General features: G+C 41.0%; 2 protein-coding genes across 5 annotated transcripts; both read left to right on the top strand.

The window, feature by feature from the left end:
- The first annotated feature begins 75,897 nt into the window (after positions 1 to 75,897).
- On the top strand, positions 75,898 to 105,327 carry LOC125465703 (AN1-type zinc finger protein 5-like). 4 transcript variants are annotated; one of them, XM_048559442.2, is made up of 7 exons: positions 75,898 to 76,005; positions 86,405 to 86,583; positions 92,389 to 92,460; positions 94,061 to 94,178; positions 95,176 to 95,276; positions 96,243 to 96,359; positions 98,593 to 105,327. In XM_048559442.2, the coding sequence occupies exons 2-7, from the start codon at positions 86,433 to 86,435 to the stop codon at positions 98,739 to 98,741; spliced, it is 708 nt and encodes a 235-aa protein (XP_048415399.1). In that variant the 5' UTR covers positions 75,898 to 76,005; positions 86,405 to 86,432; the 3' UTR covers positions 98,742 to 105,327. The 4 variants fall into 4 exon arrangements, with proteins under 4 accessions (XP_048415399.1, XP_048415398.1, XP_048415401.1 ...); XM_048559441.2 differs by having other exon boundaries at positions 94,058 to 94,178; XM_048559444.2 differs by lacking the exon at positions 92,389 to 92,460.
- Positions 105,328 to 126,555: 21,228 nt separating this feature from the next.
- On the top strand, positions 126,556 to 198,109 carry LOC125465647 (alpha/beta hydrolase domain-containing protein 17B-like). The gene is made up of 4 exons (XM_059638466.1): positions 126,556 to 126,986; positions 164,081 to 164,275; positions 185,952 to 186,131; positions 194,719 to 198,109. Exons 1-4 carry the CDS (start codon positions 126,715 to 126,717, stop codon positions 194,945 to 194,947), a joined length of 876 nt encoding a protein of 291 aa, XP_059494449.1. The 5' UTR covers positions 126,556 to 126,714; the 3' UTR covers positions 194,948 to 198,109.
- The last annotated feature ends 90,249 nt before the right edge of the window (positions 198,110 to 288,358 follow it).

Below are 288,358 nucleotides of genomic sequence, written 5' to 3'. Positions count from 1 at the left end.
GTGAAAGCAGCCAAAAGAGTGAAGACAGTACCATGCAGCCCTCCTTATGATGTGCTAGTTTCCAAGAATGAAGCCAGAGGCACACAAGAGCATATTCAAAAACCTTTGAAATCATCACAACTTAGACATACTTGAACATTGAAGGATTGTTTGCTACTATGACTTCAGGACTGTAAACTGCTTTAGGACATCCCATGTTTGTAAAAGGTGTTATATGAATGCAGGTCTTTCATTCCTGCAATATGGTTGACCAGAGCGGACTCACAATGTTTGAAGTGTATAACTTTTAAGATAGTTTTCTATATAATTTCACAAATAGTTTAGGTCATGGTGGAAAGTTATTATTTTAACTCTAAAACAAATCAAATAACTACAGATGCTAGAAATTTGAAACACACAAAAATAGAAATTGCTGGAGAAGCTCAGCAGGTCTGGCAGCATCTGTGGTGAGAAAGCAATCAATGTTTCTGAAGAAGTTACTGGACTCGAAATGTTAACATCTGTTTTGTCTCCACAGATGCTACCAGACCTGCTGAGTTTCTCCAGCAATTTCTGTTCTTGAATGTTTAAAGATTTTATGCCTGATTATCTTTTTATTGCCTGGCATTTTAAATATCGATGGTCGGAGAGATCTAGGTGATGGCCAGAGAGATCTAGGTATGCTCATACAAGAAACACAAAACATTAGAACACAGCTACAAGCAAACAGCTAGGAAAACAAATGGCATGGTGACTTTTATTTCAAAAGAACTGGGATACAAAGTAAGAAAGCCTTGCTGCGATTGTAAAGGGGCTTGGTGAGACTTCATCTACAGGATTGTACAGTCTTAGTCTCCGTAGTGAAGGAAGTGTATATATGCATTGGAGGCGGTACAACGTGATTTACTAAATTTGTACCTGGAATGTCTTATGGTAACAGGCTGACTAAATTTGTCTTATACTGAACTATCTGGAGTTTAGAAGAATGAGGGATAACATTGAGTGTACAAGATTCTGAAGGGGCTTGACATTGGTAATCACAGAGAGATTAATTCCTCCAACTGGGTTTCTAGACTGGGCGGGGATTCACAGTCTCAGGATAAAGAGTCAATTATACAGCGCTGAGTTGAGGGGAAGTTTCCTTACTGAGAAGGTTGTAAATCTATGGAATGCTTTAGTTCAGACAGTTGTGAATGTTTCATTTTTGAGTTTATTCAAGGTTCACATAAATGGATTTTTGATTTCTTAGGGAATCAAGGCTGTTGAGGAGTGAGTGGGGAAATGAAGTTCAGGCAGAAGATCAGCCAGGATTGTACTTCTGCTCCTATCTCTTATGGTCTTAATGTTTGCCAGATATTGATAAGCCTTTAGGCTGCAAATTAATTCAGAAATACTGATGATAAATTACTATAATGCCTAACAGTTTAACTCAGGGTGACATATAATTCAAATTGAAAACAAGTCATAAAACTGAACAAGTTGTGCCTTTATTTCCAGAAAATGCTGGAAAACAGTTTATTAGCACAAATTTAGGTCAATAAAAAGTGGGTTGAATGTCAGGTAATACAGGAAGGAAACTTGTGAAGAACTGTTGTATAATGTAAGTTAAGCTGTTATCAGGTGACATGAATTTTAGTGGCTGTGAGCTGGCACTGATCCAATTCAAAACTCAGTGTTGGATCACAGTCCGATGAGGAGACCAACATCATCACAAAGCTGTCGGCCAATGTTAAGCCCCCTTTTCTGCACCACCGGAACAATCTTTGGTACCATCTTGCCTTCGCTGGCATCACCGCCAACACCACGAGTTTGCACTGGGTCAATCTCTGCCATGCAGTCGCCATAGATGCTGCCGGGTCCCATACTGGACCCAAACTGTCTCCCTCTGCTGCCACTGGCAACCCAAACATGCTTCTGATGGGCTGGGCACCTTGCCAACGTCGACAATGCCAATGCCGCTGCAGCCAAATTCTCCACAAGAAGGCAAGTAAAATTAAAAAATAAAACAAAAGCTGAGAAAAAGAATGGCAAAGCGGGCAGAGCGGACGGACCCTGCGCTCAGGAGCCTGCTTGCTCTGCAGCCACCATCTTGGTTTGGGAGTAGTCTTCTCAAGTAATCTACTCAATATAATTCGTTTCTTGCTGACAATATGTCGTACATTAGCACACAATAATTATTTGTTATTATCACCATCTATTATATTCAGCATATTAGTTCTACCACTCCTAGGTTTAGTCAAGGTTGAAATGAAACTCCTCATTGGATGACAACCACAGAAGAGAGACAAAATAATTTCTCACTAGCATTGGCCTTTGCTACCAGATAAATCTAGTGCGCGAGAATGTTGATAGCTTGTTATGAAGATTTTCACTATCTTGTATAGATTTGTATAGCGATTTAAGGTAATAAAAAGGTTAAAGATGAAGATGCCCTTCAGCAATAAGCAGTTACAATAAATTAAGTAGACCATTCAAGGAATACTTCTATTCATTTTGTCATTCACATTACACCCAAAAGTAGATGCAACCTATACTTGCTTCAGTTGTGGAATGACCTACTTTCAAGCGCCTGATGTTACTGTGATCGAACAGTACGTACTCAGGACTGCTTTATGCAATTCCCTTTCCGTCTGAGTCTATGTATATTTAATATTAAATTCAGCAACAGCAAGATATAAACTTTTCAAGTATGTAGTTGCCAGTTTATCAAAGGAAAACAATTCACAAGAGACTAATTTGTGCAGCAAGTTCAGACCAAAATGCAAATCCTTGCTTATGATGATTTGGGGTGGGGAAATGTGAGTACAATGAAGAGGATGAACAACAAGGCATTCGACTGAAAGAGATAAGTTACAAGGTCATACAGTCAAACACCATAGACCTTGGACTAGCATCATTCAAATGTATAGCATTTCAATACTATCTGGTTGGTATTTACATGGATTTTGTGAATTGACTGCACACTTTGCTGTCAATGTAGTTGCAAATAGTAAAGTGTGTTTGTTTTCAGTCATCTCATGCACTATCTGCCCCAGGGTAGTAATTTGGCTGTCTGAAGTGTACACAAACAGGTCGGAGAATAAAAATGTCAGCTTGTTCAAATATGGCAAAGGGAAGCTGAACTTGAACAGGTAATAGATTGATGAGGTCAAGCACTCCTGTTACTTACAGCTTGTTTCTTTCATGAATTGAATTAGATTGTTTTGTATTGCTGCAAAGCTTTAATTCAATTACTCAGTAAAAGTTTAATTACAGCCTGTTGGTACTTTGCAGGTTTCTGTCTGTGTAAATGCAGTAATTTTGCTAAATGCTAATTATGATTGCAGTGTCCCATAATTCTGCTGGATTTAATTCCAAAGTAGTTCCCAGAATAAACCACTCTATAGCTTGATTTAGCTTTCATTCTGTTTAATTCCAGAACTACTTAAGACTATCTTCTGAACATTCAAACGTGTCTCAGTTTACCAGTTGCTGTCAGGTTGTAACAAAGTTGCTGACTGAAAGGGAAAATGCAGACGGAAGGTTTAGCTGTAAACTTTCTATCTGAACTCAACAGTTTTCTTTTTTAGACACAGATTGAACTGAAGTGAATTTCTAGCAATTTCAGCTTTAATTTGCTTATCTCCTCTTTACTCTGATGGCAGGATGTGATATATTGATAGGGTAAGATGAAGTAAGACGTAAATGCTGGCTTGGAAATGTTAGGCTGACAGAAGGCAGTCACCAGGCAAAATTGGTGCTCCAACCTCGTTACGATGGTCATGGCATGACAAAAATCTGGTTCTGCGCTGCTGGCTTCCCCTGTCCGACTTCCTTGGAGCTCAACAGAGGACAGGCTGAGCGTGTGTCGCAGGAAGCATTCTGTTAGTGAAGACAAGCTGCCCTTTTTAGATAGCTGAACTGAACAATATTTCAAAAATGTAAAAGTTGGATTTCTGCAATCAACCCATAACCCTATCTCCAACACAACTCTAAATTAGACCTTGAAAGATAAATAAATACAACAGACCATAAATTCAAGGCTATTAGAATCATAGATAATAAAATGTGAGGCTGGACGAACACAGCAGGCCAAGCAGCATCTCAGGAGCACAAAAGCTGACGTTTCGGGCCTAGACCCTTCATCAGTGAGGGGGATGGGGAGAGGGAACTGGAATAAATAGGGAGAGAGGGGGAGGCGGACCGAAGATGGAGAGTAAAGAAGATAGGTGGAGAGAGTGTAGGTGGGGAGGTAGGGAGGGGATAGGTCAGTCCAGGGAAGACGGACAGGTCAAGGAGGTGGGATGAGGTTAGTAGGTAGCGGGGGGTGCAGCTTGGGGTGGGAGGAAGGGATGGGTGAGAGGAAGAACCGGTTAGGGAGGCAGAGACAGGTTGGACTGGTTTTGGGATGCAGTGGGTGGGGGGGAAGAGCTGGGCTGGTTGTGTGGTGCAGTGGGGGGAGGGGACGAACTGGGCTGGTTGAGGGATGCAGTAGGGGAAGGGGAGATTTTGAAACTGGTGAAGTCCACATTGATACCATATGGCTGCAGGGTTCCCAGGCGGAATATGAGTTGCTGTTCCTGCAACCTTCGGGTGGCATCATTGTGGCAGTGCAGGAGGCCCATGATGGACATGTCATCAAGAGAATGGGAGGGGGAGTGGAAATGGTTTGCGACTGGGAGGTGCAGTTGTTTTTTGCGAACTGAGCGGAGGTGTTCTGCAAAGCGGTCCCCAAGCCTCCGCTTGGTTTCCCCAATGTAGAGGAAGCCGCACCGGGTACAGTGGATGCAGTATACGCCCTTGACCGCGTCTCCCGCATTTCCCGCGATACATCCCTCACACCCCGCCCCCGCCACAACCGCCCCAAGAGGATCCCCCTCGTTCTCACACGCCACCCTACCAACCTCCGGATACAACGCATTATCCTCCGACACTTCCGCCATTTACAATCCGACCCCACCACCCAAGACATTTTTCCATCCCCTCCCCTGTCTGCTTTCCGGAGAGACCACTCTCTCCGTGACTCCCTTGTTCGCTCCACACTGCCCTCCAACCCCACCACACCCGGCTCCTTCCCCTGCAACCGCAGGAAATGCTACACTTGTCCCCACACCTCCTCCCTCACCCCCATCCCAGGCCCCAAGATGACATTCCACATCAAGCAGAGGTTCACCTGCACATCTGCCAATGTGGTATACTGCATCCACTGTACCCGGTGCGGCTTCCTCTACATTGGGGAAACCAAGCGGAGGCTTGGGGACCGCTTTGCAGAACACCTCCGCTCAGTTCGCAAAAAACAACTGCACCTCCCAGTCGCAAACCATTTCCACTCCCCCTCCCATTCTCTTGATGACATGTCCATCATGGGCCTCCTGCACTGCCACAATGATGCCACCCGAAGGTTGCAGGAACAGCAACTCATATTCCGCCTGGGAACCCTGCAGCCATATGGTATCAATGTGGACTTCACCAGTTTCAAAATCTCCCCTTCCCCTACTGCATCCCTCAACCAGCCCAGTTCGTCCCCTCCCCCCACTGCACCACACAACCAGCCCAGCTCTTCCCCCCCACCCACTGCATCCCAAAACCAGTCCAACCTATCTCTGCCTCCATAACCGGTTCTTCCTCTCACCCATCCCTTCCTCCCACCCCAAGCCGCACCCCCAGCTACCTACTAACCTCATCCCACCTCCTTGACCTGTCCGTCTCCCTGGACTGACCTATCCCCTCCCTACCTCCCCACCTACACTCTCTCCACCTATCTTCTTTACTCTCCATCTTCGGTCCGCCTCCCCCTCTCTCCCTATTTATTCCAGTTCCCTCCCCCCATCCCCCTCTCTGATGAAGGGTCTAGGCCCGAAACGTCAGCTTTTGTGCTCCTGAGATGCTGCTTGGCCTGCTGTGTTCGTCCAGCCTCACTTTTTATTATCTTGGAATCTCCAGCATCTGCAGTTCCCATTATCTCTGATACTATTAGAATCATAGCTATTTTTGCCTGCATGCTTTCACAGTAATTGGAGCTTAGAAACAATTGTGAACGGTCACCGGTTTGGGTTGTGTCACTTATCAGGCAAAGTACGAGATGCACCTAGCTTACCTTCTGTTCTGTTTGCACCTCACAATAACATTGGCTTACAGAAACTTGGAGATGTTTTCTTTTACAGTTCTTGAATTCAGTTGAACGAATTAGTACTGTTTTATTCCTCTCTCACTCTTTATCTTCAGATTTCCGTGTCATTTTCTGTTTCATTGTGGCCTTTGTCTGAAATCCATTCTGCTCCTTAGCGAGATAGAGTAGGTCATAGACCTGCTCTCAGCTTGTGACTGAAAATCAATGGGACATTTCCTATCATGTTGCAAACTGGTATATGTGAAAGCCAGGCAAAATGTTGGTGGGAAGAAGATGGCAGAAACATTCTAATACATTTCTGCAGAAACTGGGTGGATCAATGAGGGCCAAAGGAATAAAGAAATATGCTGGAAGGACAGGATAGAATAAAGTGGGAAAAGTCTATATGCAACGTTATCAATTTCATAGATCTGTTGGTTTGAATGGCTTATTTCTATACAGAAAAATTCCATACCATGCTATGCAAATGAAGGCCCAACGCAGATCACTGAAGTTATGCTGGAGGCAAAACAAAGATAATGAAATAACACCACTGAGACCGGTATCCCATCACCAAGTCACACTTTATCTACACATGGCAAGCCCTTGACACTGATGCAGTGCTCTCAGAGCCAGGTCTCAGAGTGAGCAGGATGTTCAACACTCCTGTTTGTATCTGTCAGCCAAGGCTCCCTGATCGGACCAGATTAACAGCCCCAATCAGGGAGCTTATATTCTAGGAAGTCCACCTGGCTGACCTCGTTACAATCACTAGAGGTAGGATTTCCAATATTTTGAAATTGCCCGACAATCTCAAGGAGTAGCAAATCGGAAGAAAAGTAAGAAGTGCATTAATATTGTGTTTTCCTATTCATAGAATCCCTACTGTGTGGAAACAGGCCATTCAGCCCATCAAGTCCACATCAACCCTCCAAAAAGCATCCCATCCAGAACCATCCCCTTACCGTCTCCCTGTAATCTTGCATTTCCCATGGCTAACACACCTAACATACACATCCCTAGACACTGTGGGTAATTTAGTATGGCCAGTCCACCTAACTTTCACACCTTTGGACTGTGGGAGGAAACCAGAACACCCAGTGAAACCCATGCAGACACAGGGAGAATGTGCAAACTTTACACAGTCACCCGAGGAATCAAACTGGGTCCCTGGCGCTGTGAGGCAGCAGTGCTAACCACTGAGCCACCGTGCCGCAAATGCTTTGAGCTGCTTCAGTTAAGACCTATAAAAATATAGGAGATGGGTGAGAATACTGTTTGACTGATAGTCCAGAAGAATTTCCTCAATTCCTAATGATGAGTCTGTTTGCTCTTTTCAGTTCAATGTTGCTTCAAAGATTGGCTGATTATTTGTTTCATGGTGGGAGTCAGAGGCAGGACATTTAGAGGTGGGAGTTATCATAATGAAAACTCCAGAAATATGTCCAAAGAAAAATGGCAATCCAAAATGAAGTTTGGAGCATATGCTAATACGTTCAGAGGTTTATTGCCAACATTTCCTGATATTTTGCTTCTCCAGTACAGGTCATTATCACTTAATGTAGCTTATGTGCCTTCAGAACGTGACGAAAGTTTATGTCTTATTGTCTAGGATGTGAGGAAAATTATTTTCTTTAGGTCTTCTTCATTTTACAAGTATTTTTGTATATTTTGCATATCACTGATAGTTTTAATTTCCATTTATAGTCACCACCTGTCATTCAAAGTGCTAGATGCACTGGAAGTGGCTTTCTCAATGAAAGCATTTTTGCTGCAAAAGGCAGACATTAGTTTGTGAATGCTTTTCTGACTCCACAAGCTTAAGGATGAAAAGGTGATTCTCTAAATATGAATGGCGATGGGGGTCAGTCTACTTCTGATGAAGATTAGTGGTGTCAATAGTGTAAGAAGCATACAGCATTGTTATTAGGGTATTTCAGGGACATTTCGGGAAAGGCTCGCTAAATTGATGCCTAGGATGAAGGGCTGTCTGGAGGAAAGGTTGAGCAGATTCAACCCAAACTTCACAGAGTTTAGAAGGATGAGAGATGGATTGATGTAGCAGATGCTGAGAGACTCTTTCCACTCATGGGGTTAATTGAAACTCAAGAACAAAATGAGGTGTCTCTCATCTAAGGTGATGAGGAGAATTATTTTTCTCTCTAAAGATTGTGCATCTTTAGAATTCTCTGCCAGTGGAGGCTGGGTCATTGAATATATTGCGAGTTGAGTTGGATTTTTGACTTATTAGGGAGTCAAGGGTTATGGGACAAACAGGAAAGACACAAGAACATGAATCCGAACAATCATAATCTCATTGAAGGCCAAGCAGGCCTGAGGAGCCTATATGCTCCTATTTCGTAAGTTCTTGGGTTATTCGTTGTCTTCTCTATTGTATAAAGTGTTGGTTCTGAAAGGGTTAATGCTGAAGACTGCATTAAGCTCCACCCAATGTGTTTATGTCATAATGACTTGGTTGGGGAAAGGTAGTTCAGACTGGACCTCAAAAGAATCAGACCCATCATCCAGGACTTCTCATAATCTCAGTAATGTCAATCGTACTAATATGACTTTGTACCTGATTGGAAGCATGCAATGAACTCCACCTTCTTTCAAGGCAAGAGTTCCTTCTCATTTGACAACCTAGTGATTTTCCTCTACCACAGCAGAAAAAGCCAGCCCTGTAGATCCCAATCAAAGAGAGGATGGTGGCAGAAAATGACCAAAGGTTCAGCCAGCTCATACAACATGGTGCCATTGGGGTTGTCTGAAGCTTTAGCTTGCCTGAATCGTTACCACACTTTATTCCTTTGCATTGCTTGCACATTTTAGCATTGTGCCTCCACATATAAAATCTGTTGGTGTGGAAAGCAACCAAATTTCGACTCTCCGGTTTCTGTTTTTAACCAATCTCCTATCTACATTGCCACATTCTTGTGAACACCACACAGCATCATTTTAATGCAAAGGACCAGGATAGAGCTAGCAGCATATTTTGGTCACTGCTACCCTCAGCTGCGTCTGTAAAGTGTAAAATTCCACTGTGATGACTATGGATTTCTGAAATATGATGTAAAAGGTTTTGTTTTCGTAGAATTAGAATATAAAACCATTTTCTCTTTAAAGTTCCCAAGTCATGAGGGCAGAAATCTCAGTTTTCAAGCAGAATGACCCGTTTGCATGAAAGGTTCAGAAGAAAATGCAAATCCTCCTAGGCATCTCACTGCAAAAGAGGTTTTGGGCTTTCATAAACATGGTTGTATGAAGATTATTATTTTCAGCTGATGTTACTATGGTAACAATGCTATGTAAGCAGATGGCTGCTTAATCCAGATGTTGATCCAATGCAATTAACCTGATGGCTGCTTGAAATTATGTAAGTTGTTTAGTCAAGGTTATTAGAAGAACAGCATTGTTGATATGTTATAGAAGCTTCTAGATTTAATTTCTTGGCAGTCGCTTTGTTCATCTTTACCTGTGGTACTCTTGTGATGACATAGTCAGATATGGGATCAGAAGGATCTTGTAAATATTTTGACTTATCGTGCTGTTGGGCTGTGGGAAATCTTTTGACGCAGTGAGAAAAGAATCAGCCCAAGAAGCAATGTGGGAAGGACAATTTAGAATTACCGCTAATTTTAAATTCAAAATGGAAACCTTCTCTTTTCCAAAATAATCATTTATCCTGACCACATAGGATCATACATGCACAAACAAGATCTAAAGGATCATGTTTTATTTTAGTGTTAAGGTAAATGGAAAAGAATGTAGAAAAATATGGGCTATAGATCAAAGCACAATTGGTCTTTCAAAGGGCCTGCACAGGTATACAGGCTGAATAGCACTCTTCAGACCTCTAAATTTCTAACAATTCTATGAAATGATTGAGGAGGTGCCTGTGTTAGACTTGGGTGGACAAAGTCAGAATTCACAAGACATCAGGTTATCGTCACAGATTTATTTGAAATCACAAGCTTTTGTAGTCCTGCTCCGAAGGCCTGTGATTTCAAATAAACCTGTGGGACTATAATCTGGTGTCATGTGACTTCTGACCTGATGAAATGATTAGCAAAACATGCAATGGGAGGAAACATCAGTTCCTATTGCTCCTGAGATTTGTTCACATGAAAGCTTCCAAATCTAATCCAAATTCTCATGTCCAATAGAAACCAATGAAAAAAAAACCCTAACAAGGCTTTATTAAAGGCCAACCAAAAGAATGTGGTGAAGAACATTGGGTAAAGGATGATGATGTTGATAGAGGAACCTTGAACACCAATAAATTTGAGATTAGTCAGTGAGAGGAACTCAGAGTAGCAGGGAATGAATTACATGCTTGAATGGGGAAAGGATGGCATGCTCATCTGGAAGAGTAGGGAAGTAAGACCATAAGGCCACTAGATGTAGGAGTAGAAGCAGACCATTTGGTCCATCAGGTCTGCTCCACCATTCTATTAGATCATGGCTGATCTGATAATCCTCAACTCCAATTTCCTGTCGTTTCCCCATAACCTTTGATTCCTCCAATGACTAAAAATCTGTCTATCTCAGCCTTTAATATATTCAATAAGTTAGGGGCTACAGCACTCTGCAGTAAAGAGCTCCTCAAATTCACTACCTTCTGAGAAAATAAACTTCTCCTCATCTCTATCTTAAAAGGGCAATCCTTTATCCTGAGTTTATACCCTCTGGACCTAGACTCTTCAAAGGGAAACTTTCTCTATCTACCCTGTCAAATCACATAAGAATCTTGCATGTTTCAATGAGGTTGCCGCTCGTTCTTCCAAACTCCAATCTACTCAACCTCTCCTCATAAGACAATCCCTCCATATCCAGAATAGCTGAATGAGCTTCCTCTGGATTGCCTCGAATGTCAGTATATATTTCCTTAGGTAAGGGGACTAAAATTGCTCACAGCATTCTAACTGAGGTGTGACTTGTGCCTTGGATAGTTTTAGCAAAACCACCCTGTGTTATACTCCATTCATTTTGAAATAAAGGCCAACATTCCATTTGCCTTCCCTATTGCCTGCTGAATTTGGATGCATGCTTTTTAGTGATTTATGCAGGACTCCCAAATTCCTCTATAGTGTAGCTTTCTCCATTTAAGTAATATTTATTGTGCTATTCTTTGTGCCAAAGTGTCTCACCTCACATTTCCCTCATTATGTTCCATTTGTCCAGTTTTTGTTCATCACGTAATCTGTCTATACCTGTAGACTCCTTCTGTCATCCTCACCTCTTGCCTTCACATCTATCTTTGTGTCATTTACAAACTTGCCTGTTGTCCATTCACTTCCCTTATTCAAGTCATTGATACAAGATGCAAATAATTGTGGCCACAGCACTGCTGTCTGTGGCATTTCACTAATTACAAGTGCCATCGTGAAAATGTCTCCCTTATCTCAACTCTCTATCTTTGATTAGTTTGAAAATTCTCTATTCATGTTATAATACTACCACCTGCACCATGGGCACTTATCTTATTAAATAGCTTAATCTGTAGTATTTTATCTGTGAGGCCTTATGAAAATCCAAATATATTACATCCACTACATCCCCATAATCTGTATTGCTCATCTCCTCAAAGAATTGTAATAAATTTGTCAGGCATGATTTCCCCTTTGTGAAGCCATGCTGACTTTACTTTCTATTGCAGACTTTAGAGTTGATTCTAACATTTTTCCAAGAGCAGACAGCAAGTTAACTGGCCTGTAATCACCTGTTTTTTTGGTATTGGTACCTTTTTTAAATAAATGTATTTGACACAAATCCTCTAGGATTTTTGGGAGATTTCTGCCAGTGCATTCACTATGTCCTCAGCTACACTTTTAATTGGACTCAAAGTAACTGGAAATTTTTTTTGAAATGCCACCACAGGTTCAATGGGTCAAATGGCCTCCTTTATGTTGTATGATTCTAATTCAAATTATCATTACAGCACAAGCAGAAGTATCGTAGCTGTCAGTGGTTTGTCAAATTGTAAAGCAGATGTTGGGTGCACCCTTCCAAGGAATAATTTGAGTGCCCAAGCAATTTGCGTATCCTAATTTGAACCACTAGATAGATCCTACGTCATAGAATCTCTACAGTGTGGAAGCAGGCCATTCGGCCTGTTGAGTCCACATCGACTCTCTGAAGAGCAGCCCACCCAGACCCTTCCCCACCCCTACCCTACATTTTCCATGGCTAATCTACCTAATCTGCACATCCCTGGACACTATAGCATGACCGATCCACCTATCCTGTATATCTTTGGACTCAGGGAAGAAACCAGAGCACATGGAGGAAACCCACGTGGAAATGTGCAAACTCCACACAGACATTCACCTGTGGCTGGAATTAAACCCCGGTCCCTGGCACTCTGAGGTAAGACTGCGAACCACAAGAGCCACTGTGCCACCCTTCCTCCATTAGCAGAGTCTTCTGCTTTCTTGAGTGGTGTGGAAATGTGAGAAAAAAAGGACAAAAATAGAAAGAAAGCAGAATCATGTCACAAGGATAAAAAAAATCTATCTTCCCTTTTGGGTTTAAAAAGCAAGTTCAGAATATCACCAATGACCAGCAAATACATTACTTCCATGCAATTGCATCTCATTAATGGTTGAATTCACTAATTTCTATACAACTTCCAATTTTCCTCTCTTTCCCTGAGAAACTAGATAGCACTTATTTGTGATTAGAAAACAGTGTGGTTACCTGGCAACAGCAGCTCACTGCTTGCTTCTCACGTCCAACTCTGTCTTTACCACAACATCCCTGTATTTTTATTGGACACTGTCCTCTTTCACCGTTCCTCTAAGTAATTGAGCATTGGCAGACCACCAGCCTCACCATATCATCATTGCCTGCTTTCAGACCAATTCATATGCCACTTCAATTCTTCAGGACTTTTCTTTAGAACTCAGGGACACCCACAACTTACATGTTTCTGCCAGGTCACTTTGTGCACAGGGACACAAATACCTCTTGTTCTACACAAGATGTATCTTATAGCTTCTAGCTTCATTATTTGGCTCTCAGTCATTTTGCGCTACTTTAAGGCTACCGGCCTCTCTTACTTGCTTTGTTTGTGGACATGTTATTGTGTGTTACTGTGCTACATTAAAGCCTCACCTAAAACATGTGGCAGCTGTTTATGAGACAAACACACTGCATATGCTTCAGTCAAAAAGCCATGTGTGAAAGTCAAAAGGGACCTGTTATTAGTGAGTTCGAGGGGAACTATAGTCAGTCAGGGAGTACTGCCACAGTCAGGCATGGGCTTCTCTAGTTCCCTTCCAGGTGGCTGGTCATGGTCAGTCTGCAGGTCAACTGTAACCATCTGGTGGTACAGGTACAGAAGTTAGGGTGATGTGGAGACGTCAGTTCAGTGGGTCGGCTGGTTTACGATGCAATGAAACAAAGGGAAGCACTGACTTGGATGACAATGCATGGAAGAGCAGTTCACAGTGATGCAGGAGAAGGAGAGCTGGTGAGTTATCCCTACAGACTAAATTGCAAGCTCAGAGAGCAGCAAGAGTTAGTAGTTTGGGAGGATGAGGTGGCTGAGAGCAGTTGAACATGATAGGTGTAGTAATGAACTATATCCCAGCAGTCTAGGTGAGGAGCATGTGCATTGGCAGAGTTAGAGCAAGTGGTGACCCTGTGTGTGTGTGAAGTGGCACAGAGAAGATGCTATCCCTGACCCTTGCAGAGTGCAGAAGTTCATTAACTTTCTCAGAAACATAGAGTTCTGACAATGCAAAAAGAGGCCCTGTTGTGCCAGTCTCCTAACTTTTTCTCATATCCCTGCACACATTTACTATCCTGATAATCATCCACTGCCCTCTTCAATGCCTCGCATTGCATTGTGTTTCACCCAGGACACTACTCAATTTGAGATACTGATTTCAGTTCAGAAATGTGGTGTCTGTTGGTGTGGCATCCTTTGCCAATCAGCAAGAAACAGCATTGCTCTCTTCTCCATTGCTCATCCATCGGCTTCTCCAGGCCTTTGTAACAACCCAGGAGCGAACTTGTCTTCCTGAGCCAGTGCCACCACATGAAGGGCAGTTCCTGGTTTGCAAATCTGAGGTATTGCGCTCGTGGATTTTAAATGTGGTGCCAACTGAGTGAATGTGGCCACCATCCACAAGCACTTTCCCTTCTCCTCATTCGTAATCCCACAAGGCATGCACCAAAGAGATCCATTGCACAATTATTGGGATGAAGAGCAGAAGATTACATGAGAAAAGTTCCTATTGGCCATGGTAGACTGCGTGTCATAAATTTCACTCAACAAAATACCATGAAAATTTGAGAATATTCAGCTCAAATTAATATATTTTGATCAAATACAGAATATTTTGTATTTGAGTTTAACTGTCCACACTGTCATATTGATTTCTCCATTTATGTTGTTCTTCTATTTTATAATAATATTTTTGCCATGTCATAGTGCTTTTCTGCTGAACATCCAGTTAGAATGAGATGCTGCCATACAATGTACTGACTAGAGTCTAACGTAAAACAAAATCATGTTTTTCAAGTAACTATCTGGCATGGCCTTCACATGTCAACCAACAAATATGGCTATTCATTGCACTTCCTTTGTAATTGTTATTGTTTTTCACATTTTGTATCTTGCTTACCCATATTTTTGTCATTTCTTTACGTTAAATGTGCCATTAGCTGTTTGACAATGATTCACTGATCATACACATCATGGCTGGACCTATTGCTGTAATTTCTGTTCAGGTATGTTACACAAAATTAGCCACAACAAAATCATGTGCATCCGAATTTTGAGTGATGGCCTTTTAATTGTAACAAAAGTAGAATTCTCTTTTGTTTTTTTGACATGATAAGGAATAAATGGGACAAGAGCACAAAAGTTATATATAACATTTATTGGTGCATAAATATATTCATCTATACACACATTTGCATACACTGGATTCATATTTGTTACAAGATTTTATGGCAATTATTTTTATGCTTTAAATTATAACAAGTTATTTTTAATTATTAATTAAATTTGGGACCCACTGAACAGAATCTTATATTGTTTAGTTCCTAAGCTCTGTCCTAAACAGTAAGAAAGATGAAAGAATTAACAACACTGAAATATTGACATGATCTAGCAGAATTAATTCAGTCTGACAGTGTGCGCTGACTTCCTTGTTGGTCCATGTGTTCCTTTTAAGGGCAAAATGACTCTTCAGCACTACCACAGTTGACAACTCATAAAGAATTAATACAGGTGCTTACAGCATGAACACTTCGTATGTGTATCCATTCTTGAAACATGCATTTGATGCGGGAGAACATTAAATTTTCTGCAAAAAGCTTGAAGAAACTGATCTTATTTTACAGCATGCTAGCATAATTTTCTGAAAGAAATAAAACTCCATAAAGAAACCAAAATTTGAAAGAGAATTGCATCACCTGGATTGTTTTTGAGGATTAAGAACAAAGGCAAATTTTCTTTTGCAACTCTCATTTTCATTGTGGTGAAGAATATCAGCAATTCCCTATTTTAAGCAGTCAATATTAACATCAAGCACTAAAAGGTCAGGTTTAACAAGGTTACATGCAGAGAAGCTGTCTCCACTTTGACACAGAAATATTCCTAAGCCTGTAAGAGTACTTACCGAGCTGATCACCTAATGACCTAATCAACACTGCCAAGTCTCTAACAGTTTTGCCCAATGGGTCGATGACCATGAGTGACTAAGCTAGTTCACATTGGTTTTAAGATAATAAAATGTGAGGCTGGATGAACACAGCAGGCCCAGCAGCATCTCAGGAGCACAAAAGCTGACGTTTTCGGCCTAGACCCTTCTCCCATTCTTTTGTGCTCTCAAAATCACCAAGGAGACCTATGAGATAGGCTGGATGCATTCCTGTTTTGGACTTCCAACTGAGTTTTTGACAATTCCTGTGAGTTTTATAAAAGCAATATGCTGGGACAGCTCTTCAATTTCAGGGCTGTGCTTTTCAACACCCTAATAACTCAGAAATATGCCACCGCTACTTAATATGTCATTATACTGTCTGGCTTGATAAATCAGATTATCTGGCATGAACAGTGGCATCCCCTATATGTGAGAAATACTCAAAACTTAAAACTTGAAACTATCGTAATTGTTTTTAAATATTTTGCAGGAAGTGATTATGTGTTTCTTTAATAAGAGTTCTCCCAATACGATTAATGACAAACTTCAAGTACATTTGGAACTACTAAAATATTTGATGTAATATAAGCAAGAACAAAATACATTAAGGAAGTAATGTGATGAGGGTCCCATAATTATCATGGAAAGGTGTATGCAAATCTTTCCTTCAAATTATTCTGTGCAGTTCTTGTGAAGCAGACTTTGATTTCTCCGCTGTAAAGAGGAATGCTTTAAAAAATCATGTTTACAAATGAAGGCCGCAAATTTAATGAATCCAACATTTTGGAGAGAAAAATCATCAAGAACTGTTTTTGGCAGTGTGGAGCATGGCCTAGATGTTTTTAGTATGATGACCTTTCACCCAGAAACAGCACAATAAGGAAAATGTATAATTTCTTTCAAGAATCAACAATGTTTGGAAGGAATCAACACAATCTTGCTCAGACACCTCTCTCTGTATTACTCCAGTGGCAGTGCTTGCTTGTCAATGGAAGAATTTCCTCTGAAACATACCCTGTCAACTCACTGCCATTTCTAAAACAAATAATACATTTTAAAACATTTCAGAAACAGTAACAGAGGAAGCAAAAATAATCATGGTGGCCCAATTGATTAATTGCCTCAAAGAATAGACACCAGCAGTAACAAAGTTAAATCCCAACTGGACTGACTTTAAAAACTCTGCCACACACAATAATACACAGGGGTCAGCATAACCAGGTTGAGAGTTAGGCTTGCAGCCATCAGTGGACAGAGATTTTTGCCCATGCTGAGTAATCTAATTGGCTGGCAGCTGTAGCAATCTCAATAGTACCAGATTTTCCAGGTCTGCGAGCATCTCTAGAAACTGCAACTGCAATCCAAGTGATGACATTCCACATTTCAGGACAGAAAGGGGAAGGGATCCAGGTACTCCAGAGGTTGGTTGGTTTTGAATCCTGGTCGAAGAGAAGAAATGAAGGGCTGAAATAGAATCATAGAATTTTACAGTAGGGAAGGACACCATTCACCCTATCACATTTGTACCAGCTCCTGAAAGTCATGCAGCTCTCTTTTGAAGTCTCTTATATGAAATCCACCTCAACTACTCTCCCTGGCAGTGAATTCCAAATCCTAACAATTCTTTGAGCAAAGAAATTTCTTCTCATCTCACTCTTAGCTCCCTTTCTGACCATCTTGAAATTGTAACCCTTAGTTATTGACATACCAACTAGTGGAAACAGAATAACAAAATGTGAGGCTGGATGAACACAGCAGGCCAAGCAGCATCTCAGGGGCACAAAAGCTGACGTTTCGGGCCTAGGCCCTTCATCAGAGTCTGATGAAGGGTCTAGGCCCGAAATGTCAGCTTTTGTGCCCCTGAGATGCTGCTTGGCCTGCTGTGTTCATCCAGCCTCACATTTTGTTATCTTGGATTCTCCAGCATCTGAAGTTCCCATTATCTCTCATCAGTGGAAACAGAATATCCTTCTTTACCCTTGTCAAAATTGTTCATAATTTTGAGCTCCTTAATAAGGTCACTTCTTAATCTCCTCTGTTCCAAGAAGAATAAGCTCAATTTCTGTAGTCTTTCCTTGTATGTAAAATCTCTAATTCCTGGTATCATTCCAGTAAAAGGAAACAGTGGGCTGGAGAGGAAGAGAATTCAAGAGTGAGAATTGCATGGCTAAACTCACTGATATTGGCATGAAGATGAAGACAAACAAGACAAGGGAATGCATGGTGAACAGTAGGACCCTGGGAAGCACCGTAGATCAGAGGCTCCTTGGTGCGCATGTAACCCAGTCCAATAAGGTATAAAGTCAAGTGGATAAAGTGGGTAAGAGACAAATAGGATACTTGCCTTTACTAGCCAAGGCATAGAGTTTAAGATCATGGAAGATTTGCTGGAACTGTATAAAACATTGGTTAGGCCACAGCAAGAGTATTGTGTTCTGTTCTGGAATGCACATCATAGGAGGGATGCAGAGGAGATTTGCCAGGATGTTGCCTGAGGCTGGAGTGTTATGAAGAGAGACTGGACAGACGGAGGTTGTTTTCCTTAGAACAGAGGAGATTGAGGGGGAAAATGATTGACATGGCAAAAATTATAAGGGGTGTGGATAAGGTAGACAGGAAGAAATTTCCTCCCTTGATGGAAGGACCAATGGTCGGGGGGGAGGGGGTATGGATTTAAGGTAAGGGCCATAGGGTTAGAGGGAACGTCAGGAAAATCTTTTTCATCCAGTGGTGGGAATCTGGAATTGTTGCTGTAAGGGTGGTGGAGGCAGAAACTCTTGTAATATTGAAGAAGTATTCAGATGTGCATTTGCAATGCCAAAGCACAGAATGTTACGGACCAGGAGGTGGGAAATGAGATTAGAATTATTAGGTGCTTGTTTTTGACAAGCATGGAAGTGATGGGCGAAGGGGTTGTGCTACAGTTCTTTATGACTCTTTAGCCCAAAAGTTAGAAATAGAAACTCAAGTGAGTTGAATCAGAAAAAACAGAGGGAGAGAAGTTTTTTCATGTTATGTCACTCCAGGTGACCTTATGGGATTGATGTTGTTTCCAGGGTGCAGGTTGCTACCTGTGTGACAGTGTGGCATTTTTCAATGCACTGATGAAGAAAGCTGCATGGACTGCTCAGGTATCAACCCATGGCACCATCTGCAACCAGTGAACCAAAATTGCAGTGTTGATAGCAGCTGGAAGTTATGAGGGAGATTACAGAAACAGGGAGGAATGAAATATAAAGACAAGAGTGTTAGTTCAGAGCAAACTGGGTGGAGAAAAATCCAATGTAGGTCAATGAGGAAAAGGGTGTGTGGACTTTGCGTGGGTTAGAATACAGGTAGCAGAGTTTTCTTAGAATGACATACATTTGCAACACTAATGAATGCACACATAAATTAATTTTAAAATTTAAAATTGAGATATGAAACAATATCAGACATTTTGAGTAAAACAAAGAAAAAGTACAGTCTGAGCTACTACAGGGCATATGGAGTTGGGCAGTTGCCCATGAAATGTTACACTCACCCCCTCATGACCTTAGCCACTGTTTCTGCCTGCAAGTTCAATCAACCACATTGTGGTGATAAGAGCATGCTTAAGTGGTTTTCAAGCTTCACTGTGTAGGGTCCCTCTTGCAAACAATGCCACATTCCTGGGGACCCTGTGTAAATATTCACACACTTCTGGGACCAACCCTGCCTCCACCCCTGTCCTGAATCTTATCTTCTGAAAACAGTGTCAGATATACCAAAAGGAAAACAAATTCATTGCAGAAATGCCTTTCTCATCAGTATTCAGCAGCAGAAATCTTATCCTGCATGTCAACCAGATAGGTAATAAAATGTGAGGCTGGATGAACACAGCAGGCCAAGCAGCATCTCAGGAGCACAAAAGCTGACGTTTCGGGCCTAGACCCTTCATCAGAGAGGGGGATGGGGAGAGGGAACTGGAATAAATAGGGAGAGAGGGGGAGGTGGACCGAAGATGGAGAGTAAAGAAGATAGGTGGAGAGAGTATAGGTGGGGAGGTAGGGAGGGGATAGGTCAGTTCAGGGAAGACGGACAGGTCAAGGAGGTGGGATGAGGTTAGTAGGTAGCTGGGGGTGCGGCTTGGGGTGGGAGGAAGGGATGGGTGAGAGGAAGAACCGGTTAGGGAGGCAGAGACAGGTTGGACTGGTTTTGGGATGCAGTGGGTGGGGGGGAAGAGCTGGGCTGGTTGTGTGGTGCAGTGGGGGGAGGGGACGAACTGGGCTGGTTTAGGGATGCAGTAGGGGAAGGGGAGATTTTGAAACTGGTGAAGTCCACATTGATATCGTATGGCTGCAGGGTTCCCAGGCGGAATATGAGTTGCTGTTCCTGCAACCTTCGGGTGGCATCATTGTGGCAGTGCAGGAGGCCCATGATGGACATGTCATCAAGAGAATGGGAGGGGGAGTGGAAATGGTTTGCGACTGGGAGGTGCAGTTGTTTGTTGCGAACTGAGCGGAGGTGTTCTGCAAAGCGGTCCCCAAGCCTCCGCTTGGTTTCCCCAATGTAGAGGAAGCTGCACCGGGTACAGTGGATGCAGTATACCACATTGGCAGATGTGCAGGTGAACCTCTGCTTAATGTGGAATGTCATCTTGGGGCCTGGGATAGGGGTGAGGGAGGAGGTGTGGGGACAAGTGTAGCATTTCCTGCGGTTGCAGGGGAAGGTGCCGGGTGTGGTGGGGTTGGAGGGCAGTGTGGAGCGAACAAGGGAGTCACGGAGAGAGTGGTCTCTCCGGAAAGCAGTCAGGGGAGGGGATGGAAAAATGTCTTGGGTGGTGGGGTCGGATTGTAAATGGCGGAAGTGTCGGAGGATGATGCGTTGTATCCGGAGGTTGGTAGGGTGGTGTGTGAGAACGAGGGGGATCCTCTTAGGGCGGTTGTGGCGGGGGCGGGGTTTGAGGGATGTGTTGCGGGAAATATGGGAGATTTGGAAAAATCCTAAGAGGATCCCCCTCGTTCTCACACACCACCCTACCAACCTCCGGATACAACGCATCATCCTCCGACACTTCCGCCATTTACAATCTGACCCCACCACCCAAGACATTTTTCCATCCCCTCCCCTGTCTGCTTTCCGGAGAGACCACTCTCTCCGTGACTCCCTTGTTCGCTCCACACTGCCCTCCAACCCCACCACACCCGGCACCTTCCTCTGCAACCGCAGGAAATGCTACACTTGTCCCCACACCTCCTCCCTCACCCCCATCCCAGGCCCCAAGATGACATTCCACATCAAGCAGAGGTTCACCTGCACATCTGCCAATGTGGTATACTGCATCCACTGTACCCGGTGCAGCTTCCTCTACATTGGGGAAACCAAGCGGAGGCTTGGGGACCGCTTTGCAGAACACCTCCGCTCAGTTCGCAACAAACAACTGCACCTCCCAGTTGCAAACCATTTCCACTCCCCCTCCCATTCTCTAGATGACATGTCCATCATGGGCTTCCTGCACTGCCACAATGATGCCACCCGAAGGTTGCAGGAACAGCAACTCATATTCCGCCTGGGAACCATGCAGCCATATGGTATCAATGTGGACTTCACCAGTTTCAAAATCTCCCCTTCCCCTACTGCATCCCTAAACCAGCCCTGTTCGTCCCCTCCCCCCACTGCACCACACAACCAGCCCAGCTCTTCCCCCCCACCCACTGCATCCCAAAACAAGTCCAACCTGTCTCTGCCTCCCTAACCGGTTCTTCCTCTCACCCATCCCTTCCTCCCACCCCAAGCCGCACCCCTAGCTACGTACTAACCTCATCCCACCTCCTTGACCTGTCCGTCTTCCCTGGACTGACCTATCCCCTCCCTACCTCCCCACCTATACTCTCTCCACCTATCTTCTTTACTCTCCATCTTCGGTCCACCTCCCCCTCTCTCCCTATTTATTCCAGTTCCCCCTCCCCATCCCCCTCTCTGATGAAGGGTCTAGGCCCGAAACGTCAGCTTTTGTGCTCCTGAGATGTTGCTTGGCCTGCTGTGTTCATCCAGCCTCACATTTTATTATCTTGGAATTCTCCAGCATCTGCAGTTCCCATTATCTCTGTCAACCAGATAGGATCATTTTAGAGATTTCTTAAGGTCTGACCAGTATAGTTTAAAAACTTAAGTTCCATTGTAACCATATCAGCAGTGTGCTCATACAGAAATATTGTGGGAAAGAAATTTGTAAGTTAACATTTACAACAAAAGTAAAGGAATTTTCAGGCGTTTTGGCCCAGTGGCACTGTCGGTTCTACAGTCTTGCTCACTAATGCCCTTAAACTGAAATGGATGTCCCATCCTTACCCAGTTTGACCTGTATATAATTCCAGTTCCACACCAAAGTGCTTGTCTCTTCTGCCTGCTGAAATGACCCACTAGGATCGGATTAATACTGGTCTTGCCGGTAATGCCCACAAATCAAGAATGTAAATAAACAAAAATTATTGTTCATTTCTTTCTTGGAGGGTCATACAGAAATATTCACTGCAAGGCACAACTGGACATCTGGCCTTCAAGACTGCTGGACGACAAAGCTTTATCTTTAAACTGAGTAAAATAAACCATCAATTGATTTCCTCTCTCCTGTGGGGCAGTCAGACTGCTTTTTGCGCATCATTGATGATCTCTCTTTAAAGAGCACCAGCTACAACGGCAAAATGCCTGGAGTAAAGTATGTTTCATCAGGCATGAGCACTAATCTGAAAAGTCCATTACTATTTGCTCAGTAATTATTTGCTGACAATAATCAAGACTAAAAAGCATCAGTGAACGACAATGTGGGGTCTGAAAGAAGCAATCAAAATAATACAGAATTTTCCCCCAAACCCTCCAGGCTTCACCAGCCTTTGTACTTCAGGTTAGGAGACATGCCAACATTTTCAACCCTGCAACATTTTCCAGACTGTATTAATTTACTTTAGCTTACATTTTTCCAGCTTGCCTCCATCCAAACATTGCACTAAAATACACAGCACTTATTTTTATTATCTGGAGTAAGAAAGTGAACTTGATTTTCAATTTAAATAAATTTAAATACTAATTATAATATTAAACCAGTAAAATAAGTTTAAATATTTACACTGCAACTGTGATCAAAATAAAGTAGCAAGGTGTCCTGATTTTTGCTTTTTTGATAAGGGTGTGATTTTAAAAATAGCCTTCTAGCATGCTTTTCATGTCAAAAGTCCAGATGAAGAAAACATGAAAGCTAAGATCCACATCTCCCAGAAAGATCCTTTAGAATGGAATGAATTATTTCAGCATCATAATGACAGTTTGTAGAATAATCTAAAATACCGTAAACTGAATGGCCATAGCATGTTGAGGATGTGCAGAAGAAATAAATTATTTGAGTTTTTTTTATCCTGCTTTAGCATTGCATTACAATGATGGTACAGCATTCTGTTAGGTTTTCCTACTTAAGTAAAGAAAACTCAGGCTTGAAAAGCAGAAACTGACACCCCACTGCAAGTGTATAAAAGGACGATAAGGTTCAGAAAATCCAAATAATTGTTACCTCTCAGTCCAAAACCACAACAGAGGATTTTTTGACAGATGCAAAGTGACAAAAGCGTGGATGTGATGACATGTCCTCAAGCAAATTTTTTTAGTCTGAGTCTGCCCAAATATTCTGAAAAAATTGTTGCTCCTTATTTCCATTGATTTCTTCCCATAGTTAAATGTTTCATCTTGTATGGTACCACAGAGTGTGGGGAAACAACTTATTTGTCCATGTTCCAACAGGATGAGAAATATGTTGATTAGATCAATAAAGGTCCTCCTTTGTATGAAATTCACATTTATTAAAAGAAAACCAGTCAAAAGCATTTAGAGTCATAGAGTCCTACAGATGTACAGCATGGAAATAGACCCTTTGGTCCAACTATATTTAATAATTTTAAATTATTTTAATCCCATTTGCCAGCATGTGGCCCATATCCCTCAAAAACCCTTCTTATTCATGTACCCACCCAGATGCCTTTTAAATGTTGTAATTGTACCAGCCTCCACCACTTCCTCTGGCAGCTCATTCCATACGCTCACCACTCTCTAAATAAAAAAGTTGCCCTTTATGTCCCTTTTAAATCTTTCCCTTCACCTTAAACCTATGTCCTGTCATTTTGGAAAAGACCTTGGCTATTCTTCCTATCCATGCCAGTCATCTTTTTATAAACCTCTATAAGGTCACCCCTAAACCTCTGACAGCCCAGGGAATTTAACCTCTCCCTGTAGCTCAAACCCTCCAACTCTGGACATCCTTGTAAATCTTTTCTGAACCCTTTCAAGTTTCACAACATCTTTTCTATGGCAAGGCGACCATTTAAGTGCAGTGAATATCAACCACTCTCAAAGAAAAATCACAAATTAACCATTAAAAAGCTCCAAGAAGAACTCATCAAATGTCTTAAAAATTAAAACTGAAAGAGCTGCGGATGCTGGAAATCAGAAACAAAAACAGAAATTGCTGGAAAAGCTCAGCAGGTCTGGCAGCATCTGTAAAAAGAAATGAGAGTTAACATATTGGACCCAGTGAGCCTTTCTCAGAACAGGATGGGATTTTCTGAGGAAGGGTCTGTTGCTCTTACCTATTAAAGCCTGCGGCAATGTTCGCTACTGAGATCCACTACCATCACCAGGCTTGACCACCCCTCAGAGACCTCAAAAGGCATTTCCATTCTGGAATTCCGACTGAGCTCACCCAGGCCTTTGCTCAGCATTTCTTTGGACCTGATTTAAGTGTGACCTGATGACATGTCTGTGCCATTATTTGAAGTGACAATTTCTTATGTTGCCTTTGCATCAGCAGTTACAGGTTTCAGCTCCAATCCGCTTTGCATAGACAGGACTTCCCCAAATTATTCAACTCAATTCTCTCCCTGTTAGCACTTCTATCCAGATTAGTAGCACACATCCCCAAATATTGCAGTCACTCTGACTTTAAAACCAACCCACAGCACTGAAAATCTTGATCTGATGCAATTATTAATGTGATTATTATCTAAAATATCAACCAGTATTGCCAATTTCTATTCGTCACTCAAAGAACATGAATGCACATGAAAAGCACCCTTTACGTACTGCCTGAAAAAAATTCCACACCCAATTTCGTTTCATCCAACATCCCCTGTTTTCCAAGTCACTAATCAAGCACCTACATCTCAAGCAGACATGAATCCAAATACAAAGTATGCCTGAGGCAATTTGTCCAAAGTCGAATTCAGGTTCCAAAGACTAATTCATTCTGAAAGCATTAGGGCTGCGGATAGCTATTTGTTCAGGAATCACAAGAGCATGGAACATCCAGAAAGTGTAAGTATACTGGTGCATTTGAATACAATGGGGACAGGGCATAGTATTCACTGTTTGTCATTTGCACTGCCTCCCTGCCGACCTGCTCCAAGCCCACAAGAGCCCCTCACCCCACCAGGTGAAGCTTTATGTTGGCACTTATGGGATGTTTCCTAGCTGCAATTTTAAAGTCAGTATGAGGAGGCCGGGTTTTTGGGGATGAGAAGACCAATCAGGTATGCCTTGACCAGGAATATGGGCACAGGGTGGGGTTGTCACTACCATTCCTGACTATGGCATCCCATCTCCACCTTCCACCCACCTCTCCCCCAGGTACTCCCTCTGCCCTGGCATTTGCGACATGACCACCAACACCTTCACCATTCCGGCCCAGGATTCCTCTCCTCTCCCTACTGCCGGCTCCCCCACACTTGTCCTGCCATAAGCGTCCAGAAATTAGACCTGTAAGACTGCAAAATTATCAGAACATGTCCAGATGGGTTAACTAAATTTTATCAGAGATAGTAGGAACTGCAGATTCTGGAGAATCTGAGATAAGGTGGAGAGCTGGATGAACACAGCAGGCCAAGCAGCATCAGAGGAGCAGGAAGGCTGACGTTTCTGGGCTAGACTCTTCTTCAGAAAATAAAATTTCTGAAGAAGAGTCTAGGCAGGAAACGTCAGATTTCCTGCACCTATGATGCTACTTGGCCTGCCGTGTTCATCCAGCTCTACACCTTGTTAGCTAAATTTTATGTTAGGGCTCTTGTGGTGCAGTAGTATGCCTGGGTTCAAGTCCCACCTGCCCCTGTATTTGTGTGTGTGTGTGTGTGTGTGTGTGTGTGTGTGTGTGTGTGTGTGTGTGTGTGTGTGTGTGTGTGTGTGTGTGCGGTATGTGTGTCAGTGAGAGAGAGAGATTAGGATGCACCTTTGCACAGTATTGTGCAGGCAATCTGACAGCATTTTGCTCATGCCACGTTATGTTTTTCTTTGCTATTGTGGAAGCTTGTTCATTGCCACATCACCATCATTCCAAACAAAAGTGGCTCACCTCCTGGTTCAAAAATGCCTCCCTGCCACCCATAAAATTTAGTTTACAGAGGTAACTATTCCTCATGTCCCGGATAAGGCAGCCACAACAACATTCAAGAAATAGGACACCGTGTGGGACAAAAAAAAACTGCCAATTAGGACTCAACACTCACAGACAGTGAATGTGGCTATTCAGAATGGACTAAAACAACTCACCAAACTTGCTTTCCGGCTGTTGCTTTGGTGGGATTTCTATTACCATAAAAGATGAAGCAGCAATGTTGTGGAAATAGCATCGACCACACAGTTTCCTCATACTTCATCTTTCCATTATTGTCACTGGGCAACATTCATTAAACCATCAGGGAGCACCATCAATATGCAGATTATATTATTGCGAGAAGATCGCTCAATACCACCTACCCTGAGCAATTAAGGATAGCTCATAAATGCAGTGTTCAGTCCCATGGGATTTTCTTTTGAAACAACCACCCAAAAGGTCAGAGTTCTCACTAGAAAGGTGACACCTACAAAAATATTACCTCAGTACTGAGCTGAATTGGCAACCAAGATTAAGTACACAAGTTTCAAGAGGGAACCGTGAACCCATGTCCTTCTGACTCAGAGCAAGAATACTATCCAATAGAACCACAGCTAATAGCAATTTTATTTGAATTACTGCCTGTCAGGAGATCTTGGTTTAATAATGGCTTTTCACCTTTTTACATTTCTTAGATATTGCAGCAGAACCCAATATACAGAACAACACAATCTATCACAGAGATTCTGTCATCTGCAGTAGTCATTTGGGTGTCTTGATCACTCTAGTGGAGCTTTATAACAAAGCTAGCTGAAGTGTGTCTGATTCTTTGGCCTAGATTTTCACTTCAGTGTTATTTTAACATTGACTGTGGCCTACTTAGTTTCAGCATCAAGTGAATACCAAACAGCCCCAAGTTCCCTTCCAAATAAACCAACGTCCTAACTTGCATGCACATGGCCATGCCTTTCTTCATTGTCACTGGTTCAAAATCAAGACATTCAATACCACACTCAGGGCACCCATGCCATATAGATTGCAGCAGTTCCTGAAGATGGACCACTACCTTCCCTCGGAAGACAGTGGGCAATAAATGCCTCAGAGTCATTGCCCAAAGCCCAAGAACAAATTAACATTGGTGGAGAAACAAAAGCAAAAGTCCAAATTTCTGTGATTTGTTGCATGCTGGTCAACTTTTCTATTCTAAACAGCTATTCACGCTGTGGTGAATCCCATGCAATAGCTAAAAGAGAATGATTAACTTCTTCACTTCATGCCAACTGAGAACATGTTGCCATGATCATAGAGGATGATTACATTTTACACTTCCCTGCTGTAACTTAAGGCTTTGTCTCAGTCAAGGATCATGAATCATTTATTTGTTAGGTTGTCCAATGACTCCTGATTTTATCTTTTAAACAGCCCTTTTGCTAATAATTATAAAAAAAACGAGGTGAAGGGATGTACTGGAGATGGGGCAACTTTAAGATCAGGAAACAAGGTGAAACAGGTTTCCTAAAGATCTTAGAAATTTCACTGGCAGGATCTGTTTAGCATTTTGAACAGTTTTGTTTCCCAGCCACAGCCAGTCAGATTGGGAGGCTTTGCCGCCAGAGACAAGAGGAGGGAGAGAGGAATTAGATAGACTGGGGTGGGGTTGGGGCCAGAGCTAAGATTGAGATCTGAAGTAGGGGGCTAAGTATAGGAGCGGTTGCATGAAAGAAGTGTTTGGGAATTCGAGAACTTTGTGGTTGAGATAAGAAGAGTCAAAGGAGGATGGAAGGTCTCAAGGAAAAGATTGAAAGAGTCATAACCGAAAGAACTGCGGATGCTGTAAATCAGGAACAAAAACAAAGTTGCTGGAAAAGCTCAGCAGGTCTGGCAGCATCTGTGAAGGGAAAAACAGAATTAATGGTTCTGAGGAAGGGTCTGGACCAGAAACGTTGAAAGTGTCATGCTCGATAGGGAGATTGGAGGGCAGAAGGGTCAAGGGGTGTCTAATGACAATGGATGGGTAAAGCAGATAAACTAAATCCAGCAGGTAATTGGAAAGGAACAGTAATATTCACCTCCTGTGAGCTGTCAGGTTTCCTGGGCTTGGAAAATTTCCTTTGGCCAGAATTAAATTTAAAATGGTAGTTAAATGTGAGGCATTATCATATCCAGAATGCCAACCCAGCGCCAAACAATGTACTGTCCCTCCAATCTGGGTTGAAAATGGAAGTGTGTGGATTGGGGAGGCACAGAATTTATCATTTAAACATCTCACTGGCCCAAAGCTGTCTTTTGTTTTGGAGGGAGAATGGTTAAAATTACCCCCACTGATATTATACTGTCTTGTGTCATAGCTATACAGAACAGAAAATCTGGGCACCAATCTGGGACAATTCAGCCCACAGTCCAACACTGTCCCACAATATGTTTCATAATTGTAAACCTATTCATGTGCTTAATAAAGAGAAAGCTTTATGTTCTGAGGAGTGTCTTGCCTGTCGTGATGCTTAATTATCTAATTTATCTAATACGTTGTAATAAAAGGTTTTTTTATAAAGCTTGCAACCTCAGTCTATGATTAATTGTTGGGACAAGCACTTGAATTAAAAAAAGTGCAAGGACACTGCACAGTTCAAATAGATCAGTAAGTCAGGCAGATATAGTTTAGTCAGTCCTCATTTTAAATTTCAGGTAATACTAAATTATTTTTGCTAATATTTTTTAGAATACTGGATATAAATGAAAATTATGTACTGATATCACTGAACCTTTTCTCCTCCTGTAGCTCGATTCTGATAATTGTAAATGTGGCTTGCCTGATTTTATGAGACCCAGCTGATGGTCCACTCTTCAACTTCATGGGGCCACAGCAAATGCAGCTGAGACAACATTTGAGCTGCTATACCTGTACCCTGAGAATCCTAGGACTTGCTTTTACAGACCCCACCATTCACAGATTTTAAGCTCTTCATCATGTTATAAATAAAACATCTAGGCTGCTACACCAGTGCATCTTCAGAGGTCAGAGGTACCTTGTTTGAGATGAGACTTTGAACTGAGGCAGGGCCCAGTCTTACAAATGTACATTAAGGATACTATGGCTCCACTTTGAAGAATAGTGAGAAGATTATCCGCAGTGCCCTGACTAGCTTTTATTCACAAATCAAAATCACAGAATTAAATTAGCTGGTCATTGCTACAATGCTGTTTGTTGGAGATTGTTGTATGCAAATTGGCCAGTGCATTTTCTACATTGTAACACTGGCTACACATCAAAAGTATTTCATTGGCTATAAAGTCATTTAGGATGTCCTGAATTTGTAAAAAGCTGCTGTATAAATGCATACATAACAAGGTGTAGAGCTGGACAAACACAGCAGGCCAAGCAGTTTCAGAGGAGCAGGAAAGCTGACATTTCAGGCCTAGACCCTTCCAAAACATCAGCTTTCCTACTCCTCTGATGCTGCTTGGCCTGCTGTGTTCATCTAGCTCTACACCTTGTTATCTCAGATTCTCCAGCATCTGCAGTTCCTACTATCTCTGTATAAATGCATGACTATTTTTGATCAAAACATCCCTTTGACTACATCCCTTCCTCAAAGGAAAGAGGCTCAGATCTTTCAAGCTATCTTGGTGACTAAGAAGCTTAATTGCAAATTAAGCTTGCATCCCTTCCTCCTCCACGCTTTGCAAATCATACCCGATATGAGACCAAAAGTGGACACACTAGCGAATTTTGAGAAGATTTGTAGCTCAGGTTGAGGTTCTGGATGTGAGTTTGCTCGCTGAGCCGGAAGGTTAGTTTTCAGACGTTTCGTCACCTTTTTTTTATTTGAAAAAATATACTTTATTCATAAGATGTACAAAAAATAAAACATATTTATACACCAACCCAGTCATGCAAACCACTTCGGGTTACCCAGGGGGTACGTACACCAATTAAAGGAAAAAAAACAAAGAAGAAAAAAAACAAAGCAAAGAAAATACCCCAGCAGTCGTCACCCCGCACAGTCCCAGTTGGCCCCCTGACTAGTTGGGGAAGGCGCCAGCTGGGCCCAGGTACCAGATAGGGTTCTTTTTCGTATTCTGGACGAGGGGTTTCATACGGTGGTCTTTCCCCACCGCTCCTTGGCAGCGGCTGCCCCAAGCTTTAGCGCGTCCCTCAGCACGTAGTCCTGGACCTTGGAGTTCGCCAGTCTGCAACATTCAGTCGGAGTCAGTTCTTTCAGCTGGCAGACCAGCAAATTGCAGGCGGACCAAAGAGCGTCTTTCACCACATTGATGGTCCAGGCACAGTTGATGTTGGTCTCAGGGTGCGTCCCGGGAAACAGCCTGTAGAGCACGGAGTCCCGCGTCACGGAGCTGCTCGGGACGAACCTCAACAAATACCACTGCATCCCCCTCCAGACCTCCTGCGCATAGGCACACTCCAGAAGGAGGTGATCGACAGTCTCGTCCCCCCCACAGCCGCCTCGAGGGCAGCGTGCGGTGGCACAGAGATTCCGGGCATGCATAAAGGATCTCACTGGCAGAGCCCCTCTCACCACCAGCCAAGCAATGTCCTTGTGCTTGTTTGAAAGTTCTGGCGATGAGGCATTCTGCCAAACGACTTTGGCAGTCTGCGTGGGGAACCACACGACGGGATCCACCCTCTCCTTTTCCCGAAGGGTCTCGAGGATATTACGTGCTGACCACTGCCTGACGGCCTTGTGGTCAAAGGTGTTTCCCTTCAAAAATTTCTCCACGAAGGACAGGTGGTACGGGACGGTCCAACTACTCGGAGCGTTCCGCGGCAACGAGGCCAGGCCCATCCTTCGCAACACCGGGGACAGGTAGAACCTCAGTAAGTAGTGACACTTGATGTTTGCGTACTGAGGATCTACGCACAGCTTGATGCAGCCGCACACAAAGGTAGCCATCAGGGCGAGGGAGGCATTTGGTATGCCCTTTCCCCCATTTTCCAGGTCTTTGTACATGGTGTCCCTGCGGACCCGGTCCATCCTCGACCCCCAAATGAAGTGGAAGATGGCCTGGGTGGCCGCAGCGGCGCAGGTCCAGGGAATAGGCCAGGCCTGCGCCACATACAACAGTACCGAAAGCCCCTCGCACCTGAAAACCAGGTTCTTACCCACGATGGAGAGGGACCGGAGCGTCCACCTGCCCAGCTTCTGCTTCAGTTTGGTGATACACTCCTCCCAAGTCTTAGTGCACGCCCCAGCTCCACCGAACCAAACACCCAGCACCTTCAGGTAGTCTGTCCTGACAGTGAAGGGGATGAAGGAACGGTCGTCCCAGTTCCCGAAGAACATGACCTCGCTCTTACCCCTATTGACTTTGGCACCCGAGGCCAGTTCAAACTGGCTGCAGATGTCTAACAGCCTACTCACCGACCAACGATTGGTGCAGAAGATGGCGACATCGTCCATGTACAGGGAGGTCTTGACCTGAAGGCCTCCGCTGCCTGGGATAGTCACGCCCTTCAGGCTCATGTCCTTCCTGATGGATGCGGCGAAGGGCTCCACACAGCACACGAACAAGGCAGGAGAGAGCGGGCAGCCCTGCCTGACTCCAGATCTGACGGGAAAATAGTCTGATTCCCACCCGTTGATCGAGACTGCGCTAATGATGTTGGTGTAGAGCAGCCGGATCCAATTGCGGATGCCCTCCCCGAACCCCAATTTGGAGAGGACGTCCCTCATGTAAGCATGAGAGACCCTGTCGAAGGCCTTCTCCTGGTCCAGGCTGACGAGGCAGGTGTCCACCCACCTGTCCTGCACGTAGGTGATCATATCCCTGATGAGCGCGAGGCTCTCAGCGACCTTCCTGCCCGGCACAACACTGGTTTGGTCAGGGTGAATCACCGACTCCAGGACAGACCTGACCCGGTTGGCTATGACATTGGCCAGGATTTTGTAGTCCACGTTCAATAGTGAAATGGGACGGCCATTCTTAATTTCTTCCCTCTCCCCCTTCCTCTTGTAAATGAGGGTGATAATGCCCTTCCTCATGGACTTGCACATTTCCCCTGCCCGAAGTGCACTATCATACACCTCCGACAGGTCCTGGCCAACCAGGTCCCACAGAGCGGAATACAGCTCGACCGGTAAGCTGTCGCTCCCAGGAGTCTTATTCCTCTCCAAGGACTTGAGGGCTCTGGTCAGCTCGTCCAGGGATATCGGCCGGTCCAGCCACTCCCTCGTGCCGTTGTCTAAGACCTCCATGACAGACAACAGGAATGACTCAGAGGCCGTGTTGTCCATGGGCTTCGTGTCGTACAGTCCGGCACAGAAGGATCTGCTGATCTTCAAGATGTCGGGCCGAGACGACGTCATCGAGCCGTCGTCCTCCTTCAGCTGGCTAAGCACAGAGCTCCCTTTGTGCACCTTCTGAAAGAAGAAACGCGAGCACTTCTCGTCCTGCTCCACGGAGCGGACCCTGGACTGGAAGATTATCCTGGAGGCCTCCGCGGCGAAGAGCGAAGCTTGTTGGCCCCTCACCTCGCGGAGGTCCTCCGTGACTTCGACCCCCATCAACTGCAGAAGGAGCAGGTTCTGCACCCTTTTCTGGAGTCGCGACAGCTTCCCCCCCCCCACCCCCTCGCCTTCCGAACACCCTTGAGGACAAAGAACCTCTTGATGTTCTCCTTCACCGTCTCCCACCAGTTGCCTGGAGACTCAGAGGGGTTTCACAGTTCTCCAACCGGCGTACTCCCTCTTAAGCTCCTCAACGTTCTCTGGGGTCAACAGAATTGTGTTGAGCTTCCACGTCCCCTTGCTGGCCGGCTGGTTGTCCTGTAAGTGACAGTCGGCCAGCAGGAGGCAGTGATCAGAGAAGAACACCGGCTCGACGCCGGTGGACCTGACCGAGAACGCCCGTGTCACAAACAGGAAGTCTATCCTTGAGCGAATAGACCCGTCTGGCCGCGACCAGGTGTACCTCCGCTGCGCTCCATCTGCAGGGGTGCTGAAGACGTCGAGCAGCTTGGCATCCTTCACCGTGCCCATCAGGAATCTGGACGTGACATTCAGTTGACTCCCCCCACCCGCTGTCCCCACGCTGGATCTTCCATCTGCATCGCTGATACAGTTGAAGTCTCCGCCTCGGATGACCGGCCTGGACGTAGCCAGCAGGGGTGGAAGCCGCTGCAGGACGGCCAACCGCTCACTCCGTACCGCTGGGGCGTACACGTTGATCAGCCTCAGGGGAGCGTTCCTGTAGGTGACGTCAGCCACTGGGAGACGCACACCCCACCACCTCCTGAACTTGAGAGATGGTAAAGTTGCGCCCCCGCAGCAGAATAGCCAGGCCCGAGGATCGACAGTCGTTACCCCCCGACCAGAGCGAAGGTCCACAGGTCCAGGCGCCGGACCATTTCCTGTACCTGCTGAGGTGTGGTATCTCGCACTCCTGCAGAAACAGGAGGTCCACCTTGATGGTGGTCAGGTAGGCCAACGTCTTGCGGTGGACTTGACGCTGTGCACATTAACGCTCACAACATGTATCCCCATTGTGGGCAGTGACCGCAGTACCCTCCCCAAGTCCAAGGTCCAGCCCCTCCATCTGCCCCTTCATGCCCATTGCCCGGGCTAACTGCTGGACACTCTCCGGGCTCAGGAAACTGTCCGTGCTGCCTTCCGGGTGGCATCCCCCCGTCGGGGGTACGGAGGCAGGAGAGTCCGGCTCTGGGTCAGGCTGGGGACACACTGTTTCCTCCTTCCCGCCTGTAAGTTCCAGGGGGCCCTCCAGGGCCCCAGCGGCACGTGACTGGGCGTCGGTGGGAGCCTCAGGATGCCTCCCGTCCCTGGAAGTGGGATGCTGCTTTCTGCAGCATAACATTCACAAAAGAGGAGGAAAACAATAACAAACTGCCATTCCTAGATGTCACAGTAGAGCGAACAGCCAATGGGGAACTTCAAACCAGCGTCTACAGGAAAACAACACATACGGACCAAATACTGAGCTACAGGAGCAACCATCCCAACACCCACAAACGAAGCTGCATTAGAACATTATTCCAACGAGCCACCACACACTGCAGCACAGAGGAACTATGAAGAGCAGAGGAAAATCACCTATACAGCGTATTCAAAAAGAATGGGTACCCTATGAACACAGTCCGCCGATTCCTCAGCAACAAACCCAAACAAACAGACAAAACGGGCTCAGAAACCATAACCACTCTCCCCTACATCAAAGACATTTCCGAAATGACTGCCAGGACTACTTGGACCTCTTGGCATCACAGTAGCCCACAAACCCACCAACACACTAAAACAGCAGCTAATGAACTTAAAAGACCCTATACAGACAACCAAAAAAAACAAACGTCATCTACAAAATACCTTGCAAGAACTGTGACAAACACTACATTGGACAAACTGGCAGGAAGCTAGCCACCAGGATACATGAACATCAACTAGCCACAAAACGACATGACCCACTATCACTCGTATCCTTACACACAGATGAGGAAGGACACCACTTTGATAGGGACAACACATCCATCCTAGGACAAGCCAAACAGAGACACGCATGAGAATTCCTAGAAGCATGGCATTCCAACCGGAACTCCATCAACAAACAGATTGATTTGGAGCCAATCTACCATCCCCTGAGAAAAAGAACAGGAAATGACATCACCAATGCAGGAAATGACATCACCAACCCAAGGAAACCTAACCAGATAAATAGATAGCGGGACATAACACCTGTGCTTCATCGGAGGCTCACTGATGATGTTACCTAGAATGGTGGCGAAACGTCTGAAAACTAACCTTCCAGCTCAGCGAGCAAACTCACATCCAGTGGACACACACGACTAAAGCCATACCAAAGTCATATCCAAGGACAGAGTAGTATGGTTTATTGCATGATTAATTGTCATGTAATTATACCTAAGCATTTTATTCTATGTATCTAAATTTTTTTGACAGTCATCATGAATGAACCATTAATATCTGTGCCATACAGTGCCCAGTCCTTGTTTCATCACCAGCTTTACTTTTTCTCTCTGAGGATTTTATCCATACTGAGAACTTAAGCCACTCATGCACAACATGGCACTTTACTAAGTGAAACATCATCTTACATTCACAGAACCAATACTTCAGTGCTTCAAAATCTCTTTGTAGCAGTTGAGGATTCTATACAATACTGACTATTGCATGCAAATTAGCATCATCATAAAACCTGCAAATCACCAGTATCTGCATCTAGATCATGAATGAAAATAAAAATAGTTTAGCATCTTAACACCAGCTCCTCCAGAAAATTACTTGCAACCAGTCTTCAAGATGACCCATCAACAACCGTTTTTTTCATTTGAGATTTCAGACTTCAGAATTTTCACATCATAGTCATACAGCATACCTTTGGTCCAACTTGTCCACACTGCCCAGACATCCCAATCTGACCCAATCCCATGTGCCAGTATTTGGCCCATATCCCTCTAAACTCCCCCAATTCATATATCCATCCAGATGCTTTTTAAATGTTGTAAAGTTATCCACCTCCATCACTTCCTCTGGCAGCTCATGCCATATACGCACTATCCTCTGCATGAAAAAGTTACCACTCAGATCCTTTTCCTCTAACCTTAAAGATATGCCTTCTAGTTTTGAACTCCCCCACCCTTGGAAACAGACCTTGACTATTCAAACTAGTCATGCCTTCATGATTTTTCAAACCTCTATCAGGCCACCCCTTTGCTTCTGACACTCCAGCATCTCCCTATAGCTCAAACCGTCCAGTCCCAGCTAAATGCTTGTAAGTCTTTTGTGCTCCCTCTCAGGCTGGAATGTTTTTCCAATTTCTAACATGGTTACTCAGGATCCTCTTTACTCCAGATCTTTCAGCTACTATATGAATATAGAAACATAGAAACATGGAAAATAGGTGCAGAAGTAGGCCATTTGGCCCTTTGAGTCTGCGCCATCATTCAATGTTATCATGGCTTATCATGCTATTTCAGTATCCCATTCCCACATTCTCTCCATACCCCGTGATCCGTTTAGCTGCAAGGGCCACATCCAGCTCTCTTGAATATAGTAAATGAACTGGGCCCACCAGCTTCCTAAGAGAGAATTCCCACAGGTTCACAACTGTCTGTGTGAAGAAATTCTTCTGCATCTCAGTCCTAAATGGCCTACCCCTTATTTTTAGACTGTGACCCCTACTTCTGGACTTCCCCAACATTATGAACATTCATCCTGCATCTAGCCTGTCCAGTCTTATCAGTATTTTATATTCTTCCATGAGATCATCCCTCATTCTTCAAAATTCCAGTGAGTACAAGCCCAGTCAATCCAATCTTTCCTCATATATCAGTTCTGCCATTCCAGGAATCCGTCTGGTGACCATTTGCTGGACTCACTCAACAGCAAGAATGTCCTTCCTCAGACTAAGGGACGAAAACTGCATGTAATGTTCAAGGGCCTATGTAGCCCCATCAAGACATCCTTACTCCCATACTCAAACCCACCTCACTATGAAGGCCAGCATGCCATTAGCTTTCCTCACTGCCTGCTGTACCTGCATGCCAACTTTCAGTGACTGTGCCACCATTACACCCAGCTCACACCCTTTTCATAAACTGCCACCATTCAAAAAATAATCTGCCTTCCTGTTTTGCCACCAAAGTGAATAACCCCACATTTATTCAAATTATATGGGATTTGCCAAGTATTTGTCCACTCAGCTACACCATCCACTATTATTTTCACCTTTGAACATTTTTAAAAACTGTTCCATTAAGTTTTAAGGACAACAGGACAATTAATTATAAACCAAAGCATACTGTTCCATATCCATTTTTGTTACACTGTGTAATTTGTGCATTATTTAAAAATCCTCTTTTTGAGGCTTATTGTATCTTCCCTTATCAGTAATGTATGGTGGCAGTGTTGCCTCATAGTGTAATCTTTAACATGTATGTGTCATCATGAAAGTTATTTGCATGTCAGACAGAAGCAATGTATATCGTGTTATCAATTATTGAAGAATATAGGAAAAGAGATAAACTTGTTTATACACTTCGCAAGTTATTATATGAAAATGCTGCAATTTTCAATTTTGATTTTTCCCAATCAAAGTATTTTCATTAAAACAAAATAATGGTTTGCAAAAGTGAGAGCACTTAGTTTCACTTTCAGACACCACAAAACATCTCTTCATTCCACTCCCCACCTCACTATCTGCATGACCTCTAAACATACAGCAGTTTATCCCTTCTTTGACATGAGAATGGCTTACACCCCCGTAGAGGGATATCCCCTTTTGTTGAACCTCCTGCTGCAGGCAGCATCATCAATAAAAGCAGAGATTCCTTCTCATTTTCCCGTGTGGAAACATTTGGCTATGTGACTTTGCTTAAGTGATGACGTTTGTTGTTCTACCATTGTGATTACTTCTGAGTGACCAAATTTCCATGTGAAAACAGCCTCATAAGATAAAATAATAATGAAAAATACTATCCCTCAATAGTCAGGGTTCTAGTATTTTGTAGTTGGGTTTTTTTAGATGACTTATCCCCTAGGTGATGTTATTTGTCCTGGAAAATGCAGCTAACAATTAAATAGCAGTTACACAAACAAGGTTAAATATCCTTATATGTCGGCAGCTTACTTCTGGATGTCTTGTTATTTTATACAATTTCTGTCCCTTTCACTACTTATTTTAAATTTGACTTTAACGTGTTTTGACAGCTTCAGTTGAGAGGCTGCTGGCTAACAGTCTTTCACATTGCACAGTAGAGCATCATTAGTGAAAGCAAGGTATTCTCAGAAGGATATTACAACTCTTTGTAACATAATCTACTGAAGGATTACACCATCACGACTGACAAAAGGGTAGGGCAGATTTGTTCCTTCCATTAAGCTTAAGCATTAGATACTGTAATTTTCAGTGTGAAATATATATTGGCAGAATCCAATAGCTCATCAGTGCAGATGTTAATCTTTGTGGGGTTTTTCTTCAACATTTAACATTAGTATACTCAGTCAGAGACTGGAGCATTTGGCTTCAAATTTTACTCCATCTCCCGTTAGAGACTTTCTTTCAAGGCTCTTTCAAACAGTTTTGGCTCAGCTGACAGATACAAGGTTAGCAAAGGTAACATTACTTGCTGACAAAGAGGAGAATAAATAGGCAGTAATTCCAACTCAGCACTTCCCACTACCTCCTAAGGAAAGATATATTTGCCCTTCAGAGGTATAATGAAGGTTTAATAAACTAATGTTTGAGATGAGATGTTTGTCTCACTCGATGGGCCGAATGGCCTTACTTCCACTCCTATGTCTTATGGTCTTATGGTCTCTTGAGGAGAGTTTGAGTTGAATAGGTCTATATTATGAATTTGTAAGAACATAAGGTGATCCATTGAGAGACACAAGATTCTGGGAGATCTTGCAGGCTGTTCCCTTGGCTGTAGACTTTGGAATTGGGGATTAGGGTAGGGTAAAGGTAAGGAATCAGTCTTTTTGGACTGAGATGAGGAGAAATTTCTTTATTGTGTATCTTTGAAAATCTCTACCCCAGAGGGGTGTGGATGATCAGTCATTAAGATGAGTGATTTTTATAACCTTAAAAGATTCAAAGGATATGGAGATCAAGCAAAAAAGTGAAGTTGGAAATCAGCCCTGATCTGACTGAATGGTGGAGCAGGCTCAAGGATTTCTTTGGCCATGCACTTCTTCAGTTGTACTCTAAAATATTTGTGGTTGTGAGCCTGTGCTGTCAACTTGGGGAACTGGTGACATTCAAAGTTTAGCTGGAGTCTGCTCTGTACACACAGTATGCAAGCTTTTAGACAACATTTTAAACAAGTACAAAGTGCTGCATGAGAGCATCATAATAAAGTAATACAAAAAGGGCTTTCAAGCGACAAAGGGTCTGTGTGGAGTAATTTATGAACGTTATATAAGTTGCATTGTTAAGTTTGTAGTTCGATGCAATTAGGACAATCAAAAGTGCTCCCAATATTTCTTTTATTAATAGCAATAAAACTTGCTGATAAAACCTTTGTTTCTGGCATTAGTAAGTATTAGGGCATTTATAGAGTCATAGAGTCGTATAGCATGGAAACAGGCCGTTAATGTTTGCCTTGAAACAAAAGTTACAAATATTTCCTGCAGTTTTATTAGAGAGCTGGCTGTAATTCAGGCATTTACAGGACTGCCACATCAAGAGGATTTCTGAGGAGCTTTTAAAATATAAACATGCGCTTCAATTCAATGAGTGATAATACATCTACCAGCAAGCTCTTGTGCCTCATGCAAGTTCACAAGTTAATACAAAATTGATGATGGTTGATTGAGTTCATGGTTGAAATGGCACAAGATGAAAGAAGATATGACAGGGAGATCAGGTGCCAACTCAGCTAGACTGCTCGTGCTTGCAATTTTGCCATCAATCATTTCTGCTGGCCCTGCCACACCTCTGGATAGATACTTGTGTTGGCAAGTTCTCGGTGAGCAAGGAGGCAATGATAAAGCTGTGCCATCTGCTGCAAAGCCACCTGCAGCTGGTCTGTAACATAGGTCATGTATTGCCAGTTGCAGTCAAGATTGTCACTTATATCAAGTAGGTGATTGATGTATTGGTTGTTTTGATACTGAATGGAAAGACATATCTGTTCAACCTGACTGCATTATGAGGTGTCCTAAGGCCATAACAACTTTAAGACAGCCACCTTCCAGATAGCAGGTTTATGCTGCATTACTCTCTTCATCTATGTACTTTGAATTGCTTGGTGCTGCTTCTTCCAGTTTGCTAACAGTATCCTTTGGTGTATGCATAATTCTGGTCAGGTTTGCTGATACTTGTGAAAGAGGTTCCACCTTTTGAAGGTCATTAATAATGCTGCCATGCTACATTTGCAAGTCTACAAAGACAGAAAAGTTTTGAATCTTGGAACATTAATTCAAGACAGTTCCTCAAAAGAAAGCTTGTGTTACAAATATTGTGTGTGTTATTGTCTATCTTTGTGTATGCCCCTATTTGAGTGAGTAAGAAGGGAAACATTACATGGAAGAGAAAGATGATGTTAGCCCTGAGCTTTTGACATCATCTTAATCTACCCCAGTAGGCGAGCATCTTATTAAAGAGTACACTGAAATTAGAATTTTCACTCCCTGTTCCCTGCTCAGGACTCTTCCGTGATATAACACACTTATGCAGATAGACAGGTAGTCAAGGCAATGTCAGCTGAAGGAGCAAAATGCAGTGACAGAATTAATCACAGCCATTCCTGCCTGTCAGCAAATGGCAATGTGAGACTGAGTTGTGTTTGAATGAAGAGTAGGTTATACTTGCTTATTGAGATTATATATAAAGCTAAAGGCCTTCCCTAGCTCAGGGATAGTAGGAAAGCTAGTATTGTCCTACTATTGTGTATACTGTCCTTCTTCTCACTCACTCAAACAGAAGCATACGCACAGTTATATAACTATTACATAGAATATCTTATTAAATCAGGTTTCGTAAAAATTCAGTAAATGGTAACACATCATGAGGTTCATTGTGTTGGTTGTGCTTGAAGGTATCACTGTTCCATATGTTTTGATTGCAAGTTGCATCTTGAATGTATTTCCCGGAATAGTATGGGTATTTATAGGAAGCACCAAAAGAGATATGGAACTGTCTGAGGTATAGACCCTTCAGTAAATAGCAGCTGACGGTCAATATGTATGCATGGTTAATCAAACAGGTATTATTGTCCTGTCATTAAACTGTACATCACTGGTTTACTTAAAGTCATGCACCATCTTCCAGATTTGCACCCAGCTGTGGTAGGCATAGTTAGTGACAGTTATCATTTCAACAAAGATAAGCCACATTTATTGATGACAATGATCAATGAAAGGTTTTGGGTACTGCAGCTTCACTTAATCACTTTGCCATGACTCTGCTTTCAAATTTTGCATATTGCAATTTCCATATGTAGAGTTCAAATTTTCTTTTGAACCTGTCACAAGGCTGTATCTTCTGCAGGTCATTACTATATCTGAAACTTCCTTGCCTCAATATTTTGCTGAGCACATTCTCTGGAGCTTTATTACCATATCTTTAATAATGAGTCACAAAGTTATGATTACTTGAATGTCATTACACAACAATGGAAGGAAGAAGCTCCCAAAAGTCTGTTTTATGCTAGCCATTGAATGGTATTTTATGAATGTTATCTTTTGCTTGTGTGTGTGATTATTTACCTTCAAGGGTCTGAATCCCTTTAAATATTTGCTATTATGTTTGAAAGCTACAGTAGCACTGGACATCCTGGTCTGATTTTTACTTCAAACGCCAATGAAAAAGGCAAAGAAGAGTTGAGTTTGATATATCTCACTCTGGATGATTGGACATAATTATGCAGAGATTATGAGCATGCATAGCTTGTTTTGCAGCATTTAGACAAAAGGGCTGCCAAACTCAGGTAATAAATGAGAATAACATCACAAATTTTAAAATATTAGATTTCACTTCATTAAAGTGAATTAAGATTGTATGAAGCTCATGCTAACCTTTAAGCTTTCAATACAATGTGGTAAGAAACATGGAGTAACATATTAAAGGTTAAATGATAGGATTCGCTTGGAACTAATTTGTTAACTCATCCCATGTTGCATTCCTGATTATCTATTGGAAAAAGGCCAGAGGGATTGAGTTATTTTAGCTAGGACAGAACCCTGCCAGGGTTCAGTGTTGGAAAAGAACAATCAGTCAAGCTTCCCTCGATTGATCACTTTCCACTAATCTTCCTGGAGCTATTTTCAAATCATCCTCTTCAGAGGTGTTATTACACACTTCTGGATTAGGTGGGACTTGACTCCTGGTCCTGAGGCAGCTACCACTGTACCACAAGAGCTAATTTCAATGTTTGTGGATAATACGAGAAAGCAGGAGCAGGTCAGCTGTGATATATTCCATGGTAAAAAAATTCACTAATAATCACTGCCTAGATGCCGATGAAGAATGGGCACTTGGAGTCATATTTCCCTGTTGGAGGTGGAAATTGGGAGGCGGTTTCCATTCAGGTTTCCTAATCCATGCAGTTTCCAGCGTTCCCTGAAGCACCACTTTTATGAGACATAATAACTTGCGAGATAAATCTGCTGCCATGTCAGCATCAAGGAAATAAACCATGTTGTGTCTGTGTGTATTATTAGGAGAGGATCTTTATCTTCAAACTGGCCTGAGCAGCTGAAAAGCTGACACCTGGGATAGAGTAGGGACAGGCTCATTACTAAAATATTCCTACTGCTTAGAATTATTTTTTTGTTTGAACTTTCACTTTTTATTTTGCATCAAATAAAACTGCTTCTCCTGTGAATGGGTTTTTGGACTCTGGAGCAACCTAATATTATGTCATGGAGTTCCCTCCAATGTAGGCAAATACAGCAGGATTTGAAGTTAGATGCATATGTAGAAAATGCTTTCGAAGCGATGTAGCAATTAGATCTGAACCTGGTATGTCTCAGAGAATCAGGAATAGATGTGTACAGTGTTAATTTAAAATAAATAAAGTTGTGCAGAAGCCCAAGTTTGTAGACAGTTCTTGATATTACTTTTTTTCTCAACCAAACTGTTTGAACCCAAAGTCTCAGGTGTGGCCTTAAACACAAAAACGGCAGTAGTATGGACAGAACATTGCCAGGGACCCACGTTCAACTCCATCCATTGGTGACTGTCTGTATGGGGTTTGCACATTCTCCCCATTGTGCGTGGGTTTCCTCTGGGTGTTTTAGTTTCCTCCCACAGTCCAAAGATGCGCACATTAGGTGAAATGACCATGCTAAATCATCCATAGTGTTCATGGATGCATAGGTTAGCTATGAGAAGTGCAAGGATAGGGTAGGGGGATGGGTCTGGGTGGGATGCTCCTCAGAAAGTCTGGGTAGAGTTGTTGGGCCAATTGCTTGTTTCCACAATGCGGGGATTCTATAATTCTACAATAGGATTCCCTGCCGAGAACATCATGGCAGATGTGAGAGTAAAGAAACAGACCAAAAACCATCTGGAGAAGAGAAGAAACTAAAAATGTCACGGTCCCCAAAAAAAATCATTGATACTGCTTTAAGACAAGCTAATAGCCAGAAGAGTCACAGAACTGAACAAACACTGTGAAGAAAGAATCTCTGATAAGAAAATTCCTGCAGAGAAATCAAGAAGAAAACTAAGACAATAAATGTTTTCTACAGCCGGTAGTCAGGAAAACAATCTTTTAAGGGAAAAGAAAAGCAGTGACAGCAATGAAAATCTACTGGCAGCAAAGTAGATAAATCAAAATTGAGTACTCAAAAAGTGACTGTTACCTGGATATCCAGGACAGATTCAATCTCTTATAGGAAAAAGCCTGAAGAACTGGGTTGGAATGCAGACTTAAGAATTCTGGCAATTATTTAGCAACTTCTAAATTGATAGAAAATTTATCTCCAAGCAAGGTGAAAAAAATTATTTTGTGACAGGCTTAAGGTTGAAAAATTGGCAGTAAGAACTGTTTTGGAATTTGAATTTTCAAAAGACCTAACAGTGAAGTTGAGTAATTTTTTATTATCTCAATGATTTGGGCAAGAAATGCAATTATATTCAGTAACCATAAAAAGAATTACTGAGTTAATTGTTATAAAAATGGCATCAGAGACAAAGAAAAACAACATGAACTTGTTCATATGGTGATGAATTTGGCATGAGAATGTCTCGGTCACAGACAAACAGTGCAAGCAATATCATAGCCACCCCGTTTGATGCAACATTCAGGTCCATTTGATGTGTAAGCAAATTGGCAAAAGTGGAAAGCGCATTTCCTAAAATTTCAAATAGTTTCATCATCAAACCAAATGTAAAACATGTTAGCACACTTCTGTGTTGTATGGGAACAACATCAGGTCACATGTTAAATTGACAACAGATTAATGAGAAATAAATTACATTTGACAAACGTTGTAAGAGCTTTTGATCAATATTTCACTCCAAGAACAAATATGACACTGGCGAGATTACACTTCAATTCTAGATACCAACTTCAAGGAGAGTCTTTAGATAGTGCACATAGGTCATTAATGAAACCATCTGAAACATAGAGCAATAGAAACCTACAGCAAGAGCTCATTTGTAACAGAAATTGTTGTTGGTATATTAAGTGAATAAATTGCCAAACCTTTTCCATTAAAAGAGGATCTAACTCTAGAACAAGGAATTTGAGTAGAATGAGCACCAAATCTAGATAATTATACAGAAAACATTATACAACAAAAATTTCATTGAATGCAGTACATTCTACAGAAAACGTTAACTACTTAAAGCATAGCACAGCCTTCTGTCAGAGGAGACAGACCGCTTTTTTGAAAAATATGCAGTGTATTGCAACTTTCAATGCAAAGTACTAAGCAATCTAATGTTACAGTATCTTTTCATAGAAATATTCAAAACTCTAGATCAGCAAAGCCAAAACTGTCCAGCCATACTCCAACAAGTTTCAGTTTGTTGGTCATTTCTTAAAGATGTGCAACAGTCTGAAGGACATGTCAAACATCAAGCCAAGTAATTTCCAAGCTGACTTCTAGCTTAAGGCCTTGGGACAGAATCTTGAAGAACAGGTCAATACTTCAATGAAGCAACTTTCATTATGTGGGCAACAGCTAACCATAAACAAACCAGATCACTCTTTTTCACAAAAAAAAGCTTCACCTCGGCCGGATGCTAAATGACAGAGACGAATAAACAATCTAACTTCCCCAAGCATTTCTGCAGTTACAGATCCTTCTACAACTACTACCTGTTCAGGGCATGTGGACAGTCCTCCAAATTGATCAAATCTCTGATCTAATCGGAAACTAGCAGAAAAATAAACTTTACCTCAAGTGTTTCTATATTTTGTCATAGACATATCTTAGACACTAATTAAATCAAACACTTGGGTAGGGATGGGAGAGATAAAAGAACAAAAAAATGTGGCAAATATTGTAAAAAGAAATAACCAAAGTAACTCATCTGAGGATTATTAAAAAATAAATCAATATTAATGACAAGGAGGAAAAGGTCTTGGGGAGTAGTGTTGTGTAAAGGCTTTAGGACTCTAGAGCACCTTACGAAAATATCACAGATCTTCTTCACAGAGCACATTGTATAAATATCTCAGTGAGAGAGGAGTTAAGTCGATTTGAAGAGAGAAACGCATGTAAATACCACTTTCTTAACAATGTAAAAATAAGATATAGACAGGGTAGTGAAGAAGGCATTTAGTACACTTGCCTTTATTGGTCAATGCATTGAGTATGGAGGAGTTGAGAGGTCATTTTGTAGCTGTATAGCACATTGGTTAGGCAACTTTTGGAATACAGCATTCGATTCTGGTCTCCCTGCTTATAGGAAAGATGTTGTGAAACTTGAAAGGGTTCAGTAAAGACTCACAAGGATGTTGTCAGGGTTGGAGGGTTTGAGCTACAGGGAGAGGCTGAATAGGCTGGGGCTATTTTCCTTGGAACATCAGAGGCTGAGGCGTGACCTTATAGGGGTTTATAAAATCATGAGGGGCACGGATAGGGTGAATAGCCAAGGTATTTTCCCCAGGGTGGGGGAGTCCAAAACCAGAGGGCATGGGTTTAAGGTGAGAGGGGAAAGATATAAAAGGACTTACAAGGCAACTTTTTCACACAGAAGGTGGTGAGTGTGCGAAATGAGCTGTCAGAGGAAGTAGTGGGTACAATCATAACATTTAAAAGGCATCTGGATGGGTACATGAATAGGAAGGATTTAGAGGGAGTCAGGCCAAATGCTGGAAAATGGGGCTAGATTAATTTAGGATCTCTGGTCAACATGGAAGAGTCAGATAAAAGAGTCTCTTTCCGTGCTCTACATCTGTATGACTATGACTGTAAGATCAAACCCTCAGATTACCATGTAGTTATTTTTAGCCAACCTGTTCAGATTTGATAAGATACATCTCTAAAGTGCAGGTGGGACTTGAACCCAGGTCTTCAACCATAGGGATATCATCACTGTCTCACAAGAACACTCAGATTACTATGTAGACTTGTATATAGCGCTAATATGCAACACAGCTTTACAGAAGTCTAACCCAAAAGACAGTTCTTGACTTTGCCTTCCTCTCGACAGTCTGTCTTGAACTCAAACTCCTAGGTATGCCCTAAAAACCACAAGACAAAAGAGTTCCAGCCCAGTCCTACCAGGTTACAAAAGAGATTCAAATGGCATCTCATCCCCATGAAAATCTTGGCAAGTCAGAAGGTGAGCTCTTGATGAGCTCTTGAATGACATCAATCAGCTCAATTAACATTGTTTTCCCAGCCAGAGGCAGAAGGACCACCAGTGCTGTGTTGTTTCATCGTCGTGATTTGGGACAGGGCTAAATTCTACATGGTTGCTGCAATATTCCAAAAAAAAAGCCTTCAGTTGAAAACAAGAAGGCTTCAGAACCAGAAAAGATAAAACAAATATGAGAATCACAAGAAGATGTCTTGTCAAAAAGTCTTTAAAAGCGTCGAACATCATTACAATTCCATTTGAATAAACCAAATGTTGCAAATTTTTTTTCTGTCTCTTCTCCAATATTTTGTGATGACTTTGTGATTCAATTCATTATTATGGATATGAGGTGTATGTGATGTGGAAGCTCTAGGGCACAATTTCTAAATAAAGGCAAAGAAGTTTGGGAAGCTGCAGAAAATTGTGGTGATGATCATTTATCATTGTGAATGAGTCAAAAGACAGTTTGAACTCTTGCGGACACTGGTGGACAAACAGAATTTTCTCCTGGGGAAACTGTTAGAGATTCTGTGCTAGCTATGTGTGCATAACTATGTTTGCAGAAATGCTTACACCAGGAGACAACAGAAATCTGGAAATATTGGTATTTGATCTATTTCTATTTCAATTCAAAAGTTGTTCATTCTGTGCAGACGCAAGGAAAATATGTTGTATAAGATATATTTGAATGGTGACCAATAGCAGGTGCAGAACATATGAAACAATTTCGAACAACTAACTAATTTGTTGGGCAATAAGACAAGGATCACATGTCGTGCAGTGGGTAGTGTCCTTACTCCTGAGCTAGAGGCTCAGAAGTCAGCCCACTCTAAAACTTGATTATGAAGAAAAGTGCATTCATAAAGTGGCCAAAGAGTTTAAGTATTAATCTACAAATCCTTCAAACATAAACCAATCCTAGGCAGTAACAGTGGGAGAGATTCCTGGTCAGCCATGTGATAAGGAGGAAAGTGGAGCCTCTACTAACATTATCCATAGCTCTGGGCTACAACATTGCATTTAAAAAGGTATGTTGCTAGAGTAAACTGGACTACTTGGGCGTTGATAACACGATAGAATCATTTAAATAAGAGCAGAAAGTTCTTGCTAGTGTCCCATTCAGCATTCCTTTTGACCAATACTATCAAATCACAGAATAACTGATGTTTCAGGTACCGTCCACGTAACAAACATTATTGTAGCCCTTCTCGTGTTCTCTGCTCAAGAGCAGGTCCAACTTATAGTACCACAAACCACCTGTGTGAGCAAGGCAAGGAAGTAGGTTGAACAAAATGCTTTTGGCACCTATTTTTCCCTACTATAAAACCACCCAAGCAAAGCAGTCTCCCCAAAGCAGCTGAAGGGGAAGGTAGAATCTCTACTTACTACTTAATTTCAGCGCAGTGTTTCTAATTGCTCAGAATTCCTCAGTACTGCACTGAAGATTCTAGGTTATATGCTTAAATCTTGATGTGGAAGGTGAGTATACTATATCTGAGCCATAGGTAAAAATGTCAAATGTACACATCAGGGTAGCTCCTGTTGTTATTGCAGAAGAGAAATGAGCAGCAGTGAGGGCCTAGAAACTTCTCGACACCGCACCCATTTTAATGGAATGAAATAGGCACAAAAGCATCCGATGTGGTGGAGACATGAACATTAGATTCTGATCTGAAAATTTGCCACCTTTCAATTGATTCTTCTATCAAAAGGTGACACTCAGGGTCATGGAATAGGACTTTGAACCTTTACCAAATAGGCTTGTCCTGGGCTAGGCCAGTTGCATTAAGGAAAACTATATCTACAGCCGAACCAGTGGCCCATAAAGTGATTTCTGTAAGCCACCACTACATATACAAGTCTTAAATAAATATCAAAACAACAAATGCTGGAGATCACAGCAGGTCAGACAGCATCCATGGACAGAGAGCAAACTAATGTTTTGAGTCTAGAAGAGTCATCAAGACTCGAAACATTAGCTTGCTCTCTCTCCTTGGATGCTGTTTGACCCACTGTGATCTCCAGCATTTATTGCTCTCAGTACAGATTCCAGCATCTGCAGTAATTTTCACATGCAATGAGAAATGCAATGACATGCAATGCCCCCTTCAATGTGCCACTTCCACCCTCCACCCACTCCATCTTTGCTAAAAATTGTTTCCCCTTCCCCACCCTATCACTAGCCCTCTCCCTCCATTTCCAATTTTCGAAAATGCATCTATCAAGGGGTGCAATGCAGCTCACCTGTTAGTTATTTTACAGCTTGCAGCATTTAGAGCAAATAGTACACCACATTTTCCCATTTCTACTCAACTAACACAAACAGGCTGTCAACAAGCATTTCCTATGTCGATGGCCTATTCACATTCGGGATGGACAGAAAATGCAGCTAGTTTGGTCTTCTTTGCTGCTTTTGCAGATGAACCTAGGTATCGAGTGAACTCAGCTACATTCTTCTTACTGTAAGAACATAAAGGTTTGTACTATAATTTATAATATGGCTTGAAGAGTATGATTAGTATATTTTTAAAATTAACATCTGGTCCATATTTCACACTAAGGAAATACAGGCATTAATTTACCATTACACATGGTAATGTTTGCCTCATTACCATGACAGGAGTTTCATTTTAATTTATTTTATCTAAATGTACAGTAAAGTCACTTTCAATATTTATCAACGAGGTTTACAACAATTTATTGTTTGTCTAAAAAAGCTACATTGGATTTCTGCACATTGTCATATGCCATCTGATTTTGGATCAATTATTAATTGGCACTTAATTATTAGTTCATTGTTAAGACATCACAATCATCTAAGAAATATTGTACTGGAAATTCTATTAATTTGGAAACACTAAACAGTATTACAAAATCTGATAACCCTGAAAATGTGAAAGAAAATGCTTCACAGCATTTTTTTGCGTGACAATTTTCTGAAAGCTTGCTATAATAACAGAACAAGTATGATACGATATGTGAGTGACGTCATCTGACAAATGTAATAAATCAGTTGCCATGCATCTGGAGAGTAAGAAATGAAGTGTTTGGAGTGATGAATTGTCCAAATGTGATATAATAACCACATAATGGTCTCTGCCTGGTAGGTACTGCCAAAGTGAATCTCAGACTCCTGATAATAGACATTGTCCCTGTATCTGTCAACGAATCAGGGTAATAGTATTCAGGGTGACATTTATCATGTCTAAATTTCTATGGCTGAAACCACTATGGATTTTCTAGTTTTTGTGAAGTTACACTTTATGACAGAATGCAACTAAAAACATTTTTCTTTTTATTTTAAAAGTATTTAATTTATTTTCTCCTAATGTTGATGTCCATTAGTCAGCGTTATTAATTTAGTAAGTAAAAAAGGGAAATAATTACACTGTATAACTCATATCTGTTCCATGTTAATTCATTGCCCTACTACAGTGTAAGCCTCTGTGATGCCTGTGCTTCATCTTTAACTCAACTTGAGTAACAAGCTGTTGACTTCCCTGTTTTTACCATCAGCATTTTTAGCTGGTTAGGAAAAGAGCTTCTTAATATCCATTGAACCTTTTAAAATCACGTTAGAAAGACAAAACAAAACTATAAGCTTCTGTCAGTTTGAGAGATTTGAAAAATCTCACCTGAAGTTTGATGCTGGGTTACAGAAAGCAATATTCTTCCCACTACATAATTGGAATTGAACTGTCAAGATTGTCATTTAGATTTTGAGACAGGTATTATCAGCTGACCACACATACTTGGAAATGTTTGTTGCCATTGTCTTGCATACTAAATTGGATATGAATAAGCAAAATAATTATAATTTATCAGTTGAAATAAATTATGTCAGAAAGTGACTTTTTCAAAGACATTTCAGTATTACATTTTATTTAATTTGAAATTATGGGGTGGATTTGTGATTGGGCCTGATTATGATTCTTACACATTGACTTCAACCTTAGTATTTAAAGGGATATTTCTAACACGTAATTTGATGGATTTTGGAGTTGAGAGTACAACAAAAGGAATTGAGAGAATAATGTGCTGATAGGCTGCATCCTGTTTTAGCAACACCACCCAGATATGATGTTGAGGAGCTATATAACAGCGTGCCGAAGGGTACTTTTCCTTACTATCAGAGAGAAGAGGTCTGTTGTGAAACAAAGAAGACAGGACTGGAAGTTGCTCATGAGATCAGTGATAGGAATGTGACAGCAACCTCATGTATTCCAACGCTGAAAGCCTTTTAATGACCTAAGCAAGATTGGAAAGGTACGTACAGTGGCACAATCAACTCCATTGTGACCTGAGCATCACCTAATGCCTGCCTTACTCTGCCTTCTTGTCTACTCAAGCCCACCATTCATCTCACCAAATCACTTGGCATGCAATCTGTTTTTCTCTGTCTATGCACTTCCTCACATTCCCACCTGTTCATCATTATCCTCATGTTAATGCAATGTCATAGTCACCCATGGTAAATGTTCTCCAGCAACCCTTTCAACATGTGCCATTATTCACATTCATAGGTCTCACTTTCCCCTCTTTGCATGAGAAGTGAGCACAGAACACAGGGGAGATAGAGAATTGATGTCCCACCACCCACCAACTCTCAACTGGAAGCTGCAGACAACGCAGCACTGGAAATCAACAGTCTTAAACTGCTCACTTCTGTAGCCCTCAGTTAGTTCAACAATCCGTCTCTCAGGAGTTGGGAAAGGGATTGGAGCAGACTCCTGTGGAATCAAGGGTGTAGTTAGATTCCGAAAGAACTGGGATGTTGTAAGTCAGAAATTTTAAAAATGCTGGAAGAGCTGAGTAGGTCTGGTAACATCTGTGGAGAGAAATCAGAGTTAACATTTTGGGTTGAGTGACCCTTCCTCAAAACCCTGTGATTTCTGGGGAAGTATCACTTGAACATAATGTTAACACTGATTTATCTCCACAAATGCTGCCAGACCTGCTGAGCTTTTCCAGCAATTTCTGTTTTTGTGTAGGTAGATTCCTTTGGCTCCACAGAAATTCTGTTTCTTAAATATGTTCTTTTCAAATCCTACCTCTGGTTTGTGGCTTCTGAAGGTCTGTGATAGGGGTAAGGCTCCAATCATGCTGCATTCCTCTCAAATCCACAGGTATCCAACATGTGGGATGTCTCTCATTTATGTATCCAAAGAATCTGATGCCTGTCAACCCAGGATGCATTTTAAATTGGCCCTGCAAATTTACAATTGCTGCAGATTGTGTGCAAGCAATTCCACTGCTAAATTGATATGTTTTCCACACTTGTACAGCCAAATTGAGTGAATTCCTCATAGTCTGACACTAATCAGCCTATGTTTACTGCCAGGACAAATGTATAATCCTTTTACCCACTGGGCTGTGAGTGAAAATGGGTACATGTAATCTGATCAATGAACCATTTATGTTTAGAAATAAAACATCCTTGTTTAAAAGCAAGAATCTGCATGCAGCATTCCAAAATGTAACTTTTCTCCAACATTTGCTGTAATAAATGAAAAATTAGTAGCTGCACACATGCATGTGCTGAGAATTTTTCTTCTTGTCCTCTGTTGGGAAATAGTATGCATAAATCTAAAGTGGCCTAGATTTTCCCAACTTTAGTGTTTGGAACTAAATTGAAATTGCATATTTTAAATTGCACTTGCCAAGGACAAAGAAGCTAATGACATTTCTTTGCCATCACCTCAAGCATCTGCAACAATGCGGCAAAAGAACAGCAGTGAGACACATTAATTTTAACCAACAGCGTGTAAAGTAGCAAAATATTTTATTCCTATTAATAATAGAAAATGTAAATTTATGAACTGTGGTGTTAAGAATATGTTATAGTCTTGCTTTGCAGATTCCAAGAAAATGATTGTGTGTGTGTGTGCGTGTGTGTGTGTGTGTGTGTGTGTGTGTGTTTGTGTTCACATCAGCAGGGTGGCACAGAATCAGCCCAATTCTCTGATTTAAACTAAATGCCTGAATGGGTTCCTTACCGATAGAAACATGTGTAAGTAGTGAGATTTAGAGGCTGGTTGCTTCAAGTGAGAAAATTTGAATTCACAGAGAAGTGCACATACGTAACACGAGTTTTGAGATGCACAAAAGAAAGACTTCTCCCTTCAGTAATAATGCCTTGAAGGTTATAAAAATATGGCAGGGTAGCTGTTGCACCAAAGGTTATATATCTTAATGCAGAGGCCCCAGCTGTCTAGAAAAAGGCAATGAGACAAATGAACGTAGTTTTCAGGTCTTCTCTAGTGAACAGCAAATGAGGGAGTTCAATAATATCTAAGGGACTGCTGAGGATTTTGCAGATAACTGCAAGATTTCTTGATACAATATTTTTCCAAAATGTTAGCTGAATCTCAAGCAGGAGCACCTGCAAAGCCATCACATATTATTATTTTCCCTTTTTGCAGCATAATTTTGTTGCAGAAGTTACCTGTCAGTAAGGATGCCACACAGAATGGAAATTCTTAGTTTTCAAATTTAACCAGAAGGAATCATAAGTTTATGATCCAGCTTGTTATGTCGGGCAGTTTGTTTGATTTTGCCTTCTTGGCACATTTGTGTAATTACTAAAGTTTAAGTTATCAAAGTTTACAGCACCTACAATTAGGAATGTAGGAAGAGAGGTAATCTATTCAACCCATTGAGCCAACCCCACCATTCAATATGGTCATGGTTGATTGAATATTTCATTGTCTTTTAATCACCCCATCTTCATAACCCTGTATGCCTCTGGCAATTTTAAATCTAGCAATCTCTACCTTAAACATATTCAAAGACTGAGCCTCCACAGCTCTCTGTGGCACAGAACTCCACAGGTTCACAACACCTTGAATAAAAAAATTTCTGCTCATCTCTGGCCTAAGTAGCATCCCTTATCTTTCAATTGTGTCCCTGGATTCCCCAGTCATTTGTCTCATTGCCTTACGTGCATCAACCCTATCTATCCCTTTAAGTATTTAGCTGGTTTCAATGATATCAACATCACTTCTTTGAAATTCTAGAGAATACAGACCCTGTTTGCTCAATCTCTGTTCATAGGACAGACCTGCCATCCCAGGAACAAGTCTGATGAATCGTCATCACACTCCCTTTATGGTGATAAAGTCTTTTCTGAGATAACGAGACCAAAACTATAATACTCTAGGTGCAGTCTAACTAAGCTCTTGTACAATGGAAGCTAGTCTCACTATCCTGTGCTCAAATTCTCTTGCAATGAAGGCTAACATTCCATCAGCCTTCCTAATAGCTGGCTGCTCCTGTGTGTCAGCCTTTAGTTGCTTATCATCAAGGACACCTAGGCCCCTTTGTTCTTCTACATTTTCCAATCACTTACTACTTTTGAAATATTCTGCACATCTGTTTCTCCTAACAAATTGGAAAACCTCATGTTTTTCCACATTATATTCTATCTGCCATGCTCTTTTTATTCACTAAGCCTATCCAAATCCTCCTGAAGCCACTTACATCTTCCTCACAACACACATTCTCACTTAGCTTTGTGTCATCTTCAAACTTGGAAAGAACACATTTGGCACACCAGTCCCAAATCACTGATATGTATATATATATGGTGAGGGGAGCTGGGTCCCACTAGTCACAGCTTGCCAAATTGAGAAGGACCTGTTTCTTTGCATTCTCTATTTTCTGTCTGTTGGCTAATCATTAATCCAGTACATTACCTCCTATCCTATGTGCTTTAATCTCTCGAACCAACCACCTGTGGGGTCCTAGTCAAAAGCCCTTTGAAAATCCAAGTATACTGCATCCACAGTCTCATCTTTATCAATTTTGTTGGTTAAATCTTCAAAAAAACTCCTACGAGTTCATCAAACACAATTTCCCAGTCACATATCTATACTGACTATGTCCAGTCAGATTATTAACAACCAGGAGTCTATTTATTCTTTAGCATTTTCCCTACTACTGCACTTGGGCTAACAGGTATGGATTTCCCTGTTTCTCTTTCACTCTCCTCTTAAACAGTGACATGACATTCATTATCTTCCAATCCACAGGAATCTTTGTAAAATCTCTAGCATTTTGAAAGATAATCATCAATACATTGACTATCTCGAACAGACACCTCCTTCAGTTCCCATCAGGCTGTGGGAGTTTATTAAATTTCAGCCCAATTAATTTTTACAGTAAAATCTTTTTACTAATGCTAATTTCCTTCAACTCTTCACACTCTCCTCCGGGAGATTTTTTTGCCTATTCCTCAATGAAGTCAGGCAGGAAGTAACAATTTTGCTTCTCTGCCATTTCTCTATTCCCCAATATAAATTCTGATGACTCTGACAGTAATAGGCCCACATTGGCTTTCACTAAATTTTTCCTTTTTACGTACCTGCACAAGTTTTTAGTCAGTTTTTTATATTTTTTGCTAGATTGTGTTCATGTTACATTCTCCCTTTCCAGCATTTAATGGATTGACAAGGGCTCAATAGCCTTTTTCTGTTCCTAAGCCAATGTTTAACCTAACCCCCTCCTGTCCCACATATTTAGACACTTTATTGAATGAGCATAAACTGTAAAGGAATGTTATCAAATTAAATAATTAGTGATGAATGAATATTAAAGTATACCATTTGATATACTATTCATTCAGCCCCATGTATTGAATATAAGGACAATTGAATCTTATTAAAACTACAATAAAAATCAGGATCTCTTGATCGGACTGCTTTACTATTCTCATAAGATGCTGCTTGGCCTGCTGTGTTCGTCCAGCTCCACACAATGTTATCTCTGCTTTATTATTCCACTTGATCTCATTCTGGTGCAGTTCTAGTCATTACACATCTTCTGTTGGTAATACTTTTCACCACAGGGTTGGTAATTTTGAGCAGTATTTTAACTACCTACTGTAGCCACTGACCATTTTTAATCACTTCTTTGGGAAGATCTGACGTTTTTACAAAGTGGAAGTTCCAGTCAGCTAAATAAGAGAAGAAAACCTCCTTATATGCTGAACATTGGTGGCAAGTAAAGAGCATCTCCAGGTGGTTAGACTGAGAATAGCATTGCTATATACTGGAAGACTCTTGTGGTTCTTAACAGCCTTCACTACAAGATTGCTATAAGGGATGGATGCAATGTCAATCTACTTTAATAGATCCAGAAAGCTAGGATCAGAGCCGGGAGAAATTGTTTAAAATTAAAACGATATATGCATGATGGTAGCAAATTTCCACTGAAATGAATGTTCAAGGCGAAAGCATGTTCTTTACTTCTAAAGAGTAAACATTATGCTTGGCAGGATGTGAGCAAATAATGTGCAGCTCTGGGAGTAAGGTCTTTTAATCAGCTTTTGTGTGGCTGTAGGGCCAGAGTCATCAGAGATCCTAAAAGTAGGTCAGTAGGACAATGTTCAGAAAGCAATGACAAGCAATGTGTGGCACTGCAGTGCTGTCCAGGAGTGTCATGATGTGATGGTGAGCGTGTGTATACTTGTCTATATGCAACAGGACAAGGTTAAATGGAATGCGTAAAGACAGGGAAAATGACCTAACATGCATTGCTTTTTATGACTTTCAGCTTTGGCATCCTCAATGTCAGTGATGTCATATTGGAGTGAAAGTTTGAAAAATGGCTGCCGTCTCCCTCGATTTTAGTAGAGTCCATTCTGTGATGTGCAAGCACAGTCTGACAAAATTAGGAGTGAATGGTTTGTGAAATGCCTGAAAACTATATAAGGCATTAAACCAGAAATCCATGTCTAATTGAGATGGGATATTTGTCTCAACATCCCCTCGATGTCACTGCTATCTTTCCCTGGTGGAGCAAATGATGGTTGACAACAATCTCTTTTGGTTCATCTAAAATGCATTTGGTTTCTCCTAATCCAAGAAAATGTTAGCAGCAAGTGGTCATCAGATACTGGAGAAGCCTCAAATTATATTTGATGATGAAATATATATTTTTTGTTATTTGTTTGTGGCATATGGTATCACTGGCTGGCCAGCATTTATTACCCATCCCTAGTTGTTCATGAGGATGTGGTGGTGAACTGCCTTCTTGAACTGCTACACACAATGCCACCAGGGAGGCATTTCCAGGGTTTTGACCCAGCAACAGTTAAAGAGCAGTGATATATTTCCAAGTCAGGATAGTGAGTGGCTTGGAGGGGAACTTGAAGGTGATGGTGTTCCCATGTACCTGCTGCCCTTGTATCTCTTTTCATCAATGTTTCTCTTTTCTCTTTCCAATATATCTCTTTCCATCAGCGATGGCTCTGCTAGTGAATCAAATACCGCATGGACAGAAGTATCTACCAGCGGTGTATCTCCTTCAAATGAACACAATACTTAACATTAAAGACCCTGTATTTCCAAAGAAAAGCAAGTAATACTCCAAATGCTACACCAAATGCATGCTGTAGGTCTCATTCAGTTTGAAGCTTCTACAAGTTTTTTTTCATTGTTCTTGTTTCCAACTGTTAAGCTTTAGACATTCTCATAGCAAATTTTGTGAGGAAACAAAAATGCCTATTCCAAAAACTTAACATTTTTCAAGGAGCCCATCTGCTCTGAAGCTATATTCTATCTTAAAAAGATGATGTTGCTGTGGTCTTTCCAGGCCATAGGGCTGTTTTCTCATTACAAGAGATTACTGGTGGTGGTTTAACCTGACAGTCACCACACCTCAGGTGAGAGGAGAGGTTGAGACAGAGAGTCCTTTAGGGTAATCCCAGCTGGTGCAGTAATTGAACCCACACAGTTGGTATCACTCTGTTGGAGTTAAACTAGTGATCCAGCCAACTGAGCTAACTGAACCACCATGTTATGTAATACCAGAGCTGAAAGTAGGCAACTGTCTTTCTGTAATGTTAGCCTGGATCAGTCTTGGATAAGAACTCATTGGAAACAAGCTTCCAAGCATAAGGCTGGAAAATACCTTATCCACTGCTTTTGCTGAATTGCTCTTCTGATCCCCAGGCCCCCACCCCACTTCAAATGATATTCACTTCAGAGGGGAGGGATTTTTCTCTATCTCACTTTCTCAAAGACAATTTAAATGGTCCTGCTAAGAAAAAAAATGTACTCTAGGCTAGAGAAAGAGATGCTTTTACCAAAGACAATTACTACCCTTAAAATCACCGTGCCAACCTTTTTAAATCTCACAACTTTGACAGATTCCCTGCCCAACACAGGAGCTTCCAATAAAAAGTATTTTGAATACTGGAACTCTCTTCTTGAACAGTTCACTTCTTTTCACAGAATCATACAGCACAGAAACAGATTCTTTGGTCCAACAATCCATGCCGAACATGGTCCCAAACCAAATTAATCCCACCTGCCTGCTCCCGGCTTATATGCCTCCAAACCACATCTATTCATGAACTTATCCAAATGTCTTTTAAACTCTGTAATTGTAACCACATCCACCACTTCCTCAGGGCACTCATTCCACATGTGAACCACCCTTTGTGTAAAAACATTTGCCCCAATGTCTCTTTTAAACCTCTCTCCTCTTACCTTGAAAATGTGCCTCCTGGTGTCGAAATCCCCAATCAACTCCATTTACCTTTAACTCTATCTATATTTTTCATTATTTTATAAACTTCTATAAGGTCACCTCTCAACTTCCCACACTCCAGTAAAAAGTGTCCCAGCCTGTCCAGCCTTCCTTTATAATCAAACCTACCATACCCAGCAACATCCTGGTAGATGTCTTCTGAACCTTCTCCAAACTTATAATATCCTTCCTATAACTGGGCAACCAGAACTGGACACAATATTCCAGAAGGGGCCTCACCAATGTCCTGTACAACTTCAACATGACACTCCAACTCCTATATTCAAAGGACTGTGCAATGAACGCAAGCCTGCCGGGCACCTTTTTAACCACCCTGTCTGTAAGGTTCCAAGATACTTTGGTTGAAACATTAAAATGACAGTCAAAACCATAGCAATCATGCGGATAAATTCAGGGATTTCTCTATGTGTCAAGCATGCTCCCCTATGCAGTGTAGAATTCTTCTTAAAAATATTATGATGCAGAAGGCCCTCTACTGGTCAGTGGGTTGCATTATTCAGAGAAATTTGTTCAGACATTTGTTTGGTTCAGTTGTCAGACCTGATTGCCTGCCTCACTTCTGCAGTTACATCCACGCCCAGATGGTTCTGGAGAGGGAACGTGCAATGTCCACCGGAACACTTGAAGCTTCCTGCAATTGATGGTCACCACAGGGTGGGGATTCATCATCTCTCCATAAAACAAAACTGCATTTAAAGCACCATCCCCGTCTCTTTTACTTGTCTGTCTCCTCTCCATCTATCTTCTCCTCTATCCATCTTTGATCCACCTCCTCCACTCTGTCTATTTATTTCAGAACCTTCTTCCCCTCTTCCATTTCTGATGAAGGGTCTAGGCCTGAAACATCAGCCTTCCTGCTCCTATGATGTTGCTTGGCCTGCTGTGTTAATCCAGCTCTGCACTTTGTTATTTTGCATTTTGCAGCTTGTCTTTGACAATTTTTTTTTTGTCACAGTGCTTTATTAAGTTCTGGTTCTTAAACTAATTTGATTTTATTGGTTCTGCAAAAGGGTGTGTGTATATATGCATACATGCAATATACATATATATGCATATATACATGGATAATTTCTTTAAGTGTTTGTGAACCTCTGACTGGGTATTGAATGCAAATCATGTGAACACATGGGATATGTCAAGAATAGTTTGTCCCATCAAGCTGATGTGTACAATATGATTGATCTATTAAGTAACAAGAATAAATCAGCTTGTGGGAGAAAGGATGACCATCAGTTAGCACTGTGAAACTAAAGATTGATAAAACCAACAGTAACTGAAGCCAACATTCAGTCACATTAGTCCTGAAGACTCCGAGAGGTCCTGATGAAGGATCCTGACCTGAAACATCAACTTTCCTGCTCGTGTGATGCTGCCTGACCCGCTGAGTTCCTCCAGCTCCACACTATTTTGACCCATAAAACTGTGATATATCTGAGATTTAAAAAATTGACATTAACCACAATAGTTTTTAAGTGACAGTGTTATACAAACAATCAATGTTTCAAGAGTAAAGCTTTAGAGTCCCCAGCCAAAGGAACCAGTGTCCACACTGTCAAGCCCTGTCAGAATCTAGGATGTTTAAGTTGGATATGCATGGAAAGTTCTTTACACAGAGGGTGGTGGGCGCCTGGAACGCGTCGCCAGCGGAGGTGGTAGACACAGACACGTTAGCGTCTTTTAAGGTATATTTGGACAGGTACATGGATGGGCAGGGAGCAAATGGACACAGGCCGTTAGAAAATAGATGACAGGTTAGACAGAGGATCTTGATCGGCGCAGGCTTGGAGGGCCGAAGGGCCTGTTCCTGTGCTGTAGGTTTCTTTGTTTCTTGTCTCTTTGTTTCTTTGTAGATCACCTGTCATTATTCTAAGCTCCAGAGAATGTAGACCCAATCATGTAACAACACTCACATCCCAGGAAAACATCAATTGAACCTTCATTGTAATTTACTTTATTCATTCTTGGAAAGAGGTGTCACTGGCTGGGCCAGTATTTATTCCCCGTCCCTAGTTGCCCTTCAGAAGGTGGTAGTGAGCTGCCTTCTTAAACCGCTGCAGTCCATTTGGTGTAGATAGACCCATAGTGCAAGTCATAGTGTTCCTGTGCAAGTCATAGTGTTCCCACCATATGACTACTGCCCTCGATCTTCTAGATGGTAGTGGTCACAAGTTTGGAAGTTATGTCTAAACAGCTTTGGTGAATTTCTGCAGTGCATCCTGTAAATAGAACACACTTGTGTTAGTCATCATTGGTAGTGGAGGGGGTGAATGTTGATGGATGTGATGGTAATCAAGCCGGCTGCTTTGACCTGGATGGTGTCAAGCTTGAGTGTTATTGAAGCATTTCAGATGGTGGACAGGCTTTAGGGAGTCAGGAGGTGAGTTACTCACTACAGGGTTCCTAGCCTCTTACCTGTCTTGCTGCTATAATAATTACATGGTAAATCCAGTTCACTTTCTGGTCAATGGTGACCAGCATGTAGACAGTGGGTGATTCAATATTGTCTTGCTAATGAATATCAAAAGGCAATGTGTACATTTTTTCTGTTTGGCGGTGGTCATCACCCAGCACTTTTTTAGTGTGAATGATATTTGCCAGTTTTCAAATCAAACATGATGTTGTTCTGGACTTGCTGCGTTTGAACATGGACTGCTTCAATATATGGGGAGTTGCAAATGGTGCCGTACATTGTGCAATCATTAGTGAACATCGCCACTTCTGACCTTATGAGAGAGGTAAAGTCATTGATCAAGCAGCTGATGATAGTTGGGCCTGAGATACTATCCTGAGAAACTCCTGCAAAGGCAGCCTGGAACTGAGATGACTGACCTTTAACAACTACAGCCATCTTCCTTTGTGTCAGGGTTTGACTCCCAGCAGAACATTTTCTCTCCTATTTTCATTGACTTCAGTTTTGCTAGGGTTCCATGATGCCACACTCGATCAAATACAGCCTTGATGTCAAGGGGACTCACTCCCACCTCAATATAATAAAATGTGAGGCTGGATGAACACAGCAGGCCAAGCAGCATCTCAGGAGCACAAAAGCTGACGTTTCGGGCCTAGACCCTTCATCAGAGAGGGGGATGGGGAGAGGGAACTGGAATAAATAGGGAGAGAGGGGGAGGCGGACCGAAGATGGAGAGTAAAGAAGATAGGTGGAGAGAGTATAGGTGGGGAGGTAGGGAGGGGATAGGTCAGTCCAGGGAAGACGGACAGGTCAAGGAGGTGGGATGAGGTTAGTAGGTAGATGGGGTGCGGATTGGGTTGGGAGGAAGGGATGGGTGAGAGGAAGAACCGGTTAGGGAGGCAGAGACAGGTTGGACTGGTTTTGGGATGCAGTGGGTGGGGGGGAAGAGCTGGGCTGGTTGTGTGGTGCAGTGGGGGGAGGGGACGAACTGGGCTGGTTTAGGGATGCAGTAGGGGAAGGGGAGATTTTGAAACTGGTGAAGTCCACATTGATACCATTAGGCTGCAGGGTTTCCACATTGATACCATTAGGCTGCAGGCCCAGTTCGTCCCCTCCCCCCACTGCACCACACAACCAGCCCAGCTCTTCCCCCCCACCCACTGCATCCCAAAGCCAGTCCAACCTGTCTCTGCCTCCCTAACCGGTTCTTCCTCTCACCCATCCCTTCCTCCCAACCCAAGCCGCACCCCCATCTACCTACTAACCTCATCCCACCTCCTTGACCTGTCTGTCTTCCCTGGACTGACCTATCCCCTCCCTACCTCCCCACCTATACTCTCTCCACCTATCTTCTTTTCTCTCCATCTTCGGTCCGCCTCCCCCTCTCTCCCTATTTGTTCCAGTTCCCTCTCCCCATCCCCCTCTCTGATGAAGGGTCTAGGCCCGAAACGTCAGCTTTTGTGCTCCTGAGATGCTGCTTGGCCTGCTGTGTTCATCCAGCCTCACATTTTATTATCTTGGAATTCTCCAGCATCTGCAGTTCCCATTATCTCTCACTCCCACCTCACATCTTTTGTCCATGCTTGAACTAAGGCTGCAATGAGGTCAGGAACTGAATGGCTTTGATGTAACCTGAACTGAATGTCAGTGAGCAGATTATATGCGAGCAAATGCTGTTTGATAGAACTTTTAATGATCAAGGGTAGAGTGATGCAGCAGTAATTCATCAAGTTGGATTTGTCCTGCTTTTCGTGTACAAGTTGTACCTGGGAAATTTTCTACATTATTGGGTTGATGTCAGTGTTGGAGCTGTACTGGAATTGCTTGGCTAGGGGTGAGGCTTGTTCTGGAGCACTACTCTTCAATACTATGGCTGGAATGTTATCAGGGCCCATAACATTTGCAGTACTCCAACTGTTTCTTGATATCACATGGTGTGAATTGAATTGGCTGGAGTCTGGGATCTATGATGCCGGGAAGTCTAGAGGAGTCTGACAAGTACTTAGTACTTCTCGCAAATCTAATTTCCCTCCACTTGTTCCCTGATTGTATGTTGTACCTGAAGATTGATGCAAATGTTTCAGTGTTATCCTTTGTACTGATGTGTTGGACTCCCCCATTATTGAGGATGGAGATGCTTGTGGAGCCTCCTTCTCCAATGAATTATTTAATCGCCCACCACTATTCATGACTGGATGTGGCTAGAATACAGAGCTTAGATCTGATCCATTGGTTGTAGAATTGCTTAGTTCTGGCTATCATTTGCTGCTTATGCTACTTAGCCTGTAGGTAGCCCTTTTTTGTAGCTTCACCTGGTGGACACCTCTTTTTAGGTATAGCTGGTGTTGCTTCTGACATGACCTCCTGGACTCCTCATTGATTCCTGGCTTGATGGTAATGGTAGATTGGGGGATATGCTAGGTATATTGTGTTGGAATATATTTCTTCAGCTATTGACGGCCCACTGCACCTAACAGATGCCAGTCTTGATCTGTTTGAATTCTAATCCATTTAGCACAGTGATAATGCCCCAAAATATAATGGTGGGCATTGCCATTGTGAAGATGAGACTTGCTGTCCAAAAGGGCTGCGCAGTTGTCACACACCAATAATGTCATGGACAGATGCATCTGCGGCAGGCAGATCGTTGAGGATGAGGTTGTGAATGTTTTTGCTTCTTGTTGGTTCCCTCATCACCTGCCAAAGACCCACCCTAACAGAATGTCCTTTAGGACCTGACCAGCTCAGTCAGTCGTGGGGCTGCTGAGCCACTCTGCACTTTTGCCACTCTCAGTGCAGCCTCCATCTGGCGTTCAACATGCAGGGCCCCGATTCATCAGCCAAGGGAGGATTCCACATGATAATCAGCAGAAGGCTTCCTTGCTTATGTTTAATCTGATTCAATGAGATTCATGGTGTCCAGTGTAAGTGTTGAAGACTCCCAGAGCAACTCCCTCATGACTGTATAGCACTGTGCTGTTGCTTCCATTGTGTATGTTCTACTTGTGGAACAGGACACACCAAATGATGGTGATGGTGTTGTCTGGGACATTATGTGTAAGCTATGAATCAATGAATGTGACTGTGTGTTTGTTGCTTGACTAGTTTGTGAAAACAAACATAGAACACAGAACAGTATAGCATAGTACAGGCCCTTCGCCCCATGATGTTGTGTCAACCTATTATACTACTAAGATCAATCTACCCTGCATACCCTACATTTTACTATCCTCCATGTTCCTATCCTAGAGGCGCTTAAAAGTCTCTAAAGTGTCTGATTCCACTACCACTGCCAGCAGCACATTCCACATGCCCACCATTCTCTGTGTGAAGAACCTACCTCTGACATCTCCCCATACCTTCCTCTGATCACCTTAAAATTATGCCCCCTCGTAATTGTCATTTCCGCCCTCGAAAAAAGTCTCTGACTATCCACTCCATCTATGCTTTTCAACATTGTGTACACCTGAACCAAGTCGCCACTCATCCTTCTTTGCTCCAATGACAAAAGCCCTAGCTCCCTCAACCTTTCCTCATAAGACCTGCCCTCCTGGCAGAATCCTAATAAGTCTTCTCTGCACCCACTCTAAAGCTTCCACATCTTTCCTATAATGAGGTGACCAGAACTGAACACAATATTCCAAGTATGGTCTAACCAGAGTTTTACAGAGTTGCAGCATAACCTCACAGCTCTTAAACTCAATGCCCCTGCCAATGAAAGCCAACACGCCATATGCCTTCTTTACAAGCCTATCAACTTGGGTAGCAACTTTGAGAGATTTATGGATGTGGACCCCAAGATCTCTCAGTTCCTCTACACTGCCAAGAATCTTGCCATTAACCCTGTATTCTGCATTCAAATTCGACCTTCCAAAATGAATCACTTCACACTTTTGTGGTTTGAATTCCATCTGCCACTTCTTTGTCCAGCTCTATATCCTGTCAATGTCCCCTTGCAATCTACAATAGCCCTCTACACTATCCACAACTCCACCAGTTTTCATGTCATCGGCAAACTTACTAACCCATCCTTCCACTTCCTCATCCAAGTCGTTTACAAAGATCACAAAGAACAAAGGTCCCAGAACGAATCCCTGTGGAACACAGCTGGTCACTGAGCGCCAGGCTGAATACTTTCCATCTACTGCCACCCTCGATCTTCTATCGGAAAGCCAGTTTTGTATCCAGACAGCCAAATTTCCCTAAATCCCATGCCTCCTTATTTTCTGAATGAACCTACTACGTGGAACCTTATCAAATGCCTTGCTAAAATCCACATACACCACATCCACTGTGCTACCTTCGTTGATGTGTTTTGTCATATCCTCAAAGAATTCAATAAGGTTTGTGAGGCATGACCTACCCCTCACAAAGCCATGCTGACTATTTCTAGTCAAACTGTGCTTTTCCAAATAATCATAAATACTATCTCTCAGAATCCTCTCCAATAACTTGTCTACCACAGAAGTAAGACTGACTGGTCTGTAATTTCCAGGATTATCTCAATTCCCATTCTCGAACAAGGGAATGACATTTGCCACCCTCCAATCTTCTGGTACTGCTCCAGGACACAGTGAGGATGCAAAGATCATTGCCAAAGGGGCAGCAGTCTCTTCCCTCGCTTCCCGTAAAACCTTGGGTATATCCTCATGTTTTTCAAAATTTCTAGCACATCCCCCTCCCTAACATCAACCTGTTCGAGCATATCTGCCTGTTTCATGCTGTCCTCACAAACATCAAGGTCCCTGTCACTGGTGAATACTGAAGCAAAGTATTCATTAAGGACCTCCCCTACCTCCTCTGACTCCGCACACAAGTTCCCTCCACTATCCCTGATTGGCCCTACCCTCACACTGGCCATCCTCTTGTTCCTCACATAAGTATAGAAAGACTTGGGGTTTTCCTTGATCCTACCTACCAAGGTTTTCTCATACCCCCTTCTAGCTCTCCCAAGTCCATTCTTCAGCTCTTTCTTGGCTACCTTGTAGACCTCTTGAGCCCTGTCCAATCCTACTTCGTCAACTTAAGTAAGCTTCCTTCTTCCTCTTGACTAGGTGTTCCACATGTCTTGTCATCCAACATTCCTTCACCTTATCATCCTTTCCTTGCCTCTATGGGACAAACCTATCCAGTACTTGTAGCAACTGCTTCCTGAACAACCTCCACATTTCTATCGTGCATTTCTCTGAGAATATCTGATCCCAATTGGTGCTCCTTAGCTCTTGCCTAATAGCATTGTAATTCCACCTCCCTGAATTAAATACTTTCCCATACCGTCTGCTCCTATCCCTCTCCGTGACTCTAGTAAAGGTCAGGGAGTTGTGATCACTATCACCGAAATATCTGACACCTGGCCAGGTTCATTGCCAAGCACTAAATCCAATATGGCCTCCCTTCTAGTTGGCCTATCTATATACTGAGTCAGACATCCTTTGTGGACACACCTGACAAAATCTGCTCCATCCAAACTATTTGCATTTAGGAGGTTCCAGTCTATATTAGGGAAGTTGAAGAAGCCCATGACAACAACCCTATTACTTCTGCACTTTTCCAAAATCTGTCTCCCAATCTGTTCCCCAGTGTTTCTGTTGCTACTGGGGCGTCTATAGAAAACTCCCAATAAAGTGACTGCTCCTTTCCTGTTTCTGACTTCCACCCATACTGACTCAGTGGAGAAACCCTCCTCCACAACCTCCCTTTCTGCAGCTGTGATATCATCCCTGATTAGCAATGCCACTCCCCCACCTCTTTTACCTCCCTCCCTATTTCTTTTGAAATATGTGTACCCCGAAATATCCCACAACCATTCCTGCCCCTGTGTTATCCAAGTCTCTGTAGTGGCCACAACATTGTAGTCGCAAGTACTGATCCATGCTATAAGCTCGTCACCCTTACTCCTTACACTTCTTGCTTTGAAGTAGACACACCTCAACCCATCACACTGACTGCCACTTTGCCCTATCAACTGCATATCCTTCCTCATAGACACTCTGCTTGCTCTATCTGTCTGTACACTGGCTACTCCATACTCTGATCTATAGCCCCAGTTCCCAACCCCTGCCAAACTAGTTTAAACCCTCCCAAAGAGCTGTAGCAAACCTAAAGACAGCTCTCCTAATTTTGGTACTACTCCCTTGATGTTAGTATGGAGTCAATAAGTTTGTCATTCTTTTCTGGAGCAGTCAATTACAAGTGGTTAGTCCAGTTTTGGTCCCTTAAACTTTTCTTGAGGTTGATACAACTAAATGCTTGCTAGGCAATGCAGGGAACAGTTGAGAATCAATCACATTGCTGTGGGTCTAGAATCACATGTAAACCAGACCAAGCAAAGATGGCACAAAAAGAACTTGCTGGAAAAGCAGAGATGGCAGTTTCTTTTGCTGAAAGATATTAATGAACCAGCTGAGTTTTTATGACATTGTGCAATGGTTTTAAGTTTGACTTTAGTTCAATGTCAGATTTGAACTCATGTCCCTTGAACATCAACTATTTCTTTCAATTCCTAGTCTAGTGTCAATGCCACTAAGCTACTGCTGTACAATACAATCTTTCTTCAAAATGGAGAGCAAAGGCAGGATTTTTCATCAGAACATCAATGTCAAGGGTGAATAGGGGTCTCAACTATACACTTTGGGGGTGCAGTCACTTGAGTTATTTATCTTAAACTGGTCAATTAGTGATAAGGGGGAGGTCTCACTGTCAAATATGGGTGATGGGCAAGCTCTTAAAGCTGGAAGTGACTGCTCCTTTCCTGTTTTTAGGAGGCCCACCCGCTCACAAGGAGTAGCAGCCTGCAGCGCAGGTAAGAGAAACACTCGGGTGACATTTAATTTTGAGATGTCCTCTCTTCAACTTTTAAAAGTTCAAATTTAAGAAACAGTCACAGCTGTCAGAATGCCATTGTGGAAGGAAAATCAAAAAGATTGCAACTATATTCGTTTGAGAATAATGACTAATGTTTATATGACTGTAGTTATCTTCACTTAAGCAATATTTCTAAAGTAAGAAACAAAAAGTAATATTTTTCTGTGGAGTGTTTGAAATGTCAGTTGCTCCAATCAATTTTCCATCTAGGTAAGATGACAGTTCATTGTGAATGGGGTCACTTCATATGGTACATTTTTGTTAATGTCTAAAGAGACAGTTGATTGAAATCAGTCATTCATTCAATGTTGTCCTCACCTAAACTGTTTTGTTTTCTGTATCATTCTTCCATTGTGTAAAGGATCGATGATTAGGTAATGGTGCAACTTTATCCTTCATGTGTCGTTTCCTCACCCATGTCAAATATATTCAACTCAGAATGACAATTTCTACTTTGAATGTGAAGTTCCATCAATACTGGGACAGTATGTATATTTTAACGATTCATGTAATTTACTACCGTTAATGAATATTTAAAATTTCAGCAGTGACAGAGCTCTACTGTGATGTCTACTCTTAATTCCATTTCTCATATACAATTGCTTGCTGCTATTTTTTCAGATTGGAGATAATAAGGAATCTCTGCAGGTTGAGAGAACACTTGGTAGACCCAACCATAAAAAAGGACGTGATGTTGTTCCAGACCCAGTGAGGAGACACCTGCAGTAGGGTTGTTGATCGCTGATTTCATCAGTATAGCAGAGGTTGTCAGTTTATTATGTGCAACTAACCAATGGTGCGATTATTCAAGGAAGGTGGTAAGGAAAAGCCAGGGAACCATAGACTGTTGAGTCTGACACCAGCGGTAAGTAAGTTGTTGAAGGTGATTCTGAGGGACAGGATTTACATGTATCTGGAAAGGCAAGGACTGATTAGGGATAGCCAACATGGGTTTTGTGTGTGGGAAATTGTGACTCACTAACATGATTGAGTTTTTTGAAGAAGTGACAAAGAAGGTAAATGAAAGCAGAGTGGTGGTGATTGTCTACATGAACTTCAGCAAGGCATTCAACAAGGTTCTTCATGGTAGACTGGTTAGCAACATTTGATCAGATGGAATACAGGGAGAGTTAGCCAATTGGATATAAAATTGGCTTGAAGGTATGAGACAGAGCTAGTGGAGAAGGGTTGCTTTTCAGACTGGAGGCCAGTGACCAGTGGTGCGCTGCAAGGATCAGTCATGGGTCCACTGCTTGTTGTCATTTATATGCTGCCTGGACTGGAGGGCTTATCTTATGAAGAGAGGTTGACTGAGCTCGGTCTCTTTTCATTGGAGAAAAGGAGGAGGAGAGGGGACCTAATTGAGGTATACAAGATAATGAGAGGCATAGATAGAGTCGATAGCCAGAGACTATTTCCCAGGGCAGAAATGGCTAGCACGAGGGGTCATAGTTTTAAGCTGGTTGGTGGAAAGTATAGAGGGGATGTCAGAGGCAGGTTCTTTACGCAGAGAGTTGTGAGAGCATGGAATGCGTTGCCAGCAGCAGTTGTGGAAGCAAGGTCATTGGGGTCATTTAAGAGACTGCTGGACATGCATATGGTCACAGAAATTTGAGGGTGCATCCATGAGGATCAATGGTCGGCACAACATTGTGGGCTGAAGGGCCTGTTCTGTGCTGTACTGTTCTATGTTCTATGTTCTATGTTCTATATAAATGATTTGGATATAAATATATGAGGTATAGCTAGCAAGTTTGCCGATGACACCAAAATTGATGGTGTAGTGGACAGTGAAAAAGGTTAACTTGCAGTACAATGGGAACTTGACCAGACAAGCAAATCGGCAATTGGAGTTTAAGTTAGATGGAAGTGAGTGCTGCATTCTGGAAAGGCAAATCAGGGCAGGACTTAAACACTTAATGGTAAGGTCCTGGGGAGTGCTGTCAAACAAACAGACAAAAGTGGAGGCACAGGTAGACAGGGTAGTGAAGAAAATGTTTGGTACGCTTGCCTTTATTGATCCGTGCATTGAGTATAGGAGTTCGGAGGTCATGTTGCAGCTGTACAGGACATTGGTTAGGCCACCATTGGAATACTGCAAGCAATTCTGGTTCCCCTGTTATAGGAAAGATGTTGTGAAACATGAAAGGGTTCAGAAAAGATTTACAAGGATATTGCCAGGGGTGGAGGGTTTGAGCTATAGGGAGAGGCTGAATTGGCTGAGGCTATTTTCACTAGATTGTCAGAAGCTGAGAGGTGAGCTTATGGGGGTTTATAAAATCATGACGGGAATGTTTAGGGTGAATAGACAAGGTATTTTCCTCAGGGTAGGAGAGTGCAAAACTAAAGGGCATAGATTTAAGGTGAGAGGGGAAAGATTTAAAAGGGACCCAAGGGGCAACTTTTTCATGCAGAGTGGTGCATGTATGAAATGATCTGCCAGAGGAGATTGTGGAGGCTGGTACAATTACAACATTTAAAAGGCATGGATGAGTACATGAATAGGAAGGGCTTAAGAGGGATATGGGTAAATGTTGGCAAATGGGACTAGATTAATTTGGGATATCTGGCCAGCGTGGTCGGTTGATCCAAAGGGTTGGTTCCGGACTGTACCTCTCTATGACACTATGCTCAGCACATCTAGTATATGTTTGGCTAATGTTAAGCTGAGAACGTGGTTGGAATATACAGCATGAATGCATTTATCAGATGACCTGATTGCACATGTGAGCGAAAAGCAATACAAATAAATGGGGTAAAATAGACCGGATTCTTTGAGTATTAAGAGGCTCGTGTGGAATATAAACACTTGTACGAAGAGTTAGGCCAAATACCCTGTTTCTCTTTTAGATTCAATTTATTCAATAGCATGACGTTTGTCAAAAAGTTGCTGAAGTAGCGACATAGTCCCTTACTGTATTCATAAAAGAAAAAAGCTTTGCTGCCCTTCATCTTTGTTCACAAATTTCGGGGTGGTATTTTAATTATGATTGTCTTTAGGTTGAAGTAAGTGTAAATAATGTCACACTGTGGAGTTTTGCAGTCTTTGTTGATCATGACTCTTTTATAGCACAGAAAAAGACCACTCAGTCCATTGCATCTTTTTGTGGGAGCAATTTATTTTGTGTCACTCCTACATCTTCTCCACTCCCCAGTCCTCTTAAGATAGCAATTTCATTCTCTCTTGAATGCCTTGATTTTACCTGCCTCAACAGAGTTTCATCATTGTCTAGGCCTTCATGTAGGCACATGGGTCAAACCACAGGTTCTGCACCAAAAAGACTAGGATATACTGAGTTAGTGGGAGTAAATAAGATCTAAATTGATGACAGTATATAATAGTTGTACAAAAAAGTGTGAGATGATACATGTTGGGAGGACTAACAAGGCAAGGGAGTACATGTTTAATGGTAAGACCCTAGGAATGACAGAGGGTCAGAGGGAGACTGGTGCACATGTCCACAGATGCTTGAAGACAGCAGAACAGACAGATAAAGTGGCATATGGGATACTTTCCTTTATTAATCAAAGCATTGAGTACAAAAGCAGGGAGGCTATGATGGATCTGCATGCAACATTAGTTGGGCCACGCTGGAGTGCAGTGTGCAGTACATTACAGGAAAGATGTAATTATACTAGAGAGGGTGAATAAGAGAGTCACCAAAATGCCTTCTGGGCTGAAGCAATTCAGTTCTGAAGAGAGACTGGATAGTCCGTGGTTGTTTTCTTTAGAGCTGAGAAGGCTGAGGGGAACCTGACAGAGGTATTCAAAATTCTGAGTGGCACAGCTAAGGTCAATAGGAATAAATGTTTCCCCTTAATATTGATTCAAGGTGTGCTGTTTTACAACAAGGTACAGGAAATTTAAAGGGGATTTGAGGAAACAATCCTTTCACCCAGAGGGTTGTGGATATCTGAAGCTCATTGCCTGAAAGGGTGAAGGAGGGAGGAACCTGCAAGACATTTAAGAACTGTTTAGTTGAGCACAATGGGCCAACTGCTGGAAAATGAGATTAGCATTGATAGATGTTTGCTGACTGCCATGGACATAATGGGCCGAGGGCTTCTATTGTGCTGTAAAGAGTCGATGACAGTATAGGCCCCTGACAGTATTCAAGAATGCAAACCTCATTTGTCAAGGTCTGATGACAACCCCTTTAAGGACCATGCACCTCTTGGCTCACATTTTGAAGATCTATAAGATGCTTATGGTGTAGTATAATACAACACAGGCGATTCAGGCCATTGTAACTGACCCAGTTTTTTGATAAAGCTATCTTATTAGTCCCACTTTCTGCTTTGAGTTCTCGAAGCTGTGTAAAAATTTCCCTTCAAATATCTATTTTTAGTCTGTAAGTTACCAATCTGATTACACAAACCATTTGGCCAATGTATTCTAGATAATAACTTGCTGAGTAAAAAAACATGATTTTGCACGCTGCGTCAAGTTCTTTTGCCAGAGATGACAACAGAAGGGTTGGCAAGTGGGATGGAAGTACCAAGTGAGTCACAGGAAAGCAAACTGTGCCTCTGGGCCACACAGTGAACTTAGTTTTAAAAAGACCTGTATAGAACCAAAGGAAGACTGGAAAGTCATTAATTCATCCCAAGCACTGCTCTTGCTTTCGAGATATGTCTGTGACCACTACCAGGATGTCCAGGATTTTAGTTGTTATGCCCTTCTTAGATTCAATTGAAGGCACGACTAGTAAAGGCCCCCAAAATGTACAGAGTCCAAGGTAATTGATCTCAGGATAAATGACTTTTCAATGAGATCTCTAAACAAAAAACTGAAACAACTGTGGATGCTGGAAACCAGAAACTAAACAACGTTTTGAAGAAGGGTCATCGGACCTAAAATATTGACTCTGATTACTCTCCATATGCAGCCAGACATGCTGAGGTTTTCCATCAATTTCTGTTTTTATTTCAATGATCTCTATTTAATTTAAAACAAAATTATAAGTTTTTTTCCATTTTCTGAGTCATTAAGTGCCTTTGGACTGAATTGGCAGATGTCTAATGCATCTAAGGGCCTGCTTCATTACCGAAGAACACATCCCCATGAAGCAAGCATAGATATGAAGGCTAACTCATTTCTAGATATTACCAAGGGTAGAAAATTACTGACAGAAATGCAGAAGCACGTTGATAGAAGAATTTTGGTCTTTGGTTTACACTACATTGACATATGCCATGCACTACAGATTATTGTTTACAAAGTATATTATGCTTGCTACAAAGTAGCTGGTAGTTACATTTGAAGTGATGGGATTGGGAAGACAGGTCATGATTAATTTCAGACAGTAGTCTGTTACGATTGGTTAGGGACCATTAATGCTTAAAGAGAAATCCAAGCAATTTTTTTCCAATAGATGTAACCACAAGGTTGCATTATTTTTGAAAATAAAACACCAAGTCTCTTAAAAACAGTAAAAATTAAAACAAGGCAAATAGTTAACACTCTAGCTCATACTACACATGCCAGGTCCTCAGGTTTATCTCCTTTCTCCCCCAAGAATTCCCTTCTTTGCTGTGATACCTTGAATTTTTTTTAACTTTTGTGGACCAATCACAAGTAGCTTAGAGTCCTCCAGAAACTATATTTAATTCTCCTCAGCTCCAGCTATTCTTAGAGGTAAAATTTTCATTCACCTTCTCTTGGCTATGGATGGCTCAGTTGGCTCAGTTTCTTGTTCCAATTTCTTTTCAAATGCTTCTCGACTATTTTGGCTCATTGCTTACTGTTGCCAAAAGACATTGTGAGGTTCACATTAGATTATTCCACTAGCAAACTAGACAAACATCTATGGTCTGTTCTCTCTCAAAATTCAAAAAGAGTTTAAGCCTCACCCATATTTGGTGTATGATGAAGTTTTTGTTAACATTGCTTACAACGGAGGTCCACCCATAATTTAAATAGGCTCTTTTCTCTCCGAGAGTTGTAAACTAACACATCGATCCAAACTATAAATAACTCTCTAAACAAACTAGACACCCTCCCAAGCTTCAACTATCTCCATTACAACAGCAACTCATATTCCGCTTGGGAACCCTGCAGCCCAATGGTATCAATGTGGACTTCACCAGCTTCAAAATCTCCCCTTCCCCCACCGCATCCCAAAACAAGCCCAGTTCGTCCCCTCCCCCCAGTGCACCACACAACCAGCCCAGCTCTTCCCCTCCACCCACTGCATCCCAAAACCAGTCCAACCTGTCTCTGCCTCCCTAACCTGTTCTTACTCTCACCCATCCCTTTCTCCCACCCCAAGCCACACCTCCATCTCCTACCTACTAACCTCATCCCACCTCCTTGACCTGTCCGTCTTCCCTGGACTGACCTATCCCCTCCCTACCTCCCCACCTATACTCTCCTCTCCACGTATCTTCTTTTTTCTCCATCTTCCGTTCGCCTCCCCCTCTCTCCCTATTTATTCCAGAACCCTCACCCCATCCCCCTCTCTGATGAAGGGTCTAGGCCCAAAATGTCAGCTTTTGTGCTCCTGAGATGCTGCTGGGCCTGCTGTGTTCATCCAGCCTCACATTTTATTATCCATTACAACATAGCCTGCACTGGGATGTCCTCAAGCTGAACTTTAGGCTATTTATTCCTCATTTTGAATTTATTCTTTGATCAGATGAAATAAATGGATTTCACAATCGTTCGGGGTTCACTAAATGTTTTCAGATTAATTTAGCTTAATCAGATTAATTTAAAAATATCTCTCTGAATAGCCATTATTTGCAAGGATTGCAGACATCATGTCTGAGTTCCTTATCCCAGCAAACACATTTCCGATTTTACAACTCTATTTGTTTCATTATGACTTTTGGAATAAAGATGGACCACTATTTTTGGATTGCAATTTTTCAGGGTTTTCAGGCAATCTCTCAAACCTAGAATTTAATCATCTAACCTTAATAACTTCAATCTTCCCAGAACTAAATATTACGTTCACCATATTAGTAAGAACCATGAATAACTTCACAACACAATGTACGGTTTTGCTGCAACAGTGTATTTTGTTTCTACCAGCATGTTATCCTCTGGAAGTGGAGGAGGTAAAGATAGTAATTTTCAAACTATGATCGGCAAAGGAAGATGTTGGAAAGAAGGAATGGAAAATGCCAGAAATCCTCTGCAGAGTTCAACAACATTGAAGGAAAGTGAAAGAACAGTTCAACCTCTCAGGTGTTCATTTTGTCACTCTTTATCAGAACCGGGAACAATTGTACCTGCTCCAAGACTTGTTAAATATTTCCAGCATTCTTTTGTTTTTATTGTAGTCTTGAATTCATGCCTTTTCATAACATCTTTCAACCTTTAGAATTCCTGGCCTAAGTGGGTTTGAACACTCCAGCTTTGTTCTTATGACTAAAAGAAAATCCGATATACATTTTTGTAAGAGATAATTGAAAGGGCCAAAGCCACGGAGAGAGTTGAAAGTCACTGGTGTTTGACTTGAAACCACAGCGTTCTGACTCAGAGGTGAAAATTCCAGTGACTGAACCATAGCTGCCTCTGGAGAAGGTGCCCTTGTGAAATGATAGAATATTCTTTTTCTTTATTCTTTCATGGCACTAATGCATTGAAGACAAGGCCAGCATTTGCTTTGCATCTATAATTGTCCTTGACCTGAATAACTTGCTGGATCATTGCAGAAAGCAGTTAAGTGTCATCCGCATTGCTACGGGGTTGGAGTCATATGTAGATAAGGATGATTTCCTTCCCTAAAGGACTTAGTGAATCAAGGAGCAACAAATGAGGAGGAAAGAGAGGGAAGTGAAGGAGCTGGGGGCGAGGAGTAGAAGGCAATAGGTGAGGGAATGAGGAGGAGTGGAAAGGAAGTTATGTTTGAGGAGGAAGAGATGGCGTAAAAGGGTAAAGGAGGTCATAAGTAATAGAAGTCAGTAGGTGAGGGAGGGAGAGTAGAGTGGTGGAGGAGGTGATGAGGAATGGAAAGCAGTAGGTGAGGGAGGTGATGACAAATGGAAAGCAATAGGTGAGGGAGGAGGAGGAGGAGATGAGGAATGGAAGGTAGTAGGTGAAGGAGGAGGAGCAGGATGAGAGGGAGTGGAGGGCCTGAGAGATAGAAAGCAGTAGGTGACGGAGGATGAAGAGAGGGGGTAAAGGGTTGAAAGAGGAGATGAGGAATGAAAGACAGCAGGTGAGAGAAGAGGAGAGGGAGTAGAAGGTTGGAGGAGGGGAATGAGGAATGGAAGGCAGTAGGTGAGGGAGGAGAGAGAGAGTAGAGGGTTGGAGTAGAGGATGAGGAATGGAAGGCAGTAAGTGAGGGGGAGGAGGAGAGGGAGTGGAGGGGTTGAGGAATGGAAGGCAGTGAGGAGAGAGAGTGGAGGGGATGAGGAATGGAAGGCAGTAAGACCATAGGACATAGGAGTGGAAGTAAGGCCATTCGGCCCATCAAATCCACTCCACCATTTAAATCATGACTGATGGGCATTTCAACTCCACTTCCCTGCACTCTCCCCGTAACCCTTGATCCCTTCTCAGATCAAGAATTTGTCGATCTCTGCCTTGAAGGCATCCTACGTCCCGACAGTAAGTGAGGGGGGAGGAGGAGAGGGAGGAGACAGTTGGAGGAGGGCATGAGAAATAGAAGGCAGTAGGTCAGAAATGATGAGAAGGGGCTGTAAAATGACATCACCAATGCCACCGTCACAATGGGGCCGTGCGTGTGACGTCAGATACACCGTGACGTCAGGCGTGCTTTGTGGGAAGTGGGGGAGGGGGGGATTGGAGGAGGCCGGACTCAGAGAACAATCAGTGTCAGCGACCGAGAGAGGACAGTTGTGTCCGTGGATCTCAGAGGTACGTAAACCAGACTTACCCCACTTGAGGCTTTGTCAAGTCACAGTTGAAGCTCAGAGAAGCCGCTGGCCTCCCTGAGGGATGGGGGTGAATATCGCCGGCTCATTCCGGCTGAAGCTGCCCGTCCCGTCGCCATGGCTGCTCCACACGTCATGTGAAAGAGTCCGGCTTATTTCCAATGTCTCGCTCGTTTGGCAGGCCGCCATTCTCCCCCCATCCCTATCCCACACCACGCTGGAACCTAGGGGACTGGATCGTCTGGCTGACCCGTCTGCCGTCCTGACTAGGCTTGGGCCTCGAAGCCTGGGGCTGGCAGTTGGCGGCGGGCCCCAGTCTGGAAGGGGCTGCGAGACAGGACCAGCTCGGACTGGCTGCTTGCGGAGGCCGGATGTTCCGCCCGTCTCGGCTGCGCTGATTGGAGAGTGGCGCTAGGCGCGACGCCTGATTGGCTAAGTTTGCTATCAGTCAGGGTTCTGCTGGTGTCTGGAGTTGAGCGACATTTTCTGGACATACCCCGTTAATGGTGTTTCCTCGTTCTTTGTTCCATACCAGGGTTTAAAGGTGTATTGTCTTTGCTATTTTGTCTGCAGCACTATGAGCATATCAACGAGGTCGCTCCCAATTATCCCCCTCCTTTTCAGCCAATGTTAAAAATGTTGGGACTGTACTGTACGAACAATCACCAGAACAGATTTTTGCTGCCTGTTTTTTGTTTGAAGCATTTGCTTTAGTTGTTTGATTCAGAATCCAATATGTTGAGTGATAAAAGACAACTTTGTTTTTGCAAATGGGTTCGGAACAGTTTCACAAACGTCCGACGGTCCTAGTTTGAAACTTCACCCTGGCCGTAATTCACGGCCTCTTACTGAAGAACCTTTCTGACTTTTTGTGTTGGAAATAATCGCAGGTTAAAATGAATGGCATGTGAATTTAATTTGCCTTTCTTTGATATTTATATGACGGTTGGGTAGTGATTAAATTTGTTTGGGCGTTAGTCTTCAAAATCTAACACTTGGAGGATTTTGGAACCTGTAAAGATTTTTTTGTTCCCATATAACGCTTAAGGTTTCAGGCATCCTTTTTGACCACTCATGAAAAATAACCTCAACTGTCAAATTTTTCAATCCCAAATATCAATTCTAATGGTTACTTAACTGAATAATCCTGGGGGAGAGGTTAATTAAATCCATTAGTTATTTTGTGTCAAAATTACTTGTGAATTCTTTGCACTTCATAAAGTATTTATTTGACTGTAATTGATGTTTTGAACTTTGTCTTAATTCACCTAAAGAAAATAGATGTGGATAATTCTCTGCTCTGGCTGTTCGTAATGTAGTCATTACACTGAGAAGTTGATTAAATACTTGAATCCTTGCTGATCCAGTCGTACTGCTATCATCAGAATTATGTCAAATATTAGTAAGGGTCTAATTGTACTATAGAGGGAAGAAAAAAGAACGGAGGGAAGATTTATGTAATTGCTGCCATTGAAGAGTTTTGTAAATCAAGAAAGGTTGGGTAGGCTAGAGTGGTTTCCTTTAAATCTAAGGAGACTTACTGGAAGTGCATATGATTATGAAGGGGCTGAAATAGAGTTTTTTAAAAAAAATTCCCTCAACCAGTGCAAGATGTAAAATAATTTGTTGGGTTACAGTGGAGTTTGAAATTATTTCAGCTTGAATGTCTTTCACACCTTGACTAGGTGGGACAGCAGAATCCCTTTTTTGCATTTGAAAAACACTGAGATATGCAGTTTAAGTGCTGTAACCTTTAGTACATGTGATAGGAATGTGGGATTAGGTTGGATTTTTTTTTGTCACAGGATGAATCTCCTGTGGTGTAAATTTTCTATGTTTTGACTTTTTTAAAGCAATGGTATCTTTTGTTAGGAGAATCTATCAACATTTGAATGAAGAAAAGTTGATTGAACACCAACTTGTATTTATATAGGACCTTTTTAATAATTCATAAAGTGCTTCATTGACCTTTTTATAGGATAAGGTGATGCCGTCCATTAGGGAGTTAGTTAGGCAAATAACCAAAGGTTTGGTCCAGGAAGTAGATTTTTAAGGAGCATCTTAAAGAAGTGAAATGGAAGGGATTCAAGAGAAATATGCGGTTTTAGAACTTAGATGGCTACAATACAGCTACGAGGGAATAATGAAAATTGTTCGGACGATGGAGTGAGGTGGTGGGGGGTGTGGCAGTGGCAAGAGTGTGGAGTTAATCATGGGACCAGAATGAAAAAGTGCAGATATTTTAGAGGGTCATTTTAATTCAAAGCTGATTGTAAAACCCCATTTAAACTTGAACTGAAAATTGTCTAGAACTGTTTATTTTGGCAAATTCACCAATCTGTTTTACAGTTACCACTTTAAACATGGTAGGCAAGCAAAATACTTATAATCAGTCTCTTATAAAAATCAGCAAGTTGTATTTTGTTTAAAATAGTAAAACTTTTGAACGGGTTAAGAAATTATTTTTAGTACAGGAATTGTACAATGGTAAGAACTTTTTGATATGGAATCCATAAAATGATAGGTTCCTTATAGAGCCAGTTTAATAACATCGAACATTACAGCACAGTACAGGACCTTTGGCCCTCGATGTTGTGCCGACCTGTCATACCGATCTGAAGCCCATCTAACATACACTATTCCATGTACGTCCATGTGCTTGTCCAATGATGACATAAATGTACTTAAAGTTGGAAATAACATGCATACTGATTACAATACTAATACTGACAATAAATAAAGCAATTGCATCTTGTTCCACCTGATGCCAAAGAAGGATAGATTTGATAACATCCAAAGCTTGAATTGGCATTTGATAGTTTACAATTATTTTAAGTTTCTATTCACATGTAGGAAATTGCTTTGCTAAATGCTGACTCTTGAACAAAATGTTACTTCTGAGCAAGTTTGAAGTACATTCAAATTCAATCATGGTTTCTCCTTGCTGACAGCATCGAATTCAAATACAAATTCAGCATATAATCTTCTTTGCTGCCTGGCAGTTTCTGTGCTGAAGCTTGGTGGGAACAAGCTGTCATGTTTGTTGTTTTTCCCCTTTTCCACCTTGATGGTGTGGAAGTGTACTGGTAGGCAATTCTTTAGGTGTCAGAAATCCTCTGCTATGGCAGGCATACCTTTTTTAAGCTGCATTTAGCATTTCGGTAGAATTACTTGGATAGCAGCCAAGAAACAAGGAATCCTTTATTTTCTTAAGGCACTGCTGTACAGACCATGATCAAGTTAGAGGCCTTTATGGTCTGTGTTTATAATATAATTCATTATAGAGGCATCAAGGGAGATATTTTCAGTTTCATTTAAAGCCCCCCTACAAGTGGCTGTTGCAACGAACAGTATGTGGTTATTGCTTGAGTTTACAAATGTGGGCATCCTAACTATCCAGGCACCAAAGATTAACTACCGGTGTAATGTCTTCATTTGATATCAGTAGTTATTAATGGCTAAGTTATTGGGCCAAGGTTTTGCCACTTACAAATAATTTAAGACTAAACAATTTAAGATCAAATTATTTTCCAGACTTCGTTTGTATATCAAAAGCATTCAACATCAAATTGAAAATTTTACTTTGCATTTGCTTTTAAAAAGTGTTGCTTTGAGAAACAATATTCAGGGATATTTTCAGTCATTATTGACTGACTTTCTATCCAAAATTTCTGTTGCAGGTTTTCATATATTCTTTACTAATTTTCAGTTGTGTAGTTTGTGAGATGCAAATCTCAGATGGGGGAAATAAATGAGCTCAAGTTTAAGTACTAATTAACAGGTATCATTCCCTTAGTACAATACTCCTGCTGATGGGATAGTGAAATCTGTTCTTGTTCATGTCATCCATATGTAAAATTGTTTATGCATGATAGTTTCTTTTCTTTTCAGAATCCCTACAGTGTGGAAACAGGCCATTCAGCCCAACAAGTTCGCACCAACTCTCCAAAGAGCATCCTACCCAGTCTTACCCTGTCCCACCCACCCAATCGCTCCATTTCCCATGGCTAATCCACCTAGCCTGCACACCCCTGAACATTATGGGAAATTTAGCATGGTTAATCCATCTAACCTGCACACCTTTGGATTGTGGGAGGAAACCGAAGCACCCGGAGGAAATCCAAACAGTCATGGGGAGAATGTGCAAACTTTACACAGTTGCCTGAGGCTGGAGTTGAACCTGGGTCCCTGCTGCTGTGAAGCAGCAGTGCTAACCACTGAGCCATTAGTTGGTTACAAAATTTTCAGCAAGCTGAAAGATCATATTGGTTGGTAATTTATGGGGTAGGAGTGGTGTTTTTAGTCTCTATGAAGAGAGAAAAGGTGTATTGGTTAAAGCTCGAAGAAGTATTCTTTTGAGCATTTCTACTAGGGAAAGCTGCTTCTCTTTGTGGGCCCCACTATTTTATTCACCTTCCTGTTTTTGCTGAAGCTGTCACTGTCTAACAGTAAAATGGAACATTTTCACCAATGCTCTGTGTAATTAATAAGCCAAATAAAGGTAAGGACCTGGGGAGTGTTGCTGAATAGCAAGACCTTGGACTACAGGTTCATAGTTCCTAGAAAGTGGAGTTGCAGGCAGGCAGGGTAGTGAGAATTATGTTTGGTATGTTTGCCTTTATTGGTCTGTGCATTGAGTATAGGTGCTGGGAGGTCATATTGCCGCTGCACAGGACATTGGTTAGGCCACTATTGGAATGCTGCATGCACTTCTGGTCTCCCTGCGATAGGAAGGATGTTGTGAAACTTGTAAGGGTTCAGAAAAGATTTATAAGGATGTTGCCAGGGTTGGAGGATTTCGACTATAGGGAGAGGCTGAATAGGCTGGAGCTATTTTTGCTGGATTCTTGGAGGCTGAGAGGTGAGCTGAAGGAGGTTTATAAAATCATGAGGGGCATGGATAGGGCAATTAGGCAAGGTCTTTTCCCTGGAATAGGGGAGTCCAAAACTAGAGGGCATAGGTTTAAGATGAGACGGGAAAGATATAAAAGGACCTTAGGGGCAACTATTTCATGTAGAGAGTGGTGCGTGTATGGAATAAGGTGCCAGAGGAAGTGGTAGAGGTTGGTACAATTTATAACATTTAAAAGGCATCTGCATGAATCATAGAATCCCTACATGTGGGAACAGACCCTTTTGCCCAACAAGTCCATAGTGACCATCCCAGCACCCACCCAAACCCATCCCCCTATATTCCACCTAATATACAAATCCCTGAACATTACAGGCAATTTAGTGTGACCAATTCACCTAGCCCGCACATCTTTTTACTGCGGGAGGAAACCCATGCAGATGTGGGGACAGTGTGCAAACTCCACACAGTCTCCCGAGGGCGGAATTGAACCTGGGTCCCTGGCACTGAGGCAACAGTGCTAACCGTTGTGCCACTGTGCTGTCCAACAATTAGGGGTTCTACCGAGATGGGTGAATGAATAAGGAACGGTTTAGAGGAACATGGCTGAATGCTGGCAAATGTGACTAGATTAATTTGGGATATCTGGTTGCCATGGATGAGTTGGACCAAAGGATCTGTTTCTGTGCTGTATATTTCTGACTCTACAAAAAGAGGGTAGTACTCTCTGATGAAGGGTCTAGGCCTGAAACGTCAGCTTTTGTGCTCCTGAGATGCTGCTTGGCCTGCTGTGTTCATCCAGCCTCACATTTTATTATCATAGTACTTGGTAAGCTGCTTTTTGGGAGGGGTGGGGGTGGAGCAGTGTTGAAAGGGCTGTCTTTGGCTTCAAGTTGGTATGTATGTGCTTCTATCGTTGAAATTGGGTTTAATCTGTTCTGTTTATTTTACAGATTGGCAGTAACAACTGCACTTCTTCAGTAACTGAATATAACTTTTAAAGCATTGTGCACATTTGAATCCCAAGACAATAAACCTGCCTGTTTGGCAAAATTTTTAAGAGGTGAATCTGCTGGAGGCAAACCGCAGAAGAGTGACTATAATCAACACATTGCTGCAGTTTGTGCTCTACTTGTATAAGATTTCCAGGGTCACCCTGTTAAAATCTTGGGAATTTATTAGGAATGCTGTAAATTAAAATAGGATGTTGGGAAAATGATATTTAAACCTATAAACAATAGCAATGGATCTCAACTAACATGCTATGATTTCTATAATCTCACCTGAATCTTCATTTTTAACTGTAAGAAATTGTCAAATATGACAGTTCACTGTGAAACTTTTTCAAGAGCAATCTTCATTTGCAAAAGTGTATCTGTTGGAATGAATAGACTGAAAGAAATTGTAACATGGCGAAGGATAGAACATGTCCTTCCAGTCAGTTTATCTGTATGTTGAGTACGTGTAGGAGTGTAAGCACATTTAATAAACTCTCAACAATTATTTATGTTGGTGCAACAGCCAAATAATAAAAGATGATTTTATTCATGTTTGAATTTTTCTTTATCTACTGAAGAGCAGTTTTTGCATCAAGTCAAATTTAGTGCTCCAGCTGTGTATAGAATAAAACTGTTTATGTACAGTGAAGAGAGCATTACAATGGAAATTATTTTTCCACTTCGCACACCAACTGATTTCCTCTTTTTATAAATTGGCTTTGAGGGTGTAGTTATATGTGGAGTGTGTGTTGCCCATCATGTCAGTTAAGAAATCAAAGCTCCCAAAACTCATTTGTGTAGCTCTTTGTCTCTCATTCTTCTGAACTCCAAAGAACATAGACCCCCATCAGTTTAATATTTCCTCACAGGACATACCCTGCATCTCAGGAATTCGTTTGGACCTCTGACCTCCTTCTATGCAAGTGTGCCTTTCTTTAGATAGAGACCAAATTGCCCACAATACTCCAGTCTGGTCTCTCCAAGCTACTGCATGAGTACTCTCATCCTCTGCAGTAATTAATTTATTAGTTATACTTGGCTTCAGTGTAAACAAGCAAATATACTTAATGTACTTTGAGATTATGTACTGGAAAGAAAAGTGTACAGTTAGACATTCTCTCCCCTCCCCCTCCCCACCTGCTAAGATAATGCAGCAGAGGTTTTTAAAGTCTGTCTCTTGGCCCAACCAGTGGTGGGAATTGTCCAGTGGACTGGTGTCTGTGTTCATGTGTTGCCATATTAGAAAGAAATGCTATTTTTTTTTGTTTCTCGTACGAATTTGTCTAATCTGGGTTCAATTTCCAATTCAGGAATTCAGCATGCAATAAAATGCAGCATGCCTTCAGTACTGCACGAGTACAGTTCATGAAAAATAAATTTAAAAAGTACAGCTGTTACAATCACTAGTTATAATTCAGTTGGTGTTAGCTTGTGAATTACTGTCATTTGGTATTTGAATTCTGCTATTTGCAAACTAGCAGCGCCTGCCCACACTTCAAAAATAATTTGTCCGGTTGCCCAAAATACTTCAATCAATGCACAAAATGCTGTGTTAATACAGATGAATATTTTTGGGCTAACGTGATAATTCAGCCTTCCCGCTGAGTCCTGAAATTCTTGCAGGTTTGCAAGTTTTATAAAGATTGGCATGAACTAGTATATCTTTTGAACACAGTAAATTCTTTTCTTCCTTTCTTTCTCCCATTTTAAACACTTCTTTTCCTGAAATCTAACCATGAAAAGAAAACAGTTGCCTGGTACTTGGTACTTCACAATCAGTTATGTGGGAGAGAGAAATGAACAACTATGAATTGCATGAGAAATGCTAAAATGTTATTTTCCAGAACTCTAGATAGTGCCCAATTTATACCTTATGGTGATTCGTTTTAGTTCCTTGACTGAGTATAATTGATATTCCAAAGACTGAAGTTGATTGCTTGTGTCATTTAAGGTCTATGATGATTCTGTAAGTCGCAGACTAAATCTGTCAAGTAAAGTCCTTTTGAAAAATTGCTGAGTTCTAAATTTAGAATTAATTTAGACTTTACCTCTGCCATTTTGCATAGTAACAATAAGCCAGTTAGTGTTTGCCTGTACAGCAAACTATTTCTAGAATCTGTACACACAGTGAAATGTGGAATTACAGAAATTGCTGTCACTGATTCCATGCTTCTGTGTGTCTTTTGTTCTCTCTCAGATCCTGTAGGTGAATTGTGAAGTCAGTCGTAAAACTTTTTGTGCTAGAAAATATCAGCAGTTCTTTTGATTTTGACACTTTTTGAGGATGCTGACTTTAGTTAAGAGCTTCTTTGACTTGGGCACAAGCATTGCTGGCAAATCCCAAGTTGCGGTCAAATATGATGGACTGACTTGGGCCACTGATAGCAAACATGAAAAGATGTTGCCTGAATGTTGTTGATTAGGGAGAGGAAGCATATTCAGAGTCTTTGCAGAAGTTGAATATGTAAGATACTTAGTTGCCCCTGAAAGACTAGTGATGCAACCCAGCAGGCAGTTAATTCAAAGCAAGTTTTTTTTATCCTAGAAAATTCGTTCTCTATACTTCTGAATATTCATTTTAATTGAACAGTCTTGGAGGATGCTTTCATATTATTTCAATTTACCTACCATAATGAAAACATTCTGAATTAAGAAATCTGTTTCTTGTATTTAGCAGAAAGTTTAGTCATAGGTGACGGAGACAGATGAGACTGCCAGTGTGAGTATAAGTTCCCCACAAACAGTAAGTGGATAGATAATTACTCTACTTAACCACGTTGGTTGAGGAATAAACATTTGACCAAGAGGTGTAACCTGCACTAGGCTTCTTTGAACAGGGAGTTTTCGGGTGAAGATTTTTAGAATGGAGAATATGGAATTTCTGTTGACTTGGTTGCTCATTATCTTCTCTAAGAGGAAAGATAATGGAGATAATCACCATGGAATTGCTCTAGTTTTATTATTAGGGAAATAAAAGTCTCTTGTCAAAATAGGGAACACTTTGGCTTTTTCGAGGAAGAAGGTTATTAGAGCATTGCTTTGGGGAGGACTAAATTTTAAACCTTTTGTAAATGCTATATTTATGGAGAATATATTTGTGTTTCAAAGTTTTTGTTTAGATGATTCTGGGAACTGCTAAACACCAGGATCATGAGATTGGGCGTAGTTTAAATGGAACAATATTACTTTGATTTTACTTAGGAGTATGAAATTTAGCAGGAGTAAAATAGCATCTGAGATGTTTTGGAAGAATTTTCCAATGTTAAAAGCTAATGTTCTGTTGCAGTTGATACATTTGGCACTGGATTGATGTAAGTCAATGTGACTCATTTTGGCAACAACGTAACTGAACATGTTCTGTCCAGAATGCTAGTGATTATGAATTGATTGCATATAGCACCACTGTGATGCTGTTGTGATAAGTGCTAATGTTTTGAAAACAGTAACCAGCTCAATGTAAAACTTATGTCAATGCACATATAACATTTTTGGCGCTCAATTCTGAAACCTTTAAACTTTTTTTAAGCAACAAAGCACCTGCTTTATGTCAGAAGAGACCTTTTCAAAGAAATTCTAATGTTTCTTTGCCCATTTTAGTTTCTCCATGGGGGTACCTTCCTTCCTCCCTCCTTTCCCCTTTTGGGTTATCTTGCTGTGTGTTCTTTGTGCTGGTAATGTTTAGCTGTGGAATGATCTCTCCTAACACCACAAATGGCAATTGCCAATTGGCAAGTGCGAGCAGAAACTTTACACCTTAGTTGTGTCAGCTAAGAGCAGCTGATTTGGTACAAATCAATGGTTAAACCTAGAGTTTGGGTTATCTCTATTGTTGAATGCTATACTGTAGTGGATTTTCCCCGGCGATCAAATGAATGACCATGGAGCGTTGTGGTTTTATCGTTTTGGAGGTGAGCAATTTGAGTTGGATTTTGACTGAGGCTTGAATGTAAAATGGAACTCATTGGTGACTGAATTTGGGAACTTCTGCAGCGGATAAGTTTTTGTGAATTGATTTGTTAAAGATGTTTTGATGCAAGAGAGCAGGTTTTACTAATGTAATATTTAGCCAGCAGTCTTTAAATAAACAAAATTAAGAAAACATTTTTAAGTCCAGTCATAATGAAAGACACTTGTCTTTGAGCTCACCTGAAAAGGATAGGGGACATAACATCTATGTAATTTCAACTTGACACTGTTTCTTTTACAGAAACGAGATGTGTCCATAAATTTTGACATTGCAATGATTAAATTCAGCTCAATAATCCCAAATCAGCTTTCCTAATTATTTGAGTGGCACTTGCTGTTGAGCAAAATGAGAAGAGATTGTTTGTGTTTGTGTTAAGAAAAACAACTTGTAAAACTACTCATGTACGTTTCAAAAACTTTCTCAAATAGAATTTCTGTATACTTCTAGTGGATTGTACCACACCAAGGGAGGTCACCGTATAAGGAATCGATAATGGATGGTAAAAAATGAAGTGGTGTAATTCTAATACATTTTGTAATGTTCGACCTTTCCTGTCTAATTACAGGTTGTACTTTGGGTATATGTAAACCAGGATGGCTCAAGAGACAAATCAAACACAGGTGCCCATGCTGTGTACCACTGGCTGTGGTTTCTATGGCAACCCTCGAACCAATGGGATGTGTTCAGTTTGCTACAAGGAGTATCTACAGAGACAGCAGAACAGTGGAAGGATGAGCCCACCAGGTGAGTCAGGAAGGTTCAACAATGGAACACCATGAGAAACTTCCCCAAATGGGAGGGGGAAAGTTCTGCTTTTCCAAGTAATTTTCCTTCATACATGTGTGATGAGCCAACGAGAAAAATATATTGACATAATTTTCTGCCAAATAATGATATTTCTGAAGACTACAGAAACTGGGCAGTTGAGGTTGAGGAATTCGGAGATGTTTTCCAAGTTCTGTCAGTATGCCATTAGCTCTATGCAAACTGTATTTTTCTCTGCTATATCATGAAATGCATTGAATTGTTGAAATTTCATGTTTTAAATTTTTCAAGTTGTAGTTAATTTCTGTATAATTTAAAATTTATTTTTGTTCTACATTTCCTTTCTGTCTCCCAACTCTCTCGTTCCAATGCTGTCTCTCTTCTGTTTTTTGTTTTGAGGTGATAAACGCACCATTGTTTATCCTCTCTTCATATTCCAGATGCCCTGATTACAATGTCAGCTTACTTTCAGCGACACACCACGTATTTTTTTTAAAAAAATAACTTCACCCTAAATAGGGTGAATCTAACGAAAGTGAGTGGTTGTTCCCCTTACACTTTTTTACGACTTAACATAACAGTGCTGACTTCTGGACTGATGAACAAGCTCATTAATCTGTTCTTTTGAAACTAACTTCAAGGCCTGAATCACAAGGTGAATATTGAGTGTAATTGGCAGAATACATTGTTTAAAGCAGTACCTAAAAAGTAGGTTTGCTTTGGGGTATTAAAATTGGTTGATACAGTTTGACCAAAAATATTGTTTTGTATACTTGTATGTACAATGATTTCTTGGTTTTTTTGTGTTTGGGCTGGAGTAAAGACATACATTAATTAAACCCAAGGTTTGCAAATAATTTTCCTGGCAGAAGTTTTATTTGTACCCTTTTTTCAATTTGTTAACATTTTAAGTGCCTGAACTAAGAGTAGAAATTTAGTACTCTATCTTTCGGGCGAGAACTAGCTCTGTTTGGTTCCCACTGGCCAGGTCTTGGATCGAAATTACTGGCAGTACTTATCAGCTAGCTAGATTCTGTTTTTGTCTTGTTCCCTGCCATCCAGATACAGGTTTATTTGCTATACTTGTGAATCTGTGTTGGAATTCGGCTGTAGCTGCCTAGCTTTCTCTCTGGGGGACCAGAGTGAAAGTTAGCCTGATGAAGCACAGCTAATGTATTGTTCACAGCATTCAATCTGCATCTATCTTTTACATGAAATGCAAGAATAAAGGAAAAAGGGAAGCCCACATTGTTTGAGGTAGTATATTGACATAGTGAAACGGCTAAAGGGCAGGAAACAGCAATTGGGGTTAACGGGTACTTTTGCAAGTTGGTGACCTGTGACCAGTGGTGTTCTGTAGGGAACAGTGTTGGGACTTCAACTGTTTACAATGTATATTACTGACTTGGAGGAAGGAAATGACTACATGAGCTAAATTTGTGGATGACACAAAAGCAGAAAAGCAGGTTGCAACAAAGATATAAACAATTTCGTCATAGATGTATAGTACAGAAATTGTCCATGCCAATCATACCCGAATTTAATCTAGCCAGTTTGCCAGCATTTGACCCATATTCCTGTTTAAACCCTTCCTATTCACGTACCTGTCCACATGCCTTTTAAATCTTGTAATTGTACCAGCTTGCACCGCTACCTCTGGTAGCTCATGCCATGTACACACCACCCTCTGAAAAAAGTTGCCCTTGTGCCCCTTCTAAATCTTTCCCTCACCTTAAAACTATGCCCTCTTGTTTTGGACTCCCCTACCCTGAGGAAAAGTCCTTGTCCATTTACCCTATCCATGCCCCTCACGATTTTATAAAACTCTATTAGCATCAACCTCCAAAACTCTAGAGTAAATAGCCCCATCCTATTCAGCTTCTTGCTGTAGCTGAAACCCCCCAACCCTGGCAACAAACTTTTGTAATCCTTTCTCAACCAAGTTTCACTACGTCCTTCCTACAGCCAAGACACCAGAATTGAATGCAGCATTCCAGTAGTGACCTAACTAATATTACGTAGAGCTGCGTTGTGACCTCCCATCTCCTGTATTCAGTGAACTGCCCAACGAAGGCAAGTGTGCCAAATGCTGCCTTCACTACCCTGTCTACCTGCAATTCCACTTTCAAGGAGGTATGAACCTGCATCCCAAGCAATGGTCCGCAAACCTGAAGTTAAGTGAATAAGTTCTGCTCTGATTTGCTTAACAAAATGCAGCACCATGTTTTTATCTAAATAAAACTCCAACTGTCGCTCCTTGGCCAATTTGCTGATCTGATCAAGGTCACGTTTGTATTCTGAGGTAACTTTCTTTGTCCACTACACCATGAATTTTGGTGTCATTGCAAAATTACTAACTGTACCTTTATATAAATGATCTGGATGTGAATATACAAATGATAAAAAGCAGCGAACCCAGGACTGAACTTTGCAGCGCACTGCTGGCCACAGGCCTTGTGTCTGAAAAGCAACCCTCCATCACCACCCTCTCTGTCCTACCTTTAAGCCATTTTGTATCCAAATGGCTAGCTTTCCCTGTATTCCATGTGATCTAACCTTGCTAACCAGTCTACCTTTTCTTGAAGCCCATTTAGATGAAATCCACGGCTCTGCCTTTGTCAATCGTCTTTGTCACTTCTTCAAAAATCTCAATCACGTTAGTAAGACGTGATTTCCCAGGTACAAAACTACGCTGATTGTCCCTCATCAGTCCTTGTCTTTCCAAATGCATGCAAATCATGTCCCTCAGAATCCCCTCCAACAGCTCACCAGTGTATATTTCCTTGGCTTTTCCTTACCAACTCTTTAAATAATGGCACTACATTAGCTAACCCCCTGTCATCCGGCACCTCATTTGTGTCTATTGTTAACACATATTTCAGCAAGGGGCCCAGCAATCACTTCTCTAGCTTCCTGCAGAGTTATAGGGTGCACCTGATCAGATTCCGGGGATTTATCTTATTTTTGTTTGTTTGTATTTTAAGAAGCCCAGCACTATCTGCTCTGTAATCTGGACACTTTTCAAGGTGTCGCTATTTATTTCCCCATGTTTTCTATCTTCCATGGACCCCTCCATAGCAAACACTGATGTGAAATACTCATTTAGTATCTCACCCATCTTCTGTGGTTACACACGTAGGCAACCTTGTTGATCTTAAAGGGACCCTGTTCTCTCTCGTTACTCTTTTTGACCTTTAATTTATTTGTAGAATCTCTTTTGATTCTCCTTAACCGTACTTGCTAAAGCAATCTTACCCTGTTTTTACTCTCCTGTTTTTCCTTGAGTAAACTCCTACTGCTCTTGTACTGTTCTAGGAATTCACTCGATCACAGCTGTCTATACCTGACGTACTTTTTTTTTCTTGACCAGAACCTCAATTTCCCTCGTCTTCCAGTATTCTCTACTTCTTCCAGCCTTGCCCTTCACACTAATGGGAATGTACGGTCTCTGATCTCTCGTTATCTCCGCATTTTTGAAGGACCCCCACTTTCCACCTGTCTCTTTACCTAGTGAATAGCAGGCCCCAAACAACTTTTGAAAGTTCTTGCCTAATACTGTCAAAATTGGCTTTCCTCCAGCTTAGAACTTTAACTTTTATATCAGGTTTATCCTTTTCATAACTATTTTACAACTAATAGAATTATGGTCACTAGCCCCAAAGTTTTTCCGTATTGACCCCTCAGTCACTTGTGCTACATTATTTCTTGAGAAGATCAAGTTTAACTCCTTCTCTAGTAGGTAGATCAAATTCCTCTCTATCCGAGCCCTTAACACTATGGCAGTCCCAGTCTATATTTGCAGAGGTGAAGTCCCAGTCTGTATTTAGTAGGGTGAAATCCCCTACCATTACAACCCTATAATTCTTACAGATAACTCAGATCCCCTTCCAGATTTGCTTTTCAATTGACTGGGGATCTGTAGTAAATCCCAATAAGGAGATCATCCTTTTCTTATCTTTCGGTTCCATCCAAATAGCTTCACTGGATGTACTACCCGGAATATTCTCCGTAGGCACATCTGTAATGTTATCCTTAACCAAAAATGCACCTTCCCTTTTCTCTTGCTTCCCCCGCATCCTCATATAGTATCTGTACTCTGGAACATTTAGCAGCTAGTCCTATCCATCCCTGAGTCGTGATTTTCTAAGTCCTATGTTGCCAACCATGGCTGACTTTATCCATCTTACCTACCCAGTGTCTTGCCATTGAAATAAATGCCGTTTTATTTATCAGTCTTGCTTCACTCTCTGCCTTGCTCCTGTTTGACTTGTTCCTTTTTCTCAACTGTACCAGCCTCAGCCTTTTTGTTATTCTCACTATCTCATATTACAGCAGAGCCAGTCTCTGTCCCAGAAACCTAGCTGTCGGTGTTACGTTCTCCTGAGACGCCATTACTTTCTGCATTCTCCAGAGCAGAGAGTTGTTTGAGGTAGGGATAGCCACAGAGACTCCTGCACTACCGCCTACTACTCCTACCTTTCCCGGAAGTAATCCATCTACCTGACTGTTTCTGCAGTTTTCCTACCTCCCTGAAACTGCCATCAATCACACCCCTGGCACCTGTAAATTCCTCATTGTTTGTAACTGCCACTATACCTGATCTGAGAGGTTCACAATTGAATACACTTCCTGCAGACATAATCATTTGGACCATTGAAATTCTGCCTAATCTCCCACATTTGACAAGAAGAGCGCGTCATTACTAAAGGCCATCACTGCATCTTAATAATCAATAGACCCAGAAAAAGGCACAGTCTTACTGCTCTGGAATAAATTAGGACCTGCTTATATTTTTTAAAAACTTAACCAAGAGACAGAACTCAGTTAAACATTTTTAAAAACCCTTCCCCTATTTACTATTGCAGATTTACAAAAAAAAATTAAGATTTGTTTTATAAGACTTAGTTGGTCTCCCAGCTATGAATAGTTCTGACAATGAGGTCTCTACAAGGTAATTTGTGAAAGATCAATGCTTGTTTGTTTTTTGTTATTGATAGGTTAAGTAAGTGGGCAAAAAGTTGGCAAATGGAGTATAATGTGGGATAATGTGAAGTTTCTCATTCTGGAAGGGAGATCAAAAGAACAGTTTTTAAACAGAAAATCTGCAGAAAGATGTGATCCAAAGGAACTTGAGGGTACTTGCATGCTAGTTTGTGTTTTGTGAACGAGTGCACAGGTAATAAAGGCTACTGGAATATTGGCCCTTATGTTTTAGGGGTTGGAATATAAAAGTAGGGAAGGTATACAAGGTGTTGGTGAGACCATATCTGGAGTATTGAGAGCAATTTTTGTTTTCTTATTTAAGGAAAAGATATTATTTCATAGGAGATAATTTAGAGAGGTTCACGAGAGTGCTCTCTGGGTTGGAGGAAATGTCTTACAAGCAAAGTCTAAACAAGTTGGGACTGTACTCGCTGGCGTTTAGAGTGAGGTGATCTCATTGAAATATGTGAAATTCTTGATTCTTGACAGTATAAATACTAAGAGATTTTTTTCTCCCTTGTGGGAGAATCTAGGACCAGAGGGCTTTGCCTTGGAATTAAAGGGCATCATTTTTAAGAATGAGATGAATTTCTTCTGAGGGTGAGTATCTTGGGAAACTCCTTGTCATAGAGTGCTGGGGAGTGGATTCCTTATTAAAAAATAATATATAAAGGCTGAGATTGATTCTTTATAGTTGAGGAATCAAGGGTATAGGGAAAGGGCTGGAAAGTAGATGTGGGAGTGTCTGATCAGCCATGATCATCATGTGCAGGGCTGAATACCCTATTTCTTTTTCTTAAGGTCTTAAATTGCCACCTGCAGGTGATTTATATACTTTGAGAGCTCTGCAACATATGACACCTGTGGAACACAGTAAGAAAATTTTGAGACTTGTATGATAGCCATAATGTTTTGGAAGTGAGGCTGATCTGAGAAATGTGGCGGAACTAGTGTTTTCTGTAAACTCTGATCTTTAAATACGTTGCCTCCTGAAAATTGTTTTTAAGAGAAACTAAATAGTATTTTGAAAGGCTGTCATCTTCCACCGAAACATGCAACAAAAGACATGCTTACAAAGCTTGTTTTGTTGCACAAAACTGTGTATTTACCTTTTTATACAATTCATCATTTTATTTATTGAACCTGAATAGTTGTGATGTCCAGATTCATAATAAAAAGATTCTTAGGATTGCATGATTGCAGCAAGCTTATTTCAGTTTATCATATGAGCAAGAAATTAACTCTGTTTTTGATCGGCCTTGAGATGGTTAAAGAACTATGAAGTTGAGTCCATTTGTACACATGATAGAAAGGAGTTTACACTAGCTTTGTAGGCTGCACAACAAAAAGCCATAAAACAGCTTAGGCCCATAAACAGCATCCTAGATATTGCCCCCATCCACTTCTTGAATAGCATAGTCCTATTGCAGATTAATATTAGGGTGCACAAGTAATAGACTGGTTAATCAGGAATTTATATCTATCTTTGGTATATTTTGGCCGTATCTTTTTTCCTCAATTAACTAGATTTTGGTTCTATCTTTGCATTTCCTGATAAATGGGTTTCAGTGTTGCACTTAGACTGTGACATGCACATGCATTGAGGAACTCTACTTCATAAGATCATTCTCTGTTAATGCACTTTTTCTTTGTCGTTTTCTTTTATTTCTTTCTGAAAATGGTGACACTGGGTAAGAGTGTGTGTTTGTGTTCTGACTGCTTGAAAAGGGAAGAAAGACGTGCAAGTATCTTTGCAGTATCAAATCCTGTCTTTGCCCCGATATGCATGCACGTGGCATTTTCAGCAGACATTGCAAGATATTGATCAGAAATCATCATGGCTACATTTTTTTCCTCCTCATTTTGTCCAGAGGAACCAATCTCAGCTGTCGCATTGTTAATATTACTACTTTTAACTTTGCACCTGCTGTTAGTCAAATTGGGATCTTTCTAGCTTGTGCAACTGGCACTTTGCTGGATGAATTCATTACATTGAAAGATACTGTTTCAAATATTAAGCATTAAGATATGAGTTTATGATAATTTTCACTTTTAAAGTTAGTACGTTGGGTGAGAAGAGAAAGCTACGTTAAACTGTAGTGTAGGTTTGCCAGGATGTAATAGAAATTCAGAAATTGTTTTTATTGTATTCCTTCAGGATGTAGAATTGCTTATGCTCCCTGCATGAGCAATGGTTAGATACATATGTAAATATAATGCTTTTTTTTGACCATTTTGTCATGTTTCTTAAATTCTGGTTCAAGTTCTGTTCAGGTTGCACTTCAAAAAAATATCAAATGAGCATTGACCAAAAAGAACATTTTGTATAAAACTGCAATGTAACAATTAGTACTTAAATCTCAAATCTCAATATTACGTCTTAAAGTTAATTAAATGCCGTAGCAGAATTATTTTAGAAATTTCCTAAGCACCTGAGTTTTGTATGAGTTTGCATTCTTTTTCCCACCAGCAGCTAGTGTGGTCAGTAGTAACAGCAGTTCAAGTACAGAGTCCATCCCTGTCCAGTGCACAGAAGGAAACCCCGAAATGTCTACAGAAGCCTCTGTGAATACTACACCTGCCAAAACTAGGTATGTCTATCATTTATGAAAATAGAATTGGATTATGTTGGAACAAGAATGTGACAGTTCTAGAAGTTTTAGTTTCTAATCACTCCAGTTCTGTGTTCCCTGCCTGAAGACACTTAGTAGTATTGGAATATGATTTTGCAGTTATCTTACAGCACCTGATAGCTTAGATTTCCTGTCTCTCAGCATGAACTATAGCTCCTTATTTTAACCGGCTACAGAGTTCTAGGCTGTATCTCCGTACTGGCTGTGAACCAACCGTGGTTCTTCTGTTTGGTATGGGTCAGTTCTGTGCTGGTTAAAGTATTTTGTCTAATGCAGTTAGTGAATGAATGGATCAGGTTTCAGGCTTTCCTTTGCATACTTTTCCTGGGTGTTCTTATATTTACATTCTGTCTCCTTCATTGTTCCTGGTGTATTTTATAAAACTTTTAAAAATTATACATGAAAATCTGAAGGATAATAAGTAGGAGTAATTTAATCTCACGTTTGAGGATTTTTCATGAAATACCTGTAATGTTGGATAGTACTGGGGAAGATGGTAACTTAGTAGTAATGTCACTAGACTGATAATCTACAGGCCCAGGCCAGTGCTCTGGAGACGCTGTTTGAAATTTCACCCTAGCAACCAGGTTATTTTGTTAATGAAATCCAATTGAAAGCTATCTTTAGTAATGGCAGTTGTAAAACTATAATTGTTAAAAACCCATCTGCTTCACCAGTGATCTTCAGGAAATGCAATCTCATTTTTACTTGGTCTGGTGTCCTTCCAAGTAACTTAAAATCCACTGTTATGTTGTTGACACTTTATTGTCCTCTAAAATGACCTAGCAAGATGATACATTCAAGGACCATTGGGGCCTTGCTAGTGATGTCCATATTCTAGGAAGGAGTAAAAGAAAAGGTCATTATCCTTACAATCTGTATGTATGTTAATATAATAGGGTACCTACTCTTGATGACATATTTATAAAACAAAACGTTTATAATCCTCTCCTAGCACTCCAGTAACACAGCAGATGACTGCAATGAGCATCTCTCAAGATGAATCGAGCACCGAGACTGAGGGCACTCTAAAGGCTGAAGTTGTTACTGGATCAGGTTGGTTTTTGTCCTCTAAGATAGAATCCCCTTGCAGCGCTTGGTATGAATGAGCAGGGAAAGAATGAATGACAAGTATTGAGAAGCATAAATAAGCTTGGGCGGGTGCACTTTGATTTTTTTCTTAAAGATCAGTCTATATTTATGCAAAAGATTCAGTAAGTAGGGAAATACTCATCTAATCTGCTTATGGTGTTCAAAATGACAGAATCAAATAATTGTTTGTATTTTAATTAAACTTCTCATTTTGGTTCTATCACTTTTACTAGCCTTTCGAGAACAATCTACTAATTCAGTTTTTCAGATTCCCAGTTGAGCTGAGAGGGAGAATATTTGATATTTTCAATTACTTTTCTGTGAAAGGGCATGTCCTGAGATCACTCCTGAGTGGTTGAAGTCTCACTTCAACTTCATGCCCCCTGTTTTTCAACATCTCCATCAGAATTTCTCTCTATTAAGAACAAAAACAAAAGTTGCTGTAAGATTCTCTTTATCAACTCTTTGATCATCTGAAATATCTAAATTGTATCATCTATTAATTTTCTGTATTTGAGACAAGAAAAGTGCAGTCTATGCAATGTGTCCTTGAAGTTTAACCCTTTAGTGCTGGTGTAATTTTAGTAAGCAATGGTGTTGTTTTTAAATATTTCAGCAGCTAAAGCTGATTTTATATTGTAGATCTTATTCTGGAAGTGTGCAGTTCATTCTGTTTGATCTTTTTCTGCAAATGCATTGCTGTTTTATGGAACTAATCTTTGCACACTGAGCATCCTGAATCTAAACAACCAGTATTTCTGAATTACAAAAGTATGAAGTAAGTTCTTTTTTAATAACCAAACAATGAGAATAAAAAAATCCAGTTGTCAGAACTTGTATTTCATCATTTTCTCCTCTGAATCTCTTGTGATTATTCTGCAAGCATTCATCACAGGAACAAACCTGTTCTATTGGATATTGTATTTCCAGCTTCTGTGAATGTGGAACCAACAGAAAGTTCCACAGAAGGAGAGGAGAAGGTTTTAGAAAAGTCAAAACCCAAAAAGAATAGATGCTTCACCTGCAGGAAGAAGGTTGGATTAACTGGTAAGGATATTGTCATTTGAAGTTGATTTAGGGGTTACAGAAGATAAATATTTTTTAAATATAGGTGCAAAATATTTCCTTGTACTGAAAAGGGCTGAGACTTTGCACTAACCTTTTTAATCTGTAGCTGTCTTTGTTTTCTGCGTAAGGTGCCTCAAGAAGGGATACCATTTAGTTAACATGCAGATGTATTCCTGCATTGCATTGTAGCATTTTCTGTACCAGTATTCAGGCAACATAAAGATAATGCAAATGGGACTAGATTAATTTAGGATATCTGGTTGGCATCGACAAATTTGACCAAAGGATCTGTTTCCATGCTGTACAACCCTGACTGTGTCCATGGTGGTGTCAACATTTGAAATTTTCATACTTAGGTGCATCCTTGCAAAATTTTTACAGGATGAAACATAAGTCATTATTTCTGTATATATTCCTTCTTTTCAAGCTGTGTTTAAATAACTTAATTGAATCCACTCACACCCAGATTTTTTTCTCTCCCATTTTTGACTCCAGCCCTTTGAACCCACATCAAGTGGAGTTAAAGTACCATTCCAGCAGTTAGTGGCATTTGAATTTGAATAATAAATCCTGGAATATGAAAGTAGTCTGTAGTTGTGACCAAGAAACTATTGTCAATTGTCATTGAAAACTTAGCTGGTTTGTTGTCCTTTTATGACAGGAAATCTGCCACCCTCATCTAACTAGCCATGAATCTACATCCACAATAAAGCAGAGCAAGCCACTCAGTATACAGACGATTAGGGGTGGCGAGCAAATGCTAGCCTTGTCAGTGAAAATCCATATCCCATGAAAATAAAACAAAACATTTTTGGTTAGTAAATTTGTCTATAATAGACCTGCCTTTAAATAAATATTTTGTTAAAATAGCCCCTCCTGAAATAATTTGTAGCCCAGGATATAGCTTAAATTTGACCAAAGCCCTCTGTGTAACATAAAAAGAAATTTTATTGTTTGTGTACATTCATAATACTGGAAACATTTTCCCTCCAGTTTTTAAAATATTTCTGATATGAGTAGAGGAATAACATTGACTTTTTTTTTCTGGGTGAGCGGTGTTTGCTTGTTTCTCCTACTGAAACAGCATTTAATAATTGTTCAGCCCTAAAATAAGAAATTGCACGTGTCTATCCATACTTCTCTTCGCGCGTTGTCGCAAAATTTCCTCTGGAAAGAATTAAGGCTGCGGTAAATCAGAATAACATGTACTTAAGGTGTTTTTTTAAACCTTGCAACCAATATGCCTGACCTTTAAGAGGCAGTTGATGAAGTGTGATACTCATTCTTGTTCTACAAATACATAGGAGATGGTACTGAATTCATAAAATCAGTAATTGTTCTTTTTGGTTATTTCAAGGATCCTGGAGGATTGAGAGAATTCTGGGTTCAAATTGAGAAGTGTTTGTAGATAGCATTCAGGACTGGCTATTTGAATAGAAGTGGTACGCAGGGATATGAGGAAAAAGGCAGGTGATTGCCAGTAGGTAATAGAACTGGATTGCAGGCACAATGGACCAAACAGCCTCCATCTGCACCATAACAATTCTGTAATTCTGCAGTGATTGTGTCCTGGTCCACTTGAAGCATTTTTTTAAAAGCTGATCTTTTTACTAGAAGCTTTTGTTTAGCCACACCATTCTAAACCTTTCTTTCTTAGAACTGCCTTCTATGTTAAGGAAGACACCATCGCTATTCCATAGACACACAACTTCAAAATTAATATTTCATGCACAAATATTTATTGACTAAGTCATACAGTATGGAAACAGACCCTTTTGGTTCAACTCCTCCACGCTGACCATGCTCCTGAAATAAATCAGCCCAATCTAATGAACGTGGAATGTAAGTTTACTTATTTTCAAAATAAGTGTCTCCTTGCTAACAGGGTCTAGGAACACCCTGACTCATACAAGTTAAATGAATATTCATACTATTATTGCATAACTTTGAACTTCAATATCTACATGAGAAATTTCAAATCGAGAAATTTTTCCTTTCTTCCATTTTGCTGACAAGTAAGCTCAGCTGGTACAATCACCTTTTCAGTTCAGATATCCAGCAGTGTAGTCTTTAACTCATTTCTCCAGTAAGCAGGTATTTTTGTATCCCATCTCCCATTGTCTGCCAGATAATAGCACTAACTGTTAAACTGAAGACCAAGTTGCTGCTTTTTTTTTTGTTAAAATGGTTGTCCCTACATCTGTCCCAACAGGATTTGATTGTCGTTGTGGAAATCTTTTCTGTGGACTTCACCGCTACTCTGATAAACACAACTGTCCTTATGATTACAAGGCTGAAGCAGCAGAGAAGATCAGGAAAGAGAATCCCATTGTGGTTGCTGAAAAAATTCAGAAATTATGAACTGCTGTATTGTAGCAAGACTTTCAGTGGGAAAATTGAACATGGTATCTTGAAGAGCCCGGCTTAAGACAAAACCTGTTTCTGTGCAAACAAATAGGCATGAGATTGGCAGATGGTTGAGTCAATGGCTTGCTGCTGATGGAAATTTGCTTTGTGGTACAATGAAGAAAACTGTATTATCAAGCATAGAAACTTAACCAGCAAAGGAACAAGGTGAACTGTACCATATGAGCATTCCTTTCTCAGCAGGGGCCTTTTGACTGTGCCTTCTGTCTTAGTAATCTACTGAGATCAAGTCTGCAGGGAACCAGGCCAGTGTACCCATTTATGTGCCTGTAGGTACCTATGCCCCTTTACAGAAACTTGAGTAATGACCTCATTGGCATATTCCATTTTTTTTAAATGAGTTGTGAACTTGTTCTGTGTGTTTGATCTAGGTGATATGTACCTCTTTTCCCCTCAGGTAATTATCGATATATTGCACGCATCTGGAGTTGTGCAATACGCTTGAGAATGAATGATGGACTTAGAAGCTACCATGGTATACAAGAGAAGATATTGAAATCAATCCAATAAACTGATTTCATTTACCTCTGTTAATCTTAAAATCTAAAAATTGCAAATATCATACACTGTCCTGTGTATCATGGCTGCTTTTAGGTCAAATAAAGGTGCATTCACATAGGTAAGTATAGAAATGCTATTCATAACACAATTTCTAAAAAGGTATTTTTTTATGGGTATTTAGGGCAAGTGGGAAGTTAGCCAAAGGGGTCATTACCCAGACAAGTCAGAGGGACAGTATCTCTTTTTTGGTTAGTTTGCTGTGTCCTGGGTTTACTGTGATAGATTATATCAATACAACACAACCTACCTTTTTAATATAAACATATGTGTGGAAATCTCCACACCATGGCTTTAAAATGACAGGAAAAAAACTACCCAGGCCTGAAAAGTTTGACCTTTTCAGTATTATCAAAATGGTCTTTAATGAATTTTGAATGAATAGCATTAGTTCTATTGGAGCCAGATTTATTTTAAATTGAGCCAAAATCAGAGCAAGAAAAAGTGATTCTGCCTCTAATGAGATGTGACACTGGTTCGGGTGTGGTCCGGTTCACTGCACACTTCAAGCTGAGCTACGTGCAAATAAATTGCAGTGTTGCAGTCTTTTACCAGTTTTCTTTTAGTAGCTTTTTCTGCTTTGATAGTTATTCACTTTGTAACAATGTACAGTTTAAACTTGTAAATGGGTAAGGGATGTGGTGGAAGACATGTATTGATGACTGAGTGCTTTGGGTGCTAGTTGTGTGCTTTTTTTTTCCCCCCTCCATTATTTTCTGCCTTTCTCCTTAATGAAAGTATGATATAAATGATAATATATTGTAGTTTGCTTGAATTGTGGTTTTAGTTATGTTAGTTTAGCTCTGGATTTCTGAAGTTTTGACCACATGTTATGCACACGCTCCAGTTGTAGCCTTTCACTGTGTATTGCACCAAACCAAGAGACTGATCTGTTAGCATTGTATCAGCTGTTGCTTGCTCATCTGGATACATGAAAATATGGGGGAATTGAATTGAAATGTTGACCCAACCTCCAACTTTGTGTGTCAAAATCTGATCTCTTGCAATCCCATTGAGAATGATTTGTCAAATTCATTGTTTGCTTAAAATGGAAGTACATTCTTGTGAAGTGGCCATAATTGTTATAATCCAAGGTATCATGATGGTTAGTAGGATGTCATTAAAGGTCAAAGCAACCCAGAACTTTTATTGTGTGGCTAGAACCTCCAAGCAAAATGGATGGTCATATTGGTAAGTTATAAATATCTTTCTATCCAAATTAGGATTATGGGGCAATTAAATAGAATATACTTCTGTTTTAAGCTGCACAAGATCCATGTTATAGCAAATTGCAAAGGTTTTTGTGGTTTGGTCAGATTCCCTCCTTCACGAGTCTTACAGCTAACTTCAATTTTATTGAATCAAATGCATAAAATGACTTTACATTTTGTTGGCCTTTTGTGCTGGATTCTCAATGCATTAGAGAAGAATGCAAATCTAAATCTACTGTACTCTAATACACACCAGCAATATTAAGTAGGTGAAACACTTAATTTTTTTTGAAAACAAACTATAGCTCCTATGCAATTGAAATATGTACTCCAATCAAAATGACTTATTTTAAACTGCCAAATGCAACCAATAAAAAGCAGCTTCTTAACAAAGTTGGTTAATGTTAAATGTATTTACAGTATTATAGGAATGCATTAAATCAGATTAGTATTGCACCGCCCCTTTTCAAAGTTGCAACTTTTCAGTCTCATGGAATTGCTGTAAAATGTCACCTCTTTCATCCCAATTTAAGGTTCTGGTGATATATAAACTTGAGGGGATCACTTTGGACACCGGTTTCTTTGACAACCTTTATTCGGTCCATTTTTGGTTTTGTCTCCAGCAATCCAGGATACTCCTACAAAACTTTGTGACCTGATTTTAGTGGTGCACATTTTTGGTGTGATGGGGTTAAGTGTTTTAAAAGCAACCCCATTGCACTACTATTGACATTTACTACTAGTGCACCGTGCAATAGAGCTATACTTGTTGGGAATTACATACAAGTATGTCGTACCTCCAGATTTTACAAATGCATCGTGCATTTTTAAAAGAATTATGAAGATGTAATATTTTGCAAAAGAATATTCATTTTTTTGGATGGTGGCAGTATCATATCAAGTCAACTCTACAGAAAATTAAAGAATACAAACCAACCACCAAGTTTTATTATGACTCGTTCATTTTAAATCAGCGAATTTGCTTCAATGTAAGAGGTTGTCTGTCTTGAAGTAACCTTTCAACAAGCTTCTAAAAGCTGATTAAACAAATTATATTTGTACTGTATAATTTATAAATTCTGAGCCCGCTTATTTTTGGGTGTTTCACGTGCATTGTGATTGTGAACAGATGTAGTAGACACTCACTTGTTAATCACATTTTTTAACTATTTTGTTTTTCTTGTACTGCTTTCTCATTTTCCAATACCTAATTGGACTTGGTGTTATCAAGCAACTTGGTTATATATATCCTCTCTGAACTTCTGAAGATGTTGTCCATCCACAAAATGAATGTTGCATATGCAAACTAGATTAAATTTGAAAGGAATCTTAGCCAATCAAAGTACCAGTCAGTTAATTCACAATTCTTGTTTAATTGTGGCACCAATGATGAAAAAGAGACTTTTAACTTAAGTCTGATCCTTTTTGTTTTCTTTGAAAAATGTATTTTCCAGTAATAAGAAAGCATCTTAATAAAACTGCACAGAGGTTTTGTTCAGCACAGTTACAGTTTGAACTAAGTTCAGTTAAATCCAAGACTGTACATGGCACCTTTTTACTGTTGCTCTTGAACATCCTGAAGTGCGTTACGTGCAATAAAATACATTTTGAAGTGATTGTCTTGCTTATTCGCAACTTTCCAGAAAGAAGATGCGCTCAAACAGCAGCTGGATGAATAACCGTTTTTGTTTTGAGGCAGAGATGATTTTAAGTGGAATATTGACCAGAAGATGGAAAGAGCTTCCTGGTTGTCTTCAAAATGTGGATAGGATTTTTAATGTCCACTTGAACTGGAGACTAGCATTTGGAGTTGCAGTTCATGATCGTTTTTTTTAAAAAGATATTCTCTCCAACAGTGCTGCATTCCCTTGCAGTGTCGGCCTAAATTGTGTTGCAGTCCAGGAATGGGTTTGGAATGAATGAGTTTTCTGATATCACAAGTGTTGACCAGCTCCGTAGACTTCTCAGTTTGAATAGGCCTATCTCCCTGACTTTGTTCTTGTTAAGTTAGTCCTCTTAGCAATTAAATATAATTTGGCAATGTATAAAAGTTCAGCAAGCTGTCAGTATCAGGAATTGCTAAAATGTCATAATGAACATCATTTTTGTTGGTCTGTATCTTTTTAAAAAATATTAATGTGCCCTTTTCTCCTCATTGAAAATTACTTAGTGTGATATATTGTTTTATATGCTGGATGTCTTAATATCAGAATATGGTATGGAACTGACTTGCAAATTATGAAGAATTATAGTTTTCAGATATATAATCCCTTGTTGTTTCTCTTCAGATATTTCTATAACCTGCTTTTTCAGTCTTTTGACCTAATGCAATCATACCATCCCCTAAAAGACTCTAAAAGAATCCACATTCATTTGAGGGGGGGAAAAAATTTCTCTCCATTGTTGGCATTGCTTATTATCTCTGCTGTTGGAAAGCTGTTTTAACAAATTCCGCACTCCACCGTGATTAACTATCTGCCACTGTTTCATTTCCCACTTCTCGATCTCTAACTTGTCTTCTCTTCTCCCTGTCGTCTTGCCTTGTCTTCTCTTCTCCCTCTCATCTTGCCTTCTGGCCATACACCTGCTGCCACAGGGCATTCAGTAATGTCACTCCTTCAGCTGTCTGGGAATGGCCATTTGGACCTGGTGAAGATTTCAGAATAATGAATTATATGATGATGTAGTGGAATGATGTGTATTTAATTAAAAGAAGCATTTTTTAATAGCTGTCTTTCCATACACAGATTTCTACAATGCACTCTTAAGTAATGTAATTATGCAGTCAGGTCAACAAAGGAGCCAATTTTTTGACAATCTTCTTGAAATAGTAAAAGTTGCTGAACTTTTCATACACTTGCATTATTAATTTGCTTACTGGAACTTATTAAATTAAGAATAGCTTTTGGTAAATGAGCTTGCCCCCATGCATGTAAATGAATTCTGAGCTTTTTTTGGAATTGCTTAGAAAAAGTGAACCTGCAGCTGTTAGTATTTTTGCATTTAAATGCAAAATGAAATGGGCCACCTGTCTTTGCCTGACATGAAGATGGAATTTTATTCATGGAAAGATTCAATTGCTGAATTTGAGACTTGCATTAAATTTTATTTTCCAGTGACTAAAACTGTTGTTAATGATAGATACTGGCAATATAGTGAGATCTTACCCTCGTTTACTAAACTGTTCCGTACTGCCGATTCATGCAATGAGTTGAAACTGTGAAGTACTTGGTTATCTAATTGTTGAGTTTGAAATTCAGAAAGGTGCTGTTTTGCCAAGCATCTGTGCAAGTACTTACTCAAAATGCAGTGCCCTTGCATTTAAAAAAAATTTAAAGAATCTTGTCAAACACAACATGGTTACGTTTCAGATTCTCTTTTAAAATTCTAGTTATTTTGAGTAAGGGACATACAAGCACATACCTGTCCGTCAGACACCTGTTCAGGGTGTGAAATTTACATATTGTACATTGAAACTTATGTTATGCAAAGTTACCAAAATACTCTTGGGGAAAATTTGGGTTTTAGGAATTGTTGAAACATTTTTCAGCTTTTCTGAAATCCCTGATTTATGTACATGCTGCATAAATCGTATTGTGGTTAATTTTACCTAACAAGTGCTATCCATATTGCTTAGTATATAATTTGAGACATGTGTTAACATTGACAGTAGTTTTCATGTATATTTTAGGTGCAGCATTTTTTAACACCTCTGCATAGAATTTTATTTCAGTTCCTTGTATTTTTCAAGTTCTAACATCGATGAGTCTGTATGATCTTCTGAAGGCTAGATTCTGAGTGGAATTTTAATTGCAGTTGCTTCATGGCAGTGGAAGTGAATTGATGTGAGTACATGCCTAAGAATCTTCAAAGGTTGAAGTTCAAATTGTCTTACTAGAATCTTTTCCATGTTTAGATTGACAGTGCTGGAAGAAATACCTACTGCTTTTCTATGCTGACCAATTCAAACTGATTAGTAATGAAGTCTGGACACTTCATGCGTTCACTTAGCTTGGCTTGGAGACAACACTGAATTGAACTAGTGTTCCCTTTTGCTGTGATAAAATGTGGCAAATTTAGCAAATGAAATATTTGTGGCATGTTCATTGTTCTTAAGAACTTGCCTGATTCGATTTTCCTCTGTACTTCATATTATTCAAAAGGGCTTGGGTGAAAAGCAAGTTGATTTTCTGTACTTGGCTCCTTGATAGGAATATTAATGTTGTAGAGGCGCACTGCATGTTGGCTAGTTAGATTCCCAGTCACAGAATCTGAGGCAAGTTTTTTTTTGATGAGTAGTTTTTTTTTGTGATGAGTCACATAAATAAATGTTCAAAATGGAACCAAGCTTCTGTGACCATTTTGAACGTGGAAATGGATCTGTATATTTATTGGTGAAAATTGGCACTCCTTCTGCAAAAGCTAGTTGGTGATGTCTGGCAGTGGCAAAATATCACTGTATTTTGTTTGCCAGCTCATAACTAAGCAACAATAAATAAAACTACATTTCATGAGTACCCTGTTTTTAAAAGTTCTATTTTTTCAACAAGCTTCTGGTTTTAATTGCTGCATGCACTGCATTTTCTTTAGTTATTTTACAGTACATTGCATTTATTGTACATTAATTGTCACTACAACTCTAGGATTTTGAATTTGTACAGAGCACACTTTTATTATATTCAAGTAATACATGTTTCAGCTTGTGTTTGGAAATGTTGTAATGTGTAAATAAACTATTGTACAGTTATGAACACTATGTATAGTTCCTTTATTTCCCCATTTGTCTGCAAGAAAATTGCAACTAGTTTGTTTTTACTTGTTAATGGCCATATAATTAAAGTACTAAAATTAAAGTCATAGCATCTTGAACATCTAAAGGCTCAATCCATTCGATGCTATTATCAAATATTCCCAGAAAACCTTAGGCCTGATCTAAGGGAGGAGAGTGAATTGTCAAAGTTTGCTTTTTAATTATTTACATACAAAATGTATGAATTTACCATTGGTGTAACTGAAACCAAAAGTTATTGGACAGGAGTGTGATCTTGGTAACACAAACTGCTTACTGATCTATAAGTAGAAAGTGGTACGCTTAAGTATTGCATTTCCCACTTGAGTTGGGAATTATTTTAGAGAATTAGTGATTTCAATGTTCAGTTACTTGGACAAGGACGTGACACATTGACCATATACGTTTTGGCTCCATGGTGATTTTAAGCAGATCTGATGTGATGACTACCATTTTTAGCAGCAGGCATGAAGGCTCCTCTGATAGACTGTGGATGTTGGCAGATTACCTACATAAATCCAACTTGATGTTCAACAGTGGCTAGGCCAATTAAGTATACTTCCAATAATACCTTGCACTCTGACTCAATGAAGTGCTTCGTTGATGTAAAAATTTTGTTATGCAGCTTTAGAATTCTATCTGTTTCACAGTTGTTGATGAATATCCTTGCTCAATTGGTCACGCCTGCTAGAACATTGCGTTCAGCTTTCAATTGGCTTGCTAAAAAGTACAGTACCATTTCTACCTCCAAGTTCCCAGATGGGTAACAGTCTTCAATGACTGCACAGTTTAGCAACAAACTTGAGTTTGTGTACAAGTTATGTAGAGACTTCAGTGATTCAATAAGAGTAAACATTTTTATTTAAATTATTCTTCTATCATTATAAAACTTAAAAGCATTGCACATGCCTGTTATGAAGCAAAATTTGGCTTCAAACAATGTAAGATTTTGGCACTGATGAGCAAAAACTTAACCAAGAAGTATGTTTAAAAGGAGGCTCAAGTTAGAAATTCTAGATATTGAAATGTTCAGCTACTATGATTTAAGGAAATTGTGACTTGGATATTTTTGTAGAAGGAAGTGGAGTAGATTGGATGAGTTGATTGGGAGATGAGGAAAACAAGGAAGCTACAAAAGTGCTTTGCCTGTGATAGAGACTGTTACAGTAAAGATTGGCAGTCAGGAGGAGTACATTCTGAAGTTTTAAACAAAATACTGGATAAGGTTTGGCTTTTAGAACAGAGCAATGACTTTGCATTTCTTTCTCAGTTTGTTACTTTTTCCAACAGTTCCCATTTGATATCACAAAGATTTTGATTTAAAATAAAGTCCTTTTGAACGTTTGGTTATGAGTTGATTTTCATTATTGTTTTTGCCCAAAATTGTGTTTGTCATCTGATGCAAATATGATGGGCCAACTAGCTACCTTCTGTACCGCTTTTTGTTTTTTATTTATTGTTGTTCTTTCCGCAGTTTACCTTTTTAGACTTTTCACTTCTCACTCACTGCTTGCAGATTTGGATTCTGAACCTATGGGAGCTGTGGATTGTGTTTCCTCTTTTACTACCAAGTCCATCCGCAGCCTCATTGCTTTTCAATTTCTCAGTGTAAGGAAGTTACCATGAACGGGATGGGAGTATTAACAAAATCAGCCTTGCTGAACCTAAAAGCAAGCGTGCTTTGAGATGTATTTTAACTGATATACAATTGCTTCAGTAACATAGAACATAGAACAGTACAGCACAGAACAGGCCCTTCAGCCCACAATGTTGTGCCGACCATTGATCCTCATGCATGCACCCTCAAATTTCTGTGACCATAACAATTTGATGTTACTGGATAAATTAACTAGGAACATAGAATTGGTCTTGAATGTATATATAAAGTGATGGCTGATGTACTAGACTTCCCCGTTCCTGACCTGACTCCACTTCTCTATCTTAAGGGCAGTTTTATGTGATTCAAGGCACCTCTCAATTTGCCTGTTATTTTCACATGGCATGTTTCACCTAAACAGCCTGAATGCTCAGAATGTTTGATTATCTTGCTTTCTGTAGCTGGATAAAAGGAGTTTAATTGCATAATTGTGTTTTACTGTACAAGACATTGCTTTTTAAGCACAAATGCCATAATATCCTTTTTTAATATTGTCCAAATTTGTGTTTTTTGTTTTAAAATCACCTTTGCTAAAGCTATTAATTTGGAAACCAAATTGACAAGGACCTTGGGTCTTCTAATGTGAAAATTTGGTTTTGTATAAATATATAGGTCTGAAGGAATTGGTACTTGAATGTGTTCTGAGCCTTGATTAGATCACTAAATCTATGTTGAGATCTGACTAGGCACAGTCAAACTTTTTAAAAAGTTTGAAAGGTGAGATTCAAGGCACTTAAGAGAATAAAGCCGCAAGATTCCGTGGCGTTCAAAATCTAATTAAGATTCTACAAGGGATTCCAATTCAATATTGAAGACCTAGCTTTCAAGCTCCCTCAAAAGCTGTTTCATCGTTGACCATCTGAATAATTGCTCATATTTAGGTAGCTTACTCTCCCAATTTGGACTTTGCTCTCCAAGTGTTCTGGAAACTGCACTCCAACACTACTCTTAGGCAAAACTTCAACTTTTCACAGACTATTAGCTTCACCTAGCCTTTTCTGCTATGTTTTCTGAACTCCAACTTTGTTCAGTTGCACAAAACACCTCTTAACACCAGTTGATTCCAGAGTTGAGAGGGTTGGATTATGATGAGAGACTGAGTAGACTGGGATTATACTCATTGGAATTTAGAAGAATGAGGGGAGATCTTACAGAAACATACAAGATTATGAAGGGAATAGATACGGTGGAGGCAGGGAGGTTGTTTCCATTTGCAGGTGAAACCAGGACTAGAGAGCATCACCTCAAAATAAAGGGAAGCAGATGCAGGACTGAGGTCAGGAGGAACATCTTCACCCAAAGGGTTGTGAATCTGGAATTCCTTGCCCAGTGAAGTGGTTGAAGCTACCTCAGAATGTTTTTAAGGCAGGGCTAGATAAATTTTTGAACAGTCAAGGAATTAAGGGTTATGGTGAGTGGGGCAGGTAAGTGGAGCTGAGTCTCAGATCAAACATGATATTAAATGGGGAGGCAGGCTTGAGGGGTCAGATGGCCTACTCCTGTTCCTAGTTCTTACGCTTCATGCACCGTTACACTCAGCTGCACAACTAATGAATTGAGGGTTGTTTGGCTGAGTCCGCTGAATGCCTATTTTGAACTGCATTGTGTTGCTAACAACCTGTGTTCAAATCCTACACGTGTTGACCTTACCATTCAGGAGTAATACTAAAGACTGGCATCATTGTTCAAATTTGGTATCACTGAGGAGAGAAGATCATTAAAGTTTTGATATTGCAAAATAGCACAACTACACATTTAAGTTTGCGTAAGAATTTTAAAGTTCTAAATATAAAACGAATTTGCTGACAACACTATTTGCCAGTGTTGCAGAAGATATACATTGTATTGGGAATTAATATTCTATTATGTGCAAAGAATAGAAATTGCAGATGCTGTTGTCAATTTCTTTCTTAGTTTCTTTTCTGAATAAAAATGAATAGCTTAAATATAAAATTCTGCCTGATTTAAAACATTATTGCTAAAGTAGCTTTTGAAGATTTAGACTACAGATGTTGTGGCTGTGGAGGTGGGCAGCTCTCATTCTAAATTGCACTGATGGCTTTCAAAGCATTTTGAGAAACAAAGAAACTTAAATCATGTTATAATATGTAAGTTAAATGACGAGGAAAATCATACTGATGAAATGTACCAAATTCTGTTTAGTGCACATAATTAGGTCTTGCTTGGTGGACCCTTTCAGCTGAGTACTGAATTAAATCTTGATGGTATTCTGAGGTGGCAACCATGTAATATTTTTGAATGCTTCCACTATGCTGTAAACTTTATATTGAAATTAGAGTTATAAGACAAGAGGAAGAATATTCCTGGTGCAAGGATGGAATCAACAAAACAGCATTTCAGATGTCATAATTCTGTGACAAACCAATAAACTGCAATTGATTATTTTTTTTGTAAGACAAAATTAGCAAAGAAAGCTAGTCAATTTTTTTTCTTCTCTGACCTTGATAATTTTGAGCTGCTTTGTCAAGAAGGCAAGCCAAGTAGTTGTCAAATGCTGAATACATACATAGCAAAACGGCTTGGGTAAGAGCTGGGAAGTAAAGGATGAAAACATGCAGTTGCCATGAAGTGTGAGATAATCTACCAGAAAATTGAACCCTTGCCTCGAAGTCAAACCCCCATTACCATCAAACCCCAGAAATACTTTGCCATGTTAGTGAGTGCTGTACACTTCAGATGTTCAGTTAGTTTATGTGTTGTATGGAGCTGTATGTGTCTAATCCGCCCATAATTGTCTCCATTCTGCTGAAGTTCTTCCTGAGATTTTCTGATTTCAGTTAGGGGCACAAACTTAATTAGGAGTCATTAGCCAAAAGTATTCAACAAATGTCAAAATGAGGAGGGTTTTGTATCTGTATGTCCTCTTATTAACATAAGATAACCACTTTTCCAGTCTGGCTTTGCCTTTGTAAAGACGTAATTTTACACAGACCACAGTTGACCGTAAATATATGGAAGGTGGTTAATTTTATTTTTACATGTTTTGTTATAAGGTATCAGTGGTTGAAGGAGTGCAGGAATTGCTTAAAACGTGTTTGAGGTGTTCTCTGTTACAACGTCAAGAGTATACACATTATAGGTTCACCAAACATTGCTAGATCGATGGGAATGCTAAAGATCTGACATTGACCCTACATACCCTGAGGTTGTTGACTTGCTCGCTAAGCTGGCTTGTTTTCGTTCAGATATTTTGTCACCATGCTAGGTAACATCATCAGTGGAGCTTCTGAAGCAATGTTGTTCTACTCTGCTTGGGATTTATACTGTCCGGTCTGTTATGGTGAGTACTGTCATTTCTGGTTTTGATTTGTATGGGTTTATATATGGAGTCCATTTCAATGTTTGCTGATTTGCCTGTAGGAACTATGCCTCCAGGAATTGCCATGCGTGTCCGTTTGTCTTGGGCCACTATGGTTACTTTTTCCCAGTTAAACTGATGGCCTTCATTGTCTGAATATTCAGATGTTAAGGAGAATTCATCGTGCCGTTTTGCTGCTAGCTGATCATATATTCTGATGGCTAGTTTCCTTCCTTTTGGTCCAGCTTTCTGTCTGTCCCACAACTTTTGGGAGTTGTTGCATGGTGTGGGAATGGGGTCTTTTTAATCCTTTTGTTGTAAAGTGGCTGTGAGTTTGTGGGCTACCATGATTCATAGTGGTCTTTGGAGTCTTGTTAGTTCTGATGTTCCTGATATAGGGCAGTGTGGTCAATGTGTTAGGTTGTACTGTGTCCTCCTGTTGTTTTGTTTAGGCATCTGTGGATGGAGCTGTGGAGATACAAAATCCTCGCTTTAAATGGATATCAGTATTCTTCTTCTGGGCGTAGTTTTGGAGTATTGCAGTGCATCCTGGCCCGTTTTAAATAGTGTGTTAATGCAGCTTTGTTTGTGGGTGTTAGGGTGGTTGCTGTGGAAGTTGAGGATTTGATCTGTATGGGTTGCTTTTCTGTACACCTGAGGTTTGGAACTCCCTGTTTGTCAATCGTTCTATTTTAACATCTAGAAACAGAAGTTGATTGGTTACTACTTCCCTTGCGAGTTTAATTCCTGTGAATATGCTGTTGATGAGGTGGTGGGTCTCTTCTAGTTTGTTACCTTTTTAATAATGACGTGTTGTCTATATACTGGATCCACAGCTAGGCGCAATGAACTCTCCTTAATATTGGTGCATTCAGACAATGAAGGCCATCAGTTTAACTGGGATGAAATAAGTATAGTAGCCCAAGCCAAACATTAACACACAGGAATTCCTAGAGGCAATCAACAAACCAATAGAATTGGATCCCACACAGATCAAAACCAAAAATGACAGTACTCACCATTATGGATCGGACATTATAAATTCTGAGCAGAGTAGAATAACGTAGCTTCATCAGAGGCTCCACTGATGTCACTAGCATAGTGACGAAACATCTGAACCAAAACAAGCCAGCTTGATGAGCAAGTCAACCACCTCGTCCGCAACCCGAGCTACAGATCTTTGCTAAAACTTTAAAGCTACACACCCTAACCAGGCCTTCAGGAATAAATGTGTGTTAATGATTATTGAAAAAGTGGTAAACGTCTGTGTTGGCAAAACCCACAGCTAATGCTGTCAAACAATGACAAAATCATTTGTTGAAGTTAAAAATTAGAGGAGAATGTGGCAATATAAAAGTAGAACTGAATGCTGTTGTGCACATTTTTAATATGCAGCATAATACATTTACATCATTGAATATTATAGAATCTCAACTAATGTGAGGTCTTGTTTGCACCAATGTTGGATCTGTACTGTGAACACTGCACTCTGATATTGCACTACCCAGCATTATTTTTGAGGTTCACATTTTTAAATGTATTTTTAAAATCACCAAATCACTTCTGAATATGTTGTCAATTTTATTTTAGCCTTAGTCACGATTGAAGGAGAAAATTTGATCTACAAGGTGTAAAGAATAGGTGGAGAATTGCATCTTGCAACATGACCCACATAAACGTGACAAAATATTTAATTCCGTTGGTAAGGTGATGATTAGAGAATATTTAAATTCAAGCTGTGAACACTTGCTCTTGCTAAACTTTTTAACTGTAGCTTAAATCCAATGTTTTCATAATGTATGACCTGATGGGATCCATATTGTGCCATCATCTGTGAATTTCTTAGCTATTGATTCCCATGTGCTCTACTGCTACACAGATCTTAGGCACCGTTAAGATAGAAATGAGACTCCAGTACAAGCGGTCTCCATCTTTCTCTCTGAATATACAACGAGTAGTCTGTTAGTAAGCAGCCTGCTAGTCAGCCAGTCACCTATGTAGGTAATAGGAATCTGAAGCATATAACCCAGATGGATTATGGGACCTAGTTCTGGGATGTCATTCAGTGTATGTAGTTAATGAGCCACTATGAACCAGATTCTACATGGCATATTTTATGTGGACTAACATGGAGAAAACAACAAATGCTTCACCATGCACATAAAGCATCGGCTGACGATTCTAAAACAAAAACTTTGAACAGGCTTTGGATTTAAATCCACGTCCTATTGTGAATAGTAAATTGCCTAACAAGCTACACTGTAGGAATACAAGAACCAATACCCAACAATAATACTGATCAAAGGCATTAATGTGGCTCTAACTCATTCACCTAAACACTTTTTTTTAAACTCATGTTGTTTGCGGGGGGGGGGGGGGGGGGGGTGCTTACCTCACAGTCTATACCTGATAGATCTGTCCAAATTCAGCTCTGCTAAAGAGTGAAGATTATATTAGTATTTACATGACATTTTGTTCCGATCCTTGTGATCAATACCAAGGGGGACTACACTTATTTGCACAACCCTGACTTTTTTTTAAAAAAAAGACAATTTCATCTATTTATAAAAGATGGTCCCACAATCCAAACTAGGATCAGTATAAACTAAATAAGAATCAACAGACAAATGACAATCAATAAAATGTTACATATTGAATAGCAGTTCCAACAAAGTCAGGGTTGTCCAATAAAGCAAGATCTATCAGCATATATGGCAGTAATTTCAAAGCACAAAGTCCTTTAGACCTCAGAACTTAGGTCATTTCAGATTTCACCAATTAATGTGATAGGATACAAACTCATCTTCCCCAGAACACTTGCCTGGGGTCCTAATTTACTGGTCTAATGACATGATCACCAAAGTCAGCACCTCCATGTTAGCCAAAGTGTAGCCAATTGCTGCCTTGTTCTGGTGCTGTATCCTTCCTTCTAAAGATCACTTTTCAGTCCTAACCAGTGCAAACTGAAAAGTTTTGACTTTGTCTCTGTTTTTAGGAATGATTAAGTTCTATATAGTCAATCAATTACTCGGAGATTATAATTTAACAATTGACATTGGTGACTGCAATCTCTTTTGTAAATAGATTATTTTTTGATTAAATGCTAACATCAACAATAACCTAGCAAATCACAAAATATGCTACTGAGCACAGGAAACGTTAAGATAGAATGGTTAATAGCTCAGCCAAGAGGGAATTTAGAAGTGCCTTAAAGGAGGGAAGAGAAGCAGAGGTTCGGAGAGGGAATTCCAGAGCTGTGGGCCATGGTAGCTGAAGAAATAGTGACCAGTGCTGTCACAATTAAAGCGTGGCTAGAATGGGAGAAGTGCACGTAAACAGATATGGATAGGTTGTGGTATTTGTCACTAGTAATCCAAAGCTGCTAGGCCAATGTCGGTCTGTTTTGGTGCAGCAGTAGTGCCCTTACCTCTGAGTCAGGTCGACCAGATTCAAATGCCACCTGCTCCAGAGATGTGATAGAAAACATCTGAACAAGTTGGTTAGAGAATAGATTTGCAAGTCTGTAGCAGATTGTGGAGATTGAAGGAGCAAAGGCCATTGAGTGATTTGAAAACGGACAATAATTTTACAGTTGCTAACCTTGTCATATAAATTAGGTAGCTGCATGGATGGTCAGTTTACAGGACTTTGGTACAAATCATGGCAAGGGTAGTAGAACTTTGGATGACTTCAGGTTTAGAGAGGATGTAGGAGGCCAACCAGGAGTAGGTTGAAATAATCAGTCTAAAGTGCAAAAGCCTTGATCAGGGTCTGAACATCAGATTAGCTGACACAAGATGGAATAGGCCAATGGTACAGTGGTGGAAACGGGCATCCTTTATGATGGTACAGACATGGTCCAAAGCTCACTTGGGGTCACACATGACATAGTTTGTGAACAGGCTGTTTCGAGATTGGACAGGACAAAAGAATGATTTTGTGACTATGTAAAGAAAACCACCAAATTTATCCAGAAATTAATTTTAAATTTAAAGCAGAAGTAAATAGGATGGGAAATTTTGACAGGAGCAAGACCTCAGTATTGCAGATATTTAAAGAGGTGTGAATGGTTTTGTACATATTAGGTTGTTTACTGTGAAACTGTACAGTTTTTTGAAAACGAATGACGATCTACCAAGAATTCTGCCTTTCATATAATAATGAACAATACCAGCTCTTTTTTAGACCGACAGGCAGCAGTGAGAATTTTTTAAAAACCAATATTTTGTGCATCAGTCCACACTGCCCAGAACAGCTATGTTTTGACTGCTCATTGAACTGGTCTGAAAAACTCTTCGTTTCAACCTTTATTTAAGATGAAGACTGTTATCTTCCTAAAAAATCATACTGAACTGAGAGTCTTGACATATTTGAGTATCCATTTTTATCTTTAAGTGGATTTGAAAATTGTCTAAGTTTTTAGAAGTAGAATTATGTTATAACTTTTTGCTGTAAATTGTGACATAGTATTCATACAATATTGTAATTAAGAATTTCTTCTAATATTCCTAAAGTTTTTAAATGTTATGATCTTGCATTTAATGCAAGGACCCAAAATCAAATAGAATCCTAACTTAAGAGTGCTAGGATTTTATGTGCTGATATTGATTTGCCTATGTACATATTATTGAATCCCCACAATGTGGAAACAGGTCCTTTGGCCCAAACAAGACAACAACAATCCTCTGAGCTCTTAAACAAGTTTCTTCAGGGAAAGGTCAAGCAAAGTGGTGATGAGGTAGAGAGTTGGATGCCGTCATTGGAAACTGATACTGCATGTTTGGATGATATCATTATGGCTACATTTAAACTGCATTGGCCATCTATTTGCCCATTGCACTAACCTGATCATGTCTTCCTGAAGTTTTGTTACAGTCCATCACAGTTTGTCAAGTCTCCATTGTTATCAGCAAAATCCAATAATGTTTTATTTAGTACAGTGTAAAGTTCCTGTATACATCACAAATAAATTAGGATCTGATGAATTTAAATATTGTGTTTTCTGTTTTGACCTTTTTCTAAATCTAGACTGCTCTATCTTTCCTTGATAGATGTGGGATTTGAAATGCAGGTAATTTGTGCATTTGCAACATTGTTTCTAAGTGATCAAGAACACACCACGTCTAAGAACATTGCCACAAATTTGCAGTCTTACTCCGAGACCCCACAATGCCTTGTACGTTCGATTAAATTTATTGGGGAAGCTTGGTAAGAGTTTTTAATTAGGCTGTTTGCTGACAGTGGGGTGCAAAATGTATTGTTTCTCAAAACTTAAAGCTCTCATTTTGATCGTCAAAATGCTCAATGTATGGTATAACAAATTAAAGATTGCCTCATTTGAGGTTTTTTTAGTTACTTGCTGATCTGAGGCTTTGTAAGAAAACTAGTTTTTCATGAACGTGATATCCTGAATCTTTACTTTCAAAAATTGCCACTAGAAGAATCTGAATTTATCTATAAATTGATTGCTTTCTGCATTGTTATCTAATTTTTCCACTGTCTGTCAATACTGTTCTGTGAAGGCTAAAAGCTGAAAATGTAGCTAACTGCTAACTTGTGACAAATGAAGGAAACTAACTTGCTATCCAATTGTAATGTGTAAGCGTGAAATTGCTACCATGTATAGTGCTGATTCAAAATGCTGCCAAAACGAGATTACACGAGCTGCATTACAGAAAGTTACAACTAATATCATGGTGCACAAGTAGACCACTTAGTTGAACTGCTCGGTGTCTACATTTATGCTCCTTACAAGCCTCCACCCACCCCTCTCACCTGTATATACTTCTACACCTTTCCTTTAATGAAGTATCTCGCTTTGTCTTAAAGGAACTAATATTATTTGCCTCAATGAGTTTAATGGTAGTGGGTTTGACGTTCTAACTACTCTCTGTAATGAAATGTCTTTGATTTCTCCATTGTATTTATTTGTACAACCCACATTATGCCCCATATAGTTTTGAACTCCCCACCAGCGGAAACATTTTCTGTACACCCACTTTTGTTCTTGCACTTTTATATTGTATTGAAGATATTGGAATATTGTTGGCCTACCAAGCTGGTAAGGGGTTCAGGATTGGCAGGATGATTGGGAGTTGAGGCTGAGAAAGGGAAACAGCTTGAATGATGGTGCACACAGCAGGCAAATTTCTAGATCGTACTGGCTGCCATGATAGGCAAAATTTAATCCCTCTTACTGTGTCAATTTGGCAGATATTTAATTAGGACAGAGGGTGACGGGTGACCTTTTCTACCTCTGCCACAATTAAGGCCCGTGGATGGCTTTCTTGTATGACTGCCACAGCTGCCGGTGTTAGTAGGATTTGGGTTCTTCATGCAACCTTTCTGCTACTGACCTGATGCCTAGTGCTGGAAAGTTTATGCATGTGCATTAGGGTTAGCATCATATAATCATTAACATGTCAGAGAAAACTCATACCGTTGTGTGTGTGTGTCTGTCCTGACTCTTTGAAAGAGGGATCCCATTAGATCCACTCATCTGCTCTTTATCTAAAAGGCCTTCAAGTATTTATCTATTTCTCAATTGTAGGTTGCTTTTGAATCTCGTTTCACCACCCAATAAGACAGTATGTTTCTGATTCTAATAACTTAATGTAAATAAAAATACTCTTCCATGCTGGAGTTCTTTTCTTAATTACCTTAAATTTTAACATACCTTAATTTTAAATCTGAGATTGCTTAACAAAAATGTATCTACAATATCAAGAGATATAGCCCAGAGGCAGCTATACAGAGTTAGGCCACAGATAAACCATGTTCTCATTAAATGGTGGTACAGGCTCAGGGCTAAAAGGCCTACTCCTGGGCGCATAAATCTATGACCTGTAGCTACCAACCTTCTGACAGATAAAGCATTTTCTCCCCAGTTACTCTAGGAAAATCTCTCAATTTTGAACCTACAGTAATTCTCTTAATTTTGTTTTGCTCCAAGATGAACAATCCCAGCTTCTCTAGTCTCTTGATGGTGGATGAGGATTGAAATGTTCATTATCATATATGGCTGACAACACACTGTTCTACTGTAATGCTTTCTCTTGACTTCTCTTTTATTGCTAAATTACCATACTGTTTATCTACTGCTACTTCTGGACAAAGATAGGGCATTCTCCAACACTGGGAAAGAATTAAGTAGAAGTGGCAATGATGTTATTCATGAAAGTCCACCACTCTGATCCTGCCCATTCTTTGTTCTGGTAATAAGATTGGGGAAAACAGGCAATGAGAATACAGTAAAACATTCAGAGTACAGTAACAGAGCCACTTATCACTATGTATTATTGTGACCATTTCAATGGGTTGTATTTGCTTTGATAAAAAATTGAACTTGAACATCTGTATTGCTGTTTATAAAGCGATAAAATCTTACGGACATTTTTTTAAAAGACATTTTGCTATTTCTATGGAATATTCAGATGAAGGGTCATGCAACTAGAAAGGAAATCAGCATTAAATGGACTGGACTGTGTATGGACTAAAATGACTGATAACATTTTTGTTATACGTAGGTAACCAAAAAAGACTCAGGGCACAGCAGTAGATGTTGTTCACTTGGCTTTAGTAAAGCTTTTGACAAATTTCTACATGGTAGACTAATTAGTAAAATTGGATCACATGGGATTCAGGGTCAGCTTACCAATTGGATACAAAACTAGCTTTACTGTAGCAGACAGAGGGTAATGGTAAAGAGATTTTTCAGACTGGAGGCTAGGGACCATCGGTGTTCCACAGGGATCAGCACTGGACCCTCTGTTTGTCATTTATGTAAATAATTTTGATGAGAATGTAGGAGACATGGTTAGTAAGTTTGCAGATGACACCAGAATTGGTGTTATAGTGAACAGTGAACAAGGATATCTCAGGTTACAAAGAGATCTTGGCCCAATTGATCAATGAGCTGAGGAATGGCAGATGGAGTTTAACTTAGATAAATGTGAGGTATTGCATTTTGGTAATACAAACAAGGACAGTAAGGGTAGGGGCCATGGTAGTGCTGTAGAACAGACACCTCTGGGTTCAGATACATAATTCGTTGAAATTTTTGTCACCAAGTAGAGTAGTTAAGGCATTTAGCATGCTTGCCTTCATTGTTCAGACTTTGAATACAGGAGTTGGGACATCATGTTCAGATTGTACAGGACATTAGTGAGGCCTCTTCTGGAGTACTGTGTGGGGTTCTGGTCACCCTTATTAGAAGGATATTATTAGACTGGAAATTTACCAGAATGCTGCCAGGAATGGAGGGTTTGAGATACAAAAATAGACTAGAAAGACTGACTTTTTCACTGGAGTGTAAGAAGTTGAGGGGTGACCTTTTTTGAGATTTATAAATCACAAGGGGCATCGATAAGGTGAATGACACAGGTCTTTCCCTAGGGTGGCGGAGTTCAAAACTAAGGGGCATATCTTTAACATGGAGGAAAACTTTAATAAAAAGGGGTAACATTTTTTAAAGATAATGAAATGTGAGGCTGGATGAACACAGGCCCAGCAGCATCTCAGGAGCACAAAAGCTGACGTTTCGGGCCTAGACCCTTCATCAGAGAGGGGGATGGGGTGAGGGTTCTGGAATAAATAGGGAGAGAGGGGGAGGCGGAGCGAAGATGGAGAGAAAAGAAGATAGGTGGGGAGGTAGGGAGGGGATAGGTCAGTCCAGGGAAGACTGACAGGTCAAGGAGGTGGGATGAGGTTAGTAGGTAGGAGATGGACGTGCGGCTTGGGGTGGGAGGAAGGGATGGGTGAGAGGAAGAACCGGTTAGGGAGGCAGAGACAGGCTGGGCTGGTTTTGGGATGCAGTGTGTGGAGGGGAAGAGCTGGGCTAATTGTGTGGTGCAGTGGGGGGAGGGGACGAACTGGGCTGGTTTTGGGATGCAGTGGGGGAAGGGGAGATTTTGAAGCTGGTGAAGTCCACATTGATACCATTGGGCTGCAAGGTTCCCAAGCGGGAATATGAGTTGCTGTTCCTGCAACCTTCGGGTGGCATCATTGTGGCACTGCAGGAGGCCCATGATGGACATGTCATCTAAAGAATGGGAGGGGGAGTGGAAATGGTTTGCGACTGGGAGGTGCAGTTGTTTATTGCGAACCGAGCGGAGGTGTTCTGCAAAGCGGTCCCCAAGCCTCTGCTTGGTTTCCCCAATGTAGAGGAAGCCACACCGGGTACAGTGGATGCAGTATACCACATTGGCAGATGTGCAGGTGAACCTCTGCTTAATGTGGGAAGTCATCTTGGGGCCTGGGATAGGGGTGAGGGAGGAGGTTGTCTCTGCCTCCCTTACTTGTTCTTCCTCTCACCCATCCCTTCCTCCCACCCCAAGCCGCACCTTCATCTCCTACCTACCAACCTCATCCCACCTCCTTGACCTGTCCGTCTTCCCTGGACTGACCTATCCCCTCCCTACCTCCCCACCTATACTCTCCTCTCCACCTATCTTCTTTTCTCTCCATCTTCGGTCCGCCTCCCCCTCTCTCCCTATTTATTCCAGAATCCGCACTCCATCCCCCTCTCTGAAGGGTCTAGGCCCGAAACGTCAGCTTTTGTGCTCCTGAGATGCTGCTAGGCCTGCTGTATTCATCCCGCCTCTCACTTCATTATCTTGGATTCTCCAGCATCTGCAGTTCCCATTATCACTAACATTTTTTAAACACTGGTTTATGTGGAATGAAAGTAATGAATGCAGATATAGTTACAAATGTCTAAAAGACGTTTGGATAAGTTCATGAATAGGAAAAGTTGGAGGGATGTGGGTCAAGTGCAGACAGGTTGGACTAGTTTAGTTTGGGAATGTAGTTGTATTGAAGGGTCTGTTTCCATACTATGTGCCTCTATAACTCCCATCTGTAAAGTTACTTCTAATTTCCAACCTTAATGTGTTGGTATTTTATTTCCTTGCCACCAAACCATTAATGTAAATTTAATAGCCTTTTGTTGTAGTTGGTTTAGGATGAATGAGTAATAGGTGATCAGTATGTGTCAGCTAATAATGGACATAAAAGGGCCAAAAGATATGCAAAGTCCAAACAGCACACAGTACCATAACTCGACATGACTTTCTGGCTGTCCTTTCAAGAACCTGTCTTTCTGTTGGATGTAATAGAGGGCTGTATGCGTGAATTTAAAAAAAATACTGAATCTCTCAAGCTGCTATTTAAAAAACCATAAAATACAACTAGATCAAAAGCAGTGACTCTTATTTTTACAATCATAACCTCTCCACCATTATTTATGTCATTTTGGTTCAGTTAACATTCTTGCCTCTGACTTCAAAGGTGTCCCACTATATGCCTGAACCTAAGGGTGTACAGCACTGTTGCAGCTGCTGTCTTTCAGAGGATGATGCAAACCAGTGCAAAGTCTCCTTGCTATGTTTTCTCTGACTCCAACATCTGCAGTTCTTGCTATCTCTCAGTGCAAAGTCTCACTGCTTAAATGGGATAAATGATCCATTCCATTATTCTTTAGGAGAGCAGATAGATCCAATGGTGTCATAGTCATGATGTGGAGGTGCAGATGTTGGACTGGGGTGTACAAGGTCGGAAATCACACGATACCAGATTATAGTCCAACAGGTTTGTTTGAAAACACAAGCTTTTGGAGTGAAGCCGCTTCGTGAGCTGAAGTGAGAAAGAAGCAACAGAACACAATTTATAAATAATAGATCGAAGGTGACACAGCTGATGAGGATGTATTAAATAGACTTAATTTGCTGTTAAAACCTTCTAATTGATTAAAGATTTAATTGATTAATATATATGTAAATCCCCAAATTTATTTCAAGTTTGCCCAGAGAGAACCAAAGGTTTTCAGTGTAAGGAACAGGTGGCATTTTAGGTCAGACAATACATGTTGGGTGTATAGAATCTGTGTTTTTGCTTGGAGTCGGATTGGTTTTATTTCTAAAGTAGGAAACTATAAAATTCCACACTGACTATGAATTGTGTGCTTTTTAAATAAAATAGATTGTACCTGCAATTACAAATTCGAGTGAGTCAGACTGTGTACATATGATGGAGGATCCATGTGAGTGTGTGTGTGTGTGTGTGTGTGATGGAGAACATTTATAATGTGGTGGGGATCACGAATAGGGCAACATGAACCCCAGATCCCAGTTGAGGCCATCCTCATCGGTACCGAACTTGGCTATCAGCCTTTGCTTGGCTACTCTGCATTTTTGTGTATCCAGAGGTATCCTCAACTTCCACACAAACACGCACTCTCTCTTCCTCACACTCGCTCACTCATGCATTCCTTCCCTCCTCCCCAACTCTCCCTGTCTGTCTGTCTGTCTCATTCTCTGTCTCTTTCTCCACCACCGCCCCTCAGCCACACACTAATCTATGGGTGAATTTGTATTTGCAGATAAAGTTCTAATTTCAAAACACATTGGCAATTCAAAACTCATTCAATCGCCATTCAGATTATCAACAATGTAAATGCTGATTATGCTGGCAAATAACTAAAGTCTATGCCTATTTCATGGTCTTTGCATACTTTACATTTACATTTAAACCTGATCTGAATGTATTTTGAATTTGGTTCTTTCAAGTCTTTTGTCAAATGTAGACTTGCCAATTCTTCTTTTAAGGAATAAAAATCCTTGAAGGGTCATTTTTTTGACTAGTGTTTTTCTGTGAATTTTGCTAAAGAAGTGATATACTTTTTAAGGTTTTGTTGGAGATCATTGCCCTAATTCAAATTTGGGGCTTGAGTGTTGAATATGGAGTGGGATGGGAGTGTGTAGTCAGCCCGTTGGCAAGTCTGTATCCTGTACAGCGAGTTCCGAGAGATTTCATCTTGCAAGTGTTACTTCAATATCAACAGTGAAGTTCTCACTCAATGACATTATGAAACGGCCAATAGGTGAAAATGGAAGTTGGGACAGAAGAGGTGGTTGCAGGGAACGCAAGGAAATGTTACTTGATCAAAGTTAAGGTTTGAGCAAAAGGCAGGACTGTGGGATTGGTGATAATTGGGTTAGAAAGGTACAGAGCCCAGAGAAGCAACTTCAAACCGAATTGATTAAACACAACAATTGCTTTGTATGATATAATTAAAATCCATTCAAACATATTAGAATTGCACATATTTATAATTGTTTTTTTCAATTATGGCCCAAAAGCAGTGCAATTTACACTTTGCCTGTTGTAAATGTAGCCAAATGAAAAGTAGAGCTGAAAACAAAAAAAAAAAGTTACGAATAGAGACATAAACATTGTTGTAAAGATAGTATCAAACTGTGGGCAGTACTGCTGCAGGAGGGCTTCAGAGGCTACACTGCATTAATACACTGATTTCACAACCAACTGCTTTGATCTTTCGGGACACGTTATGGATGACATGCACTTTACCGACTTAAAACTTATCTGGGTATCCAACTTTGGATGCATTGCTCATGGGCCAAATATTGCTAAAGTACAGGCCTGTTCTTGCTCTATATTCATAAGTGGAGAGAGAAATTCCGTGTCAATGGTTATTGGCTCTATGGCTTACTGATTTCTAGCTTGCCCCTGAGGACCTAACAAATTCAGAAAAAATAATGTTTTTTTTAAGGTTTCCTTGCTCTTGCTGCCAATCAGAGATTGTTTGGGGAAATTCATAGAATCCTGGAATCCCTAAGTGCAGAAAGAGGCCATTTGGCCCTTTGTATCTGCACTTACTCTCCGATAAGGGTCCCTGGTGGATTCCAGTTTAATTGGTGTTTAAATGGGATGCAAAAACAAAGATCTGGGGATGTTTGTGCATAAAATGTTGAATGGTAGACTAAAATTAACATAAAGCAATTAACTTATGGTATCCTGAGAACTATTAGGCACTCTTGTCAGAGTTCAACTAGAATGGTATCCAGGATTTAAACATTCTGTCCTGACTCCGAGTGAAGGGTCGACTAAACTACGGATAAGACTTCAATTGATCGTTCGATCTTACCCTTGCTTCAATTTTGATAATTTAACACTTGCAATCTCTAAATTTTAGCTTGTGTCTCAAGTCAAATATTTTCTTTACATCAACAATAATGCAGAATTATCTAGAGTCTTCAATGTAATAAGCTTTACGCATGTAATAAAACAAAATTCAACACTGCACCATTCAAGATTAGGCGAGATGTCCAAGGGTACATGTCTGGTTCACAGATGCCCTCTAGGAAATTAAATCTGCTATCCTTACTGGATCTGGCCTAAATGTCAGTTGACTTCTATATGGTTGACTCCTATTTGTGCTTTGAAATGGCCATAGCAAGGCACTCAGTTCAAGGGCAATTGATAGGGTTCAGAAAAGATTAACAAGGATATTGCCAGGGTTAAAATTGTTTCAGAGATAGTAGGAACTGCAGATGCTGGAGAATCTGAGATAACAAGGTATAGAACTGGATGAACACAGCAGGCCAAGCAGCATCAGAGGAACAGGAAGGCTGACGTTTTGGGCCTAGATCCTTCTTTCTGAGGGGTCTAGGCCAAAACGTCAGCCTTCCTGCTCCTCTGATGCTGCTTCGCCTGCTGTGTTCCTCCAGCTCTACACCTTGTTATCTCTGTTGCCAGGGTTGGAGGGTTTGAGCTTTTGGGAGAAATAGGCTGAATAGGCTGTGGCTATTTCTTCTGGCATATGGGACTAGATTCATTTAGAATATCTGGTTGGCATAGGCGAGTTGGAACCGAACGGTTTGTTTCCATGCTGTACAGGTCTATGATCCTATAATTAAGGAGGGGCCATAAATGCTGGTTCAGCCAGTAGCACCTATATCCCATGAACAACTTTTTTTTTAAAAAGCGCCAGATTTATACAGAGCAACTTAAGGATGTAAGGAGAAGTAGTGAGACAAAGTTAAAGGAAATTCCAGCATCTAGCACTTTTCAACATTTTACATATCTGGATTATGTTTCTTGTCAGCCTTACTCCACTGGAAACAATTTTAGTTTCTTCACTCTGCTCCTGATAACTGAAAGTCTCACATTCTACAATGATACCATTTACTTTTCATTGAACAGAATCCAGCATATTAATTATGAGGATAATGGCTAACAGTAAATAAATGACAAGGCAATCATGCCATTTAAATTAATGTTCCCAAAATATCATTTTAGGGCCATTATTAAATTGATAGTTCAGATTTATTTTAGGATATTTTAAAGTACTGTAGTGAACCTTAATTAAAAGTTTATTTTTATTTCTTGATGTCTAGATATTATAATATTAAATTACAGCATGCATTGCCGCCTTCAAACAAAATGTTATCAATATTACAAGACTAAACTAGAATGTACATTGAATTCTAGAATTTGTAGTACAGATGATAAATAATAGATTAATGGGTTAGTTACTTTCTCGTAAATGCATGATACCTTTGCTGTAGGCTTCACCTTGTTTTAGTATGATACTTAAAGCAAAAGTACTCTTTTAATATAGTGAGGATCTTTAAATTTGCTGTTATACATTTATCTGTACTTCTTTTGATAATACAGAAACGCCTATAAGATCACTATTGGTCAGCCAGAGTTTCCTGATAAAACACAGTTAACTGCCACTTTTTAAAGAATCAAAATGTGTGACAGTGTACTGATTATTTTGTATGACTAAGGAGGAAAATAGATTCAAGTGCCTTGAGCAGAATGAGCAGACGCCTTCATTTTTTTTGCTTATGTATCTGATTTTTATATTGAAGGATTGGACTTTGAAAGAAGTAAATTAAATCTGCTGGTTAAGTAAGTGCAGTTTACCCTGCTCGCCAGGTCCTAGAATGTGTTTCAACTCATCCCGACGTTGTCACACAGCACTTTCAACAACTTGCTCTGCAAAAGATTTTAAATATGTAATCTGCAAGGACAATGCCATTTAATGCTTTCCCACAACAAATAATCACCCTGTACAGTGCATGTACATACAAATATAGGGTGGCTGCTTTACGAGTAAAGCAGCAAATGTAAACAGAAAATGTTAGAAATACTCGGGCAGCATCTGTGAAAGGTGATTTTATTGAAAGAACTGGCAAAAATTCAGAGATGCAAACCATTTTAACAACCAAGTGTGGTACTGAAGGAGTGCTGGAGTGCTGCAAGTACTGACATTTAAATTGTAGCCTAGGTTCCTTCTCTAGTAGTCATGGATAAGACAATCTTAAAGATAATAAAGAACAGGATGCCCTCACACGTCCCCTGCTCATGCTCTGGCCCTGACGTTTATCAGAATGATAATTATCAAAGATCATCATCGACATAACAAAGACTAATCGTCTGGGTGGTCATTACATTGCACTTTAGTGTGGTATTTGCTGTAAGCAATTTGCCTGGTGCATTTCTGAAGTGACAGTAAACATTCTGCTGTACAAGGTACTTGGATGGCTGTAAAGTACATGTGTGTGGGTGGCAAAGGAGAAGCTTTGAGATCCTCAAAGGAGATATGAAGTTACTTGTGGCACAGGGGTAGTGTCCTTCCCCTGAGGCCTGTGTTCAAGTCCACCTGCTCCATAGATGTATCATCTTTAAAAAAAGTCCACAAAATGCTTTGATAATGAAATGTGAGGCTGGATGAACACAGCAGGCCCAGCAGCATCTCAGGAGCACAAAAGCTGACGTTTCGGGCCTAGACCCTTCATCAGAGAGGGGGATGGGGAGAGGGTTCTGGAATAAATAGGGAGAGAGGGGGAGGCGGACCGAAGATGGAGAGAAAAGAAGATAGGAGGAGAGGTGAGGTACCACAACCACAAAATGCTTTTTCAGGCAAGGGAGGTGAGCGGGTAGAACAAACCATAAGAGTGGAAAAGAGGGACTAGACTCGAAATGTTAACATTATTTTCTCTCTACAGATGCTGCCAGACCTGCTGGGATTCTCCAGCAATTTCCGTTTTTGTGGCAGATCTTCAGCAATGACAGTTCTTCGTTTTATGTAAAGTAGATTCGTGAAATGAGTATTCGGCCGGTTGTGAGATGGGGTTTGCGGGTTGTGGGAGGGGAGAGATGAAGAAAAAGACGGAAGTTGACCAAGAAACTGCGCCTCACCTGTCCAGGTAAGTGACCTTCGACCCAGGCTGGGGAGGGAAGGGCGGGGCCTACCTTGTCGTCACTTCCTCCCCCTGTGTGGCGCGTCACATCCGGCGACTTCTATCCCCTTTTGGTCTTCGCCAGAAATGGACGAAAAGGATGGGAGTTGACAGAGGAGCTATTCAGAAGCGAAGGCCCCGCTAACTCATCCCTCCCCGCCCCCCCCCCCCCCGACCGGCTGGGTGTTGGGGATTGGGGCCGTCCTGCTTCGGAACTGGGAGACAGCGCGGGGCTGATTGGGTTGAGAGGAAAGCCGGGGGGAGGGTGGTTGGGGGAAGCCAGTTGGTTTGAACCGGAGCCTGCCTGCCCGCCCGCCCGTCAGGATGAACGGTCTTTCGCTCAGCGAACTCTGCTGCCTCTTCTGCTGCCCGCCCTGCCCCAGCCGCATTGCTGCCAAGCTAGCCTTCCTGCCCCCTGAGGCCACCTACGCGGCGGTGGCTGATGAGTCCGGGAGCCGCTGGAGCCTCCGCTTCACCGAGCGGGCCGAGTGGCAGTACGGCCAGCGGGAGCTCGATTGCACCGACATCTTCCTCATCCGCACTAGCCGAGGGAATAGAATCGCCTGCATGTTCATCCGATGCTCTCCGAGCGCCAGGTAACTGTTTGACAAGCCCACCTTCCCCCCCTTTTAAAAAAAACACAATCTGGTGCAGAAATCAGGACGCCCCTAGCCATCCATCCTAACGCCTCCACAGCACTCCCATCGGGTACTATTCCCCCGATATTGAGGACTGCCCACTTGTTTGGAGAACTGTGATCAGTGTAGCGGATATCCACTGTATAGGCTCAATATACAGAGTGACTGTCAAAATGCAGTTCTGACTGTACAGTATGCTGGTGAGGTGATACATAATGTGCTACAAATCTGAAAAGCATTAACCTGGTATTAGATCTAGTGCAACAAAGAGCTGATAAAGGTGACTGAAAAGGAGGACTATAAAAGCATGTTACTGTAGTTAAACTGCAGGTTTTCACAAATCAACCAGTAGTGATTGCCTTTTGCTTATGCAATTTCTAACAAAGTTGCGTGATTTAAGTGATTTAAAAGACCTTTGGAAAGTTTAATATTATTTGCAGCAACAGTCCTTGGCAAGAAGTGTTTTTCTCCCCTCTTTTCCTTTTGTCTCTACTGAAGTTGTTGATACCTTGTATAGTGTGATTCTGTGGCCGTGAGTACATCACCCAAATAGATGCTGTTCAAAATAGTGGAAGCCACTTTTCCACTCTCACTAGGGTTTTGTGACAAATTGTAATTTCTTGGTCGTTGTCTTAGACGAGGTTATCTACCCCATTACAGCCCAACGATGAAACCTGAAGTACTTCTGGTCTGTAGCTGAGTTATTCATTGTGTAAATTTCTCATGTCTCCATGTGAACTGTCAATTTTTCAGTGGTCACATTCACAATGTAAACCTTGTTCACTTTCAATCTGTCTATATTTACTTCCATCCTCAATTTCTGACGGTTGTGCCATGAACTTCCATTAGATTGGCTCACACTAATGGGCAAAGTACAACAGTGGTATGCCTTCTTCAGGATAGCTTACCAAGAAACTTACTCGCTTTTACTGCCTGCTATCACGTGCATTAGAAGAATTTACAGGCTGATAACAAACCTGTTTTTCCTATGTTAGAAACATATGTCCCATAGCTAACAAGTCCGGGCAAGAAATTTAAATCCAGAGCTTTTCGTTCAGAGGTAGGAACATCACAGCACCGGAAGACTCCCTTTCAACTTTTCGGAGTTCAGTTAAATCCATTCAAAGCAATGGCATTGAAAGGTTGTTTATATGTTGAAAATTGTTGTACGCCAATGTTGGATGATGTAATTTGTAAGAAGCATTATTGCACATTTTTGTGCTTTGGTTAGAAAGTAATAACCTGCAAATTTTAGAAATTTGTTTTCTGGGATCTGCTGAGCAGCACATTGCTGTTGCATTTTCAGAAAATATAAATTTCTTGATTAGGTTATATGCAATCTGTTGGATACAGTCAGTAGCTGCAAGGGATGTCTTTTGAGCTATCAGGGTTACATTTAAATAAATTCTAATGTATTACAGTGGTAAACTCCTAAGGGAAGCCCCCCATCTCATGAACAAGAAAGCATCCTCCACTTAGCCATTCCAATGAAGCAGTAATTGCAAGTTAATTGAATCAAGCCTAAACAATTCCAAGTAATCAGTCGTCATTTGTATTTTTTTAAGAAATCAAATAATTACTGACATTTTAAATATAGTAAAGTGCCTGTTTTGCATTCATTTTAGGTTGATTGTGAAACGCTGAATCGCAAAGTGTAGTTGACCTTGTTTCTTAGTTATCACCATTATTTTGTTTAGTAGCTTTGGTAGGTGGCTTAGTAGTTAGCATTGCTGCCTCACAGCGCCAGGGGCCCAGGTTCAATTCCAGCCTCAGGCGACTGTCTGTGGAGTTTGCACATTCTCCCCGCATCTGTGTAGGTTTCCTCTGGGTGCTCTGGCTTCCACCCACAGTCCAAAGATGTGCAGGCTAGGTGGATTGCCCGTAATGTGCAGGAATGTTTAGATTAGGTGGGTTAGACATGGGAAATGCAGGGGTAGGGGAATGGGTCTGGGTGGGACGCGCTTCAGAGGGGTGGTATGGACTTCTTGGGCTGAATGATTTGTTTCTACATTGTAGGGATTCAATGAATACTAACCAATAATATTCAAGTATTTATATCATGCTTTTGTGTATAAATGTCCCGTGGTGTTTTTATAGGAGACTTACCGAACAAAATTGAATATGTTTCCATAATGAATCACGACAGATAGCTAAAACTATGAGCAAAAAGGAAGATTTAAGAAACCTCTTGAAGAAAAGGGAGACATTAAGAGTTTGTGTTGGAGTTCCAGATTTAAGGGTCCAGAATCTGAAAACGTTGACCACTGTTGGTGGTGATTAAAAACAAGGATGTTCACGAGGCCAGAATAGGAGAGCACAGTCGACTTGAGTTTTGTTGCTAGAGGAGTTCTATAAGGAGGAATGAAACTTTGGAGAGATTTGAAAGCCAATTTAAGTATTTTATATTTGAGTTGCTACTATACTGGGGAAGAGTGTCGGTGAATGACTACAGGGGCAACAGATGAACAGGACTTTATGGCACAAGGCAGCAGAGTTTGAGGGGAAAATGTAAGAAATCAGCCAGAAGTGCCTTGAAATTGTCAAGTCTAGAGGTAGCAGGTACTGATAAGGTTTCAACATCAGAACTTTCCAATATTTAAGTAGATGGAATTTTTCCTAATTGACTGCTTGTCTGACAAGCAGTCAGGCAGTTTAGAGACACTGTTGAGAAAAGTATTGGTGAGGTAAAGCTGTTTGTTGTCAGTGCACATAAAGAAGCTGACATCTTCACAAATGACTTTGCCAAGAGGCACCATGTCAGTGTGAAATAGGATACCAAGGATGGAGCAGGTAGAGAAGCTATTGCAGGCAATTGTGCCTACAACTGATTAGGTAAGAATGGAAGCATGAGTGCAGTTCGTTCCGGCTGGATGACAATGGAGAGATATTGAAGGACGATTCTGTCTTCTGCTTGACTTTAACACAATTGGAATAATTCACCTTTGTCATAATCAGTCATTTGTGGTTTTGGAGAGAATGGTTTCAGTATTGAGGAGGAGTCTGAAATGTATTTGATTGGATTTAAACATGAAGTTCTGAGAAAGATGGGCTTGATTTGGGAATGAGAGGGCCAATAGTTTCCAAGGACTGAACGGTTAATATAGGTTTTGTTTTCAGTAGATGTGGAGGTGACACATTTGAAGATGATGGTGTTGGGAGGGGGGGGGGGGGTGGGAAGCATATAGGGAATACAGAAACTCTGCCCATATTGATTAACATAGCCTAGAAGAGAAGTGGTTATTTAGCAGTACAATGTGAATAAGGCTGAAGGCACAAAAGGTTGTTTCCATGGAGAAGGCACGCTCTAGGAGGACAAGGGAGTTTGGTGGGGATGTAGAGAAAAATCCAAATTCAGGATTTGGATGAGGAGAGCCTTCAGAACAAGAAGTAAAGGAAACTGTAGAGGCAGCTGACCAGGTGAGAGAGGTCCATGAGTCCCTCGCACCTGATGTTAGAGGAGATGACAGCAGAGACTGTTTATGAAGATGGCTCGAGGCTGACAAAAGAAGGTTGGAGTTACCTTTGCATTCCAGAATGATCCTGGAATAATGAGCAGTTTTGGCAGTTGGAAGAAGGGCCTGATTATGATTTATATAGGCCAGCCAGATCTGGAGGTGAAAAGTTAAACTGGTTGTCCACTATTCAGTGCCTGGATTTCCTCTTCAGACCTTCTGTTCACACCCCTGTGGGGGATTGCAGACAGTGGCAGTCACTGTCACACGGGGAATGGGCTAGGTGAGAGTGAGAAATGATTTTTATGGTAACTAGGGTTCAGTAGTGATGATGTAGGTTGAACAGATTTGTCTTCCATTCTCCATGACATTTCTTCAGCCATCCAAAGGCTACTCTGTTGGAAGTTTGAAGTACAATTGATGATTTGGATGAGAGTATTTTTAATAGGAAGGAAGAATTAAGGAGAGCAGAATGTGCATTGAAGAAGAGATAATGGGAATTGCAGACGCTGGAGAATCCAAGATGATAACCAAGTGTGAAGCTGGATGAACACAGCAGGCCAAGCAGCATCTCAGGAGCACAAAAGCTGATGTTTCGGGCCTGGACCCTTCATCAGAGTCTAGGCCCGAAACGTCAGCTTTTGTGCTCCTGAATTGCTGCTTGGCCTGCTGTGTTCATCCAGCTTCACACTTGGTTATCGTGCATGGAAGAAATTCACTTAATTGAAGTGATGGAGATTGCTAGGCCATAGAAGAGGCAAAACCAACCATCCATTCATGGGATGTGGGTGTCAGTGGCTAGCTCAGCACTTGTTGCCCATTCCTTGAGTCACGCAATGCTATGTGCTTGTCACGTAGGCCAGTCCAGGCAATGATAGCAGATTTCCTTTTCTGAAGGTGAATCAGATTGATCTTGTTGTGACAATCACAGTGGTTATATGGTTGCCATTAGATCATGCTGGGATTTGAACCCACGACCCCAGATCATTGGCCAAGAGTTCTGTATTGCTACTCCAGTGACAATGCCATGATGTCACTGCCTCCCTGGTTGTGGAGTGGGTGTGGGGGTCATGGTGTATCCCTGAATATGAGGGCATAATGAATTGAAGTCACCAAGAATGTAAAGTAGCTGAATCTGGAGAGGCTGAAGGAGCTGAGTAGTGAAACTTCTTGTTCACAACATTTTGTGATACTTGTATAGGCAGTAGAGAAGGAGCATTTTAAATGGAGGGTGAGAAATGTAGAACAAAGTGTGCTGCTGAAAGGGGACAGAACAAGGTGTGATTTGGTGATGAGCCACACCATGACTACATTATTTGAATAGGGCTAATGCTGGTGGTTCGGGGAAAAGGTGTCATCACTCAACCAGGTTTCTATCGCAGGCAGAATTGGCTAATGAATGCAAAGGCCTTGTTTTCAACTGAATGGGCAGTCTGGAGAGAGATGTGAAGTGGGGTTGTGATAGGGTATCTACTAGAGAAAACCAGTGATATCATTGGAAGAAGATTGGCAAGACAGCTGGGTGTGAAGGTTAGTATGTTGGGGCAATTCGGGTTGCCCCTCATAAAGAGATGGTGACAGGAAATCCCTAAAGCTTTCTATAGGTATGTCAGATTAGGGTAAGATTAGAGCCAGTCGAGGAACGTAGTGGGAAGTTGTGCATGGAGTCTGAAGAGATAGAGGCCCTAAATGAATATTTTTGGTCAGTATTCACACAAGAAAAAGACAATGTTGTCAAGGAGAATACTGAGATACAGGCTAATAGACTAGATGGGATTGAGATTCATGAGGTGTTAGCAATTCTTGAAAGTGTCAAAATAGATATGTCCCCTGGGCCAAATGGGATTTATCCTAGGATTCCCTGGGAAGCTAGGGAGGAGATTGCAGAGCCTTTGGCTTTGATCTTTGTCACCATTGTCTACAGGAATAGTACCAGAAGATTGGAGGATAGCAAATGTTGTCCCCTTGTTCAAGAAGGGGAGTAGAGACAACCCTGCTAATTATAGACCAGTGAGCCTTACTTTGGTTGTGGCCAAAGTGTTGGAGAGGATTATAAGAGATAGGACTTACACTCATTTGAAAGAAATAATTTGATTAGGGATAGTCAACACGTTTTTGTGAAGGGTAGGTCATGCCTCACAAATGTTATTGAGTTCTTTGAGAAGGTGACCAAATGGGTGGATGAGGGTAAAGCGGTTGATGTAGTGTATATGGATTTCAGTAAAGCATTTGATAAGGTTCCCCACTGTAGGCTATTGCAGAAAATACGGAGGCATGGGATTGAGGGCAATTTAACGGTCTGGATCAGAAATTCTTTAGCTGTAAAAAGACAGAGGATGGTTGTTGATTGGAAATGTTGATCCTGGAGTTCAGTTACTAGTGGTGTACCGCAAGGATCTGTTTTGGGGCCACTGCTGTTTGTCATTTTTATAGATGACCTGGATGAGGGCATAGAGGGATGGGTTAGTAAATTTGCGGATGATGCCAAAGTCAATGAGGTGTGGATAGTGCGGAATGATGTTGCAGGTTACAGAGGGACACAGATAAGCTGCAGAGCTGGGCTGAGATGCGGAAAAGTGTGAGGTGATTCACTTTGGAAGAAATAACAGGAACAGAGTGTACTGGCTAATGGTAAGATTCTTGGTAGTGTGGGTGAGCAGAGAGATCTCAGTGTCCTTGTGCATAGATCCCTGAAAATTGCCACCCAGGTTGATAACAAGGCGTACAGTGTGTTAGGTTTTACTGGGAGAGGGATTGAGTTTCGGAGCCATGCGGTCATGTTGCAGCTGCACAAAACTCTGATGTGGCCACACTTGGAGTATTGCATACAGTTCTGGTCGCCGCATTATAGGAAGAATGTGGAAGCATTGGAAAGGGTGCAGAGGAGATATACCAGGATGTTGCCTGGTATGGAGGGAAGATTTTACGTGGAAAGGCTGAGGCTGTTTTCGTTAGAGAGAATGAGGTTAAGAGGTGATTTAATAGAGACATACAAAATGATCAGAGGATTAGATAGGGTGGACAGTGAGAGCCTTTTTCCTCAGATTGTGATGGCTAGCATGAGAGGACATAGCTTTAAATTGAGGAGTGATCAATATAGGACAGATGCCAGAGGTAGGTTCTTTACTCAGAGTAGTAAGGATGTGGAGTGCTCTGCCTGCAACAGTAGTAGACTGACCAAATTTAAGGGCATTTAAATGGTCATTGGCTAAACACATGGATGTTAATGGAATAGTGCTGGTTAGATGGCTTCAGATTGGTTTCACAGATCGATGCAACATCAAGGGCTGAACGGCCTTTACTGTGCTGTTATGTTCTATGGGGATACCACAAGAGCACAGAGAAGCTATAGAAATGTTGGGGAGTGCAGCAGATTTGCAAGAACAGTGTTTCAGGAAGATGGAGAAACGAAAGACCCAATGAGAGAGTAGAAGTGGGAAAGAAGTGAAATGAGTTTTTTTTAAAGAAAAGAGTGGAAGTAGAAGTGATGGACTTAGAATGGTGACCAGAATGGATACAGGAAAAATTGTAGTAATGCTCTTCTTAGCCATATGCATGTTGATTTAGCTCTCAAACTATCAAAATCAGGAATGTATTGGATTGCTGTCTTCAACACTATCTGCCATTTTATTTTTTTAACACGTGGAATGGGCTGATTGCATTTAGTTTATTTTTGAAAGGGCGCTTTTTAGTTTAACTAGTATTTGCAAGGCTTGCCCTTCAGAATGCATGAGATGATCACCATCAATCAGATATTAGCACATTCTAATAGACTAGCTGTCATTTCTATTTTGATTAATACTGTGTCTGTGAGTAGATAAGTATCATTTTAATTAATTGCACTGGCTTCATTAATAGGAATAGCTATGCTTAAGAATTTTGTCTGAGTGAGTGCATGCAATCAGATTCAGAAGAGATGAGAGCCATGATAGCAATTGAAATACAAGTCTTTCACGAATTGACAGAGGTATTTAGCAAAATTCTGAATATATTACACTATTATTCAAACATCCTGCTATTTCTTAGGAAAATTTATTCACAGTGAGAATTGACAGTTGGATTGTATACTTATTATATTTGCAGCACCGACATCCATTCTTTGATCAGGAAATATTGATGGTGGTTTGATGAGTTGGTCTTTTATGGGGCACGTAAGAGGTACGGGTGCCCAAGTTTCAAATGTGAAATTGCAAATTTAACTTTGAATATTGTGCAAAAAATAGATTAATACAAGGGAGTATAATTATTCTATTGGTCAAATGAAAAACACTGCTTGTTGTAGTCTTGTTTCCTCTTAGCTTATTGACATTACATTCATAATGAAGGTTTGCTGGTGCATATTCATGCCTGAGGAATTATTCATGGAGGATTAGTTATGAAGTTTTTTTTAATGCATATGGTATACAGCAAGTCACTCACTGCAATACTTACTTTTCACAATCAAAAATAACCTGTGTAATCCTAAGTGGGGCTCCCAAACTACAATTCTTTAGAAAATATTGATCTCTCCATGATATAGAAATCTTATTTTAATATTCATATTCTCAGCAATCACTTGTTTAATCTAAAGTTTTTTTCGATTTAAGATTTTTCTAAAAATGTGTCTCTGTAGTTCAGAGAAGAAATGTAGAATGTGATATGCTGTGGAATTTGTGATGCCAAAATGTTTTAATGTGTTTCTTAACAGTGCATTTATATGGCATTTAAGCCATTATATCTGTGCTTTGAATTTAAAAGTACAAGATTGTTGCAACAACGCAACCAGTTTTACTTTGGTAGCACCTGTTGAGGCAACGATGTTAGCCAGGATGCTCCTTTGACAAATTATTAATGTTGAAGGACTAGACAAAAGAAGTGTACAGCAACATTGTATTGTGTGCTGTTTTACCAGAGAATATAACATTAGAAATAAGAGGAAAAGATGGTGTTTTGGCCCCTCCAAGCCTATTCTACCATTCCACCAGATTCCATCATACTTGATCAGCTGAGACCTCTGCTCCACTTTTGAGCCGACTCATCATAGCCCTCAGAAATTGACTTCTGAAAAATACCAGAATGTCGTGGTTGAAGTTCCAGCACACCCACTGATGTTTGGCTCTCAGAAGATTAACAGATGCTTTATGCAGTGCATTTAACTACACCTGGTCACTGGTGTTTAGATGACCTGTTTCCAAATTGAGATTATGTTGGCACTCTGCTTCTAATGGCAATTCTAAAATCTTGCCTCTACTTTTTTAACATGATGCTTAGAGTCATAACTCATGGAAGTTAACCAAGAACAAGACTCTGCAGAGGAATTATACAAACAGATTTGTGAAAGTCTCCCTAAGCATGCTAGCGATGCTTCATAGCCAGTATAAACAGCATTTTGACCAATCTGTCCTATCTACCAGACAAAATAGTTTGGTTACAAAGCTGCACAGTTAAGAACATTGCATTGAATGTATTTAAGTCAGTAATATTTACTTATCCAGTAAATCTCTGCACGATATGATTCATAAAAAGCAGAAGTTTGCTTATTTCAGTTTTGGAGTCATTCCATTTGACTCACCATCCTCAAACAAAACATTGTTGAGCTGGGGGTTCCACTGGTACTGATTGTCTTTTGATGCGTTCACCAAGTGAGTGTTTGCATATGAATGTCTGTGGTATGCTGACTGTTCCCAGCTGTTTCCCAATGCTAGTGTACATTTATAGCAGGATTACTGAATTGTGAACATCAGATAATTTGAAATTCAAAGTTTTTGCATGAAGTCCCAAATTAGGATGCTATAATTAAGTTGTATGTTTTAAATAGGCATGAAATGGCCTCTATTTCTTTGGTTTTGACTTCTTAATACAGCTAATCCATATTCTTTATCTGCCAACTGAAGGTGATGTTGAGAAGTCTGATCACCACTAATTTTCAGTAGTTTCCTATATATAGTGGCAGATTATTAAGTGTAATTAAATGTAGTATTAAATCTGTAATCATGGAGGAATTTGAAATTACTTAGCAGAGATCCAAGTTGAAGAAAATGGTTCTGTTTATATAACAGTGCAGTCTCTTATCTTGCTTTGAGACCATGGGCAATGATGGAATTGTCACACTTAGTACTATAAGAGTTCCTTGCTCATACACTGTCCAAAGTTGGATCAGTGCAATTTTATTATGCACAATAAACATATCAACATTAAATCTATACAAAAAGATTTTGTTTATTTTAGTCAATGTACTCATTACCAGTAGCCCAAAAAAAGTTTGGACAAATTGTTTTGATACGACTTATTTCTTTTGTTCTAGTGAGCTGCAAAATTTTTACGTTGTAAAAAAAAATTAAGTGCTCTGTTTCCTTTCCTAATGGTTTCTGAGCGTCACTGGAGTTTAGCACTGCCGGATTTGTGCAAAGGTATGTGTTGTTGTTTTAAGATAGCTTTGCAGCAGAATAGAAAATTGGTGAGATGATCTAAGTCTCCACAGTTAAGGAGGCATACACTTGGATTAGAGATAGAAAACCTTTTCTCAACTACGTTGATTTCTGTGATGAGCTCCCTGCCAGCAAGTTGGGCCTTGTACACATAGGTGTTTGGAATAAGAGGTACTCTTAATTAAGCATGTATGGTCCTGTTTGATCAAGTAGATGCCGACAGGATTAACGTATCTATTTGTGGGAGTTTAGAACTAGGGATACTCTTTAAAAATAGAGACTCGGATTTAAGGCAAATGAGAATTTTGAATTGTTAATATTTGAAATTCGGTGTCTGTCTTGTGAAGGCATAACTGCTTGAATACCTGCCTCTGAGTCTTCAATGCCTGCATTGTTTTAGAAGGCATCCCTGTCCTTGACATCATCTATTTGGGATTTTTGTCTCTGTCCTTACTATTCTTTCTAACTAGAGTTAAGCTTTTCTGATTTTATTTTGAAAGGTTGTTTCAGATGTTTCCTTACACGAATTCCAGTGTCTTATTACGGTAAGACAGAGTAACTGAAATATGGAATTCAAGCCTGTTCCCGAATGTGCTATCAATTTAAAAGTAACTGCTCTATATTAGGGGCAATTTGTATCCGTTTTCACCATGTATTGTTCTGTTGAAATTTCAGAGTCAGCTGCTGATATATGGATTTAGGAGTGGATTGAGACTTTATGAATCTTGTCGTTAGGTATAATCAGGGGCTCCCAGATTATTACATTCCTGTGTTGTCGTTCCTCTGTTTACTAGTTAGGGTGTGAGCGTGGAACATTTTCTATCGCCATCTTCTGCAGTGAAAAGACAGGAAATGTAGTTGGAATTACTGACGACATTCTTGCATCCTCCTTGGGTACTGTTCTGAAGGCCATAATGAAGAGACATTGCCCTCATTATAAATCTTTTGACAGATTTAACCTGACAGATATTGTTTGTCATGTGCTTTTAATCTTCATGTCCTTTTTGATTCTGTGCTCTTTGATCCTTTTTCCCTTTGGTGCTTGACAAATGTAGTAATTACTAGTTTCTACGCGAGCAAATTCCTGTAAATAAATGTTGCTTTTAGGAGCAATGAATCACTGAATACATGCCGTATGTCTTATCAGCAAGCAGTGATATTTTTAGAGGCCCTAAGATATCTTTCAGTTCTCAGCAGTATGCAGCAGGGTTACAGGCAAGTGGCTGCTTGAACGGTCACTTTCAATTTCTGTGCTTCTAGTAAGACAGTGATAATGTTAAACCCCTGATATTAATCTGAGTGATTTAGCCTTTCAAGTTTATTATGTACCTGCTGTGATTAGAACAGCAAGGATATGTTTGACTGAGTTTTTCCAGTATGCGTTCTTCTGTATCCTAACTCATGTCAATACTTAGTCAAAGATTTAATTGGTGCTTGGTCCTGGAGATCATCGCCACATCAGGAAGCTGTATCTATGGTAACTACATGGACAGTTTCAGGTTGCTGTGGGACTAAGTACGCCCCCTCATTTATCCCCCCGCCCCCAACTTGATGACTCAGCCCTTTAATTAACAAAACCGCCCTCATAACTTGCACCTACGCAGTACCCAATGCTTTCGTTCTTGGAGCAGTACAAACGAATGCACAAGGAAAATGCAGTTCCATGATTAATAGGAGTGCAAGCATCAAATTATGCTGTCCTGCCACTTAAAGGAGTGAGTCATCACTTGGTGATGAGAGTGTGTAATAGAATTGCTAGAGTGTCACAACAACCTGAAAAGCCATGATGCTTCGGTAGTGACATGATGTAGATCTCTAAACTTGTCTTGGCCATAGTCTATCTTGCTGTGGACTTCATTGAAACAATTTTTTTTGTTTGTGCTCTTCTGAGAGACTGACTTTGGAATTCCATGGGTATATGAAGCTCTCCAATAACTTATTTGGTAACTATTCTGACAAAGCCGTACATGGCACATCAGTAAGTTGATCAGGTAGGAACTATCTTGCAGTTCATCCCAATCCTGTTCCTGCTTGATGTCCCCATACATTCTTCCTCCAACCAGGAGAACACTTCGTCTTCTGTGCAAAAGTGCGTCACCCTACTTTTTTTTTCTCCTTCTCCTAGCAGGTGACACTGTGTATGGTTAGCACACCCGCTGTCCTAACTGAAACCCCCAAACTCATCACAGATCGTGATCCAACCTAGAGCCAGCAGCTGTGTCTTAGGGACTCAGTGGATGGTGTTTTTATCTACTCAGTTACTATTCATAAAACTGGATGCAGCATGGACAGTGTAAAAGTGAAGGGTTAAGATGATTCTCTGGTTATTCTCAGGAAATGGCTTCACTTTTTTGTCACTATTTCCTGGAAGTAAACAGTTAAAACCGGTCATTTTAAACAGGTACTTCCTCTGGACCCTGAGCGTTGCAGGGTGATCATCTTCTGTAATAGAATGTTGAGTGAAGTTTGTTTTGCAACTTGTGTTTCTGTCTTCTATTACCCACCTCCACAGTTACAGTAGGTATACAGCACCTGTCTTTGTTAATACTGAATCTACCAGCAGGTTGGTCTATATATAGCTCCAGTGGGGCCATAATGTGATGTTTGCAGATTCACTTAAAATTTGATTTTACAATTTCTGTGAATGGTATCTCTTTATTGATTATTGATAACAGATTTCTGGTAGATTGTAACTATTTGTTACTAAGAATGCCACATTGAGACTGCAGGACTTCCTACTGGAAAGGAGTGAAGGGCCAGAGGTCATGGTTCACATTGCTAACAATAACTTGAGTTGGGAGGATGATATAGTCCTGCAGTTGAAATTTGGAGGAAAACAGAAAATTAGGCATCAGAACCTCGATATAATAATTTCCAAATTTCACCTAGTGCCAGGCATTGATCTGTACAGAAGTCAAAGAATAAGCTGGATGAATGCGTGTGTAGGGTAATGCAGGTGGGAGGGCTTTAGATTCCTCAGACACTGGAACTGTCTCTGCAAAAAATGGCAACTGTAGAAGCCAGATCTGCTGATGCTATTGGGAGGACTTTAAAGTAATTTGGCAGGGACTGGGAATTGAGAGGTGTGTCTCAGATGTGTCGCAGTAGAATAGGGAATCAAAGTCAGGTAAATTGGAAGAAGAAAAGCTGTACTGAAGTCTTAGTGTGCGTGTACATGACTACGGAGTACAGTAAACAAGATTTGAGCTTCAAGTGATGATTGTATGTGAAAATAAGTTGTGGCATAACAGACATAGCCCAAAGCAGGGCAGAACTGTGTATTAAATGTTCCTGGGTACTAAATTTTTCAGAAAAGGAGTGATAGCAGTATTAGTTAGGGAAAGTGTTGCAATGCTGGAACAAAAACAAAATTGCTGGAAAAGCTCAGCAGGTCTGGCAGCATCTGTGAAGCAAAGTTACCCTTCCTCAGAAGCGTCCGGTTTTGAGAGAGTGTTGCTGGACCGAAATGTTAACTTTGCTTATTTTCTTCACAGATGGCACCAGACCTGCTGAGCTTTTCCAGCAACTTTGTTTTTGTTCCTGATTTACAGTGTCCGCAGTTCTTTCGGCTTTTATATTGCAATACTGGAGAAAGAGACATTCCAGAGTATTTACATTTGTCAGCTATTGCAGGGTAGTTGTTGGTTTGTGGGCTATCATGATACCTAGGGTTCTGAGTAGTCTAGTGATCATCTTTGATATGTGTGTGATGTATGGTAGGGTAATTATTACGACTGACTGTATTGCGTTGTTTTGTTGAGCTCTGTTGTGGAGGTAACAGCAGATTGTGCTTTTTGGGTATCCATCCCTTTTTAAAACTCCACATAAGTTCTCCTGTTCTGCTTTGTGCAGATCCAGGTTGCAGTGACTTGGCGAGCAAGTTGACTGTGTACATGGTTGAACATCCCACATTGGGAATTTTTCACTTGTGCATTGTGCATGTGTAGGGCTGCAAATTTTTGATATAGCTGAAGTTAGCAGTCAAATCCTGGAATTCCCTTCTCACAGTACCATAGGAGCCCCAACATCCAGGGCCTGTAACTGTGCAAGGCAACTCTCTATCACCTTGTCGTGGGAAATTAGGGATAGGGAATAAATGCTGGCCGAACTAGTAACACACCCCATGAATTAAAAGAACAGCAACATGTGAATTTTATTTTTATATTTTTTTAACAACTTTTTAGAAATGATCTTTAATGAGTTTTGGCATGCCTATGCTGGGAAGTTAAATACCTTTCTGTTTTTGGGTCCACTGAATTGTAAAATGGAATTTTAAGATTGTAAATTCAATTGTTGCAAATTTGTTTTGTGCCTGTGGACCATTTTTAAAACCACAAGTTATTATTTTTGGGTTAGGTCTGTTGGTGGAAATAATTTAATGGTAGATTTATTGACCACATATAATATGTTTACTAATAAGCCAAACATTTGCAGCTCATTAATGATCAATGTAAGACTAACTGACTTTTACTTTGCGAGAGGAAAAGGTTATCTGTGCTTGCGAAATCAGTTCAAACCAACTGGATACTCATTCTGAAGAAGGGTCTCAACCCAAAACGTCAAACTTTCCTGCTCCTCTGCTGCTTGGCCTGCTGTGTTCGTTCAGCTTCACACCGTGTTAGCTGGGATACTCATCTAGCTGCCTTTTAAACAGCTCACAACTTGATTACTACGTGCCTATACAATCTATTTGAAACTCAAAAACATTGTACGGGGTTCCGCTATAATGCGTGTTCTGGCAACTTAAATCGACAATAAAGCGATTGTCACATAAGGGAACGCTATTTCTAAAACGTGAACTTGTGTTGGCTATAATGCAGTTCCATCAAGTAGGCATCTTGCTGTCAGAGGCCTTTTGCTAATGATATCTACAGTGTACTTGTATCATGCTGTGATTCTGAGAGTCCCAGAGAAACTCTCCCTGTCAGCCTTCTTTAAAACTAAAAAGTACGAAGCCAGCAGGTCTAGAATCAGGAAAAGTAGGGTGTAGGGGAGAGTGAAAAACAGAAGATCTAACTCGAAAGGAAATACTAAGGCACAGGACCTGGGTGCCACAGGAGGCTCCAGCAGCCTATTTAAGTAATTAGTCAGATCATGGTTGACTAATGTTTCAACTTGATTTTCCCACCTTTGCTCCAAATCCCTCAATGCCATTTAAGCGTGGTGATAAGATTTCTGAAGGAGTCTGAGTTGCTATGTCCTCACTCGAACCACAGGCAATAGGCTAAGCTGCCCAATGAGTAGGAATGTTACTCGGAGTAGTAAGGGCATGGAATGCCCTGCCTGCAACAGTAGTAGACTCACCAACTTTAAGGGCATTGAAATGGTCATTGGAACATATGGATGATAATGGAATAATGTAGGTTAGATGGGCTTCAGATTGGTTTCACAGGTCGGCGCAACGTCGAGGGCTGAAGGGCCTGTACTGTGCTGTTATGTTCTATGTCACAGTCTGAAACTGGATCGTGGAGCAGAGTCTACAATGTTCTTTTAGTCATACAGCTGATCAGGAATCTCTCCCAGTCTTACAGTCTGCTATTGGCAATGTTGAAAAAATTGGTCGATTGAGTATTGATCTTCTTTTTAGTCACATTTTAAAGACACCTTCCCTGACCATTGAATTCTGAGGCAGGACTTGAACCGAGATTTTTTTTTGCGAAAGTTTGTCGCCTTACACAACCTTGGAGCTTGGCAGCTACTTTTGAAGTGCATCATTGTAGAAAATACAGCAGCTAATTTTCACACAACACTCTCCCAAAAGCATCAATGTGATAATGAGCAGACAATCTGTCATTGAGTTGCTGACTAAGGGATAAGTAATTAGCAGGATATCTGGGTAACTGTCCTGGACCTTTAGGAAATAGTGAGGACAGTTATGTCAATCTGAGAAGGAGCTGCAAAGCGGTTGTCACAGTCAGACAAACCGGTCTGAACAGCTGCTGACAGTAGTGCTATCCTTTTGTTTATGCTCTTTTGATGGTCTGCACCTAACCCCACTTTTTCCATAGGCCCAGTTATTCATATAGCATGATTTTCTATCACATGATGTTGTGCTGGAACGCAACTATAATGTTATAGGTGGATGCTGTCACATTTTGACTTTCTAAAGCCTATTCATCACCCACAAGAGACGTGTAGTGTGATGGAATACTGTCCACTTACTTGAATGAGTGCAGCGCCAACAACACTTGAAGTTTGTCACCATACCAAACAAAGAGCCCATTTAGTTGGTTCTGCATTCATCGACCTTCAACATTCATTGCAAACTCAGTGGTAGTACTATATTACCTACAAGATGCATTACGTCAACTTACCAAGGCTTGTTGACAGAACCTTCCAAACCTAGGATCAAAACTACCTAGAAGAGGAAGGACATCTAATGCATGGGAATGTATCATCACCTGCAAGTTTTTCCAAGTTACAACTCCTCACTCTGAACTATATTGTCTTTCCTTTCGTGTCACACTGGGTCAGAAATATGGAACACACTCCCAACAAACATTTTGGATGTTTCTGCATCAAATGAATTGCAGTGGTTCAGGAGAAGTTTTATGTGATAAATGTTGTGTGTTGCCCACATTCCATGAATGAATAAAATAATTTGACTATCCTTGATTTGTTTGTCCTCTTGCTTTCAATGTCAAGCTATTCAAACCAAATTATCCTCTTTGCTTTCTCCAACATTTTAACCAATGGCAAGAAAGAAACGCAAATTGCAGGTTTGTGACTTAAAAATTTTAAACCATTTTTATAAAAATGTCCATACACATTGCATACAAATGCGCTCAGGTCGTGACCTGTGTATTGTGTGGGGAAGGAACATGTCAGAAGCACACTTCTGGCACTGATCTGGATCATAGACATCAATGAGATGTTTTCTTTTGGCTCCTTCTGATTCTTTACTAAACTCACAAGTTTGTGGATTTATTTGAGGACTTCCCCCTTTCAGAAGGTGCTCCCTCCCTTCCCTTTCGAGGATTTGCAGAGATGGTAACCTAGAGAAAGGAGAGGGAGAATAGTTAGGTACTAGGGCTTTTATTTTACTTCTCCATGCAGAGTTAGGGATCTGGATGCTTTCAGCAGATTTGCAAGGTGTCCACACTCAAGGCTGCAGCCACCTGCCCAGGACCCAATCAAGTTGTTGTTACTATGTGCACAGCAACTGATTGTGAAAACTTTTCAATCAAGAGATCACATTGGGGCAAAATTGATATCTATTTTTGTCTAGAATTTTCCCTCACCACTTGAATAACATAGCAACATTGTAGTTACAATGCACAATGGGTTACAGTAACTTATTTTTAAAATTGCAAACATTTTGCAGTTTCTTTTTTGGTTTAAAGCAGTATTTTCTAGTTTTAGTTCACTATCTTAAAAAGAGAAGTCTTTACAATATTCAGTGAGTTTTCGAATCAGGATAACAAATTGAATTCAAGAAATTCAGTCTTGAACTTAGTACATTTGTCTAGTTTAAATTGCTGGCTGATGGGTTGCAGAGGGTTGTTTCATTGCTTATGTTAGTGAAAATGTAATGACTTTTGAGTTGACAGTTCCTGTCCGGTAATCTTATTCCCTCAGTCCTTCACCAGTTGTCTCTGACCCTTCAGATCACAATAGATTGTTGGTCATTCCAGGCAATTAATTAGTGTTTCCTGCTTAATCATGAATGTTAGTGGCACAGATTTGGTAACTACCTGGACTGTCCATCCTTCTAGTAGATAAAATGGCTTGATAGAGGAGAGGAACATAGTTTAAAATTAAAACAAATGAAAAATAGTTGATTCATACAAAACAAACTTATTTTTGGGTGCCAGTTTCTAGCAAAAAATGTCTCAATTGAATAATTTTTAATTGCAGCATTGGCTCTGGCAGTGAAACCAGCTTTATCCAATTTAAAGCATTCTTCTCCAGCAGGTACTGTACTAGTACAGTAAAGCTTAGCATGCAGATTATGTGTCTTTTTTTAAGAGTGAGAAAGCAAGGCTGTTGCGAGTTCTGGAATCACAGAAAACATACATGTCAGCAGGCTCTGTTTAAATCACTCCAAAATGAACTGAGTGTTTTGTGTTCCTTGTACAGCGGTGATTTTTATTTTTCTGAGCATATGTGAAGATCGCACATTTGAAATGCTGCTCCAATGAAAATCGATGCAACCCAGTATTCTGCATCAGATGAGTGTGAACTAAAGCTTAGTATATTCAATCTCTAATTTCTAAGACTCTTCAAAACTCACCAGTTTGAGCAAATCTTTGATTTTCTGAGTTCTCTGACTGACCTATTTGCCACTACTGCAGGAACATGACTCCACTGATGAAGTATGACAGTCCTGAATTCATCCCAGCTGGAATAGGGGATAGACCCATGCAGTTAGCACCAATCTAATCCACACCATTAGCCCAGTCTACTAAACCCTTCTGAATGAGCACTGTCTGGAGACATTTAAATCTGAGAAATATGTCTTGTACATGGAGACAGTACACCCCTAGAAGAAGGTTGCAGTGCCACCTTGAGAGGTGGTTTTGGTCCCTATCCTGGAGGATAAGGATCCTCACTAACAAAAGTGAAGCATGTCTGTGAAGCCTGTATATTGTCGATGTTGCACTTTGATTCTAACCCATGATGGAATGCATATTCTGCGTAACTGCCTAGTCGCTGCAATGCAGTTTCCACTTTATGGGCTTGTACTGGTCATCTTTTAGAATTGGGACAAGTGTAGGCTTGGAATTAAGTTGTAAATTTCATTTTGTGGGAGCTGTGTATTTTAGTAGGCTGCCTATCTGGTAAATCCAGCATGATGGGAATGAGGCAGATTAATATATTTCTGATCTAATTAACCATAAGTGGGTTAATTGGTAACATTCTTGCAAGAATAATTAAGGTTGACTGTATCTAGGTTGTTTATCAGGGGACAACTAAATAAATATCAGGATGCCAACAGTGTTTCCAATGCCAGATTTACAGTTTTCTTGGTAACTAATAACTGATTAAGCTTCAATGAAGACATGAATAAGAAAGTCATTCCAGATTGAACTATAATAACCAGTTTTCAGTAGTTTGTATATTGCATTTATCACTGGGAGAATTGCTGATATGTAAACCTACCTAGTTGAATTACTTGAAAAAAAAATCAAATTTTTCAAGCATCAAGGCGATTTATCTGCTGTCAATTTGATGTAGATACAAATTTGGCATTATTAAGTGCAAATTCTACCAAAACAAACTTCATCAGTGTGCCTTGATGATGTAGGTATGTTCAGGATGTAGTTAGCTGACACACTCCTATAGTCTTTTGACTTCATTCATATTTTAAATGTGCTTCAGAATGAAAGGAATTGTACTGAATCATTTAAAATCAATATTTTCCTCAAGCTGGTTGTAGGATAAATCAGCTTTACATAAAGATTTGCCAACTGGCTCAGCCGATACGTTGCAGAACATTCATTGCATTCTGAAGAGTCTTATCTATTTTACAACATAGAACATTCCAGCACAGTACAGGCCCTTCGGCCCTCGATGGTTTCACAGGTAGGTGAAACAATCTGAAGCCCATTTAACCCACACTATTCCTTTATCATCCATATGTTTATCCAATGACCATTTAAATGCCCTTAAAGTTGGCGAGTCTACTACTGTTGCAGGCAGGGCATTCCACGTCCTTACTACTCTGAGTAAAGAACCTACCTCTGACATCTGTCCTATATCAATCACCCCTCAATTTAAAGCTATGTCCCCTCGTGCTAGCCATCACAATCTGAGGAAAACGGCTCTCACTGTCCACCCTATCTAATCCTCTGATTATCTTGTATGTCTCTATTAAGTCACCTCTTAACCACCTTCTCTCTCACAAAATCAGCCTCAAGTCCCTCAGCCTTTCCACGTAAAACCTTCTCTCCATACCAGGCAACATCCTGGTATATCTCCTCGGCACCCTTTCTAATGCTTCCACATCCTTCCTATAATGCGGCGACCAGAACTGTATGCAATACTCCAAGTGTGGCCACATCAGAGGTTTGTGCAGCTGCAACATGACCTCATGGCTCCGAAACTCAATCCCTCTCCCAATAAAACCTAACACACCATATGCCTTGTTAACAACCCTATCCACCTGGATGGCAACTGTCAGGGATCTATGCACAAGGACACTGAGATCTCTCTGCTCACCCACACTACCAAGAATCTTATCATTATCCCAGTACATTCTGTTCCTGTTATTTCTTGCAAAGCAAATCACCTCTCACTTTTCCGCATTAAACTCTATTTGCCCCCCCTCACCCCAGCTCTGCAGCTTATCTGTGTCCCTCTGTAACCTGCAACATCCTTCTGCACTGTCCACACCTCACTGACTTTAGCGTCATCCGCAAATTTACTAACCCATCCTTCTGTCCCCTCATCCAGGTCATCTATAAAAATGACAAACAGCAGTGGCCCCAAAACAGATCCTTGCGGTACACCACTAGTATCAACATTTCCCATCAACCACTACCCTTTGTCATCTTACAGCTAGCCAATTTCTGATCCAAACCGCTAAATCCCCCTCAATCCCATGCCTCTGTATTTTCTGCAGTAGCCTACAGTGGGGAAACTTATCAAATGCTTTACTGAAGTCCACATACACCACATCAACCGCTTTACCCTCATCCACCTGTATGGTCACCTTCTCAAAAGAACTCAAAGTTTGTGAGGCACGACCTACCCTTCAAAACCGTGTTGTCTATCCCTAATTAATATTTTGTAGTGATCTTGAATATGGAAATATGATCATTAAGTTCTGAAACAAACCTTTATTGACATATTGAGAGGAATAAGGTAACTATCTGCTTATGTGTCATTCTTCAAATATTTAGGAAGGCAAACAAAGTTGTAGTTGTATCAGGTGCAGAGGCTACAGCTGTTTAATCTTGCAGTCAGTCTCCCCTCTGGTAATAGCTTGTGCTGTCCCCTTAATGTAAAAACACCCAATCTATGAAGGCAAAATAAATTATTTAAACAATTAGTGAAAATTTGATGCAATGATATTTTTGTTACAAGTACAGTTATTAATCTGTGTAATAAATTGTAAAAGCAAATCATTTGGGGATTTTGGAACAGGGTCAACTCTTTTAAAGTAATAGCATCTTTCAGGACATACACAGAAGCACTTTACAACCAATTAAATAGCTTTGAAATGAAGTCATTATTACAATGCGGAAAATTTAGGCACAGCAAGTCTCCGAAAAGGAATTAAATAGCCAAGGGAGTTTTAATTATGTTGGTTGAGGAATAAATATTGACCAGTAGACCTGGGGAACTTAATTTGCTCTTCTTCTGTGTGGTACGTTCCACTTGAGACGGCTGATGTCACCTTTGATTAGCATTTGGTAGGGTAAACCAGGACAGGACTTAAATGGTTAATGGTATGACCTTGCGGAGTGTTGCCGAACAAAGAGACTGAGGGGTGCATAATTCTTTGAAACTTGAGTTGCAGGTAGACAAGGTGGTGAAGAAGGCGTTTAGCACTCTTGCCTTCATTGGTCAGTGCACTGAGAAAAGGAGTTTGGATGTCATGTTATGGCTGCACTAGACATTGTTAAGGCCTCTTTCAGAATACAGTTTTCCCCCATAGAGCATTGGAGGCCAAGGGTAACCTTAGAAATTTGTGAAGTCATGAGGGATATATTGGTCTCCTATAGCCAATCTTTTCTATGTGGCTCATGCTGAAGCAGAGGTATCATTCTGGGGACCAACCTGCCCATCTAAGGTGATATAAACCTGACAGTTTGCAAAACCAACCTGCCCATCTAAGGTGATATAAACCTGACAGTTTGCAAAACCTGCGCACAGTTTGTAAAGGATCGCCATCATTGGAACAGGTGGAGAAAGCGTGCTTGGCAAACCAATGGTAAAAGGTTCAACCAATTGGCCTGAATTAAGTGAGTCTATTAAAATCTGTGTCCCCTGTGTTTTTGACACCAGTCGTTAGCTTTTGCTTTCTGCATTTCAGGGGTTGAAGAACAAGAGTATTGACATCTTTTTCCATTCTTTGTGCGATGTGGGCATCGCTGGCTGGCAAGCATTTCTTGCTCCTCACTAGTTGCCTTTGAGAAGGTGGTGGTGAGCTGTCGTCTTTAACCACTGCAGTCCTGCTGTGGGTTGACCCACAATGCTATTAAAGAGGGAATTCCAGTAAAGGAACAGTGATATATTTTCAAGTCAGGATTACTTAGAAGTGACCTTGGAGGTGGTGATTTCCTATATATCTGATGCCCTTGTCCTTCTAGATGGAAGTGGTTGTGGGTTTGGATGGTGCTGTCTGAGGATCTTTGGTGAATTTCTGCAGTGCATCTTGTAGATTGATGCTCAGTAGCAGCAGTGTGTACAATGGTGGATGGGGTGAATGCTTGTGTATGTAGTCCCAGTTAAGAGGGCTGCGTTGTCCTGGATGGTGTCAAGCTTTTTGAGTGTTGTTGGGGATGCACTCTTCCAGGCAAGTGGGGGGTATTTCATCATGCTCCTGACTTGTACCTTGTAGATGGTGGACAAGCTTTGAGGAGTTAGGTGAGTTAATCGCCTCAGTTTTCCTAGCTTCTGCCCCTGCTTTTGTAGCCACTGTGTTAATGTGGTGAGTCCGCTTGAGTTTCTGGTCAGTGGTAATGCCGAGGATGTTGATAGGGGGGGGATTCAGTGACACCATTGAATGTCAAGGGGTGGTGGCTTGATTGTTGTCAGTGATGGTTGTAGCCTGGCATTTGTGTGATGCAGATGTCTTACCACTTGTTAGCCCAAGCCTGGATATTGTCCAGATCTTGTTGCATGTGATCATAGACTGCTTCAGTATTTGAGGAGTAACAGATTGTGCTGAACATTATGCAACCGTTGGCGAGCAACCCACCTCTGACCTTACGATGGAGGGAAGATCAATGATGAAGCAGCTGAAGATGTTTGGGTCTAGGACACTACCTTCACGAACTCCTGCAGAGATATCCTGGAGCTGAGATGAATGACCGCCAACAGCCATGACCATCTTCCTTTGTATCAGGTATGACTCCAACCACCGGAGAGTTTGCCTCCTGATTCCCATTGATTCCAGTTTTGCTAGGGCTCCTTGATGCCACACTCAGTTGAATGCAGCCTTGATATCAAGGGCTGTCACTCTCACCTCACCTTACCTCACCAAGGCTGTAATGAGATCAGGAGCTGAATGGCCTAGGCAAACCCCAAACTGGGTGTTACTGAGCAGGTTATTTCTAAGTAACTGCTACTTGATAGCACTGTTCATGTCACCTTCCATCACTTTACTAATGATCGAGAGTAGACAGATGGGGCAGTAATTGGCCAGGTTGGATCTGTCCTGCTTTTTGTGTACAGGGCGTACTTGGGCAATTTTCCACATTGTCAGGTAAACACTGGTGTTGTAACTGTACTTGAACAGTTTGGCTAGGGGAATGGCAAGTTCTGGAACACAAGTCTTCAGTACTATTGCCAAAATGCTGTGAGGGTCCGTAGCCTTTGCAGTATCCACTGTCTCCAACCGTTTCTTAATATCACGTGGAGTGAATCGAATTGGCTGAAGACTGGTATTTGTAATGCTGGGACCTCTGGAGGAGGGTGAGACGGATCATCCACTCAGCACTTCTGGTTGAAGATTGCTGTGCATGCTTCAGCGTTATCTTTTGCAGTGACACGCTGGTCTCTTCCAGTATTGATGGTGGGGATATTTGAGGAGCCTCCTCCAGTGACTTGTTTATTTGTTCATCACCATTGACGACTGGATGTGTCAAGACAGCAGAGTTTAGATTTGATCAGTTTGTTGTGGGATGGCTTAGCCCTGTCTGTCACTTGCTGCTTTCACTGTTGTGGTGTACGAGTAGCCCAGTTCGGCTTCACCAGGTTGATACCTCATCTTCAGGTATGCCTGGTGCTGCTCCTGACGTGCCCTCCTGCACTCTCTGTTGGACCAGGATTGATTCCCTGGCTTGGTGGTAGTGGTTGAGTGAGGACTATGCTGGGCCATGAGATTACAGATTGTGCGGGAGTACAATTCTGCTGCTGTTGATGGTCCATGACGCCTCATGGATGCTAAGACTTGAATTGTTAGATCTGTGCAAAGCCTGCCCCATTTAGCACAATGATAGTGCCACACAACATGATGGAATTCGTTCTCAACGTGAAGGCGGGACTTCATCTCCGCAAGGACTGTGCACTGATCACTCTTACTGATACTGTCATATTGCATATTTGGTGAGGATGAGGTCAAATATGTTTTTCTCCTCTTGTTGGTTCCCTCACCACCTGCCGCAGGCCCAGTCTAGCAACTATGTCCTTTAGGGCTCGACCAGCTTGATCAGTAGTACTTCTGCCGAGCCACTGTTAGTGGTGGGCATTGAAATCCCTCCTCCAGAGTATATTTTGTGCCGTTGCCATCCTCAGTGCTTCCTCTGAGCGTTGTTCAACATTGAGGAGTACTGATTCGTCACTGAGGGAGGACAGTATGTGGCAGTTAGGAGATTTCTTTGCACATGTTTAACCTGAAGTCATGAGATTTCATGGGATCCAGAGTCAGTGTTGCGGTCTCTTACAGCAACACCTTCCTGACTGTATGCCACTGTGTGGCCACCTCGGCTGAGTCTGTCCTGCCGGTCAGACAGGACATATCCTGGGGTGATGGTGTCTGGGACATTGTAAGGTATGATTTTCTGAGTTTGACTGTTCCTTAACTAGTCTGTGAGACAGCTCTCCCAATTTTGTCACTGTCATTGTGAAGCAGAATTCACCAAGCCTTGGATTGTTCACCCACTAATAGGGAACGTGAGCTGGGTTTAGACCGTCGTGAGACAGGTTAGTTTTATCCTACTGATGATGTATTGTTGCAATAGTAATCCTGCTCAGTACGAGAGGAACCGCAGGTTCAGACATTTGGTGTATGTGCTTGGCTGAGGAGCCAATGGTGCGAAGCTACCATCTGTGGGATTATGACTGAACGCCTCTAAGTTAGAATCCCGCCTAAACGTAAGGATACCCTAGCGTCGCGGATCTCTGGTTGGCCTGGGATAACCGACTCCGGTCGGTGCGTAGTGCCGTTCGATTCTGGGCAGGAGCGCGGCCGTATGGGCGCCGCCTCTCTCCTCTAGACGCACCGCATGTTCGTGGGGAACCTGGTGCTAAATCATTCGCAGACGACCTGACGTCCAGAAGGTAGCGAAGAGGACTTTGTGTGGTCAACAGGGCTGTTTCTGCCGTTGTCTTTTCTGGAGCCTAGGCCAGGTGGTCTGTCCAATTTCATTTTTTTTTGAGACTTTGCAGCGATTGGTACAATTGAGTGGCTTGCTAGGCCATTTTGAGGGCAGTTGAGAGTCAACCACATTGCTGTGGGTCCAGAGCCACGTAGGCTAGACCAGGTGAGGTTGGCGGATTTCCTCTCACGAGGGACATTAGCGAACCAGATGGGTTTTTCCAACAATCAGCAACAATTTCATGGTGATCAATAGATTTTTTTTCGGAATTTTGTTTAAAATTCAAATTGCACCACCCGCCATGGTCAGATTTGAATCCAGGCCCCCAGAACATTAGCTGGATTTCTGGATTAATTGTCTAGTGATAATACCACTAGGCCATTGCCTACCCCTTCATGATATGAATACTGTAACAAGCTTGCATTTATGGAGTGCCCTTAATTTAAAAAATGTCCCAAGGCACATTATAGGACGATAATGAGTCACATTTTACGAATGATATTAGAACAGGTGATGAGAAGCTTAGTTGGAGGATTAGACTTTTAGGCATGTTTAAAAGAAGAAAATGAGGCAGAAAGAGATAGGGAGTGAAGTCCAGAGCTTGGAGCCTGGGCATCTTGGAATGTGTCTGCCAGTTGTAGAGTGATTAAAATTGGGTATGTGGAAAAGCAGCAGCCACAGCCAACTAAACAGATAAGTGACAGCCTTACAATAATTCAAAAAAAAGCATAGATCCTGCTAAATTGAAAAGATACAAAGAGCCACAAAGCAGCTTTGAAGAGCTACTAAAAAGAATTATGAAAGGAAAGTATCCAGGGGAATCAAGATCAATAAGAAGGAATTTTGTTTAAGGAGAAAGCAGGCGATCAGAAGAAATGTTGGCTCATGAAAGACTGAAAGTGGGGATATTGTCAGTGGCTGTGGGGAAATGGCAGACATGTTGAATAATTACTTCACTTCAGTATTTTAAAATAGAAAAGGAGGGTAGGTTGCCAGAAGTCTTGAAGAAAATGAATACTAGATCAGGACTAGGGACTGAATAAAATTAACGTGAGGAAATTAATGGAATTGATGAGTAACATGTCTCCTGGGTCTGACATTTTCCGTCATAGACTGTTAAAGGAAGTAGGGGAGAATATTGTAGATGCCTTAACTATAATCTTTTGAGTTTCCTAACTACGAAGTTCACTGCATTTAGACTGGAAAATTTCGCATGTAGCTCTGCTTTTTAAAAACCGCTAAAGGGGAAAACTAGGGAATTTCACATAGTTAACCTAACATCTGTGGTAAGGAAGCTGTGAGAGCCCATATTCAAGGATGGAGTAAGTGAACTCCGTCACTTCAGTTAATCAGGGACGGCTAATGTGGATTCATCACAGTAGGTCATGCCTGACAAACCAATGAATTTTTTGAAAAGGTGACCAAGGTAGTGGAATGTCTGTGGATGCTGTTTCTATCTATCTGAAGGCACTTAATAAAGTCCCCCATAAGAGATTAAAGTAGAAGCCCGTGGGATTGAGGGCAAATTGTTGACATGACTGGGGAATTGGTTGAGTGACAGGCGATAGAAAATAGAGATAATGGGTTGATACTCAAGTTGGCAGGATATGACCGATGATGTACCACAAGGATCTGTGTTCGGGTAATTATTCACATTGTTTCCTGATCACTTGAATAATGACACAGTCATGTATCCAACTTTCATTACTCAAAGTTAGGCGCATTGTTGACAGTGTAAATGATCATCTGTCAATACCTTTTTGTAATTTTATGCTTACTGGGCAAAAATGTGGCAGTTGGAGCTCACTGTAAGCATGTGTGAAATTATCCATTTTGGCCTGAAAAAGAATAGATGAGGGTATTTTCTAGATGGTATGAAATGAAATACAGTGACGGTCCAAAGATACTTGGGAGTTCAAGTGCATAGATCTTTATTTTCTGCACAGTTAGTGATGTTTTAATCAAGAAAGTTTATAGAATACTGACCTTTTATACCTAAATGACTGTAGTACAAGGATGCAGAAGTAACACTGCAGTTAGGTAAAACCCTGATTAGACCCCAGCTGGAGCGCTGAAAGCAAATTTAAGACCACTTCTTAAGAAGGATATGTTTGCCTTGGATGTACTATGATATAGGTCTTTAGGTATCAAGTTATGAGGAGAGCTTATTTAAGTTAAGTCTGTCTCTAATAAGTTGCTTAATCTGGAACGTAACTACACAATATGTGAGCACACGTACTGTTGTCATTTACTTGTGGGGGGTTCCGGTTGGATCCTGGTCTACTGGTTTCCTCGCTTTTTCAGGACAGCTTATGCTGCACCTTGGGGGAAGGTCCTCTGCTCAAGAAAGGATTGTAATTTTTCTAATGTATCCTAAGGAAAGACTTTTGAAGCTGTACCAGGATGGGTGTCATTGGTGATTGTGATCCTGCTGCACCAACTTCTGTCCTTCAGTGTTAGAGTAACTTTTAAAGCACCCAGCATTCCTTTATCAATTGCTAGCAGCATTTGTAATCAATTTGTTTAGGAGTTATACATTATTTAGTGACCACTGCAAAGCTAGGTAAAGGAACCTGATCTTGGAATATGGCATTAGGTCACTTCTCAGGATTGGTGCCTGCAGCAGCAAAGAGTGATCCTCTTGATGAATAGTGCTAGGATTACATTATTGCTTCCTAATATATATTTCAAACTAAATGTTAGGAGAACAATTATTGTGAGTTTAAAAATGAGAATTTGCTCAGCGGTTTCATTAAATCATGTTGTTTTGTGATTTTTTTTTGTATTGTAGAAAGTGAAACAGTCAACAAGATAAATCCACATTGGTTTTGAAGCAAGATCTTTTCCCTGTGGTATTTTTAATTGCCTTTATATATAAATTAAGTATGTCAGAAATTACCTCAATCTTGAGATTCTAATTGATTGTGATCTTGAAGTCCCATTGCTGCCACGTAATCTCTCGAAAGCAGCTAAACTATTCAGTATGCACACCAACTGTCAGATTTCTCTCGCGCGCGCTCTCTCTCTCTCTCTCTCTCTATCTCTCTCTCTCTCTCTCTCTCTCTCTCTCTCTCTCTCTCTCCCCCCCCACTTCTATCCTCCTCCCCCCCCCCGCTGAAAACTGAAATTGATTGTCTAGTGTAAATGTACAATTTTAATCTGCGATGTCAAAAGTTAGCTTAAAATAACCTGACTGACTTTGCTATTTTGTGTTTCTCTTGCCTCCACATTGCATCTTTTGCAATTTTTTTTAAAGATGCATTCATGTTACTGTCACAAAAAAACTCGTGTTTTTATCTGAGAACAGTATTGTAGTTGCAGACAGGTTTGTGCGTGAGTTTGTCGAATGTTTACTTTTGCGTCTGTGCAGGAAGTTGACTCACGAGAAATTGTTAAAGCTCTCATTTTTATGTTCGAAACCGTCTACAGTTAGAATTTTAAAAACTGCAATTTTTCACGCTTGCTGAATTTGTGTGGGCAAATGTTATTAAGTTTGAGTGTACTGAAATGTTATTTAGCAAGGCTATGCTAAATGATATTTTTGGAAATACAATAATTGAGAGGTCCCAATATAGCAGACCCCTCTCTCTACTGCCTGCACTATTGTTTGAGAACTAATGCTAACAAGTATTCTGAATGCCTTTATCTAATAGGAGATCTTAAAATATGTTTAATCTATTAATAAACATTTGCAAATAAAATAACTTATGGCCCCTGTGATAGATGCGCCAAACTATATACTGTATAAGCTTCACTGTATTATGCTGTTTATGAATGATTACTCTCTATTCAGCTATGCACAAGAATAAAAAACAAGTTGGCTGGACTTTTGATAGCTGTGTAAGTCCACTTGTTCTTTGAATTTTGTGTTGAAATAAGCTGTTGAGAAAACCCACAATTGGTAACCTAAGACCATACAAATCTATTATCATTACAATTTACTTTTTATTTTGTCGGTATGATTTTACTATTGTGTGCAATAGGTTGATCATTTCAAATAAAATGCCAGACAGTTTCACAGTGTGACCTCCTTTCAGCTGATCTGTCCTCAATTCTTGCCACTGACTGTCAGACAAATGAGCAGTCTTGGAAGTAGGTTAATAATGGCGGTAGCAGTACCCATAGTATGGGCTCACAAACTGCTCTGGTTAATCATGTTTACCTGTTAGAACATGAATGTAGCAGGAGGGTTTTGTGCATTCGGAGAAGAAAACGCCCTGATGGCTTTTCTGTCTGGTTGCTTGTACAAGTGTCTGGGAAATTGGTTTTTTTTTATTGTAATCTAGATTTGAGTTCGGGCTGGAAATATTGTACATGAGCCTAGCAGCGGAAATACCTTCTGGTGCACTGATTTTTACAACAAATGCTACTATTTGAACCCATATTGCATTAATCCGTTTTCCCCCCCGAATACTACTACATTTTTGAATTTAATCATGTTTATTGTATGATTTTAAAAAACAAAATATACATTGTGTTTAGGATTGTCATTTGGCACTCTAATCCTAAATTATGTTTGATAAAATGTTTGAGTAGAGTTAATCCCGATTAAGAAATGTGCCATGCTGTGGTCAGTATCATGCGTAGTGTCAGAAGTACAGCACAACAACAGACCCTTCAGTCTGACTCATCCATGCTGACCAGATAGCCTAAATTAATCTAGTCCCATTTGACCCATTCCCCCTCAACCCTTTCATTTCATATACCCATCCAAATGCCTTTGTAAATGTTGTAATTGTATGAGCCTTCTCCAATTCCTCTGGCTGTTTATTCCATACATGCGCACGCACACTCTGTGTGAAAATGTTGCCCCATCAGTCCCTTCTAAATCTTTCCTCTCTCATCTTAAACCTATGCAGTCTAGTTTTGGACTCCCCTAGCTTGGAGAAAAGACCTTGACTGTTCACCCTATCCGTGCCCTCATGATTGCATCAACCTGTATAACATCACCCCCGCAGCCTCTGCTATTCCACGGCAAATAGCTCCAGACTACTCAGCCTCTCCCTATAGCTCAAACCCTCCAACACAGGCAATATTCATGTAAATATTTGAGCCCTTTCTAGATACGCAACATCCTTCCTACAGCAGGGAGACCAGGATTGAATGCAGTATTCCAAAAGTGGCCACACCAATGCCCTGTACAGCTGCAGCATGACCTCCCAACTCCTATACTCAATGCACTGACCAATAAAGGCAAGCATACCAAACGCCACCTTCACTACCCTGTCAACCTGTGACTCCACTTTCCAGGAACTATGAACCCGCACTCCAAGGTCTTTTTGTTTGGCAACACTTTTCAGGACCTTACAATTAAGAGTATAAGTCCTACCCTGATTTGCCGTATCAAAATGCAGCACCTCACATTTATCTAGATTGGACTCCATCTGCCAGTCCTCAGTCCACCAGTTCATCTGATTAAGGTCCCTTTGTACTCTGAAGTGCCCATTACACCATCAATTTTAATGTTATTTGCAAATTAATTAACTATACCTCCAATATTCACATCCAGGTCATTTATATAAATGACAAAAAGCAGTGGACCCAGCACTAATCCAGTCTGAAAAGCAACCATCCCTTCCACTACCCTCTGTCTCCTTCCTTCTAGCTGATTGACTTTACTGAGTGAAAAATAAACAAATGCATATAAGCTGAGCTTTCAAGTGCTAAAGTACAAATGCATTCCATATCACCAGGGTGCTGTAGAACAGAATCCAAAAAATCCATTCCCCCATGCTAACTGATATTTCTACCTGATCCCTCTTGGAGACTGAACCTCACCATTTCAAATCTGCCATCACCACGTCTGCCCAAGAAAAGTGTTTCACCCTTCTGTGCTAGGAAGCTGCTGCCTATCTCCAACCTTTCTTTCATCTCCAGTTTTTAAATGTTTTGTGTCCTCTCAAATCTTTGTCATTCTTTCCTCAAACTGTCTGAACATGTTCAGTAAGATTCTGCTCCTGCCACAGCAGTGAAATGCCTACATATGTTTTTTTTTAAACTTGATGTTAATGTCTGTGACCAGACCAGTATTTATTCCCTGTCCTTAATTGTCCTTGAAGGTAGTGGTCAGCAGCCTTCATGAGCTGCAGTGTTTGGGGTATAGGTACGTCCACTGTGCTGTAAGAAAAGGATTTCCGGAATTTTGACCCAGTGACAGTGCGCTAATGGCAATTATAGTTCCGAGGAGTATCTTCTGCCTTCCTCTTTCTCAGAGGTAAAGGTTGTGGGTTTAGAGGTGCTGTTGAAGAACTCTTGGTGAGTTGCTTCATGTATTTTAAATAGTATACTATCATTGTACACTGGTGATGATGATGGTGGTTAAGTTGCCAAACAAGCTTGTTCCTGGGTGGTGTCAAATGTCAAGTGTTGAAGCTATATTCATCCAGACAGTAAGTGAGTGTTCCACTCTTGATTTGTACCTTTTTATAGTTGTTGGATGGACACTGGGGTAACTGGAGGTGAATTACTTGCTGCAGTATTACTAGGTTCTAATGTGCATTATAGCCAGAGTACTTGTATGGATTGCCAAGTTCAATTTTAAATAATTGATGAACTCCAGCGCAGTGTTGAGGTGTTATCGATAGTGGGCGGTTTAGCAATAGTGATGCTTTTTGAATGTAAAAGAGAAATGGTTAGATTCTCTGTGTAAAATATTTGTAGTACAGCATTTATGTAGCGCAAATGTTACATTTCACTTGACAGCCCAAACCTGGATATTACTGCATGTAGATACAGGTTGCATCATTTTCTGAGGAGTGGCAACTAATGCTGAACATTGTGAAATTGTCAGTGAACGTCCCTACTTCTGACCTTGTTACTGGAGGCAAGGTCATTGACTCAAGTGAAGAAAGCTGGGCCTAGAACAACTACAGTGAGACCCTGTGACTGACATGATTAGCCTCCAATAAGCCACGCCATCTTCCTTAATGCTAGTCAGGTCTCTTACAAGCAGAGAATTTCCACAATTCCCAGTGGCTCCAGTTTTGCAGGACTCCTTGATGTATCGTTAAACATTGATGTCAAGAGCAGCCTCTCTGTCTCTCCTCACCTCCTGAAGGTTGTTCTTTTGCCAGTGTTTGGACCAGTACTTTAATGCAGCCGCAAGCCGCATGGGCCTGGCAAAACTGTACAGCAGGGTATTTCTGAACAATAGTGCTAGATAACACTGATGCCATCCATCGCTTTGATAAAACATTGCTTCGTAGGGTGGATATACAGTGCTTTTTGGCGATAAGATGTGTCAACACACTTCTGCATTGTGGGGTAGATGCCAGTGTTGCAGTTGTGCTGGAACAATTTGGCTGATGGCACAGCTAGCTTTGGAGTGAAGTCTTCATTACTATTGCCAGAACGTCGTCATGGTCCATAACATTGCGCAATATCCAATGCTTTCAGTTATTTTTGTTATCATGCAGAGTGAATTAAATTGGCTTAAGACTGCCATCTGTGTTGATGGAGACATCAAGCAGAGGCCAAGATGAATCATTAGATGGAACATTTCTGGCTGAAAATAGATGCAAATACTTCATCTTTTGCATTGATGTAGTGGACTTGGAGCTGGCAGTTGCAAGGCTGCAGTGCTTAGATCTGATCTATTGGCTGTGGAACTGTTTAGCCATACCTATTGCGTGCTGCGTACTCATTGCTGGATGACAAGATTGTGTCTTGTGTTGACTAGGCCTGTGTAGACTAGAGTTCAGAAGAATGTGAGGACATCTCATTTAAAAGTATACAGTTATAACAGGGCTGGATAGACTGGTTTGGGGAATGATGTTTCCCCAGTTTGGAGTTTCTACAACTAGTGGTCATGGTCTCAGGATATAGGGTAGGCTACTTAGAAGTAAGAAGGAAAATTTTATCACTGAGGGTGGTGATCTTGTGGAATTCTCTGCCACTGCTTTGTGGGTCCAAGTTACTGAAACTATTTTAATGGTGAAGTAGCTTTCCAGTAACTAAAGCTGTCAAGGGATTTGGGGAAAGAACAAAAGTACAGCGTTGAGATAGATAATCAGCCATTAATATTTGAAAAGCAGCATGGACTGGATTAAGCAACTGGCCTACTTTGTGTTCCTTTCACTGTTTGACGTACATGTGGTCCTGAGATATAGTTTCACCAGTTGTTGCCTTAATTTAAGATATGCTTTGTGCTGTTTCTGATATCCCTATATTCTGCATTAAACGAGCATCAATCCAGTTATAATCAAATTATCACCTGCAATGGTTTCTCTTCCTGTTCTGACACTGTTGCCAAAGATCTATTCCTTAGATGCCTCTGTCCGATATTTCTCATTTATGTCCTTTCTTGTGACGTTATTTAAAAATCAGTGCCGTGTCTCGTAGATACTGATGAAAGCCAAGTCTATCTCATCATGTAAAAACCGAAAGAACTGTAGATGCCGTGAATCAAGAACAAAAACGAAGTTGCTGGAAAAGCTCAACAGGCTTGGCAGCGTCTGTGAAGGAAAAAAAGCATTTCTAAGGGAGGGTCACTGGACCTGAAACGTTAATTCTGTTTTTTTCTTCACAGATGCTGCCAGGCCTGCTGAGCTTTTCCAGCAACTTTTTTTTGTTCTATCTCACCACAGCCTCCCACAACCTGTATTGTCTCATTTGTCAAGCCCTTCAGAAAATTTAGTATTACCAAGACCAAAGCCACTGTTAACATATTTTGCCACCCCACCACAAATTTTTATATTGATGTATTTTTAACAATGAATCTTTCATAGGAACATTATAAAATGAAGCAGTCGAAAGGTCATTAATAAGGGGGTTTAGGTTTAATATGAAAGGCAGGAAGTTTAGAGGGAGTTTGAGGAAAAACTTTTCACTGAGGCCCCCACCACCCATTAATACACTGCCTTGGTGGGTAGTTGAGATGAGAAACCTCCACTACCTTTTAAAATTTACTTGCGAGATGTTAGTAGGATAATATCCCGTTAATTGTTATGCTCCTTATCTTCTTACACAGGAGTATGTGGAAACTGTCTTAAACTTCCTTCCCAAATAGGATTGGGTGGGAAACATTTGTAAAGGTGTGAGACTTCTGTAATTCTGTTAAGGAGTGAAACTTTTGTAAAGATATGAAACTTCTGTTTCTATTGAAGTGGCCAGGTCAGTGACCTTTGGTCAAGCTAGACACTTCAGCGGCTTGAAATCGCATTCTGTCACTTTGGCGAATTGAAATCACATTCTGTTGTTATCGGTCACTTCACGAATGATCAGTGCTGTATCCTGTTCTCTTTATGTTCCAAATAATTGTTTTGTGTATCGGCCAATTCATAGAATATAAAAAGCAGGGACTGTCCGCTGCTTGGGGAGAATCGTTTATGAAACTCAGCGCTCTGCCGGGTTGAGTACAGCGATCCTCCACAGCTTGTACTTGCTTAATAATAAAGGATTGTGTTTTTGTAGCCAGGTCAGTGTCTTGTTATTGCATCAAGTCTGTGAGGGTCTCCAAAAAACGAATCTAACACTTGGATGAGCGCTTGAAGTGCCATAACAGTCAATGGTGTGGGCCTAGTTTGGGAAAGGGGGACCAATGTGGGTAGTGGGGTATTTTTGATGGTATAGACTCGACGGGCCAGAGGACATTTTCGGCACTGATTCTGTGAATATAGGGAAAGGTATACTGGGTCAGATGACCCAAAATATGGCCAAGGATTTAACCACTTTCTTAAAAGTGGAAAACTTTAGATAATCTCTGTTCATGACTCCATGTCCTTTCCATCACACAGATTGCTCACATCCATCTCCATAACTTTGCTGTTATCCACTTCAAATCAGTTCATCTGAAACCCTCATCCATGCCTGAGATTTGACTATTCCAAAGTTCTCCTGCCTGACCTTGCACTATACTTTTTACAACCCTGAATTTGCCCAGAGCTCTATCCACTTTAGGTCACGCAAAGCCCCATTCACTGTACTTAACAACCTATCCACTGATTCCTATCTGGTACAGCCTAGTTTTAAAATTCTTATCCCTTTAGTTTCAAATTCTTTCGCATCTCTGTGTCTCTTTAACTTCTTCCAGCGCTATCACCATTGAATGTCCCCAATTTCAAATGTTCCCAGCAGTATCAGCTGTGTCTTTAGCTGCTTTGACCCTGAGCTCTGGAGTGCCCTCTTTAAGCCTCAGCCTTTGTTACATTCTAATTTGCTCCCTAAAGCATTGCTCCACTTCTGATGTCTTTGCTCAAACTTTACCGTCTGTGTTAATACCTTTTTTTACATGACTTGGTGCCAGACTTTAAATGGTAAAGCTTCTATGCAGCTCCTTGGAGAAACTTCAGTTAATTCAGAAGGGCTATATAACCTCAAGTTTTTGGTGTATCATATGTTTTCACATAGCATATCTCTGCACATTCATTTGAACACTTAATTTTCTGTTGATTTGCATGTTTTAGAGATCAGCTACAACTCTAAATGTATTCAAATCAAGTAAATTTGCGACTGAGGATGTTTTAAAATGAATTTGCTTTGATTTTGAGTAACTAATTCAGTCATCTATTTTAAGTGCTTTGGTCTCCATAGTACTGACACAAAAATTCAAATTTTACAACTGCATCTCGTTAAACCACTTAAGACTGGGAAGAAAAAGTTTTAATCTTTCATTGTGGGCTCTTTGCCATTTGTAAAGGCCCTACAAATGACAGTCATATGCATTGTCTATGATGTGACAACATATCACCAGTACCTGTAATCTGCATTTGATGTTGAAGATTGAGACTACACTGATTTTTAAATACCTTGTGATTATGCTTTGCAATAAAAATGCTGCTTTCTTCAGATTAACAATCTTTATAAGTTTCTACCACTTTGTATATTTTCAAGAGGAAAAAATTGGTTAATATTTCATGCTGTGTCAAAGTTGTAAAGTTGTAACATTATCACACATGGTACCTGTTGATTTTTTTTTAAAAGTGCTTTACAGGTTTGTATAAATAAGTAATTAAATGTGGTAGCGGCAAAATGGAATCTTGTTAACTGGATAGTTATCATTGAATTGTATGCATCTTAAACCTAATGGTTAGGTAAGCTTCACAGTACAACACCAGGACTGCACGTACCCTAATTGTAGACATGTTCATCTAGTTCCTGAAAGTTTCATCACAAGATCTGTCACTCCAGCAGCCCTGCTCTTGTGCATGTCTAGTCGTTCCCCAATGTGTACATTTCCAAGATGTAATATCTTCCCAAGTTAATAGGAAAATTGTAACTCACTAACCAATTTGAGGTTAAGAGGTAACTGAGAAACACATAAGATGATCAGAGGATTAGCTCGGGTGGACAGTGAGAGCCTTTTTCCTCTGGTGATTGCTAGCATGAGGGGACATACCTTGAAATCGAGGGTTGAGAGATATAGGACAGGTGTCAGAGGTAGGTTTTTTACTCAGAGTAGTAAGGACATGGAATGCCCTGCCTGCAACAGTAGTAGACTCACCAACTTTAAGGGCATTTTAAATGGTCTTTGGATAAATAGATGGATGATAATGAATAGTGTAGGTTAGATGGGCTTCAGATTGGTTTCAGTGTTAGGTGTAACATCGAGGGCTGAAGGGCCTGTACTGTGCTGTTATGTTCTATGTTCTATGTTCTATAATTCTTAGCTATCCGATAGCCTTTTATTACCTTCAGTGATGTCAAAGTTAGGCACTTAATAGTATTCTTTATCAGTGATCCTATAGTTTCTCCCTTAATCTTGAGTTGTACCTAGCAGCATCCTCTTGAGAGAAAGTAAGTTTAGGGAGTGTTAACAACTTTATCCTAATGATGTAAAATATTATGAATGAGCAGGATAATACTGTCATGTCAAGCCTGTTTGTAGAATTTCTTGCTCTGTAAGGTTCCTTTTGAATAGGAGGAATTATTATTTCCTCCAGATGTCTGTGGCACACTGGTGGCATTCTGTTTGGATTCCTTGCCTCTACGATAGCATAGATAAAATGACTCTATCAGTCTGTAAATGTGTTATTCTTTGCCCTCAGGTTCACACTTCTCTTTTCCCATGGGAATGCAGTGGATTTGGGACAGATGAGCAGCTTCTACATTGGATTAGGCACCAGAATCAACTGTAATATCTTCTCCTATGACTACTCAGGGTATGGAGTCAGCAATGGAAAACCTTCTGAGAAGAACCTGTATGCTGACATTGATGCTGCATGGCAGGCATTAAGGACCAGGTATGTTTAATACACGTTTTGCTGAGCATTGAAGGAACTTATTACTTAAGTTTTAAAAAAACTCATCTTCGTGTACCTTTTGCATTTTGTCAGTTGCTTTGATAATTGATAATTACATTGTGTTGGGATGTGGGCAGGTATAATACAGATGACTGTTTGTTTTTAATTTTTTGAAAAATCAAACTGCGTAATCTCGATGTTTTACCGACGCACAAGTAAAATACTGCACTTGCTGGAAAACCTGAAATTAAAGTAGAAAATTTTAGGAATATTTAGCAGGTCATCTGTGGAGAGGAAATACTTAATTCAGTTACATTGCCTTGAAACCTTTTATTCGTTCACAAGATCAGGGTGTTGCTGGCTAGTCTAGCATTTATTGTCCAAGTCTAATTGCCTAGAGGGCAGTTAAGGCAACCAAATTGCAATGGAGTTATTTTGGGCCAGGGCAGTTTCCTTCTCTAAAGAGCAGGTTTCTGACAATCAACAGTGGATTCATGATCATCATTAAACACTTAATTCCAGATTTGTATTGAATTTAAATACCATCATCTAATGTGGATTTGAACCTGGGTCCCCAGAACATTACCTGGGCCTCTGGATTAACAGTGCAGCGATAATACTGCTTAGGTCACTGCCTCCCCTATAGGCAATATGTGGTGTGGATATTTGTTCAGAGTCTCAACTTGTGGTCAAAGATTGCGAATGATTTAAGGGTGGCACGGTAGCTCAGTGGTTAGCACTGCAGCCTCACAGCGCCAGGGACCCGGGTTTGATTCCAGCCTCGGGCGACTGTCTGTGCGGAGTTTGCACATTCTCCCTGTGTCTGTGTGGGTTTTCTGTGGGTTCTCTGGTTTCCTCCCACAGTCCAAAGATGTGCAGGCTAGGTAGATTGGCCATTCTAAATTGCCAGTAGTATTCAGCGGTGTGTGGGTTATAGGGGAATGGGTCTTGGTGGGATGCTTCAAGGGCAGTGGGTAATCTAATGATTTGGTATATCTTGGACAGTAACCTGGAAGAAGAATGATGTTGGTGGCTGAGCTCTGATTGGAGTGGGGACCTATTTCTAATACTTGGAGGAAATCTCTGAGTCTGTTCGTCAATCACAAATGTCAGACATGGAATCTTATATTCAACACCAGGACATGCATGTTCCTTTGGAATCAGTGACTTGCTTATAATTCATTTATACTGTCTTGACTTTACAACCACCTTTTCATCCACTGTTGTAAGCTGGTTAAATTTACTTACAGTTACCACTTGAGCTGTAGGCTTATACTGCAATTCACTTTAAGAATTTAATAGGGAAAGCATCCCTCACATTAAAATCGGGCTTTTACCTGAAACGTGAGCACCCAGTAGGAAGCAAAGAGATTAATTCATGGTGCTGTGCAATGCAGTGATTGCATTTTAAATGCAGTGCTTAATGCATCCACTATCTCAGTTGCAATCTAATCAAATCTTATAGTTCAATTGGGTTAAAGCTTACTGTAATAACAATAACTGCATGAATTATTTTGTATACCATTCATGAATCCAGTGTCTCTAACAAAATATTAAGGCTTTATCTGCATTTCGGGTGTTGTCACATTTCAGTGGGAAAGTGAATCTTATTAATGTGCCAATTGTGTTGGCTTTTTAAAAAGCCAAATTTCATTGATGTGATAACTATTGTTAACCTGCCATTCCATAATGACATGAAAAAGGATTTTAGTTAAATAATCAATTTGAATGTGTTAACTTTGACTGGGAAACTCGGTGACAGTCCAAGGGCAGCCCTACCCACTTCTTTCTGTATATTAAATAACATAATGTAAGCTGACCATAACCGATGATACGGAAGAGTTTAGACGTGCTCTTTCCAGATTATTAAATCTTGTCATCTGGTAATTTAAACTACTCTCTTTTTTTTAATGATTGAAAGCACTTATTTGGAGAGGTTTTTCACATATCAATGCCACTAAACATTTAATACACTCTTTCCAAATATGATCATTTTGTCCTGCCTAATGCACAGAAAAAGTGTTCCCTTGAGGTGATTGTGTTCAAAATACAGAATTTATTTCCAAATGCCCTTCTGTAGATTGTTCCATGGGACTATGCTCAGCATTGTTAATGACTCCTCTGATACTGAAGCAATGCATATTCAAATACAGTGAGATCTGAAAAATACCTAGGCTTGGGCTGACAAGTAGCAAGTAACATTTGTGTTGCACAAATGCCAAGCAATGACCACCTCCAATTAGAGATGACCTAATCTCCACCCCCTGACATTCAATGCTGCTACCATCACTGAATCCCCATATAGCAACATCTTTGGGGTTACCATTGACTAGAAACTTAATGGACCTGCTACATAAACAGAGTGGCTACAAGAGCATGTCAGAGGCTAGCATACTGCAGTGAGTGACTCACCATTTGATTTCCCCAAAACCTATCCATTGTATACAAGGCACAAGTCAGGAGTGTGACGGAATACAGCCCACTTTCCCGGAAGGTTGCAGCTCCAGCAGCACTCAACCTTGACGCCATTCATGACAAACCAGCCCAATTGATCAGAATCGCATCCACTCCCTCCCACTGATGCTCAGAGGCAGCAGTGTATACTGTGTGTGCTATCTGCAAGATGCATTGCAGAAATTCACCAAAAATCCTCAGATAGCACCTTCCAAGCCCAAGTCCATGTCCACTTCCATTTCAAAAGACAAGGGCAGCAGATACAAGGGACCACCTTCAAGTTTCCCTTCAAGCTGCTTACTATCCTGACTTGGAAATACACGGTGATTCCTTCATGTCCCTGGGTCAAAATCTTGGAATTCCCTCCCTAAGGACATTGTGAATCGACTTGCAGCATGTGAACTGCAGTGGTTCAAGTAAGCAGCTTGTCGCCGCTACCATTGCCTCCCATTCAAGTTGTAATAGACAATAAATGCTGGTCATCCAGTGACACCCACGTCCCCTGAGTGAATCTTACGAAACAAAAGGCAGAACTACAGAGACAGCAAGGACCGTGGCAATGCTGTGCTTTCCTTTTTCATCTTCCCAACTCTATCATCACCACAATTAGTGATGAAATTAAACATCACCAATTTGAAAGTATTGTTTTATCAACTTTGAGCATCTTTTTCAATCCTAAATATGACTTCTCAGCTGTGGATCTTGCTGCTAAGGTCTCACTTTTCCACTGACCTGTCCATTCCAGAAATTGGATATCAGAAACAAGCCCAATTTTCCATTCTGCTATAAAAGACAGTGTTACCAGTGCTACATAATATGATGACTTGGTTATGTGATTGGTGTCATTTTTACAGGTTTAATTTATTCCTTTCTATTCTCAGTTGAGATAAAGTTTCATCCCTTCAGAGTAATAGCTACTCCATCGATAATGCTCCAGAATACAGTACACTTTTGTTTTATCTTCTATTTGATATTGTAGCGAAGCATTTTTTGGTTTCCTTTGTGATGCTTTGGTTGGGAGGAGAAAATTCGCGCACAGTGTGTAAATGTTATATAATTTTATCTCCCTCCTGGCTATGCATACTGATCTACTTTGGCTCGCAATCCGTCAACACCTTAATTTTAAAATCCTCGTTCTTGTTCCCAAATCCCTCCATTGCCTTACCCTTTCATATAACCGTAAGTTCCCATAAGCATCACCATGAGGTGCTGCTCCAGTTCTGGAATTCCCCTACTTTAATGAGTGCACTATTGGTGGCAGTGTTTACAAGTATCCTGGACCGAGGCTCTGAAATTCCCTCCATAAACTTCTTTTACCTTCTATACTGCACTCCTCATTACAGACACTCACTAAAGCCAACCTCTTTGTTCAGGCACTTTGTCCCCTCTCCTCGTAGCTCTTTAGGTTAAATTTCGGGAATTCCTTGGAACATTGCAGATGCTATATAAATGCAACTCTTTCCACCACCCCTCCCTATTTTTGAATTGTAGATGAGAAAATGGACCAGTTTGACCTAGTAACACTTCATAGATACCGGTAGTTCTCCTTAACAGAATAGTTGCTTCTTGCGCACACTTACACTATCGAAAATTGCATTATAAGGAAAATCGCTATACTTCTACAGTAGAAAGTTTGCATTTTCCAAACAGTGTCCACTATTCATCAATCTTGTTACAGCCATTTTGTGTTAATGAAACCTGTATTATAGCAGAAACACTTGGACTGATGTTGGACTCTCAAATCAATGCATGAAAGCATGAGGGAGGAGGTGTGGGGACAAGTGTAGCATTTCCTGCGGTTGCAGAGATCATCCCCAAGGGCCTACAGTCCACATTTCAGCCTTCCCAATTTGGCCCCAACCGTGACCACCTCTACACCTATCCCTCACCCCTATCCCAGGCCCCAGGATGACATTCCACATTAAGCAGAGGTTCACCTGCACATCTGCCAATGTGGTATACTGCATCCACTGTACCCGGTGCGGCTTCCTCTACATTGGGGAAACCAAGCGGAGACTTGGGGACCGCTTTGCAGAACACCTCCGCTCAGTTCGCAACAAACAACTGCACCTCCCAGTTGCAAACCATTTCCACTCCCCCTCCCATTCTCTAGATGACATGTCCATCATGGGCCTCCTGCACTGCCACAATGATGCCACCCGAAGGTTGCAGGAACAGCAACTCATATTCCGCCTGGGAACCCTGCAGCCATATGGTATCAATGTGGACTTCACCAGTTTCAAAATCTCCCCTTCCCCTACTGCATCCCTAAACCAGCCTAGTTCGTCCCCTCCCCCCACTGCACCACACAACCAGCCCAGCTCTTCCCCCCCCACCCACTGCATCCCAAAACCAGTCCAACCTGTCTCTGCCTCCCTAACCGGCTCTTCCTCTCACCCATCCCTTCCTCCCACCCCAAGCCGCACCCCCAGCTACCTACTAACCTCATCCCACCTCCTTGACCTGTCCGTCTTCCCTGGACTGACCTATTCCCTCCCTACCTCCCCACCTATACTCTCTCCACCTATCTTCTTTACTCTCCATCTTCGGTCCGCCTCCCCCTCTCTCCCTATTTATTCCAGTTCCCTCTCCCCATCCCCCTCTCTGATGAAGGGTCTAGGCCCGAAACGTCAGCTTTTGTGCTCCTGAGATGCTGCTTGGCCTGCTGTGTTCATCCAGCCTCACATTTTATTATCTAAGTTTGGGAAGCCCCTGATTTAAGAAATGTTAGATAACCCTTTGATTGTACAGAACTTGAGTACTGCTGAAAAAAGGCATTTTTGGCAAAACCTGTTGTTTTGCACTCTTCCACTTGGTTCACAAGAAATGCCAAAGGGAAAATAACATTTTGTAGTATATGACAGGAGAGTACTGATTTGATTGTTTGGCAAGTGGAATCTGGCACAATTCACCAGAGTTTGGATGGTGTGGTTTGCATGCCTAACATTGCACTGGCATAGAAATTCATATACCATATTACTTGAGATGGGTGCCCTGGCTTTTTGGCTCGATAGCTGCATCCGGTTGCTGCAACAATAACAAACGGTATTTGCCACTGTGTAGCAGCAATGTGAAACAGCCAGCTTCGCCTGATGCTCAAACAATTGAGATATTTTGTCCTTCAAGGCAATATTGCCTCTAAGTTTCACAGCTGTGCAGTCAGTTGGAGGTTCAATGCGCACCAAAGCATTGGCTTTTGCTTTAGAAGCTGCTGCTATGCTAGACCTCGATGGCCTCCTTAGCAGATAAAACAGAGGGAATGGTGCATTAGGTCAATCTGAGGCTGACCAAGCACCAGAAGTGACCCACATATGAGTTTACATATTATGCAGGTGAGGAATCATCTGATTAAAGTAGTTGTTAACCCTCAGGATAGCTTTGTTCCCTGTTTTGGCATCGTGCTTGCACGATGATTAAGCGGCTTGGGGTCCTATTTGTGAGGATGCTGATACGTCATATCTTATTATCGATGAAACACACGTTAACCAATGACATTATATAGTGACCAGTACAGTAGTCGGTGAGAGAACCCCTTGACTGATTCCTCAACTCAAGGCAAGCAACCTCATTTTGCTGCTCTATTTCAGAGGTGACTTTGAGTGACAAGATGGAGTCCATTTGACATTTGAGGAAATTCTTGCATGCAGCTGTGGATTCAACTTTAGAAAACATATCATCTACATATTGGAAATATACAAGAGGTAGGAGGTTGGCTCTCATTCTGTTGAAACCTTGTTTCTCATGGAACCGAGCAAAGATGTTTGAGAGCTGGGCCTGATGGGGGATTCTGTGGCAGCACTATTTATGTGGATATGCATGGTGTCATTAAAACGGAACTCAGATATGTGTTGCAGAGTCCACCTGTCAACCAATCAGTTATCTCCTCTTGTACAGTGCAAATGTTATTTCTGCTTTACTTTGCCTGCAGCAAGATACTTTTTCCTTTCCTCTTCTCATTGATTTCAAATGAGATAAATCCCATGCAGTTGTGTGTGAAATTCAAAGTGACTCCTTGTTACATGAAGTAATTACTCACTCATGTAGACCAGCACTAGCTGTCTGCACTTCAAGTAGAAAATAATTACTAAATTATAGCCAGCGTGAGTGATGCAAAGTTCAGAGGCATGCCTGTCAGTGGTCTCTGTTCGTGTTGTGCTTACCTGTGACTAATTAGTTAGTGAAAGGTTAATTTATTCATTTCATAACCTAAGTGACCCCAAGAAAAGCGATTGTTACATTCTGTTCTCAAATCCGCCACCAAGAATTCTCTTTGAATTGTACTACCTGACATTTTAAATATTTCCGAGCACTTTAAATGCAGCTGCATTTAGTGTTTCATTTTCTATATGGCAGTTGCGTCTCATTTCACAGGAATTTCTCACTGAAGGTAACCATTAATTTAGAATCAAATCTGTACCAATACCTGGATCAAATAGACTAGCTAGTATGAATTACTTTTGCCAGGGAGTGAAAAGTCTTATAACGTTAGGGACTTGACAAAAATGTCTCAGTGCCCACGAATTGATTGATACTTGTGTGACTTGCAGGTGAGAATAGACATTTAAAATAAGGAAAGGCTAAAACCTGTTGTATCTCCATCTCTATCTACATAATTAAGTGCAGCAAAATCTTAATCCTCGATGGAAGGAAGGAGACTCTTGCACCAGGGTGTACACTTCTGAGCAGTTGCATATGTTGGACAGTACCGTACTGCTTTATGATACCCTCAGATCAAAAATAAGACCTTTCATCTTTGAGCAGTTGGGAGATGGCCAGCAAAGGAGGATTAGAGGTGGCATGTAAAATTAGAAAGCGAAATTGTCTGAATAAAAGTTTGTCACTTGCTTTTGTTTTGTGTTGATGTAAAGATTCAACACCTGATCTATTATTGTGCAAACCAGATAGGTTGTACATTTGATCCCTTGGTACTAAGAGGCATCATGTTAACTGAGATATTTATTGGATGTTATATTTGCTTTTCAGCATGCTTGAACAGGGCAAAGGGAAAATCAGACAGATTCCGAGTTTGTATGGCTTCCAGAAATATGTTAGAAAGTGCATGTGTATGGATTTTACAAATTTAAGAGCCCCCCCCCCCAACATTTCTTGGTGGGAACCAGGTACTGAACCTGTTGAAATGATGCGTGCCCTAGAGAAGTGGCCCTAAGTAAATTGTTGGAGCTGTAGGCTGACTGTGTTCTAAGGGACTTCATCTGAGGATCTTAAAAGAAATGGCTAGTGAGAGAGTTGTTGATTTTTAATTTCCCCAAACACTCTTAATTTGGGAGCAGTCCCACTAAATTAGGAGATTGCAAATGCAACTCTTCTGTCTAAAAGAAAAACAGAGAGGTAGGAAACTGGAAGCTACAGGCCATTTAGCTTTACATCTGTCATAGGGAAAATGTTGAAAGCTGCTGTTAAAGTTATAGCAGGGTACTTGGATAAACTAATAAAGACAAGGTAATCAAACAGAATCAGCATATTTTGTGAAAGGAAAATCAGCTTGACCAGTCAATTGGACTTTGAGAAAACAAATGCTTGTGCATTAAGTGGTGCTCGGGGATATACTCTACTTAAAATTTCAGTCATTTGATAAGATGCCAAATTAAAAGATATTGTGGAAATAAAAGCTCATGGTATGGGACAGATTAGTGGCATGAATAGAAGATTGGCTAACAGGAAGCTGAGAGTAGGCAGAAATAGGTCTTTTTTTAGGTTCGCAAGATATAACAAATGGTATGCCACAGTGATTGATGCTTAACAGTTTAGTGTATATAAATAATTTGAATGAAGGGATAGGAGCTATAGTTGTGAAATTTGCTGATGATAAAAACAGCTCAGAAATTAGGTTGTGAAGAGGATGTAAGGAGGCTTCAAATGGATAGAGATGGCTTGAGTGAGTGGAGAGACATGTAGCAGATGGAATGTAATGTGGGGAAAAAGTGAACAGGTCCATTTTGCCAAAGAGAATTCATAAGAAACATTATTTATCTGCTGATAAGTTGTAGAGCTGAGGGATTTTGGTGGCCGAGTGCATGAATCCTGAACAGCGAGTAAGCAGATAGAGCAAGTGATGGGAAAGTTCATCAGATGATATAATTTATGAGGGACATCAGGAGTCATACTTCACTTCTACGGAAGCTGGTAAGACCACACCAGTATTGATTACTTACGGAAGTAGGTACATGTGCTAAATGTAGTTCAGAAGAGATTTACTTTGTAAGGCAAAACTGGAAAGGCTTTATCTGCTGGAGTTTAGAGGAGCAAGAGACAACTTGATTAAAATATGAAATCTTGAGGGGCTGAAAGGATGGCTGTGAAAAAGATATTTCCCATTGTGGGAGAATGTAGAACTGGGGTTCTGTTTTAAATATCAAGGATCACCCTTTTAAATCAGACGAGATGCAATTTTTTTTAAAAGGTTGTCCGTCTATGGAGCTCGCGTTCAGAAAAGATGTTGGAAGCAGAATCCTTGAATACTTTTGAGGCAGAAGTTGATTTATTCTTGCTATGCAAGAGGCCGAAAGCTAGCTGGGAATGCAGGTTTCAGGCTACAATCAAATCAGGCAAAATCTTATTGGCAGAGCAGACTTGAAGGGCTGAATGACCTTACTGCTAGGCTTTGTTAATACATTTGTATGATTTACTTCTTCGATTGCACTGTTTTCCAGGTGCATCTCTGTGCTAACTAATAGGGCACAGTCCTAAACTGGCCCATGCACTGTTCTACTCTTTTAGCTCAAAGTATGAGCAGGTTAGCAGTAACTGCTTCACTATCAGGGCAAACCTGCCACCAAGTGGATCTTGAACAACAAGAGGTCAAGATGGTAAGGCTTATAATTTTTATAGGTTAAGCCAGGAGGAGGAGAAGATGAGACTTTGCCATCTGACCATGCTGTCTCATGGTTTTTGTTAGCTGCCTATCCTGTCGGTACCTGACTGCTCAATCCTAATTTTTCATTCCTACCTGTTGACCAAATAATGCTCGAATGAGACTCTGAAAGTGGTGATCTTTGGCCATATTTCCCAAAATTACCACAAATCAGTGGCTTATGAGTATTCAAGATGATTATGACCTTCGGAGCTATGAATAGTGTGCAATATGCACCTCAAAGTACCACCGGCAGTGCCTTTGTATCTAAATCATCCAAATCTGGAGGCAGGGAAGGCAGTCAAATAGCCGTATGCTGTCTGAAACCAACATGCCTAGCATTGAATTGCTATTTGCTCAAAACCAACTTAGCTGTGTGGGATATGTGGTTTGTCTGTCTGACTTTGGGCTCCCAAAGCACCTGTTCTGTTGTGAATTCTGTTGTGGCAGGACAGTTGAACTGGGACATCAGAAATGTTTTAGAGGTGTCCTTAGCGCATCCCTGAAGAAGTCTCACATCTCTGACTTATTGAAGACCCTGGTCTGTGACTGACCAAATTGGACAAGGTACAGTCAAGAAGACACTAAACACTTCAAGGCTTTGGGAAGTTTGGATGCAAAGTTGAGCATCTCCGTATGCAAATTTCTTAACGATTTGGCGGGTCTTCTGATCCACTCATTTTCTGTTTGTTTTCTTATTTGTCCATCCAATCCATGGTATGAGTGCAGCAGAAGTTTACCAGAATGGTTCTGAGAAATGGGAAATTTCAGTTATGAAGTGAGCCTGGAGTCTTTGGAATTGTTTTCTTTGGAGAGGAAAAGGCTGAAAATTTGGTTTGAAGTTTTCAAAATCGGTGGGGGCGGCGCGGGGGGTGCTTCACATAGGTGATAAGGAGAAACCGTTGCTGCATATAAGTGGGCACGGATTCAATGGTTTGTAAAAGGAATAAACGTAACAAGAAGAAACATATGAGTGGTTCGATCCTGGAATGCACTGCCAGGAAGTGTGGTGTGGACTAGTTTAGTCACGGTATTGAAGAGGGCGTTAACTGGTTATTTAAATAGATATCATGTGAAGCGTTATGGAGGTAGTAGAAGCAAATTGCACTAAGTCATGATGCTTATTCAGACATCCAGCACTGAATGGCCATCTTCTATCTGTAACAATTGATTCTGTGGACCCCTCAAACTCAATATGTCTGTTGACCTTGTATTGGACTTTATCAACCTTTTGGAACCCACCAGACTGAAGTGGAAGCAAGTGATCCTGAGTTCCAACAGGCTGTTTCTAAAGGAAAATGCTCATTAAAATTAGAACCTCTGTATATTAATTCTTGGATATTAAAACAAGGTCTGTTTTAAGCATATGTTTGCTGTGCAACTTTTCATTTTAATGCTGGCTGTTTTTGCAATGTCCTGCATTTCTCTTGAGTCTTGTTTAGTACCACTTTATCTTATAATGTATGCTTTATTAGATGAGATGCTGCACTACGTGAGGGGTCCGGTATAAGTGAGTTACTGCTAACTAGTAGAAATGAGATTGCTAACAGTTGTGCTCAGCTAAGCTTCCAAGCTCTCATTCTCAAACCAAAGTAATATTTACATCTGCCTTCCAAACGTCCATCTATGCCCTGCCTCAGTCTACCACCAGCCAAAACTCTCATTGATCCCAAATCAACTGCTCCCATGCTCTCTTGGTGACCCTCACACATTCCACCCACTGTAAATTCCAGCTTAGCTAAACTTTAATGGCCAGTATCCTAACTCTCACCATGTATTATTTACCTGTCACTACAGTGCTCACTGCTTTACACTCATCCCTGACCCAGCACCATGAAATTAAAATTCCCTCCTGTGTATTTAAATTCCTCCATGGCCTCAGTCTCCTGATCTCATCAGCTTTGAGATGTTTACTGTTCCAGTTGTTGCATATCGAACTTCCAAAATTGCATTGGTTCAGTGTTGGCAATGTTTAGCTTCTGGGATGTGTACTATGGTAATGGAGCTATACAAATCCAAACTGTTGGTTGTTCTGGCTGTAGGATTATTGATTTTGTTTGAAGGGATATGTAAGACATGTTTGGGAAAGGGAAAAGCTGGACGTTTCGGTGAGAATGAGGTGTGCATAGAAAGTTCAATGCTTCAGCCAATGTAAAAGGATGAGATCCTAATGAAATAGGCCTAGGAGTTACTGTGTCTATATTTCGGCAGTTGTTATTCGGAACTCATAATTTATACTTCAGTTGTAGGAAAATCATTAAAATGCACAGCGAGTATATGCATCTGTGCAAACGATGTGTTAGTGAAAATAGAAAGTGGAAAATCATATACTTTGGTAGTTTAAATTAACGTTCTCACATTTAATCAGAAAAGGAATGATGGAAGCCACAGAAATGGATCTGACTGGTTGGTGGAGTGGTGGTGTTGAAGAAATGTTTGCGTCTGCTTTTACGTGGATAGATTCATTCCTTCCTTTTGTTTGATGGCTGAGAAACTGTTCAAAGTGTGAAAGTAGCTCCTGCTCTGACTTAAGAAAATTACAATTCTTGTCTCCCTGCTATAGGAAGGATGTTATGAAACTTGAAAGGGTTCAGAAAAGATGTACAAGCATGTTGCCAGGGCTGGAGAGTTTGAGATATAGGTAGAGGCTGAATAGACTGGAGCAATTTTCTCTGGAGAGTCAGAGACTGGTGGGTGGTGACCTTACAGAAGTTTATTAAATTATAATTGGTATGGATAGGGTAGGTAGACCAGGTCTTTTCCACAGGCTGGGCGAGTCCAAAACTAGAGGGCACAGGTTTAAGGTGAGAGGGGAAATGTATAAAAGGGATCTGAGGGGCAACTTTTCACATGGAGGTTGCTGCGGTTACGGAATGAGCAGCCAGCGAGAGTGGTGGAGGCTGGTACCATTACATTTAAAATGCATTTGGATGGGTATATGAATAAGAAGGGGTTAGAGGGATATGGCCCAAATTCTTGCAAATGGGACTAGATTATTTCGGATGTCTTGTCTTCGTGGATTATATCGTCCGAAGACCTGTTCCTGTGCTGTACAACTGATTGTATGAAGTGTATGGCATTCAGCCCCTTTGTTTAAATAAAATCCATGTTTCACTTGCAATTCTAGATTAAAAGATCAACTTTTTAGGGAAATCACTAATGAAAGGATCGGAATACCAGGTAAATGAAGTGTAAACTAACAGCTTGCTCTGGGTAGCATTGTTATAAGCTGAATCCTTCATGGCTTCAGAAAGCCTTCTCTCCTGTGTTTTCTTTCTTGAATGTTGTTCTATGTGGAGTTTGCTATTCTCTAATACTGTTTTTGACCATTCACTGAAGATAGTTCCTTACGTTACAGTGAGAGTTTGCTTATCATCCAAAATGCATTTTTCAGCAGGAATCACCATATTAAGATCCTGGTGAACTAACTTACACCCACTCCCTAACCTTTACATGCAAAGGTCAATTCCAGCACTCACTGAAGTAAGCTAATGCTGATTCCAGTCAGCCAGTGCAATTATTAAATCCCACATTGAACCATATTTACCGGTTGACATTTTGAGGGCCTTACCTCCTGTACATAAATATGTAGTGTAGTTTTGCCATTTGTATTAGGAAGTTAACATTGACATGACATCGAGAAACAAATCAAAGGATGACTATTTTTACCAGCACATTTAAAATAGTAGTAATCTTTTTTAGACTATGTAAGATGGCATACCTGTCTGCTTTATGGACAGTAACGCTTAGTAGATGGCATACAGTTTAATCCTGATGAACAGCTGGCTATGTAATTAGCTTAAAAATGCTAAAATTGAATCTGGGTTTTTGTATATGATAAATCTGAATCTTGCATTATTTTGAACCACTGTTTATTTCATGACTGAAGCTGGATGTTCTTAGCTGAAGTCCCAGAAGTATATCAAGCATCTTTAAATGGATCTTTCTTTTAAAATTCAATCTAAGAATAGATAAATTACAAATTAAAACTGCTACTGTGCTCAAACCAAGGACTTGAGAAGTCAGGTTCAGCACATGAGTACTAACCTGAATCATGAGGGATAAGGCTGCTGTTTAAGATATCAGCAGGCCCTTCCCTGTACCGGAATGTTTCCTGTGTTCCATCTGCTGAAGGTAATCATGTCCAGAAGTCTTGTTACCGTAACACCAACACGTTGAAATCTAGACCTTATTTTCCATAAAAAGATAAAACAGAAGTGGGACTGTGTGGTTTTTGTGTTTTGTATTGTATGTTTGACTATCATTCTTCCCACCACCCCATGACTCAAAATGCTGAACTTTGTAAGAGTCCTTGGCCTAAAGTGAAATTTGCACTTTGATTATGGGGGTCCTGTTTCTCTTGTACAGTGGGTTTTACAATGCCAAATTGCATTTTATCTCCCTTTTGACAAAGACTTAGCTGGGTGTCCTATCTTCAGTCTCACTCGGGTCATGAGCACCTTTAGCTGTGATTATTTTTCAGCCAGTTGGCCACCCACAGCTACATTAATTTGTTCAGGGAAAATGGTAGTTTTTGAGAAGTACTTGTGGGTCACCGGCAGTGATGGTGCTGCAAGCCAGGAAAAGAGTGTGCCTTTGCAAGAGGACAGCAGAACTGATTTTCCAAAGACATCTGGCTGTTAATTAATGTATTGTTCACTATGGTACCAAGTGACATCAGCAGCAGCTGGAGGAATAAGAACAACTCCAGATTATACTGCAACAATTGAACTGATGTGAGGATTATAGATGGTATGCAGTTGGATGTGGAATGATTTAAATTATAAGCTTGAATGATCAGCCATTTTAGTTTTGAGGTTAAAGTCTGTGTGAGAAGCTTGTGAATTTCAGTGTTACAACATATTCTGTGATTCTATTAGATGATGTATTGCTGGAGAACCGGGCACGAGGCAGCACAGGATTAGGGCAGGGCTCCAGAACTGTGTTGGCACTGCTGCAGTACTAACAGCTGTCATGTGCAGTACAGAACTAAATGGTTCAGTTCAGAAACAGTCGGCTTTGTTAGTTCTCTTCCTTCCTAATTTCTCTCTTGAGGTGTTGACCCCTTGCTTAGATACAATTTTCTTGCTACTGGCAGTTCTAACGATGCAAATGGCCAATTCTTCCCCTCAACCCTGTTTTATTCTTGCCAGTTTTTGCTGCCTCCCTTTCCTTGCCTGAAGTGGATGACTGTTTAGAATGATTCCAGTGACTGTCGAAACCTGTCACGTCCACAATTTGTTTTCCAAGCAATACTAAACTATTGCAGTTAAGAGCAAAAATCTAAGTTGACTGTTTCTCCTTGCTTTGACCCTGGGCAGTACCAGCAGCAGTAATCATTATTCGCTCATCTGACTCAGTACAGTGTAGGCCAGATCTTTTAGACACTTATAGAATCAATTGCCCTGATGTATAAGTTCAGTACCATTTCTAAATATCAACAAAATGACACCACAATTGCTCTCAGTTTTAGCACTATCTTTCTAACCCTTCTTTATAAGGTGCACCTTGATCTCTGGTGAATGGAATTGAGGTGTGGCCTCAGACAGACAAGGAATTATCCAGGTGATCTTGAGCTCCAATTTTTTTTTCTTCACCCTTGCACTGTTGGAGATGTGTTTTCTTTCTACTTGATTTATCCCAAGCGCCTGGTAACTGTGGGGATTCAATCATGTGGGTAATCACTGAAGATAATACAATGTTGTACTGCAGTGTGACTTGGCCTGGTTGAGCAATAGAACCACACAAAGCAGCTATTTAAATGGTGGAATTTTGCACTTACCTAAAGGCAGCTTAATTCAAGCATTATTAATGTCTAGAGCTGTAGTGAAGAATATTTTTTCAGATACGGGCTGATCAGTAATGGTTCCTGGGATCTGTTCATTTCTGGTTTCCAGTTGTGTTGTGGATTATGTAGAAATAGGCATTTCCATCCCTTTGAGTCTTTAAATACAACAGTTTGTTTGTTTTTTCAGTTAATTAGTTATGCCCATCCTTTCTTTGTGACCAACCATTCAATTGGTAATTTTTTTTCTTTTTAATAGGGATTCAGTTGATTTTACTGTTTTGGAGGTCTTGACTCAGATAAAAGCTTGCTACAATTATAACATTTGACATTTGGAGAAACCTGTATCTGGTCCCCAGCAATAGCTTTAAGAAAGTAGTGCAGTATGCTGCTTGAAGTGACTGCGTGAATTGTGATCAGAAATTAAGTTGATGCTATTTGCAGAGTTTTTACTATCAACAGCGTTGTTATGGATGCCTGTTTTGACAACTGATTTCTTGAAGAATTCCATACAAGAGACAAGGAATCTCAGTTCTTCATTTTTCTTTCCTGTTTAGAAAATTTACCACATTCTCAGTAGTTCAACTAAAGCTATTTGTCAAAAAGCAATGTTTGTCTTTTTTTATGCCAACATGCTGTTAAATCCCCTTGCTGATTTGGTCAACACAATGTTGACTGATGTTAGCCTGCAGCTTTACCAAATGAAAGTGTTTATCCCAAAATTTGCCATTTTTTGACCATAAGAACTAATCAACAGAATATCAGTGGAAATTAGTTAGAGCATGTATTTTACTTCTGGTAGTCTTCTAATGGAAGATCTACTTGTTTGAACAGGCAGAAGCATTATGCTAACTAACACAACACTGTTATGGAAGTCAACCTAAATATAGTGTGGCCTGTTCTTTGTGAAGCTGAAAACCTAATTGCTATAAATGGGTACACACCCTGAGGTTACATTAATTTGCAGTTGAATATTTTGAAATATAAGTCACCATTATGTAGGTAAATGTGCCAACATGTTCACCTATAGTATAGTCTCTCAGAAAGCAATGAGTCAAATAATTGGATAACTTAGTAGGGATGTTAATTCAGTGATTCATGTTATCCAAGCATTTGTAATTTCTCCTTTTGCTCTTTGAAAGGCAACCTAGATTACATGCTCAACTTTCTGGATTGGGACTTGACCTTTACTGTCATGGTCAAATGCTGAATGCATGTTTATTTTAATAAGCCTGAGTGATCTAGTTGATAGTAAAGAGAGCATAACTTGCATGTGAAATAAATCAATGGTGAATGTTCCTAAATAGAGGATATTTGATTTTATTAGGGTAATGGAGGGAAACAACAGTTTTTCCAGTTCTGACACACGAGGAAGACAGGTTCAGCTTTTCTGACTGAATGAACTAATAGAGTTTGTATTTGCCCTTACTACAGTCAACTTTTGACATGTCAAAAAATGCAGATGAAGTTAATTTCTTTGGAAAATGTAGAAATGGGAAGAAATCATAGAACGCGTATCAACAGTTGTAATTTCAGGGCAGAAGCTCACCTTCCAGGATTCAATAGACTCTGGGACAGCCCCTGCAGATTGGGCGGTGGCTAATGTCATTCCAATAATCAAAAAGGGAGGTAGAGAGAAACAGAGAATTATAGACAGTGAGCCTAACATCCGTTGTGGAGAAAATTCTCAAATTTCATTGTCAAAGATTTAATAGCAGAGCATTTGGAAAGCCGTGGCAGTATCAGGCAGAGTCAGCATGGATTTATGAAGGGGAAATCATGTTTGACAAATCTGTTGGAATTCTATGAAGATGTAATCAGTAGAGTTGACCATGGGAATCAGTTGATGTAGTATATTTGGACTTTGAGAAAGTATTTGACAATCCCACCTAAGATTGATTTGCATGTTTAAAGCACGTGGGATTGGGGGACATGTATTGAGATGGATAGGAAACTGGTTAGCAAAGAGGAAACAAAGCAAGGATTAATGGGTTCTTTTCAATTTAGCAGGCAGTATCTAGTGGAATGCCACAGGGATCAGTGCTGGGAGCCCATCTGTTTACAATAGATATTAATGATTTGGATGAGGGAACAAAATGTAACACCTCCAAGTTTGCAGATGACACCAAGTTGGGTGGGAGGGTAAACTGTGATGATGCAGAGATCCTTTGGCATGATCTTGACCAGATGGGCAAGTGGGCAAATCAATGGCAGACGCAGTATAATTTGGATAAATGAGGTTATTCACTTTGGAAGCAAAAACAAAAATACAGATTACTATCCGAATAGCTGTAAATTGAGAAAAGATAGTGTGCAGCGGGACCTGGCTATCCTTGTGCACCAGCCGCTGAAGCTAAGCATGCGGGTATAGCAGGCAGTAAAGAAGACAAATGGTATATTGGCCTTCATTGTGAGTGGTTTTGAGTACAAGAGCAGGGATGTGTTGTTGCTGTTGTACAGGGCTTTGGTGAGACCAGACCTGGAATATTGTATTGTGTGCAGTTTAGGCCTCCTTTTCTGAGGAAAGATGCTCTTGCTCTCGGAAGTGAAGCGAAGGTTTACCAAGCTGGTTTCGGGGTTGGTGGCTCTGAAATATGAAGAGAGATTGGCTAGGATGGAATTGTTTTCGCTAGAGTTCAGATGACTGAGGGAGCATCTCGGACACTTATAAAATTCTAGCAGGGTAGATGCTGGAAGAATGTTCCTGATGGTAGGTGTGTCCAGAACCGGGGTCACAGTATGGGGATTTGGAGTAGATGAATAAGGACAGAGATGAGGAGACGCTTCTTCGCCCAAAAAGTGTTGAGCTTGTGGGATTCATTACCACAGCAAATAGTTGATGCCAAAACAATGAATGTATTCAAGAGGCCACTAGGTATAGAGCTTGGGGTTGAATTCGACCAAATGTTATGGGGAGAAAGCAGGATTAGACTATTGAGTTGGACAATCAGCCGTGATCTTGAAGTTTAGCGGAGTAGGCTCAAAGGACCGATGGTCAGCTCTTGGTCCTATATTCTGTGTTTTTTGTTTTAAGCTGTTTGTTCAATAACTTGTAATAAAACTTAAAAAAAAAACATTAAAATTCTGGAAGTGAAAAGAGGAAGAGCTACAAGCATGATGTATAGTGCCAGAGAAATGAATTATAAGAGTCTAAGAAAAGCCTAGCTTTGTTGGCTTTTGAAAATAAGTGATTGAGGTGGAGTGGGAGCTATCAGAGCTAAACACCATTTAACAACAGGAAAGAGGAGGCAAAAGCAGGACACTACATTCCATAAAGTAGGTAAGGGTTCAGATTGGTGAAAGAAATTCATGTTTACATTTTAAATTTTTCCATAAGTAGTCAGTGTTTGAATTTGACTGTTTAGGGTAATGGAGGGACATGTAATAGTTTCCAGTTCTGAAAAATGTAATGAGAACAAATTGATCTTTTCTGACTGCATGAGCGATAGGTGGTCAGATACCCTTTTTAAATCTGTATCTATCTTCTGATTTTACGTAGTGTGACATTTGCGCTACATTATTGTACAGAATGTAGGTTTGAATGCCACTTTCAAAGATGTTTTAATACTTAATAAATGCCACTTATTGCTCAAGATTGAGACATCACGTGGTGATCTCTGCTGGTTTGCATTTTCTGTTTCTTGAATGCCAGAGATTTTGCAAATGTTTGTTTGGCCCAGTCATAGCGCTTTAAAATCTGGGTCAAAATGTTATAATTTCAAGCCCTGCTCTAATGATGTAATGTAGGCCAACACCGACCGCTGAAATGTACCATGTTTTATGTTGGAAGTTGAAATGTTAATAATCAAATTGAACTGAGTCATTGAAAGGAAGAGTTGACAGCATGAACAGAAGCTCATATCTAATCCTACATAATATAGAATAACTATTTCTATGAAAGGCAATTGTTTATTATAATCTTCCATGTTGCACCGCAAGCATGGCAAGTGTGTACCACAGTGTAAAACTGAGCTGAATATGTAATCATTTTAAGACTGAATTTAATGTAGTAGAATGGGAGCTTCAGTTTGCATATGAGATAGATGATGTGATTGGAAACAACTAGGCAATCAGCAATTGACCATTATTCCATAGTTCCCCATTCTGCTCCCTCATTTGCAAACCTCTCTCCTGCTCCTCTTCCACCCTACCAACCCTCCTCCTGTCTCCAGAATTGAGGCAAAAACCTGAAATGAAATTGTTGGAAAAGTTTCCAGCTCCAGTGCTAAAATGTGAACCATACATTTGCTTGCAAATATGAATATATTGAAGTATTTGAGGCGGCATGGTGTCTCAATGGTTAGCACTGCTGCCTCACAGTGCCTGGGACCTGGGTTCAATTCCACCCTTAGGCGACTGTCTGTCTGTGTGGAGTTTGACCATTCTCCCTGTGTCTGTGTGGGTTTCTTCCCACAGTCCAAAGATGTGCAGGCTAGGTGGATTTGCCATGCTAAATTGCCCATTGCGTCGCGGGATGTTTGGGTTAAACATGAGGAAATGCAGAGGTAGGGGAAGGAGTTAGGGCAGGATGCTCTTCGGAGAGTTGGTGTGGACTTGTTGGGCTGAATGGCCTGTTTCCACACTGTAGGCATTCTATGTAGGGTGAAATTCATGGATTTGAGGTCTAATGTGCTCTCGAGTAAGGAAGTTACATTGTATGGCATTGTACACACATGCCTTTCAGTAAAGTATGTCTGCAGTTTCACAGAAACATATTGCACCATTTTGAGTTCAATTTTAAAGTTTTTTTAAGATTAAGGTTTAAGGTATTCACTTGGAGCAATGCATTCTGGTTTATACCGTATCATTTGCAATAAATTTCAGCCATCGCTGTTTCCTGAAAATGTAGAAATTAATTATATATAAAATTGAGAAATATTGTTTTCAATATCTGATTTCCACTTGCTGCCACTGATTAAATTTTAACTTTGAAGTGTCGTTTATTGTATTGATGCCTGAGGGATCAAAAGGCAGTGCCAGCTTGGGTATGAAACTGGCAAAATAATGGAAACAGTAGTGATGAATGGTTGATCTTTAGGCTGGAGAAGATGTACGATGGGGTTCCCCATGAGTCAGGCTAGGATTGCTGCTTTTCTTGAAGCTATTATATGACCTAGGACAAAATTTCTACTTGCGTTGGTAAATTTTGAAGTGTTATGAGCTGCATGGAAGATGGTGATTAATTTCAAAAAGATACAAGACAGGCTTTTAGAATGAGCAGACATCTGGCAGATGAGATTTAATGTATAAAAACATGAAGTTACATAGGTTTTCTTTTTAAAAGTTTTATAAATAAGGACATAAAATACAAAAAGAAATCCCCTGCAGTTGAACCATGTTGTAACACTGGTATGGATTGAACTGCAGTATTTACTTATTTTGGGCACTGTACTTTGGAAACATATGAAGGCATTGGAGAAGGCCTAGGAAATATTTGCCAGAATGGTTTCAAGGATGGTCTGAAGTTAATTTCAGTTACAAAGATAAATTTGAAAAGGTGTGTGTTCTCCTTGAAGAGAAAGTTGAGAGGCAGTTTAATGGAGGTGCTCAAAATCCTGATGTGCCTAAACAATAGGTAGCAAAAAACTGTAACCAATGGCCAAGGAATTGAAATCCTAGAGACATTGAAGGTGATCGGTTTTAAAAAAAGGCCATTGGTCGTAAAATGAAGGAATTAAGAATGCATTACCTGACAATATAGTGGAAACAGATTCATTTGTTGCTTTCAAAAGAAAATTTGATAAGCAGCTGATGAAAAAATTTGCAGGACTGAGAGTACAGGAGAGTGGGGCTATGTGAGCAACACAAGCACAGCAGGCCTCCTGTGGTGTACCTGTTCTGTTGTTCAGCTGTGTCCATGATCTGTTGTACTACGCAGTACCAAGCAGAATTTGGATCTTCTGTCACCAGTTGTAACAACAGCATTGTCACAAATAGAAAAAAGGAAATCCCTTTCACATGCATACTTATGAGGGCTGCTAGGAGTAGATCTTGCTGTTGCGACAGTTGAGCATGTTCATTGCAAGTTTGTCTCGGTGCAGAGAGAGTACCACAAAGTCAATGATGTTTTCTTGGGCGAGATCCTGGTCCAAGGTTCTGTGTGTTCAGATGAATATGAAGGCTTTCATAATACTGTGTCAAGAAGAATGATTACTTTTCATTGTGCTTTGAGCAAAAAAATTCCATATTCTGTATCATTGATCATTCATCTAGCACGTTATGGGAAAATACTGTGAACATAGTGACTTTTTAAAGTTAACAAATATACAATATCATCTCAACTCAAGTAGCATTTTGGAATGTCCTGAGACTATGGAAGGTGTTATATAACTATTGATTGTTTTTTATTTAAAGATGTAGATTGCAGATTTGCTTGCTTTTGCTTTTCAATTGTTGGGCTGATTTCTGCAGTCAGACAATGTCAGTTGTAATGGATGTTAATCTGAGCAGCTCTTGGTTTGCCGAAATGGCTTTGGATTAAAAGGGATAAAAGAAGGAACCACTTTGAAGTGGTTGGGATCTGTTGAACGATGACCCTCTCATGCTTGATTTCCTTTTCCTTACAGATATGGCATAAGTCCTGAAAACATTATATTGTATGGACAAAGTATTGGTACCGTTCCAACCGTTGATTTGGCTTCCCGGTATGAGTGTGCTGCTGTTATTCTACATTCTCCCCTAACCTCAGGAATGCGGGTGGCATTCCCAGACACAAAGAAAACATACTGCTTTGATGCATTCCCCAAGTAAGTGCCCACTTCTGTGATTCAACTGAGGGTGATACCTTGTCAATTCTCACCTTGTCCCTTCACAGTGACAACTCAAGGCATCTAAATATCTTTCATCAACTTGTACCGATGCATTGTGACATTGACTGGAGCAGGTAGAACTTGAACCCAGACCTTGTGTCCAGAAGTAGCGACACTACCTGTGCCACAAAATCCCTAACTCAAGGCATCTAACCTAGCCTAATCTTAGCAATAAATGCATGTGTCATTGTAGATAGTAAATCGCTCTGTATATGGCCAACAAAATGAAGTGTGCTGTAGATGATTGAATCTATCAAGTACAGACCACCTTCAACACAATTATTGCATCATAGATATATACATTTTTATCTGGTAGTCCATTGTTGTGTAAAATTCATAGGATTACATTCAGCACTGAAACAGGCCGTTTAGCTCCACCAGACCATGCCATGTTTATTCTCCATTCTTATTCGTCCTCATCCAAATGTATCATTGTAACCCTTTATTCCCATCTCCCTTGTATGTTTGTCTAGCTTACCCTTGAATGCATCTATATTTGCTTCTACCAGGCCCTGTAGTAAAGAATACTGCATTCTTATTACTAGATAAGTTTATTCTAATTGTCTTTATTTTGATGATCTCTATTTAGTTCAAACTTGTTCTCGCATGCTCACTCTCTCCCTCTCTCCACTCAATTACTCGCTTCTCCTTCTCTCTCGTGCTTGTGTACCTCCCCCCCCTCACCACCGCTTTCTGGCCCTATGGCTCCTCCCTCTCTGTGTGCTCATGGCCACGTACATCCATGCATGCATGCGCACACAACCTTAGCAATGCACATGTGATAGATGTGTCCATCCATTGCTGGGTGTTACCGTCGCACGCCATCTCCACACTTGCTGTAATACCTCAGAATCCCTTTTCCAGTCTGATCACCAGAACTGGGTGTAGTACTCTGTGATCTAACCGAGTTTCAGTGTAGGTGGTGTAGTCTTCCTGTGTTACAATTTTATATCTCTGGAAATAAAGCCAAATACTTGTTTTTTTTTAAATGTCATTGTTAACCTATGGCACAGTATTTGCTGACTAGTGTAGTTGTGTTCTAATCCCTGTGTTTATTGCACCTGGACTAGCGCTTTCCAAATAATAAGTGATCTCCTATTCTTACTCCCAAAATATGCAACTTAACATTTATGTTGAACTTTATTTGACAATCATTTCCCCTTTCTACAAGTTTATTAATGCCCTCCTCTAACTTGATACAGTCCTCCTCAGCATTCATTGTTCTTACCAAATTTGTGTTGTCTGTAAATTTTGAACTTGTTTTTGATTTCAAAGTTTGAGTTGTTAATTTAAGTTGTGAACAGCTGTGGTCCTAGTACTGATCCCAGTAGAACACCACTTGCACCTTCTTCCACTCTGAATAACTACACTTTATGCCCACCCTTTCCTTCCTGTCTTGAAATCCAGCAATTCAGTCTGCAACATGTTTTCTGAATTTTTGCTCACATTCACAGACCTTATTCATTAGCTTATTATGGAACACTTTACTAATGCTCTTTTCAAAATCTAAATAAATTACATCTACTACATTGCATCTCTGTTTTACTTCTTATTTCCTCAAAAAGTTAATTCAGTTGGTTAAGCAAGATTTTCCATGCCAACTTACCATTCTTATAGTTTTCGCTTCTACATGTTCTTGCATACCCACCTGTAGTTTTATTTTCATGCTGATTGGACCCTGATGCCAGATTCAGACTTCATTTACACTGCATTATGGGAGCCAAGCCACTTTACTCAATGCTGTAGCTGTAGTGTGAGTATATCCTTATACAAACTAGTGGAAACGGATGGTGAAAACCACAATTATCAGTATTAATTATCAATCACAATTGCAGGAGCTTCTTTGCCTACAGAATTTAGCAACTTCCCATGCAAGTATTCAGATGGTAAATCAAAGATTAAACCTCCCACATTAAAGATTCTGTTTGCAGTGCTGTTTGCAAAATTTTACATTTAATGCTTTATTAACAAGATGATATAGGTTAACATTTTTGGAAGCTAAAATGAGTTATAAGGAAATTTTGATCAGATTGTGAAAATTTGAATCCAAAGCTGAAAATGTACTACATCTTTAAGAAGGTATAGAGCAAACAATTTAGTATCACTAAATCACTAGTATGGAGATTTAATTTTGAGACTTTAAACTCAACATTTCAGAGCAGTAATGCTGATTTAACATATGTAAAATAAAATTTATGACGGAGTTTTGTGGCAGAAGGCGTATACAATAAAAATTATGATGTAACATTGCGTATATATCCTTTGAGAGGTCTCCATTGCAGTTTTGGCTTGCATGCTATTGGAGAGATATTAAGACAGAACAGCAAAGATTCAGTAAGATGTTGCCTGATAGGAGGAAATACAAATGCAAGTTAGATGATTGATAATGTGAGGATAATTTATTTAAAATTGTCTTGGTGAGGCAATACTAGATTGTTTTGAGTGGTTAAGGGGTCTAGAATATGGGTAAAAGACTAGCACAGCACAGCACAGGACAGGACAGGACAGGAGAAACATTTTTGCGTACCGAGAATGATTTGCATACCTAGTATATTGAGGAGTAATATAACTGAGGTATTCTCGCCAAACTACTGTTGGTTCTTATTCACAGTTAATTTTCAAAGCTGAAACCCATAGGTTTTTATTTTAATAAATATAAAAATAGATGAGGATAGATCTAAATTAAAATAGTTAGAAATATTTTTAAAATTATTAAGTATATGAGGTTTTGGAGTAGATCTTGTAGCTCAGGTTGTGGGTGTTGAGGTTGGTTGCAGAACAACAAACCAGCTTGGCGAGCTAACCAACCTCAACATTATTAAGTATGGTTAAGAAATTTGGAATCACATTGAAATCGGCCGCGATGACACTTCTAGAGAACTGGCATTAGGGTTTAAATTGTGTCAGAGATAATAGGAACTGCAGATGCTGGAGAATCCGAGATAACAAAGTGTAGAACTGGATGAACACAGCAGGCCGAGCAGCATCTTGGGAGCACAAAAGCTGACGTTTTGGGCCTAGACCCTTCGTCAGAAATGGAGCAGGGGAAGAGGGTTCTGAAATAAACAGGGAGAGAGGGGGAGGCAGATTGAAGATGGATAGAGGAGAAGAAAGGTGGAGAGGAGACAGACAAGTTAAAGAGGATGGAGCCAGTAGAGCGGAGTGTAGGTGGGGCGGTAGGGAGGGGATAGCTCAGTCCAGGGAGGATGGACAGGTCAAGAGGGCGGGATTAGGTTAATAGGTAAGAAATGGGGGTGGGACTTGAGGTGGGAGGAGGGGACAAGTAAGAGAAAGAACAGGTTAGGGGGTGGGGTTGGGCTGGCTGGCTTTGGGATACAGTAGGTGGAGGGGAGATTTTCAAGTTTGTGAAATCCATATTGATACCATTGGGCTGCAAAGTTCCCAAGCGGAATAGGAGTTGGTGCTCCTGTAACCTTCAGGTGGCACCGCCTCCCTAACCTGTTCTTCCTCTCACCTGTACCCTCTTCCCACCTCAAGCCCCACCCCATTTCCTATCTACTAACCTAATCTCGACCCCTTGATCTGTCCGTCTTCCCTGGACTGACCTATCCCCTCCCTATCTCCCCACCTACGCTCACCTCTACTGGTTCCTTTCCAGCCTCTTTTAACTTGTCTGTCTCATCTCCACCTACATTATACACTTAATGGTGGGGCCCTGTTGAGTGTTGCCAAACAGAGACCTAGTGATGTATGTGCATAGTTCCTTGAAAGTGCAGTCACTGGTAGACAGAATAGAAACCGAAAGAACTGCGGATGCTGTAAATTAGGAACAAAGTCGTTGGAAAAGCTCAGCATATCTGGCAACATCTATGAAGGTAAAAACAGAGTTAATTTTTAGGGTCTGGTGACCCTTCCTCAGAACTGAGCGTGGCTGGGAAAATCTGTTTATATGCAGAAAATCGGGAGGTGGGTGCTGCCAGATCTGAGCTTTTCGAGCAACTTTGTTCTTGTCATCACTAGACAGGGTGGTGAGGAAGGCATTTGACATGCTTATTACTGGGATTGGAGGCTATGAGCTATTGGGAGAGGCTGAATAGGCGGGGGGTTTTCTTACTGGAGTGTCTGGAGCTGAGGGGTAATGTTATAGAAGTTTATAAAATAATGGGGGCATAGATAGGGTGAATAACCAAGGTCTTTTTCTCCAGGTAGGGGAGTCCAAAACTAGAGGGCATAATTTTAAGCTGAAAGGGTAAAGATTTAAAAGGGACCTGAGGGACAACTTTTTCCACTCACAGGTGGTGTGTTTTGTGAAATCAGTTGCCAGACGAAATGTTAGAGGTGGGTACAATCACAGTATTTAAAACACATCTGGATGGGTGCTTGAATAGGAAGGGTTTAGAGGGTTATGGCCCAAATGCTGGCAAATGGGACGAGATCAGTTCAGGATATTCAGTTGGCATGGATACGTTGGACCAAATGGTCTGTTTCCGTGCTGTTTCACACTGACTCTGTGCACTTACTTGCCATATGCATCTCTAAAATACCACTTCACAGGTATCTCCTCCCTTCCAATTATATCCTGCATAATTTGAGTCATTGTCTTTGGGAATTAACATCATGTTTTAAATTTGTAGTAAGAAAGAAGTGATTTGTCAACTGTTTCCATGAAACCTTCTACCTCAACCCATCTGCAGCATTGCGTACACATCCTTCACATGCCAGACGTTCTAGTATGTAGAACAGCACAGGTTATTGGTGGTGCGCATCTCTCTCATTTCATGTGCAGATATAAGTATGTAGTGGTGCGTAGACTTAGCCTCCAAAGTTCCCAAATAGTTGTTTCTCAGTCTTCATAGGTTGACCTAGACCTGCTTCCAAATGGTGATATTGTTTCATTTGAAATAGCTTTTCCAGCTTTGACCTGGATTATGCAGAGGGAGACCTTCTGTATACAGATTATATCTGTACCTATGTGGGCTAGTGATGCAGCAGCAGTTCTGAAATCCATTATATATTTAAAAAGTGAGGTTCTACTGCTCCTAACTGTGCTTAAGCAGTATTATTTCTAGGAAGAGTGACAGTGGTAGAACCTGGCACCTTTCATTATGGAAGTTGTTTTTAGTGGCTTCTTGTCTGCGATAAGCAAACGTACAACTTAATAAAATTGCTTATTAAAAAGTATGTTTATGGCAGCATCTTTGTAACCAGTGATTGGAGGGAGAGTATCTAGTATACTATCCTGTGTGCAGATAATCTGAACTTGTGTGTTTGAATAAGTTCCTGAGGAACCAAAGGAGGAAAAATGTAAGAATATGACATCCTTGATTCCTATAGCATACACCCCAGTGCCCAGTTTAGGCCCACCATTGAGCACTGGGAAGATGTCTTCTGTTTTTTATGTTAGACTTGCATGGCAAAGAAAGAGGTCATTTGATATATTGTCCCTGTGTGCTGGCTGTTTGAAAGAACTATCTAATAAGACTGACACCCCTAACAACCCTATGGTAAGAAATGATTACAGCAAAATATATTTCCTTTATTTAAATGTTTCATTCTCCATCATTCTTCACCAACGATGCAGACATTTGGGTGACACGTTTGTTTAAACCCATTATCCGTAACTGCAGGACTAACTGGTCCTATCTGACCTGTTTCCTAAAGAAGCAAGCTTCGGCATGTGACATTCCCAAGCATAGATATCATTGTAAATCTTAAAACATGTGAAGAAGTTACTTGTTTTGCATGATGACCATTTCTCTTCACGTCATCTGTGATGTGCTACAATGGTTTACTTTAAAGCAGTCGCCTGATACGAGAGGCTTTCAAACAGTGTGCTTTTGTCTGCCAGGAATCAGTCTCCAGATTTGTCCGTCTGATCAGATTTGAGCACTCCCTGCCTTTATGTAGGCAGAGAACTAAAATATAATTGTACTTAAATATATTTGGAGTATTTAACATTTTTGAGAAAGTAGATAAACTATTATATGTAAATAAAGAATTTTCTTTATTGTTGACTAACTGGCATCTTATTTCTATTGTATACTAATAAAACATTTGCTACAATGTTACCCTTACTCTGTAGATGTCCAGACAGGGTACCTGAGACTTAATGTTTGCTAGCGATCGTTGGAGGTATGTCATTATTTTGATAATGGCAGGACTCCTAGAAATGTCAGTATTAACAAGGAATCCTGATGAATGTTTGTAAACTGCCACAATAAATGAATGACTTTCTTGAAAGAATTCACCAATACTGCACAAAATGGTCAATATAAAACTGGTCAATAACATCAATAATTTGGTCATGCTGGCATTCCCGTTCATCCTTTGAACTAGTCAGATGTGATTGTTGAAATTCATGTTCATGTGAGCATGCAAGAGTTAAACACCTGTAATGGTATTTCTTATTGCTGTTTTAACTGAAGTATAAACTCATTTTAAAAAAGTAGGCAATTCCTTCAGTTAAAATCGCTAAAGTAATTTTGTAGGTATAATGTTGTTCTGATTTTTCCACTATTTACCTTGCCCAACTCTCTGAATACCTGCAGCTGTCACCTCCATGGACCCCCGCCCCCCACCCCACCTTGCTGTCTGCCTATGTTGAACTGCCTGTGTCTCATGTTGACATGTAATCTGAACCCTGAATTTAAATCACAGGCCAAAAGAAGTTCACAATGATAATGATTAAATTGGGTCACCAGTTTGCCTAGGATGACACATTCTGTTGACGTGCAGATTGTGTGGCAGATCAGGACAGTCATGTGGACAGTGGGTTGGGAGAGTTATAAGCAAGCGATAGAGTGATTATGAAATCTCGAGCAGTCTGCATAACGATTCACCATCAGAATTGCACAAGCCAGGACAGAGCTGCTGTACGTGCCGTCTGGCTGTTCAGCAGAACTATTATCACACCTGCTGAATTGCCCAATTGAATTGGACTAGCCGTATAAATAGTGTCTACAGGAGGGGGTCAGAAGGTAGGAATACTGTAACAAATAACTTGCCACTTGACTCCCCAAAGTTTGTCCATTTTTATACAGAGTATAATTGAGTAACATGATGGAATACTCCCCACTTGCCTAGATGAGTTCAGCTGCAACAACACTTGTAGCTTGACGCCATCCAGGATAAAGCAGCCCACTTGATTGCTGCCTCATTCACTCTCTCCATCAGTGCTCAGTAGCAGCAAAAGGTACACTGCAGCAATTCATCAAGGGTCCTTGGCACCTACCAAATGCATGACTGTTACTGTCTGGAAGGAGAAGGGCAGTAGATACATGGAACCCTGTTACCCTCAAAGTTCCCCTTAAAGATACTCACCCTCCTGACTTGGAAATATATAGCCACTCCTTCTAAATCCAGGCATTCCCTCCCTAATGGTATTGTCAGTCTACCTACAGTACATGGACAGCAGCAGGTCAAAATACAATTTATGACCACCACCTAATGGGTAGTCAGGACAAGTAATAAATTCTGGCCTAGCCAGTGACACCCACATACCACAAGTGAATTTAAAACAAATAAAACATATGTATAGGAAATAGTGTGCCTAATTTAGTGAACTAGCTTTTCTACGCCTTCATTCTATACAAAACAACTGGATGAAGGGTCTAGGCCCGAAACATCAGCTTTTGTGCTCCTGAGACGCTGCTTGGCCTGCTGTGTTCATCCAGCTTCACACTTTATCTTGGAGTAAAATAGACATTTGCTTTGTTTCACTACTAACTCTTTAAACACCTAATATTGGAAATCGTATTTTTTAAAAAAAGTTTTACTATTATGGCTGATATTCTGGGATATGAGACAGGGGCTGGCTGTGTGTTGTGAAACATGTATTGGTGTGTTTCTGCTTCTCTCCCAATTTTCTGCAGGACAGCTCCATTGAAGTCATATAAATCTGTCTGGATGGGGATAAATTGAAGACAAAAATCTTAGTTTTGCTGCCATTTCCCAAGTTCTATGCTGGACTCTTTATGCAGTAGAGAAAAGAAAGGCCTGCAGTTAAAAACAAAATGCCACTGTGGTATATTTTCTCCCCTCTACCCATGTAATTCTGACAGAGGCCAGAGTAAAATTTCTCATTTGTGCTGGTGACCCAAAGGCTAGAACTATGAGTGGAGACAGAACGGTATCAACATGACCTTTCGTAATGCTTGTTCATGCAAATTACTGACAGTGCAAGGCAGAATGACTAGCTCTCTGAACTATCATACAAAGAACATTCGTCCAGGTGATCTTGATGTGGAAGTGCCAGTGTTGGACTGGGATGGAAAAAGTCAGAAGTCACACAACACCAAGTTATAATACAACAGGTTCAGCTGAAATCACAAGCTTTCATAGTACTGCTCCTTTCGCCAGGTAAAGGTGAGGAAGCAAATGTGAATTGAACTAATGTCATACTTTAAATGGAAGAGAGAAATTTGGGGAAAAAAATAAATTCACTCCTTTATAAGTGATCTTAAATAAAATTCACCACACTGGATTGATACATTCTTATTTACATTGCATGAACTGAGATGCATTTTACTTTGACACCATGACTTAGTTTTCTTGTATTTTACAGCATTGACAAAATCTCCAAAATCACATCGCCTGTGTTGATCATCCATGGCACTGAGGATGAAGTGATCGATTTCTCCCATGGCTTGGCATTGTATGAACGCTGCATGAAGGCAGTTGAGCCACTGTGGGTGGAGGGGGCTGGTCACAATGACATTGAACTGTACAGCCAGTACCTGGAACGGCTCCGAAAGTTTATCTCCTATGAACTGGTAAATGTGCAACGGAATTGAATGGAACCAAGAACAAACATTTTGGAAAGTCTATTTTTTCAGGAGAACTTTGGATAGCATTGGAAATACAAACACAACCATGATTTTTTTTTTAAAAATTCACATTGGGTGCTAGTGCGGGTAAAACATAGAAGACAGATGCAATGCAGCAGTTAGCCTGGAGAGTATTACTAATTACTTACAACTGTAGTAAATTGTCAGTTTTCAATTTGTGAGGTTAAAACCAGAATAAAATTGAACTTGTCCCTTTAGGAGATGGATCTTCTGATGTGCTGCCCTTTTGTGGTCTTGGCTAATAGAAAAACAGTACAATGGCGATTTTTAATCGATTCCATTTTTTTCCAAATTATGTTAAGTCACCCTGTAATATAAATTTAAAGATGATCTCATTTGAAAATACACAGAAAATCTCTCATAAAGACCAATGTAATCGCAACACAGGGCTCCACTCTTAAAGAGACAAGACTCCATAATGTTTTTCTCATCTCTTTTTAATACTGAGGATATTGATGTGTCATATTAATATCTGTGATACATCATAGCTCTTCCCCCATACTCCTATGAGCTGCCACCTTTTGATACCGTTTAAATGTACACTGAAGAGTAAGGGAGGATTTGGAGATATCATATCCTGTCAACAAGTTCCAGATGTTAAATTGAGCTGTGACTTCTTGATAGCGTTAAAAATGGTTCAGTCGAGCAGGATAGAATTGAATCTTTCTTGGAAAAGACTCCTTAAGACAATAATCGATGAGAACATTATTGAAAAGGAACCAACTTGGAAAAATATTTTGTGTAAGGGGGAAAAAATACTGAAATTTGTTTCAGATGTGGTTTAGTTTAAGGCTGTGAATACAAAGTGAATATAGTAGCCAGTTCAGTGTACCAATATCCTTAAATTTGGTCTTTGCACGTTACTTCTGCCACTCCTGCAGCCATTAGGTCAGGATTTTTCAGTGTTCATTTGGGGTGCATTTAGAAGCATTTGGAGTATCAGAATCTGACTATAATGCACTGCTGCCTTTCACACCATAGATCCGGTGCTTTGAGATTGTTAGGGGCACTGAATTATTTCTCGGTTGTATCGCAGCAAATTGGCAGATTCATTGAAGTTTAAGTGTAGCTGCTTGTGGCCTGTATTTTGTACTATGAGCTGTCCAAAGCAATCAAGATTAAATGGATTCTGAGATGTATCTCTAAGAAACTTCCCTTGATGGTTCAGTATGGTTAGATGTACTGCACAGTGTGAAACTGAGCCTTATAGACCAGGAGGATCCTAGGTCTGAGTTTCTGCTGAGTTAGCTGATCTCAGCTGAAATGAGGTAGGAGCTAGAAATCTTGTTGTTCTAGGATAAGACAAGATGAATTAAAATCAGCGAGGGCTTCCACTCCTGACTGCTATCCAGTGATTGCTGCTACTTTTTGTGTAGATGTTGGCGTTGGGTGAGAACAAGATCAGGCTTGACCGTGCTTTCCAACTTGACCCTTCACTGCCCCTTCCAGTGAGATCAGCGCTTGCATTCTAGGCCTACAAGTGATAAACATTCTAATCAATGAGGTGAGGGCAGCTAGCACATGCGGAACGGATCCAGCATGAGGTGCACGCTTTCAGGAGAGGCAAGGAGAAAACTGGAGACGCAAAAACAAAAATCCATCTCATTTACTGTCGCCCAATGAGATTGATTGTCAATGTTATTCTTTAGCATCACCAGAATGGTAAACATGGCCATAATCTAACCAATATAGTGATGATCTGTAAGGGTGTGCAGTAAGTCAGTTTTAAATTCACACTACCATTTTTCCCAGTGTGCTAAATGAGCTTTTTTTTTATTTTTGTGATCAACAAACACTAGAAACACGAGCAATGGAATAAAGCTGATATTCCACTAATTCTGTAAGTATCAGCAATTAGGATTGAATGCTCATAAGTGTCTGACACTTAAGAAGTTAGAGGACAGAGGTTGAGTACCCAGAATAATACTGAGCCTAACATCACAATACAATCCAGGAAATGAACTAGATTTGATTCCCTTTCTCTGCAGTCATGGCTTTTACGATGCCATTGGTCTAGCACGGGCAAATCAGTCTTCTCGTCATTAGCCCAATGACTTGCTTAAATGTATAGATATTGAGTGAGGGCGGGATCACACTAGGTTGTGATGCTCCTCAGTGTTGAATAGCCTGATGATAATGTTCCCAATCTAGGTTCACAAATGAAGAATAATCCATTGATTAAAATAACCAATTGGTACTGGTGATATAGAATGCATGCTTGGCACCAGGAAAGGAGGGAACAATTAATAATTGGGTGGGAAATTTCATTCAATTTAAGTGTATACTGTCTAGAATTTGTGATATTAGTAAACCAGCACGTGATGCATGAACAGGGTATTTTCCAGTCTGTTTTAATTAATTGGTTTGTTTTAAACAGGTTAACATCTATGTTAAACATTACGTTTTTGCTTACTAATATCACGAACTACTTTCTGTGCTAAACTAAGGGTCATTGATTAATTTCTTGGTTCTGGGCTGTAATGCTCTTTGTACCCTGTGGGTGTTCATATTTTTAAAGGCTCCATAATATGTGCATGATGATATAAATGTGGATGTGCCCAGTATCAGATGATAGAAATCATTTAAATAGAACATTTGTTCTAATGTAAAGATGCATTTTTTAATTATTAATTTTTATTGCACATCTCTAAATCTTTGCATTAGGTTGGTAGTTAACGTGTGATGGAGAAACTAAGGATCCCAATGTCTCACTCCCTGTTGAGAACTAAGACTGTGTATCTCAAAATTGGGACAGTCACAGATTGAGACTATGCAGCTTTGCTATATATGTTCCCAGGAGTGGTGTAATTCTGACGTTTCACCCCTAAAATAATACCTTTTTTAATGGTGAACGGATAACAGACTTGTAAAACTAAAATGGTGTAATCATCAAGAGTGGTAAAATGGGAGCCAAACACAGGAGATTGAATGTAAATGTTAGCTAGCTGTGTTAAAATACTTTTGGTCACTACATGTCCTTTTCCCTTTAAGGCTGCTGTAAGCAGCCTTGCCGCTGGATTGTTCTCTATTTTGAAACAATTATTGTTTGCAACAATGACAAAAACTTTATTGCAACATTATATTAAACATATTTAACTGAAAATTTAATACATTTTGACAAAGTTTTTATATCATTTTATTGCGGGATCACTGATATTGTGAAGTGTACTTAGAGCAAACTGAAGACTTGTCATATGGGTGAAATGGCTTTTATTAGCTGCTAATTTCAATCGATTACCATATTGTCTAGCTATGCTTATTATTTATGAAGGGCACCCTTCAGCCAATGATATTTCGGATGGCATTGTAAGGGATTTGGTGTTATTCAGGCATTTCTCAAAGAACCATCACACCACCTGCTTTTGGCAAAGCGGCATGTGTCCTTGCCAAGTGCATCTGCAGGCCTATTTTCTGCTCTCACCCCTTGAAAAACACTCATAAAGGTGTGTCCTCATTGCTGCATTATGCTACTGGACAGATGACTAAAGGGTGTAATAATTAGAAATGTTCCTTGTATTTTCTAACATCGAGGTAGCTGACACAGTATAATTTTTTTTGTGTGGTCCTTGCACAGTTGTCAAAGTTGTATAAACAATTTGCAATGACAGAATTCCCTGAGGGATTGTAAAGGAAGTTCAGCTACATTTGAATGTGTGTTAATCTAGCTGGATTAAGAACCTAATGAGCAACACAAAAAAAAAGACAGAAACCTATAACAGCAACTATAGCTGAGGCTCTGTACATTTTAACTGGAGAACCCCTGGTGGACATGTCGGTGCTTTCAGTCAGAAGGATGTGGCAGTGCACTCACGTAGGTTCTGCTGAACCATGCTGGTTATTACGTTCGTGAGTATCTCCTGTTTCCTGCTGTTTATCTCAGTGAATCCCAGCGTTGTCCCAAGTTGAAGCCCAGTGTGGACTCATCTGCTCTGTCTACTTTTTTATCTCTTTCTCTGCTTTTTAGAAGGACTGTAATGCTAAACTTTAAGTTGGTTTCTTTGTTTCTCTAACTTGTACCTAAGATTTTGTACTGAGGCACCTTTGTACCTAAGATGGCGCTGGAAATAGGACATTGTACTACTTTTCACTGTACTCGTGTATCCCTGTACTTGAGTACATGTGACAATAAAATCTAATTGTTAATCCTCTCTGGCCTTTTGCGTTAAGGACCAAGTAGTAATTATTCTCCTGGGAGGTGGGAATCTACCTTCAAGTTAACATGAGCGGCAAAGGAATTTTGTTCCTCGTCATCCTGGATCAGGCAGAGTAGGACCACTACAGGATGCTGCCTGAGAATAACCAATGCTTGGCTGATGTATGGAGTCTAGAGGGTAGAATTGTCATTGTAGGCTGGGATTCATCCTTTTGAATTTAGAGTCAGCGCCATTCAGCACAAAAACAGATCCTTTGGCCCAACTTGTACAAGCTGACCAACTTTTCTAAACTAAACCAGTCCCATTTAACTAGCATTTGGCCCATATCCCTCTATACCCTCCTTATTCATGTATCTGTCCAAATGTCTTTTAAATGCTGTAACTGTACCTACATCTACCACTTCCTCTGGCAGTTCATTCCACATATAAAAAAACGCCCTCTGAAAAAGTTGTCCCTCAAGTCTTTTTAAATCTCTCTCAGCTTAAAAATATGCTCTATAGTTTCGCACTCCCTCCACCCCAGGAAAAAGACCTTTGCTATTCACCTTATCTATACCCCTCAATTTTATAAACCTCGGTAGAGTCATTTCTCAGGCTCCTACTCTTTATGGCAAAAGTCCCAGCCTCTCCTTATAACTCAAATCCCCCAGTAAATCCTGCACCATCTCCAATTTAATGACAGCAAGGTGACTAAACTGTACAAAGTATTACAAAAACTTATTAATGGAGCTTGCAAGTTACTATCTTGGCTGATCCTAGCTTGAACATGGCATGAAACATACCAGTTTCCTCTCTTGGTAAGTTGTTGGGTTAAATGCTGGCAGTACCATTGCTTGTGTTTGGAATTCCTGAGATTTACCCCTATTAAGCTGTCCCTGAGCTTTTTTGAATTTTGTAGATGTGCTTGAATGGGGAGAAATGTCAAACAAATAGGAATTCTTTAGCTTGGCTTGGAGATTCCAAAATATGGTGCTTAAGGTTACTCTTGGGAACGCTACAGCATTGCTGATGCTGAGGTCCACATCTGAGTTTTCCCACGCTCAACTCAGGTGTTTCATCAAGGATGTGAGAAGAGGAGCAACAAAACTTTTGGCTCTTCCACTTGCTTTGTGGATGTTAGATTAAACCAGCCCTCCTGTATTAATTCTTTTGCAAAAAAGAGAAAGAAACAGATCCTGAACATCAGGTCAGTCAGCAACTGAAACCAGAAACAAGAGAGACAACTCTTCTGGCAAGGGGCACCAGTGAACGGGGAATGGGGAATGAGGAATGAGGTGCAAACTGCTTCCTCATTGAGGACAATTGCTATAAAGCAAGTCACGTCAGAAAATAAATCCGATTAATGTTGCAGACACGAACACACATTCAAGAATTAAGGAAATAAGTTTTCTGTGTCGAAAGTAAATGTGAAGATTATAATAAAGCTGAGATTAATGAGACAATGAGGAACTTTTGGACATTTTAATGCGCTAAATAGTCCTCTTTTGATGGAACGTTTTATAATATTCTGTCATCTTATTTGTTGCAGCATACAACTGTTATAACAAATCTCAAGTCAGTACTGCACAGAGAGAGACCATGCAGAAGAAATAAATTATTTACCTAAGGATTTTTTTTTGACATAATGACAATTGTAAAATGGTAAAACTGAAGCCTTTATTGTTGTAGAACGTGGTTGAATAATATGTTGTGAAAATGCCACAAATTCAGGTCAGGCTACTGCTTTAATTACCAAGCTTAGCAATCTTTAGGGATTTTCCTACTGCTGACTTTTGTTATAGATATTTTTAGTATTTTTAACAGCCCACATTTTCTGTTTATCCTGTATATGCCCGTTATGAGCTTCTTTTCAGTAATTTCTAAATTATGACACGAGAGAGGGAGAGTTTGCATGGATGTAGTTACTTAACGCTCAAAAGAGACCCACAGTAAACAACTGAAGCAAGTGTTTTGGATGCATGTCACGGCAAGAAAATAGCATAAATTAATCAGTTTAAGTACTGAATGTCTTGCAACTTGCTATTTGCGACCTGCCAAAATTATTTTTCTTCAAGCTACTTTTCAAGTGTCGACCCTTGTGTTGTCAAAAAAAGCAGCCAGTCTGCACTCAATAGGGCCCCACAAGCTAAAATTTTGAATAATCAAGTAATCTAAGATCATTAGGAATGGGAGCGGGTCATTTGAATAGAATGCTAAAAGAACTTCCTATGCTTTGAATCGTTTGGCATCCATTTAGTTCCACCTGAAATGCCATGTCACGATCCGTAATGAAACAACCGACTGAAGTTTTTGTAAGGTTACCTTTAACAAGAGCCACTTCCCCACTCCTGTAACTGGGGAGGGACCCAATGCTGTCTATTTTGTCTAGTATTTACATGGTAGTCTGGAACTAGTGAAAATTGCCTATCAGCTATCTTATACCTCCTAATTTACAAAACTACTGTATGAAGTCTTTAAAACAATACTGTATAATTCTAAACGAGTGTCGAACAATCTTAGAATTGACTCTTCCTATATTTACATATCACCAATGTTTTAGGTTTCTACAATTAAATCATCTGTTATGGATCTTTTCCCTCTTTTCCTGTCCTCGTATGTTTACAAGGCTCTATGATACTTTTCCATTGACTCCGATATAGTTCCTGAAGCAATGCCTGCATTAACTTATGTTTAGCACTGGAGCAGTTTGATTTGGCAGAAGGTGAAATTCACTAGTGCAACCAAAACAGGCATACAAATTCTTATTTTCATTATTGCCAACACACTGCCAGTTTCAATATTATTTCAACTGCTGTGTTAAAGTGATAAAAACCTTGCCATGATGTATAATGCCTCACATGACCACAATGTCCTCAAGCACTTCAAATCTACCAAAACACCTTCAGAGCCTGCTCATCAGTACATGAAGAAGCACTAGCCAGTCTGTGCACAGCAGGATGCTGAAAACTGCAGTAAGGCCAGTGATCATTTAATGGTTTGTGGGTAGATATGGACCAGGGCACTATCCCTCCGTTGCATGTATTACTGTGGATTTTTTTTAAAAAATCTCAACACTTCTTCATTTGCAGTTTAACTCCTCAGCATTCCTTCATTGCTTCAGTAAAGTGTCAGCCTAGACTGTGTGTTCAAGCTTAGAATTTGGGTCACTATTTAAAAATGAGGGATCACCAATTCAAGACAGTCGAGAATTATTTTTTGAGGTGCTAAGAATCTGTGGAATTCTCATCCTCAAATTAGCAGGTATATCACTTCTTAAGGTTATCAAAACTTAACGTGTCACTCCATTTGTGGTTGCATTCAGGTCCTGAAAAGCTGAAGCAAGACATCCTCACTCCTGCACTCAAATGCACTTGTATACTTGTTTTCAGTGACTGATGTACAAGAGCATCCTGGACTGTTTGTAGACCAGCATTTTGTAATCCATCAATCACCCATAATGCTGTAATTCATTGCTATTCTGTTTTCCAATCAAATGGATTACTTCACACTGAAACATGATACTGTATCTGCCCATTCAATCAATTAGTCCAAATTGCCTTGAAGTCTATCTTATTTTTCATCAGCACTCTCAATTCTTCTAGTTCTGCCATTAGTAAACTTGGGAATTTTATATCTGATTCCTTCCTCCAAATTGTCTGTATATAGAGAGATGTAGAGCTGGATGAACACAGCAGGGCAAGCAGCATCAGAGGAGCAGGAAGACCCTTTCTGAAGAAGGGTCGAGGGCCGAAACGCCAGCCTTCCTGCTCCTCTGATGCTGCTTGGCCTGCTGTGTTCATCCAGCTCTACATCTTGTTATCTGAGATTCTCCAGCATCTGCAGTTCCTACTACCTCTGTCTGTATATATACGTTGGGCCCAAGCAGTGATATCTCTGGTACACCGCTAATTAGCTCCTTCCATTCTGAAAAAGACCCATTTATTCATGTTTCTTGTCAGCAAACCAGTTCTCAATCCAGTATGTTACCCCCATCACATATTTTAATCTTGCACACTAACCTCAAAAACTTTCTGAAAATCTAAAGACTACAGTCTACATTTTTCAAAAATGATTTCCATTTGGTGACTACATATTGACTTTGCCTAATTCCATTGATGTTTTTCACTTGGCCTATTATTGCATCCTTTGTAATAGATTCTAAGTTTTTAATGTGTTGATGGGCTACCCAGTCTGTAATTTCCTGTTCTGTTTTTTTTTAAACAGTGGGTTTGCACTTAGCCTTCAATCTACCTGGACTACTGCAGAATTTTAGGAGATGACAAACTGTGTGAACACAATTTTTTTTTTTATTTTCACCAGAACAGCTGGGAGTGTCTAGCTTTAATATTTTGTATAAAAGGATGTAGTTATGACCATATTCCACTTCTGTACTGAAGTTTCAGCTTGAATGCTTAACTCCGGTAGTTGGGCAGGAACTGAATCCTCTGTCTCAGTGAGCCAGAATCACATTCTGTTAATAACAAAAATGTATATTAAGCACAAGTCATATCTTGACATTCAAGTTTTTTTAGACTGTCAGTCTGTTAATACTTCTGAAAAATGTTGACCTCTCCTGAAGCCACAGTGCTCGACAGTTTTTTGGACCCTTACTTTATGATAATCAACCAATTAGTTACTGTGTTCATGTGTGACCCTGACTGAGTGTGTGGACTGATTTTCATTATTTGGGGTTGTGTTCCAGCTAAATGTAATCATGTCTTCATCCAGCAGCAGTAGACATGCACTTCCAACAGGCAAGCATGTCAAAGTACTCCTTAATGATTTTCCCTCCCTCTCTAAACTGGAGCATTGAGGTTAATTGGAGAATCCTGCTGTTACTCCTAGCTAAGACTGACTGTGGATTGCACATATGGTCTTATTGGTCTATGTGGTTCAGCTTACAGGAACTGATTAAAAGTAAATTACAAGTCAGGATTCTTTTGAGATGAGTTTCCTACTCATTGTAATGTACAGAAATGTGTGTATCAATTATGACAAGCAGCCAGTCTGAGCAGGGCCATCTTTCATGCGATTGTGTTGATAAGTGAGAGTTCATCCATTTTGGTAGGAATAACAGCAAAAGACTGTTTTAAATGGTAAAAAATTGCAGCACGCGGCTGTGCAGAGGGACTTGGGTGTCCTTGTGCATGAATCGCTAAAAGTAGGATTGCAGGTGCAGCAGGTGATTAAAAAGGCAAATGGAATTTTGTCTGCCATTGCTCGAGGGATGGAGTTTAAAAACGGAGGCTTTCTGCAGCTGTATAGGTCCTGGTGAGGCCACACCTGGAGTACTGTGTGCAGTTTTGGTTTCCTTACTTAAGAGATATACTAGCACTGGACGGGGTGCAGAGGAGATTCACTCGGTTGATTCCAGAGTTGAGAGGGTTTGATTATGAGGAGAGACTGAGTAGACTGGGATTATACTCATTGGAATTCAGAAGAATGAGGGGGAGATCTTTATAGAAATGTATAAGATTATGAAGGGAATAGATAAAGTCTAGGCAAGGAGGTTGTTTCCACTAGCAGGTGAAACTACTACTAGAGGGCATCACCTCAAAATAAAGGGAAGCAGATGTCGCACTGAGGTCAGGAGGAACTTCTTCACCCAAAGGGTTGTGAATCTGTGGAATTCCCTGCCCAGTGAAGTGGGTTGAAGCTACCCCACTGAATGTTTTTAAGGCAAGGCTAGATAAATTTTTGAACAATAAAGGAATTAAGAATTATGGTGAGTGGGCGGCTAAGTGGAGCTGAGTCTCAAAAAGATCAGCTATAATCTTATTAAATGTCGGGGCAGGCTCGTGGGGCCAGATGGCCTACTCCTGCTCCTAGTTCTTATGTTCTTTATTTGTTTTTCCTTTTGAAAGATGAAATTGAGTGTTTCTCGGGTCTTTTTAAAAGAGGTTGTAACCTTTTACAGTTGTCTAATAAAGAAATTTAATTTGAAGACTGCACCACAGCTTTGATTAAAAGTTTAATTCCTGGTGACTCGGTGGTTAGCACTGCTGCCTCAGCGCCAGGGATCTAGGTTTAATTCCACCCTGGGGTGACTGTGCACACTGCACACAGACATTCCCCCCCTGTTTGTGAGAGTTTCCTCTGGGTGCTCTGGTTTCCTCCCACAGCCCAAAGATGTGCAGGTTAGTTGGATTGGCTATACTAAATTGCCCATAGGGACCAGGGATGTAGAGGCTAGGTTGATTGGCCATGGGGAATGTGGGTTTACAGGGATTGGGTTGGGTCCGGGTAAGCTGTTCTTCAGAAGGTCAGTGTAGACTCGATGGGCTGAATGGCCTGCTTCCATGTTGGGATTATAAAATGTGAGGCTGAATGAACACAGCAGGCCCAGCAGCATCTCAGGAGCACAAAAGCTGCCGTTTCGGGCCTAGACCCTTCTTCAGAGAGGGGGATGGAGTGAGGGTTCTGGAATAAATAGGGAGAGAGGGGGAGGCGGACCGAAGATGGAGAGAAAAGAAGATAGGTGGAGAGAGTATAGGTGGGGAGGTAGGGAGGGGATAGGTCAGTCCAGGGAAGACGGACAGGTCAAAGAGGTCGGATGAGGTTAGTAGGTAGATGGGGGTGCAGCTTGGGGTGGGAGGAAGGGATGGGTGAGAGGAAGAACAGGTTAGGGAGGCAGAGACAGGTTGGACTGGTTTTGGGATGCAGTGGGTGGAGGGGAAGAGCTGGACTGGTTGTGTGGTGCAGTGGGAGGAGGGGACGAACTGGGCTGGTTTAGGGATGCAGTGGGGGAAGGGGAGATTTTGAAACTGGTGAAGTCCACATTGATACCATTAGGCTGCAGGGTTCCCATGTGGAATATGAGTTGCTGTTCCTGCAACCTTCGGGTGGCATCATTGTGGCACTGCAGGAGGCCCATGATGGACATGTCATCTAAAGAATGGGAGGGGGAGTGGAAATGGTTTGCGACTGGGAGGTGCAGTTGTTTGTTGCGGACTGAGCGGAGGTGTTCTGCAAAGCGGTCCCCAAGCCTCCGCTTGGTTTCCCCAACGTAGAGGAAGCCACACCGGGTACGTTGGGATCCATGTTGGGATTCTCTGATTTAAGAAAAGAATTACTGGCAATCACCAAAGCTTCCTGCTCCTATTTATATTTTTGTTGGGTTCTTAAGATTACCTGAAGTTAGGGAAGGTGGAAACTATAAGATCTAGAAGTAGATGGTTCAGGAGAGGGACATGCAGGAAGGTTCTAACTTTTGCATAGAGCATAGATTTTGTTATTTAATCAGGCCCTGAAACATGAAAGTAGAGCATAGCTTTCCAAGATCTTGGCCTTTTGAAATATGCACAATTTTCACCATTCCCACCATCAGTAGCTAGAAATTCAGCTGTGTAGGCCCTAGGCTCCTTTCTGCATCTTTGTACACCTCTCTGCTTTGATACTTCTCTTTCCTCCTTTAAGATACTCTTTAAAGCATGTGTCTTTTTGAAAATCTTTTTGTTTTCTCCTTGTGTATCTTCACATTTTCTTCAAATTTGGCATCAAATTTTGTTAACCCTCCTGTAAAGCAGCTAGGATGTTTTGCTGCATATTTTCATATGTTTTACAAATACACCTGGTAGGGAAAGAAGAAATCGCTCCCATCCCACAAGCATAACTTTCTACTCCTTTCTCCCATAAGTGATTAGCTTCTTTTAAATGTATCCTTGTCTCAACCACTCGGGTGAGATTCAGGTTCTTGCCACTGGACATAATGATGATCATATTTTGGCCCCTGGTTTTGATTCCTCCACCCCTTCCCCATGAGTAGAAACACCTTCCCCATGTCTACCGTATCAAACTCTTTCACAATCTTAAAGATATCTATCAGGTCACACTGGGCAACTGAGCTAGGAGGTTATGTTGATTGAGAACTTAATAAGATTTAGTAAATGATGTGAACTTGCAGAGCTTTGACATGGTTACAGTGGGGTAAGTAGCATTTACAAACTTTTACCAATGATTGTATGAAATGATGCACAAGCCACATCGCAATTTCACATTGATCTTGTAAGAATCTAAAATAACAAATATTTTCCCAAGAGAGATCAATTAGCAACACCATTTAATAAAATACTTTTCCCATTTAGAAATGTTGCTAACCATTTCTGAAAAAGATCATTGTATTTTGGAGATCCAGTAAGGTGATGCATAAGTGCTGCATTTCACATTAAACCTGGTTATTTATAGGATTCTCAGCCATTTGGTGAATGGAGTATTTGGGTTGAATTTGTTCTTTAAAGGGATTGATTTGTACAAACAAGACATATTAAGGTGATTGGAGGAAGGTATAGGGGAGATGTCTGAGGTAGGTTCTTCACGTAGAGAGTGGTGGGTATGTGGAATGCATTGCCGGCAGTGGTCATGGAGTCAGATACTTTAGACATTTTTAAACGAGTCTTGGATAGGCACATGTGGGATAGTAAAACATAGGGTATGCAGGGTAGATTGATCTTAGTAGGATAATAGGTTGGCACAACATCATGGGCCGAAGGGCCTGTACTGTGCTGTATTGTTCTATGCTCTATGCTCTATAACATTATCAGTTCAAAACACTGTTTGAACCAAAGTGTCAGTGCTGGCTGGAAGTGTGTTCTGGCGTCCTCACATTTTCCACATCTTGATCTGTAGCCCTGAGGGTTATGTGACAAGTGAATTTTGAGTGTTTCTTTAAACAGTGTAAGGGATCTTATCTGTATTACCTTCGGTGGTGAGAAGCAGAAGCCCACTGCACTTTGGTTGAAAAAATGCACTTTTCAACCCCTCTAATTATTCTGCTAATTATTTGAAACATATGTCCTTGGTTTTCTGCTTCATTGGCCTCTGCGAAGGAAAATGGGCTGTTCCAATGCTCTCTATCAATACCATGCAATTTTGTATGCTTCCATTAAATTTCCCCTGTGCCTCCTGCCTTACAAAGAGGACAACCCCAATTCCACATAGTTAAAATTCTCTATTCCTGGCAGTATCCTCTAGTACAATCTCATCCTTTGTGTAATATGGTGACTATCAGGCTCTTCCTATAAATGTATTACCTCACAGCTAACCAGATTAAATTGTATCTCTCATCTCCCATTAGCCTACCCTGTCTGCAGCTTTCAAATGTAGTGTACAGTCATTATTGCCATAACAGTGCTTGTATTCTAAACTGCCACCAAATTCTACCCTTTATCATCCCGTCTTAATTGACCTACATTGGTTCAAGTTCCATCAATACCTCAGTCTTAAAACTTGGCCTGGTGTTCGAGTCTCTCCATAGTCTCAATGCCTCAGAACTACTGCCTCAGCAGCCTCCTTGAACCCTACAAATGTACGAGAGCAGCTCTCAATGAATACTGCAGCACTATCTACTTCACAACTGACTGAGCCTTTTTCACAATTAGCCTTTATGCAAGAGTTGAAATCATACTTGTTGTGCTCTTCACTTGATTGAACTATTGGGCTTTTGTTTTATTATGTTAGTTTGGCACAGCTCATGTTACCCTCACCTCTAAGAGGTTGGTTGGGCCATATTCCATTTCAGAACCCCAAATGGCTCCAAAGTTAAATCACCAGTTACATGCAAATCAGGCCCTTCATTGATGCACATTTCCAGCTGGGAGGGAAGGACTGTGCACTGTGGAGCCACATTCTGATCTTTACACTTTGATCATAAAGCAATTATGTTGAACTGTGCAACTCGCTTTCAGCCAAATAGTCCAAGGACAGGCATTTATGTGCAGTAAGCCTCGTGACATTCTGTAGCAGTGGGATTGATACAGCCTCCAAGCTCTACCACACCTTTTTAAAAAGAAGTTTGCATTGCTACTTTCAAATCTATGTACAGAAAATACCCTGAGTACTTGAACAGCCCCCTACTTGCAAGCTGACTGTTGAATATTGGATTTGAATGCCAACCAAAGCTTTAGGATAATGAGAGTTTTGGAAAACAACAGACAGTGTTCCCCTCATCTCCATTTACTGTAACCATGCTCAGCCTCAAGTGAAAGGGTAATGAAGAAGTGTATGTCCCTGGCCATGTGAAAACCTACAGCATAGATTGCTGCATCCTCTGCCTGACCAGTGCACGTGGAGTTAAGATAGAGTTACAAGAATTAAGTGTGTTCATCACAGAAATGTGTATATTGTAATTATTGGGGATTGGGGCTGGAGATGTGGTGCAGGATGGCCTATTCTCATCAAATAGTGTAGCATCTTCTTTGCAGTCCATCAGGAAATAAGCAACTAACTGAACAGTTGTCCCAACACTCTTCAAACAAGAATTACATGATTTCTAGTATATGTGATGTTCTTCCCTTGTTTGAACTGTACCTCAACATCTGTCAGAAAATAGCAATAAGTGGAAGTTATTGTCCACAGTTAGCGATAGTGGAATTACAATGATTTTACAGTACTGGTGATCTTTCACTAACAGAGCCCTCTGCGGACCTGTTGTTCTGTATGTTCACCCCATTCTATAGGTCAACAATGCTGTTATTTTTGTTGCTGAAAGTGGTTGTTCCAAATTGCCACAGCGTTTAGACATAGTAGAAACTGCAAATGCTGGAGAGTTTCTGAAGAAGGGTCTAGGCCCAAAACATCAGCCTTCCTGCTCCTCTGATGCTGCCTGGCCTGCTGTGTTCATCCAGCTCTACACCTTGTTGCCATAGGGTTTGTTGCCGTGGAATTCAAAATCCTAACCACAGATTTTTACTTTCTTGGAATTTCAGGGGCCCTGAATTGGGGAAAATAGAAGAACCTATTTGAAGGTTTTAAGTTACAAAAATCCAGTTTCTTTAACTGTATGCTTCCTGATTATCCAAACTGTTGGGAGAGGAGTGGAGAATCTGGAAGATTTGTGCTATGGCATGTAAAGAACAAGACTAATTAAATGGTGAAGCAAAGCCTTGTTAATGTTCCTATAATATCCATGATTGTTTATCTTGTTATACCCTGGAGTCTTCAGACTATATTCCCGAGTGAGAACACATGTTTAAAAGTTTCATCACATCCCATTAATTATGTTCTTACATTTCTTAGAAAATGTTAGATTTTTTTCCCCCAGTAATCATAGCATATTTACATTTGTGGGTGGAGTTTTCTGTCCCAGGCTCAGCACTTGCATTATTCCAGTAGACTAAAAATGTGGCCATGTTTGTAACACAAAGATAATCAAGACCACTGAATGCATTTAGCAATGCGCATAATGGCTCTTTGCAATATTTATAAAGAAGGAAGCTTGCTAGAACTATGTTCTCTCTTGTCAATGTTAATTCTTATAGAACGTGAAATGAGAAATGGATGAATGGTATGGTTCTCTCCTGTCTGGGTCAATAGTTGCAAAGGACTGGGGACTACTGGTTACTAATCAGTTTCTTTGAGCTGGTGCTAGTTTGTTCGTTTTTGCAATGCATTTTTCCAGAATTGGATTAAGAGACGTTAAAGGTGCCCTTTTTCTTGGTAAGTTTTTGCTCAACTTTTTCTGTTTTTGCCAAACTCCCCACTCCAAACTCTTCTTTGTCTTTTTTTTAAGATGCGGCTGCATAGCCTTTGTTAACATTCTGAAGTGACCGTTGGCTGTTGCATGAGCTTTCAACACTACTGACATGAAGGCTACCCAGTGTCATTGCTGAGACCCACTTGAGTAATACACCGAGTAGCAATCGGAAGTGTCATTTCTGCATGGTTTCGTACTTTCTATCTAATACTCCACATGCTGCCCTCACTGATGTCAGCCTACTCAGAATATGGCAAGAATCAAACATGGGATCCTGTTGGCCAAAATGACTCAACAACTTACTTGATAAACTTTGAAACATGTTTGCATTCAGCCACCTTTTTGTTCAGGTTTTCAAACTCCTCTCCCCAATGGTTCAGTTGGTAAAGTTGCTCATGTGAATGGTGTGGATTGTGAAAGGCCTCAATTTGATCTTTGAACTGTGGCTGTTTAGTCAGGATGTCTATGATAGCGAATGCTGGAATTGGCCTCCACACCATGGGCTGGTAAACCAAAATTTTCACTTCAGGTCATTATCCATGACCTCTGTTGGTGATGTGAATACATGGAGTTGTATGAGCATTGGATCTGCTTGGCTATGTTGGCCCTTGTGGTTTTGTAAACTACTAACATTGCAAGGACAGTGATCACACCGTGATAACTTCAGCTAAGCCCTGATGCCTGCACAAATGTACAACAGCATGTGACAATACCTTTCAAGAAACTTGGCCAAGTGGGCTTGGTTGGAGTCCAGTGTTCTTTGTTATTTTAACCTATAGTCTTTTTTCTGCATACTGACAAATCACAGCTGCCACTTTAGTGAAAGAGGTATTCATTTATTTTTTTCACCTAACTTTAAAAAAGAAATTTACAAACTGATTTGTCTGGGCTCAATTTTATGCTGCCAGAATGGTGGCTAATTTGACTAACTCATTTGTGGATAATTCCCCTCATAAGAATGCTGAGTTCTATTTGCATTGAAATTTGAGATAAAGTAAATTAATGGGAGCAATGATTTTAAAGTCATTCAAACTGATAATGTGATCCTTGTGATTTAGACTTTATTGAGCTGGTTGGGTACAGCGGATATTTGCCCACCTGTATTTTGAATTCTCCAAACTGACTGCTAGTAATAATAACATTTAAGTGTTCTCCATATGTTGCTTGTAGTTTGCAAAGGATTCCTGCTGGTTTGACCGCTTTGTTCTGTAAGTGGTGGAATGGGGATGGAGGGTGAATAGAAGGCAAGCGACATTACATCAGTATTTGAACACAACTTCACTGGACGAACTAGCTTTTCACATGTGCAACTCATTTTTAAATTGCTTCATCACTGGAAGCACCCCCAACAGCTATGGGATGTTCACACAGCAGGGCAATGGTTCAGAAGCCACTCTGCTAGCCTCCCGCCACTATCTACATGAGCAAAGAAGAACACAATTGATTCTAACAGCAGGCACATTGCACATGGATTCAATAACAATGTTGAATAGTGCAGATGCTGAGTATCTGAAATAATGGCAGAAAGTGCCAAAACTAGCATTTTCTGTTTTATTACGATAACAATGCATCAGTTTGACTTTTAAACTTTATACATTCTCTCAGTATCAGTAAGCAATTTTATATAGAACCAGATTAGAGAACTGGGTCTGTCAAGTTGGAGATTGAGACCTGGAAGTCAGCCATCAAGGATATGAATTAATAAATAATTTTTTAAAATGTGGCTAATATAACTTGACCATTTTATTTCAAATTAGTGAAGACACACAATTTAAACTGAAGAACAGTGCTAATAGCAACTCTTGATACTGCGCATTTGCCTCTGGTAACTGCAGCTCAGTTTTATGCAGGATGGCCAATTGAGCCATTGTAAATTAGCTATGGCTTTGTTGTGAATAGCGGAGCTTTTGAATTTACCTTTTTGCAATCTGTTCACAGATGCGTGGACCCCTCCTTTCCTAAGAGAACTGGCTGCACATTTGTTCCTAACTCTGCAGATTTGAGTATAAAACAAGTTATGTTGTTTATCATTTAAAAACAAAATAACTGGAAATACTCCACAAGCCTAGCAGCATCTGTGGAGGGAGAAACAGGTCTCAGTTCAGATTTAGCTTTGATCAGAATTCATATTGCTCCATTGTATGCTCACATTAACTTTATATTTATGTACAGTCAATTGCAGATTGGTAAGAATGCTAGCATCAATACAAATTTGAGACACAGAAAGTACCCAGCAGCGCACACTGCTGATGATGAGAAGCACTAGTTCACCTGTGTTGTTGCATTTGTCCCTTTTATAATTGGAGCACATTATACCTCCTGACCAAGACTGCAAGTTGATCCAGTATTGACATCAATGAGGTGAGCCAAAATCATAAGCTAGTCAAGCTCGTGGCCCACATGGAAATATGTAGGAAGTCACACTGATAACATTTAAACCCAAGGGGCAAAGATTTTCTGCACTTAAATCTGCATCCATTTGCTTACAAAGGGGCAACATAGTCATTACTCTACAGAGTCACCCACCAATATCCCATCTTGGAAATGAAATCATCTTCATGGAATGTTTTAAATGATTGATTTACCTCTACATGTGTAATGCACAAATCAATGAAAAGATAAAACCAATGGAACAGCATTTGGGATTCATCAATGGTCTTAGTGAAACTCATGCAATTCCTGGGCTGTTTCATGTCCCTTTACAGATGGGAAGCTTAGATTTCAGTAGTAATAACTAACTTATGTGTTTTTCTGCCTTATTTGTTTTCAAATTTCCTTCTTCTTGGCTGCCAAATATGCCCAGTGGCCCATATTAGATTCCACTTATTCACCACAAAGCTCTCAAATTTTTTGCACTAACTCATTTCCATTATCTCTCTGCCCCTAAGTTTTGATGTACACATGAAATTATACTCCATCCTAATGCCTTCATTCGTCACTTCAATATTTTATCATTGCTACTATGAAACCAGACTTCTGAGAATCAACGTAAATGTAATTACTTGTTCAGAGCAAATACGTTGAATTCCAACATGTTATTGCTACTAATTTTCTGTTTTTGCAAAGTTGCTTCAACATTTTACAAGATTTACAAGGATGTTACTGGGACTCAAGGGTTTGAGTTATAAAGAGAGGTTGGATAGACTGGGAGTTTTCTTCCTGGAGCACAGGAGGTTGAGAGGTGATCTTACAAAGATTAATGAAATCCTGAGAGGCACAGATGAGGTGAATGACAAAGGCCTTTTTCCTAGGGTAGGGGTTCAAACATAGAGGGCAAAGGTTTAAGGTGAGTGGGGAAAGACTTAAAAGGGAGCAGAGGGGTAACTTTTTCACACAGATGGTGGTTCATATACAGAATAAACTGCTGGAGGAAGTGGATGCAGGTTCAGTTACAACATTCCAAATTATATTTGGACAGGTACATGGAAAGGTTTAGAGGGATATGGGCTACACGCAGGCAAATAGGACTAGTTTAGTTTGGGAAACCTGACCGGCACAGACAATTTGGATCAAAGGGTCTATGTCTGTGCTGTATGAATCAATGACTCTATTCATTAGGATTTTCTCAGCTTGGAACTGCTCTGTGCTCAGTACAATAACATTATAATTTCTACCTCTGCATTCACAGTGAAAGAAGAGTAGCTAGTTTGGAAAGCTAAGTGACCAGAGAAGCTTCTTAGAATGAATAGAACTAGGAAAATTTAAAAATTAATAATGGGATTTAAGTTGAACAAATCTTCAGGTTAGAGTGGTGACCATCCTATGGTATTAGAAAATCTGAAGAAATTCCCAAGCATTTAGTCATAGTTTTCTGAAGTGGGAAGGGATGGAGGAAGGAATCGAGTAACTACAGACTTGCATTTTCAACATCAAGTGTAGAGATATTTCTGGCATTTGACATCAGAGACTGAATGATGGAGCACTCAGTTGATCAGAGAGTGGACATTAATTAGGGAAGAGCACATCATGTCTGACTAAGTTGAGTTAATCTTCTTTTAAGGTCTTTGGCTTGATGGATGGAGAATTTGCTTTAGATGTTATGTGCCTATGGTGCTTGCTTCAAAGAAATACCAAAGATATCAAGAGCAATCTGTGAATGTTTCCTTCAGTATGCTGCCACAAAAGGTGCTAGCAGCAATGGAAACAGGGTTATAACTTCATAGCACCAATATATACGATCTCTTGTGCCTGTTAATGAGTGTCCATGCCCAGAATGAAGTCATGCAAAATTATAGTGGCACCTGAACAGGTTTAGACACAGGGTTAGGTTTTGCCTAAGAAAATCATATGGTGCAGCAGTCGGAAAGTTATTTATTTTTATCATAATTGCTATTTGTATCCATGGCAGATTAATTGGGTGAGTCTAGAGACGGTGCATTTTGAAATGTTCCTTGCTAGAAAAGATTGGTTAATTCCTCCAGGGATTGTGGCTTAAATAATTAACCTACAAGAAACTTTAAACCCAATTTGCACTATATACTAGCTGATCCTCAGTCAGCATCTGCAACCTCAGTGTATACCACTCCTATTTATTTCCCACCACTACTTGTTCACACTGGAGACCTGTAATACTAATTTGTGAAAAAGAGGGGACCTGATTTTACACTTAATGCAAACTGGGGACTGTAGAATTGCTGGACCTCCTGGAGCTGGCTAACTTAGATGCGGTCAAAGTCGGTGATACCACAATGGTGCTTTATAAATATGAAGTTGTCTCAATTAACATCAAGGCCATCATCTGAAGAGCACAATCAGAGTTGCCATGCTTAACTCCTAACTTTGAAAATATAAAATACACCAGTTCCTCTAAGGTGTATTTGGAGCTTTTATGTAAACTTTATTGTTCAGTGAAACTATTTTCATCAATGTCTAATTTTCTGTTGTTACTGAAAAAGGAAAAAACACAGAATTTGGGGGTTACCAAAAAATAAACCACTTACTGGCATTGTGACTCAAGTCATTCTAAACACAGAAAGTTAAGTTTGTTACAGAGGTCTGATTCATTCTGTGGGTTCTTTGAACCTGCTGTGTTTGTTTTAAGCTTTTCTACAAGTGGGAATTTGCAGATGCCTGAAATTTCCCTGGAGTGGAATGGTGAGCAGTGGCACTGTTTTGGCACTTTTCTTCAAACCTCTTGGGTATTTCTAATTAACTATATTTGTGAACCTCCACCTGCACAGTGGCCTGCTCTCAGAATCTTGCATAATGAGAGGTTTGGTTTCTCTGCTGCTTTAAGAGCTCCAGCAGACATTTAAAATTGGGGCAGGTGTTAATCATTCAGCCCTTTGAGCCTGCTCCACTATTTAATATGATTGTGAATAATCTTCTGCACTTTCCTGACTGCTCCATGTATTCCTCCAGTCCCTGAGAGATCAAGAATCAATCTTCATGTCCCAAAAGCTCTTGCAGGAAATTCTGAAGATTCTTAACCTTCTGAATGGAGAAATTTACATCTCGTCATACTACTTTAGGGGAGGCAATGGCCTAGTGGTATTATTGCCAAACTGTTAATCCACAGACCCAAGTAATGTCATGAGGACCAGGTTTAAATTCTGCTATGACATAGTGATTTTGAATTCAATAAAAATCTTAAGAGTCTGTTGTCAATTGTTGGAAAAACCCATCTGGTTTGTTAATGCCCTTTAGAGAAGGAAACTGCCATCTTTACCTGGACTGGCCTACATGTGCCTTCAGACCAATAGTAATGTTGTTGACTCTTAAATTCCCTTTGGGCAGCTATGGATGGACAATAAATGCTGGCTTGGTTGGCAACACCCACATCTCCAAATGACTGTAAGAGTGCTAAATGATTAACCCTGTATCCTGAGACAGTGCACGTGTTCTAGATTTCCCAGTCAAATGGAACACACTATCAGTATCTACCCAGTCGAGCCCCTGTAAAAACCTCTAATTTTTCTAATGAGAGTTTGTGAAATTGGCTCAGTTTCTCAGTGTGGGAAGACCACATTGTTCCAAGAATAAAAATAATGAACATTTTCACTGGACTAGTGCCCATACAAATTAATTCTCCCTTAGATATGGAAACCAAAATTGTGCTCTGAACTCCCAGTGTCATCTCGGCAAACTTGTATGTAATTATATCAAGATCTTCTTGTTTGTGTGTTCCACAACCTTTGCAATAATGGCCAACATTAGATCTTCCTAGATAATGGGAACTGCAGATGCTGGAGAATTCCAAGATAATAAAATGTGAGGCTGGATGAACACAGCAGGCCAAGCAGCATCTCAGGAGCACAAAAGCTGACGTTTTGGGCCTAGACCCTTCATCAGAGAGGGAACTGGAATAAATAGGGAGAGAGGGGGAGGCGGACCGAAGATGGAGAGTAAAGAAGATAGGTGGGGAGGTAGGGAGGGGATAGGTCAGTCCAGGGAAGACGGACAGGTCAAGGAGGTGGGATGAGGTTAGTAGGTAGCTGGGGGTGCGGCTTGGGGTGGGAGCCCCCAAGCCGCACCCCCAGCTACCTACTAACCTCATCCCACCTCCTTGACCTGTCCGTCTTCCCTGGACTGGCCTATCCCCTCCCCACCTACACTCTCTCCACCTATCTTCTTTACTCTCCATCTTCGGTCCGCCTCCCCCTCTCTCCCTATTTATTCCAGTTCTCTCTCCCCATCCCCCTCTCTGATGAAGGGTCTAGGCCCGAAACGTCAGCTTTTGTGCTCCTGAGATGCTGCTTGGCCTGCTGTGTTCATCCAGCCTCTCATTTTATTATATTAGATCTTCCTAATTTTCTTTTTGCCTCTGCAACTGGGTGGACCCTTGGCTGACGTGCTTTTGAATCTTTTTTAACGTTTAAATGTTTTCACTCTGCTTGCAAGCACTGCGGCAGTAAAGGATTTCACCATCTGCATTGCCCCTCATTCTCTGACAAAGCAGTGGCTATTAAAGCAAGGCTGTGAAGGGAATAGGCATTCATAGTAACTTGTGACAAGCGCACACACATGAGGTTGGTTGATTTCCACAGGAATGTCTGATTAACATTTTATGCCAGAGTGTCGTGTTTCCACAGTGAGTGCAGTCCTGGTTCAGACCTGCATGGCACGATTTTTGTTTCGACAACTTAACTGCCGAGTTTACAGATGCAATACACAGGGGGTTCGGAGTTTTGTACATTGTTTTGAAGTGAGTACAAGTGGAAATATTTGAAAAGGAGGAGTAGAAAGCTAAATCCTGGCTGTACTGCTCGCTGCAGCCAAGGCAAGAAAGAGCTCTCATTCCTTGGAAATGGGGAGAAAGAAGTCTGCGGTTGCTACACAGGTGTGGCTGGAGGTAGCACAAGCTGAGGTCAATGTGTTTTGGTCATCGGACTGCACAAATCATGTACAAATGTTGAAACGTACATGAATAAGGTGATCATTTTGTTCAGTGTTGAATTCGAGTTGACTTTTCCTCAAAGGAGGAGGTCTGAGAGATGCTGCAACAGGTTACTAATCTCACTTGCTGAGTGAAGGGAGAGATGGCCCTTAACCCTTCCACATTGTAGGGCTTGGCCTCCAATCCTCCATCTTTGTTGTTTTCTGTTGTCCTCTAAGTGTGGAACAGCATCAGCCCTTTGAGTGACTGTGTTGATTGTAATGCACTCTTCCCTAAGACCACTACACAGATAGCAGGAGAATCTGCCCCTTGATGAAGATTCCTCAAAGGAGCTTATTGCTGTGGGGGCCCAACAAAATGGGACACGGCAGGGGTGCAAGCGTCAGTGCCGATAGTTAGGTGCATTCTCATCAGATAAATCACATTACACAAGTAAGCATGAGTGTGGAGTTGTGACAGGAGAGGTCTGTGGGGAGTTCACATGAGATGGTGCAGTCTGTTCAGCTGGAGAGAGACCTGCGGGAGTGGGTGTGGTTCAGGGAGAGGTCTTCAATGCAAAGGAGAAGTGTAGTACCACGCATGGTTGCTAAGAGAGACAGTAGACAATGTCCCAGAGAATTGAGGTGTGCAGTTCAAATGTCTTGCGTGAATGTCATAGCCCCTTCTGAACATTCAATCTTCCGTAGAGAGCTTGACCGCCTCTGTGGGTCTGGAGTCGGAGTGTGCTATTGATCCACACAAGTATTTCAATTATTTTTAGAAAGGAGTAGCAAAGGTTTTCTCTGAGACGAGATCAAGTGTGTGTTAATGATGCAATTTTTTTGGAAATTACTCAGTAAAATGTGATCATTGTTAGCTTGGATGCAATCACAATGATTGAAAGCAGGTAGCTCCACACTTCCAGATCTATCCAGGCTCCTGAACTTGACACATCTGTCGATCATTTGGCTAATATCGCAGTGCACTTGGAGGTTCATGGGTGGGATACTTCTTGGGTGCCATCAGTCAGGTTTAAATGGGATATGCTTTGTCAGCTTGAGACACCCGTTAGCTGATTCCAATCTGAACTACAGTATGAAAGCACCATGGCAACTTGCAGCAAAGCTGCCAGTTTGTGTGGTTGCATGCTCAATATTTAATGGAATGAAATTCCTTGCAGTTGATGAATGCTCCTGGTTGATTAAAGATGCTCCAATGGCCATGTGTCTGCAGTCAGTGGTATTCATACACCTATGGGAGGCTTGCCAGAGGTAAGAATTCTAGTGCCTGCTCATTCTATTTATGGCCTTCATTGGATATTAATGTACCTCCTTGTCCTTGCAAACAGTCCATATGCTTTTAGCAGAGTTTTATGATTAGGTACCTAGCTATGTCTGTGAGTGCACAGGAGTTGAAGGCAAGACATGCAGAACAGAGCAGTCCGTTATCTTCTAGGAGTGTAATATTGTCTGCTACTAACTGATTATAATGACATTAGCCTTTGGAAGCTTCTCTAAAGATGCTGCAACACCTGAGTTTCTCCTGCTCTTTCTTTTTGTGTTTCAGGTTTCTAGCATCCATTGTTCTTTGTTTCTATTTTATAGGAGACCTTTAACTTTGGTAACTGGTCACTCATCCACAAACCAATCAGCTTGTTGCCAATAAAGCCTCATCTGTATGTAACTCTTGGCTCCAGTTTATCTGAAAACTAAACTTCAATTACTGCTTAGACAACGATCTGTATAAACAGAGCTTGCATTGAGTGTCAGATTAATTGCTTTTAGAACATGTGGCAATCCTTGCAAATCTCTGGTTTTAAGAGTTCATTCACATTAAAAAGCACTTATACTTAGCCTGGTTTATGCAATGTTGGGGGAGTGGGGTGGGGTTGTGTTGGGTTGGGTTGGGTTGGGTTGACTGTCTTAAATGGAGCAATGTAAGATCTTAAGACAGATGAAGACCGTTTTTAACACGCATGTCTCCAGTTCATAAGTGGAAAAAGGTGTGACCTTCTCCACTGGCTGTTCAGAGCTGCAGCCCAGTGGGAATGAGTATCTAGAGATGGCCAAGCTTTAATACAACATGATGAGCAAGCAGTTTAACCTTACATCAACATTGGGTGCTCCCTCTCCGACACTGGCCAGAAGATCTGGGCCATTATCTTCCTAAGTATTTCTCCGAACATGATGAATAGCAATGGAAATATAATTTGCTATTTAGGGAGATGCTAGAAATGTCATTTACCATCCAAAAAGCAGTAGGAACCATTTCTGCTTCCCAAAATTACACACTCAATTAATACAAAGAAAAACCAATTCAGCTGTTCTTGAAATAATATAATATGGTTTATCGATTTAAGACCTGATCGTGTCCAGCTATGTATGCTTAAGCTGTATATAACAAATCAGCTGTTGGGACATTCCAACAACTCAGTAATCATTTCAAGGCGCAACCACTTCACATTCAACACGTCTCATTACTTTCCTCATTTACAAATCACTCCCGAGGCTCACGGTGTGGGAGGTGGGGGGCAGGGGCGGCACAGTGGCTCAGTGGTTAGCACTGCAGCCTCACAGCACCAGGGACCCGGGTTCGATTCCAGCCATCTGTCTGTGTGGAGTTTGCACGTTCTCCCCGTGTTTGTGTGGGTTTTCTCCAGGTGCTCCGGTTCCATCCCGCAGTCCAAAGATGTGCAGGATAGGTGGATCGGCCATGGTAAATTGCCCATAGTGTTCAGGGGTGTAATGCGTTATGGGGGGGTGGGTCTGGGTGGGATGCTCCAAGGGGTGGTGTGGACTTGTTGGGCCAAAGGACCTGTTTCCACACTGTAGGGAATCTAATCTAATCTAATCTCACCTTTCTCCACTGCTGCAAAGATATCTCTAGGCCCTTTCTTTCAGTCTTCTAATACTAGCCATTTTGTACACCTCCCAACCTTTTCTGGCCTTCAGATATTATTTTTCTTTAATCATTTGATCCTGACTGGTCACCCACATTCTGCTCTGTAAACTTGAAATAATCCAAATTCGCATAACGGACCATCTGAGTTCATTATACTACCTGGTCTTCAATGGAACTGTTTCTATGACTTATTTTGGCTTCTGGTCTTTAGAAGATTGGAGCAGGAGTAGGCTATTTGGCCCTTTTGAGTTTGCTCCACCATTCGGTACAAATATGGCTGATCATCCAATTCTATACCCTGTTCCTGCTTTGGCCTTTAAATGTGTCACCGGACAAGATCGAGAGGAACGTGCACAGCAGGCCTATTTAATGTCTCTTGGAATGGCAATGGGACCTGCTTTCTAACAACCTGTTGAGACACACTCTCACAGTGGGATTGTCTAGATTGAGAATGTGAATGGGGAAGTGAGATTTTCCCTGTGGCTTCTGTGGGTGCGACTATCATCTTGTACGTCCCCAGTCGTGCGAGTGCCAATCACTTAGCATCTATTCGGTCTCTGGAAAGTGATGTGTGGGCGCCCAGGGTCAATGGAACCGAATGCAAACACATTGTTGCAGTTGACATAATTTGCAGTGAACTAGTGTTAAATATACAGTGCAACTGTACGGACATTTGCTGATTGAGATACTGTAGGAAATGGAGAGTGTATGGTCTTGAAGCATCAGAAACACTGTTCACTGATGACAGGAAGTGCAGTTTGCTTTTTAAAACTTTATTAAAATTTAAAGGAAAACAGCAGGTATTTGCTCAATCTGTACAGATTAAAAAGAGCTCACTGTCATGGATAATTCTCTATGAATATTAAATATTCACAAGCTGCTGGATGGCACTAATTAGTGCTTTGTAAATATGTTGAAGTGTGGAGAACTTGACCTTCCTGAGCAGTTTGAGTGAACAGTATAACTGTGGTCCCCTGCTGCTGTTGATGTAGAAATTTCCATCGGTGCTTCACTTGAAGAGAAGCTGTTTCTCCACCTGCAAACTATAATGATCAAAATTTTGCTTTGTATGACATCTTACTTTGCATTATTAGCACCAGTAATATCTCTCCTTTGTCAAAGCAGCTCACACGCTGAAGCAAAGTACAGCAAATTCTGGAAATCAGAAATAAAAAAAATGTGCTGCAAATACTCAGCAGGTTTGCCAGCCCCTGAGGAAGGATAAACAAAGAATGCTTCAAGTTGAATATGACCCTTCTTCAGAGTTGGTTCTTTGTGGTCTTTAGAAACACAGGTTGGTAAAGAACAGCAACCAAATGAAGAAACTGAAAGAAACAGCCTCCATTTTTACAGTGTCTTCAATGTAATGATTGCAAAATGTAAAAAGGTGTTATCAGATAAAATCATAGAACGGTAGAAGAGCTAAGAGGTGATCATGATGTGCATCTTAGAGGGAATGCAAGTTGAAGTGGAGAAGTTTAACAAGGGAATATGAGTTCTTGAAAAGGTTTCTCTGAAAGGAAGGAGGCTTTACATCTTAGAAAGCGTCATAATAGTTGAGTGCAGATCATTAATGAGGTAATTCCAGGAGCAGTGAATAGGTAATTCTAAATTGGGGGTTAAAAGACCTGAAGTTTGTAAGAGGAATGAATATTTTCTACTTTTCCAGCTGCTGGGCCCATGAACTCCCTAACAGCAGAGGAGCATTTTGATGTGAATACTTCAGCATCATCTTACTGTTCTTAGCTCCCTCCTCCACATTCTAAGTATCTTATAGCTCAGACAAAAAAGAGGTGGGTGCAAAAAGGCAATTGTGCACAGTTTGAATTTACACCTCCAAAATAGTATGACAGATCCTGGATTAGGTGTGCAACTAAGCAAAAGTGAGGATATGCTCCCTTGTTCTTCTATTCTACACTATAGAAGCTTTATGGAGGGGAAAATGGCTACCAAAATCAGATGTATTCTTAAATGCAGACACTTCTGTATAAACCGTCTAAATCTAAAGCATTTCTTTTTGAAAGAGATGAAGAATGTCTAGTGTGCAAAAGGTTAATTTGCTGAAATTCTAAATATACATTCTGGCAAGTGGCCAGCTTGAAGCACTTTGTTCTATTTTAATGTTGGTCATTATCTCTGATGCAAATCGGTATTCTTGTTGCAGCAAAGAAATGCTTCTATTTCATTTCATTTGCTTCCTTTTGAGCTAGACCCAAATTAATGGTGTCGTCTGAATGAATAACCAAGAAAATATAATGTGCAAGTGTCCTAGCAACCATAAATAGTACCATTGTGGCAACTGTTTGTAACAGTTTAGTTTCTAGATTAAAAATATTTTTTCTCCTATGAATCGATTTCAAACAATTCTGTAAGGTGTACCTATTTTTAATAGTCTATATAATCAGAATTTTATTCAGTTAAATTTTCCCATTATTTCAGCTTTTCTTCTAGGTAGCACATCCCTGTTTGAGAGGAGGCAGTTTTCAAACAGTTGCCTCAATCTCCACTTACTCACGTGGCCTCTGCTTTTGTAGGGCCAGTTTTAAATGTTAGCTGTATTCTGGTTTTCTCTGCTGTATATTGGCAATGATGTTCCCATCATTTTCCTGCTCCATGTCAGATAATGGCTGCATGTGAGGTAACAGCACACCTTGACTGTCTTATTTCTTGCATTCCATCAAATATGTTTAACTTTTAAAGAAAGTAATCCCCTAACCCCATTCTAGCTCAGTGGATAAATGCATGACCTAGTCTGACAATCCCAGGTTTGATTCTCAGGCCATGCTCAGTAAGCTAATGATTGGCCTGTAAACTAGGACTCAAAGATGTCCAGCTCCTGATTCCTATATAGCGGCCCCTGGTGGAAATGAATATGATGAACCCATTGTGTGAGAATTGGTTTTACGTGTTTCCCTTGAAGTTGAATATATTGTTGACAGGAAGCAATACTGACATACAAAATAGGAGCAGAATTAGACCATTGAACTCCCTATCCTGAGGATGCTCCTCCTTTCAATTTGATCAAAGTGGAGCTGTTTTTTATTTTGAATTCCAATCTTTCATTGATTACCTTGGATTGCCCCTCCCCTGCCCAACGAAAACTTACCTACCTCTGCCCGAAAAGCATTCAATAACCCCGCTTCCATTGCCTTCCAAGGCAGAATTCTAAAGTTACACAACTCTGAGAGAAAATAATTCTCTTTTTCTAGTTCCCTAAAGGGTGACCCCAAATTTTGAAACAATGCAGCCTAATTCTGGACTTACCAAAAGGAGAAAGTGTCCATTCCATTGCTACCTTATCAACACCATTCAAGATTATAAACACTGTAATCAAGTCACCACTTACTCTTTTAACCCCAACACATGGAAGTCTCACCTGTCTAGCCAGATATTCATTCCAGTTTTGCATCTTGTAAACCTACTGTGAACTGCATCTAATGTATTTGCATCCTTCCTTAAATAAGGAGACTAAAACTGCACAGTGTCTGAAATGTATTCTCATTAATAACCGTACAACTGAATCACAACATCCTTACTTTCACCTTCAAGGTTGCTGAACTCAACTTTAGCTCTGTTTTCTCTCCAACAAGGCTGCTAGATCTGCTGAGTTTTTCCAACATTTTCTATTTTTGTTTCAAATTTCCAACGTCCAAAGTTCTTTGTTTTATTTTATCCTTACTTTTGTGTTCAATTCCTCATTTAATTAAGGGTGGTTATCCCATTAACCACAATGCTTTAAGTACTGTACCTGCATGTTAACTTTTTGTGACTTGGGCATTGGAATACCTAGATCCTTCTGCACCATAGAATTCCTCAGCTGTTCTCCATTTGTTTCATGCTGTTTATTATTCTTGTTAAATTGAACAACTTCACATTTCCCCACATTATGCTTTATCGGACAGACTCCACACACTCTACCTATGTCTATTCATCTGCAAACTCTTTGTCTTTTTCACAACAAACTTGCTTACCTATCTTTTTGTGGTCTGTGAACTTACTTATCTCACCCTAACTCCCCTCATTAATGCCATTGATTTAAATTGTAAATGTTTAATGGTCCAGCACAGACCCCTGTTACTCCACTTGTAGCATCCTGACCAAAGAAAAAGACACATTGATGCACGTTATTTGGCTGGCTGCAGAGAGCAATCTTCTATCCATGCCAATCTCTTACTCTTTGCTCCATGAACTTTTATTTTCCAAAATAATCTTTGATGTGGCATGTTATCAAGTGCCTTCTGGAATTCCAAGTATAACACATCTGCAGCAGGACTCCCTCTAACTTTCTTTTTGGTCCATGGACCTCTGGGACCTCCGATCCATGAGCAGCAGCAACTTCCAAAACCAGCAGTCACTATATGCCAAAGCTGTGGAAAATCTTGGAGCAGCTAAGTGACCACACAGCTTAGAGGGACACTGGTTTAAAGGTTCCCCTCTCACTACTACATGTTACTTCTTCAAACAACTTCAATAAATTAACATATAATTTCTGTTTCACGAAGCCATGTTAACTGTTCCCAAGCATCTTGAATTCATTCTAACATTTTGTCCCTGCTAGATGCCAAGCTAAGTGGCCTATAGTTTCCCGTTTATTGCCACCCCATGTCTTTAATAGAGGGATCCTGTTTGCTCCTTCCCAGTTTGATGGAGTCTTTCCTGATTTTAGGAAATTTTGGAGCATTAACAAGAAAACATCTGCTACCTCATGAACCACCTGTTTTCAGATCTTCAGATCCTCAGATGAAGCTGATCTAGACTCCCAGCTCCGTCATTTTGCTTAGTATTGCTTCCCTGTGGTCTTATTGGGGAGAAAGCGGAAGAATGGGGTTGAGGAACTTGTCAGCCATGATTGAATGGTAGAGCAGACATGATGGGCCAAATGGCCTAACTTCTGCCCCTATGTCTTATGGTAATTCCACCTGCTTTCAACCAGGTCTACGAACATTGGCAACTCACTGATAGCTTGATCAAATGGCTAACCTTCAGCCCTGCATACAGACAGAGAAGAAATTACTCTGAATGCCTTTTTTGCATCAAGAAACACATTGAAGATAGTTACAGATGCACTAAAATCACAAGAAGGTTTACATTTATTTAGTGCCTTTCACAGCTTCAGTTAAATATTTTCAAAATGTTGTCACTGTTGTAACATAGGACACTATGGGAAACCGCTTGCAGGCTGGTGGGCCCCACAGTCCACAGTGATATAAATGACCAGATAACACTTGTTCTTACTAATGTCAGTTAAGGGGTCAATACTGGCCAAGAACCCAGGGAAAGCTCCCCCGACCCTTGCTCTTTGAATTAATGCCATAAGATCTTTTGCATCCTTCTGGATGAGTAGATTGAGCCTAGGTTTAACATTTTGAGTTTTATAAACCCTTCTTTTGGTGAAGGCTGCTCAAGAATGCTAAATGAGCTAGGCTCAGGACCGCTATCCATTAGGAGCACCACCAGCACTGCCCTGCCCTAAATCACACCTGGACTTTCCTTACTGCGTACAATCGCGCCATTAATATTGTTGTTCCCTATTGAACAATTGAGTGGCACATTGGTGGGTGCAATATATTTCACTTGAACAATCCAGATCTGGTGGCATGAAGGCTATGCTAACAGCATTGTTCTCTCCCAAATCAACAGGACCAGCATTGAGGCACTAGTAACGATGGACAAAACACATTGTCGATGTGCATGATACCAGACTTCTGAAGCAACTGCTTGACTCAGAAATTAGTCGCAATAGGAGACTCCCAAGAGGACAGTGGAATTACTTTAGGGATGTTCCTCAAAGTATCTCTGAGGAGAGGTCAAACACCGGCAAGTCATGGGAGTCCCTGATCAATTACCAATGAAGGTGGAGAAGGTTCATTCAGAAAGGCACTTGACACATCGAGAGACTTTGTCAGGATCATGTAGAGGCAATGTTTGAGGTTCAGGGACAGCACACGAACCTCCGAGCAAACTATTAACCCAAATATTCAAGCACCACTTGTCCCACATGTGGCAGAGTCTATGGATCAAGCACAGGATTTAACAACTAGTTTGGAACTCACTAAACCAGAGTGGAATCAACCATCCCTGATTTCAAGCATTTGCCTAAGTGCAGAAAAAGAATATACAAGTAATCTTAACCTCTGCTAACCTCGTGGGAAACTGAAGGGATTGGATTGAAAAGTTGGTTTTGTATCCCAATGGTTTTAATTTACATTAAAGTGAATGGAAATTAAAATCAGACTGGGTAAAAACCAGCATGTGACTGAATCCCATCAGATTCCCACTGGACTGTTAGAGTTCACATTGTCCTCTTAAAGTTCACATTAAAAATAACATTGTTTTTACTTTCTCCACTTTTAATCACCTCATTCCAGAAAAGAGCAATTCATGCAGGGGAAGAAGGGTAGGGTTTATATATTTCAGTTCCAGTTTTCTCCTGCTCTTACACATATACCTCTCTAACTTCAAGTCTAATTGTGGTCTTCTCCCTTTTCTGTTCACCACCTCAGCTCTAAGTTCTCTCTCGTTCTCTCTCGTTCTCTCTCGTTCTCTCTCGTTCTCTCTCGTTCTCTCTCGTTCTCTCTCGTTCTCTCTCGTTCTCTCTCGTTCTCTCTCGTTCTCTCTCGTTCTCTCTCGTTCTCTCTCGTTCTCTCTCGTTCTCTCTCGTTCTCTCTCGTTCTCTCTCTATAATCCTTTCTTCAGACTTAATTTTTTTTTCATTTTAATCATTAACAGTCTATTAACATAAAAGCCTTGTTTTTAAGAACTTTTAACCATTTTAGGGGCTTAGAATGTACCTTCTGTTTCTCTCATTCTGAATGATGCCTTCTTCACTGCTTGGTATGATTAAGTGTGGCAAGTTACCATTGTAATTCCCTCTGCACCCATCAGGTGTCCCTGGAGAAATATCTCTGATTGCTGTGGTTGTAAAATTCTTTAATGAAAAGTCCTATGATAAAAAGCCCCTTCTGTTGCTATACATCTAAATCAATTTATTTTTTATTTATTATTTAGTCAAATTGTTTGTTTGTTTCGTGAACACTCCTTTCTTTTGTTTATTTTGTTACCTCACTTTCCTTATGACTGTTTGAGATCTCCCTTTTTTTTCCATGGTTGTATTTCATCCTTCACTCTGGTTGTTGCATTTCCATCTTCTTTCTCCTGACCCCTCAGTACTTGTACCTCCACTTGGAACAGTGGTCAGGAAGTGTGGGGGCTTTTGCTTGGGCATGGTCGGGATGAAGGGAGCTCAATTTTGCAGTCTGGTTTCATTTTTTTTAAAGTTTGCTTCTAACTTCCAACAACAAATAAATATTCAGGGCTCTCCTTGCTTTACAGTGTTGTCCTATTTATCGCTTTCTCTTGGCTTCAGAGGTTATTGAGATATACCTGAGTATGAATATTCACCTGCAGCCATCGTTCTCTCTTGAGTTGGAAGAGTTTGCGAAATGAAAAAAAAAATTGGAAGCCAGTCAGACTTCTAGTCAGAAGGCAGAAAGGACGTTGTATTCACTTGTAGGTTAGAAGTCTCATTGGGTTATCTAATCCATGGTTAGTGTTAATCCTGAGTTAGCTACCATTTCTTCCAGGATCTTTGCCAAGTTATCTTTGCTAGTTACTCAGGCTCGATCAGGAAAAAGGCTTATGTTTTGACTTTTCTATCCTGAGGACTGGTGGAAGCATTTGATGTTATTTATTTATTATCCCATCAATTTTGTACGTAAGAAAGGCATTCATATAGCACCTTTTATGACTTTGAATATCGCAAATTGTTTGACACAAATGCAGCGCTCATGAATTGCAGTCACTGTTCTAATGCAGGACAAATGCAACTAAATAGCACACAAAGATTCTGCCAGTAGCAATGTGACAATGAACAGATAATTGTTTTCTGTTGTTTTGCTTGAGCGATCAATGTTGATCACAACAGTGGGAATAACTCCTCTACTTTTCTTCGAAATATTGCTGCAGGATCTCTTGGTTCCCATTTAGATGAAAATCAGGCTCTTTAACACGTCATCTGAAAGACAGCACCTCCAACAGTGCAGCACGCTCATAGTACCATGGTGTACTGTTGGCTCTGATTTAGCCTGTTGTTGGCTGAATGATAGTCCACATGCCTCTGAGTTACACATTTATAAGTTCAAGTCTCAGTCCAGGAAATGGGATGCAAAATCTAGGCTTACTTTAGAATGTACAATATAAGGGTGATGTTCTTCTATTGAAATGCCTTTAAGTAATTGTAAAAGATCCCATGGTACCATTTCAAGGAAGTGCAGGTTAGTTCTAGTCAACATTAATTCTACATATATCCCAACACCCAAATACACAATGTCAGAAACAGCCCTATCGACCCTGAAAAGTCGTCCTCACTAACATCTGGGGCCTTGTGCTAAGATTGGGAGATTTGGCTCAAGAACTAGCCAAACAACAGCCTGACATAGTCGTACTCAGAGAATCATAACTTACAGATAATGTCTCAGACATCAACATCACCATCCAAGGATATGCCCTGTCCCACCAGCAGGACAGACCCAGCAGAGGTAGCAGTATGGTAGTAATTAGTTGGGAGGAGTTGCTCTAGGAGTCCTCAACATTGACTCTGGACTCCATGAAGTCTCATGGCTTGTGGTTAAACATGGGCAAGGAAACTGACCTCCCCTAGCTGATGAATCAGTACTTTTCCATGTTGGAATAACACTTGAAGGAAGCACTGAGGGTGGTAAGGGTACTCTGGATGGGGGATTTCAATGTCCGCTCCAGGTGTAGCCCAGCAGCAGCACTACTCATTGGGCTGGTCAGATCTTAAAGGACATTGCTGCTAGACTGGGTCTACAGGAAGTGGCGATGGAACTTAACAAGAGGGGAAAAACATACTTAGCCTCATCCTAATCAACCTGCTGACTGCAGATCCATCTGCCCATGACAATATTGGCAGGACTGACCAGCGCCCAGTCCTTGTGGAGATGAATCCATCTCTTCACAGTGAGAATACCCTCCATTGTGTTGTATGGCACTATCCCTGTGCTGAATGGGACAGACTGCAAACAGATCCAGAAACTCAAGACTAGACATCCATGTAGTGCAGTGGGCTGTCAGCAGAAGAGTTCTACTCTAGAACAATCTGCAAACTTATGACCTGGCATATTGCCTACTCAACCATCAAGTCAGGGGATCCGTGCGGGTTCAATGGAGAGTGCAGGAGGGCATGCTGGAAGCAGAACCAAGAATACCTGAAATTGAGGTCAGCCCCCTGGTGAATCTACCTAACAGGACTACTTGCACACCAAACAACACAAGCAGCAAGTGATAGACAGAGACAAGCCACCCCGCCCCCTACAGATCAGATCTAAGCTCTGAATCCTGTCACATTCCAATGGTGAATGGCAATGGACAATTAATCAACTGAAGGAGGAGGAGGCGCCACAAATATCCCCATCCTCGATGGTGGAAGAGCCCAACACATCACTGCAAAAGATAACGCTGAAGCATTCGCAGCAATCTCCAGCCAGAAGTGCTGAGTGGATGATCCATCTCAGACTCCTCCAATGATCCCCAGCATTACAAATACCAGTCTTCAGCCAATTCAATTCACTTCACGAGATATCAAGAAATGGTTGGAGACACTGGATACTGCAAAGGCTGTGGACCCCAACAACATTCTAGCAATAGTACTGGAGCCTTGTGCTCCAGAAGTTGCCATTCTCCTAGCCAAGCTGTTCCAGTATGGTTACAACACTGGCATCAACCAGACAATATGGAAGATTGCCCAGGTATGCCCTATACGCACAATGCAGGATAAATCCAACCCGGCCAATTACCACCGTGTCAGTCTATTCTTGACCATCAGTAAAGTGACGGAAGGTGGCATTAAGAGTGCTAACAGCAGTATCTGCTGATCAATAACCCGCTTGGTGATGCCCAGTTTGCATTCAGCCAGGGCAACTCCACTCCTGACCTCATTACAGCCTTGGTTCAAAAATTGTCAAAAGAGCTGAATTCCAGAGGTGAGATGAGAGTGACAGCCCTTGACACGAAGACTGCATTCAGCTGAGTGTGGCACAAAGGAACTCTAGCAAAACAGGAATCAAGGGAAAACGCTCTGCTGGTTAGAGTCATACTTGTCACAGAGGAAGATGGTCATGCTTATAAGTCAGTTATCTCAGCTCCAGGACATCTCTGCAGGAGTTCCTCAGGGTAGTGTCCTAAGCCCAACCAACTTCAGCTGCTTCATCAATGACTTTCCCTCCATCATAAGATCAGAAGCTCAGATGTTTACCAATGTTCAGCACCATTCTCAACTTCACAGACAGTGACACAATACATTTGTACAGGCAACAAAACTAGAACAATATCTGGACAATAGGCTTGGGCTGACAAGTGTCAAGTAAGAACATAAGAACTAGGAGCAGGAGTAGGCCATCTGGCCCCTCAAGGCTGCCCCACCATTTAATATATTCATGGCTGATCTTTTTTGAGACTCAGCTCCACTTACCTGCCTGCTCACCATAACCCTTAATTCCTTTACTGTTCAAAAATTTATCTAGCCTTGCCTTAAAAACATTCAGCAAGGTAGCTTCAACCCACTTCACGGGGCAGGGAATTCCACAGATTCACAACACTTTGGGTGAAGAAGTTCCTCCTGACCTCAATCCTGCATCTGCTTCCTTTTATTTTGAGGTGATGCCCTCTAGTCCTAGTTTCACCTGCTAGTGGAAACAACCTCCTTGTCTCCAGCTTATCTATTCCCTTCATAATCTTATATGTTTCTATAAGATCTTCCCCTCATTCTTCTGAATTCCAATGTGTATAATTCCAGTCTACTCACTCTCTCAACATAATCCAACCCTCTCAACTCTGGAATCAACCGCGTGAATCTCCTCTGCACCCCCTCCAGTGCTAGTATATCCCTTCTCAAGTAAGGAGACCAAAACTGCACACAGTACTCCAGGTGTGGCCTCACCAGGACCCTAAACAGCTGCAGCATAGCCTCCCTGTTTTTAAGCTCCAACCAAGAAACGTTCACACCACACAAATTCCAGGCAATGACCATCTCCAAGAAGAGACACTCTAATCCCTGCCCCTTGACATTCAATGGTGTTACCATCTCTGAATCCCCACTATCAACATCCTGGGTGTTACCATTAATCAGAACCTCAACTGGACTCGCCACACAGTGACTACAAGAGCAGGTCAGAGTCTAGGAATACAGAGGCAGGTAACTCACCCACTGCCTCCCCAAAACCTGTCCATCATTGACAAGGCACAAGTCAGGAGTGTGATGGAACACGGCACACTTGCCTGGGTTGAGTGCAGCCCCAGCAACACTCAAGAAGCTTGACACCATCCAGGACAAAGCAGCCCACTTGATTGGCACCATATCCACAACCATCCATTCCCTCCACCACTGATGCTCAGTAGCAGCAGTGTGTCCTATCTGTAAGATGCACTGCAGAAATTCACCAAAGATCCTCAGACAGCAGCTTCCAAATCCATAACCACTTCTATCTGGAAGAACTAGGGCAGCAGATACATGTGTACAACACCACCTTCAAGTTCCCTTCCAAGTCAGTCACCACCCTGACTTGGAAATATATCAGCGTTCCTGCACTGTCACTGGGTCAAAATTCTGGAATTTCCTCCTAAGGGCATTGTGGGTCAACCTACAGCATGTGGACTGCAGGAGTGCAAGGTGGCAGCTCATCACCACCTTCTGAAGGGTAACTAGGGAGGGGCAATAAAATGCTGGCCAGCCAGTGACACCCGCATCCTATGGCTGAATAAACAAAATTAAAATTTTGGAGTCCAATGAAGATGAATTCAAGTGAAGAGGAGCATGAAACTAATAGATCCACAGCAATGCAGATTAGTTTCATTTCAAAAAGATATCAGGAAATATTGAAAACCCAGTGATCTGGCATTTTTATGTCTCTTTAATGTACAACTTTTGAACAATTTTTCTGTGATTAGAATTACCACCTTCCTGAACACACTGCCTGTTTCCTGTCGGCTGGTCGGAGGTGTCTGCTGGCTTTACAGGATATCAAAATACATCGACAAAAATAGAACTCCATTCACCCCAAGAGGCTATCGGCTTTACATAGAACATCTCATTCGAAACACATTTCCCCTTCTAATGCAACACACACCCAGTACTGAATATTAATCTAGTTTATCTACTCAAGGGTAGTCAGTGAAGAGATTGGTCCCTGGAAATTGATCTAGAAGCAAGATAAAAATGTACCTTTCAAACCATTTGTTTGCACCTATTTGGTGAATTTTTAATGTTGTGGCAGGTTTGAGTCGACCTATAACAACAGCAGAAACAGTCACTGGATCTGAACTGTTGACTATCTGCTTTCTCTCCACATGAACTGCCAGTATGTGCTGAGGTTTACCTGCAATTTCTGTTTTAGTTTCAGGTCTTTAGCCTCCACAGTTCTTCATTTTTGTTAAATCAATCCCTAGTATCTAGAGCAGCAGCTGCCAGGATAAGTAAAGGATTATGTTAGGAGATCAATGTAGTCGTCAGAGTGATGGAACGTTTAAAGACTCATAATAATCTGAATTGCTTTAGTTATTTTCTTTTCATGAATTTTCAAACTGTGATCGTTGTCATCCTGTTACTGATGTGAGGTATGAACTGAGAGGCTTTATATACCTCCAAACCCAGTAAGTCTCATCCAAAATCATTTTTAAACAATCATATGTAGGTTATGTGCATTACTGGCTAGTCCAGCATTTATTACACTCGCTAATTGCCCCTGAGAAGGTAGTGATGGGTTTCCTACTTGAACCACTGTAGTCCATTTGGTGTAGGGGTGCTACAGTGCTGTTAGGAAGGGAGTTCCAAGATTATGATCCAGCAATAAGGAAGGAATGGGGATTTAGTTACAAGTCGGGATGATGTGTGGCTTGGGTGGGAACTGCAGGAGTGGATAACTTCCTAGCATCTGCTGCCCTTATCGTCCCAGGTGATAGAGGAAGTGGGTTTGGAAGGTGCTGTCTCAGGAACGTTGCTGAGTTGAGGCAGTATGTATTGTAGATGATAAAGACTGTTGCAGTTGTGGTTAATGTGCTGGGGGGAATAAATGCTGAAGGTTTTAGATGGCCTACCAATCAAATGGCCTGTTTTTTGTCCTGAATGATGTGAAGATTTTTGAGTGATTTTAGGGGTTGCACCCATCCGGGCAAGTGAAGTATATTCCATCACATGCTTGACTTGTGCCTTGTAAACAGTGGTCAAGCTTTAAGGGGTCAAGAAGTGATTTACTTGCCACCATTTCCTTTGGAGCTTGTTCCAGAGATGTACCACCCTCTGCATGAAAAGGTTACCCCTCGGGTCCTTTTTAAACCTTTCCTCTCTCACCTTAAACCTCTGCCCTCTTATTTTTGACTGCCCTAACCTAGGCAAAAGACCTTGGCTATTCACTATATCCATGCTTCTCATGATTTTATAAACCTCTATAAGGTCATCCCTCAGCCTCCAGTGCTGCAGGGGTAAGAAGCCCCAGCCTATTCAACTTCAAAACTTCCAGGCCTGGCAACATCCTTGGAAATCTTTTCTGCATCCTCACAAGTTTAACAACACCCTTCGTCTGGAAGGGCACAGAATTGTGTGGAGTATTCTAAAAGTGGCCTTACCAATGTCCTATACAGCTGTATCTAGGGGAGTGACCATTGACCTGAAACAGAATTGGACCAGCCAAATAAATAGTGATTACAAGGGCAAGTCAGATCCAGGAACTCGACAGGTCGTTGCCCCATAATTCCCCAAAGCTTGTTTGCCATCGACCAGACACTGGTCAGGAGTGTATTCCAATATTCCTCACATATCCATGACCACTCACCAACACATCATCCTCTTGAAGAAAACTCAAAAATAAAAATTGCAATGGCTGCAGCCCTGTAGAGAGAATTTAACAAGGGCTAATGGAGGAGGCCAGAAAAAGTTGAATTGGAAAGGGTCAGTAATAGTTCGGAGAGGGGACCAGGAAGGACAGATCAGGAGTGACCAGGGAAGAAGATTGCAAACACACTCGAGTAGAATATATTGTGGGCTGTGATATCTCGTCAGTTTACAAAGTGGCCAATCTTTGTGAGGTTCTCAGGTGTCTTTAGGTGCTGCAGAGTGGAAACATTCTTGTTCCTTGGGACACAGAAGCTGTACTATAAAAGCACTTTGCTTTCTCATGCACATTTTGGACTCAGGTTAGCCACTGGGTTTTCCAACTGAATGAATCCCAGCAGGCAGTTCTAAATCGCCAGCAAAGGGTAAACTGAGAGATATAGCTTCAGTAACATTAATGAATTGGGAGACTCACCCTCGGGGAGCAGGATTGTCATCAGCTGTTATCAGCCACCAACCCATCTCCATTAGAACCAGAAGTGGACAAGATCAAGTTTGCAATTTGTTAAGTTTTATACTTCCATTCTCTCCAAAAGCCACTGTTTGTGGGCTTGGATTCCTATAGAATATGTTCATTGACCAGATGCTTGCAAAGATGTGCATGTTAGGATGGCTGTCAGGTAGCCATGGTTACTGTCATGAATGCTGGATGGTTTGATGCAGAAAGACACGTGATGAAACCTCAAGGAATGTGTACAACTGAAATTGTTAACATCAGGCCCACTTGCCACAGGTTTGAGGTTTGCTTATAATTAAATGCGCCCCAGACCAACTAACTCAGTCTGTACAAGTGTGACACCCTTAATCACGGGTTTGTTTGTTGGAGCCCCGAATTAGATGAGTACCTCCTATTTGGAAGGGCTATTGTGGCACAATGGCAGTGCTCCTACCTCTCTGGGTCAGGGGGCCTGGGTTCAAGTCCCACCTGCCCTCGAGCTCAATAATAATATCTCTGAACAGGTTGATTAGAAAAATATCTATAAATGGATGGTCCACTGTGCCCAACTGAAATAGATGACCAGCTGATTTTGTAAATTAAGACAAACACAGAGAATGTTGGAAGAAACTTAGGAGGCCTGCTGTGACTTTGGAGAGAAAAAAAATTCTGTTTCCACAGACGTTGCCAAACCTGCTGAGTTTCTTCGGCAATCCCTGTGGTTTTCTTTCAGTTTTCCAGCATTTTGTTGAATGTTAACTGGAGTCTGACAATAGGTCATGGATGAAGCAGAATTCTGACCAACTGCAGTGTCCTGTATTTGAGATGATTGATTTCCTTTGTTCTCCAACGTTTGGGGAATATATCTTAAATCTTAGACTCCCTACAGTGTGGAAACAGGCCCTTCGGCCCAACAAGTCCACACTGACTCTCATAGCATCCCACCCAGATTCATCCCTCTATAACCCACCTAATCTAGGCATCCCTGAACACTGTAGGCAATTTAGCATGACCAAACGACCTAACCTGCACATCTTTGGACAGTGGGAGGAAACCAGAGCACCTGGAGGAAACCCACGCAGACATGGGGAGAATGTACCAACTCCACATTGACAGTCGCCCGAAAGTGGGATCGAACCCAGATCCTTGGTGCTGTGAAGCAGCAGTGCTAACCACTGAGCCAGCGTGCTTCCCATGGTTCTAAATAATTCTGGCTTGGTTGGACTCCTTGATGTCACACTTGGTCTAAGGCTGCTTTATTGCCCAGGGCATTCACCCTCACTTCTCTTTTAACTTTAGCTTTTGTCCATGTTTGGATCAAGGTTGTAATGAGGTCAGGAGCTGAGATGCTCCAGTTGAATCCAAACTGAACATCAGTGAGTGGGTTATGGGTGAGTAATTGATAGCTCTGAGGACAACAGCACTCCATCACTTTGCTGTGATTGAGAACAGACTGATTAGCTGGATTGGATTGGTCCTGCATTTTGTGCACAGGACATACCTGGGTAATTTTCCACATTGCTGGTAAGTGCAGTGCCTTGAGCCTTTTCATGATATTAGGTGTGCTGAATTGAACTGGTTGAAAACTGGCACCTGTGAGGCTGAGGACGAATGTTCACCATGCTACTGCTCGGAGGGTCCAGGCATGCCATGTGATCACCAATTGGCTTCCAGTTCCAGAGGTCACTGCAATGCACAAACCTCAAAGATTAAATGGAATGCAGCTGGGGACCTGAGGAAAAAGCCAAGGTAAATTACCTGATCAGCACTTTTGGCTGAAGATCGATGCAAATGCTTCAGCTTTATCTTTTGCACTGATGTACTGAGCTGGCCCAGTCATTGAAGATTGGGGAATATTTATGGAATCTCCTCCTCCAGTGAGTTGTTTAATTGACCACCATCATTCACAACTGAATATGGCAGGATTGTGAGTATTTTTTATTGTTTAGCTCAGCCACTTGCTGTTGATGCTGTTTCAAACATAAGTTTTGCAGCTTCACCAGGCTTTTTTTGTCCTTCATTCATGAATGGGATGACCAGGCAGCACTTATTGTCCATCCCTAAATGCCCAGAGGCAGTTCAGAGTCAACCACATTGCTGTGGGTCTGGAGTCACATGTAGGCCAGACCAGGAAAGGATAGCAGTTTCCTTCCCTAAGGGGCATTAGTGAACCAGCTGGGATTTTCCTGATAATTGACAATGGATTTGTGGTCATCATTAGACTCTTAATTCCAGATACTTTATTGAATTCAAATTCCATCATCTGCCGTGGCAGGATTCGACCTCAGGTCCCTAGAATGTTACACGGGTCTCTGGATTAACAGTCAAGCAATAATATCACCAGGCCATAGTCTCCCCATTGAAACCTCATTTTTAGGTATGCCCACTGCTGGTCTTCCTATACCCTCCTGCACTCACCATTAAACCAGAGGGGATTCCCTGGCCTAGTGGTAATTGTAAAGTGGGGGTAATACTAATCCTTGAGGTTGCAGATTGTGTTTGAATACAAGTCCATGGTTGCTACTGACCCACAATGCTTCAAAGATGACCAGCCTTGAGCTGCTAGATCTTATCTGAAGTCTATCCTACTTTAAATGCTGCTAAATGCCTTAGAAGATAATAGAATGAATCCTCAATGTGAATGTAGAACTTTGCCTTTACAAAGACTGTGCAGCAGTGACTAAACCAGTACTGTCGTGGCCAGATGCACCTGCAACAGGGAGATTGATGAGGACGAGGTCAAGTAAACCTTTACCTCTTATTAGTTCCCTCACTACCTGCCACAGATCTAATCCAGTAACTATGTCCTTTAGGATTTGATCAATTCAGTCTGTGGTGGTGAGTCAGTCTTGCTAGTGGACATTGAATTCCCCCACACAAAGTACGCTCTGTGCCTTTACGACATTCAGTGCACCCTCCAAGTGTTGTTCAATATGGAGTACTGATTCATCATACACACACACACACACACGAGGAGGTTTCCTTTTCTACATTTGACCTGATACTCTGGATTCTGGAGTCAATGTTGAGGAGTCCCAGGGCAATTCATGTCCGACTGTGTACCATCAATGCTGGATCTGTCCAGTGGGACAAAACATATGCAGGGATAGTGATGGTAGTGTCTATAGCCATTTGCATGGAATCATACCTCACACACAATGCCAGTCTGTCACTTGATTAGTTTGTGGGACAGCCTTTCCAAATTTGGAACAACCCCAAGGTATTAAAAAGGGGGGATTTGCAAGGTCAAAGGAGTTGCGTTTGCTGTTACTGTTTCTGTTGCCTTGTTTGATGCTGAGTGGTCTGTTAGATTTCATTCATCCAGTCAGATTTTGTAATGGATAGATACAACTGCATCGTCTTGCTAGGCCATTTCAGAGAGCATTTGAGAGTCCAAGCATATTTACAGCTTTACAGCCCTACGGTATCTGTAACTTTGACAGTGACAACTCCACATTTGCAATCTTACTCTAGGGTCAATCTCCTAGCTCTGTTAAACTTTCCCCATCTGCTAAGTACATCAGGAGAATCTCTTGTTTTTATTCTGTTTCTATTAATAGCCAAGTTCAGTAATTGAATCCTGCATGGTGCACAAGCTGGGAATGTAGACGCAGATGGAATTGTGGCTTGTTTGGATTGCCCTGCTGTGAGCTGAACATGATCTTGTCAAGTCAACAGGAAGTCTGTCCATATTGGTAGCAAGAAACTGGAGAAGATTTCATATGATCTTTTAATGTTCTGTCAGATGGTACCTTCTCATTTCCTTCAGACAGTTTAGCTTTTGAGTATTGTCAAAGCAGAGGTGTTTTCAGTGCAGACAGATGCTTCACCATCCCACTGGGGCTCTGCTATGATAATCTACTCACTGCAATGCTCTTTTCCCCTAAATCTGTCTTTTGCTGAGCTTCCAATCATAGAACATAGAACATTACAGCACAGTACAGGCCCTTCGGCCCTCGATGTTGTGCCGACCTGTCATACTGATCTCAAGCCCATCTAACCTACACTATTCCATGTACGTCCATATGCTTGTCCAATGACGACTTAAATGTACCTAAAGTTGGCGATCTACTACCGTTGCAGGCAATCAGTAACTATACTCTTCCTTTTAAAGGTGCAGTAACCTTTGCCGCAATGATTTCCGGTATGGCAAAGCTGTCGATGCTCAAAAAAAACTTCTTCAAATCTCTCTTTACGTTCCAAATTTTACGTTATATAGTTTACACTTCAGACATTCCAGAAACAATTGAAAGTCTGATTTTTAATTGGAAATCTGATCCCCATTCTCCCATCTCTTGCCATGAAGTAGTGGTTTCATTGATTGAAGTTTGCAATTAATTTTCAGCAATGGCCCCAGCCAAATACAGGATCTCTCGCCTTCGCTGTAGCACCTCCTTCCTTCCCTCTGGCTGGTTTTTGGTTTGTCAAAGTGTGGTCATCTTGTCCTGCTGCCAGTGTAGACTCACTGAGTTATTTACCCTGAATCAACACTCTTGTCTGTTGGTGACTCTCTTCGATATGACTGACAATACTATAATTCAGGCAGCAGACTGCACTGAAACCAGGCAGTGTAGAGCACAGCTACCAGATGCAGTATAAATGAAACCAGGTGCAAAAACCACATTTGTAGCGTTTGCTCTCTTTTGACTCTTCAAGCAAAACAGAAACTGCTCCCCATATTGTTCTGCTGTTAAAATCTTGTTGTACACAGGTAATAAATGCGGGATAGCCAGTAATGCACACAGCCTATGAGTGAATTAAAATAAAGCGTAGGGGTGTTGAGGAGGTGGGAGAGTCGGGGTCTTGCTGTGGTGGGGAATGGTAGCTGGTCAATTTCCATTGTACCAAATATACAAGACATATGGCAGGAAAGGAACTTTTTTTGAGAAACATCATTTGATTTGTCATGTTTGTCGGATTCTTGACCAAATTCGAAAGGAATTCTGGTCACCACTTACAAGGAAATTTACAAAGAGTAATAAATACTGCCAAATATTATATCCCTGAAATCAATTGAACAAATAAATCAGCAAACTCCCGGGTGAGCAGGAATGAACTGGCTCCATTTCTTTATTCCATTATCTCAGTTAGTTCCCGCCAGGTTAATTTAGAAATGAACCTTTCCCTTGTGGATGTCTTTCTCCCAGATCAAATGAATTTCTGTTCTAGAAGGAACCAATTTAACCAGACTTTCTTGAGCTAGCAAAGAGTGAGCTTATTAATTGCAAAACATACAACAAAATAATAATGCAACTTGCATGCACACAGATTGGGAAGAAGAAGTAATTCCAAAAAAGGGATAAAAGTTAAAAAAATATATACTTGTCAGTTTCTGAATCATATGTGAAGAGTAGATAGTAGACTTTGTAGCCATTGAAGTGGATGTTTACAGGAGCATTCAGGTTGGTAACTGAGCAGTCGACTTTGAAACACTTGACTTTGCAAGTTAGTTGAAATTTCTTTGTCCTGTTTTTTTCAGCAATGACTAACTGGTAGCATTCTGCAGGAGAGAGTACTATTCCTTTATTTTAGCCTGCTCTGTAGGATTGTTTAATAGCTGTTCTTAAAGCTGTGATCCTTACAGCGTACTAGCCATAAAAAAGGATGTCAGGCCAATAACACATTGAGATCAAGTTTGAAATCACTTTTAACCCCTGTCCCTATGTATTCATGAAAAGAAAAATTGCAAATATGTTTCTTGCCCAGTCTGCTATCTGTTTTTGCCATCATCTTCACAGTCTGAGACACTCAGAGGATTACCATTCAGTTTGTTGTACACTTCTGTCTTTTAAGTCTATCCCTTTAAAACTTCTTTGACATTTCATTGGGTGTGACATTCCAGGATCTCTCTCTCTTCAGGCAGCCACTGAATTTACATTCATAAACATCTTGGCTGTATCAGTCCTCTTTTAAAAAATGCAGATTGGTAATAAAGATTTGGTATGTCTGTTCACTACCTGGGTTCATGATTCATGGTCATGACACTGCCTTTTTATGGGATGGTCCCAGATAAAAGTCATAGAGTCATAGAGATATACAGGACAGAAACAGACCCTTCGGTCTAACTCATCCATGATGACCAGAGGTCCCAACTAAATCTAGTCCCATTTGCCAGCATTTGTCCCATATTCCTTAAAATCCTTCCTAGTCATATGCCCATCCAGATGCCTTCCCCACTTCCTCTGGCAGCTCATTCCATATCAACACCACACTCAGCATAAAAAGTTCCCCCTTGCGTCCCCTTTAAATCTTTCCCCTCTCATCCTAAACCTATACCCCTGTAGCTTTGGACTGCTCCACCCCAGGGAAAAAAACCTTGTCTATTTACCCTATCCATGTCCCTCATAATTTTATGAGACTCTATAAGGTCACCCCTAAGCCTCCAATGGTCCAGGGAAAATGGCCCCAGCCTATTCAGCCTTTCCCTGTAGGTCAAAGCCCCCAAACCCAGCAACATCCTTCATATAGCAGGTAAGCCGGAATTGTGTGCAGTATTCCAAAAGTGGCCTAACCAATGTCCTGTGCAGCCACAACATGACATCCCGACTACTGCATTCAATGCACTGACCAATAAAAGGCAGTTTGGTTACAGGCCTCCAGTCTGAAAAGCAACTCTCCACCACCACCCTCTGCCTCCTACCTTCGAGCCAGTTCTGTCGTTAGTTCTCCCTGTATTCTATGTGATCTAACTTTGCTGATCAGTCTTCTTCAAACCAGTTACTTCTTCAAAAAACTCAATCAAGTTCATGAGACACAATTGCCCGCGTGCAGAGCCATGTTGATTATCCCTCGTCTTTCTAAATGCGTGTAAGTCCTGTCCCTCAGGATTCCCTCTGAGATTTTTGCCTTATTAGGGAAAGCTAAAGTATGTAGAGGTGGAAGGGTGAACCAGGTCATGAGTTTGTAACTCTCACTGAGTATGCCGTGTGAGTGCTGCTACTGTACAGGAGGATGTGAGAGAACTAGATAAAATAGAACACTGAAACCACCGGAGCCAATGGATTACTCCCCCACCAGCAGCAGTGCGCCTGACTAGGGTCTCCAGAAGTGTCGGCCTTTGCCTGCAGGGGGCCTCAGGCTTATCAATTTGCATCCTAAGGCAATAGTTTTATCATGGTTCTGTGACCTCCCACTCTCAATGCTATTCCTGTTACCTGATGAGATGCAGATATAATGAATGCCCTGGCTGACACGATAACGTTTCACTTGCACTGAAATTGCTGCTAATTGATTGGGCTTTAATTGGCTTGCTGTCACTGCTGGCCAGGTTGCTGTAATGGAGCTATCTCTGGGAAAGGTGTGATGGGAGCAGAATAAAAAAACAGCACAAACTCTTTTACTGTTATTTTGCTCCATCTGTTTCTTGCGTCCTCATTCTGCTGAATGCAAATGACAAAGCTTCAATTTCTAGTCACCTTTTAAGATCTGTACTATGACGTTCTTCATGCCATCTGCAATCAGGAGTCCTTTATTACTAAGCTACAGTTCTTATAGAGACCTTAGTCTTCTCTGGGAGATAGATGAGCTGAACAAGCAAAACAGTCCAAACAGTTCAAGAGGGAATTTCTAAAACTATTAACATGACCAGAGAAGCTTCAAATAGCAACAGTGTCATCCTGAAGCTAACTACCAAGCTGTGTTCCTATTCATGGCTGGGAAGAGCCCATACTCTCTATGGTATCCGATCAGAAATTAGATTGATGCTTTGCTACACAAGAGGGTCATAGTAGCAGTTCCTCAGCTCACTTCTTGGAGCCCTGGTCTGGTGCTTCTAGCTATACCTAACAGTTTTTTGTACATTTTTGAAGACCTCAGGCGTCACAACAAGGCTGTGTCACTAGAAATTTATTCCAGGGTCTCTGTCGATGAGAGCTTGGTGCAGCTTGAGAGGAGATCAGTCTTTAGAAAACTGCATGCAAACAGAGACTTTTGGCAGTTCCTGTTAGGTGAAGAATCCGTAGCCCCTGTGTGACATTTTTGGTGGGCAGCACGCAGGCACACATTTACACTGGATGCACATCCTTCCCCATATTGAAAGAAACATCCTTTACTCAGGCCAGAAGTAGGATTTTGGGCTATTAGCACATTTAAATAATGGGTTTAAATGCTGTTTGAAAGGCTCTTTTTAACAGATTGGTTTGTCCCAAGGAAAACCAGCTCTGACCTCCTGCAGCGAAGAGGTCAGGAGTTACCCAGTGGAATATGAAGGACAGGACTGTTTCTCCTGACTTCACATTGAGGTCTTGATTACCATTTCTAATAATCTTTCCTCTCACCCATTTCAGCCTGTTGTCCTTACTCCAAACCTCCTCTTAACTATAACTGTAGTTTAAAATCAGCGCTGTCATTCGATGACTGGGTTGCAGATGCATATTTCAGTGGAATTGCAGTGTCATCGGTACCTAGAGCCAGGCTTTGTTTGCAGTGCGAAATATAGCTAACAGAAGAAAATTGGCAAGGATGCAAGATTTTAAACTCGACTTTCAGACAGAGACATGTAAAACCACATAACCTTGTCCTTCTATCTTTGCTCTGCAGTAGTGATAAAGGAGATCAAGTACATGTATACATTTGCCCAATGTGTTAAATCAAGCACATTGAAATGGTTTTTATTTGCATCTGCTGAATGGACCTACAAGTGTTGCTAAATGGCACCAACACAAATAAATCTGTAAAATCAGATGCAAGGCTGTTCAGCCAGGCCTTCATCCTTCTCAATTTGCCATGATTAAGATAATATGCAACTCAGTGTGTGGCTTTTCTACACCTATATCTTTCATTCTTCATATGTGTAGCTTATAGCATGATTACTGTTGCCCTGAAGCCTGTTCTGTTCTAACAAAAGCATTCCATTTATTTTTTACCCCCACCAATCAGATTATTCACAATATACATTATGGTTGATTTAAAAAGATTGACTGTGGGACAGGGCAACTTAATTGGAATCACATTAATTGGAACTGAGTTTGAGTTCCTTGTTGAACAGCCCTGAAGTCTGCTACCTGTATTATAACTGGCAGATGGGCTGAGCAATGAGCAGCCAGAAAAATACTGTCATTATCTTTCTGCTGTAATCACAGCGAGCAGCACAAACAGTGAACTTTTACCCACTCTTCCCTCTATAGATTAGTAATGTCTTTACCATCTGTCGGTTGCTGTGGGTAAATCCTGTGAGGCCATCTCAGGGTTTGTGCAAAATAAATTTCCAACAAACCTGTTCATTTTCTGAGACTGAATTAGCCTGCTTTTGGCATCTTGAGTCCAGGCTAGTTTGGGTTCAATGCCAAACATTGTTTACTGCTGGATAGATGTGTTCATTTATGGAAAGGGTGCTGTGTTTTTGTGTTTTCCTTTAGTCCTTTGGGCACTGAATCTCCCTGAATCTCTGGAAACATGAATTTGTTTTCATTCTGTCGCTCCTCATAAGGCAGAGCAGTACAGTATTCCAGCTCAGCTCTTAGAGTTTTCCTTTGCAGAAGATGCCTTTCAGGCCATTGTATCTTTGCTAGAATTATAATGAATTATTTAGTAGCTTGTCCTTTCTCGAACCTTTTTTTACAAGAATGTTTTCCACCTCTATCGTAAAAGCTATCTTTATGCTTATTTATTATTGAACCTATACAAGAGAAAACCTCACTTTATGCAAAAAACAGTTTTTCATCCTGTGTTGTAAATCTAACGTGAAGCACAGGGTTACAACAATCTACAATTATACAGCCTCTAATGTGGAAAGAAATATCCTAAGGAGTAGCAGAATGATGCAGCAAAACATCCATTGTAAATAATCTTTTCTCCACCTTAATTTACCTGTTTTTCTTAACCTTTACTGTACTATGAGTAAGTTAAACAGTCAAGTTATCATCCAGTTCTGAGGGCTTTTGATGAATTTATTTGTCAGACAGACTCTCCTGCTTTGATATGGTCACTAGAAATCTAATCAGCTTTATCTTTAAATTCCTTTAAGACACCATCTTACTTTCAAAATAGGGAATAGGAGCCAAAGAAAGGGAAAGGACAATAATTTAAAATTGAAAATTATAGGTTATTGTGATTGTAAAAATAGTAGCATTTAAAAGTGCTTTTAGGAAAGAAGAAAAGCACAACAGACAAAATTAAGTGCTTCTAATCTATAAATAAAATGATTAAGTGTCAGCTATAATGATTATTACGACATGTAACATTTACATAGCTTTGTCACTACAGTATTGATGCTGATCCAAACTTACTTGGGAAGGAGCTACAATCTTTTCCTGAAATGATCACTGTGTGAGCCTCAGACACTGCTGACAGTCTAAGGATTAAATCATTCCCTGTGTCAGCTGCCACACCTCAGGCAGGAGCCCAGAAACCCCACGGTAAGCCTCTACAAATCCTGTTTTTCAGCTGAACACTCCCAATCTGAAAGAAACATTCTGTGCCAAAGAGATGAAACGTTAATGTTGTTGTGGATCTGAGGGATTGTTTCGGCTCCCAGCAGATTTTCTGAAAGGCAGCGCTGCTGGGAAATCCTGCTGGCTGCCATTTCAGAAATGTAGGTCAAACTCTGTGCTTTAGTTTCCAATCATGAATGGCCAGAAAATCACTGCTGATACATGTTGGACGTTTGAGACAAATTGTGAAAACTAACCTCCTCTGGATTAATGAAGCTTCTACTCTGTTTATTATGACAACCTATTGAAGGGATTCAGGGGATTGGGATTGTGTAGGAAGATTTACTCTGCAGGCTGTTTGTAATAAAACTGCAAGCACCCAAACAGCCAGGATTCAGTACAACGTTTGATGACATATTGCACAGGAATGTCTTCTCTCAATATCCTTCAAAATCTTAAGCCTTTCATGTGTTTGTAGAATGCCTGATAAACAATAATGAATATACAAAGGCCCTGATTGGGTTATACAAACTGTCCGACACTACGGTCCAATTAGGACACGGAATTAATGGGTCCTGCGCATTTGACACAACTGATCAATCAATTCATCACAGGAAGCCTCCTTAGAAGCCTTTTTGCTTACTACTCCCTTTAGTATTTTAGGATTTAGAAATGATTTTCCAAATCCTTTGCTGTTTATCAAATCATGTTGAAATTTTAAGCTCAGTCTCCCTTTTCTGATTGACGCAAATCTCTTTTCTTTCCTATCGGATTAACTAGGGAATTACAAAGGGAGGTCATTCTCAAAGTTACATTGTCTGTTATAGCATGGTAGTGGTTAAAGGTGACTCATTGTTACCATTTTCCTCCATGTCTCATTTCTCTGAGGCAGTCTCTCAGACTTGAGAATCACTCGCATCCCGTCCAGTTTGATGGGCTCAGAGTCAAGCCCATTATGGGATCTGCAGACTCAGCCAAAGGTGGAGTAGATGGTGTTTGGAGGGTCAGCTAGTTGAGCTGTTAGATGGTTTGTGCCTGAACTTTACCTCTGCATCTTACTAACAATGTGTCTGGCACATTGATTATTTACAGATTTAAAGATTATTTACAATGGATGTTTTGCTGCCTCATTTTGCTACTCCTTCCTGAATGAATCTTCTCCATTCCTTTCAGGCATAGCCCAGGGATGCTCCGGGGTCAGATCTAGTCTTTGACAAATACTTTAATGACATTTCTGTGAAATAACTCTTCAAAAGCTAGCATCCCATCACCAATCATCCTTTATTTACAAATGTATAACCTTGGACAATAGCACTGCCTCTCACTGAGTCAGGCAGTCAGCCTGTCATTATCCCTGACATTTACGCTTTTATGTCAACCAGTGCTTCCTAATGGGGCAGTTAACCTGGTCCAAATCAGGGAACTCATATTCTGAGATCCAGTTGGCTGACCTGGATACAGCTGCTACACTTGAAACATATCATTTGTCCTCCTGGGACCTTCTTACTGCAATAGATTTTAAATAGAGCAACTACTTTGGGAGACTGATGTTATTTTGCATGTTCCCAGCAAATTCTCTTGATATATCTGATGAATCATCTTCCAATCCTTGGGAGCCTTTTCTCGATGATATCGGATGTCAAAGATAAAACTCATCATCTCCTCCAATGTGCTCACTCAGCCTCCTGCCAACTGAGGAGAAAAGTATTGGAGGACTGGGATCTCAAGCCTGAGGCTAACCCCCACCCTCTCCCTATAACCATACATTTACCAGACCTAATCCAGCTATCCTGCACATCCATTGACATTATGGGAATTTAGCATGGCCAATCCACCTAACCTGCATGGTTCCCTCCATGATGGGAGGTACCTGACGTCTAATACTTTCCTCAATGACACTCAGTAGAGATTTACAGCATGGAAACAGGCTCTTCAGGACACATTGTTGAAAACAGGAACTCAGTCTGTTACCTCATAAATTGCTGCAAACCTATACTCTGCCATAGTATATTGAGAATTCACAGACACTGACAGATCACAAATAGCTACCTTTAATTTAAAACGAATGACAAGACACAGGTTAGATTTAGTTTTAGTGCTTACAAGTAACAGCTGAATAAGGCAAAGTACAAAATTGAAATGTTCCTTTCCTGCACTGAATACAGGTTGGCATATCACGTCAATGTTAATCATTTACATTTATAGAATATTTTATTTGTGTGGCTTGAGAAGCAGTTACGGTTTTATGTCGAGCTTTCATTTAATAGTTTCAGATAATGTTCTGATGAAGACGTGAAGAGATTGGTTATGACTCCATCAGGGCTGGTGGTCAAGCCAGTGGGTCAGCACATGGCTGACTGACAGTCACAATTATGAATAACAAAAAGCAGAGAAGAAGGCCATTCAGCCTGCTGCTCCTGTACTGACCCTTTGTGAGAAGCAGTGACTTAATATTGCTTCTCTGCTCTTTCTCCGTAGATCTGCAACATTTTTTATTGTTAATTGAGTCTTAAAAAACTTTTTCTGCATTTTTCATTTATGGGAAAACAATTCCATTGACAGGAGTCAACTGCTGGTGCCTCATTTAAATAATTATTATTTGCATATGATTTTTGTCATTGAGTTCTCACCACATCAAGGCAGCTTTGGACCGAGTGTAGATTCAAGGACCCTAGGCAAAATTGAAGACTACTGGCATCAAAAAACTCTCAGCTGCACTGAGAGGAAAGTAGTTACTGGTGTTGGAGATCAGTCAATTCAGCTGCAGGATACGTCTGTAAGAATTCTTCAGGAAAGTGGCCTAGGCCTATCACCCTCAGTTATTTCAGCAGCAGTCTTCCCTCCAATGTATGTTCAAAAGTAGGAATGTGTATACAATATTCTGTGAGACTTGCAGCTCCCTAGATATTGAAAGTGTCTGTACCAAATTGCAGCAAGGCCTGCAGCGAGACAGCACGGTGGCTTAGTGGTTAGCACTACAGCCTCACAGCACCAGGGACCTCGGTTTGATTCCACCCTCCGGCGACTGTCTGGTGGAGTTTGCACATTGTCCCCGTGTCTGTGTGGGTTTCCTCTGGGTGCCCCGGTTTCCTCCCGCAGTCCAAAGATGTGCAGGTTAGGTGGATTGGCCATGCTAAATTCCCATAATGTCAATGGATGTGCCGGATAGCTGGATTAGGTCTGGTAAATGCATGGTTATGGGGAGAGGGTGGGTGTTAGTCCTAGGTGGGATGTTCTTGGGAGGGTCAGTGCAGACCCGATGGGTTGAATGGCCTCTACCTTCACTGTCAGTATTCTATGACCTGGCCAACAGTTTGGGTTGATAAGTGCCAAGCATTGACATCTTCATTAAAAGAGAATCCAATCATCTTCCTTAATATTCAGTGGCATACCATCACTGAACATCCCACTTTCAAATCCTGGAGGTTACTCCTGATTAGACTCTGAACCAGGACCAGCCATACAAATGTTTTGGTTACGAGAACAAGTCAGATGCAGGATATTCCCAAGGTGAGTGACCCCTGAGACCCAATATCTGTCCATCGTCCATGCAGAACAAAACAGGATTTGTAAGAATCCCTATCATTTGCCTGATGAGTGTGACTCCAACAATACCCAAGAAATTTGACACCAGCCAAGACACAGCAGCCCACTTGATCAACACCTTATCCATCACCTTTAACGTACATTTCTTTCACCACTGTTGTACAAGGGTGACACATGTATACCATTGACAAGGTACCCTGCAGCAACTCACCCATGCTCCTCTGTCAGTTCTTTCCAAACATACAACCTGTACCAAGCAAGGGTAGCAGACGCATGAGAACATTATTACTTAGGGGTTCACCTCTAAACCGCCATCCCCCCTTCCCTACGTCGATTCTGCTCTTACTTCTTATGGTCAAAGACCCATCAAGAATAGCTGAAGGCTGTCCTGGAGAGAAAATAAGTGCTCCTCCCTATCAATTGCTACAGGAGTCTCTTCTGCCTGATGAAGGCAGCTGCCTGTTTGTATGACAGTGGTGTGGCTTCTTTCGATCTGTTAATGCTTTGTAACTTTATGTTTTCCTTGCCAGTGACCTTGAGGTATGATGATCAACCTAGACTCTCACTTGTGGATCACATACAGTAGTGCAAAGGACACTGAGGCTCACGTTCATAGCTGTTCTGTGGGAACATAAGCTGGATAGTGAGTTTTGGGCAGTCAGTTCCTCTACACTTCAGTGACAGATGAGTAGAGATGAAATTCGGCGTGTCCATAAGGTCCCTCATCAACTTCCACAGGTGCACCATTGAAAGCATACAGTCTGGATACATAACGGTCTGGTACGGCAACTGCTCTGCCCAGGACCATAAGAAACAAAATGGTGTGCACAGCCTAGACCATCATAGAAGCCAACCTTCCATCCATGGACTCTATGTACATGGCTCACTGCTGCAGAGAGGCTGCCAACATTATCAAAGACCCATCACAACCTGAGAATGATCTCCTGCAACCTCTTCCATCAGTAGAATATACAGAAGCTTGAACACATGCACAAACAGGTTCGGGAATAGCTACTTCTCAGTTGTTATCAGACTGATGAATGAACTCTTGAGCCTCAAATAACACTGATCTTGCTAATGTTGATCTCACCTGGTGCTCACTCTGTGCAATGCAGCCTGTATACCTCTGTCTAAGTCTTTTTGATCTGTTCATCCTTTGCTTACTATGGTCTGGCTGTACTGCTCATAAACAAAGCTTTTCACTGTATTTTGGTACATGTGACAATAAATAAATAAATCAATCAAAAACCTCTTGCAAACTAAAGTTTGAGCCATTTGAGTACATCCTCTGTGTGGTGCTGCATAACTCTGTATTGATTCTTTGACCAGAAAGCTAAACGGGAGGCTGTTGGTGCAAGGAGAACAAATTAACTAATACCATGAGACAGAAGTTGACTCACAATGCTGTCTCTATTTCTCTAATGTTTCATCCCCATACATTCTGAACTTTATAGCCAAAGGTGACTTTTCTTGAGGTGGTCGTCTCTTCAAAATCCACAATGTATATTGAAAGCAATCACCAGCACTTTTTAAGCCTCATAACAATGCAAAAATGCTCTAACATCCAGCAAGTGTATTTGTTAATAATATAATTCCTTTGTGCTTTACAATATACTATTCTGTATAACATATACCAAAAAGAGTCAGGTGTTATGAGATAAATGACATGAAGTTTATTTCCAGGGCTATTTACAGGGTCACAATGTCTCAGACTTACACCACAGTCTGGGTTCTGTGCGTATTGATGTTACTCTACATTCCACACACATAGCTGAGTACACTAATTCCATCACACAGCAAGAGTGATTGAAAGTGGAAGGGTTACTTTAATGCTAAAGTATCACATAGTGTGATGTTTTGTAACTGCCTCAGAGGTACTGGCCTGTCTGCTCTGAAAGCTACAACAAAGTGCAACAATAACTAAATTAAGTTAATGTTTCAATGTAATAAACCAAGCTTTCCCTTCAGGGCTGTAATGCCTCAGCAAAGTAATTGGCTTGTAGTTCTGAGAGTTTACGTTAATACATACTCATTCACTTCAAATCTAGCTGCAATCAGGTTCTCTCAGGTCTGTCTGCCTCATCTCATATTGCCCTGGCTTCCTTATCATCCTCATCAACAGCATCTCCACCAAACTCCCTTTCTTGGTCATCTGAGGAAATGAGTGACTGGTCCATATAAGATAACAAAGTGTGAAGCTAGATGAACACGGCAGGCCAAGCAGCATCTTAGGAGCACAAAAGCTTCACACTTTGTTATCTCGGATTCTCCAGCATCTGCAGTTCCCATTATCACTGGTCGGTATAAGCTGGGCTGTGTAGGCCACAGTAGACATTCCACACTCTGGAGACTCTGTCTGGTGAGTATTGGAGTACTCCCCCCTCAGCAGCTCAAGCATTGAAAGCACATCTAGAGAAGACCAATTGACTGCTCTGTGATGGCCTTAGAGGATTGTAGATGGCATTGTAGTACAGTTCAGCATCACTCTAAGGGTCTCATACTGGAGTCATTCACCACCTTTTTTGGGGATTTGTGACCCAGCAGCTGGCCCTGGCAGTACTGCAGAGGGGCACACATTCATGGAACCTGTGAGTCATGCAGGAGTTGTGTATCATGGCAGCTCCCTTGGTTGTCGGCACATACCTGCAGGAATGTCTCAGGGTCACAAATAAGCTGGGTGTTGAGGCAGGGAAATTGCTTCCTGTTTTGGATCCTTGCTGGATGATGCCGGGGAGCTCAGACTGATTCTACACCCCCACCACACACACACACACACACACACACACACACACTCAGAGAGTCAATGGCTCCTCTAGATCTGAGGGAATCGAGTGATGGATGAAAACCCAATAATTGAGCACCTTGGACATTTGGGTCCATTGTGACCAGGACAAATTGAATTGATTTCTTGTGAGCAAGGCATCAGCGAATTCAGGCTCCTGATTGGGAGAAGTCACGTGTGTCCCCAGTTCAGGACTGAAAAGGCCTGATGATATGAAAGCTCAGTGGAGCTGTAAGCCTCAGTACAACGTACGCACTGCTTCCTCCCATGCTGTGTGGCTGCAGATTTTCCCACAGGAGGTGCCAGGTTTCTTCCTTTGTCATGTGACAATACCTCCATTATTGCCTTTCACTCCTCTGCACATAGCTGCAAAGCCTTCAGTAGACCCTCTCTCAGCATGGTGGCACTGAAGACCAGGGTTCCTCTGTTCATCTTGCTGCCTTCTTGCCCAGTGCTGCAGCCCCTGAACCTCATTTCTTTGGTTTTGGTGGTGTTGTTACTCCCTTCTTCATGGACTTTCTCATTCTTCTTAGTGAAGGCAATACAGCTGCTGGGTTAGTTTGGCCAAACATGGAGGTACTGAACTGTGAAGGAATTCCAAGCATGAGATGTATGTTTTCCATTTGAGATCTTGACAGTCAACCTTCGTGTTAGGCCTTTACCAAGCTGTTTATGTTTGGGGTGAGGGTCTGCCTTATAAGACCTCTTTACAAATGCTGTCACACACAGAGTATATGTAACCTTGATCGCTATGTCGAGTTGTATACACACTGGGGCACTTAGCACTTTTTGGCTGCTCCCTATGATATAGCCCTATAACCTTGCAACCTAAAGCCTGAATCAGGGTTTCGCCCCTAAGTCCTTAACATTCACATATGTCTGTGACTGAATCTAGAATAACCCACACAGTAACACCATCATTGCTGATGCTTCTTCAGTGTCTTTCTTGGCAAAGGTTAATGACTGATGGAGCATGGTCGTTGTTGGAGTGTTAGTGTTTGGAGCTGTAAGAGCTCTTTTGCCTTTTTTCTGCAGTGTGTGCTTCCCTTCAGTGCAAATCCTGTAACTCAATGCTCAGGAGATGGTATTTATCTGCTTCTATTTCAATTGCCTCAGTTGGATGTGTTCGCATGTGTTGTGCAGGAACATGTGCAAAGAGATCTATTGTTCCTTACATTGACACTGTGCATTCTTTGATGGACCTTATTTTGAAAGCCAACTTAGAGAAAGTGGTGGTTGTAAACTTATCTTTTACCTTTTTATTCTCCCCCTTTTGTATCCCCAAAAATATTAGTGACCCTCTCCTTTTCTCTGACACCCCCGCCCTTCATCAATCTTTCCCTTGTGACTACCAATGCTTTCACTATTTCCTCCAATATTCCTGCATTTGCCCCCATTTCACTCTCATTCAGATCCCCTTGCCCTCTTACGCCATACCTGATTCAGCTCTCGTGCTCATCCTCCCTCCCCGGTACATCTATTAGCCCACTGTATACCCCATTGTGTACCCCATCCTTAGCATGCAGCTCCAATCCTACCTCGTCACCCTTGCCCATATCACTGTGATTCTCCCCTCTGCTTTCCTGTCCTGTTTGCACGCCCCCGTCTTGTTTGCTGTGGTCATGCAGTACACCTTGGGCAGGCTAGTCGGCTCGGTGAGGTTTTTTTTATTTCAAAGTATACTTTATGCATAAAAGATATTTTTACATACATATACATAGTTACAAACTGGATAGGGTTTGATTCTATCCAACAAACCAAAGACATCTCCTACACACACAAGACTACATTTACCTGCATTTGAGGCACCGGGAAGATCCAGTAACTAAATGGATCCCCATTTACCATTGGCAAAACTTTGTTTTATTTCAAAAAGATACCTTATTCATGCAAAGTATCTTTATGCATGTACATAGTCACAGATGCAGTTCAGTTCTGTAGGGTAGCATTTCAAGGAAATAAACAAATATTCGAGTTTGTCTCTATTCAAACAAACCAAAAGCATCTCTAACCTGAACCAGGCTATGCTTACATGCGTTTGAGGCACCAGAAAGCTCTGATAACTGAATGGACCCCCATTTAACTTCAGCAGGAGTGCCTCAGAAAGTGGTCTTTCCCAACTGTGCTTTGGCAGTAGCTGGCCCAAGCTTCAGTGCATCCCTCAGCACATAGTCCTGGACCTTGAAATGTGCCAGTTTGCACACTCAGTTGAGGTCAACTCCTTGTTCTGAAAGACCAACAAGTTTCAGGCAGATCAAAGAGGGTCTTTTACTGAGTTGATGGTCCTCCAGGTGCAGTCAATATTTGTCTTGGTGTGTGTCCTGGGAACAGGCCGTAGGGCACAGAGTCCTGTGTCACAAAGCTCAACAAAACCCACTGCATCTCACTCCAGACTTCCTCTGCAAAGGCACATTCCAGCAGAAGTTGTGTGACAGTCTCTCCCGTCCCGACAGCCGCTTTGAGGGTAGCACGTGGTGGTGCAGAGAGGCTGGACTACCTGAAGGATCTTACAGGCAAGACCCTTCTCACCAACAGCCAAGTGATTGCGTAGTGTTTGTTAGAGAGCTCTGGTGACGAGGCATTCTGTCAAATGACATTGACAGTCTGCTCAGGGAACTATGAGACTGGATCTACCCCCTCCTTTTCCCGAAGGGTCACAAGGATGATACGATCTGACCACTTCTTGCTAGACTTGTGGTCAAAGGTGTTTTCCTTTGCAAATTTCTCCATGATGGACAGGTGATACAGAGTGGTCCAACTACTGGGAGTGTTCCGTGACAACGAGGCCAGTCCCATCCTTTGCAATATCAGGGGCAGGTAGAACATCAGTACCTAGTGACACTTGGTGTTTGGATACCGAGGGTCTACACACATCTCGATGCAGCAGCACATGAAAGTGGCCATCAGCATGAGGGCATCATTGGGTCTTGTTCTCCCCCCCCACCCCACATCAAATTACCCAGCGTCCATTCCTTACACTATGAGCATTTAAGAGCTACAAGCAAAACCACACATGACCAAGATTTTTGTTGTGTGGGTTGATCCAGTGAGGCTTCACGTCTTATTCTGTAAGTGTTTGCTCTGAAAAAGGTGCTTGGTTATGAGCTAAATTAGCGAAGAAGTTTAGAGGAAGAAGTCCATGGATGCCTCTTGGACACAATCAGGTTTGTGAACAAACACATTTTGGTTAATAAGGTTGCACTCCCAGAATGTAATTGCACTGGGCTAGGGCGTTAATAATTATTCATGATAGACTTATGAATATACAAGATATTCAATTTCACTCACCGAAGTAGCAAAACTATAACCTACCTTCGAGAAACACACTTTTTAGCTTCCTGCCTAATTAAGGTCCCCTGATCTTACATTTTAAATATGGGGGCAGGCTGAGGTGTGTGTGTGTGTGTGTGTGTGTGTGTGTGTGTGTGTGTGTGTGTGTGTGTGTGTGTGTATGTATGTATGTGAAAACATTGGATAAGGACATGATCTGGGTCAGTTGTATTGTCTCTGATGCATTATTAGCCTCATTATCTATCTGGGCCGCACATTGAACACATTTAATTGCACACACTGTGATGAAAGCAAGTCAACACATTTAGCACAAGTTGGAATAAACTCTTTTTAAAAATACATTTCAAAATGTAGGTCTTGAAATTAGATCCTTTGAATAAACTGTTTAAAACGTTCATGTTGAATTTCTAGGTCAGCAGCATGATGGAAGAACAAACCCATACTAAATAAACAATGTGACACTAATGTTTGTCCAGTCCCAGAACTTTGAGGCTGCCCGAAACAATTATTTACAGCAAGTTCATGTGTTTTGGACCTGGTGCTGGGAACTGGCCTGAAAACTGGCAGCACAGGAAACTGGGGGTGACAGCAGCCTTGATAGGATTGCTACCACAATCTAAAGGCTAACTGGCTACATGAGAAGGAAACAGGTGTGGGACATTGGAGGCATTTACTGCAGCAGTTAATGATCGTTTCATTATTCACCATGCGGGGACTAATATAAAGGCCTGTCAATGTTTCACAATGAGCCATGGTTGATAGGTAAGCCAGACAGTTGGAAATATGGGTCTGGATCAGTCTCAGGAATATCATCATGTCAGTGCTAAAATTTCAAAAGGAAATAAAAAGGCTGAACAGCAGTTAAAATCAGAGTGGTAATCAGACAAGGATTATTACAACTCTTAATGAAGTAGGAGTCTTTCAAAACAAACTGAAAGGACATAAAACCTGATATGAAAAGCAACAGTGTGTATAGGAGTGAAGGGAATAAAAGGGACAGGAAGGGGAATTGTTAATAAAAACCTGTGCCATCGCAAGCTTAATAAAATAGAACATTTTCTGTGCAGCATTTAAACTGATAATGTGCAGCTTAATAATGAAGTATAAGTTCACAAAAGCTGCACTTTTCTTGTTCCATGTCATTAACAATATCGTGAATATTCTTTCACTTTCATTATTTTACGATCAATACGATTGCCATATAGAAAGTAGAAAGATTTGCGATTAATTAACACCAGACACAATCTCAGGAGATCCCAGTGCTCTTTACAGCTAATGTGAAGTGTAGTTAACTATTGTAATGTAAGCAAAACACACGGACACAAAATGTAAAAAAAAGGCAAAGCAGACGGACATTAAGGTGTAGACAATTAAAATATGTTGCGAGGAGGCACCAGCCTTTGGATCCAGCTGGGACAGATAGACTGCTTGTGTTTTACCAGAGATAACGAGGTTTAGAGCTGGATGAACACAGCAGGCCAAGCAGCATCAGAGGAGCAGGAAGGCTGACGTTTCAGGCCTAGACCCTTCTTCAGAAAATTTTTACCAGCACTCTATGTCCCTGGATATTCAGCTACTGTCACTCACATGGGGATCTTTTATGATTGAAAATACTAGGATACTAAGTTTAAACAAAAGGGAATGAGTATGATCTAAACTCAGCACGTCTGGCAACATCTGTGGAGACAGAAAGACAGTTAATGTTTCAAGTGCAATGAGACTCTAGTTCGCAAAAGTTCTGAAACATTAACTTAGTTTATCTCCCTGCAGATGCTGTATTTCTCCAGCACTTTCTGTGTTTATTTAAGATTTCCAAAATCTTCAGTATTCATGTTTTTGAAGATATTTATTCATCATTGTATTGAAAATATTCCTGTAATAATATGATTGAAATCCTAGTGTGTTACAGTTTAAAGTCACCAACATAGTTTTAAAGGTTTAGCACAAAGATGATGAATGGCACTAAACTGATCCGAACTGGCCGAAAGTGATCTTATGTGTGTAACACTGAATTTGCAGAGATTGGACCAGTTTAGGTTTGGATGATTTTGACCCTTTTGAATAAAATCAGTAAGGTTGGTCCTTGCATAGTTTGAAAAGGTGTTCTACAGAATCAGTGCAGTGCAGTACAAATACCAAGCGTTTGTCTGGGGAGGTGGGTGATGATGGGGATTTGGTTTGCTTTCAGTGGCTTTGAAGTACTGCAAAGATACGGGGGATTTTACAAAAACACAATGCGGATTCCTAACTAAGTTGTTGCTTGCTGCTTACATGTCTGAGTCCCACTGATCTCGTGAACGACGTGATCCCATGTAAAATTCAAGATCGTTATCCCTTTGCTTTTCATTTCACTGGGGTCTTGATTGTGTGAAAGACATGAAAAATAAGGAGACCATTTTCTCCAGTCTATGCACAAAACTGCCATGGAGGTGAAGGAGGGAGGTGTGTTAGATCCCTGCATCCAGGCAATAGCTTCAGAATGCACACAGTGGACTACACTTTCCATTTTGGAATACAGGACTATTGGATTGAATTACTTTGAAATTCTCGCCTTTTTTTGCAATACTTACTGATGACTCAGTAAATGCTGAGTCCATTGCTTATTTTTCCAAAAGCAAATCTCTAAATGTCTGCGTGATGAGGAATAGGTTACAATCTACTTGCAATACGAGAAAAGTGTGGACTTGAATAATCAAACAGTTTGGTTTCAAAAGCAATGGCAATCAATGCTCAATTTCAATGCACAGTTTCCTGGCTGTACACACAGTGATGTTGAGAAATGGCTTGCTTTACGCTCCTTTAGTGCTGACAAATCCTGACATATGGGCCTTCTACAGCTGCTGTCAACCTCCAACCTAAGCTTCACTAATCTGTAAAGGCAATTATTCCTCCAAACAGCCACCAGCCCACCTGGCCCCAGTAAATACAGTTTACAGTTCCCTTTTAATAACTCAACATGCAACGATGATAGTTACATGTCGTGACAGGAGTGCTCTTCATTGGCCAATTACACTCTGCCTGCTCTTGTACTACATGTTCCCTTAAGCAGGCAATCCCCGCTGCAATAATGCACCACTAAATCCTGGAGACTGATCCACTTAGGTCATTCTGCCCAGACCTGACAAGCAATATAGAAGTAATTCTAATCATCTGATTGTCCCAGAACATTGTCCGACACCCCATTTTCGCAGCACCTTAATCCTGAACTGCAAACTCCCATGAAATTATGTCCTGTTTTATGTTTGGGAGGAATAGTCATGGTAAAAATATGATGACCCGAAGTAATCATTGTTAAAAATATCACAAATTGTCAACTTTTTGTTGTTGAGAAAGCTTTCATAACATTGGCAATTGCTAATCCCTCATTGCTGTTTCAAACATTGTTAAGCATCAAAGACAGAGTAGATAAAGACTGCCCTCCCCAAAAGGCATTAATGGATGGGTTTTTAACAACAATCAATGATACTCACATTACTAATAACAGTATTTCATAAAATCTCTACAGTGTGGAAGCAAGCCATTTGGCCCATCGGGTCCATATCGACCATCTGAAAAGCTTCTCACCTAGACCCACTCCATCCCTGTAACCCACCATTTCTCTTGGCTAGTTTACCCAGGCTGCACATCCCTGGATACTGTGGGCAATTTAGTGTGGCCAATCCATCCAACCTGCACATCTTTGGACTGGGAGAGGAAACCAGAGCAGCTAGAGGAAGTCCACACAGAGATGGGGATGAATGTGGAAACTCCACACAGATAGTCACCCAAGGCTTGAATCCAATCCGGATCACTGGCTCTGTAAGGCAGCAGTGTTCACCACTAATGTCATGTCGCTGTGGGCAGTAGCAATAAACACAAGTATATAGTACAGACTTTGGAAGAAATCATGTTCAAACGAACCCATTTGAAAAATTTTAACCTTAAAAAGGCATGACTATAAGGAGGCCTTGTAGAAATATGGAAAATGATTATACAGTAGCTGCAAAAGTTTTGCATATACTCCAATTTTCCTATTGAAAACACCTTAACTCCGATCCCTACAAATTTTGAGGACGTATTCTTGTAAAATTTCATATCCAATTTTGCTAAATCAGGAGTCACAATATGGTTACAGGTGCTGTCTGCTAAATGGCTTTTCAGCTTAAATTTCTGAAGTCTTCAACTTGTCATCACTTGGTTAATGAAGAGTAAATAAATGATGAAGAAAAAGAAATTAAATGGATTATCCACAGGTAATTTACTGGTAGATGAGATGGATTGGAGCATTGATTCTAAGATTGTCAGTGTTTAAACTATAGTCATAGGCTATAAGATAAAAAGACAGTTTGGGTCAGATGTCACGAAAAGATTCTGCGTTCAAAGTTTGTTGGACATTTGGAAAGCTCTCCTGAGATAACAGAGTGTGGAGCTGGATGAACACAGCAGGCCCAGCAGCATCTCAGGAGCACAAAAGCTGACGTTTCGGGCCTAGACCCTTCATCAGAGAGGGGGATGGGGAGAGGGTTCTGGAATAAATAGGGAGAGAGGGGGAGGCGGACCGAAGATGGAGAGTAAAGAAGACAGGTGGAGAGGAGAGTATAGGTGGGGAGGTAGGGAGGGGATAGGTCAGTCCAGGGAAGACGGACAGGTCAAGGAGGTGGGGTGAGGTTAGTAGGTAGGAGATGGAGGTGCGGCTAGGGGTGGGAGGAAGGGATGGGTGAGAGGAAGAACAGGTTAGGGAAGCGGAGACAGGCTGGACTGGTTTTGGGATGCAGTGGGGGGAGGGGCCAAGCTTGACTGGTTTTGTGATGCAGTGGGGGAAGGGGAAGAACTGGGCTGGTTTTGGGATTCGGTGGGGGAAGGGGAGATTTTGAAGCTTGTGAAGTCCACATTGATACCATTGGGCTGCAGGGTTCCCAAGCGGAACATGAGTTGCTGTTCTTGCAACCTTCGGGTGGCATCATTGTGGCACTGCAGGAGGCCCATGATGGACTTCCTACAGACTTCCCACTTCCTACAGACAACGGGGGTGGACATGGGTACCCACATGGGCCCAAGCTATGCCTGCCTCTTTGTAGATTACGTGGAACAGTCCCTCTTCCGCACCTACACAGGCCCCAAACCCCACCTCTTCCTCCGTTACATTGATGACTGTATCGGCGCCGCCTCTTGCTCCCCAGAGGAGCTTGAACAGTTCATCCACTTCACCAACACCTTCCATCCTATCTCAACTTCACCTGGACCATCTCCAACACATCCCTCACCTTCCTGGACCGCTCAGTCTCCATTTCAGGTAACCAGCTAGAAACTGATGTCCATTTCAAGCCCACTGATTCCCACAGCTACCTAGAATACACCTCCTCCCACCCACCCTCCTGCAAAAATTCCATCCCCTATTCCCAATTCCTCCGCCTCCGCCGCATCTGCTCCCACGATGAGGCATTCCACTCCCACACATCCCAGATGTCCACGTTCTTCCAGCACCGCAACTTTACCCCAACAGTGGTTGAGAACACCCTTGACCGCGTCTCCCGCATTTCCCGCAACATATCCCTCACACCCCACCCCCGCCACAACCGCCCCCGAGGATCCCCCTCATTCTCACATACCACCCACCAACCTCCGGATACAACGCATCATCCTCCAACACTTCCGCCATCTTCAATCCGACCTCACCACCCAAGCCATTTTTCCATGCCCACCCTTGTCTGCCTTCCGGAGAGACCACTCTCTCCGCGACTCCCTTGCCCGCTCCACACTCCCCTCCAACCCCACCACGCCCGGCACCTGCCCCTGCAACCGTAGGAAGTGCTACACTTGCCCCCACACCTCCTCCCTCACCCCTATCCCAGGCCCCAAGATGATTTTTCATATCAAGCAGATATTCACCTGCACTTCTGCCAATGTGGTGTATTGTATCCATTATACCCGGTGTGGCTTCCTCTACATTGGGGAAACCAAGCGGAGGCTTGGTGACCGCTTTGCACGACACCTCCGCTCGGTTCGCAACAAACAACTGGACGTCCCAGTCGCGAACCATTTTAACACCCCCTCTCATTCCTCAGACGACATGTCCATCATGGGCCTCCTGCGGTGCCACAATGATGTCACCCGAAGGTTGCAAGAACAGTAACTCATATTCTGCTTGGGAACCCTGCAGCCCAATGGTATCAATGTGGACTTCATCTGGCACTACCACCTCATCCCGCCTCCTTGATCTGTCCGTCTTCCCTGGACTGACCTATCCCCTCTCTACCTCCTCACCTATACTCTCCTCTCCACCTATCTTCTTTTCTCTCCATCTTTGGTCCGCCTCCCCCTCTCTCCCTATTTATTCCAGTTTCCTCTCCCCATCCCCCTCTCTGATGAAGGGTCTTGGCCCGAAACGTCAGCTTTTGTGCTCCCGAGATGCTGCTGGGCCTGCTGTGTTCATCCAGCCTCACACTTTGTTATCTTGGATTCTACAACATCTGCAGTTCCCATTATCACTGGAAAGCTCTTCTGGTTAGGTTTGCAGAGTCGAAAGTCTCTGATAGAGGGAAGGATGCAAGGGTGTTCCTTTAACCTGATTTGGGGCTGAAAGCTATCTCTCATTTGTTTTCTAGCAATCTTGTGGTCAAAGCCAACGTGAAGTTGTCACACACCATTGTGCACTTACTTACCTGTGTATGTACACAAACACACACACACACACACACACACACACACACACACACACAAATGCGCACACACATACAAATGCACACACACGTGCCTTCCAGCAGAGGTCATTGGACAGTAGTCAAGACTGCAAGCTCTGTCTGACTTCCTGTTGTTCTATTCTAAATATTAGAACCTTCCAATGCTGTTGTTCCAATGTTGTTGTGATCAGGTAACTTAGAACTGACCAGTGATTGAACTTGACATTTAAGTACAGAACTGTTTGGTTGTACAGCTTGAAGTCAGGACTGGAATTAATTTAAAGGGGATTCCTGCAGAATGAAAGGCAACTGTTAGTTTTTTCTTGCTGTGGATTGACAGCTCATAATAACCCAAAGAAAGCTGAGAAATATCTCCAGTAAACAAACTTCTCACCCGAAATCTTGGGCAAATCCACACATGATAAAGCCTGGTAAAAGATAAAACCTGCTGCTTTCTTGATGTTTCTTGCAGTGGGAACTTGGTGACCTGATTTGCAAAGCACCATCATCAAAAAAAAGCACAAACGTTTATGTACTACAATGCCTGGGCTAATATTAAACTATTAATATTTATAGAAGCAAAGTTATAAACAAAGGTTATAACTGAGGAACATGTTTGAAATAGATTGTCAGGCTTCAAATGATCCGAGAAAAGATGAAATATGAAACATTTTTAGTCCCAGGTCACATGCAGAGTCACATACAGTGATGATATCACAAGCATGTCTCTTAAAGATATATTGACATATTGACTGTTAGACATAACACAACACTCAAACTTTTCCAAAATAGTAGTTTATCCCCAATGATATATGTGATTGTACACATGCCTGTGTTGATAATTTGATAATTGTACAAACAGATAAAAGAAAGTTGATGCCTCGGATGTTTGACAACCTGTCCAGATCTGGTGACTACATACCCATCTGGAAAGGTTGAGCTTGTTCTCTGATGCACTTGTTGGACAGATTTGTTCTCTTGCTGCTGGGTTGCTGTCACTCAACATTTATGCACAATCATTGCTGACATTGTGCTCTTCCTCACTTTCTTCATGTCTGATTGGTGCACTGTACGTTGGCCTGAGTGGCTTCTATTCCTTTGCAATGCAGCTGTAATAACTCGCTATGATCTGAGCGGGTTAAATATTTTAGAAACCTTTCCTGGCATCAAGTATTTGTATTTCTAACTCACACTCTCTGCCCAACACATGGTTTTGGTAGTTCCTTATCTGCTTATATATCTCATGTTCTCCTATGTCTTAAAGAGGAATGCCCTGTGTCTGAGAATGGTTAGGCAATTAAGCTTCTGGACAAGAAAGACACTTGCCTTCTGAGAATAAATTGTGGTGGAGATGATAATTCTACCTCTATTTGTGTTGCATAAAAATGCAGCAGTGCAACTCAAAATATATTGCTTTGCTGCTTGACACTTAGTGATCATCGATTTGATAGTACCTACCTTGCATTCCACTAAACAGTTTGCATGTGGATAGTGGGGGAAATTGTATGTTATGAGTCACTCCCATTTAACATGTCTTGAAATGGTTTGTCAGTGAATTGCAGTCTGTTGTCAGACTCTGATTTGTGACATTGAGTAAACCGAAAATAGTGCTCATCATACCAATGGCACTTTCAATTGTTGTTTGTTGCTAAGTTGTCAGACACTGGGAAATTTTGAGAAGTAATCTGTCTCGAGATGTGATCTTCCCCCTGCACCATGAAAATTTCTGATTCTACTGAACATCATGTTGTTGCAGAGGCTTCCTCTAAAGCAGGGATTGATGCATTTAATATTCCTCACAGATCTTCATGAGTCATTGAGTATTCTGATTCACCTCCAGCCAGTACAGTGATTCATATGCTAGCCATCCTGTGTGTTCAGTACCCATGTGTCCCCAGTTTAGGGTAGACATGACATCTTGGTGTAATGCTCTTGACATTAAGAATTGTTTTCTTTGGAAATGACCTGTCATGACATACCCAGACAATCTCCATATGACCAAAGTGAACTAATCTGCTCAGATAATAAGGTGCGGGACTGGATGAACACAGCAGCCCAAGCAGCATCTTAGGAGCTGGAAAGCTGATGTTTCAGGCCTAGAGATAAAGGGTCAATGCCTGAAACATCAGTTTTCCTGCTCCTAAGATGCTACTTGGCCTGCTGTGTTCATCCAGCTCTACACCTTGTTATCTCAGATTCTCCAGCATCTGCAGTCCCTATTAAATCTGCTCAGGTACTTCTTTAATACAGGCTGGACATCTCTGGATAATGACCTTGTGCAACTTTCTAATTTCTGGCAGTTCCTGGTGGTAACCACTCGCAGTGGCTTTGCCCAAAGTGTACAGGTCAACCTTGAGAATGTCTTCAACTTCATAGCCAAGCAAATTAACGTGAGGATCAGGAGGAATATGTTAAACCTTGTATGGATTGGGCAATAAGTTCTGACTTCAAAATGATACCCTTGCATCATGACAAATAGATACTGCAAATGTGGCAGAGTCCTCATTAGCATTTTATGGCAAATCATTTCTAATGGCTTTTGATCTGATTCACTGGTGAACATCTTGCCAAATAAGTATGTGCAAAACTGCATGATGATGAATGCCGGAGCTAATGTCTTACACTTGATATTGGAAAATTGTGCAGATAACAGGGTTTTCAAACTAACAACAATGGGATTTCCATCTTGGTAAAGACATGAGCCTAGCCTTTTTTGTGATGCATCCACTTTAAAAATTCCTGGTTTTCCTGAGATCATCGTATTGCAGTCTGCAAGATTTTGTTGACAGAACCTGCTTGAGGAGTGTCAAAGATGTATTGGCAGTTAGCTTTCCACACAGAAGGAATGAGCAAATCTCCTAGTGGAGATGCCTTGTCTGTAAAATTTGGAATATATGCTGAGGGAAAATTAAAACGTGAGGCAATGTGGCACACCCTCTTTATGTATTTGTAAAACATTGTCATCCTTTTCTGGATTAGGACAGAATCTGGGCAGAGCAAACGGACTTCATAAACATTGTTTGGCTGATGTTTACCAGGCACTTAATGGTGTTAAAACTCAGCCCCTGTCATCACTCTGCTGCCATTAGTTGGTGAAGATTGTGGTCATGCTCTGTCTTTGTCTGACTCATGACTACAACCTTGTCATTGATATAAAAACATCCAGGTACATTCTCAATACTCCTACCCATGTGCTGTTGGCGTAGATCTTGGTTCCTGCCGCACAGCACCACGGACACGGGTTCAATGCCAGCCTGAGGTGACTGTCTGTGTGGAGTTTGCACATTCTCCCTATGTCTGCGTGGGTTTCCTCCGGGTGCTCCAGTTTCCTCCCACAATCCAAAGATGTGCAACTTTGGTGGATTGATCATACTAATTTATTCATAGCGAATAAGGATGTGCAGGCTAGACAAGTTAGTTATGGGAAATATGGGGATAGGGTAGGAGGATGGATCTCTTTGTAGGATCAGTGCAGCTATGATGGGCTGAATAGCCTCCTTCTGCACTGCAGGGATTCTATAATTCACCAGGATGATTCCTGGGTTGACAAAAAAAACTGCATACAGTTCTGGTCGCCACATTGCCAAAAGGATGCGGATGCTTTGGAGAGGGTGCAGAGGAGGTTCACCAAGATGTTGCCTGGTATGGAGGGTGCTGGCTATGAGGAAAGATTGAGCAGATTAGGATTATTTTCATTAGAAAGACGGAGATTGAGGGGGGGAACCTGATTGAGGTCTAAAAAATCATGAGGCGTATAGACAAGGTGGATAGCAAGAAGCTTTTTCCCAGAGTGGGGGACTCAATTACTAGGGGTCATGAGTTCAAAGTGAGAGGAGGAAAGTTTTTGGGAGATATGCGTGGAAAGTTCTTTACGCTGAGGGTGGTGGGTGCCTGGAATGCGTTGCCAGCGGAGGTGGTAGACGCAGACATGATAGTGTCTTTTAAGATGTATCTGGACAGGTACATGGATGGGCAGGGAGTAAAGGGATGCAGACCCTTAGGAGAAAGATGACAGGTTTAGACAGAGGATCTTGATCGGTGCAGGCTTGGAGGGCTGAAGGGCCTGTTCCTGTGCTGTAATTTTCTTTGTTCTTTGTTCTTTGTGATTGCCCCAGGTGGTTACCATCAAAATCGGTGTCATACAAATAGTGTCCTAAATGTTCTGAGCTCTTGAGATTCTTCTACTAAATGGACAGACCAATATCCTTGGTAAACATCAAGCTGAGAGAGAAATCTGACTCCAGAAAATTTAAGATTTAATTATTCCGGAGTTGTTAATTTGTGTGGATATCTTTTAAGTGAAAGCTTGAGGTGCCTTAAATTTAGGCATACTCATAGGCTGTAATTCTTTATTAAAATACACATTAACATTTGGAATTGTACCATTTGGCTCCATCTTGTTTCATTCCACACAAAGCTTCTTCTGAACATACACTCAGCACTTCCTTGGAGCATCCATATATATGGTTGCATCATCCTTAAGATGTAATATTGCATCATTGTTAGAATATGCCCACGGCATCAAATCCTCTGGGTGTGGGTGTTTGAGATCTTTAACTGATACTTCACAAAGAGTGTGATCTTTTCTGTACAGTTGGCATTGGTTCAACTCTTATGAATTGCAATTATATTGTGATCTGTGTATCTTGGTAGTCCTTCCATTGCTGGTATATACCAGGTGGAAGATTTCAATATGCCAAGGTGAGCTTGTGTGTTGGCGCTGCAATGTAATTCTGCCAATGCTGTGTGAGATGATTTCTTGTGGGCTGGACCACGGAGCACGACTTGCTGAAGTCCATTTTTTTGAGGATGTGCAATAATAATATGTTGGCACTAGCTCTAGCTTCAATTATAGCTCTCAGTGTTGTGCAGTTATCCTGCCTTTTCAGGACATATAATAACAGTTGTAGAAACTTCTGATTGTTTAATGCCATGTGTAATGTAATGTATGAGGTGAACAATATTGGAAAACTTGGTAACCTTTAAAAAATGCCTTTTACCTGTTTGAAACTGAGTCTTGTTGACATGTTTGTGTTGGTACAACTTCTTAACATTTTCCTCACTGCCAGTTTTGTGGTGTCGTATTGCATTTTGTTCTGGAGTCTGGTTTGACCTTTGGAACCATACTTCCTGCCCATGCCCAATGCCCCCTCGTGCCATGTGCTTTATAAATAGCGAGAAAAGCTTTTGGGTAAATGTTATAAAATTTATTGGTTTGGTGCACTTTGCCGTCTAGCAAATAGTGTTGACTGCATCTACAGCATGTAATTATGGCTTCATACTTCCATCCATTCTCAGGTAATGTGTCAATGGCATGACCCTTATTTCTTGAACAAAAGATCTTTTCTAAAGGCTTAAATTGTTACAGAGGCAATGATAAACTTAATGAGCCTCTCTGACAGTTCCCCTTTGGAAAAGTTATTCTTGTGCCTTTCGCTGTAACATCTTCTGAAAAACTGGTTAATAGGCACTAGGGATGCTAATTGTATAATAGGACTTTGTGTATGTTACCTGTGAGAACCTTCTAGATCTTTGAATCTTCAATGAAACCCTTCATAGGAAACAGCAAACAAAATTTTTAGAGCTGTTTTCTCATGATATCCATCTCTTGATTCTTAAAATAGAACTTCATATGTTGTTTGAACAGTTACAATTCAATAAGGGTGCCATTTGATGTGCAATCTATAATGAGGTTTCCAGTTTACAAATATTGCACGATCCTACATTAAGCCATCTGTCCCTGGCTTCCTGACAGTGAAAGTCAAAACTGATCCCTCCTTAAGAACTAAGATGTTTCAGTTGTTGTAATGAGAAACTGTTAATTATACATCAACTGTCAGAAATGGAGCATTCCAGTCTTCCAGCTTCCTACACGGAAGGGCATCTGGCCCTTTTTTCTCAAGCTCAAGATTGCACGTCAGTCTTTTTGTTTAAAATTAAGGCAAGCTTTGAAATTTCTTTTTGTCTTGTAAGAACTTACATTCTATTCAAAAATTAAATTACCTTAATTTTCAAGGTGGTATATATCATATCGATCTGTTGAGCTCTTTGAAAAAACTCTCCCTGTGTCTGAATTCTCATTGTTCAAAGCTGTTGTCATGTTGGTCTTCAATTAGTTTTCTAAATATCTACTAACAACATATTGGGGTCTTTCATAGGTAGCCATTGCTGCTGCCGTATTATCAGATTTCTTCAACAGCCTTTACTCGGTATGGCAATGCTATGTTGTCTCCTGTAACATAAGAATTGAAGAATCTAAGAGACAGTTATTACAACTAATTATCATATGTAAAGATTACATTCCTCAGGTCTGGGCTAATATTCATCTATTAGTTTACAACAGAGGAGCACACACCAGTAAAATAATTTTTTTTCTTTTTTTTTGCGGTATGTGGGCCACATTGGCTGGTCTTCTTGAACCAATGCAGTCTGTTTGCTGTGGATTCAGGAAGGGAATTCCAGGACTCTGACCTGGTGACAGTGAAGGAACGGCGATCTACTTCCAAGTCAGGTTGTTGAGTCGCTTGGAGGGGAACTTGAAAGTGGTGATGCTCCCATGTATCAGCTGCCCTTGTCCTTCTGGGCTAAAGTGGTGTGGGTTTGGAAGGTGCTGTCTGAAGATTTTTAGTGAATAGATAATACACATTGCTGCTACTGAGCATCAGTGGTGGAGGAGGTCGATGCTTGTAGATAGCGAGTTTTGAGAAGATTTGTAGCTCAGGTTGAGGTTCTGGATGTGAGTTTGCTCGCTGAGCTGGAAGGTTCGTTTTCAGATGTTTCGTCACCATTCTAGGTAACATCATCAGTGAGCCTCCGACGAAGCGCTGGTGTTATGTCCCGCTTTCTATTTATCTGGTTAGGTTTCCTTGGGTTGGTGATGTCATTTCCTGCATTGGTGATGTCATTTCCTGTTCTTTTTCCTCAGAGGATGGTAGATTGGCTCCAAATCAATGTGTTTGTTGATGGAGTTCCGGTTGGAATGCCATGCTTCTAGGAATTCTCGTGCACGTCTCTGTTTGGCCTGTCCCAAGATGGATGTGTTGTCCCAATCAAAGTGGTGTCCTTCCTTATCTGTGTGTAAGGATACGAGTGATAGTGGGTCATGTCGTTTTGTGGCTAGTTGATGTTCATGTATCCTGGTGGCTAGCTTCCTGCCAGTTTGTCCAATGTAGTGTTTGTCACAGTTCTTGCAAGGTATTTTGTAGATGACGTTTGTTTTATGTGTTGTCTGTATAGGGTCTTTTAAGTTCATTAGCTGCTGTTTTAGTGTGTTGGTGGGTTTGTGGGCTACCCTGATGCCAAGGGGTCCGAGTAGTCCTGGCAGTCATTTTGGAAATGTCTTTGATGTAGGGGAGAGTGGTTATGGTTTCTGAGCCCGTTTTGTCTGTTTGTTTGGGTTTATTGCTGAGGAATCGGCGGACTGTGTTCATAGGGTACCCATTCTTTTTGAATATGCTGTATAGGTGATTTTCCTCTGCTCTGCGTAGTTCCTCTGTGCTGCAGTGTGTGGTGGCTCGTTGGAATAATGTTCTAATGCAGCTTCGTTTGTGGGTGTTGGGATGGTTGCTCCTGTAGTTCATTTGGTCCGTATGTGTTGTTTTCCTGTAGACGCTGGTTTGAAGTTCCCCATTGACTGTTCGCTCTACTGTGACATCTAGGAATGGCAGCTTGTTGTTGTTTTCCTCCTCTTTTGTGAATATTATGCTTGTAGATGTAGTGCCAATCAAGCGGGCTGCTGTGTCTGGATGTTGTCAAGATTCTTGAGTGCTGTTGGAGCTGCACTTATCCAGGCAGACTGTCAGTATTCCATCACATTCCTGACTTGTGCCTTGTAGATGGTGGATTGATCTTGGAGAGTCAGGAGGTGAGTTACTTGCCACAGTATTCCTAGTCGCTGATCTGCTGTCGTAGCTCTGCATTTATGTGGTGTCTCCAGTTGAGTGTCTGATCAATGATAAATCCCAGGATGTTGATAGTGGTGGATTCAGCGATGGTAATACTGTTGAATGTCAAAGGGCAGGGATTAGATTGTCCCTTATACCAAGGTCATTGCCTGGCATTTGCGTGGTGCAGCTGTTACTTCCCACTTGTCAGTCCAAGCCTGGATTTTGTTCAGATCTTGTTGTATTTGGATATAGACTGCTTCTGTGTCTGAGGAGCCATGAATGGTGCTGAACAGTGTGCAATCATCGGTGAAAATCCCCACTTCTGACTTTATGATGGAGGGAAGGTCATTGACGAAGCAGCTGAAGATGGTTTGGCCTAGCATTTTACCCTGAGGCACTCCTGCAGAGATGTCCTGGAGCTGAGATGGCTGACCTCCACTTATATTTTAAGTGATCCAAGGTAAGATGGAATATGAGATCTTTATACCTGATCATGAGTTGACTCTTAAAGACACACTGACATATTTACCTCAACTCTAAGGTTTTGGAGTAGACTTGTAGCTCAGGTTGTGGGCGTTGAAGTTGGTTGTCTCACCAAGCTGCAAGCCAACCAACCTCAATATTTACCTTGAGACATAACACAACAGGAGGTGGTCATTCAGACAATACTTTGCCATTTCTTCATTACTGCTTGGTCAATTTCCTGGAATTTATTGCCTAAAAGCATTACAGGTCCACCATATAAATGACCAGTCAGGAGAACCTTCTCAAAGTTGGCTAGTTATCGATAACAATTGGCGGCCTTGCCAGCAACCTGCGGGTGGAATAAATAAAAATGTCAATCTGTCCGGGCTCCCAGTTGCAATTGCTTTTGGAAATGCCGCTGTCTCTAAGAAATGCAACAAAACCTTCTTAGATACTTTCCTCAGAACCTGAGAAACAACAGTATCGGCACCTCATTGAGTTTACAGTTTGGCCATCAAAGAGCTGTAAATTAGTGACAATTGCAAATCCAAGCTGTTACCATAGCTTTAGGGGAGATACTGAGCAGGTGGGAACATGAGTCAGAGTTAAACTTGTATAAAATTGTGACCATTTTGCAAGCCTACTGACAGCTGGAGTTTATATGTATCAGAGATAATGGGAACTGCAGATGCTGGAGAATTCCAAGATAATAAAATATGAGGCTGGATGAACACAGCAGGCCAAGCAGCATCTCAGGAGCACAAAAGCTGACGTTTCGGGCCTAGACCCTTCATCAGAGACCCATCTCTGATGAAGGGTCTAGGCCCGAAACGTCAGCTTTTGTGCTCCTGAGATGCTGCTTGGCCTGCTGTGTTCATCCAGCCTCACATTTTATCATCTAGGAGTTTATATGTAATTGGATTTATATCACACGCACTTGAAACACTTTGCAAAGTGTGTGATCTCAGATCACAAACAGGTTTTCCTGACTCATGTTGGTTCATGTATTGTTATAGTAATCTCAACATATAAATGCCTGTTACTGCATATAAAAGTATATCATTTTAGGAACATTTCCCACTCATACATCTGGCTTTTTCTTCCAACTCCACACTGCCCATACAGAAAGAGCGAAACTGGCTTATGTTTTATAATTCAAAAGACGAAGAAATGGCTGCCTACTTGTGATTTCAAGGCACTGCATTCCCTGACATTACAAAGGGTATGTTAACCGTCCGTGTGCCCCACATAACTGTGGATTTTAACAGTGAGAAATTAGTTAGGCTAATGCACTGGAACTAATTCAGCTAACTGCAGGGTAGGTAAATCTGTAGTCAGTGTGTCATCTTTTGAAAAGCAAAACTTTATTAACATCATGATTTTCACAAAACAACAAATGTCTCTCAGTGATAGTAGGAACTGCGGATGCTGGAGAATCTGAGAAAACAAGGATGAACACAGCAGGCCAAGCAGCATCAGAGGAGCAGGAAAGCTGAATGTTTCTCAGCGCTTTATAGCCAATGAAGTACTTCTGAAGTGCCAACATTGTTTTAATGCTAAATGATGATGAATTCAACTTTTGTATAGGATTTCAACATGTGATTTATATTGGCACATCAGTGCAGTTAGACATCCTGTTCCTTTTCCAGGCAGTGGACCCAAATTCTAAAGTTCCAGCATCCTCTAACTCACCATCCATATCTGCACTGAAGCCTCAAAGCCTTTCATTCTGAGAAATATGGATTCCCACAGTCCCTTTCCAAGATCACTCCCCCTACACATCTATCATTTCCCCATTGATCCCCTTTCCAGCACTGAGTCAACATGCCCCTTTCCCTGTTAATGTCCTTCCCTCCCTCCACAAGATGACCTCTGCAACCTCCCAAAATCCCAAATAAAATTCCAAGATAAGCCTTCTCCCCACCCCTATTTCTGTATACTCCTGGAGGGTAAAGCAGACATATCTGTAAGAGATAACAAGGTGTAGAGCTGGATGAACACAGCAGGCCAAGCAGCATCAGAGGAGCAGGAAGGCTGAATGTTTCGGGTCGACACCTTGTTGTCTCGGATCCTCCAGCATCGGCAGTTCCTACTATATCTGTAAGAGGTTGCTTTCTGCCAAGAGAGGTGACAAGCAGCTCCTCACTATCTTTTCTTGAAAGGTCTCTCTAGTTTGAAGTTTCCCAGGGGATTTACAGATGCAAAATCATGAACATCGCATCAGTCTTTGCCTGTCACTGAATTCACAATGAGGTTTTCTTTCTGTAGCAGACCACTGTTACAATAAAAAAGCACAATTTATTAAACGTTTTTAAAAACCTGTAAATACTTTCAGGGAATTTGACACAATGGTCTAGGACAGTGAAAGAACGCAGACTGGATGGTCTCAATCCTAATGACAAAAAAGTCCATGAGCCCATCCCTAATTGTTTGACAATGAGGACGGAGGGTAGGTGGAGAAGATGGAGGTGAGTGTAGAGGAGAGGTTGGAGCTGAAGATGGAATTGAAGATGCAAGTGAAGATGAAAGTTAGGATGGAGTCGGAGGATATGGTGGAGGTGATACTACTAAAAATAGATCGACCAGCCATTTGGTTTAGTGATGTGTACGGAATCCTGTTGGGTACATATTTGTCTAACAAGTAAGTCACAGCATTAAAAATGAATTAATTCTTTGGAGACAATTTGGAGAGACAAGTTAGGGCACTACATAAAAGCAAGTTTTATCTCTGAATGATGGATAACACCATTCATTTTGGATCTTGATCAATTTGTAGCCCAAATCCTTGGAATGAAAGGGTTTTGCTGAGTATTTTCCTTCTGATTTGGATACATTTTCCAATAAAATGTGGCAAATCTTGTAGATAGGTGAATGGTGAAACATCTTTGGCAAAGGATTGTGTAGGCCTGCATATAATTTGTCATATTTTTCACTTTCCTCTCCTGATTCATTACGAGCCAGCTTTACATGTTCGTACACTGCATGTGAGCTCAAATGATAAATGTAGGCAGACTATTTGACCACAAAGGTTTCATGTCAAAATTTTGTCCTTTCCTTCTTTAATAATCAGAAACACACACACACACACAAATTTTCACTCATGAAAAAAACACAGATAGCAATTGTATTACCAATTGATGGTAGTTATATTATCAATATTGTCAGCCCAGCTAAGAATCTAATCTAATATAGATCTAGAACTAAATCTGGAACCATGTAGTCTTCAGATGCACTGGTTTTATTTATTGAAAAGAAATATTGCTGCTAATAAGACCATAAGATGTGAGAACAGAAGTAGGCCATTTGGCCCATTAAATCTGCTTTGCCAATCAATCAGGTTATGGCTGACCTGATAATCCTTAACTTCACTTTCCTGCCTTTTCCCCATGAGCCTTGATTCCCTCACTGATTAAAAATCCATTTGTCTCAGCCTTCAGGATGCTTAACTGCCCAGCCTCTGTAGCTTTGTGCTGTAAGGAAAACCATAGGTTGACTGCCTCTGTAAGAACAAAATCCTCCTCAACTCTGCCCTAATTGGGGAAACCTTTACTTTGAGATTATGCTTTTTGATCTTAGACTGTCCTACAAGTAGGAACAAACTCCCCATATCTATCCTACCAAAAACCTAAGTCTCTTGTACTTTTATCATGATCTCCTCTCATTCCTCTGAATTCTGATGACTACAAGTCCAACTTATCCCTATAGGGTGATAGGATGGGATGCTCTTCGGAGGGGTGGTCCAACCTCATGGGCCAAACGGCCTGTTTCTGCACTGGAAGGATTCTATGATTCTATGAACTTCTCCATCTTTCCTCATAAGACAATCCCCTCCTAGGATCAACCTAGAGAGCCTTCTATGGACTGCTTCCAATGCCCATGTATCTTTTCTTAGATAAAGGGAGCAAAATGGTTCACAATGTTCCAGATGTGATCTGATTAATGCCCTGCATAGTTTTGGAAAGACCTCCCAATTTTAATACTCCATTCCCTTTGAAATAAAGGCCAACATTTCATTTGCCTTCTGCTGAACTTAGATGCTAGTGTTTTATGATTCATGCACTGGGACTCCCAAATCTCTCTGTGCTGCAGTTTTCTGCAGTCTTTCCCCATTTAAGTGAAATTTAGTTCTTTTATTCTTCCTGCCAAAGCACATAACCTCCCATTTTCCCACATTATATTCCAAGATGTATGCAGCCAACTTTTTGCCCACTCACTTAACTGCTCCTATTATAAGGCTCTGTGTCTCAGAATAATCTAAAAGAACCAGAGACACTGCAGTTAATAAAACTAAAGCAAAAACATTACATTGATATACAATGTATAATTTAGTTATAAATAACCTCATGCTTGTTTATTATTTGCTCATGAAGTAGGACATTCAGTCATCTTGAGAAAAAATGTCTCATGCCTGAGGGAATAGACCATGTGACAGTTTTAATCTACTTACTTGGAGTTATCAGGGTTTAAAAGCAGTCATGTGATGCAGTGCCTCCATGTGAGAAAGAACATGGTAATGCCTTAGGTCAGGCTAGTCAAATTTAACCTGTTGGTTTCCAAAATCCCTTCCACAGTTCAAATTTAATTTCAGGCAGTATTTATTTGGAAACTGTTTGTGGTCCTGGAAAAATGTTGTAACAGATGAGGTACATTTTCATCAATTCAATGCTTCAATCTTTAGTGCATTGTTGTTTTCAGTCAGAGCTGCTCTGTTATATCAAAGACAACTGTACATGGACTTTGCAGTCAGAGGTGCAGAATTTCGATTGATTAATAGCATCCTTGTAGTATAAACCCATGACCAACCAAGTGGGAAGATCCCGTGGTTTTTTTATTTTAGTCCTGTCCTGTCTTTGTTAACAGTGACCTCTTGTATTTATGGAGTGCTTTTAATCTAGAAAACATGCTTAACAAGGGGGGTGGAAGAGAACTCAAAATATGTTGAATCATGGCGGAAGCCGAAGGATAACCAAAAGGTTATTCTGATAGAAGGTCATGGCCTGAAATGTTGACACTGTTTCTTTCCATGGGTGCTGAAGGACCCGCTGAATATTTTCAGCATTTTCTCTTTTATTTTATGAGAAAAACCTTCTTTGAAAAGATAGATTTTGAGAAGGTTGTTAAAGGTGATGAGAAAAAGTTGAAAGGACTGTATGGTCTGTTGCTGATGTTCAATAAAGATAGAATGCACAAAACTGCAGCATCAGGAGATTGAAGAGTACAGGAGAATACAAGGTCGGTTAAATTTGTGATGATACAACATGAGATCATGGAATGATATGAAAGCAAATTAAGGATTTTAAATACAATGCATTAGATGACTGAAAGCAATAATTACTATTGCATTTATAATTATTCAGCGTAATAAGTATATTACAATCATTAGAAAAACCACTAAACTTAACCATTCATGTTCACAACATTTTCTACTGTTATGTACCTTTGGCTGACTCCCTCATTGGGGCTAGGGTTCTTCTCAGATTTGTCAGTCTTTATTGAAGACTTCCTTGCTGAAAATTTCTGACCTCTATGCCTTTTTTTACCTTTACATTTGCCCAATCCTACACTCGTAGCCAGCCTTCCACCTTTCACCCTCTATATATTTAAGCTCATCCAAACTCTGTTCCCAAATTCTCACTCACCCCAAGCCCTATTCACCTGTTTTTCTCTGGGTTGGTGCATAGTCGGGAGGCAGACCAAAGAAACACTGCATTCTGCTGGTAAAGGAACTATCAAAACAGGATTTGTGTCTAGTTCTAACATCACCATCTGGCTTGGGATCCATTTATCACTTGATTACATAGAAGAGATAATAAAAAAATCCACAAAGCATTAAGGGAATTAAGCAAAAGGGACAAAAATATAACAGCAGGAAGGATTGATGACAGGGAAGTTTGCAGCAAAAAAGACGTAAAGAAAAAATGGAGGCAAAAGGGTAAAAGCCAGAAAGTAAATATACCCAGAGCAAGGACCATTGTTACTGGGACAGTAACCCATTGGATACATGTTGACAGTGCTAAGAGCTGGGCTTTAATACTATTTACAAGCTGGTGACCTGGGAATGTAACAATGTTTATGGTCCAAGCTCCCAATTAATATCAAACAATCAAAAAGACATTGGGCTTTAACCTTGGTGATACAGATTGGGGGCAGCAGGGATGGAGATAGTTCACAAGGTATCTTGAAGACCTGGTACCTAAGTCCTGGTGGCAAATCTTCCATTTTTTATCTACATGTAATGTCTCGGACTGAGATTTATAAAGGAATAACAAAGACATTATCATCCATTTGGCTTTTTGAATCTCATATTGCTAATCCAAATTACATTGATTGTACACAGATCATTGGTTAGCTAGTTGTGAATTTATGGAATTTGACAGATCAGCGGAGAGAATGAGAGGACTGAGGAGTTACAGAAAAAGCACTATAATCTTTCAATAGTTGACAGGTAATTGAGGGACAAGGTTGAGATTTTACTTGCTAATCCAGCTTGTCTATTTAAGACTACTGCTCAGATACAGTGTGTTTTCAAAAGAGACACATCCTTAGGTCAAATAGAGGCTAATTCCCATTGCAGTTGGAGGTCTGTCTAGATTAGTGGCAATTGGTTTAGATTTATGTCCCAGATCAAATGTGGGGATCTGTAAAACCAAGACACTTTGTCAGATATGCTTTTCCTGATCTTTACTTCATTCACTCAATGGAGGAACTTGCCATTGGCCAAAACAAATCTATGATGGCACAAACAAAGTTGTGAAGATTAGTCTTGTTAATATACAACTGTTACTGCAGTTTACTTTTCTCTTTTGCTGAAACTGAAAAGAGAGGCTTCTCCCCACACATCCCCCCCCCACCCCACCTCATTCAGATGGCAGGTTAAGCCTCCTATTATTACTGCTGGTAGCTGACTATAATAAAATGAAAAGGGGGATGTCGGGTCAAGTTTCTGTTTGTTTCCATTGTTATCTGCCTGGTACAGGAACATCTAGTATTTATACAGTACCATTAACATTGAAAAATTCTCCTGGAGGCATTGACTTGCAGTCTGACCAAAAAAAAATTGTCGACTGAAGCTCCAAAAGGAATTGAATATAGGGATTGAAAATGAAAGGCAGTAAGGGAGAAGAAATAAGTCAGCAAACACAGTGCTGAATGGGTGAGTGGAACTTGATGCAGATTAAAATACTATTGAGGTGGCAGTGTTTTTAATGAGCTGAAGTTTGTGGGATAATGGAGGACAATAGGCCAGCCAGAGCATTGTATTAGCTGCGTCTCATGTAATAGAGACGGGGATGGGGCTTTTAGCAGGGCCAGAAACAGGTGATGTTATGACAGAATTGAGCAGTCTCCTGATAGTGGGCTAGGTGTCTGAAGCTCTGTCAAGATCAGTGAGAACATTGTGGTGCAAGCCGCCTGTTTAAACCTGATCCAGCAGGGGTGGGGAGCAGCATTTGTGGTGGGGTGAAAGTGGAAGGTTTTTCTCCCCTTAATGCTGAATCAGAGGGCTTTGTGGCTCTTTGAGGACTGCCTATTAGGAAGCAAAGGGACTGAGACAGGTAAAAATAAACGTGCCCAGTGTACATATGACACCATTCTTAGCCCCAACCCATTGCTATCGCTGCCAGTAATGGGCACTTTACTCAAAACTGAAGAAGTAATTCTTAAAATATGCATTTGTATAACCACTGCTGGGGGAGGGTATAGAAAATATCATCCCAACTCTATAAATTAATTGTGAACAAAATACACTTCAATGGAAATAAATACACTATATTAAAAAGTAATTTTGGAGATAATAAGTATTTTATTTTTCAGCTGGACACAATGAAATCTGTGTGGCCTGACATTGAACTTTTTTCTCTCGAACTTCTCAAAGAGTATTGCTCTTGAAGAAACAAGTATTTCTTCTGTTTTTGTGAACAGTGATGTCTGGGTGGATAGTGTTCTTTGTGTCCTTACTGACCCTGAGGTGCTGGAGTATTTTTATTTATTTAGCAAAAGCTAATCTGTGAAGGCAAGGGATGGTACTGTTATTCGCTGATTTGCGGTCACTAATCAACCAGTGTTCCTGTTAAATTTGTTTTTGGCTGCGCAGACCAGCAAGATCTGCGAGTAGCAGTGATTTCCAGAGCCGGACAACAATGATACAAAAGGCATTGACGCTGGTTACCATGCGCAGCCCAGAGGGAACATTGTGATCAACAATTTAGTCTGCGCAGCTTTGTTTGTGTCTACTCTCAAGTGCATAAGATGTTTGTTCTGATGCTCTAGCACTGAAATAACTGAGTGGAATTTATGTCACTAACTAGAACCAAGGAAATGATTCACCTGTTTCAGTGAAATACTGGAAAAAACATCCAATCACTTGTGAGATGACATGTAATGCTAAATTTAGTATAGTGGCATGGGGTGGCATGGTGGCTCAGTGGTTAGCACTGCTGCTTCACTGTGCCAGGGACCTGGGTTCGATTCTACCTCGGGCAACTATCTGTGTAGAGTTTGCATATTGTCTCATTTTGGTGTGGGTTTCCTCTGGGTGCTCCCACACTACAAAAATGTGCAGGTTAGGTGGACTGGCCATGCTAAATTGCCTGTAGTGGCCAGTAAATTGCCAGGGATATGCAGACTAGGTAGATTAGCCATGGGAAAATGCAGGGTTATAGGGACAGGGCAGGGCTGTGAGTCTGGGTAGGATGCTGTTTGGAGGGGTTGTCCTGCCTCAATGGCTGAATGGACTGCTTCCACACTGTAGAAGTTTTATGAAATTTGGTGTAATTCACAGACCATTCACATTTACTTGAGTCACTTAATGCAGGCAACCTGCAACCTTGCTGCTGGTGATAGTAGGAACTGGCCATTTCTGAAGAAGGGTCTAGGCCCGAAACGTCAGCTTTCCTGCTCCTCGGATGCTACTCGGCCTGCTGTGTTCATCCAGCTCCACACCTTGCTGCTGGCTTCCATATTTCCATGATTTCTGCCCGTAACCCAGAGTGACACTTGCTGCCTGCTGGATGCACGCACAACGAGAATCTGAATTTTCTCTATCGATGACTAAACAATGTTACAACACACCCCTAGTGAGGTCCTCCAATTTGTTACCATTCCAACAAACTAGGCTGTCAAGATCCTGGCTGAGGAGGTTCTTTATTCAACCTTATAATGGATGAAAGATTATAGATGAAGCAGCTGAAGATGGTTAGGCCTAGGACACTACCCTGAGGATATTGGCTGGTTATGACAAGCTTTATTTAGAAAAGGATCTTTCGCCAGAAGTGCTGCATGAGAAGAGAAAGATTTTAAGAAGTCATGATGGGCAACTTCTTTACTCAGAGAGGTTTTTGTGTGTGGAATGAATTTCTAGAGCAAGTGGTGGATGCCGGTACAGTTATGATGTTTAAAAGGCATTTAGATAAATGCATGAATGAGAAATATTAGGAGGGATATGGGCCAAGCGCAGGCAGGTGGGAATATTTTAGTTTGGGATTATGATTGGCATGGACTCATTGGACCAAAGACTCTGTTTCTATGCTGTATGATTCCATGACTCTGTTCATCTCAGTCTCATCCAGTGGTCCCCAGCATCACAGACTCCAGTCTTCAGCCAATTCAGTTCACTCCATATTCACTCAATATCAAGAAATGGTTAGTAGCACTGGATACTGCAAAGGCTATGGGCCCTGACAACTTGCTTCTCCCATAGCCAAACTGTTACAGTACGGTTATAACACTGACATTTACCGGACAATATGGAAAATTGGCCAGCTATGTCCTATACACAAAAAGCAGAACAAATCCAACTTGGCCAATTGCTGCCTTATCAGTCTATTTTTGATTATCAGTGAAGTGTTGGCAGGGGTCATCAACAGTGTTATCAAACAGCACCTCCTCAGCAACAACCTGCTCAGTGACACCCAGTTTGGGTTCCGCCAGGGCCACTCAGCTCCTGACCGCATTACAGCCTTGGCTCAAACATGGATGAAAGAGCTGAATTTCAGAGGTGAGGTAAGAGTGACAGCCCTTGACATCAAGGCCATAGTTTAAGTGTGGCATTATAGAGGCCGAGCAAAACTGCAATCGATAGAGATTGGGGGAAAACTCTCTGCTGGTTAGAGTCAAAACTGTCACAGAGGAAAGTAATTGTGGTTATTGTAGGCCAGTCATCTCAGTTCCTGGACATTTCAGCTGGAGTTCCTCAGTGTAGTGTCCAAGGCCCAACCATCTTCAGCTGCTTCATTCATGATCTTCCCTCCACCATAAGATGGGGATGTTCATTGATGATTGCACAATGTTCAGCACCATTCAGTCTCAGATGCCTCAAACACTAAAGCAGTCCATAATCAAATGGAATGAGATCTGGACAATATCCAGGCTGGTGCCACAAAAATGCTAGGCTATGAACATCACCAATAAGAGGCAGCCTAGTCACCATCACGTAATTCCTCACTATTAACATTCTGGGGGCTACCATTAACTCGAAACTCCACTGTACTCTCCCAAATGACTAGAGGAGCAGGTCAGAGGCTAGGAATACTGTGGCGAGTAACTCACCTCCTGACTCCCCAAAGCCTGTCCACCATCGACGATACACAAGTCAGGAGTGTGATGGAATACTCCTAACTTGCCTGGATGAGTACAGCTCCAAAAACACTCAAGCAGCTTCCTTCTATCCAGGACAAAGCAGCCCATTTGATTGGTGCTGCATCTGCAAGCACCCACTCCCTCCACTACCGAGGCTAAATAGAAGTAGTGTGTACCATCTACCAGCCCTGCTGAAATTCACCAGAGATTCTTACACGGTACTTTCCAAACCAATGCCCACTTCCATCTAGAGGGACAATGGCAGCAGGTGAATGGGATCACCACCACCTTCAAGTTCCTCTCCATCTCACCATCCTGACTTGGAAATATTGTGCATTCCTTCTCTGTCACTGGGTCAAAATCCAGGAATTCCCTGCTGAAAGGCATTGTGGGTCTACCTACCTCACATGGGCTGCTGCTCAAGAAGGCAGCTCACCACCACCTTCTGAAATGCAACTAGGGACAGGTAATAAATGCTAGACCAGCCAGCAGTGTCCAAGTCCTATAAATGAATAAAGAAAAGGTAAAAAGCAGTGTTACGCTTTTGGAATGCTTCCTGAAAGGTTCTCCTGAAGGATGTGTAAGAGATAACAATGTTTTTATCACTATGAATGTAAACAAATGGCTCTCCTGACTGAGATAATAAAATGTGAGGCTGGATGAACACAGCAGGCCAAGCAGCATCTCAGGAGCACAAAAGCTGACGTTTCGGGCCTAGACCCTTCATCAGAGGGTCTCTGATGAAGGGTCTAGGCCCGAAACGTCAGCTTTTGTGCTCCTGAGATGCTGCTTGGCCTGCTGTGTTCATCCAGCCTCACATTTTATTATCTTGGAATCTCCAGCATCTGCAGTTCCCATTATCTCTGGCTCTCCTGACTGATCTTGCCAACCTGGAGAGGGGTAGCTACAGAGGTCAGGGCCTGTGGGCAACTCAAAAGACCCTGAGTCCAGTGCAGCAAGAGGATGAATGATCTGCTGGGCTCTGCCAGTATGTGTACCACTGTCTACTCCATGCTTCATGGTCTCAATGTGTGAGGTCACACAGTAAGGTTGACACTGCAGAGGACTATCATAGAAGACATCACCATCAGATGCCTCATGGGCAATAAGTGTCTGTCTCTCCATCGCAGTGACCAGTGTGGAACTACTGGCACCATAGTGGCACTGCCAACAAGACTCACACTTAAAAGATAAAAGGAGTTACAACAGTCAGCATCAGGGAGAGTGTATACATCTGTTAGCTCTTCAGCAAAGGCTTGCATGGTTCAAGGACACAATCAGGAAAGATGGTTTTTAGAGTTGAGCCCTGATTACATCTCCCAGTCAGTTTTGCCAGCAGCAACTGATGGGGCTACCTCTCTTGGGTAGGCTTGTTGGCCTGGCCAGGTTTCACTCACAACATTGCAACTGTCTAACAGCGATGAGCCAGACTTCAAACGATTGGGACTTCTCAGAGGCTGATCAACATGGAGACCCTTCACTCCCTCATTCTGGGAGCGTTTATCAAAGAGAAGTCTTGGTTATGAAGGAGTCAAGTAGATGAAGAAGTGTGTACTCACTGGGGTTTGGAGGAAGTTGTGTAACCCCTAATACCACGTTGCTGCAAAGGGCAATTAAGAATGAACTACATAAGTATGTCACCAATAAACACAGAAAATGCTGGAGATACCCAGCAATTTTTAAAATTTCACTGTTTTCTTTTTTACTTTAATCTACTTACCTTCTGTAGAGAAAGAGTTTGTGCAATGCAGAGGAGATCAGTGTTGAGGAGATTGAGCCATCATGCAGCAAGCCAGGCTAATGTGTTGGAGCATGAGGTCTCCTGGCACTTATAGTGGTGGAGAGTGACGGGGTGTCAAACATACCTCCTGGAGAGAGCTCAGTCGTGGAGACAGCGACAGCACCATGGTTTCTTCGGGCCTGGAGTGTGGCAGCAGCTGGGGGCCTGGATTGGGACTTCGACGGTCGAAGGCCAAGTCCAATGTGCGGTGAGGGAGGTCCCTTGGCATCAGTGAGAGCAGGCAGCCTGAGGGCTCCCAGAGAGCAGGCCAAAGGAGTAGAGATCTGGTCTTTGTAGGGAGTGTGAGCCCAGTATGGCTAAGCACTTATGAAAGACTGTTGAACTTTTAACACTATTTCTCTATTTTTCTATGTTACATTAAAAGGGACTGTAATATTTAACTTTTAACTATTTTCCTACATCATACTACGAGGGACTGTAATGTTTAACTTAACTTTCTTTATTTTTCTACTTTATACCTAAGATTTCTGTATCTTAGGTGGTGACGGGTAGCGGCAACATTGCACACTCTTTCACTGTACTCATGTACTTCTGTATTTGAGTGTGCAATGGCAATAAAATCTAATTTTTGTGAGGATTGCAGATTTCTTTCCTTGAAAAGGGCACTGGTAAACCAAGTGGGCTTTTATGATAATTATGATGAAGGCCACCATTCCTGAGGCAAGGTTTCCATTCCAGAATGTATTAATTGAACGTAAATTCCATGAGCAGCAATGATGAGGTGTGAACCCACATCACTAGACCTGGACCTCTGGATTACTAGATGTTACCACCATCTAATTCCTGTTCATTTGGGAGTGGTCAACAAAAGCCAATTATTTCCTGAAAAGAATACCAACTCAACCAATATAATTGTTTGTTGCCAGCACTGCTGCAGAGAACTCTGCATGCACCTTTGCATGCACATCAAGCCCAATATGGGGTGCTATGTGGCTCACAACTGAACAGCTCATGAGCAGAGGCACCACTATTTACTTCATACATGGTTACATACGACATTAGCCTCAGAGGCAGGCCATTCAGCCCAAGCACTCCATGCTAATGTTAATGCTTCACCCACGTTTGTGGTTTCCAAGACATTGACACCAAATGCACTAAGAAACCCAATTTCCTGGCCCATAATGTTAATTTAACTGCAAAAACTTTAACTCCAAACCTCAAGTTGAACAAGAAAATGTTCTTTTCTTCAAAGTGATTTTATTTGAGTGATTTTTCTTGAGAGTTGTCAATATCACATTGAAAGATTTCCCAACAGAGTGGTAGCAATCAACGTGAGAAGAAAACCCACCAACTTAAACTTTCAGCATCGAAACATATCACTTAGAGATTCTCTCTAAAACTGTAGGCAGGCCCTCCAATGCAGGACCCAGTTTGCTGAAACTTAAATTCAGGATTTATTACAGTTTATGGAGAGACAGGCTTTTTATCCCATTGGCCTGATCTGGTCTTGAACCTGGATTCCTGACATGAAATGACAGTGCGGCAAACCCTTCCGTCACCCAGTTGTCGAAAATCCCCACTAATCTCAAAATAAATTATACAGCGCACAGTAGCTATTTCTGCATTGACAATGCATGCAATCTACCCTAACTCTGTGGAATAAGATGTTATCTACTGGTGCTCCAGCCTGTGTTAGGGTAGCAACAATGTTGGGTCAGACTCTAGCTCAGAACAAGTTTCCGGGGTAAGTCACAATGGCATGTTAGTTGTCCCACTGCAGAGGAACAGGAAGCCTGGGTGACATTGACAGCAGTGACTCCATCCAGAAGAAAGAGGCAGTGAAGTTTGGGTGACTGGTGGCTTCTCCATCGTTTCCAGGTAAGTGGGGTTTGGGAAGGAGGTCTGAGTGTGGGAAGATCATAGCTTTCCTTCTAGGACCTTGAAGCTGACCTTCTTCCCCTAGCCTGACTGAAGAATGTTTTAGACTGATCTGAACAGAGCTGAAAAGCCTTAGCTTTTGCTTAGCTGAAAAGCCAAGACAACCTCTCTGGTTAAAAATGCATAGGATTCCTAGTAAATAAATTAGTTTGCCTATGTCAATGAGATTGCTGCCTAATTTAGACAAGTGCTTCATCTATCTACTGAAACAGCACTGCTAAATTTCTATAATTCTGGCCCAAGTTTCTTAGAAACAAAAAAAATGAAGCTTGCGTGAGAATCAATGTCTACCACACTGATTTGGAAACAAATCCACAGTTGTATAGGAAATGGTTTCAAAATAAATAACAGTTTGAGTTCTGATAAAGGGCTGCTGGACTCAAAATGTGAACTCTGCTTTCTCTCCTCAGGTGCTGCAAGACCTGTTGAGTTTCTTCAGCAATTTCTCTTTTTCTAAGTTTTAGCGATGTTAAGGACAAAGCAAGAAATCACTGTTAACAGCTACATATAATTCTTAATTGCAAACTTCACTGGCAGGAATCTTAGAGGCATTCGGTGTCTTGGATTTTCAACAAGCCCTAGACTTTCAAATTCTTTCTCAAAGAAGCAGAGAAAACTCTTGATGAATTTCCACGGAAAATCATTGACAATTAGCTGTCTACACCTGGAAATGCTGTCAATAACCTGCACTGCAAAGGCTCTGTTAGGTCCCATGAGTGTTGTATGACCTTTGTGCAAAACCTCATTTAAATTCTCATCCTGTAATTAATGATACATTTCAGTGCATATACTGCAAACTTGCCTGTTTAATTCTCGACAAATTTATAGTTAAACAGTTGACTGGTAGACTGAAATACTCAACTCAATTAATGCAATAAAAAGGTATGTTAATTTAGGATTCAACTGGCCAGCAATGGAAGCTATGTTTATTCGTTGTAAGGATTGGATAAAAAGTTTGAAAACTAGCTAATAAAGCTTTGTTTTACATGCATTGTTAAACATTATTGAGGGTGAAGATTCAGATTTGTTTTATAATTTAGCTATTAGTAGTTTTAGGTGGTCTGAAACATAACCTTAAAGAGTAAATCCAAATGGATTGCAGTGGAATGTTGACAAGTGTGGATTGGAATGGACTCCCCAACCACACTGTCCCACTCCTCGCATTTCAACTCAAGATTCCACTGTTCCCAGGAAAATGTTAAATATTCTAATCTGTCAAGGCATGCGCTCTTGTTTCCCCCGGAAAGTGCAGTAAGTTTGCATCAGTATTGCAAAGTGAATTTTCTGCTTTGCATACCAAGAGGTGAAAGTTTACATCAGATCTTCAGTTCAAAAGGTGACTGCATCCTCATTATTCTTAACCAATTCCTGAAATTCATCCGTAAGATCTTAGTGAATACAGTTGTTTAACTCAGGTAAGGTTGTTATAAGTTCTGTATTTTTATTCTAATATGTAAAATATAAACTAAATGGATAAAGGCTAGAAAATAAATTGCAAGCTAGGAATTAACTGATGTTAAATATACGACACAATGTATTTTTCAAAACTGTTATCAGTATTCACTTTTGTCCATTTAACTTTTTAAAAGACTATAGAACATTTTCTTACTCACATTACTTATCTTTCTATCATTTAACTGATCCGCTTATTGGGTATTATATGGAACACAATCTGAATAAACCAAACACATGACAGAACATGAGATTATTAAATAAAGAGCAGTCATTCTATTACTTTACATACAAAGATATAGTCTTCAAGTTTGTAATGGTGTATTCAATGGATTTCATTCTACGCTTTTAACCCTATTTATCACCAACATAATGAAGTAACTTCTTCAGGAAACGTTTGAAATCTCTACTTTCAACACATTCTTTATCATGGATATTTGTCGTGCAGAATGCTTTTAATTCACCATTCTATAATTTGTATCAATGAGCAAATGTTACATATAATAAGCACAAAAGAAATTAAGTTTATTAACAACTTGACGAATAAAGAGAAGTTATTTTAAGTTATAATTTGTCTCGGGTGTTTAGTTACAGTCAATGGGAATAAATTAGAATAGCGACCTTCAAGATGTTTTTTGACTGCTTAACTTTCAAGTGTACATGTATAATATAAATTCCTGGTATATTATGCAAGGCAAAACAAACAATTTCTTTGAGAAGTTGCCTGCTATATTAGGATATTAGTTTCACTGGACAGTGAAAGGAAAATGTAACAGCAGAGGAAGGTAAATCCTAAAGCAGTTTTGGATCACTAAATCTTCAGAAATTTTACTGTTCTGAGGTGCTGGAGAATGCCCCTATTGATAGATTTATTTGGCTTCTTTTGGGTCATGAGACAGGTCTTGAGACGAACATCCTTTCTGGTCATGAGGTCCAAAATTAATGAGAATTGTTAAGGTTTTTCCTTCACATGCTTATCACATGAACAGAACAAATATAAAAGGCACTGAATTCCAACAGTTGTCAGATAACTGGGGCAATTGACTTAACAGGTTGCCTGCATTTGTTCCAATGTACAGTCTAATGGAGAAGCAAATGGGAAAAAGACAAAATAGAAATAAATTAAACAGAGAATGGAAATGGAGAGATAAAGACACGGCAAGAAGAAAACTTGGGAACGGTGAAGAAAAGGAACTTAAAACATGGAGTAACATCTCAATGCTATTGTGTTCTTTTTGTTTGAGGGTTTCTTAAATTGCAGATTTACACATTTAAATTACATATTTTATTGTTAAATTTGTGTAAATTAATGTTTAAATATTTGGATTTTGCCTGTTTAATCAATTCTAATTTAGTTATATTCTTCAGCACTCTACCTTCTAAGTGAAGACTGCAGAAGAAGGAATGTGAAAGACCAAGAAATGAAGAACTCAGTGTAAGCTTCTCTGTCTCCAAGATAAGAGTGGAAGCAAAATTATTTTCCCAAGATGAATACTTCAAGTAATCTTGGATTATTTCAAGCAATCCTGCTGTACAAATTAGGGGTATAAAACAACTGTTGTTATTTGAGTCACATAAATTTTCTTTCTTTCTTTCTATAATCTCACATTCTAACGTCACATTGCAAAAATGAAAATGTTCAAATCCTGTGACCTCCAACAATCTGATAGGAATTTTACTACCTGGGCACTAATTTTTTTTTATTGAAGATAAAAATGTATCTGGTTCCACACTTTATCTTGTACTTAATGTTGGTAAATTCATGAGTAAATATATTGTGGAGCTTTTCAAAATGTGCTGAGACATCTGTTGACACTTACCTGGGCACCACCTCCTTTATCAAATCATTGTGTGAATAGAACATTGTGAATAGATCTTGTCAACAGCTCAAGCTGAACACTAGCAAGGCACAGTGAACGTTCTAGAAAAAAAGTTTCCTAAGTTGAGGAAAAATGTTAGATGTGATTTGCAGTGGCAATGGTTCTATTCATACAGTGATGTGATTAGCATGTCCTTGTGGAAAATAGCTTAGCAGAGATTGCATCTAAAGGTATTTTACACAATCTCTGGCAAATAACTCCTACCTCTATTTTCATCAGATAATAATCTATATTGTCCTGTTGGACTCCACCATATACTGTGGCTACTCAGGAGCCAGACTGAAAGTTAATGAAAGATACCTGCTAGGAAAATATTCACAGTCTAGAAAATATTATACCTACCTTAAATGATTAAGCTGGATAATGAATTCCACTCTCTTTGTCCCAGCCCTGATCAAATTTTTCCCTATCTCCTTTAGTGAAAGTTATTGCAACAGGAAGCTTCATAACACAGCTCTCTGTGTGCGGCGCTCTAGTGTCCAAGACAGAAATGGTAGGATAAAAATCTTTGCAGCTGAAAGTGTCACGGTTAATCAGGATTGTCAATGGACAACCGCCGGCCTCAAGCTGCAACAGCAGATACCACAACCTGCATTTTCTTGATAGCCAGGCTC

The sequence above is a fragment of the Stegostoma tigrinum genome, chromosome 30, assembly GCF_030684315.1.
Source record: "Stegostoma tigrinum isolate sSteTig4 chromosome 30, sSteTig4.hap1, whole genome shotgun sequence".
In the NCBI taxonomy this organism is placed as follows: Eukaryota; Metazoa; Chordata; class Chondrichthyes; order Orectolobiformes; family Stegostomatidae; genus Stegostoma; species Stegostoma tigrinum.
Note: the sequence above shows the minus strand (reverse complement) of the source record. Positions and strands in the feature narration are given on the sequence as shown.

Coding starts and splice junctions, on each gene's coding strand:
- LOC125465647 (XM_059638466.1), top strand. CDS start 126,715: ATGAACGGTCTTTCGCTCAGCGAACTCTGCTGCCTCTTCTGCTGCCCG. Junction 126,987..164,080: donor CGATGCTCTCCGAGCGCCAG/GTAACTGTTTGA, acceptor CTTTGCCCTCAG/GTTCACACTTCTCTTTTCCC. Junction 164,276..185,951: donor TGGCAGGCATTAAGGACCAG/GTATGTTTAATA, acceptor TTTTCCTTACAG/ATATGGCATAAGTCCTGAAA.
- LOC125465703 (XM_048559441.2), top strand. CDS start 86,433: ATGGCTCAAGAGACAAATCAAACACAGGTGCCCATGCTGTGTACCACT. Junction 92,461..94,057: donor TATGACACCTGTGGAACACA/GTAAGAAAATTT, acceptor TTTTCCCACCAG/CAGCTAGTGTGGTCAGTAGT. Junction 96,360..98,592: donor GAAGAAGGTTGGATTAACTG/GTAAGGATATTG, acceptor CTGTCCCAACAG/GATTTGATTGTCGTTGTGGA.